Source organism: Microcaecilia unicolor, chromosome 2 (genome assembly GCF_901765095.1).
Source record: "Microcaecilia unicolor chromosome 2, aMicUni1.1, whole genome shotgun sequence".
Lineage (NCBI taxonomy): Eukaryota > Metazoa > Chordata > Amphibia > Gymnophiona > Siphonopidae > Microcaecilia > Microcaecilia unicolor.
Window position 1 is genome coordinate 67,191,839 of NC_044032.1, and position 246,687 is coordinate 67,438,525.

The 246,687-nt window shown below is 43.1% G+C and overlaps 1 protein-coding gene across 3 annotated transcripts; it reads right to left on the minus strand.

Moving 5' to 3' along the window:
- Positions 1 to 47,607: 47,607 nt before the first annotated feature.
- Positions 47,608 to 212,700, minus strand: NPR3 (natriuretic peptide receptor 3). 3 transcript variants are annotated; one of them, XR_003940972.1, is made up of 9 exons: positions 211,763 to 212,700; positions 184,203 to 184,325; positions 133,808 to 133,974; positions 90,131 to 90,266; positions 75,161 to 75,255; positions 56,138 to 56,270; positions 53,351 to 53,438; positions 49,259 to 49,998; positions 47,608 to 47,975 (listed from the first exon to the last, which is right to left on the minus strand). XR_003940972.1 is itself a non-coding variant. In XM_030193008.1 (8 exons), exons 1-8 carry the CDS (start codon positions 212,436 to 212,438, stop codon positions 49,887 to 49,889), a joined length of 1,527 nt encoding a protein of 508 aa, XP_030048868.1. In that variant the 5' UTR covers positions 212,439 to 212,700; the 3' UTR covers positions 48,869 to 49,886. The 3 variants fall into 3 exon arrangements, 2 of the variants coding, with proteins under 2 accessions (XP_030048868.1, XP_030048867.1); XM_030193008.1 differs by lacking the exon at positions 47,608 to 47,975 and having other exon boundaries at positions 48,869 to 49,998; positions 53,351 to 53,435; XM_030193007.1 differs by lacking the exon at positions 47,608 to 47,975 and having other exon boundaries at positions 48,869 to 49,998.
- Between the last annotated feature and the right edge of the window lie 33,987 nt (positions 212,701 to 246,687).

The window sequence follows — 246,687 nt, forward strand, 5'->3', positions numbered from 1 at the left end:
AGAAAATTAAAATGCCTCTGTATCGATCCATGATGTGACCACACCTTGAGTATTGTGTGCAATTCTGGTCACTGTATCTTTATAGCATAATTAGAGAAGGTTCAAGGAAGGGCAACCAAAATGATAATGGGAATGGAACTCCTTTCATATGAGGAAAGGCTGAAGAGGTTAGCACTCTTCAGCTTGGAAAAGGGGAAAGGGACATGGGTTTACATATATTCAGGTACTTATTTTTGTACCAGGGACAATGGAGGGTTAGGTGACTTGCCCAGAGTCACATGGAGCTGTAGTGGAAATTGAACTCAGTTCTCAGGGATCAAAGTCCACTGCACTAACCACTAGGCTACTCCTCCACTAGCTACATTCCATGTAAGAAGCCTGCAAGGGCAGGCTTCTACATGGAATGTTGCTAGTGGAATAGCAACATTTATTCCATTTAGAATCTCAAATAGCAGCAACAGAATCTCAAATAGTACCAACATTCCATGTAGAATCTCAAATATTTATTTAGATTTTGCTCACACCTTTTTTAGTAGTAGCTCAAGGTGAGTTACATTCAGGTACACTGGATATTTCTCTGTCCCACAGGGGCTGACAATCTAAGTTTGTACCTGAGGCAATGGAGGGTTAAGTGACTTGCCCAAGATCACAAGGAGCAACAGTGGGATTTGAACCGGCCACCTCTGGATTGCAAGACCAGTGCTCTAACCACTAGGCTACTCCTCCACTCTGAAAAGGAATGGATAAGGAGGGATATGATAGAGGTCAACAAAATACTGAGTGGTATAGAACGGGTAAATGTAACACTCAAGGAAGTTTCATGGTACTGCTTTTAAAACAAACAGGAGGAAATATTTATTCACTCAATGAATAGTTAAGCTCTGGCACTCGTTGCCAGAGTATGTGGTATCAACAGTTAATGTATTTGGGTTTAAAAAAGTTTTGGACAAGTGCCTGAAAGAAACATCTATAGTCTGCTATTGAGATATACATGGGGAAAGTCACTGCTTCTCCCTGAAAACAGTAGCATGAATGTTGCTACTATTTCGGATACTGTCAGGTACTTGTGACCTGAATTGGCCACTGTTGAACGCAGCATACTGGACTAAATGAGCCATTACTCTGACCCAGTATGGCTATTCTTATTTTCTTATATTCTTATTTGGCATGCTAAAATCTCACTTCGGGTGCCTTGACAGGTCAGGGGTAGAACTTCTTTACAACCCTGGCAAAATATATGACATCTTGGCCGCCTGCATGCTCCACAACATTGCCAGCAACCAGTGGATGCTTGAACTGGAGACTTTGAAACTGGAAAACCAAGACAGTAATGAGGAGGTGGTGGCCATGCAGCTCAAAGATCTTACTGTTCCACAGGCCCACCAACATGCAATGGTAGCAAAGAATGAACTCATCCAGGCATATTTCTTAAGTGATAACTACATAAGTATAATGTGTATAACAGTGCCAATGTACTTCCCAATAAAACTCTCCCTCCCTCATGTGCGTCACTGTGCAGCTGTACCTTTGGAACCTTATTTCCCAACCCCCCCTCCCCCCAGTGACCTGTGCACATTTCTCTCAACTCTTCACAATCCCTAGCTTTTTCCTCTGTCACAACCATGCATTGTGTGTGTATGGGAGGGGGGAGGGGGCTGGTTGAAGGTGAGTGCTATGGCTCAAAGGCTGTTGTAGATAAGAAGGCTGACCAGAATAGCCTTGTCTACCTTGCCTCATAGACACACCTGGCCTCCCCAAAGAAGTTGACGAAAACCAGGCATTGATGTCTCACACCACTCAGGGCACACTCTGGGATGGAGTGAGGTGGACTGAAGACGTTAGGAGAGCACAGAGTTATAGAGGTGTTTGATAAGGGTGTACCCCATGTTCTATGGCATGAAACTAACTAGGAGAGCAAGGAGGCCAGGGTATGTGTCTAGAGATCATCGCTGATGACCCACATTTCTTTGTGGAGTCCATCCATTCCTTTCGTCACAGCATCTTGAAGACCCTGAACATCCTAGTGGAGGACATTTATCTCTGACCTGAGCAGGGTATCATTCTGACAAATGACCATAATAAGAACATATGCGTTGCCATACTGGGACAGACTGAAGGTCCATGAAGCCCAGTATTCTAGCAGTGGCCAATCCAGTTCATAAGTATTAGGCAAAATCCCAGAACAGTAAAACAGATTTTATGCTACTTATCCCAAGTACATCTTAATAATGGCTTATGGACTTTTCTTTTAGGAAATTAGCAAAACCTTTTTTTAAACCCTGTCAAGGTAATTGCTTTTATCACTTTCTCTGGCATTAAATTCCAGAGTTTAATTTACACGTTGAATGAAGAAATATTTTCTCCAGTTTCTTTTAAATTTACTACTTAGTAGCTTCATTGCCTACTCCCAATATTTTTTGAAAGAGAAAACAAACAATTCACATCTACCTGTTCCACTCCACTCAATATTTTATAGATCTCTATCTTATCTCCCCTCACCAATATCTTCTCCTAGCTGAACAGCCCTAGCTGCTTTAGCCTTTCCTCATAGGGAAGTTGTCCCATCCCTTTATCATTGTTCATCACTCTTCTCTGTACCTTTTCTAATTCCACTATATCTTTTTTGAGATGTGGTGACCAGAATTTCCCATAATCTGGCCAATGACATACAAATCACAAACACCTAGATCCTTTTCCTGTGCCTTGACTCCTAATGTGGAACCTTGCATCACGTAACTATAGTTTAGGTTCCCCTTTTCCACATGCATCACTTTGCATTTGTTGACATTAAACATCATCTGTCATTTGGATGCCCTGTCTCCCAGTTTTGTAAGGTCTTCATTCAATTTTTCCACAATCCTTTTGCGATTTAACAACTTTGAATAACTTTGTGTCATCAGCAAATTTAACTGCCTCACTATTTATTCCCATCTCTAGATCATTTATAAATATGTTAAATATGGGGTCCCAGATCAGACCCCTATCTGAAGATAGGAGATGGCAGAATGGCTAGAAAGCTTGCTCTTTTCTTCTGGGGTTGGAAGTTCAAATTCTGTCACTGGTCCCTGCACACCCAACCATGTTTATCTTGCTCATCTCTCCTCATGGATGCAGCCTTTCTCTTTGTCAGACAGAGGGTTTGTTGCTTAGAGAAGGAGGTGGCAGAGTGATTAGAACATATGCATATCTTTGTAGTCACTATTCTATAAAGATGTGCATTTAAATTTTTCCACATGGATACAAAAAGGGGGGTATGGCCATGGGCAGGTTAGGGGCAGTTATAGAATTAGGGGGATCTGTACCTAATTTAGGCACAGAGATTTGCATCAGGGTTCAGTAGTGTAAATCCTCTTGCCCAAAATTGGGCATGGATCCTGGCACTAAGCACTATTCTATAAACAGTACCTAACTTGGACCCCATTTATAGAATATTATTTAGCACTCATTATTTTGCAATGTACTATGTATTATAGTCTAGTAATATCTTCACTTGGTGTTCTGTATGATTTCACTATATTGTTAGCCATATTGGAACTCAGGTTGCTGGGATAATGTGGGATATAAGTACATAAGTACATAAGTACATAAGTAGTGCCATACTGGGAAAGACCAAAGGTCCATCTAGCCCAGCATCCTGTCACCGACAGTGGCCAATCCAGGTCAAGGGCACCTGGCACGCTCCCCAAACATAAAAACATTCCAGACAAGTTATACCTAAAAATGCGGAATTTTTCCAAGTCCATTTAATAGCGGTCTATGGACTTGTCCTTTAGGAATCTATCTAACCCCTTTTTAAACTCCGTCAAGCTAACCGCCCGTACCACGTTCTCCGGCAACGAATTCCAGAGTCTAATTACACGTTGGGTGAAGAAAACTTTTCTCCGATTCATTTTAAATTTACCACACTGTAGCTTCAACTCATGCCCTCTAGAAAGTAAGTAAGTAAGTGAGTAAATTGATTAATTAATTAAAGAAAGATAAAGGCTATTAGCGAGGGGAAGGCTATATCAACTTTTTTTGCTTTACTATGGGACAATGAAAACACTTCTCCCTCAGCCTTACATCATATCTGGCAAAATGAGTTACATGCTGCTACATCAGACCTGTAATGAGAATGCTTTTGGAGTTCCATTAACAGACCTCTCTTAGCAGCTGGGATGACCCAATCCTTGTTCTTTCTGGCTCACAGGGCAGTTTGTAGGCCATGGCGTAAGTGGAGAGTTGGCCTTAGTCCTTCTAATATATGTTGGCATTGTTTAGAGCAGGTGAGCGATTTAGCACATATGCTTTATGAATGTTAGCCAGTTTGACAATTTTGGTCCAAAAGTTTGGAAACAATTCAGAAAATGGTGGGGTTTGTTGCTTAAGGAAGGAGGTAGTGGAATGCTTAGAACACTTGTTATTGCTTTCTGGCATTAGGAGTTCAAATCCTGTTATTGGTGCCTGCACAACTAGGCCTCCTCCTAACCTGCACTTATTTTGCTGATACCTCCTCATGGACACAGCCTTTCACACCAGTGGCGTAGCCACAGGTGGGCCTGGGTGGGCCAGGGCCCACCCTCTTAGGGCTCGGGCCCATCCAACTGTAGCACACGTTTAGTGGTAGCTGGTGGGATCCCAAGCTCAGCCAGCTGAAGACTTCCTCCTGATGGTAACGAAATGCTACTCTCCATGATTAGGGTTACCATATGGCTCCAGAAAAAGGAGGACGGATTAAGTCAGCCGGGTTTTACTTCCATTGCTTTCAATGAAAAGCAATTGCTTTCAATGGAAGTAATTGAGCCAGCCGGGTTTTACTTCCATTGCTTTTCCATTGAAAGCAATGGAAGTAAAACCCGGCTGGCTCAATCCATCCTCCTTTTTCTGGAGCCATATGGTAACCCTATCCATGATACCGGCATCTACGTATGCTCAGTTTTCAGCGCATGCCTGCTGCAGACTGCCAAGGTGGAAAGAAGTGTTTTCCCACCAGCTGAGATATTTTTTGGGTGGGAGAGGGGGGAGAAGAATTGATGCCCACCCAGTTCTTCCCTAGGCCCACCCAAAATCTGTTGTCTGGCTACGCCCCCACACTGTCAGAGAAATTGCTTTTCAAGGAAGGTGATGGTGGAGTGATTAGACTACTTGTCTTCTCTTTCTGTGGTTGAGAGTTCAAATCCCATCACTGGTGCTTGCCTAGCCTGCACTTATTTTGCTCATTCCTCCTCATGGATGCAGCCTTTCCCGTTGTCAGAGGGTGCCCTGCTCAAAGGGGTGGCAGAGTGGTTGAAACACCTGCCTTCTCCACCTAGGGCTGGGAGGCCAAGTCTCACCACTAGTGCAAGAGCACTCTACTTGCATCCTGTACCTGGCTCCTCAGTAGTAACACATTTCTCATTGAGCCAGATATTTTTATTAAACATTTTATTAGAAACTTTGTTTTCAGACCTAAATTCTTAAACATGCTTTTGCAATAATGAACTTTTGCAGTAAGATTTAAATGGCTGTACTCAAGTCCGGACCTTCTGCCAACATGGCCAGGTTGTGTGCTCTTCATCAGAGTAGCAGTCCAAGTAACATAACCACAGCATGACACCCTGCCAAGTTGGCAGTAGATCCGGTCTTGATAACAGCCATTTAAATCTTACTGCAGAAGTTAAGTATAGCACAAGCATGTTTAAGAATTTAGGTCTGAAAGCAAAGTTTCTAATATAATGTTCAGTACAAATATCTGGACCAATAAGGAGTGGGATACTACTGTACTAAAGAGAATTTTTGTGCTTTAAGTATGCCATACATTCTGAGGATCTATGAAAACAGTAGTAAGAATGTGAACATTTCTAGGTAAACTTTAGCTGGTGTTGCAGAATATATTTTGCTGGGATGAACGCATCATGCCCAATAGGCATTCCTAAGTTGGGGAGGAAGTAAACCACCACAGTCATAAACGTAACTTTTGAGTACAGTACTTTGTATTCGTGCATCCCTGGTGATTGACTCTTGGGACTTATATGCTACTATGAGTCTCTTCCAGGCCCTTCTGGACCTGAGACATGAACTTCTGTGGTCTGGGAGGACAAGGTAGAATTTCTTCTTATGGAGAAACAGCCTGGCTAGTGTTTTTGAGTCTGCCTCTGAGAAGTTGGGCATTCTTCTGTGGCAAGGCATGGCTGCAGAATGTCCCCACAGGTATGATGTCATGACGTCTTTGTGCATTGACGTCAAATCAGTGCTGATCAATTTCTGTACAGTGCATGGAATTCCAGGTATATTCTATATACTGCATAAAACAGGACAGGCATAGAATTTTAGGTGCACAGTGCATAGATTTAGTCGCAGAATGATGCCATGGTCTTTCTTTGGCGTTTCTGGAACATAGACCATAGAAGTCTGCCTGGCCCTGTCCTTACATTCCAACTACTGGAGTTGCTGTCGAAGCCCACTCCAGCCTATCTGTCTTGCCATTTGCAGGACACAGACCATAAAAGTCTGCCCAGCACTGTCCTCAGGTTCCAGCCACTGAAGTTGCTGTTGAAGCCCTTTCCAGCCATCCTTAACTGGATTGCCATATACGGGCCACAGACCATACAAGTCTGACTGGCAAAAGCCCTAGTTCATCACAGTTGGAGTTGCCATCTAAACATCACTTGACACTTTCACACACATGCAGCCATTTAGGTTTAGGTTTTTTATATACCATTTTTATCCAGATACTAACATTGAATATCTGGGTGTAAAAAACCTGCAGTGGTCAGCATGTAAATCAAATGTTCACCATCGTAACTGAATATTCTTTGTGTTCAGTGTTCTGTGTGGTTCCTTAGATGAATTATTCTTTGATTGTGAATCCACAAGAGCCAGCTCAGGTCAGATCAGGACCAGTAGCAGCTTGTAGTTCAGAAAGTCTGATCTGCACCAAACTCTCTCTAGCTCTGCATAGGGAAGGGCCTGATTTAATTTCAACCCCTTAGTCCAGAGGTTTTGGATGCTCAAATTTCAAGATGAAGATTGAAAGGGGAAGGTTAACAGAAATTAGATACACAGGTCACCAGAAAGGATCAGGTCAGTTCTGTTTTGTACTAAAATACAATGGAAATGATCTCATCTGGTTTTCCAAGGGCATTTCGGCCTCCTGGTAATGTGAAACATGATTAATCTAATTGTTGCTATGATTGTAGAGCAGTTCTAGGTAAAAAGGGTTAGAGTGAGGAAGTTTTCTTTGTATTGGGAAAGATGGGCATCTGGTAAAAGTCACAACCTTTAGAATTTTATCAGCCTCCTAACTCCTGACATAAGGTGAGAGAATGTGAGATGTTAAATCAGTAAAGATTAAAATGAAATCTAACCAATGTAGAACCAAGAACATTTTTTTTCCTTTGGGAAAGTAAACAAACTCTTACTTCTCTGGCACTCAATTTTGAAATCATGATTGATTGAAGTGTGAAAATATGAAGGATGAAAAATGCCTACAAAATAAACATTTCTTTGTTTCCGTGGGCATCACAGAAAATAAATCTTCTCTTTCAAGGGGAATCTGTGAATAAACAAGGACATGAAGCTTGGCTGAAAGATTCCTCATGGATTCACAACGTGCTGTAAAACCCAGGGGAGATGGATGCTGTACTCTAAACCTGTCCTGGGTACACAGATCTTTGTATGGTAGTTTGCATTTGGGAAAGGACAGCTTTCCACGGAAAAGCACTTCTGATAGAAAACAGCTAGAACTGTCTGGTTTTGTCCCTAGTGCTAAATAGCACTTTAGCAGTATGGATTTGAAAAAAGTTCATATATGTTGACTCCATCAAGAGAAAGAAAAAGAGATTTTTTTTATGCAAGATGACAATTTAAAATGAATCGATTCAAAAAAGTATGTTCAAATATTGTTTGTTTTCTCTCATTGCTTGTACAAAAAAATTATTTTAGAAATAAAATAACCTATTTTAAAATTCATCAACTGTGGGCATAAATTTGTTAAACCAAAAAATTCTTGCCTAGAGAAAGGTCATATAATGGTAGAAACAAAAACCATCTTGCAATTTGAAAGGTCATTGCACACAAACAGGACAGAATAGTGGAAACAGCTGGCAGAGATGTTGCCATATGTAAATATTTGCAATGCTTTTGCAAGGTACACCTAGAAAAGGCTGTAGAAAAGACTGGAAATAAATGTGTACCCAAACTATAGCTATGTGATGCAAGGTTCCACATTAGGAGTCACCTCCCAGGAAAAGGATCTAGGTGTCATCGTTAATACGTTGAAACCCTCTGCTCAGTGTGCAGCAGTGGCTAAGAAAGTGAAATAGAATGTTAGGAATTATTAGAAAAGGAATGGAGAACAAAACTGAGAATACTGTAATGCAACCACATCTTGAATACTGTGTGCAATTTTGGTCACTGCGTCTCAAAAAAGGTACAGCAGAATTAGAAAAGGTACAGAGAATGGCAACGAAAATGATAAAAGGGATGGGACGGCTTCCCTATGAGGAAGGTTAAGGAGACTAGACCTCTTCAGCTTGGAGAAGAGATGGTTGAGGGGAGATATGATAGAAATCTATTTTAAAAAACTGAGTGGAGTGGAAATGGTAGATGTGAATCACTTGCTTACTCTTTCCAAAAATACAAGAACTAGGGGGCACGCAATGAAGCTAAAAAGTAGTAAATTTAGAACAAATTGGAGAAAAAATTGGATAACTTCTTAAAAGTCCATAAGCCATTATAAAGATGATCTTGGGGAAAATACACTGCTTATTTCTAGGATAAAAAAATATATAGGAGGATATTATGTAAACCACTTATATCTTATAGGTGAGGTGGAGTCTCATATTATTGCCTCAAAATGGCCAGCACCGATTGGATACGGTGGAACCAAAGGGCCTCATTACATATTTGCAGTGGGGTTGTTTTCTGTGATACACCTGTTCTCCCTGCGAGGGGTGGTAATAAGGAACAGCTAGTTCCTGTGAGTAGAACAGTTAAAGAGCAGTGTGCCGGCCATTTTGAGGCATTCAATGAAGAGCTAGGATGAGACGTAAAACAGTAAGTCTGTTTCTCTAAGACATAATATGAAGGAATACCACATTAGATATGCATTATTGACACGCTTGTATAATATTTTGTAGGCTGGATGGTGTGAGAGTCCCCTTTGATGAAGCGTTGCGAAACAGGCACCTGTCAGGGGTATACAAGCACACCAGTTATAAAGGAGCGCATTAGTTCACCAAGCCAAGTGAAGCTAAGTGTCTTACTAGTATATTTACATGCTGGATTGTATGAGTGCAATACACATGACAAACGTATTGTAAATGAAGATTAGCATAGGAAGGAGGGGGTAGGAGTCGATGATTGGAATGAGACACACGAGCAAGGATTCACCACGGGAGTGAAGTGAGCATCAGCCGTGTGCAATAATATGAGACTCCACCTCACCTATAAGATATAAGTGGTTTACATAATATCCTCTTATATATTTTTTTGTTGATAGAATTGTGAAGGAGTAGATATAAGCCATATATATATATTTTGATGAATATTTCTAGGATAAGCAGCAAAAAGTGCATTGAACTGTTTTTTGATCTTGCCAGGTACTTGTAACCTAGATTGGCCACTGTTGGAAACATAATGCTGAGCTTGATGGACCTTCAGTCTGTTCCAGTATGAAAACACTTATGTTCCTATATTTCTTCACTCAACGTGTAATTAAACTTTGGAATTTGTTTCCAGAGATTGTTGCAAAATCAGTTAGCTTAGCAGTATTTAAAAAAGATTTGAATAAGTTCTTAAAAGTCCATAAAACATTATTAAGATTGACTTAGGAAAATACATTACTTTTTTTCCAAGATAAACAGCATTTAATCTGTTTTACTCTTTTGGTATATTGCCAGGTACTTGTGGCCTGAATTGGCCACTTTTGGAAACAGCTGGGCTTGATGGACCTTTGATCTGTCCCAGTAGTGCAAGTTCTTATGTAAGCCAATATGGTTTAATGGCAGAGTAATGGAGACCATAGGAGACAACAAAACAAATCAAAATAAATAAATAAAACCACCACCACACTATTCGCAAATGAGGGATATTGAAAATGACACAAATGTTGTCAAGTGAAATCATAGTTTAAAAACAAAAAAGAATGTGAAAAGAATCTTGCAAAATAAATACAAGCTAAAAATAAACAAAATTCTGGGGCAATTTGGTGAACAGTGTCTAAAAATGGTAGTAATTGTTGGATTCTAGGTTTTCCACATCAGATTTGTTTTTAAGGGTAAAAATCTAAATAAATTATTGAAATTGAGGTGAAAGTAGTAGAGTTTTCAGTAAAAACTGATACCTTGAACAATGACAAGTCACCAGGAGCAGACTAACGGGGAAAGTTATAAATGTGGGCTACAATTAAGATGGGTTATTTTACCACTAACCTATGCTATTTTAGCACAGGTCCCTTTTTATGCAATGAGACTGGGTTGCTAATAACTGTGAGTAACAGTAAAATAACACATCTTAATGGTAGCCCATAATGATAACTTCTCCTCAGTTACTAGTAACCAGTCTCATTGCATAAAATGGGACCTGTGCTAAAATAGCACGAGTTAGTGATAAATTCACCCATTTTAACAGTAGCCCATGTTGACGCTCCCCCAATGTTTTAGCATTTTGTGTGCGCTAATTTGTGCATTAAGTGCATCTCTAACACGTTAAATCAGGCAGCGAGGCCAACATCCATGTTTGTTGCTTAATGTGATTAGTGGGCATGGCAGTGTCGGAGCAGAGGCGTGGCTGTCCATGACTGCAAGAGGAGGCAGGAAGTGCAATCACATAACTGGCAGTCTGGTAGTGCCCTTTCAACAAATTCTCCTGAGCCCCCCCCCCCCCTCTGATTCCCCCTCCTAACATCCATGTCCCCACTCCAGCACAACTCTGATTCAATTACCCAACCTCCTGCACCCCCCAATCATATTGGTCAACCCCCTCCCCCCCATGGAATAACCCATTGATCCCCTTAATTTTCCCATCCTCAAGATATAATAGGCCCCTCCTTGACTCAAAGCTGCTCTAGGCTCTCAGCTCTGGCTCTCAAAATGGCCACCATGACTCCTAGCGGTAATCTCACCTAACTATGAGGTTGTTTTCAAAAGGGAAGAGGAGGCATTCGGTGACACCCATGGGTGGGTCCCGCCATGGGTGCTGAAGATTTGGGGCTGGTGGACCATTTCTTGAGCTTCAGGAGGTTCGTTGCAGGCTGGAGAGGCAAGGCAGGAAAGGCCACGGCTCTGGGAAAGCTCAGGGCTGGGCCAGGCAATCTCTGTACATGCATATGACGTGCAGCTCTGAATCACTGGCTTACACATGTGCAGAGATCCCATTTTCAGCTCTGGTGCTAGGAGGCTTTTAAATTTAAGTTTTAAGGGTCCAGAAGCCCAATTTTTAAAATGATAAAGTGGCCACGGGGGCAGGAGGAACCCAGATAAAGGGGGAGGGGTTGATAGTGCCCTGTTTTGGTCATGGTTGGTGCAATTCCGCAATTGAACATATGTGATCAAATGAAGATTGGATGTTGGGAACTCAGGGAGGCTGAGGAGAGCCTGTGGGTGCCCGAAAATGGTGCAAAAAATTGGCATGCCTAATACTGCCAAAGGAGACTGTCAAGGGCACGTTTATTTAAAATAAATGATTCAAAGTATTTAGAAAGACTGGGCAATATTAAAAATCAAAGAACATAAGTTTTTAGGAGTAGTCTGAATGTGTTGTGGCTTTCTCTGATGTGATTTTATTTTCTAAACACTGAAAAATATCACTTTCCAGTTTGGGGATTAAATGGGACCTAAGGGTACAAATGTTTCATAAATAGGTACAAAGCATGGCTGTAAGATGTTGTATGATATTAAAAAGTAAAAATGAGGGGTTTTTGTGGCAGAAATGTATAGTTTTAAAAACATTGGGAACTGTGCAGGGTTCTGTGCAGGCAAGCTGCTCCCATAGAATTACAGCGCATGATCTTGATTGGCTACATCAGTCTTCGAGGAGCCTGTTTCTAGGGCAATCTCAGAAATCCCTTGGGGAGAAAATGGTTGGACTCTGAACAGGTAGGGTATATGTCTGAGAGTCTGTGTGTGAGTAAAGTGTGAAGAGAAGAAAGAAATAATTTATCTGACTAAAAGGTGAAGACGTTTGATGAGTGAAAGTGAGAGTTAAAGTGTGACTGCATTTTAAATAGTTTAAAACTAATTTTGTGACAATTTGATGAGAGAAAATACTCTACTAGAGTAACAGTGAGAATTCGTGGACAGGATGCTGGGCTCGATGGACCCTTGGTCTATTCCCAGTGTGGCATTACTTATGTACTTATGTCTTTTGGATTCTTGTTAGATTTAAATAGTTGTGATTTAAATACAACTATAATATTTTAAGATCTTAAAGGAAAGGTGTTGAAACCAAAATAATTTATATTGTCTGGGAACTTGAGAAGTATGACAGGTTGAGAAATATTTGATTGCTATATGTGAAAGGAAGAGTTATTTGAAATATACATTAACTTCATATAGAAGAACTCTAAGCTGCGAAAGCTGCGAGGTATGTCTCAGCTATTTTTTTAAATTCAGAAAGTGTTTGAATTTTCTGAGAAGAGTTCTGAAATCTAGAAGTAGAATTCTTTTGTCAGAGACTTCATTGCCATTGATTTTATTAATGTAATATGAACTACAATAGCCATTTTGGAAAAAAGATAATATTTTCCCGCTAAGTTCTGGCGTGTGTCTGTGTGTGTGAAGTGAGAAGTATTTTTTAAAAATGTCAACCAAAGTGATACCAGACAGATAGGGGGTCTTTTACAATGTGGCAGTAAACCCAACATGGGCTTACCATATGCTAAAACAGAACTACTGCCAGCCCAACGCGGTCAGCAGCGGTAGTTCCAGCTGGAGAATGTGCCATTTCCAGCGCTCCGGGCAAATTTTTTCCCTAGTGCGGTGCTAACCCGGTGGTAATTGTGCATCGCTGCATGCTGTCCAGTTACCGCCAGGTTACTGTGGGAGCCCTTACCACCACCTCAATGGGTGGTGGTAAGTGCTCTCCGCCGCATGGCCATGCGGTAAAAGTTACCATACCATATGGTCATTTGGGGGGGGGGGCATTTTATAGGCTGTGGTAGAAAGGGCCCTGGTGCACAGGAAAAACAGCTCCACCACTACCGCAGGGCTCTTTTTTCCACAGCTTAGTAAAAGGACCCCATAGTGAGGAGAAATTAAGTCTGAGACAGATAATATCAGAACAAGAAAATAAATTATTTTTATTTAAAAATAGACAAAATACAGTATTTAGTATCTGCAAAGAATTTCTTTTAGGAACACATCCTGAGTGGCAGGTATCACACATCGGATTGATAAGGAGGTAATTTCTCTTCTTTTTTTTTTAAGCTTTAGGTAGGTGGTTCAACTGCAGCTGTTCTTCATCATACAACTTTGAAGAAAAAGAAGTAGGGCCCCACCTTTCAAGAAAGGAGAAGATAGAAGATTCAAGAAAGCTTGAAAATCTTCAGATAAGTCATTTGCAACTTCACATACAACACCCAGAAATTAAAATTAATTCTGTCTACATCCACACTGAAATATAAAGGAACTCTGACACAGAGAGAGTAAAAGAAAGGAATAGGGAATATACCTGTTTAATTTGTAGGTCTGTTTGAAGGCCTACCTGTACAACAGAAAACCAAAATAAGGAAAAGAATCAATTCCTAGGTGTTGCACATTACCAAGAAAAAGATGTAATAGTAATAGAGAGTAAAGTAATTAATTTGAACAGCATTCACTTATCTGATATGTTAGTAAGAAAACCTTGATTCCGGTTACTATAAACACAGAAGAATTCTGAGCTATAAAAGAGTTTTTCACATGATTTACTCTTAAATGAGAAGAGAAGAAGAATCTGAGTTGTAAAAATTCAGCTGAATGTACATATATTACTGAGGTTTACACTTTAGCTGGTTTACACTTCAACTGGATTTTAACTAGGTTTATTCATATGTGCACACATTTTATCAATTTTATGGTAGTTTAACATTTTAAACTAGTATATATCAATAAATCATTTTAATTAGAATAAAAACATTCTTTTAAACACTCATTGGTCATTTTTAATTATTCTATATCTGACATTTTTACAAAATTTATATAAATTGGAAAATCTTTTCTCTTTGAGAGAATAATTTTACTTATTCTTTCTCTCAAATTCTTAAGAGAATTTGAGATGTGGTTAGTGTTATGAAGCTTTTCCCTTATTTTTAAAAGAACACTCTGAGGTACTCTTATTTGGACACCGATGATATATCTTATTCATACTCAGGTAAGAGTAAGAAAGAGTCTGTTCCTGAAAAATGGGGGGCTTACACTGGCACACTAATATGCCGGATAATCTGAGTAGCCTCTCCTTGCAGTTTGTATCTTGGAACCCAGTGGTTAATGCAGCCCGCACTTTTACATAAAACTGAGATAGGTGCTCATGTGTTCATATGTGCTCCAAAACTTATACAGTGTAGGTATCCCCATTAAATCCTTAAGGTGGATTTTTACCTACAGAGTTTTTGTCATGGTCTGAGTACAGGGGAATACAGGCATAGATTAGTATGTATCCTATCACTTTGAACATTGCTAAGGCTCTATCTGCTCTGTCTGTGATATGAGAGGGTTGTAGTAGATGGCAGTAGTATGTCTGGTATGCAGCTAGTATGTCTTCTTTCCACCTCAAAATGCACCACTTGTTCCTCTGATCCCATCCCCACCAACTTACTTAACACCATCTCTCCTACTATCACCCCCTCCATCTGTCATATCCTCAACCTCTCTCTCTCCACTGCAACTGTCCCCGACACCTTCAAGCATGCTGTAGTCACGCCACTCCTCAAAAAACCATCACTAGACCCTACCTGTCCCTCCAACTACCGCCCCATCTCCCTCCTACCCTTCCTCTCCAAGACACTTGAGCGCGCAGTCCACAGCCGCTGCCTTGATTTTCTCTCCTCTCATGCCATCCTCGATCCGCTTCAATCCGGTTTTCGCCCTCTTCACTCGACAGAAACAGCACTCTCTAAAGTCTGTAATGACCTGTTCCTTGCCAAATCCAGAGGCCACTACTCCATCCTCATCCTCCTGGATCTATCCGCCGCTTTTGACACTATCAATCATGACTTACTTCTTGCCACACTGTCCTCATTTGGGTTCCAGGGCTCTGTCCTCTCCTGGTTCTCCTCCTATCTCTCCCACCGCACCTTCAAAGTTCACTCTCATGGATCTTCCTCCACCCCATCCCCTTATCTGTTGGTGTTCCCCAGGGATCGGTCCTTGGACCCCTTCTCTTCTCAATCTACACCTCTTCCCTGGGCTCCCTGATCTCATCTCATGGTTTCCAGTATCATCTCTATGCTGATGACACCCAACTGTATCTCTCCACACCAGACATCACCGCAGAGACCCAGGCAAAGGTATCGGCCTGCTTATCTGACATTGCTGCCTGGATGTCCAACCGCCACCTGAAACTGAACATGTCCAAGACCGAGCTTATCGTCTTTCCACCAAAACCCACTTCTCCTCTTCCTCCACTTTCTATCTCAGTTGATAACACCCTCATCCTCCCCGTCTCATCTGCCCGCAACCTCGGAGTCATCTTTGACTCCTCTCTCTCCTTCTCTGCGCATATCCAGCAGATAGCCAAGACCTGTCGCTTCTTCCTCTTTAACATCAGCAAAATTCGCCCTTTCCTCTCTGAACACACCACCTGAACTCTCGTCCACGCTCTCATTACCTCTCGCCTGGACTACTGCAACTTACTCCTCACCGGCCTCTCACTTAGCCATCTATCCCCCCTTCAGTCTGTTCAGAACTCTGCTGCATGTCTCATATTCCGCCAGAACCGATATACTCATATCACCCCTCTCCTCAGGTCACTTCACTGGCTTCCGATCAGATACCGCATTAAATTCAAGCTTCTCCTTCTTACCTACAAATGCACTCAGTCTGCTGCCCCTCACTATCTTTCTACCCTCATCTCCCCTTACGTTCCCGTCCGTAACCTCGGTTCACAGGATAAATCCCTCCTCTCAGTACCCTTCTCCACCACCGCCAACTCCAGGCTCCGCTCATTCTGCCTCGCCTCACCCTATGCTTGGAACAACCTTCCTGAACCCTTATGCCAAGCCCCCTCCCTGCCCATCTTCAAGTCTTTGCTTAAAGCCCACCTCTTCAATGCTGCGTTCGGCACCTAACCCTTACCGTTCAGTGAATCCAGACTACCCCAATTTGACTGCCCCTATCGGACCGACCGTTCACTTGTCTATTAGATTGTAAGCTCTTTGAGCAGGGACTGTCTCTCTTTGTTAAATTGTACAGCACTGCGTAACTCTAGTAGCGCTCTAGAAATGTTAAGTAGTAGTAGTATGTCTTCTGATTTGTTGAAGAAGTGGGCTAGATGAACCATTGGTCTGACTCAGTATGGCTATTCTTATGTTTTTCTTAGGGAATGCGATAGGGAAACCAGAACTACATGTCCCTGCATGCAACGGGGTAAACCTAGGACTGGATCAACCCTGCCCTGCAAATCTGGATCCAGTTGGCAGAGCTTAGCCAAGATGGTCTGTAAGGATATAGAGCAACGATATCTGGACAGTGTCACTGAATATCCACAGTCAGTGCCTGCTAAGCCCTCCCTCTCTCTTTAAATGAGTGATATCTATCCTTTTAATTATGATGTTCCTTTCTCATTGATTTTATCGAATTGTAAACCACCTTTAACTGAGCCTCAAATAAGACAGAATAGCAAATTTTAATAAACTACAACTATCAAATAAACTATATTTGGGTAATAGCTGCTGTTATACTACTACTACTACTATTTAGCATTTCTATAGCGCTACAAGGCGTACGCAGCGCTGCACAAACATAGAAGAAAGACAGTCCCTGCTCAAAGAGCTTACAATCTAATAGACAAAAAAAAAAAATAAAGTAAGCAAACCAAATCAATTAATGTGAACGGGAAGGAAGAGAGGAGGGTAGGTGGAGGCGAGTGGTTACAAGTGGTTACGAGTCAAAAGCAATGTTAAAGAGGTGGGCTTTCAGTCTAGATTTAAAGGTGGCCAAGGATGGGGCAAGACATAGGGGCTCAGGACGTTTATTCCAGGCGTAGGGTGCAGCGAGACAGAAGGCGCGAAGTCTGGGTTGGCAGTAGTGGAGAAGGGAACAGATAAGAAGGATTTATCCATGGAGCGGAGTGCACGGGAAGGGGTGTAGGGAAGGACGAGTGTGGAGAGATACTGGGGAGCAGCAGAGTGAGTACATTTATAGGTTAGTAGAAGAAGTTTGAACAGGATGCGAAAACGGATAGGGAGCCAGTGAAGGGTCTTGAGGAGAGGGGTAGTAAGAGTAAAGCGACCCTGGCGGAAGACGAGACGGACAAATGGCTTTGAATACTGACCCCAAACTGTTTTCTTGCCTATAAAGTTGAATACTCTAAACCCTGATTGTAATAAATCTGATTATAAAAAGGTGGGGTATTTCACAAGCGCCAGACATGCCCATCAATACAGTGACATTTTTCTTCCTCCCCTGTTTTCTGCTTTATTCCATCAAGAAAACTCTTTGGCAATTAGAAAAAGAAAACCCTTAAATGTATGTAGCAGGGTTAAAAATGGGCTCGTTTGAAAAGCTTAACATACAATTCATTGTTGGTTGGTTAACTTTGAATCTTTAATGGGAAATAAATTAGAACACTGACGTAAAATGACCTTATACGAATGAAGTTTAATGCTTGTCTAGTCTATGCAGTGGAGAGACAGAGTTTGAGCTCACCTGCTCCAACAGAAGCCTCATTGAGATCAGAGCTGCAGGCTGCACCTCATCCAAAATAAATGAACATTGAGCAGTGCTATGTTAAAAATGTTAAAAAGTCTGATGCTTAATGAAAACAAGAGGTTTTTTTTAAAGAAAATTCCAAAGGTTTTCAGAGCTGGTAAAGGGATATACTGTAAAGATATGGGCTGCTATCCAATAACTTCTAAACATCTGAGGTCATGAGTTCATATCCCCTGCAGTACTACTGTGCATTGATCTTCCTGATATGAGTCTAGTTCCCAACATTCACTAAGCCAATCATCAGGTCATTTTAACATTACGTTGAAGATGCCACTAGTAATGGTTAAAGATTGCACAGTACACGTCCTATAAATTATAATCAGTAGACCTTATACATAAGATGATTGAGATATCTCTTCCCAAAAGAGAAAGGAAACATTCTACTTACCCCTATACCCAAAGATACGAAGAAAAGTGTTAGTGAAATAACCAACTACAGACCAGTAGCATCCATCCCCTTAATAACCAAAATAACGGAAGGGATGTTGACTAAACAACTCACATACTACCTACACAAATTCTCAATATTACATGACTCCCAGTCAGGATTTCGTTCAAACCACAGCACAGAAACAGTACTAGTCACTCTCATGACTAAATTCAAACAAATGATCACAACTGGAAAGAACATACTACTTCTACAATTCGACATGTCTAGCGCCTTCGACATGGTTGACCATGGAATACTACTACATATCCTTGAATACTTTGGAATCGGAGGCAACGTTCTCAAATGGTTCAAGGGGTTCCTAACCACAAGATCATACCAAGTGACATCCAAATCGACCACATCAGTCTCATAGATACCTGAATGCGGAGTCCCACAGGGATCCCCCCTCTCACCGACTCTATTCAACTTAATGATGATACCCTTGGCCAAACTACTAACAAATCAAAATCTCAACCCATACATATACGCAGACGACGTAACAATCTACATCCCATTCAATCAAGATTTAAAGGAAATCTCCAATGAAATCAACCAAAGTTTACAAATCATGCACTCATGGGCGGATGCATTTCAGCTGAAACTCAATGCAGAAAAAATCCAATGCCTAATACTCACCTCTCAGCACAACACGAACAAATTCACCACCATAAACACACCTAAACTGAATCTTCCAATCTCAGACACCTTAAAAATCCTTGGAGTCACAACTGACCAACACCTAACACTTGAGAACCATAAGAAAAACACAACCAAGAAAATGTTCTACTCAATGTGGAAATTAAAAAGAGTAAGACCTTTCTTCCCAAGGTCCGTCTTCCGCAACCTGGTGCAATCAATGGTACTCAGCCATCTAGACTATTGCAACGCACTATACACTGGCTGCAAAGAGCAAATAATCAAGAAACTCCAAACAGCCCAGAATACTGCAGCTAGACTGATATTCGGTAAACAAAATATGAAAGTGCTCAACCTCTACGAGAAAAGCTACACTGGCTCCCAATCAAAGAAAGCATTACATTCAAGATATGCTCCCTAGTTCACAAAATAATTCTTAGGGATGCACCAGCCTACATGTCAGACCTGATAGACCTACCACCCAGGAATGCCAAAAAATCATCCCGCACATTCCTCAACCTTCACTTCCCCAACTGCAAAATACAAACTAACGCATGCGTCAACCTTTTCCTACCTGAGCACACAATTCTGGAACGCGCTGCCGCGCAATTTAAAAACGAACTATGAACTTACTAACTTCCGCAAACTACTGAAGACCCATCTCTTTAACAAGATATACCACAAAGACCAACAAATGTAAACCTCTCCACAAGTTTCCAGAAAAGACTTAGTATATCTGCTTGTTAGACTACTATCTTGTCTTATCTTAATCATGTCACCCAAGATCTGTCTGAAATACTAAATATCTATCTTATCATGTATTTCCATTATTCATGATGTATTGTAAGCCACATTGAGCTTGCAAAGAGGTGGGAAAATGTGGGATACAAATGCAATAAATAAGTAACATAAAAATAAAAATTCTATCTGTGGGTATTAACCAATCATAAAACCTGTGAATTTATAATTGAGACAACTCATGACTGAGTGGAACATATTCTAATTATGCTAAATGCATGCTTATTAAAAATGTACAGAGTTTATTATGTTAAAAGCCCTCTAGTTAAGACTTCTGTACTAATTTTATTATAGCTGAAAAGAACCTAAATACATAAACATAGGAATTAATATGAGGAATAAACAACCAGTATTGCTCAAAAAGTAGCATGGATGCTATTATGCCACTTTTTTGTTTATATCTTTTATTTGCAATAAAAATGTACAAACCATAATAAGAAACAACATAAAACCCATATAAATTAATATGGACAAATGCAAAGTGATGTACTTTGGGAAGAATAATCTGAATCATAGTTACCGGATGCTGGGGTCCAACTTAGAAGTTAGCACTCAAGAAAAAGATCTAGGTGTCATTGTAGATAATACACTGAAATCTTCTGCCCAGTGTGTGGTAGCAGCCAAAAAAAGCCAAAGGGATGCAAAATAAGACCAAGAATATTATAATGCCTCTCTATTGCTCTGTGGTGTGATCTCACCTTGAGTATTGCGTTCAGTTCTGGTTTGCCATATCTCAAAAAAGGTATAGTGAAATTAGAAAAGGTTCAAAGAAGAGCGACCAAAATAATAAAGGGGATGGAATTCCTCCCATATGAGGAAAGGCTAAAGAGGTTAGGGCTCTTGCGAGCTTGGAAAAGAGACGGCTATGTGGGGGGGATATGATTGAGGTCTACAAAATCCTGAGTGGTGTAGAACGGGTAGAAGTGAATCAATTTTTCACAATATTCAAAAAGTACAACGACCAGGGGACACAATGAAATTACATGGAAATACTTTTAAAACAAATAGGAGGAAATATTTTTTCACACAAAGAATAGTTAAGCTCTGGAACTCACTGCTGGAGGATGTGGTAATGACACTTAATATATCTGGGTTTTAAAAAGTTTGTAAATACAACTATATTAAGAAACCTATGAAACTTATCAATTATTAGAAAACTCTTTTATATTTTTTTTGTGTGGTGCTCAGACCAAGTGCATTATACAGTATAGGATCCATCTCCTCTGTAATACACTTCTCCCACCATCATTGCACGGAGTCCAACCCAGCCTTCCATAATACTTTTACTGAAAGTTTGTGCTCAGTGTTACTCTGTTAGTGTTAGATGTACAAAAACATCATCAGATCTTTCACTTATCTACAGGACAGGTGCTTGCCGTGTCTTATGTCTCTTCAGTGCTCCTCTGGAAAGGAATCCTACAATAATAAAAACGTGTCCATGCAATCCCAAAGTGATTTCAAATCATTTCTCCTTCAACTCCGTTCGGACATGTTTCTGGAGGAAAAGTTCATAGCATCCTATTGAGATAGACAGGGTGGAAGCCACTGTTTGCCCTGGATTTGGTAGCATGGAATGTTGCTGCTGTTTGGGTTTTTGCCAGGTACTTGTGACCTGGATTGTCCACTGCTGGAAACAGGATACTGGGCTAGATGGACCACTGGTCTGACCCAGTATGGTATGTTCTTATGTCCACCAGCTGCACATATTATAGCAGGACATTTTTATCCACTCCTACCCTAGCTAAGATAATATTCAAGTACCTTTCTGACCTCATTTGCAACTTTCCTGAAATTAGTACCTTATTTGTTTACTCCTGTTCTTTATCTTATCGACCTATATGTTCCATCTTTGCTTACACACTATGCTGTCTATTAAAATATTTTATTATGTACTGTGTTCGTATTGTAATGTATATACAAAAAAAACCCAAGACTGAAAATAGCTAACAATGATTTAAACCCATACTATTAAACAGTCCACTAAAGTGTTAACTTTTTTTCTTTTTTCTTAAGAGTACCCTCAGTAAAAACCACTGTTTTCAGGCAAAGACATTTCTATTGCCCAGTGGCATAGCACTTCTTTCATCGGGCTACTCTTTTTATATTATTTTGTATGTACGTGCTATTGCATACCATATAGTGATACTGCTACAAAATGAAACTAAATCAAAATCAAAGACCGTGAACTTATCTTTAAACGTTTTGTCGACACTCTGTAATTGAATCCTTATATTGATTTCTCAAGGTACCAAAACCACTGTCGGGTCTCCGACTGCCTTCCCCTGAAAACGCCCGACACCGCGGGTTTCAAAAAATCTTTCCTTAGGGACTCGGGTTAAAGCCGTCTCCTCTCCAAAAATGTGTGACGTCCACCATGTTCAGTATCGTAGCTCATAAAGGCGCCAGTCTTCAAGCAGGAACCGGAAATCCCTCTGTTGATGTCACTGCATGATACAAGGATTACTGGTTTATATCTATATAATGTTATGCAAAGTTATCTATACGCTAATCGTACTCACACAGACTGATCTTTATAACATTAATTAGTAACAGCAAGATGAACGATTTTATTTGTATTTGTGCCCCACCGGATTACGATCTTAAATAATGGTATTCCACTCAATATTCTCATTCAGCCCATGTGGACTGATAGTCCGTAATTTATAAATCCACCATTATTCCCGGCAGGTTAAAACTGAAATTTGATCCCCACCTGACAGAGTTAAAGGAACATGATCTATGATAAACCATTGTAACTCAGAGAACTTATGATTGAATTGTAAGCAGTGGGTCACAAGAGGAGCTGTAAGATTTCTTGTCACTAAACAACTTTTGTGTTCTGTCAAACGAATTCTCATCTTTCTTATAGTGCGCCCTACGTAGTATAAATGGCACGGACATTGGATTATATACACCACAAATGATGATTGACATGTAGTGAAATGACTCAATCTGTATGTCTGCTGTGTCCCAACGTGTGTCCATTCCTGCATAACCCTGGTTTGAGAACAAAACTGACACTCCCCACAGGGTTTATGTTGACCATCTTTAAATTGCTGATTATCCTGAATAAAAGAAGTGTGGACCAGGTTATCTTTCAAATTGCGACCCCATGTGTACGCAATACAGGGATGTTGCGTGAAAGTAGGATGAAAAGTGAGAACTTGCCAATGTTTATGCAATAAATGAGCTACTTTAGGAGTCAAAGTAAGAATCCCTACACACACACCAGTTTATCCATTCTTTCTTTTGATCTATCCAACAGTAATAAAGATCGTTGAGCGAACCATGCTCTCTTATATGCCTGGCGTATACACCCATCTGAATAACCCCAAATCTGAAGTCTAGATGTCAACTCCTTGGCCTGTTGTTTAAATGTCTCATCCGTTGTACATACTCTACATAAATGTAGGAATTGACCAACAGGTAAGGACCATTTTAATCTATAAGGGTGATGACTATTGAATAGGGTGTTTCTATCTGTGGGTTTATGGTAAACAGAGGTATGTAATTCTCCATGCGCTTTATAAATTCAAGTATCCAAAAAAGCTATGTTCATATCATTTTTAGTCATGGTGAATTTCAAACAAGGATCCACTCTGTTAAGCCAACCCAAAAATGACTACAAATGCTGTTCCGTCGAATGCCACTTGAAAAATATGTCATCAATAAATCAATGTGGCATTCAATGGAACAGCAGTTGCAGTCATTTTTGGGTTGGCTTAACAGAGTGGATCCTTGTTTGAAATTCACCATGACTAAAAAGGGCCCCAAAATTAGATGTTACTTCAGGTGTAGATCTAAGTTCTTCCACCAAAAAATGCCCTGTTTCTCCTCCATCTTCCCCAAAGACCAGCACACACTGCTTGCCAATGGTTTTTATGTGAAAAGTATGTGGCAGCACTTCAAATATATCTGGCAACAGTTCAAAACAGCTTCATGAAGCTTTTGCGCACTTTCTTTCCAAATGCGAGCAAATGCAGCAGTGTCTGTCAGCAGTCTGAAATATCTCTTACTTCAATTCCTAAATATTTCTGTCAATTGTTCAAAATAGATTTTGCCCAGCCTCTCCCCAAATGCAAATAAATGCAGCGTAAAAATGGCATTCCGATGAAAAATGGCTGTGTCAGCAATTTGACATTTTCAGCTTCAGGAGAGTTTTCCCAACTCCTTCCCACATACAAGCAAAAGCATCTTACAAGCAGCTTTCTGAGAAAAGTCTCACTTTGCTGCCTTTGTATCTTTTTCAGTTCCGTGTAAAAAGTCTGCTGGCTACCTCAGTAATGTATGGTATTTATAGTCCCTGCTTCTACCTATTGAAATCAATGCTGCAGGTCCCATAATGCACTGGGTTGTCAGAAATCTAGGCCTGGACAAAAACCTCGCTCCTGGAACAGGTAACCTGGTAGCTCAGAATGTAGTTCTTTCCTTTTATTCCAGTTTAGTTTATTTTCAGATTTGGTTAATCTTGCAGTGGGGTTTAACTGTTCTTCCTTGCTATCAGGTTTCGATAGATCCATATCCTGTCACAATGTATGTACAGCAGCAGGTAAACCTTGTGCTTATTTTTGGTGTTGGTCATAGTATTCATGATATTAAGACCACCTACTTAGGAGGTGGTAGGGGCTCCTGCGATAACCCGGTGGTAACCGGTCAACATGTGGGGCTAACTGATTACCGCAGGGTAAGCCCCCAGTGCTGGAAATGGTGCACGCTGGGGGCAGGCACTACCGCAAGGCTCCTGCAGTAGTGCCAAAATGACGCACAGCAAAGAGATAGTATGGGTACCACCACTTTGTAAAAAGGGCCCTTAATCCTCTGGTATGAAGACACTCAGCAACTGAGATTCTGCAAATATAGATCTGTGCAGATCAGTGGCGTAGCCACAGGTGGGCCTGGGTGGGCCAGGGCCCATCCACTTAGGGCTCAGGCCCACCCAACAGTAGCACATGTTTAGCGGTAGCTGGTGGGGATCCCAAGCTCTGCCAGCTCAAGACTTCCCCCTGATTGTAACGAAAACGCTATTCTCCATGATACTGGCACCTGCGCATGTTCAGTTTTCAGCTCATGCCTGCTGCAGACTGCTAAGGTGGAAAGAAGCATTTTCCTGCCAGCTGAGATATCTTTTGGTGGTGGTGGGGGGAGGGGGGTGAGAACATTTGGTGCCCACACACTTCTTGCCTAGGCCCACCCAAAATCTGTTGTCTGGCTACGCCCCTGGTGCAGATCGTGCCACCAGAGAGACACCAAACTGGTCCATCAGATCCAATTAAGCTTCTGCTCTAGGGTTATCTTCAGAAGGATAAATGTTATTCCTTTCATCTTACTCTAACATTGTCCTTTGCACAGGTGAGGTCAGCAGTAGAGACTCCTCTTTTCCACTGGTAGCTGAACTTCACTTTGGGACACCAACCCTTCCTACTAGGCGAGGCACAACAAAGACACAACCCCTCTGTGAATTTATTATGCAAGTATAACCCGGATTACTCCAGTAGGCCATAGGATGTTAAACTGGGCTTGCTTGAGTATTCTTGATCAATCCAGGAGCAAGGGTTTCCCTTTCACTTCCAAGAAATACTCTTCACACCAAGGATGTTATTTTATGCCAACTCAAACTTTACTGAACTCTGCAACAGGCATTATAACTCCTTGAAACAACAGTCAATCTGAAATCCAATTTGATATCAGATACAAAGTCAAATCTAAAGCAACTTAGGAATATGGTGCATCTTCTTAAATGCAATTTATAATCCTACAGTGTATATCTATCTATCTATCTATCTATCTATCTATCTATCTATCTATCTATCTATCTATCTATCTATCTATCTATCTATCTATCTACAGCTTACCCTTCTGGGTGAAACATTCTAAGGCCCAGCATGAGCTTTGTGGTGTTCTAGGGTTCTCCAGCTTGATATGGTGCTTCCTGTCCACTGTGAGCACCCCTGCTGCTGTCAATATCCGTCCATAATTTGTAAAGTCTCCCCCTGGCTCAGGTACACCTGTTACTGTGACAACCAGCATACATAGACATCACTAATCCTTTAAAGGATGGGTAGGAGAGTGTTGATTGCAGATCAGAAAGGCCCAATACTTCTGGAAGACTGCCTTTAAAACCATAGTCAGCTTCCACCTGATCCTGCATTTTCTCCCCCCTCAGTGGGGTCTGGCTGTAGTGGTAACCAGCAACTGCCGCTCCTGTGATACCTGGGAGCAGTGAGAAGGGGAGCTTTTATGGTATCTAATGCATTGCACACTTGCTGAACCTGGTAGTAAGAGGCTCTCTAGGGCAGGGGAACAAGAGAAGCAGCAGCTCTTTGAAGCTAATAATTGATACAGTAAGTGTTGTAATATAGCAGGGTATGTCCACCAGACACCAGAGTGTGAAAAGTACACAGAAGCTTTGTCAGAAGCAGGATGAAGTGGGGCATATGTGCACCAGCTCATTTCGGATGTTTGCACCAGGTAGAATTCCAGTTAGGGGATGGAAAGATTAGTAGAAAAATGAGCAGCTCTTAGATGTCATTGGATGTCATTGGAAACCAAGATCGGTATTGAAAGTCCCCTCCTGGGGCATCAGGATTGGACAGTCTGTAGGCTATAAAGTAGATCAGATTAGGCTTTGCTTCCTAGCTGTCCAGACTAGATCTGAACTGTATTTTTAAGAGAATTAAGCTGGTGTACCAAAGAGCATTGCAACGTGGAGCTGGACTGTTTACTCTAGGTAAGATCATGGGACAGAAGAATCATGATGCATGAGGTGACATGACAACCTAAGTCCAATTATGCCCGCCCAGGAAGGCGGGCAGAGTGTAGGTCTGCGGAGACTCCCCTTTGATGGGCCTATCAGAGAATGGGTTGTGTATGCTTATACAGACTAGGTCTTTGCATCATAGGACTAACACCCATGACATAAACCTCTTTAAGCTGGACTAATTATGAATTCCCATTGCTTCTATGTTAGCCTATCAACAGCCAATAACAGGACATACAATTAATGGCTATGGAGACAAATCCTATATAACATGGGATTTCCTGGACTTTAGGGGGAGTGGGAGAGGAAGAGAGAGATTGAAAGGAGGGGAGTGTGAGAGTAAGAGTGGGAACGTGAGTCAGAGTATGCAAAAAAAGATGGACTCCAGTCCCACAGAGGGACTGGAAAGATGTGCCATGGAGAAAGATGACTCACCAGAGAGGAGCAAGGATCTCTCCCTGGAAAGAGGTGAGAAATTCCTATTCAAATTGAGCTAACATCAGAAATGCTGCTGCAGTGAAATTTAGTTTTTTTAAATCAGTCTCTTAACAGTACTAGCTTGACAGCAGATAGCACAGTCTAAGTCCATTTGAGCAAACAGGGCTTAAGCTAGAGTAATATGTGGAAACATTAAACATAATTGAATTGTGTTCAATTCTGGTTACCACATCTCAAAAAAGATATAGTGGAATTAGAAAAGGTACAGAGAAGGGCCACAAAAATGTTAAAGGGGATGGGATGACTTCCCTATGAGGAAAGGCTAAAACATCCAGGGCTCTTCAGCTTGAAGAAAAGATGACTGAGCGATATGATACAGGTCTATAAAATAATGAGTGGAGTAGAACAGGTGAATCACTTGTTTACTCTTTCCAAAAATATTAGGACTAGGGGGCACACACTGAAGCTACAAAGTAGTAAATTTAAAACAAATCGGAGAAACGTTTTCTTCTCTTAATATGCAATTAAACAGTAGAATTCATTGCCAGAGAATGTAGCAAAAGCAGTTAGCTTAGCAGGGGTTTAAAAAAGGTTTGGATATCTTCCTAAAGGAAAAGTCCATAGACCACTATTAAAATGGACAGGGAAAATCCACTGTTTATTTCTAGGATAAGCAGCATAAAATGTATTGTACTTTTTTTGGGATCTTGCCAGGTATTTGTGACCTGGAATGGGCACTGTTGGAAACAGGATGCTGGGCTTGATGGACCTTCGGTCTGTCCCAATATGGCAATTCTTACGTACTTATAACATCTTATTGAAACACAGATTGTAAGTTTTTACATATTTTCAAAATCAAACCTTAATTAAAATAGTAAATTATTCTATGCACCTATTAATTTGAGTATTATTATTATTTGTTACATTTGTATCCTACATTTTCTCGCCTTTTTGCAGGCTCAATGTGGCTTACATATTACCGTTAACTTTAATTCCCAAGCAAAGTTGTATTCACTGAGCACCTCTAGTTTTAAGAGAGTATTCAGGTAATGCCTAATAAGGTATAAACAGATCTTCTAAAAGAAGCCCTGGGCATTATCATTCCAGTGGTGAATATCACTGTGACAAATTTAGAGGATAATTGGCAGCATGAGGGATTGACATTAAACATGTGCACTGACAAAAAAATAAAAAGCAGTGCACAGTGCTATTGTAATCTGATGCAGTTCATTTCATTGAGTATTTTTGTCTCTATTTCTGTCAGTGCATGAGCCAAAATAAATTTAAAGCATTACAAAATCCTGGTTGCTCAATGGGCTCTGGACTTCCCAACGCCCACTCCTGAGTGCTATCCCACAAACATCCGGTGACCCAGTGGGCCTTGGACCCCTACCCATGCCGCCCATTCCCCAAGGCCATCTGAACCAGGGCACCCTTAGCCTGGGCACAATGGATCCTCAGGAAGTGTCCAGCGATATCTTATTTACCCTTTATTTGAAAGACTGATATCTAGCAGTAGTAGAATACCAAGGATGGAGCGGTGGGGGGCAGTCCGCCTCAGGCAGCAAGGAGGTACGTGGAGCAGGCACATGGTTGTCAGCTCTACCACTCCCCTGCCCCCTCTGATGTTACTTCCTTTTCTGAAGCAGGGAACTGGCAGAGCAGACAGCCGTGCACATGCTCTGTGCACCCCCTTGCTAGGAGGAATTGGAAAGGTTGTAGGGTGATGCACTTCAGGGGAGTGATGCATTTTGGGGACGTGGCACCTTAGAGGTGACACACCAGGCGAGGCACAGTGGTGACCCGCCCTGGGTGGCAAACAAGCCAGGTACGCCACTGTCTAGCAGTGTGTCCTGAATTAAAGATTCTACTGCTGGACATCTCCCTGAGACCAGATAAATATTTACTGGTTCACAGGAGGAGGGGGACAGGGAGCCACAGTACTAGAGGTTCTCTTTTCACAAGTCTCACTGTGTCAGATGTCTAGGCTAGGGTTTCCCAGTTTCATGCTGCCTGGAGAGACAGGGGTCCATGGCACACACAGGGTCACCATGGATTGTTTCCAGGGTGGATGTGTGGGACAAATTGGTGGGGAGTCTGGGGATCCCTGGGCTATCAAGGATTTTTTTGTTTGGCTCATGCACCACAGGAAGTGAGACAATCTATACTCTTACACACTCAGGAAGGGAGACATAAGAATATAAGCATTGCCATACTGGGACAGACCGAAGGTCCATCAAGTCCAGTATCCTGTTTCCAATAGTGGCTAATCCAAGTCACAAGTTAGCTAAACCTTTTTTTTTAAACCCTGCTAAGCTAACCGCAATTACCACTTTCTCTAGCAATGAATTCCAGAGTTTAATTACACGTTGAGCAAAGAAATATTTTCTCTGGTTTGTTTTACTACTTAGTAGCTTCATTGTATGTCCCCTAGTCCTAGGAAATTGAAAGACTGGGTATCTAAATGGCAGATGAAATTTAATGTGGACAAATGCAAAGTGATGCACGTTGGGAAGAATAATCCAAATCATAGTTACCTGATGCTAGGGTCCACCTTAGGACTCAGCACTCACTACCTGTTTTCAAATCTATGCTGAAAACCCACCTTTTCACTGCTGTTTTTGGCTCCTAGCCACAATTGCCCTCCCCTTGTCCCTTCTTCCCTTTTCACCCATTACTTCCCTCACCTGTAACTGTCTTGTCTGTCTATATTATTTAGATTGTAAGCTCTTTTGAGCAGGGACTGTCTCTTTGTGTCAGGTGTTCAGCGCTGCGTGCGTCTGGTAGCGCTATACAAATGCTAATAATAATAATAAAAAGAGGCTAAGAAAGCAATTCTCTGAGATTGGCTGACCCCGGGGGGACCCTCCATTCAATATTGGCGAGGAGGTATGATAGAGCTCATGTGCTTTGAACGAATAGAAATGAACAACCTCCTCGGTATAAAGAAGACTTTGTGCACAGATGGAGCCCTATGTGGGATACCCTAACACCTGCAGCGCGGAGTTATTTATTAAATATATAACTAAGTGAATAAACTTGAACCATGGAGTGAGAGCGACCCTGGGTGGGGAGGAAACAAATTTGGCTGAAACGATAGTTCTATATTATCAGTGTATATGGATAACAAAACTTGATGTGTTTCCAAAGTAACAATGACTTGAATGTGTACGCTGATGGTTTTCTCTATCAATAAAAATGACTGAAACATAATAATAAAAAGATCTAGGTGTCATTATAGATAATACAATGAAATCTTCTGCCCAGTGTGCAGTGGCAGCCAAAAAAGCAAACGAAGTACTAGGAATTATTAGGACAGGGATGGTAAATAAGAACTAAATACATGTTTTTAAAAAGGCATACCATACAGAATAACAATTACAAATGTATACATCTCCCACATCTTTACTCAGATCTGTTTTTATATATCTGCTTGCTTTAAACTCTAATACGTTATTCAACACCTCTATGTAACAATAAGTGATTACGTTCTAATCTATCACCACCAAGAACGATTTATTGTAAGCCACATTGAGCCTGCAAAGAGGTGGGATAATGTGGGATACAAATGCAATAAATAAATAAATAAAATAAATAATGTCTCTGTACCGCTCCAAGGTGTGACCTCACCTGGAGTATTGCATTCAGTTCTGGTCACTGTATCTCAAAAAAGATATAGCAGAATTAGAATAGGTTCAAAGAAGAGCGACCCACATGATAAAGAGGATGGAACTCCTCTCATTTAAGGCTAAAGAGGTTAGGGCTCTTCAGCTTGGAAAAGAGAAGGAAGATAAGGTTGAGGTGTACAATATCCTGAGTGGTGTAGAACAAGTAGAAGTGAATCAATTTTTTACTCTTTCAAAAAGTAAAAAGACTAGGAGGGGCAAAATCGAATGGGGCCGGCCATCTATAAGGCCGGCCCTGGAAAGCGGCATACCCGACTATATTATCGAAACAAGATGGCAGGCCATCTTTCGTTTCGATAATACAGTCGGGACCGGCCAAATCTCAATATTTGGGCCACCCTTACAGATCGCCAGCATTAGAGATGGCCGGCATTGGTTTTCGCCGGTAATGGAAACTAATGCTGGCCATCTCAAACCCGGCCAAATCCAAGCCATTTGGTCATGGAAGAAGCCAGCATCTGTAGTGCACTGGTCCCCCTCACATGCCAGGACACCAACCGGGCACCCTAGGGGGCACTGCAGTGGACTTCACAAATTGATCCCTGGTGCATAGCTTCCTTAACTTGGATGCTGAGCTCCCCAAAACCCACTCCCCACAACTGTACAACACTACTATAGCCCTTAAAGGGTAATGGGGGGAGGGGGGCACCTACATGTGGGTACAGTGGGTTTTGGGTGGGTTTTGGAGGGCTCCCATTTACCAGCACAAGTGTAACAGGTAGGGGGGGGATGGGCCTGGGTCCGCTTTCCTGAAGTGCACTGCAGTACCCACTAAAAACTGCTCCAGGGACCTGCATACTGCTGTGATGGAGCTGGGTATGACATTTGAGGCTGGCAAAAAAATGTTTATTAATTTTTTTGGGGGGGTAGGAGGGGGTTGGTGATCACTGGGGGAGTAAGTGGAGGTCATCCCCGATTCCCTCTGGTGGTCATCTGGTCAGTTTGGGTACCTTTTCAAGGCTTGGCCGTGAATAAAAAAAGGGACCACGTAAAGCCGGCCAAATGCTCGTCAGGGCCGGCCTTCTTTTTTCCATTATCGGCCGAGGCCAGCCATCTCTTAACCACGCCCCCGTCCCGCTTTCAGTACACTGCTGACATGCCCCCTTGAACTTTGGCCGGCCCTGCAATGAAAAGCAGTTGAAGCCAGCCAAAATCGGCTTTCGATTATACCGATTTGGCCGGCGTTAGGAGAAGGCCGGCCATCTACCGATGGGGAATCCACTGCTTGCACTGGCTGATAGACTTTTCTTTCAGGATAGTATCCAACCCTTTTTTTAAACCCTGCTAAGCTAAATGCATTTCCCACATTTTCTTTTTTAATACATAGAATCTATCTGGTATCTTCCCTCGGTCATTTTTTTCCAAGCTGAAGAGCCCTAGCCACTTCAGCCTTTCCTCATAGGAAAATCTCTCCTTACATCAAGAAGGCAAATCTTATCCCAGTTGTGCATGCCATGATAAAGTCAAGACCGGATTACTGCAATGCACTCTACACTGGTCTGACTACAAAGGGTCTGCACCAGCTCCAATTGATTTAGAATGCCCTCGTACTCTCTTACCTATCTATATGTTCCATCTTTGCTTATATTCTACACTGTCTATTAAACTGTTCTATTACTTATTGTGTTGACATTGTAAGTAGTATACCACACCATACTTTTGTACTGTTATTTGAATATTTTTATTGCTGTAATTGTCAATTGCTTATGTTTTATTTATTCTTCTTGCTGTAAACCGCCTTGAGTGAATTCCTTCAAAAAGGTGGTAAATTAATCCTAATAAATAAATAAAATAATACAACAACCATGTGTTAATTGCTTTATGCACTTTACTAAGGAACTTTGAAAGCATGTCCACAGATATCTTCAGTACACATGAAGAATGCTAATTTTTTTAATTTTATTGGCAACGTGTTGTTATAATTCTGCATTTGTGACATTTTTGCTTACATAAATTGTTTACGAGGTCATGTACACACAAGTGAAAAGACACATATAAAAGCAGATATTTTAAAGACATTTTAGCTTTTGAAGAAATATAATACACACATAAAGGGATTATATCCACAGTCATGAATACTTCTCTACACAAACAATAAATAAAATCACATTATATGCAGATAATTCTACTTACATTGGTACAATCTATCATTGCTTTTACAGCATTTTACTTGGATTACCATTAGACCAGTACTGTGTGCTTCTGTAATACAGGATATAAAGTTAAGAAAAAATTCATTAACAAAATCAGCCTGCTTCAATTTTACCAGATTTTTTTTTAGCTTATTATAAAGTTGGATAGGAAATTTGGCATATATGAATTCACTAGAATTCCTACTGGATCTATCCTGGCTGATGCTACTGCAAATTGGATGAATCAGCTCAAACTCTGATTTCAAGGAATCTGCATCTAATGTTTTTATTTTTATGAAAAAGTTTGCAAATGCAGGTTCATTCATCTGTTCTCAAACCTTTAGGCTTAGTTTGCACATCTTTAATTGCACGATTAAAAAAGTTGGCCCAATTCGACAATTGACCTTGATTTGGACTTTAAACCAAATTACACAGCATCTGGTTCCAATTTTATTGTCTCAAAAGACTTATTTTATATCAAAACATAGGGCACAGTCTGGACAAAAATTCTTGGCGTGTCCATTTTGGGTCCGAGACCTTACCGCCAGCCATTGACTTAGTAGTAAAGTCGCACGCGGTAACCGGGCAGTAATGACCTACACGCGTCAAAAGCCATTTGGTGCGTGTAGTGGACGTGTGGTAGAAAATAAAAATGTGTTCAGATGTGTGTGTCGGACATGCGCCAAAAATGAAATTACCGCCAAGAGTCACGTGGTAACCGGGCGGTAACTCCATTTTGGTGTGCGTTGGGCGCTCGTAGATGCTTACGCAGCTTAGTAAAAGGGCCCCGCAATCCTCCATTGCATCAGGTACAAACTTAGGGGTATGTATACTAAAAGGCATTACAAATTGCAGTTTACACAGATGTTAGCTACAAATCTAATGCTATTTTTCTTTTGGGGAGGGAATGTTTTATGCAGGTTGTGTGCTAATGTAGTCATTTGCACACATTAACTGCAAAGTTTTAACTCAGGAGCAGTTAGCAGTGATCCAGCATTAACTGAGTTGTTTTCCTATTAGCATGCTTTAGCAAGGACGCACTAACAGAATTATGTTTTCATGCCCATGTCACGCTCACATCGTGCCTTCTCCCAGAAAAATTCTTTAACATGCATGCTAACAGGTATATTACTGCAGAATACCTTAACATGGTCTTGCAATAACCCTGTTAGTGCGCGTTAAGAGCTTACCCCTGGAATAGCGCACCTAGAGTTACACACAGTTATGCATGTAAATCTAGGTGTGTTCTATAACGACGTATGTAGATTAATTGTTTTAATAAGCTGTTAAGCGTTAACAGTTCTTAACAATCAATAACGAGCACAATTGGCAAAAATTAGAATTTATGCGCATATATGCTAAGCATATTTTGTAATGTACTGCACCTAAATTCTAATGCACGCAGGGTAAAGGGGCGTAGTTAGGGGACATGGAAATGGGCATTTTGTGGGCGTTCCGAAATCTACGGGCATTGTTATAAAATATGGGCCACTCTGACTTGTATTAGAAGAGTGGTAATTAAATCAAGTGTTTTAAACTATTAAGATTCCATTTCTCCTGCATTTGCTTAACCTCAAAGCACTATGGAGGTAGTTCTATAACAGGGGCACCTCCACTTAGGTGCCCCCAAACCACTTGGTAAGTGTTTGTTATATAATGGGACCTAAGTGCCTAGATTCCATTACAGAATACTAATGTGCCCTCGTATCAGCACACATTTAGGTGCCTGCAATTACACCAGCTTTAGAGCTAGCAGGGATGCAGTAAGTTGCAGTACTCTGTAATTTACCCGTGTTAAGTGGGAGCCCCGCCTAAGTCCCACCCATGCGTCAACCCTGTGTATACCCCTTTGCAAATGCATGCAATATAAATTAAGTGGGGATTTGAAGAATAGTGCTTAGGTGCTCTGCTGGCATTTACACATACCACATAAGTGCTAATATCCTAGACATTTAAAACACATGACTAGAATACCAACCAGCACGTATGAGGGTACATAAGTATTGCCAAACTGGGACAGACCAAAGGTCCATCAAGCCCAGTATCCTGTTTCCAACAGTGGCTATCCAGGTCACAAATACCTGGCAAGATCCCCAAAAAGTTCAATACATTTTATGCTGCCTATCCCAGAAATAGCAGTGGATTTTCCCCAAGTCTATGGACTTTTCCTTTAGGAAGCCATTCAAACCTTTTTTAAACCCTGCTAACCACCTTTACCACATTCTCTGGCAACAAATTCCAGAGTTTAATTAGTGAAGAAACATTTTCTACGATTTGTATTAAATTTACTAATTTGTAGCTTCATTGCATGCCCCCTAATCCTAGTATTTTTGGAAATACTAGGACTAAGTGCTAGCAGGGTGTCTAAATGCAATTTTGCAAATACCCGTTCAACTTACTTTGGGTTCCTTTTACAAAGCTGCGGTGGAAAGTGGTCTTAGCCTGGCCACACATGGGCTTTTCCCACATGCTAAGGCCATTTGTACCACAGTAGTAAAATGTCCAGTTTTCTATTTTAGGTATTAATGACTATGCACTAATGTCCAAAGTACACTACCCAGATTCCCATATTACCTCAGAATCAACCACCAAAGTGGAGGAAGAGAAGACACTATGGACATAGCAAGAGCAGTCAAGGGAGCACTTCTAAAACCACAAGAGAATCCAAGATATATAACACAGTCAAAATTTATTTGTAAAGTACACCTTGTAGGCTCAACAAGGAGCCATGCTTTGGCTCTAGCCACGCCTCCTTCAGGAGTCTAAGAAATACACATTGAGAAAAAAAGTTCCATACAAACACAGAAAGCTGGAGACCCTCTGGCAGAGCACTATGTGCAGTTTAGTCATATTTTTACAGACTTACGATGTGTAGTATTACAAAGAGTGGAGCAGATGCAGCGAGGTGGAGATAGAAAAACTTTTGATACAGAGAGAACAGAGATGGATCTATATACTTAAATCTTTAGAACCTGCAGGTTTGAATTCGCAAATTGAATGGTGCCATTTTTTTCTAGTCTGCTGTTTAGCAGTTTTTTTCTAGCCTTCCAGCTATTTAATTGGAGAAGCTTTTTTGACAGCGTCTGATGTCACTTTTTAAATAAAAAGGGCGGCCATTTTGAATCATTTTTGAGAACCGATATGCAGCATTAGGAAGCTTCCATGTTGCCATAAGAGAGATTGTGAGAAGCTTGATTTGTTTGCGACAGCAGGGGCAATATTCTGAAAATGTGTGTTTTTCCTTTTGACTGGTAGCCCTGTTTTTCACACCCTGAAGCAGCTTGAGCAAAATGCTGGCTGACATTGGTCCGGATAGTGAAAAAGGAGATTGGGTCAAGGAGTATGAAGCTAAAGATAAAGATAAGTACAGCAACAGTTTTGTAATTAAATGTGACTTTGTAATGATTACATAAAGCTGAATAGATGATTGCTGCAAGATTAACAATTAAATTAAAGGAAGGTTTTTGTGCCAATGATGAAGAGCAGATCCTTGAGATCGTATTTAGCTCTGGAAACCTTTGGGTTTGGTGCTCTTTCAGGCTTTTCCTTCCTTTAATAAAGCATACTTATGTGTATGTTTAGTCTCTCTTTTTGTATGAGTGGATCATTTTGTTTTAGGTATAGCTAACTCCATTTCATTATATGCAATGCATTTAACGTGCATTAAAAACAGTACCTTAGCATTAAGGGCTGGATTCTATATAAGGCATGGTGAGTAGCGTGTGTTAAATTGTGTGTGCAGCAAATTTATGCGCACTACTCAAATAAGTAATGAGCCAATTAGTGACAATTTGCCGATAACATCCAATTATCATCATTAATTAGCAATAATTGGAATTTATGTGTGTTTCTTTTTAGGCATAGTCTAAAAAGAGGCACAAGTCAATTCTAACATCCATAGCTGAAAAGTGGGCATGGCCATGGGAGGAGTGTAGACAGGTCAGGGGTGTCAATCAAATGTATGCATTGTTATAGAATTCAGGGGAATGCGTGTACATTTAGGCGTAGCTATTTACACCAGGTTTTCATCCATCAAGCTTTATCCATCAAGCTAACTGTGCATTGGTCTCAATATTGGCCAGTAGGCAATTAGCTTCTGTGTGACCACTATAATCTGGATGTTCAATGCTGGTGTCCAGATATGGCCTGGTACTGATTATCCAGGCTCAGTTCAGCCCATGTCTGTAAGCAGCTTGAAAAACGCTGACCATTGTGGACTGAGTATTGACCTATATACATTTACACATAGAGTAACATCACCATGACAGGACATCAAAAGTCACCTACAACTATCACAGTTCTTCATTGGAGGTGATATGACATATTTGAATGGCCCCAGTTCTAAGCTAGGGACACATATGATACTGAGCATAGAGAGGGATAGTGGGAAGGGTGAGGAGAAGGGAAGCTGTGATTAGAGTTAATATAGGTTAAAAGATAGTGTTAGAGCTCTAAAGAAAGGAAGCTGAAAGAAAGAGTGTGATTGGTAGGACTGTGGAAGGTAGCGGATTGGTTGGAGGTTGCATGTTTTTTGTGGGCTGCTGTGGGCGTTCTGTTTTGGTGGGTGGTTGGCAGGGAGGGTAGAAAAGGACTGCGAGTCTGTATGAGAAAATTCCCACCTTCCCATCCCTTGGTGTTCTGTTTACCATTGTGCTTGATATTTGAAAAAAAATGGATAAGAGCTCCATCATTTACAGAATGTATTCTTCTATGTGTTAGAGTGACATATTAACTTTTCATTGATGGATTAGTTCTTGTCATATGAATATACAGTTTACCTTATAATATCATTTTGAAAGAATATCTTATTTCAACATAGTGGTCATTAAGAATAATAATTTGTTTCAACAACAATAGAAAAGAGACACTGAGGCATATTTTCAAAGCACTTAGACTTACAAATTTACATGGAGGGGCATTTTCAATATAATGTCTAAGTCCAAATTTGGACGTTTTGCACAAAATGTCCAAAATCTGAATAAGAGAGAAGGTCATTTTCAAAAAATATGTAGCTTTTTTTTTTTTTTTAAATACTGTTTCGAACAAGATTTTCTGCTTTGGATGTTGTTTTTTTTTTTGGTCCATTTTTGGGATGTAGGAGGAGCCAGCATTTTTAGTAGACTGGTCCCCCAGACATCCCAGGAGAGCAATGGGGCACCCTAGAGGGCACTTCTGTGCTCTTCTTAAAAATGTTCCCAGGTACACATCTCACCTTTGCACCCTTATCTTGTCCCCTGAGCCCTCCAAAATCCACCAAAACCCACTACCCCCACTGTACATCACTACAATAGCCCTTTTGGGTGAAGGGGGCATCTATATGTGGTTAGAGTAGGGTTTTGGTGATTTTGGGAGGGGTCACAGTTTCTACCACAAGTGTGACAGGTAGAGGGATATAGGGACCTGAGTCCCCCACTCCATAGTGCACTTCACCAACTACTACATGTCACGGACTGTCACGGAGTCCGGAGTAGTGAGCCCTTGGGCTACTGCCACTGACCGGTAGCAGCAGGTGAACTACCCAAACAGGAAGCGAGGCTGAACACAGACAGGCTGGTACAAGCAGGACCGAAACTAGCAGGATGGGAACTGAAGTGGTAGATGAGCAAGGCTGGAATAAGTAGGACTGGAACAACCGGATTCCGGAACGGGCTTGGCTTGGCTGGAACCGGATTCTGGATTCTCAAACAGGATTCAGGACTCTCAAACAAGCTTGGCTGGAAAAGGATTCAGGATTCTCAAACAGGCTTGGCTGGAATGGAAGCTGAAAGCAGACAGGGTTGGAACAAACAGTGGAGGAACTGAAGCTGAAGACAAACAAGGCAGACACAAGCAGGACTAGAACTGAAGCTGAAGGCTTGCAGGACTGGAACAAGCAGGGTTGGGGTAGAAGTTGAAGACTACCAAGACAAGAACTAGCAGGGATGGAACTGCAACAAACACACACAGACGAACTCATCTGAAGACCTCCGTTGCAAAGGCAAGCCTGAAAGTTCCCAGGTGCTTAATAAAGGCAATTACAGATGAGGTCACTAGTAAGAGTGAGGCTTGGCAGCAAAAACAACAGCGCACAGCTTGGCTGCAAGAACACCACAGCGAGGCTTGGCAGCAGGAACACCAAGGTGAGGCTTGGTTGCAAGAGCACCAAAGTGAGGCTTGGCTGCAGGAACCCCAAAGCTACTACTACTACTACTTAACATTTCTACAGCGCTACTAGGGTTACGCAGCACTGTACAAAATAAACAAAGAAGGACGGTCCCTGCTCAAATGAGCTTACAATCTAAAGAACGAAATGTCAAGTTGTGCAGTCTAGATTTCCTGGGTAGAGGTGTAGAGGCTAGGTGCCAAAGGCGACATTGAAGAGGTGGGCTTTAAGCAGAGATTTGAAGATGGGGAGGGAGGGGGCCTGACGTATGGGCTCGGGGAGTTTGTTCCACATGTGGGGTGAGGCGAGGCAGAAAGGGTGGAGCCTGGAGTTGGCGGTGGTGGAGAAGGGTACTGAAAGGAGGGATTTGTCTTGAGAGCGGAGGTTACGGGTAGGAACGTAAGGGGAGATGAGGGTTGAGAAGGAAGGGCTGCAGATCGAGTACATTTGTAGGTTAGTAGCAGAAGCTTGAATTGAATGCGGTACCTGATCGGAAGCCAATGAAGTGACTTGAGGAGAGGGGTGATGTAAGTGTATCGGTTCAGGCGGAAGATAAGACGTGCAGCAGAGTTCTGAACGGACTGAAGGGGGGATAGGTGGCTAAGTGGGAGACCAGTGAGGAGTAGGTTGCAGTAGTCAAGGCGAGAGGTAACGAGAGAGTGGATGAGAGTTCGGGTGGTGTGCTCAGAGAGGAAAGGGCGGATTTTGCTAATGTTATAGAGGAAGAAGCGACAGGTCTTGGCTAACTACTGGATGTGCACAGAGAAGGAGAGGAATGCTGGAACATCAGAATAGGACTGGAATGAACTCTGGAACATGTTTGGGAAACAGGAAGAAGACAGTCCACAGCAGCCATAGGGCCTGGTCACCAGGAGGCGAGGTGAGTGTAGGCATGGGATACAGTCACAACCGTGACACTACATTACTCCAGGGAACTGCATGCCGCTCTAATAGACCTGACTTCAACACCTGAAGCTGTCATAGAGGCTGGTAAGTCATATTTTTATTCACATCTTTGGGGGTGGGGGTAGGTGGGAGGGGTCACCCCTGATTCCCTCCAGTTGTCATCTGGTCATTTAGGGCACCTTTTTGTGCTTTATTCGTTCTAAAAACAGGTCTAACTCAAAATGTCTTAGATTTAGTCCTGGCCGTTTTTTGTTTTGTTCCATTATGGCTGTAAAATGTCCACGTGTTAGGCACGCCCTAATCCTGCCTTTGAAACACCCCCAACATGCCCCCTTGTGATTTGAACGTACTTCTCACAGACTTCATAGAAAAACATCCAAAAACAGGTTTCAAAAATACTGACTTCGACATTTTTGTGAGAATAACGTCCAAATGCTGCTTTATGTCACTTTTTAGACGTTTTTCTCTTTCGAAAATGAGGCACGTGTAGGGGCATAATCGAACGCGAATGCCTATCTCCATGGGCGTCTATGTCCGAAAACGGGTACGTGAAGAGGCGGGACAGACCGTATTTTTGAAAAAATGGACGTTTTTCAGCTGGGCGTTTGTTTTTTTTATCGATAATGGAAACTAAAAACGGCCAGCTCAAAAACATCCTAATCTGAGCCATTTGGTCGTGGGAGGGAGCCACGATTTGTAGTACACTCGCCCCCCTTACATGCCAGGACACCAACTGGGCACCCTAGAGGTCAGTGCGGTGGACTTCAGACAAGGCTCCCACATGCATAGCTCCCTTACGATGGGTGCTGAGCACCCAACCCCCCTCCCCCAAAACCCACTACCCACAAATGTACAACACTACCATAGCTCTTAGGGGTGAAGGCGGCACCTACATGTGGGTACAGTGGGTTTTGGAGGCCTCCCATTTACCAGTACAAGTGTTATAGGTAGGGTGGGATGGGCCTGGGTCCGCCTGGCTGATGTGCACTGCGGTACCCACTAAAAGTGCTCCAGGGACCTGCATACACGCAGGCCTCTAGGACTTGCTGCTATATAACATTGGCACAGCAGTTGACACCTGAAGACTAATCTCTCCGAAAACGTCCTTTATTGGAATAAGCACGCTTACTCACAGTTAACTGCAGATCAGAGGTTGTGCCCCACTGGCAACGAGTCTCCCTGGTACTGAGATGAGCAGTAGGTCAGAGCTGGCAGAATGCTGTACAATGCCCTCTTTCAGCCACATTCAAGGGAAGAACTAAGTTCTGTAACATGGCTAACACGTGAAAGGGATCTAAAACTGGCTTACAAAAATGGCCACTACCTCATGGACTACCGGAAACAAAACAGGGCACACTCTGACCCAGTAAGCAGGGGGAAAAGCACCATGGGAGTAGAGCCTACCAACTGCCAACATCGTGAGCATTTGCCACAAGCTACTGGAATCACGGAGCCCAATACCCGGAACAATGCATTGCTGATGTGACTCTGCAGTGCGCATAACAGAAAAGGTGTCACACTCACCCGAGAGCCACATCAGAACCAGGGAAAGGCTGTCACAGGATAGAACACATTCTGCTGTCATAGAGGTGGGTATGGCATTTGAGGCTGGCATAGAGGCTAGAAAAAAAGTTTTTAAAGTGTTTTTTTTTTTGGTGAGAGGGGGGTTAGTGACCACTGGGGGAGTCCGGGGAGGTCATCCCCGATTCCCTCCAGTGGTCATCTGGTCAGTTGGGGCACTTTTTTGGGACCTGTTCGTGAAAAAAAAGGGTCCAAAAAAAGTGACACAAAATCGCGGTAAAAATGCCTTTTTTTTTTATAACCACGCCCCAGTTCCGCCTTCACCACGCCTCCAACACGCCCCCATCAACGTTACCCGTTTCCACGACGGATTGCAGTTGGAAACGCCCAAAATCGGCTTTCGATTATACCGATTTGGGTGCCCACGGGAGAAAGACGCCCATCTCCCGATTTGGGTCGCAATATAGGTGTTTTTCTCTTTCGATTATAAGCTGGATAGTAAACCTATGGAAGTTTGTAACTCTAATTGCTTTGAATATGAGCCTCATTATAACTCTTCTTTACATTTTTCTAGCTGCCATTCACTAGCTTTGAAGAAAAGTTTACCTTTTTCACAAATTCTTAGGTATCATAGGATGTCTTCTACAACAGAGGAATACAAAACACAAGCAAAAACAATCACAGAATTTGTTAAAAAAGGATATCCAGAATCCATTGTACATACATATGAGGGCATTTTATAATAATAAAGATACTATTTCAAAAAAATAAAATAGAAGATAAATTTTTTGACTTCTGTTATAAAATATATACATTGTGCCAATAGGATAGTTAAAGTATTGCGAAAATATTAAGGGGTGAATTCTATATATGGCACTGAAAAAAAGCTCTATTCTGTAAGCCACGCTTAAAGTTGGGCACGGTTTACAGAATAGCACTTATGCCCAGAAATCACAACTAACCTTAGTATTGGCCATTTGCACCAACCAGGGGCGTAGCTACGGGTGGGCCTGGGTGGGCCCAGGCCCACCCAATTTTAGCTCTGGCCCACCCACCCAAGCGCACAGACACTGCCTGCCCACTTTTCATCCAAGCCCGCGCCAGCACCAGCTCCCATTGCCGGCCACTGCTGCTTTTCCTATTGAGCAGCAGGGCCGGCGCTACAAAAAGAAGAAGCACTCAGCTGACTGAGCTGAGCGCTAACGACAAAAAAAGTTGAAAAAAAAAAGCGCGTCGCTCCAGGGGCAGTGACGTAAGAGACGGGAGGAGCCTGCAGAGCCAGCATCCAATGCCTCAAGGCTGCCTGCGGAGGTGCCGCACTTTTTTTTTCAACTTTTTTTGTCGTTAGTGCTCAGCTCAGTCAGCTGAGTGCTTCTTCTTTTTGTAGCGCCGGCCCTGCTGCTCAATAGGAAAAGCAGCAGTGGCCGGTAATGGGAGCTAGGGCTGGCGCTGGCGGGCCTCAATCGGGAGAGGGAAAAAGCAGATGGAAGGATGGGGAGAGAAAGAGGGAAAAAGCAGATGGAAGGATGGGGAGAGAAAGAGGGAAAAAGCAGATGGGAGGATGGGGAGAGAAAGAGGGAAAGGATGGATGGGGAGAGAGACACTGGATGGAAGGATGTGGAGAGAAAGAGGGGAGATGGATGAAAGGATGCAGAGAGAAAGGGGAGAGACTAGAAGGATGTGGAGAGAGAAGGGACACTGAACAGAAAAGGGTAGAGAGATAGAGAGACACTGGTTAGAAGGAGGTAGAGAGACACATTAGATGGAAGGATCAGGAGAGAGGGTAGATGGGTGGAAGGATGGGGAGAGAAAGAGGGAGACGCTGGATGGAAGGGTAGGGAGAAAGAGGGAGACGCTGGATGGAAGGGTAGGGAGAAAGAGGTGACGCTGGATGGAAGAATGCAGAAAAAGAGGGGAGACTACTGGAAGGATGGGGAGAGGGAGGGGAGACACTGGAAGGATGGGGAGAGAAAGAAGAGAGCTGCTGGATGGAAAAGGAGAGTAGTGAAAGACTGGAGAATAAGAGGAAGGGGCATTGGGAGAACAAGGGTGAGAAAAAGATGAAAAGCCATAAGTAGATGAAGGAAATTAAAGAATGGATAGTAAGAATGAATTAAATCTGGACAGAGAGAGAGAGGCAGAAAAATATTGAAGAAAGCAAAGAAAAATGAGAGAAAAATGAGAAATGGCCAGGAAACCGTGGCAGAAGAGTTAAGCGAAAACGAAGGAAAGCAGAACCTAGAGACTGGGAGCAACACAATGAGAAAAAGTAAATGGCCATACAATAAAGGTAAAGAAAATAAATGTATTTTTAATTTAGGATAAAGTAATATGGTACCTTTGTTAATAAAGTTTCAGAGACCAATACTTCCTTCCTTAGGTCAGGAGAGGATACCGTAACAGCATTATACTGACCTTAGGCAGGAGGTTTTGGCCTCTGAAAGCTCATTGAAAAGGGTGTTAGGCTATTAAATAAATTGTCTGAAATATGATGCACTGAAAAGCAGCACTTTACCCTGTGTGACAAATGCATCTGATTAGTGTGACTAAATTTTGCTGGGGGAGGGGGGTAGAGAGAAAATTTTGTGCCCACCCACTTTGGGTTCAGGCCCACCCAAAATTGGCAGTCTGGCTACGCCACTGGCACCAACTGAAACATGGTGCAAATGAATGCACCTAAATTAGGCATATATCCCCCTTATTCTATAACAACACGCGTAAATGCTAGAAATGCCCTCATTCCACCCATGACCCACTCATTTCTTTGCCCCTTTTAACTCATGCGTAAAATTTAGGCGTGGATTCCGTACCTACATTTGCACACATAAATTCCAACTAAATCTAATTAGTGCCAATAATTGCTTGTTAAAAATCCAATTATTAGCACTAATTAGCTCATTATTTAATTAAATTGTGCATGCAAATTGGGCACACGTCTAATTTTGCATGTGCAATTTTTGGTGACTTTTACAGAATTAGGGGGTAAAGGATTTGATCTTTGCACCCAGTATTTGCAAATTTGAATTGAAAAGTTACTTTCAGTATGGATGTAAATTTTAAAGACAGACATATATCCCTTCCAAAAGACCAAATACATGGAAAGAGTGTTTGGACAGCCCCAGAGGTTGGACATTTTAACCATGGAAAAATTCAAATGCATAATATACCTTTCAAATGAAGGAGTTCACTAATTCAGTGGATAATTAGACATATAGAATGAAATATTTTTACTAATTGTAATACTGAGTATGTCATCTAAGGAAAAAAGTGCACATGTAATAAAATGTACATTGGTTAGACAAGTAGGGCATTTCACGTTAGAATCAATGAACATCGGACTAGTGTACATTAGAAAAAGATGGAAGCATCTATAGTCTCACACTGCGTAGATTTGAACACTCTTTTGAATTTTTAAGATGTTTTGTGTGCCTAGATGAGAAAGGGGAGGAGATCATTAACAACAATATGTAAGAAATAAAGTGATAGCTCTATCATCTCCAGTGTGTGGCTCTATCATCTCCAATGTTTAGACCCACAGGGTTTAAAGTCTACAGTTGAATGGAATCAGTTTTGTGTAGATTGAATATAGAGCAACAGTTCTACATTGCATTTAATCTGTACGCTCTCAAAACTTGTTAAAAATGGAAGTGGGAATTATTAATAATAATGGGCAAGAAATGATCAATGATCAGTTATTTTAAAAGTGTAGATGAGCCCAAGAACATTAGAGCAGCTTTATTGGTTTAGAACACCATAGCACTTTGATGATCGGTTTACTACAGGATAGTGCTCTGTTGAATGGAAGCCTTTCATTGTCAACATCCTATTGAAATTCAGGCGCCTTGTTAGCCCTTAAGGACATGTTGAAATGAAGCACAAGAGACGTAAAATGTGAGCACACATGTACACCTTTTGAAGCAGATGTAAACTTGTATGTAAGAATGTATTCTATTGATGGTCATTATGGAAGCCTGTTCTATAAAGACACATAGGTGCCTATCATTACCTTTACAAAATAAGCATAAGATAGTACAGAAGTGTGGTTGCTATGTTATTGCACTTGAATGCACAGAAATATTTTTATACATTTAATGACATGTGAAAGTCTTGGTCTAGATTTACTAAAAAGTGCAACTGCATTACCTCCCCGTAAACTCCGCTCGCTGGACAAATCTCTCTTGTCGTCCCCCTTCTCCTCCACTGCTAATTCCAGGCTTCGTTCCTTTTCCCTCGCGGCACCTTATGCCTGGAATGGACTTCCTGAGCCTGTACGCCTAGCTCCATCTCTACCTGTTTTCAAATCTATGCTGAAAACCCACCTTTTCACCACTGCTTTTGGCTCCTAACCACTACTCAATTCCCCTATCCTTGTTCCTTCTCACCCAGTACTTTCCTCGCCCTTAATTGTCTTGTCTGTCTGTATTTTTAGATTGTAAGCTCTGTTGAGCAGGGACTGTCTCTCTGTGTCAGGTGTTCAGCGCTGCGTGCGTCTGGTAGCGCTATACAAATGTTACTATTAATTAATTAATTAAACAGCATTAGCACACTTTAGGTTGGTAGCACATGTTAATACATCTAGCCCTTTGTGCAGTAGTTTTCATTATAGCTGCTTCGTAACAGCTCTTTAGTGTGCGTTTAAATAATACTGAACTGTATTTGGACCTGGTAAGAACTGCAAAATATTAGACAAAAGAACAAAAGCTAGGAGAGTTATTGCATTCAAGTGTGCAAGACAGATGGGTGCATTGAGAGAGAGGGTGAGATCAGTGTTTAGCATATCTTGTACTCTGGGTTGATCTTTGCTGAGGTGCTTGAATGCATGAAAGCCTGTTGGTTTGTCTCCATATGTCTAGTTGGTCTTTGTCTCTTGCTTGTGTAGTGAGAAGATAGGGCCTAAAAGGGATCAACCATCAGTTTATGCGCTTGTGGAAGACAGGAATGTGATAGGAAAGAAAAATCAATAGATCTAAAGAAACGTTTATTGGAAAGAAGATATTCAAAACAAATTGTTAAAACTGCTTATAAAAGAACTAAATATAATAACTGTCAATATTTGTTAACAGCAACAAATAGAGAGGAAGAAAATGATAATATCTTGACCTGTGTTCTTAAATTTACAACCACCACGTGGCAGCAGTGATCAAAAAACACTGGCATGTGGTGCAGACAATGCCAGTATTCTCAGAGGCCACTCTTCAATTTGCCTATAGCAGAAGTTTGTTACTTTTTAAAAGTACTTTAGTAAAAAGTAAAAGTACTGGCTTTTTTAAGCCCTCCCCCACTCTCACCAGATGGACTTGGATGGCTGACCCTGGACCTCCCCTTTTTTAAAGCTCCCCCCCCCCCTACACACACACACACTCACTGGATGGGCTTGGCTGGTCTCTTTGGGGCAGAAAGGAAGCCATCTTTGCTGCCTGCTACTGCTGCTCTCTGCTTTCCAGGCACCAGGGCTCTTTTTACCGCAATGGGTAAAAACATCCCAGGCACACATGGTCATATGATAAGAGAACTCTTATCGCATGGCCATGTGACAGAGACCCCTTACTGCCACCCACAGAGGTGGCGATAAGGGCTCCTGCGCTAACCCAGCAGTAACTGGGCAGCACATGCCATTTCTGGAGGAAAAAGGAAACTCCTGGAAATGGCTTGTGTGGTGATAAATGTACTCACTCTGCTGCTCCCCAGTATCTCTCCACACTCGTCCTTCCCTACACCCCTTCCCGTGCACTCCGCTCCATGGATAAATCCTTCTTATCTGTTCCCTTCTCCACTACTGCCAACTCCAGACTTCGCGCCTTCTGTCTCGCTGCACCCTAAGCCTGGAATAAACTTCCTGAGCCCCTACGTCTTGCCCCATCCTTGGCCACCTTTAAATCTAGACTGAAAGCCCACCTCTTTAACATTGCTTTTGACTCGTAACCACTTGTAACCACTCGCCTCCACCTACCCTCCTCTCTTCCTTCCCGTTCACATTAATTGATTTAATTTGCTTACTTTATTTTTTTTTTTTTGTCTATTAGATTGTAAGCTCTTTGAGCAGGGACTGTCTTTCTTCTATGTTTGTGCAGCGCTGCGTACGCCTTGTAGCGCTATAGAAATGCTAAATAGTAGTAGTAGTGATAACCCGGGGGTAATCGGTTATCACCGCGCGCTACCCAGATACCACCAGGTTAGCTTGGGAGCCCTTAGTGCCACCTCAGTGGGTGGAGGTAAGGATTCCCCATCACATGGCCATGCGGTAAGAGTTCTCTTACTGCATGGCCATGTGTGCCTGGGATGTTTTTACCCACTGCGGGGAAAAACGGCCCCCGCCGCCAGTGCAGGGCCCTTTTTCCCATAGCTTGGTAAAAGAACCCCTGTGGTATGCTTCAGTTTTACAAACTGGCTACTGCAGGCACATAATTCTGTTCTTCCTCTCTGTAAATTAAAATTGCTTGACAGATTAATAGCAATGTAGAAACTGAGCAGAAGCACTTATTTTGTTATGATTTGGCATCTCAGTACAGCTGATTCTCTCTCTTCATCTCTAAAATATTAGGGAAAAGGAATTCAATAGCATATACACACTTGTACATCTATTTGGGGTTACTTTCAGCCAAAGGCCCCAGCAGCAGTGAGTTCAACTGCATGACAAATCTTCAAGGGAGAAGTTAAATGCTCTAGAAGAAAGAAAAAACCATGTAAGAGAAAGATGGGGGATACCAGTTTTACGAATGTCCCACTGTTTCAAGGATTACTACACTACCACCCTAAAAAAGCATTTTACGTCATTGTGGTTACCAGTAACCTTTCACTATCAAATAAATGTCTGCTGGACCTCAGGCTAATTTAACAGCAGATAAATTAATGTTGTTCAAAAGGCTTAGGGCCCTGTTTACTAAGCTGTACTGTAGGCGTGCTATCGTTTTTAGAATGAGCTAAAAATTAGCACACGCTAATGCTAGGCATTAGAGTGCGCTAAATTTTAGCGGGCTAAAAATGTTAGTAAACAGGGTCCTAAATATGGATATTCTCCATACTTTCAAGTTGACGTGTAGTTTGATTAAGGTACTGGGGAATGAAAGGTTTCATCAAGTGTATCTCAAAATCAAATTCTGTAATATCTGTCAAATATTTTAGAATTCCTGTAGTCTTTTCCTTTTGCCTCTCTCTTCCCAAACTTGAAAAACAAGCTCCACTTATGTTTTCCAGTTTCACTAAAGACTACATCCAGGAGTGCATTTTTATCACTCGTTTTCACTGGTGTTAACCATAATGCTTTCCTGGCCCTTATCAAAGTGAAAGCTCAATAATACTGGCTGCATCTGTTCACAGATTCCTCAATATTAATTGAGGGGGTCTTCTATAAAGTGGTGGTAAGCCCAAAACGGTAGTTCAGGGTCCAGTGTGCACCATTTCTGGCGCTCCAGAATTTTTAAATTTTTTTCTAGTGCGTTGGCGGTAAGTGCTCTTTGCCGCATGGCCATGTGGTAAGAGTTACCACGTGGACCTTTTTTTTAGGGGGGGAGGGGGCTTTTTACCTACTGCATTAAAAAGGGTCCTGGCGCATGAGAAAAATGGCCCCCACCACTACCACAGGGCCCTTTTTCCCCGCAGGTTAGTAAAAGACCCCTGAGTACTACTGCATGACAGGGTAACACAAATTATTTACTCTATTCTTCAAATAAAACCAATACAAGACTTCATCTTGTCATATTTATACATTTGTAAACATCAATTACCTGCACTATCCTAAATGTTACAATGGCACTAAAATGTAATCAAGGGTTCAGGTCGGGTCAGGTTGGGAGGGAGAAGGGCCATCAGGAGTTGGAGGAAGGGTTAGAGCAAGGCTTTCTAAACTGTGGTTAGTGGCCCCATATGGAGTCACAAATCCTGTGTTGGAGCTGCAACTTGGGTAGGCAGAAAATAAACACCCCATCAGCCCATGCCTCCTACTGACCCTCTGCAGGCTCCATGGAAGGCTGGGGATGATGACATCATCGACTGCAGTGCTGTCGAAGGACTGGGAGCAGCTGCAAGGAAGAAAGGTCGGCCTCCAGGGATCGCAACCAAAGAAAGTTTGAAAAGCACTGGGTCGATAATGGTGGCGTTATTGTAGCCTGACTGGGACACCTGATTTGTGACATGTTAACATTTATATTATGTTATAATATGCTGTAATAGGAAATGTCTTACACAACAGTGCCAAGATTGTTTTTTAATATCTCAAAAAACCCCCCCCCCCAAGTATTTTAAAGAAGTAGGTATCAGCAGTTAAAAAAAAAATGATGAATGGCATAGGCAGGCTGAGGAGGAAGAATAGGCATCCATGATGAATGTCTTTATGAACTTTAACTTTAGAAACCATATAAAAACTTTTCCTTCGAGATCACATTGTGTCGTCCTTTTCCACGAGATGAAAGGCCATGTGGCAAAATGTGATTAATATATCATTCCTGAGTTTCTGAAAGATATTTAAGAATAAAAAGACTCTATTGCTTAAAAGAACAAGTTCTTCTGATGCACACTCTGGTCTTTGGTAGCACGTTACTAAACATTTTCAAGAAAAACGTGATTTTTCATCTTCTCTATGCAGTAGAAAAATTTGATCTAATTGAGTCTTCACGTAACTGCCGATGTTTGCCGATGTTACAGTTTCCCTGTTGATGTCTTCTCTCAATAGTTATTCTGTATTTCTTCCTAGATGAATGGGGAAAAAAAAAGCACAGTTAAGAAACCATCTTAGGCTAGGGAATAATGCAACTCCACTCTTCTACTTACAAAAGAATGCCTTTAGGGGACATGTGAGTTTCTGTTGATAAATGAGAACTAGCAACATGTGAAACCCCAGTCAAAGATTAAAGTAGTTTGCTTGAGGCCTTTTACCCTAACCCGGGATTCCTTGGTAAAATCTTAACATACATTCTTAAAGCATTAAAGCATAACTGAATTACTTATTTCTTTGACAATTTGCAAACTACATTTTAGGAAGCTTGAATAGCCGGCATGGGAACCTAACCAACGTTCTGTTTTATAACATGGAAATGGAGCCAAAATACTGTCTTACAGCATAATGGATAAATAGGAACTCATTCATTAGTATACTGTAAACTATAATGATACTGGAAAAAAATACTTCCTCCAATGAACATCATTAAACAGAAACAAGTCAAAGGAAATCTTTAAATGTGGTATTCCCTGATAAAGGGAAATGAGTATTAGAAAGACTGAAGAAAGAGTCAAACAATTGAGAGAAAAAAAATGATGATGAGAAAGGCAAACCATGTTGGACAAGCAGAGCATGTACACAGGGAGAAAGACAAGCAGAATAGTGAAAATAAGACAAAGCGAAAGAAAAACTAAAGGAGCCAGGACATATGAGAGCTCTGAGAGTACTATAGGAAAGAAAGAGGAAGAAACCAGAACTTTCTCTCCTGAAAAGATCCAGTAGACTTCATGTAGAAGAATTGATCAGTATGTTAGACAAGAAATGGGAAGACGAGATTTTATTACAGTGCTTGCTTGGCAGACTTAGAGAGAGGCACGTACCCAAAAAGATTACATGGAAAAATATGTGCCCTGATTGACTATGCCAAACAGACTGTGCAGCACGTGTATGACATGCCTTTATACAGTTTCTAGCGTGAAGGGAATACATAGTAACATAATAGGTGACGGCAGAAAAAGACCTGTATGGTCCGTCCAGTCTGCCCAACAAGATAAACTCATATGCACTACTTTATATGTATACTTGACCTTGATTTATATCGACCATTTTCAGGGCACAGACCGTAGAAGTCTGCCCAGTACTAGCCCCGCCTCCCAACCACTAGCCTCACCTCCCAACCACTGGTGCTGCCACCCAATCTCCGCTAAGCTTCTGAGGATCCATTCCTTCTGAACAGGATTCCTTTATGTTTATCCCACGCCTGTTTGAATTCCGTTACCGTTTTCATCTCCACCACCTCCCGCGGGAGGGCATTCCAAGCATCCACCACCCTCTCCGTGAAAAAATACTTCCTGACATTTTTCTTGAGTCTGCCCCCGTTCAACCTCATTTCATGTCCTCTAGTTCTACCGCCTTCCCATCTCCGGAACAGGTTCGTTTGCAGATTAATCCCTTTCAAATAGTTGAACGTCTGTATCATATCACCCCTGTTTCTCCTTTCCTCTTAAGATTATACTTGAAAGCCATTATTGGTAGAGAAGAGACATTTATTACACATGTAAACTTGTAAAGTTGAAAATAAGTATGTTTTTGTTTAACAAATAGTCTTTTTTTTTTTAAAGTTCCTGAATAATGACAACCAAACAAATGGAGTTGTCTCTAGCTGCTGGTTTGGAATCTCAAATATCTTCCCTGAAAAGGCAGGACTGTCTCATTTTGAAGACGACTTTGTTATTCAGCATCAGACTGAGCTCTTGGAAAATGTTACTAAAGTTAGGAATCCTCATTTATCTTCAATTTCCCAAGACCCTATTACTGTCTCCCCTTGAATGACTTAAGGGCCCTTTTACTAAGCTGCAGTAAAAGGGGGCCTGCATTAGCGTCAGTGCGTGTTAGTGTCAGCGCGTGTTTTTGATGCACGCTGAGGCCCCCTTTTACCACAGTGGGTAAAAGGCTGTCTTTTTTTTTCACTCCATTGAGGTAGCAGTAAGGGCTCCCGAACTAACCTAGCAGTAACCGGGCAGCTTACCACCAAGTAAGAACCAGCGCTACAAAGGTAGAAAATATTTTTGTAGCGCCGGAAACTACTGGCAGGCTCCTGCAATAGCCTGACAGTAGTTCCAGAATGGCTTACTGCCGCTAAGTAAAAGGGCCCCTTAAAATGTACTTACAGGATGTTTTGAATTTTTCAGTAGCATGTGGAGAATGAGAGGGAGGGTGGCTTGCATATGATGGCTTCAAAGGCTTTTTTGGAAGTCTTGCAGTTAGACTGGGATATGGACCTGAGTCCCCTTCTCTACAGTCCCTTCCATGGTATATCAAGTGACGTAAATAAGTGGCAAGTTGGGTGAGGCTACTCTCTTGGTCACTTTTACCAACAATGCTATAAATATTGGTCTTGAAATCTTACTTCCAGGTTATGGACATAAGCTTGAAAGGAAAAACTTTCTTCAGCTGAAGCCTCAGGTTTTGGCTCTGAGTACTTCTTTCTACTTAAAATTTCCTTGTAAATGTGTGGCTGTACATCAGAGGAATACAGACCTATTGCTGTTTTCCTATTTTCCTTTTTTGAAAGTGTATCTGATGCATTCATCATGGTTTTTAGTCTTGGCATTATTTTACACCTGCTGCTTAACTCCCTGTATTTCTCTCCCCCCCCCCCCCCCCTTAGTTCTTCTTCCATGATGTGGGCTTCATATAGGACAAATAATATTTTTGTCTTAATACATTTTTTTCCTTTGGTTGTAATATTACAGTTGTACTGACTGTTTTCATGTGATTTACTTTCCTGTAAATTTGAGGACATAAAAACAAAGATTCCTGTGTGGCTTGTTGTACTTGGATTCTTTACTGATTTAGTGGCTGATACAGAGAGCCACACGGTAGAACATGCTGATGGCTTCATGGCAAAAATGTCCTCCAAAATATGCCACAGTGATGTAGTAATCAAAGACTATGCAAATTACTACAGAGTTAAAAGTGTGCGCTGTCAGGAAAAACAATGCAAACTGCAAAAATAATTCACGCTCATTGCCAAAATGGCTCCCTTCCTGTTAGTACGTAAGCAGTGAGTGACACACACTGAGAGGAAGGAAGATATATATTTTTTTAAGTTGCCAGGTGCATTCACATTCTGGCACTAAGCGCCTTATTCTATAAAGGCTATGCTCCTAAATTACGAGCATGCTCTATGCAACAAAATAGATCATGCTCGTAATTTATGAGCATAAATTTAGGAGCTTAACCTTTACAGAATAAGGCCCTAAATGTCGCCATAATGCGACTTAAGTTGAAATTATTTATCAGTTTTACTTTTATGATAGGGATGGAGTAATACAGGATGGACAAGAAAAAATAGTCGCAGTATAAGTACATTCTACTAACCTGAAGAAGTAGAAGGCCATTAGCAGCCCTGCCCCTAGCAAAGCACCCACCACAATCCCTGTAACTGCTGATTCTCCTAGGCCACCTGCTTAAGAAAAGAGAGCACCTTGGTTATTGTGCAGCCTATGATGTAAACTGTTTAGCATTAGACACAGAATAGGAGAAAGATTGGGTATTTTTGATTATTTTTAACACAAAATGGGACAAAACCTAGTATAAATAATCCCCTATAACACAGCACAACAAAAAATTTTTTTCGTGTGCTACTGGGCAAAAACCATTTGTCCTACACTAAATTCAGTGTGCGCATTTATTTATTGCATTTGTATCCCACATTTTCCCACCTATTTGCAGGCTCAATGTGGCTTACATAGTTCCAAAGTCAGAATTGTTGTAACACGTCAGGAAATTTTGTTATGCATAAGTTTGCCCAAATGAATTAAGCACTTGGAAAGCATTGAATAATTTTTTACAGAACGAGTTTTACTCCAACAATTACCTGATCTACATCAAAGTTTTCGTACTAAACAGTATATGAAAAAATTATAATTCATGATGGTCAAAAGGGCTTTTTCATTGAACTTTTTCAAAAGGGCCTTAAAGTGCACTCTGCATGATCACGCTTTCCAAAAATACTAGGACTAGGGGGCATTCGATGAAACTACAGCGTAGTAAATTTAAAACAAACCGGAGAAACTTTTTCTTCACCCAACACATAATTAAACTCTGGAATTCGTTGCCGGAGAACGTAGTGAAGGCGGTTAGCTTAGCAGAGTTTAAAAAGGGGTTAGACAGTTTCCTAAAGAACAAGTCCATAAACCACTGCTAAATGGACTTGGGAAAAATCCACAATTCCAGGAATAACATGTATAGAATGTTTGTACTTTTGGGAAGCTCGCCAGGTATCCTTGGCCTGGATTGGCCGCTGTCATGGACAGGACACTGGGCTCGATGGACCTTTGGTCTTTTCCCATTGTGGCATTACTTATGTACTTATGATTCTAGATAAGGAGTCTACAAAATCTGCACGGTAAACATTTCTGCCTAAGTGTATTCTATAGGCAGCACCTAGATTTAGGTGCGGTATATAAAATACGCTTAGTTGATATCCCAGTGCCTAAAACTACACACCTCCATTTACACCAATGAAAATGTGGAGTAAATCCCGGCATGTAGATTTACGCACACTGGGTCATATTCTATTACAATGTGTGTAAATTTGGGAATGCCCAAGGAATGCCCATTTCCCCGCCTATAGTCACGCCCCTTTTCAACCGCGCACATTAGAATTTAGGCGCAGTTCATTACACAATATGCTTAGCGAATTGTGCACTTAAATTCTAATTATTGCCAATTAGTGCTCATTTTTGCTTGTTAAGTTCCGTTATTAATGCTGATTAGCTTCTTAAGCCAATCAAGTTATGCACGTTGTTATAGAATACATCTGGATTTCAGCGCGGATCTCTAGGCTCGCTATATAGAATCTGGGGGAAAGTGTGAAAAGGTGCACAAGGACAAGGCTGAAAAGTCCCCTTTGTGCGACAGTGCCATAAAATTGACCTGGAGAATCTCTAAAATCCCCTCCGATGGGGGCAACCGTAGATCTCCGGTAGCCCATTAGATCTGAACAGGGCTATAAGGTTTTAAAGCCCCCTCCCCGAAGTACTGCCCTTATATAACTAAATCAAATAATTGGTCCACCCTGTTCTCTCATGGCCATTTCTTGAAAAAAAAAAACCAAAGACCTGCCTTTTATCCTCTGCGGTAAAAGGGGGTCTTGGCATGCATCAAAAACACATGCTGTCACAGGCCCCTTTTGCCACAGCTTCGTAGAAGGACCCCTTAGTTCCTTTTTTTTTATTTTTGCGGTAGTAGCTCAAGGTGAGTTACATTCAGGTACACTGGGTATTTCTTTGACCATAGACAGCTCACAATCTAATTATGTACCTGAGGCAAGAGAGAGTTAAGTCACTTGACCAAGATCACAAGGTCTAGCAGTGGGATTTGAACCAGCCACCTCTGGAGAGCAAGACTGGTGCTCTAACTGCTAGGCCACTCCTCCACTCTCAGCAGTCTGCATAACTTTTGGGGCCCTTTTATTAAGCTGCGGTAAGCACTAATAGGTTAGAAACCACTACCGCGGGGTTCGCTCAGGTGTCCTAAGGTAGTTTTTGGATCGGCACGTACCTCCCATGCGCTAAAAAATACTTTTTACTTTTTAGCGCTGGGGGTGTGTTTGGGGTGGAGATTAGGCATGTTCTACACTAATCGGTTAGCGCAGCTATACTGCCACGTGCCAATCAATTAGCACATGATTAGCGTGGTAGCCCTTATTGTCTATAAAATAGATGTCAGTAAGTGTTCCTACGCTAATGGCTACGCGCTAATGGGGAAATTAGCACATGGCCATTATTAGAGGAAATGGAAAATGTAGCCATTTTACAGCTGCGTTAAAAGTGGCCTCAGCACGTGGGAAAACCCCGCGTTAGTGATAGTGCAGGCCACAAACCACGCACCCACATTTCCACAGGCCACTTTTTACTGCGGCTTAGTAAAAGGACCCCAGACTGCCTTTGACTAGATGAACAAAAAGGAAGGTGATGTTGAAGCACAATTTTATAATATTCCAACAGCAGTTCTCACTTTCAAAATGGCAGCATGTTGAGATGCAAAGAACAAATGATCATAGATTTGTTAACGTGTGTGTACCTGTAAGTACTTAAAATTTGAAAAACATAAAAAATGGGACAGTCATATTTGCTTCCAAACTAATAGCTAATAACTTACATGATTTACAAGAAGCTGCATTTGCTTGCTCTGGTACCTTTTCATCCAGCGTTAATCTTCCATGTCCCCACGGAAGTTTCACATTTGGTCGAATTTCAAAATGGCCATGCATGCCATAGTAATCGCCTATAACCTATAACACAGGAAGAACATCTAATGCTTTTTTGGTTAATTTATTTTGTTTGTATCAGGGTAAACCTAACTGACATGAGATGACCAACGTTAGAATGAGAGAGATCAGAACACCATGGAAAACGTTTTGTAGCAGACAAAACCATTAAACTTTTTTAAAACACTACATTTGAGAGTGTGGTCAGTACATGTAGAGCACTAAGGAGGAATGGTGAGAGTCTTAACTACTACTACTTATCATTTCTATAGCGCTACTAGACATACGCAGTGCTGTACACTGGACATAAAGAGACAGTCCCTGCTCCACAGAGCTTACAATCTAATTAGGACAGACAAACAAAACAAATAAGAGATAAGGGAATTACTAAGGTGGGAATGATAAAACATGGGTACTGAACAAGTGAGTAAGGGTTAGGAGTTAAAAGCAGCATCAAAAAGATGGGCTTTTAGCTTAGATTTGAAGACGGCCAGAGATGGAGCTTGATGTACCGGCTCAGGAAGTCTATTCCAGGCAGATAGTGCAGCAAGATAAAAGGAACAGAGTCTGGAGTTAGCGGTGGAGGAGAAGGGTGCAGATAAGTGAGATTTACCCAATGAACGATGTTCCCAGAAAGGAGTGTAGGGAGAGATAAGAGTGGAGAGGTACTGAGGAGCTGCAGAGTGAATACAATTGTAAGTCAATAAGAGGAGTTCGAACTGTATGTGGAAACAGATAGGGAGTCAATGAGGTGACTTGAGGAGAGGGCTAATATGAGCATAGTGACACTGGCGGAAGATAGTCTTAAGAACATAAGAGCTGCTGTACTGGGTCAGAACAATGATCCATCTAGCCCCATATCCTGTTTAAATAGTGGCCAGTCCATGCCACAACTACATGGCAGAGTCCCCAAAAGTAGCAAGATTCCATGCTATTTAACCTCAGGGATAAGCAGTGGGTTTCCAAAGTCTACTTCCTCATGAGACTTTGATTCAGTTTTAGGTTGAGAGGAAAAGCGGATGAGGGTAAGTTTATTATTTCATCTGTTGATTCCTCAATCATCATGCTGTTCTTGTAATTTTGAGGCCCTTTTATAAAGCTGCAGTAAAAATTGGCCTTACACGGGTCTTTCCCATGCACTAAGGCCATTTTTACTGTGACCATAAACCCCCACAATTTTTCTATTTATTTCATTAATGACTGTGCAGTAATGTTGCAATTAGCATACAGTTACGATTCTTACATTCTGCTTTTTCCAAATATAGTTCTAAGTGGATCACAAAAAAAGAAGATCATACACAGATTTATTAGTTATTAACAATACCCAAAACATACTTCTCAAATAGACAGGTTTTCATTGCCTTTTTGAAAAGATCAAAGCTACATATAGATCTAATATCACCTGGAAACAACAACCAAAGAGCTGCTGGTTGATATGAAAAAAACTGTTTGAAAAAGTTTCCAATGTCATACTATCGGGCTAGCAAATGCTAACAAATTAAAATAACGGGTAAGATGGATCCTTGTACACGAAGTCCTTCGTATCAGCGGTAACATATAATCAGGAATAACTCCCATATGGTATCTTGAATGTTAGACCACCAAGTTTGGACATAATGGGCCAGATTCAGGATATGGTGCCTAGAAAATCCACGCAGTGAAGATTTCCGTCTAAGCATATTCTATAAGTGGTGCCTAGATTCAGGCACGGTTATATAAAATACGCTTAGGAGGAAATCCTCGCACCTAAAACAACGTGTGTCCACTTAGGCCAACAAAAACATGGCCTAAATCTCTTCATGTAGATTTACGTGCACTGGCCTATATTCTATAACTGCGCACGTAAATTTTGGAATGTCCATGAAACACCCATTTCCTCACACATAGCCATGCCCTTTTTGAACTGCGCACATTACAATTTAGGCGTCGTTCATTACCGAATACACTGACTGAGTTGTGCTTGTAAATTCTAATTATTGCCAACTAGTGCTCATTATTACTTGTTAAGTGCTGTTATCAATGCTGATTAGCTTGTTAAGCCAATTAAGTTATGTGTGTTGTTATAGAATATGCCTAGATTTCAGTGCAGAGGCGAAGTCAGCACTTAGCCAGGGAAGGAACTTAAAAGAATTTTACATTTAATGTCAACAGTCAGAACCACTAAGCTGTTCTGCATTCCTGCACCAGGCACACTTTGTTTGATTTGACTGCCAGAGTTTGTGACCTCGAGGCAGGCGGCAGTGTCTGCCAAAACGTGGACCATGTTGGGTCCATATTTCTGGTGCTTTTATTAAAGAACTTTGAAATTCATCTCCCTGGTTGGTCGTGATTTGTGTCATCCTCTACTATTCCTTGGTTCCTTGTGACCACGATTTTTGAAACCTGCAATTTAGTTGATTTGTTGACTCCTGAGGCAGGCGCCCCTATGCCGAAATAAAGATCTGCATCGAACCTGACTAATGAAATTGATTTTTTCCCTTGAGTTGGAATTGTATTGGGCCTCCCTTACTTTTATTTTTCTTTTGTGTTGTTATAAATGTAGTGAGACTTTATCTACAGAACAACACAGGAGATGCTGTTGCTCTCTTTTACTAAGGACATACCATAGCTGGAAGATTTAGGGTGAACATTACAATGAAGTTAATTAGGAAAACCGGAATATTTATGATATGAGGAAGGAATAAGGCAGCTAGGAATGTTTACCTTGGAGAGAAGATATAATTATGCTCTACAAATACTTGGAAGTGCACTATGTGGATGAGTTAGACAATGTGTTTACATTTGGCACAGTGCAAAAGATGAGGACATACTTTGAAGCTAGAGAAAAAGGAAATTTTACTTGACTTTAAAGGAAGAACTATTTTACTATTAGGATCACCCAATTATGGATCTACTGCATAACCTACAGATGGAAGGTAATCATGCCTGCTAATGCTGAGTAAATAAAATGCTAGATACTTTATTTAATCAACTCAAATATGAATGCAATACATCACAAAGGGGCTAATTCGCTGATTAGTACCATTGTTAATGTATGCTAGTGACTGTGCTAATCACTGGTGATTTATCATAGGCATAAACATACTACACTGAGTAACTGCAATTGCTTTTAAAGTGAACAGGGTGGTGTACAGAAGTATATAAGTACTAGGAAAAAAGACCCATTTCTGAAACCAATGAAACGGGCACTAGCAAGGTTTTCCTCGGAGTGTGTATGTTTGAGAGTGTGTGTGTGAGAGTGACTGTGTGAGAAGAGAGTGAATGTGCGAGTGTGTGAGTGTGACAGAGAGAGTGAGACTGGGTGCGAGTGTGTCTGTGAGAGAGAGAGAGTGTGTGTGTGAGAATGAGAGTGTGTGCCATGGCCCCCCCTTCCTCCCCTCCTCCCAGTTCCAGTATCCCCCCTCCCTCCCTCCGAGTTCCAGGGTTGTCCTCCCCCTCCCTCTGAGCTCCAGGGTCGTCCCCTCCCTCCCTCTCTCCAAGCTCCAGGGTCGTCCCCCCTCCCTCCAAGTTCCAGGGTCCCCCCCCACCCTCTGAGTTCCAGGGTCGTCCCCCCTCCCTCTGAGTTCCAGGGTCATCCCTTTGAGTTCCAGGGTCGTCCCCTCCCTTCCTCCTTTTGAGTTCCAGGGTCGTCCCTTCCCTCCCTCCGAGTTCCAGGGGACCGAGTTTCAGGTTTCCCCCTCTCTCCCTCCTTCCCTCTGAGTTTCAGGTTCCCCCCCTCTCTCCCTTCCTCCGAGTTTCATGTTCCCCCCTCCCTCCCTCCCTCCCTCCCAGTTCCAGGATCCCCCCCCCCCCCTCAGAACGCGACATCACACACATGAGGGTGTCGTCGTACCTCCCTTCCTCCCTCCCTCCCTCCCTTCCAGTTCCAGGCCCCCTACCTCCAAATTTTAAAAGTCATCTTCACTTACGAAGTCGGGTTTACGGTGGCCGGCAGCAGCAGTAACAGGCGTGCAGGCTCGGCCCTTCTCTCTCTCTCTCAGCTCTGGTCCTGCCCTCATTTCCTGTTTCCGCAAGGGCGGGACCAGAGCTGAGAGAGAGAGAGAAGGGTCGAGCCTGCATGCCTGGACTGGAAGGGAGGGAGGGAGGAAGGGAGGGACGACGACACCCTCATGCATGTGACGTCGCGTTCCGTTGCCTGGCAACTCTGCAGCATTCCCTTCCAGTGATTGGTCTTTACGATCACGGAAGTACGTGACGTCATTTCAGGAGATGGATACAGCAGGAGCACGAATGCTTCAAGGCTTCACTTTCTCAGTTTCAGAACGTTGGAAGTGCTTTTTATTATATAGGATTGCCATACTGGGACAGACCAAAGGTCCATCAAGACCAGCATCCTGTTTCCAACAGTGGCCAATACAGGTCACAAATACCTGGCAAGATCCCAAAAAAGTACAAAACATTTTATACTGCTTATCCCAAAAATAGTGGATTTTCCCCAAGTTCAATTTAATAATGGTCTATGGACTTTTCCTTTAGGAATCCGTTCAAACCATTTTTAAACTCTGCTAAGCTAACCACCTTTACCACATTCTCTAGCAACAAAATCCAGAATTTAATTACACATTGAGTGAAGAAACAATTTCTCCGATTTGTTTTAAATTTACTACTTTGTAGCTTCATCGCATGCCCCCTAGTATTTGTGGAAAGCGTAAACAGAGGAATATTAGCCTATTAGCTCATTTCCCCTATTCAATAAAGAGTGCAAAAGGCAATACAATTGTACATAGCTGAGTTACTCTTCAAAATTTTGCTATCATGCCGTCATCTACTATGTTACTATGTTATGTTACTATGTATATGTTATGCTTATTTTCGAAAGAGAAGGACGCCCATCTTTCGACACAAATCGGGAGATGGGCGTCCTTCTCGCAAGGTCGTCCAAATCAGCATAATCGAATGCCGATTTTTTGACACCCTCGACTGCTTTCCGTCACGGGGATGACCAAAGTTCATGGGGGTGTGTCAGCAGGGTAGCAAAGGCGGGACTGGGGTGTGATTAGGAGATGGTCGTCCTCGGCCGATAATAGAAAAAAGAAGGGCGTCCTTGACGAGCACTTGGCCGACTTTACTTGGTCCATTTTTTTTCACGACCAAGCCTCAAAAAGGTGCCCCAACTGACCAGGTGACCACCGGAGGAAATCGGGGATGACCTCCCCTTACTCCCCCAGTGGTCACTAACCCCCTCCCACCATAAAAAACAAGTTTAAAAATACTTCTTTGCCAGCCTCTATGCCAGCCTCAAATGTCATACTCAGGTCCATCACAGCAGTATACAGGTCCCTGGAGCAGTTGTAGTGGGTGCAGTGTACTTCAGGCAGACGGACCTGGGGGGGTTTGGGGGGCTCAGCACCCAAGGTAAGGGAGCTATGCATCTGGGAGCAATTTCTGAAGTCCACTGCAGTGCCCCCTAGGGTGCCCTGTTGGTGTCCTGGCATGTCAGGGGGACCAGTGCACTACAAATGCTGGCTCCTCCCATGACCAAAGGGCTTGGATTTGGACGTTTTTGAGATAGATGTCTCCATTATCGCCGAAAACTGAGGACGACCATCCCTAAAGTCGACCTAAATGTCAACATTTGGGCGTCCCCGACCATATTATTGAAATGAAAGATGGACGTCCATCTTGTTTCAATAATACGCATTGCCCCGCCCCTTCGCGGCACCGTCCTTATGTTATGGTATAAGTTAATTGTCAGAATTAAATGTGTAGCAGAATTATTGATTTTACTGGATCAGGTATCAATATAAAAATGCAGCTTTTAAAAGACTTATTGAAACTGCAACAGGGAAACTGATCTGAACTCCAAATCCCTCCATCTCCCCCTCCCTTTTCCTGGGAAATTTCTGATAGCAAGACTATCTATTCAATTACAAACACTTAAAGACAATAAGGTACTGGCTCCAAAAAGATATAAAACTTCCTTCTCCTCCCACCTGAAGGACTGATAACAAAAGCATGACCAGGTGGGTACTTGAAGGCTCATCAAGACATCTCCAAAGACCAAAGACCCAAGAGACAGAAAGCCTGGAGAAGTGTAAATCCAGCTACTGAAAACAAAGGGCTCAGAGGAAAACCATAAACAAGGCATTTGCTTGTTAATGTTATGATTGGGGTCTGAACCCCTCTCAAACTTACCTTAGCTGGCTTCTGTTTCTTTTCTCTGTCCTTTCTGAGCTGGCTCTGTCTCTCTGTGCTGGCAGCTTCCAGCAGCATGGCTCTAATTGTTTCACTATACTGCACCTGTGTGTGTGTGTTGCCTGAGTTGCTCTACCTCTCTTTGGGTGTACTGGCTTCAAGTGCTTCACAGTGTTGCATTGGTGTGGGTTGGGCCTCTCTGGGTCAGTGTGCTTTTGCCTAGGTCTAGGGAGTGTGACATCATCAGGGAGGGCCTTGATAAGGAAGTGGTGTTGTTTCCTTCAGAGCCTTTGCAACAGTTGTGTTTGCTTTAGGTAGGGTGGTGCAGTGTGCACTTCTGACTTTGTGTCTAGTTTCCCTGCTTGCTTTTGCTAAGGTCCAGGTTAGTGTTAGTGCAGTGTGCACTGGTGTTTGTGTGTTTAGCTTTCCTGCTTTTCCCTCTTGGTTTTGGAAGCATTGCTATGTGTAGGGCTTTGGAAGCTCTGTTGCTGATAGAAGTACTTCAGGGTTTGGTGTTGTTAGGAACACTGCAGAGTTTGCTGTTAGAAATACTTCTGGTGTTTGTGCTATTAGGAGCATTGCAGTCTTTGTTGTTGGTGTTTGGTGATTTAGAATCACTTTTGGCTTATGTGTTAGCTTCCCTTCTTTTTTCTTGTGGCTCCCCTGTCTTCCCTTTTAGTGCTAGGAGCTCTTCTGGTTGCTTGCCAGAGTAGTGCTTAGGAAGCACCTTGTTAGTTGTATCTAGCTTGCTAGAGCAGTGCTTAGGTAGCTTGTTAGTTTTGTGTTTAGCTTATTAGTGTAGAGCTCTGCTTGTAGCTTGGTGCTTAGTAGCACCTGTGTTAGCTTTGTGTTTAGTTCCCTGCTCTGTTAGTTTAGGGCTTAGGAAGTCCCTTTCTTGAGCAGGGCTTAGGAGCTCATGTTTAGTATAGGGCTTAGGAAGTCCTTTTGTCAGTTTACTGTTAGGAACACTCCTGCTGGTTTAGGGCTTGGGAGCACGTAGATCAGTTTAGGTTTAGGAGCACTTCTGTTTCCAGTCCTGGTCCCTATGTCATCCGGTATCCAGTAAGTCCTGTCGGCTACTCGAACCTAGGAGCTCAACTCCTGGGGGGCTTAGTAGCTAAGTGCAGGTGAAGCTGTGTGGACCAGTCCGGTGTGCTCCAGTCCGGTGTTCCAGTCCTGTGTCCTCCAGTCCGGGGGATTCCAATCGAGTGTTCCAGTCCGGGGGATTGCAGTCCAGTGTTCCAGTTCTGTGTCCTCCAGTCCGGGGGATTCCAGTCCATGTGTTCCGGTTCGCTGGGCAATGCCTGCAGTCCCTGCCGGTGTGCTTACCCAGTGTTGGTTGGTGGGTTTTGCCTGCTGCTGTCGCTCCTCGTCAGCAGCCCAAGGGCTCACGTTTGCTCCAGAGCCCGGCCCCGCGGGCTCTGAACCTGAGAACCTGACAGTTAAACCATTTGCTGGTTACCTCAGATATGTATATCTGCCCCTTCCCATCAGCTATCAGACAGGAAGACGCCAGGACATGTGCAGAAAGGAAAGACTTATAACATGTGATCATGTGAACAGACTACATTAACAATAATGCTTTGCAATTATCCACAGTCCAGTGCAAACCAGGAAACAAGTACAGAGATTCATGTGATCATGTCTTCCTGCAACTTGCAAGGTATAAAAAGACAGGAGCTGTTTTACACAGATTCTGATTCTCTCGCTCCTCTGCTGCAGCTCTATCTTTCTCTCCTGACTGCTGTGAAGACATCTCTCCTGCAACCATGTGCTTACCTCATGCTGCTCATCAATCAGCTGGACCACAGCATACTTTGTAACAAGGACTTGTAAGTTAACTATAATTCATATTTAAACCTGTTGCTGTCAGGCCTATGTCATGAAAAGTGAGCCCCTGGACCAAACAACGTTTGGCAGCCAGACAGTTCTGATCTTACCTGGAGAATCAGGCCAGAGACCTCCAAAGAAGGACCGGATAGGGCAGGCAGAGGCAAAGTCCAGGTTTAACCAGAGGTTCAAAGGCAGGCAGCAGGAAATAGCAAAGTCCAGGTTCAATCAGAGGTGCAAAGGCAGGCGGCAGGCAAAAGCAGAGTCCAGGTTCAATCAGAGATTCAAAGGCAGGCGGCAGGCAAAAGCAAAGTCCAGGTTCAATCAGAGGTGCAAAGGCAGGCGGCAGGCAAATGCAAAGTCCAGGTTCAATCAGAGGTTCAAAAGGCAGGCGGCAGGCAAAAGCAAAGTCCAGATTCAATCAGAGGGTTCAAAGGCAGGCGGCAGGCAAAAGCAAAGTCCAGGTTCAATCAGAGGTTCAAAGGCAGGCGGCAGGCAAAAGCAAAGTCCAGGTTCAATCAGAGGTTCAAAGGCAGGCGGCAGGCAAAAGCAAAGTCCAGGTTCAATCAGAGGTTCAAAGGCAGGCGGCAGGCAAAAGCAAAGTCCAGGTTCGATCAGAGGTTCAAAGGCAGGCGGCAGGCAAAAGCAAAGTCCAGGTTCGATCAGAGGTTCAAAGGCAGGCGGCAGGCAAAAGCAAAGTCCAGGTTCAATCAGAGGTTCAAAGGCAGGCGGCAGGCAAAAGCAAAGTCCAGGTTCAATCAGAGGTTCAAAGGCAGGCGGCAGGCAAAAGCAAAGTCCAGGTTCAATCAGAGGTGCAGGTTCAATCAGGGAATCAAGGCAAACGGAAGGCACTCCAAAACACAACACTCAGGGATCCACAAGTCGAAGCCGAAGCAATGAACACTGTCAGTGACTGCCTTTAAATAGCCCCCTCCATCTGGAGAACACTCAACAGCTGACGAAAAGGAGGGGCCCACAACCAGCCCCAGGGCTCCGGATAGGCTGGTCTCAGAGAGAGGGCGGAGACTAGCCGCGACCAGCCAATCCGGACCCTGAATGGGCGTTTCCTCTGTTCCCAGGTCCTGCACCCGGAAGAGCCTTGCAAGTAAGAGAGCGCCGGCCATTTTGGCAGCGCCGGCGCTCTCCGGCCGCCACCGCGCTGAAGCGGCGAACCGGCATAGCCCAGGAGGCGGGTACAACTCTTCGCCCACGCCGCCCATAGCCAGCGATACTCCGCTCTCCCCTGCTCGCGGAGAGGGACCTCCCAGCGGGCAAGGCGGCGCAGGTACGGGGCGCGACAGTACCCCCCCCGTAAGCCCCCCCTCTCCGTCTAGGTCCAGGCTTAGTAGGATAACGAGAGTGGAACTCGTGTAACAAATCAGGGGCAAGGATATTAGCCACCGGCTCCCAGGAGTTATCCTCAGGACCAAAGTTCTTCCACGAGATCAAGTAAAACAATCGACCCCGCTGGAGTTTGGAGTCAAGTATCTCTTTTACCTCGAACTCTGGATCAGGGTCAGAATCAGGAACCAGTATCTTCTTAGGAGCAGGATGCCAGGGGAAGTCCTAAAAGGTTTAAGCAGAGACACATGAAAAGCATTGTGAATGCGTAGATTACCAGGTAGGTGAAGGCGGTAGGCCACCGTCCCCACTCGAGATGACACAGAAAATGGCCCGATGAAGCGAGGAGCAAACTTCAGGGAGGGAAGACGAAGTTTGAGGTACTTGGTGCTGAGCCATACTTTTTGTCCCGGCTGGAATACGGGAGCGACCCGGCGACGCTGATCAGCACATTGCTTGTACCGAGCAGCCGCCCTCCCCAACTGCTGACGGACTGTCCTCCAAGTTGCATGAATAGTGGTGAGAGTAGACTGGAGCAGTGGGGGAGCTGTAGTCAAAGGAATCGGAGGTGGAACACGTGGATGACGACCAAAAATAGTGAAGAAGGGTGATGTCCGTGAAGCCGAATGAAAACTATTGTTGTATGCAAATTCAGCCCAAGCCAGGAGATCAGTCCAATCATCTTGCCGAGCATTCGTGAAGGCCCGCAGAAAGGCTTTAAGGGTCTGGTTCGTCCGTTCTGCCATGCCGTTGGTCTGAGGATGATAAGCTGAGGAGAAATGTGTGGTCACCCCAAAAGCAGAGCATAATGATCTCCAAAATGTAGAGGTGAATTGGGACCCTCTATCACTGATGATACGATGCGGCAGGCCATGCAGCCGAAAAATGTGCTGGATAAATTGGGAGGCCAGAGTCTTCGCGGATGGCAGGGACCGCATGGGAACGAAGTGAGCCATGCGAGAAAAACGATCCACCACCACCCAGATGATAGTGTTGCCCTTGGAACAGGGAAGATCAGTTATGAAGTCCATCGAGACCTCCTGCCAAGGTAGCTGGGGTACAGGTAATGGTTGAAGCAGCCCCCACGGCTTGCCTGGCAAGGACTTGGTACGGGCACAGGTAGGACAGGTAGAGACAAACTGCCGAATCTCCTGGGCCATGCGGGGCCACCAAAAATAACGGGCAATAAGGTGATAGGTTTTACGGAACCCAAAATGTCCTGAAAATGCAGCAGAGTGACCCCACTGAAGAACCTTGCGACGAGATCGAGCAGGAACAGGAGTCTTGAGACAGGCGGATGCCCCCACCATAGGAGACAGGCAAGCAGGATTGAGCATAGGATAGGACTCCTCAGGCTCCTCAGGTGCGTCAAAAGCTCGGGAGAGGGCATCTGCCTGGATATTCTTTTCTGCAGGACGAAATACCAAATGAAAAGAAAAACGAGCAAAAAATAGTGACCAACGGGCCTGCCGGGGATTCAAGCGTTTGGCATCCTGCAAGTAAAGCAGGTTTTTGTGATCCGTGATGACAGTAATAGGATGCGCAGCCCCCTCCAGTAGGTACCGCCACTCCTGAAAGGCGAGCTTTAGAGCCAGCAGCTCTCTGTCCCCTATGGTGTAATTACGTTCAGCAGGCGAAAACTTCTTAGAAAAAAAAAAACAAGGATGTTTCTTACCAGAAGACGCGGTCTGGGACAGCACCGCCCCCACTCCCAGGGCGGAGGCATCGACCTCCACGATGAAAGGCTTCGTGACATCAGGACTCCGGAGCACCGATGCAGACAAGAAAGCTGTCTTTAAGGCAGAAAAAGCCTCCAGGGCAGCAGGAGACCAATGCCGAACATCCGCCCCCTTCCGAGTAAGGGCTGTCAAAGGAGCTGTGAGGAGCGAATAATGGGGAATGAATTGTCTGTAGTAATTAGCGAAGCCAAGAAAACGTTGCAAGGCCCGGAGACCCTGGGGAAGCGGCCAGTCCCGGATAGCCTGCAGTTTAGCAGGATCCATTTGTAATCCAACAGCAGAGATAATATGTCCCAAAAAAGGAATGGTGGAGTGATGAAATGCACACTTCTCCAACTTGGCAAACAGTCGATGATCCCGGAGTCGTTGAAGCACCGTGCGGACATGCCCGGGATGATCCTGAGGGGAAGCAGAGAAGATCAGAATATCGTCTAGGTACACAATGACTGAAGAATACAGAAGATCCCGGAAAATGAAGTTGATGAAGTCTTGAAATACAGCAGGAGCATTACACAGTCCAAAGGGCATGACCCGATATTCAAAATGGCCTTCGTGAGTATTAAACGCAGTTTTCCACTCGTCCCCCTGACGGATACGAATCAAGTTATAGGCCCCTCGCAGATCCAACTTAGTAAAGATGACAGCCCCCTGTAGTCGGTCAAAAAGCTCTGGGATAAGAGGAAGGGGATACCGGTTCTTGACTGTGATGTTGTTAAGTCCACGATAGTCAATGCAGGGCCGTAAGGACCCATCCTTTTTTGAGACAAAAAAGAACCCCGCCCCAGCAGGAGAAGAGGATGGACGGATAAATCCTTTACGAAGGTTGTCCCGAATGTAGGCCCGCATGGCAGCAGATTCCTCCCGGGACAAAGTATATAATCGCCCTCGAGGAGGCATCGAGCCGGGCAACAAATCAATGGGACAATCGAACGGGCGATGGGGCGGGAGGGAATCTGCCTCCCGGGCATCAAAAACATCAGAAAACTCCTCGTACTCCCTCGGAAGATGAGCATCACAGGGGTGGAGGGCTCCAAGTAGCGCTGGCACATTAATAGGAAGAGGGTGCACTGGTGTCAGACAAGTTTCAAAACAATGACCACTCCATTGGCTGATCTCTCCCGAAGGCCAGTCTATGTAAGGCGCATGCAGCCGCAGCCAGGGTATACCTAGAATTACTGGATGGATGGCCTGAGGTAAAATAAGAAATTGTATCTCCTCATGATGAAGAAGGCCCACCTGCATCTGGAGCGGGAGAGTGAGATGAGTAATAGGCTGAGGTAAGGTAGAGCCGTGAATGGAAGTGACTTGAAGAGCTGGTCTACAGGAAATAACCGGCCTTCCAAGGCCCTGAAGTAGCCGAGCATCAATAAAGTTGCCTCCTGCTCCTGAATCTAGCAGGGCTAGGGTGTTTATCCTGAATTCTCGCCAACGTAAGATAATAGGTACAGTCATTAAGTTATCCGGAAGGGTTCCTGAACGACCCAAAACCACCCCCTTCACCAGGCTAGGGTCTAAGCATTTCCCGGCTTGTTGGGACACCCTTTCACAAAATGGCCAGGTTTCCCGCAATACATACATAGTTTATTCTCCCTCCGGTGGGTTCGTTCCATAGGTGTCAATCGGTGCCTGCCAATCACCATAGGCACCTCCGGTGCCTCCACCGTCGGAACCATCGCCTCCTGGGGAGAGACAGTTCGAGGTCTTTGAGGGGAAAACCTGCGAGGCGGACGAGAGGCAGCTTGTTCTCGTGCCCGTTCCTGGAAACGGACATCAATTCGGGTACTTAGAGAGATTAGAGCGTCCAAGGTACTAGGGATCTCCCGGCCGGCTAGCTCGTCCTTAATGCGCCCACTCAAGCCTTGCCAAAAAATGGCCGTAAGAGCCTCTTGATTCCATTTGAGTTCCGCCGCCAGAGTACGGAATCGAATAGCATAGGCTCCAACCGTATTGCTTCCTTGCTGAATCCGTAGAAGTTCCCCTGCAGCAGAGGAGGGACGCCCTGGAACATCGAAGACCATGCGGAACCGACGCAGGAATTCCCCCAGTTCCAAAAGGAGAGGATCCTGTTGCTCCCAGAGAGGTGAAGCCCATGCCAGAGCCGCACCGGAGAGTAATGAAATAATGTAGGTAATCTTTTGTTTGTCCGTAGGAAAAGAAGCAGGTTGCATGTCAAAGAGCATTTGACATTGGTTCAAGAATCCGCGGCATGCGGAGGGCGTGCCATCAAACCGGGGAGGTTCTGGCAAACGAAATGCAGGTTGAGGTGGAGGGGTCCTACTTGCCCCGGGAGCCGGTGCTCGCTGTGCTGACATCTGGGAACACACATCCTGCAATACTCCAGACAATCTGTTGAGCTGAGCCTGCTGCTGTTGGAGAGCTTGGGCCAGGTCGGTAAGGTCAGGCTTATCTGGCGAGCTCATGGCTTCGGCTTTCTGTCAGGCCTATGTCATGAAAAGTGAGCCCCTGGACCAAACAACGTTTGGCAGCCAGACAGTTCTGATCTTACCTGGAGAATCAGGCCAGAGACCTCCAAAGAAGGACCGGATAGGGCAGGCAGAGGCAAAGTCCAGGTTTAACCAGAGGTTCAAAGGCAGGCAGCAGGAAATAGCAAAGTCCAGGTTCAATCAGAGGTGCAAAGGCAGGCGGCAGGCAAAAGCAGAGTCCAGGTTCAATCAGAGATTCAAAGGCAGGCGGCAGGCAAAAGCAAAGTCCAGGTTCAATCAGAGGTGCAAAGGCAGGCGGCAGGCAAAAGCAAAGTCCAGGTTCAATCAGAGGTTCAAAAGGCAGGCGGCAGGCAAAAGCAAAGTCCAGATTCAATCAGAGGGTTCAAAGGCAGGCGGCAGGCAAAAGCAAAGTCCAGGTTCAATCAGAGGTTCAAAGGCAGGCGGCAGGCAAAAGCAAAGTCCAGGTTCAATCAGAGGTTCAAAGGCAGGCGGCAGGCAAAAGCAAAGTCCAGGTTCAATCAGAGGTTCAAAGGCAGGCGGCAGGCAAAAGCAAAGTCCAGGTTCGATCAGAGGTTCAAAGGCAGGCGGCAGGCAAAAGCAAAGTCCAGGTTCAATCAGAGGTTCAAAGGCAGGCGGCAGGCAAAAGCAAAGTCCAGGTTCAATCAGAGGTTCAAAGGCAGGCGGCAGGCAAAAGCAAAGTCCAGGTTCAATCAGAGGTTCAAAGGCAGGCGGCAGGCAAAAGCAAAGTCCAGGTTCAATCAGAGGTTCAAAGGCAGGCGGCAGGCAAAAGCAAAGTCCAGGTTCAATCAGAGGTGCAGGTTCAATCAGGGAATCAAGGCAAACGGAAGGCACTCCAAAACACAACACTCAGGGATCCACAAGTCGAAGCCGAAGCAATGAACACTGTCAGTGACTGCCTTTAAATAGCCCCCTCCATCTGGAGAACACTCAACAGCTGACGAAAAGGAGGGGCCCACAACCAGCCCCAGGGCTCCGGATAGGCTGGTCTCAGAGAGAGGGCGGAGACTAGCCGCGACCAGCCAATCCGGACCCTGAATGGGCGTTTCCTCTGTTCCCAGGTCCTGCACCCGGAAGAGCCTTGCAAGTAAGAGAGCGCCGGCCATTTTGGCAGCGCCGGCGCTCTCCGGCCGCCACCGCGCTGAAGCGGCGAACCGGCATAGCCCAGGAGGCGGGTACAACTCTTCGCCCACGCCGCCCATAGCCAGCGATACTCCGCTCTCCCCTGCTCGCGGAGAGGGACCTCCCAGCGGGCAAGGCGGCGCAGGTACGGGGCGCGACAGTTGCCTTGTTTTAAAGCACAGATTCTCTGTAAGAACTACCTCTCGCTGCAATTACTGAAACCTGTATTGTAAATAAACCTTTCTAGAGCTAATTAAATGGTCTCTCTCTTTTTATGTTCTGGTAGTATGGTCGCTTTAAAAGCTTAGTGCCATGGTTTGAGCACAAGTTCCTAAATCTTATGCAGTACAGGTTAATGTAAAACACAAAAACATAATTTCTTACCTTATAGGTAAGTGGTGGAGGATAAATTCAATATATATAAATATATATATATCCTAAAACTTATAAATACAGTGCCTGTTCTTAAAATATAAATATTAGCAAGCGCTCTGGAGCAATTTCCCCAAGTATAAATTATTTCTTGTAACACTTAGAGTTGGGCGCCCTTAGAGATGGCCGTCCCCGTTCGAAAATGCCTCTCCATGTGTCCTAGGGGAGCACAAAGGGGCTAGTGCAATGACACAGCTCATCAATTAGCCCCTTATCTGCCACATCTTCTGACATCCACCCAATCAGCTAGACAACTCCCTCCCCCTTGTTCTGCACCCCGCAGTCAAGAAGGTGTACCTTCCTTCCCCCTCTCTGACAACCTTACTGGGCGTCTCTAGCATTTAGCATGTGCTAATCATTAGCTCACATTAAAAATGCTACCGTGGCTTAGTAAAAGACCCCCTTAGGTTCCAGGTACCACAAGAATAGTGAGGCATTAACGTAGATTACTGATTAGTGACCACAAGGGCACAAACCCAACTTTCACTTACAAAAGCAAAAATGGTCTTCGATTTCCTTCAGTCAGAAAAAGTTTCCAGGTCAAAAGATTCCTATCTGTTAATATTTCCATCTTTTAAGAGTGTTCAGTGTAAAAAGGTATTGGCATTGTTGCAATCTGGAACAAGCTTCTTTTACCAGTGAAGAAACAGTCCTAACTTTGGGGCCCTTTTACTAAGGTGCGCTGAAAAATGGCCTGCGCTGGTGTAGACGTGTGTATTGGTCGCACGCAGGTCCATTTTTCAGCATGCCTGCAAAAAAGGCCTTTCTTTTTCTGAAAATGGATGTGTGGCAAAATACAAACCAGCGCGCATCTACTTTGGGCCTGAGACCATACCACCGCCCAGTGACTTAGCAGTAAGGTCTCACATGTTAACCGGGCGGCCTTGATTACTGCAACCTACTCCTCGCTGGCCTCCCACTTAGCCACTTAGCCATCTATCCCCCCTTCAATCCGTTCAGAACTCTATGCACGTCTTATCTTCCGCCTGGACCGATATGCTCATATCACCCCTCTCCTCAAGTCACTTCACTGGCTTCCGATCAGGTACCGCATACAGTTCAAACTTCTCCTACTAACCTACAAATGCACTCAATCTGCAGCCCCTAATTACCTCTCTACCCTTATCTCCCCTTACGCTCCTAACCGAAACCTCCGCTCACAGGACAAATCCCTCCTCTCTGTACCCTTCTCCACCACTGACAATTCCAGGCTCCGCCCTTTCTGCCTCTCCTCTCCCTATGCTTGGAATAAACTTCCTGAGCCCATATGCCAAGCCCCCTCCCTGCCCATCTTCAAATCCTTGCTCAAAGCCCACCTCTTCAATGTCGCCTTCGGCACCTAGCCATTATAACTCTATTCAGGAAATCTAGACTGCCCCAATTTGTTTGACTGCACATTTTGTCCATTAGATTGTAAGCTCCTTTGAGCAGGGACTGTCCTTCTTTGTTAAACTGTACAGCACTGCGTAACCCTAGTAGCGCTTTAGAAGTGTTAAGTAGTAGTAGTAGTAATCGTTAATGTGCGTTCACTGCAGATTACTGCCCAATTAGCACCACATGGTAGAAAATATAAATTATTTTCTGCTGCATGTTTTGGACGCACTTAGAAATTACAAATACCACCCAGGACACATGGTAGCCAGGCGGTAGTTTAATTTGATGCACATTGTACGTGTGTAGGTGCCTAACCAGCTCATTTTCGAAAGAGAAGGGCGCCCATCTTCTGACACAAATCGGGAGATGGGCGTCCTTCTCTCAGGGGCGCAAGAATCAGCATAATCGAAAGCCGATTTTGGGCGTCCCCAACTGCTTTCCATCACCGGGACAGCCAAAGTTCCCGGAGGCGTGTCAGAAGGGTAGCGAAGGCGGGACAGGGGCATGCCGGGGCATGGTTAAGAGATGGGCGCCCTCGGCTGATAATGGAAAAAAGAAGAGCATCCCTGGCGAGAATTTGGTCCCCTTTATTTGGTCCCTTTTTTTTCAGGTCCAAGTCCCAAAAAAGTGCCTGAACTGTCCAGATGACCACCGGAAGGAATCGGGGATCACCTCCCCTGACTCCCCCAGTGGTCACTAACTCCCTCCCACCCTCAAAAAAACCACTTAAAAAACTTTTTTTGCCAGCCTCTATGCCAGCCTCAAATGTCATACTCAGGTCCATCGCAGCAGTATACAGGTCCCTGGAACAGTTTTAGTGGGTGCAGTGGACTTCAGGCAGGTGGACCCAGGCCCATCCCCCCCTACCTGTTACACTGTGATTCTTCCTTTTGATTTCTCCTGTTATGGATTTGCAGTAGGTAGAATTCACATTTTATAAAAGGCAAGGTATGGAGTCCTTATAAAATACAGACAAACAAAGGGGACATAACTGAAACAAGTGTTTATTTACTTGAATCCTGAGGCCTGTTAACAGCACAGGGCCAGGAATACAGGGAAAACACCTCTGGCAATTCAATAAGCAGTCTTTCTCAATTCTTCTCCAACTACTAGGGTCTGGCTCCAGCCAAGCCTCAGAGCAAGCCTTGTCAGTTCCAAACAAAAGCAGCTTACCTCAGCCAGGTCACAATTCCTAAATCATACCCTGGGGCTTCAACTCCTTCTTCTCTGTGAGCCTCTGTATCTGGGCCTCCTGCTCACTCTTTCTACATGGATCCTCTGTATTGGGGCCTCCTACTCTCTCTTTCTTCTTGGGACCAGGGTTGCCGGGTTGAAAAAATTTTCCCCACACAAACAAGCCCAAAACCCACACAAAGTTAAACCCCGCCCCCGACGTCATCAACCCAGCCCCCGACGTACCCCCAATGTCATCAACCCCGCCCTCGACGTAGCGCCGATGTCACTAACCCCGCCCCTGACGTAGCCACCAACGTCACTAACCCCGCCCCTGACATCGTTAACCCAGCCTCTGCGGGGCTTCTATTGGACCAAATTGGACCAATAGAAGCCCAAGAAAACCGCCCAATCACCACAACGTGGCTTTTTAAAAGCCGCCCAATTTCCCGCAACGGGCCGCGGAAAGCTGCCCAATTGGGCGGGAAAACCGCAGACCTGGCAACCTTGCTTGGGACTTCTGTATCGGGGCCTCTCTGATCTGTACTGCCTGAGGGCTTTTAGGTCCCTCCTGGCCAAAGCCCCGCCCCTCTGACCCAGGCTCAGCATCTGCAGCCTAGCGCCATCTGCTGCTAGGTGGCTGAACTGAGTCAGCTTTAGCTTCCACCTCGGCAGACTAGCACCATCTGCCAAAAGGGGGCTGAACTGCATCAATGAGGAAGTGTTTCCTGCCCCTACATTACTCACTCCCTCACAAGGTCACTTAAATTTATAGAATGCTACCATCCATGTGGGTAAGTATACATTTTCCTGTGTAAATGTCAGCATTGTGCCTAATCACCATTCTGTAATTATGTGTTCAAGTTCACAGGGGAGGAGCATGGGACTGGGTTTACATTTATGCAGGCAATTAACAGAATGCTGGTAGTTGCATGCGTAAATGTCGCATTGAGGCTTGATCATTTCCATGAGCCATAGACCTGTCATAAATGTGCATGACACCATTTTGGTGCACTGTCAGGTTTACACTAAGGACACTGGGGTGCACATGTGTCCTTATAGAACAGGGTCACTATCCATGCTATTCCGCCACCTAAATGCAAGTGCCCTGTTACAGAAGTCCCTCCTAATTGGTTTTCTCCCATGACTGGACAGAAGTTTTTGAATTTTGCATAAATTAATCTAGCAGTACTTTCTGCAAATGAATTGACATTTTCTGGACACAATTCTATTTTAACCATACTAATTATCATTACTACTATTATTATTATAAAACTTAAAAATAAAGAACAGTTTATTTCCTTACCTCTTGAGTTCCTCTTCCTGGATCAGTCATTGCAATCACAGAGAAATCCCCATATCTGTCTCCGTTGGCATCTATAGAAACCTTCCCTGCAATGCCTAAAGAATGGCATGTGAGAAATTAGAACCTCAGTCGGGTAAAATATCTGCTCCAGCCAAGCTAAACAAGAAAATGACCCAACAGCTTTAGCAGAGCAATGCAATCGGAAAACTCATCAGGTACCCAACAATTTTGTTGTCATTCCAAAACAAACTGTAAATCCATCCCAACGTCCACATCCCTAAATTCTTGACATTGATCCCTCTTTAATGTAAAATATGTAGTTCTATTTGTGGCTACAGTACATTAGTCTAAGTGAATCTTGTACATGCCTTTTTTTTTAATGATCTAATTTCAGGTACAAAGATCATTTGCAGGTAACAGGGGTGTGGCTGCAAGTCTGGATTTCAGTCTTTCTGCATTCTGTCCATTCCAGTGGAGGTTAAATTGTTTTGGTTTGTTTTTTATTTTCATGGCCTTGAGCACAGTGGCATAGCCATGAGTGGACAGGGGTCCACCTACCTTTGGCTAAGGCCCACCCAGCAGCAGTGCACTTTTGCTGTAGCTGGCAGGGATCCCCAAGTGTTACCAACTGAAAACCTCCTCAAATATGGCTAGAAATCTCTCTAATGTTGCTCTTCAGTTGTCCGCAGCTTCCATTTCACAAGCAATAGTACAACAGCATCTTTGTGCAGATACTTCTCACCAACTGAGGTGAAGGAAAAGATTTCAAAGAACAAGTGAACACAAGTAGCACATCAGTGTTGCCATCTGTTGATGAATTGTGGAGGTGGGGACATTATTTCATTCATCCCTAACTCACTTGGTGCATAAATGCAAGGCGGCATATATGTGGGAATGGGTAAGTTACTGAAAATTACACGCAAAAGTGCTGCATTTGTGTTGTATTATGCATTCTGTTATAGAATGTTAGCACAAGTTGGCATTTACACGCCAATATTTAGACATGCCTGCTATTGCCATGGTGTAAGAGGGCATAACAGAATGGGTGCCCAGATGCCATTGTAGAATTAGTGCTGTTTGGCATCTTGGCGCTTAACTTACAGGGCCCTTTATAGAATTGACCTCTATATGGTAGACACAAAGCTTAACCCTTGCCCCATCTTGTTCCTTCTATGCAGGGAAAGCTCTCCAACTCTGTTAATCCCATCCCTCCCATCCTCTTCTCTAGCTAGCAGAACGTTGGTTAACAGAGGTTTTGTATATTCAGCCAGTCACAGCAACTTCAATGAAGTGCTAGTTAACGCAGAAAAAATATGAATTGGAAAACATCCTTTCCAATGATGAAAATGGCCAAGTGGGCTGTAATTTATAAAGTGTATTCCAAGTCTGAAGACTGTTTTACTTGCATAAAAGGCTCTGATACAACTTTATGGAGGTGTAACGTAACATAACATAGTAGAAGATGGCAGATAAAGACCTGTACTGTCCATCCAGTCTATCTAACAAGATAAACTCAAAGCATAAGGTATGATGTGATTATACTTGATATAAAGGGGCATTTTCGAAAGAAACGTCTATGTTTGGATTTGGACATCTTTGTAAAACGTCCAAATCCTGGGGCGGGGAAAAGCGTATTTTTGAAAAAAGATGGACGTCCATCTTTCATTTTGAAAATACCAAAGAGGTCCTATGATCTGGACGATCTTGTTTTTGGTCCATTTTCGAACAAATGGAAGATGTCCAAAACAGAGGAGGAGTGGCTTAATGGTTAGTGCAGCAGGCTTTGATCTTGGCAACATGGGTTCAATTCCCACTGCTACTCCTTGAGACTTTGGGCAAGTCAAATACAGAAAGGGCATTCTTGGATATGACATCTAAGTTTTTTGTAAAACGTCCAAAATCAGAACAGGAAAGGTCATTTTCTACAAAAAAAAAAAAAAGTCTATCTTTTCCTTTTGAAAGTGCTGTTTGGAAAAATGTTTTGTGATTTGGCGAAGGAGAGGTGATCCCTGAGTCCCTCCAGTGATCATTTGGGGCACCTCTTGTGTGGAGTAGAGGAGTAGCCTAGTGGTCAGTACAGCAGACCTTGATCCTAGGGAAGTGGGTTCAATTCCCACTGCAATTATTTGTTATAAAAACAGGTCTAGTTCAAAACATCTAAGTTTTAGTCTTGGACATCTTTGTTTTGTTCCATTATCGCTGAAAGACGTCCATGTCTTCGGAACGCCCAAGTCCCACCTTGAACACACCCCTGGTATGCTCCCTTGAGATCTGGATGTCCTTTTGACAGACTGCAGTTGGAGACGTTCAAAATCGGGTTTTGATTATACCGATTTGGATGTCCCTGGGAGATGGAAGTCCATGTTCCAATTTATGTCGAAAGATGGACGTCCATCTCTTTCAAAAATGAGCCTGATAGTATACTATACCATACTTTGTATTTATATTTGAATATTTTATTGCTGTAATTGTCTATTGCTCATGTTTGATTGTTTTCTTATTGTACACTGTCTTGAGTGAATTCCTTCAAAAAGGCGGTAAATAATAAATAAATAAATTTATTTATTTGTCCTTGCCATTTTCAGAGCACAAACCATAGACGTCTGTCCAGCACTGGCCTTGTTCTCCAGCTATTGTCTAGCCAAGATCAGGGCACAGACTGTAGAAGTCTGCTCAACACTGGCTTTGCATCCCAATTACTGGTGTTTGCCATCTAATCACCACTAAGTTTGTTTCGTTCCACGCCTTCTATACAGGATTCCTTTGTGTTTAACCTATGCATTTTTTAATTCCATTACTGTTTTCATCTGCACCACCTCCCTCAGGTGTATGTGCATAAAAAATAAACACATCCAAAATTCACAAGTACAGTATGTGTATTATGACCGAGAAGGGGCACTTATGCTTCCACTCGGGTCTTCAACCTCTCTGGAGTGCCATCCATTGGTTGTATAGGTAGAGACTTCTCAAACCGCTAGCCCTGCCCGTAGCCTCTCAAGAAGCATACTAAACACAGGCCAATAGTTTAGAAGGCTAAGATCAGATAAACAAAGGAAAAATGTACTTCTATTCAATTTATACTAGACAGGGTTCCTCTATATCTCTATATCACTTTCCAGGCCTACATCCTCAATCCATACAGTTCCATCTGTATTTTCCTTTCAGCCTGCCTGGTCAGTATACAGGATCTCCCCTCCCCCACTCTCTGGTAGGATTTGTACTCAAAGCTAAAGGGCAGATTACAAAAAAAGAGGAACTTCAACAAACCTTTCAAGCAGGGGTGTCCAACCTCGGTCCTTGAGGGTCTGCAGTCCAGTCAGATTTTCCCCAATGGATATGCATGAGATCTATTTGCATGCACTGCCTCCATTGTAGGCAAACAGATCTCATGAATATTCATTGTGGAAATTCTGAAAACCAGACCTGCAGAGGTTAGACACCCCTGCTTTGAAGCCACATCTCAGCTGTCCCCAAAGCCTACCTTTCAACCCTTCCCTGAACAGTATTCCTACCACCTTTGATTTCAGGCATTTGGGATACCTCATACAATATCAGTTGCACAAGAACTCCACACAAGGAATTCTATGTCCCCATTTTCCATATCAGCCTTCCAAAACATTAAACCCTTTAATCTTTTGAGCCCTAAGGGAACTTTTCCCCCTTCCAAGCTTGTCTACCCCTGAGGACCGTTCCCCTTTTCTAGGCTTTTCTAGGTAAAACCAGGGAGTACCTCCACTCTCTCTCCCTGCTAGCTTCTCAGGGATATAAGGCTTTCTATCTTCCTTCTCTCTGCCAGCACAGCAACTGGTTTTAACCGCTACTAATCATCATTAGCTGGGAGTACTGCTGAATACTCAGCCCCTCCCTAAGTCTGCCTCAGCTCCTCTGCTTTGCTTTCTGGGACATGTAGTTCACCCAAAAGGGAGTCTCTAGTTCACCTTTATAAAGGGCTAAGTGGTCCTTTTCAGTGGCGTAGCCAAGGGTGGGCCCGGGTGGGCCCAGGCCTACCCACTTTGAACTCAAGCCCACCCAGTAGCAGCATAACTATGATATGGCTGGCAGGGATCCCCAAGCCCCACCAGCCAAAAACTCCTAACAACTTGTAAATACCAGATCTTCGCCTGCAGCGAGCAGCAACTGACACATACTGTTCACACTGACCACACAACCTTCCCTCTGATGTATTCCCACCTATGCAGAAACAGGATGTTGCTTCAGAGGGAAGGCTGTGGGGCTAACATGAGCAGTGCGCATTAGTTGCTGCTCACTGCTGGTGAAAATCTGCATATGCGGGGGATGGGGGTGTTTGAAAGACCATATGGCATGCAGGTGAGAGAGGGAGAGACCAAAACACTTGTGGGATAGGGCAGAGTTCTTCTGCCCACCCATTTTGGGCCCAGGCCCACCCAAAATTGGGTGTCTGGCTAGGCCCCTGGTCCTTTTATAAAGGTGTGCTAGCATTTTTAGTGTGCGCTAAATGCTAGGGATGCCCATATATTCCTATGGGCGTCTATAGCTTTTAGTCTGCGCAAAAACGATACTGCACCTTTGTAAAAGACCCCCTAAGGTAGGTAATAGTACAGTGTGCCTAATTTTTCTTTACTGCAGCAATAAGCAACACTCGCTTGCTTGTCACAGTACTCAGACTATGGATAGGCATATTTTACAAAATATGCAGACATATACAGAATACATGCACATATTTATTCCATCTTCAGAACAGGTGTAAAATTGTGCATGTGAATTTGAGTAATGTTACAGCTGGTTCTCACTGCCTATTTTAAAAAGGCACATAAGTGCCTATATTTCTGTTATCAAATAATCTTTAGTTATTTTTTATTTTTTTATTACATTTGTATCCCACATTTTTCCATCTATTTCCAGGCTCAATGTGGCTTACATTATACTGTAGAGGCGTTCAGCACAAATAGAGAGGGTACAACAGCATACACAACAAGCATACAGAAAAAAGCAACACTGGGCCTTTAAGACTGGGACACGTGAACTTCTTTACTGATGACCCGACACGGGCCGTGTTTCGGCGTTAGACAACGAATACCTCAGGCAGGCTAGAGGAATATAAATCAGTGTTCATCTCTTGGTTTTATTTTAGTGGCAGTATAGTTCCTTTTACTCCAGTGGTATCAAGGATATTGAAGATTAGACTGAATGACTTCTGATTTATAAGAACAAAGGAAGTATACATATATCGAGTACTGCAATCATATTCCACTAAAGTATACGGAGTTAGATCATGGACACGTGGTTATAGAACTGATAACCCTATTGGAACTTATATTATCAACTAATGAGAGGAGAGATCCATCAAAAGGACTCTACTCGATAGAAGGAGTAGAACAGCGGAATAAGTGATTGTTATAGCGGTTCTTGATGACGTATTCTGTGGAATGTTATTAATTTAGTACTAATTTTGTATTCTGATATTTTGTAATTTTGCACAATAGTATGTTTGTGGATGAATGTTGGAATGAGGTGGTTTATGTAAGTGGATTTTTAATGTTTATGCACTGAACAATAATGTGAAATATTTGAGTAATGTGATATAAATAAAGATTTACAATTGATTATAAAGGTTGTTTTAGTAAATGCTTATAGGCTTAGTACAACCAATTGAATTCATTGAACCTAATTTTGGAAGATGATTATATATATATATATATATATATATATATATATATATATATATATATATATATATATATATATATATATATCTTTTTTCCCTTGTTAGACAGCTCTATTTTAAAACGTAATTCTATTATGTATTGTGAGATCTTGGAAATAATTGTATTGACAAATATTGTGAACCTTATCTATGGCTAAATTAAGGGCCCTTCTACTAAGCTGCATTAGGTGCTAACATGGGCCTAGCACAGCTTACAATAGCAAACGGCAAAATGTGCTCAGGCATCCTACAGTAACTACCACACATGCGTGTGCTGTCCACCAGATTCTGTATATCACACTCGCAAAAATGAAAGCATATCCCATAACAATGCAAATAACGTAAGTGGATAACAAGCTAATCAGCGCTGATAACTGGATGTTAACAAGCAATTGTCAGCACTAATTGGCATTAATTAGAATTTATGTGCACAACTTGCTACACGTATTCTGTAACAAGGTGCGCATAAATTCTGTCACCTAGTTGAAAAGTGGGCGTGGTTATGGGCATGGAATGGGTGGGTCATGGGCAGTGGCGTAGCAAGGGCGGGACGGTCCGCCTCGGGTGCACGCTGCTGGAGGGTGCAGAGAGCAGCTGCGCACCTGTCGGCTCCGCTGGTTCCCTGCTCCCTCTGCCCCGGAACAGGTTACTTCCTGTTCCGGGGCAGAGGAAGCAGTGGAGTCAGTGGAGCCGACAGGCGCACGGCTGCTCTCTGCACCCTCCAGCAGCCAAGGCACCCTGGAGGGATGGACGCCACTGCACCCGGGGGGGGGGGGTGCGCAGTGGCGATCCGACCCGGGTGGTAGCCGACCTAGGATCGCCACTGCTCACGGGCATTTCTAAAATCTATGTGCATTGTTATTGAATACACCCGCTCCATACCTAATTTGGGCATCGTGATTTACACCAGGTTTTAGTTGGTGTAATTGACTGCAACTAAATTTAGTCGTGCGGAGCAGCACTCAGCGTATTCTATAACATAAACTAAATGAAAGCGTACTTTATAGAACACACTTTGATTTCCACACGGAAATCTCAGCACGATATAAAGAATCTAGCCCCGTGTACTAAAAAAAATTTTTTTGAGTGGGTATTTGTGCACTAAATAGCACATCAACATTAGCACGCACTGACTGGTTAGCACAGGACTACTGCATGAGCCCTTACTGCCTACCTAATGGGTGGCAGTAAGAGCTCCCGCAGTAATATTTTTTAATGCCATTTTACAGCTGTGGTAATGTAATGCTAAGGCCACTTTTTACAACAGCTTAGTAAAGGGACCCCTTAATCTTTTGGAATCCAGTTTGAGCTCAGAATGCATTTAATGGAATATAAATTAAAGATTAGATTTGATTTATAAAACACTAGCATATAATATTGAAAGTGTGGATATTACGCCTGCTGAAGAGCAGGTATTAATTGTCCGCATATAAAGTATGAATGTAACAGTACCTTTTACCGAGCTGCGGTAAAGCAGCCTTAGCGTGTGCCCTTACACAACAGGTCTTTCCTGTGCAATAAGGCCATTTTTACCGCAGCCAGAAAAATGGCCAATTTTCCATTTTCCTAATAACGGCCATGTGCTAATTTTGCCATTAGTACACAGCAATTAACAAAGATTAGCGTGAGTGCACTTACTAACGCCTATTCTGTGGCCGGTAAGGGCTTATGATTTAGTCCTGCACTAATCAGTTAGCACACGGTAACGTTGCGCCAACTGAGCAGGGCAGAAATGCCCACTCTCCGTCCACCAACAGATCCCCTCTGTGGAGACAATTTTTAACATATTTTTAGTGCACAGTTTGCCATTGCAGATCTCAAACTTACCACAGGATGCCTGAGCGCTTCCCGCGGTAAACCACAGTAAGCCACGGTAAGCGCACACTAGCGCTTACTGCAGTGTAGTAAAAGGAACCCTAACAGGCTCATTTTCGAAAGAGAAGGATGCCCATCTTTTGACACAAATCGGAAGATGAGCGTCCTTCTCCCAGGGTCGCCCAAATCGTCATAATCGAAAGCCGATTTTGGGCGTCCCCAACTGCTTTCCATCGCAGGGACAACCAAAGTTCCTGGGCGCGTGTTGGAGACGTAGCGAAGGCCGGACTTGGGCGTGCCTAACACATGGGCGCCTTCAACCCATAGTCAAAAAAAGAAGGACATCCCTGATGAGCATTTGGACAACTTTACTTGGTCCTTTTTTTGTTACAACCAAGCCACGAAAAGGTGCCCAAACAGACCAGATGACCACCGGAGGGAATCAGGGATGACCTCCCCTTACTCCCCCAGTGGTCACTAACCCCCTCCCACCCTCAAAAAACATTTTTCAAAATATTTTTTGCCAGCCTCAAATGTCATACTCAGGTCCATCGCAGCAGTATGCAGGTCCCTGGAGCAGTATTAGTGGGTGCACTTCAGACAGGCTGACCCAGGCCCATCCCCCCCTACCTGTTACACTTGTGGTGGTAAATGTGAGCCCTCCAAAACCCACCACAAACCCACTGTACCCACACCTAGGTGCCCCCCTTCACCCATAAGGGCTATGGTAGTGGTGTACAGTTGTGGGTAGTGGGTTTTGGGTGCTCAGCACACACAGTAAGGAAGCTATGCACCTGGGAGCAATTTACTGAAGTCCACTGCAGTTCCCCCTAGGGTGCCAGGTTGGTGTCCTGGCATGTCACGAATGCTGGCTCCTCCCACAACCAAAGGGCTTGGATTTGGTTGTTTCTGAGATGAGCATCCTCAGTTTCTATTATCGCCGAAAATCAGAAACAACCAAGTCTAAAAACGACCATCTCTAAGGTCGACCTAAATTTCCAGATTTGGGCGTCCCCGACCGTACTATTGAAACGAAAGATGGATGCCCATCTTGTTTCGATAATACGGGTTTACCCACCCCTTCACGGGGACATCCCGCGAGGATGTCCTTGGAAAAACTTGGGTGTCCCTTTCGATTATGCCCCTCCATGTGGCCTATTTTATAATCAACACATGAACTTCCTGACTCCGCCCATGCCCCACATTAAAAGTATGCAGGTTCATGACATCATGCTTATTTTTATGTCTACCACAAGTTTATAAGCGCCATTTTATGCAAGCATATTGCCACATACAAACTAAAATTACTTTAAAAAATTACCTCCCCCCATTATGTTGGTTCTTTTATTGCAAAATGGGCAAATATGACCTCATAAGTGAAAAGGTACCAAAAGTTCATAGTGAGGTATGTGACTTATATATACTACAAGATAGAGGGATAACTGCATAATCCTGAAAAATTTCAGCCTTAGGTATGGACTAATTGCATCTTTAAAAAAATGGAGAAATGTTTATCAATAAAAAATAATAAACCCCCTGAAATCATATACCCACTTTAGGTACCTGCAGTTTTTAGGCTGCAGAACATGAAAAACATCAAAGTTGTGGAAAAAATTGCATAGCCTCATTCTACTAACTCCATAGTACATGTGGAAAGGCATTTTCGATATGGTGTCTAAATCCGACTTTGGACGTTTTGCTCAAAACATCCCAAATTCAAGTGGTGAATAGAGAAATTTTTGAAACAGGAAAACGATTGTGTTTTCATTTCAAAAATGGCCATTTGCTAGACATTGTGGTAGTCAGTGCATCTATCTTTTTGGACCATTTTCCAAAATAAAACATCCAAGTGAAAAGCGCACAAAATCAAGCAATTAGGATGTAGGAGGAACCAGACTTCTTAGTAGACTGGCCACACATATCCCGGAACAGCTGTGGGGCACCCAAGGGGGTACTGTAGTGGACTTTACAAAAAAGGTCACAGGTACACATCTCACTGTTATCCCTTATATTATATGGTGAGCCCTCCAAACCCCACCAAAAACCTATAGTACCCAACTGTACATCACTACAATAGCCCTTATGTTCTAAGTGTCACCTATACGTGGGTACAGCAGGTTTTTGGTGAGTTTTAGAGGACTCACACTTTCCAACACAAGTGTAACAGTTAGAGTGGGAAAAGGGCTTTGGTCCCCTTCTCTACAGTACACTGCACCGACCACTAGGCTACTCCAGGAAACTGCTTGCTGCTGTAATAGGCCTGGCTATAAAACCTGAAGCTATCATAGAAGCTGGTATGTACTGTTTCTTTCACATCTTTGTGAGAGGGGGGCAGTAACCAGTGGGAGAATAAGGGGAGTTATGCCTTAATCCCTCCAGTGGTCATCTGATCGTTTAAGGCACCTTTCTGTGACTTAGGGCCCCTTTTACTAAGTCGTGTAAGGTGCCTACGCGCGCTGAACGCACACCAAATTGGAGTTACCGCCCGGTTACCATGTGGCCCTTGCGGTAATTTTAATTTTGGGTTGCGTCCGCTACGCGCGTCTGAAAGATATTTTTTATTTTCTGGAGCGCGTAACAGATACGTGCCAAGTTGCATTTCACGTGGGTAGGTCATTACAGCCCAGATTTTTTACCGCTAGGTCTATGGCTGGCGGTAAGGTCTCAGACCAAAAATGGACACGTGGCAATTTTCATTTTGCAGTACGTCCAAAAAAATGGATCGCTGTGCACCCAAAACCCACGCCTACACTACCGCAAGCCATTTTTCAGCGTGCCTTTGTAAAAGGACCCCTTAGTCGTGATAAAAACAGATGTAGACCAAAACATCTAAATTGTATTCCCGGACGTTTTTGTTTTGTTCCATTATGGAAAAAAAAACATCCAAGTGTTAGGAACACCCAAATCCTGCTCCTGACATGCCTCTTCGTGATTTGAACATACTGCTAACGAACTGCATAGCAAAACATTAAAAAAAAATGGGTTTTGCAAATAGTGATTTGAAAGTTTTGGCAAGGAAGACATCCAAATGCAACTTTATGCTGCTTTTTGAACATTTTTCTGTTTCAAAAATGAACCCCAAAACTTTCAAAAATGAAAGTTGTCCCTCTAAACTTTTATAGCCTTTATCTCTGTTATTTGTAACCCCACTTTTGGTACCTTTTCGCTCAGTGGGTCACAAATATATACACTTAAAATGGGATGCGGTTTAGGGGCAGGGCAAGGATAGGCAAAAATGTTATACATTCAGTGGTGAAATTCAGTGGCTGAATGTATAACTAAATGGTATGAGTGGTGACAAGTAAAAGAGCAGTATAAATTTAAATACGAAATCTGTTTAAAGTTATAAGTTGATTTTCAGCAGCTTCACTTATACATTTTTTGTTGCAGAAGATCTGCAGATCGTTGAATGAATGTCTTATCCGTTTAAAGTTGGACAACTCCCTTGCTGATAAATGACCTGTATAATTTTCCATGACTTTGGGAACATACTTTAGTCATTTGGGATCTTGAGCAAAATTAATAAAATAAATCAGTTTTAGCATTACAGTATGCAACAATATCAGTATGTCAAAATAAACAAAAATGAGCTTGTTTTTATAACCTTAGGAACATTATGAGAAAATTCCAAATGACTTATGCAAGATCACTGGTCCTAGAGACATTCTCATGACCAAAACTTGAAACCTCTCCAAAATTAAAGCTGACCAATTGTTACAAAACAGAGAAATTCAAAAACATCCACCAACTGGCCTAGGGCCCTGTTTACTAAGATGTGCTATCATTTTTACTGTTCGCTAAAACTTAGTGCACACTAATGCTAGAGACACCCATAAGAGTACATGGTTGTCTCTAGCATTAATGCGTGCTAATTTTTAGTGCTCGCTAAAAAAGGCTAGCACACCTACTGTGCAGCTTAGTAAACAGGGCCCCTAATTTCTTTTTTTTAAGAGGTAGAAAATAGCATCTAGCTAAACAGCTTTAATTGACAATTTATAATTATTTGTCAAGACACCAAATTTAAAAAATTGAAAGTAAATATACTTTTATCTCTAACAAACAGAATGTTGGCAAGGTATTATACACACCATTGGCAAAATCATTTAACTACTAGCAAAAAACGAGGGCACTAATTTGTAATCAAGAATTCAATATGGGGCAAATTCTCCACAAGTCACCTAACGTGCATCAGCGAGCTTTTACCTCAGCTTGATTTACCAGAGAAGTCACCAACTTGCATTATCTTTGTAATACAGGTTGTTGATGCTGCTTGCAAGCCACCTAACATGAAGCAATAGAGTCCATTGCCCCAGGATTACAGACAGAACAAGGGCCGCACGCATATAGCAGAGCTGCAGACCACGATTTCCTAAACTTTAATAATGCCGAAACGAAGAGGGAAAGCTTCGGTTCGAGCTCCCCCGATGCCTACCTCAACTCCTGTTGGTCCGATGGACAGATTCGGTTGGTCTGCAGGACAAAGCAGAGTGGTCGGGAGCAGTTCCTTAGGAGGCGCCAGCATAATGGAGGGTTCTATGGTGTCTCCAGGACTTGACATCACTCTGAGCCCCGACGTGAGAGTTCCACCCCCTGCAGCCCCAACAGACCAGCTCTCCCTCCCTGGAATCGAGAGGCCCAGTACCGGAAGGTGAACGGGATTTCTCTTCGAGTGAAGCTCATACTGAACAACTGGAGAGGGTGCCTGAGGGACAGATTTTGCCCCTAGAGGGAAGCAGTCCGAAATCTATTGGCGCGGGACAAGGCACAGAAACAGAGAAGGTTCCAGAACCTACATTGGGTTTGCCTCCTGGAGTTTTGGTAAAACCGGCAGAGGTAACCCTTGACTCTTTGTGGGACCTTATGGCTCAAATGGCCCAATCATTATTCCAACAATCTAATTTTGTTTTACAAAAATCTATAGAGACTGAAAAAAAAGTGGAAAAAAATCTTTCTGATATAAAATCTTTTGAAAATTGGTTTGAAACAATAGAAAAGGAGGTTATGAAAGTTGGGAATACTCAAAATATTATGGTTAAAGATGTTTCAAACCTTAGAAATAAAGCAGAGATATACGACAATTATATGCGAAGACACAATTTAAGATTTGTTAATTTTCCAATGATAAAATTGATTAGTCCACTAGATATGTTAAAAAGATACCTGAAGGAAATATTGGAAATTCCAGAAACTAATCTCCCACCATTTACTCAAATTTATTATATTCCACAAAAAGAGGGAGTGTTAAAGAAACAACAATTGCCTTTGGATGTAACAGACCTTTTGGAGACATCGGATATGGAGCAGGCAACAGCTGTAGTCCTGCTACCAGACAAACAATTGTTATTTAAACTGTTCTTTCGGAATAAAGTGAAATTATTTTTGGGTCAAAGAGTATTATTGTTTCCTGATGTTTCAAGGGATACCCAGAAGAGGAAACAATTCTTGTTATTAAAACCAGCCGTTTTACAACTAGGAGGCACATTCTATCTCAAATTTCCCTGTAAGTGCATTGTGAATTATAATTCACTTAAATATGTTTTCATGGATCCGGCTCATTTGACAACATTTGTGGCCTCAAAAAGAGTTGCAGGAGTATAATGAGATAGCTTTGTATTCTTCTACTACATGCATATTACCTCTATAATGGTTTCTTGTTTTCCTCCAAATATTCAATCACGGAATCCCCAAAATGTGGACTTATGTGTTATCACTTTGCTTTACCTTAATTACCTATTTTTCTTTTCCTTAAAAGCAATGTTGTGAAGTTATAACACTATCCTTTTCAAGTGTAAAATCCTTGAATATGTAATATGAAAATTTATAAATTAAAAAAAAAAAGGATTACAGACAGAACAAAGGTTACACCTCATGGTTTGAAATCAAGAACTTGATTTCTCTGTGTTCCTGTGATGGTTTTGTTCTATCTTTGCTACTATTTTTCTGAGAACTTCTGGATTCTAATTTTTAAAAAGATTTGAAGTATGTGAGGAGATATTTTAAGCTGTATTCCCTGTGGTTCTTAATTTTTTTACACTGTTTTACATCAAGATTGTTTTGTTTTTACATTGGTAGATCTTTTTATCACGGTTCTTATGGGATAGCTTACTTGCATTTTTATTTCAATTTTTTTGTTTTACATTTTCATTTTTATGGGTTGGTAGAATCCATAATTGTTTTTTTTTGCTTCTGTTTTTATTAGGTCTAGTATGTTTTTAGATGTTTTAAAGATGCTCCTCATGTGCTTTATTGTATTTTTGACACTTTGAGATTTCTTCCGTGGTTGGAACACAGTGATGATGTCAGTGAAAAGCACTGAGGTCATTGGAATGCACAGCATCATCTTCAATGTGTTCCATCATATTTTTAATCTTTTTTAACAATTCTGAAGACTTCTTAGATGTTTTTTTCATAGAGATTTTGGTTCCCATGGATTTTAGAATATCTCCAGATGCTCATTTACATTTTGAGTTTGGTTTGTTTTAGCAATGTAAGGGCCCTGTTTACTAAGTTGTGCTAGCATTTTTAGTGCGTGCACAAAATTATGCATGCATGACATCATAGTATATATGAGTTAGGATGTCACATGAGGTTTGGTTGACTAGTGACCTAATGTTTCCAGGAACAGAAGCATGTAAGTTAACCTTTCTTTATGGTTTATATTTTGTTTTTGAGATTCCTTTTACCTCATATATGTTCTAAAAGACATTTTTATCTTTACAAATCCAGTGTTTGCCATGTTTTATCAGTTGAACCAGCGAAGGTGATGTTTAGAGTTTTACACCAGCTGGGTAAGCCTCTCAGCCTTTTTAAATTGTTTCTACAATTGTTTATTGCAGTTAAGATTTGAAAGTTAGGATAACTTTGATGTTTTTAATTTTTGTAATGAAGACAGAGCTTTTAAAGTGTGCACTATGTATAAGATGGATTTATGAGCTTTTATTTCAAGGAGCAATTTTAAGGGCCATTTATAGAATTTTGGGGTACATACAAATAGCACACACTCTTTAAGAAAAGTGTAGTGTGCATTCTAATCACCAATCAACATTCTTTGAAATGCCTGCCTATCCCTACTGACTGCTCCTCTCTGTACTAGGTGGTCTCCCAGCAATCCTGTTGCTTCTTACACCACAAGCTCCTGCTCTACTGTGTCTGTATGCATAGCTTTCTTTATTATGCCTACGGATCAAGGGACAGACAGATTGACCCTCAACAACAGGCAGCACATACCTATATTCTCTCTCAAACATGTTTATTAGGAAAAGTTTGGAAATCTGACTGGTGTGTGTCCCTTAAGGATCAGAATTTCTGTACCTTGGATCCAGAGTAATGTAGTTTGTAAAGGTTTTTGAAGCAAGATGTTTGGTGAAACAGAATCAAACAAAATTAGAGCAGTGACGTCCATTAGTGTATTGTGACTACATGTGATATAATCAATCGATATATGTCTAGGATGATATATTAACTAGTACCTTCATATGTTCTGTTCCACATCTGACGAACAAGTTTTTCTCCATCCTTTTTGCTATGGCCACTTTTCCGAATTTCATGCAAGGACAAGGCATATAGGATAATAGCATCATGGAAACCTTCAACAAACATGTTGACCTAAAAGTAAAATAAAATTATTAATTGATCCCTCAAACAAAATGGAAAACAAACCTTACTCACTTTGTTCCACGAATTCAAGATCTATAAACTGGAAGAAAAATTCCATCCATAAATTTCAGACCACTTAGGTGTTCAAGACATTCAAAATTTTATTTCATAATTCTGTATTAATCAGTGAGAGAAAAAGAGAAAATGGAATGGATTGATTTTTAAGTAATTATAGAGGATAATTTTATAAAGTCATTTTTGTGCATATGTTCTACTTGAGATGTAATATAAACTTGTTATAAATTTAAAAACAACAGAAGATCTCTGAGAAATTCTGCATTGCATAATCCAAGAGCCTGATATATTAATTCCTCTTTACTGAACTACTATGATTTGTAAGTCCACAAACCAATTGAAGATTATCCCATAGATGACAATTTTACAAGTAGAATTCAATGGTCTACAATACGAAGTCACAGACATCATTTTGAACCAACAAAGCTGCAGTTACCTTAACTCTTAAAAGCCTAGTCCCCTCCTCCAGTCCAGTCTCTCTCTCAAGACATAGAAAGAATTTTCTTCCTTAAATGGTCCTTAGTCTACTACTTATCATTTGTATAGCGCTACTAGACATACGCAGCGCTGTACGTCCCGCCCAGTGCATCCCAGAATGCTCCGGGCAGGGGCTGGATGCCACCATTTTGAGGAGGCGGGCCCAGAGGCAGGAGGTAGAGGTATTGCTTCTGCCTCCATCGTTTTCAAGGTACAGAGAGGGGTGAGGAGGGGGGGTCACTAGGAGACCCTTTTACTAAGCTGCGTAATCACCTACGTGCACCCAATGTGCATCAATTTGGAGTTACCACCGGGCTACTGCATGGCCCAGGCAGTTATTTAGTTTTTTATGCGCATCCCCTACGTGCTTCGGAAAATAATTTTTATTTTTTGGTGCATGGCGGAAACCGGGCAGTAATTGTCATTATACATGCATAGATGATTACTGCTCAGTTAACACGTGAGACCTTACTGCTAAGTCAATGGGTGGCGGTAATGTCTCAGACCCAAAATGGACGCACTCAAATTTTGAGTTTGCCGCATGTCCATTTTCGGCAAAAATTTTTAAAAAAGACTTTTTTACAGGCATGCTGAAAAATGGATCTGCGCATGCCCAAAATACGCACCTACACTAGCACAGCCCATTTTTCAGCGCACCTTAGTAAAAGGACTCCTCAGTCACCAACGTAATCCTTGCTTGCGGTGGGGTGCAAGGGTCCACTGGACAACCGGGGATTTCTTGCATGGGGGGATGCAGTAATGCAATTCCATGGCCATGCAAAAAAAAAATTTTCTGAAACCCATTGTGTGCGGGAATATTTTTATCAGGTCCAGGGCAGTGTAGAACAGCTGTCTGAAAGAAGCAGGTGTCTATTGACACTCCCTCTCTCCCTACAACCTGACTATCCCGCCTCAGATTGCTTTCTGCTAGGGTTCTGCAATACAATCCGATTCCCCCCCCCCCTGCTTTCCTTAAATATTTAAAAAAAAAAAAACTTGACATGGAAGTCTAGAGGACCTCCCTCCCTTACCCCTCCCACTTCCAAAATATTCCCTGGTGGTCTACCCTGCTTCCAAATATTCCCTAATAGTCTAGTGACTCCCTCCCCTCCACCCACCCACTTCCAAAAAAAATCCCTGATAGTCTTGTGGGACCACCCCCCTTTGACCCCTTGCCTAGGTTCCCCAGATCCCATACTTTATATAAGGCAGAAGCAAACTTGCTCCTCCCTCCGCCACCATCATCTTCAAAATGGCGGCACTCTGCTCCTCTCAGTGCATCCTAGGATGCACTGAGTGGTGTCAATCTGCCATACAAGAGACATCTGCTTCTTGAGTTTGGTCTGATCCAGTTTGCCAGCTCTTAAGTTTATATCATATTCTGCATTCTTTTCCATTTGTTACTAAAGGATGATATGAGATATCATTTTTCTAAATTCTCAGCAGTCAGCTGGCAAAGGCACAAGGGGATACTATGTATTGTATCTCTCTAAGATTTGCCTAAACTCTAATCCTTATTTAGGATAGAACATTTACTTTCTTACCACAGATGGGCAGCACTATCTTTGGCCTTCTAATTTCCTACTCCCTTTGTATACACATCCACAATATCGCCTTAATTTCCCTCCCTAGTGACCATACCTGGTATGTAGCCAATACTGATGACGTAGATTGAAGTCCAGTAATGTCAGCACCTGATAAGATTTGGACACATTTTTTAAGGCTGAAAGCCAGCTGTTGATAAACTATATAGCAGTATCTCTCTTAAGGGGAAGTTTTCAGCAGTGTGAGCAGGTTGAAGATCATCTGCAAACCTTCAAGGTAATTTTCAGGGTAAAAGTACATGTGTAGTTTCTCCTTGTAATTTGTTGCTAGAAGTTGAGGTCAAGGCTGTTAGTATAACTGGGTTTAAAAAGGGGTTAGAAACGTTTCTAGAGAAAAAAAGTCTATAAAGCATTATTAGCCATCTAGTTTTGGGGAAAGGCTCCAGTTATGTCATTGTATGAAGAATAAGGAATAAATCTACTCCTTAGGATTCTGTCAGGTACTTTTGACCTGGATTCAGAGAAGTAGCCACGGAGGGTCTTGGGGGCCTGGGCCACCCCAATTTGAGTTCAGGCGGGCCCCCAAAGTCTGCTGGTTTGGCCGGTGGAGTCCCCAAGCCCTGCCAGCAGAAGTTTTCCTGTGATGATATTTGCCGCTGCCTGCCCCGCTTCCCCCTCCCGTGCGCACATGCTCCATCCAAACTTCCTGTTTCAGAGGGGACGGAAGCTGGCCAGTCAGTCTTGAGTATGCGCAGATGCAAGGTAAGAGAAGAAAGGCCTCTTGGGAAGAGAAAGGGTAGCAAAATTTTGAGGGTGCCATGGCGCCTGTGGCTCCCTGTGTTCAAGCGCCTAAGATATAGGGGCCCCTTTTATAAAGCTTAGCTCGTACATGGCCCATAGGTATAAAATAGGACATGCAGCATTTAGCACATCCTTTAGCATGTGCTAAGCTGTCACGTCTGTGGTCATGACCACCCTCAGACTTACCCTATTTCTGGGAATCAGTGGCTGTGCTGGTTTCCGTCTACTTCTGAGTTGGCTCTGTTTCTGTCTCTGGGTGCTGGCCACTTCCAGCATGGCGCTGATTGCCTCAGTATACTGCACCTGTGTGGGTTTAACCTCTCTGTGCTTCAGTATACTGTTCCTGAGTTAGCTCTATCTCTGTCTCTGTGGGCTGGCTGCTCTAATGGCTTCACTACTCTGCACTTGTGTGTATTGGGCCTCTCTGTACTTCAGTGGGCTGTTCCTGAGGTAGCTCTGTCTCAGGCTGGGTGGGCTGGCTGCTTCCAGCCTGACACTAATTATCTCAATAGACTACACCTGTGTGGGTTAGGTCTCTCTGGGCTTCTGTATGCTTCTTGCCTGTGGCCTGAAGGGGTGACCTCATCTGTCAGGGCCTTCTTAAGGAACTGGTGTTCTGGTCTTCAGTGCCTTTGCATTGCCAATGCCTACGCAGTGCCTTAGGTCCCAAGGTTAGTGTGCTGTTTGCACAGTTAGCTTTCCTTGTCTTTTCTTGTGGGCTTCTAGCCCTTCTGCTTTGCGAGTTACTATCACCTGTGGCCTTGCCTTCTGGCACAGGGTATTATTGCTCTGTGGGCTTCCAGGTCTTCTGGCTGTATTACTGCGGCCTGGGGGTTTCCAGCCTTTCTGTGGGCTTCTAGCCTTTCTGGGTGTATCTCTCTGACCTGTAGGCTTTCAGCCTTTCTGTGTGTATTACTCTCTGTGGGCTTCTAGCCTTTCTGTTATCCCTGTGCAGTGGCTCTGTTCCCTGTCTGAGGTTGGTTAGCGGCTGATGCTGCAGCCATCTCTCTCCTTTCTATCTGTTAGCTACTGTAACTGCAGTCTAACCCTTCCTCTGGCAAGCGTATCTGTCATTCCCATTCCCTTGAGCTTAGCTTGTATGTATCCTGTATCCTGCTTCTCAAGCCTGAACCCTGCTGTAGAATGTTGTTCCTGGATTCCTTGTTGCTTTCCTCTTCAGCTCCAGCCCAGCCACTCCAGTCCTGTCTACTTCAGCCCGTCTTAGGGTTGCCTGCCTCCTGTTGGGTGGTTTTGCCTGCTGCTGCCACCTCCGTGACAGCGGCCCAAGGGCTCACATCTCCCCGAGAGACCTGACAGAATGCAAAGACCCTCGAGAACGCAACATAAGCTTTAGTAAAAACGCCCTGTAATCACTTAAACGATCTTTTACTAAAGCTTAGCTCGAGTTATCTGCAGAAGGCCCACAGGAATAAAATGGGCCCTGCTGCAGGTAACTTGAGCTAAGCTTTAGTAAAAGACCACCTTATGGTTTCACAAACAAGGATTTAAACATGGCATCAGCCCTCAAAACTCTTTTAGATTCAAAGGACTCGGTGGAGTCATACTTTAAAAGGCAACAAATGAGAGTTTGGGAAACTGAACCAATCAAGTGATGCCTTTACCCAATAGCTAAACACAATATCCAAACTAGATCTTAGAAAATAAACCAAATCTCAGTCATAAAATAAAAAAATGTTCAAAAATCATTCAGAAAAACAATCTCCATTCAGTGGATGAATTTAAAGTGCCAGGTTCTAAGGAGCCTAATCACAAAATCCACCTTTGCTCCAAATGAGCTTATTTTAATATTCAGTCTCCCTTATGTTGTGTAGCAAAGACATGGTCAATGCAAACATAAAGAAACTAATCAAAAGCGTGATAGTATTGTAGCTGTGCTTCAGTCCTCTGACACAGGGCAGGATTTAACATGTTGACACCTATAATAAGCAGGATTGGAGAGCAGTAGAGAGAGGGGATTTCTCCTCCAGAGATCACAGAGTACAATGGAAACTGGCTTCTGTTTAGTCCAGGTATCTGATGTTTTCAAATTTTGGCACCCTAGGTAGTTGCCTATGCTGCATATGTCTAAATCCAGGCATTCTCTGACATTCATATATGATTTTCAGCCAGCCAGGTGCAAAATGCCTGTATGACTTATACAGAAAAGTGATGATATAAATAACTATTGTAATACATACTTTACACAGCCAGGCTGATCTGAAGATCAATGTGATTTGGTTTCTTTTTCTAAGATTTGGACTGGATTCAGCTTAGGGGAAGGCATGACTTGATTGGCTCAGTTTCCATGTTCTCAATTACTACTCTGAACTTAGGACTCTGCCCCGTCTTTCAAAACAAAGCTTTCATAGGCTAATGAGACATTTAAATGCTTGCTGCATGAAACCATATACAATTGTGAATGAATGTTGCTGTGGATATTGAACATTTTAAAATTTTGAGGTTAATAGATGTCTGTGTGTTTTTTTCAGAGCTGCTAGTAGTTTGATTTACATGTCCCAGAAAAAGGGATAAGATGATAGTGGAGTAGCCAGACCTATTATTTTGGGTGGGTCTTTCAAACAACCCCCCTCCCCCCCCCCCACCGCTGCTTAGCTCGGCATTTCCTCTGTCCTTCCCAAGCACCCTACCCCTACAGACTGGCATCTGCCACCTCTCTGAATCCCCCCCTCCCTGGTATACCTCAGAGGTGTCCCGTGTCTACAGCAATTCACCCTGCAAGGGCCGGCACAGACAGCAAAGACGGATCGCTGGGGCCACCCGGACACTTTTGAAGTACATCAGGGAGAGACAGGGGGATTCAGAAAGGGGGCAGATGCTGGGCCACCTGCGGAGGAGAGGAAGAGAGGGGCCTACACCTACCCTAGCTATGCCACTGAGTGACATGCTGTCCACATCAGACTCTGACATTCGATGACTTCTGTAGGCTCAGATTTGTCTTCGTCAACTGGCATGAGAAACACTGGGGCCCTTTTACTAAAGTTTTACATGCACTAATGTATTTAGCACATGCTAAATACTAAGAGGCCCATTCTATACCTATGGGCTTAGCAATTAGCATGTGACAATTCTGTTATCGCATACTATAGCTTTAATTAAAGGGCCACAATGTCTTTTTGCCTATCTATTTTTGAAAGAAGAAGTGTTGCAGAAAAGTTGTTTTAGTTTATACATTGTGACATGCTGGGCAGCTGTTGTCACCTGCTACTGGGTCAATATTCAAACTCTAGAGTCAATGTTTAAATATTTTCTGTATATTTAACACCCTTTCCCTATCCACGGAAGCAGCTGCAAAGAACATATATTTACAAGAACATAAAAACATAAGAATAGCCATACCGGGTCACCACTGGTCCATCTAGCCCAGGTCTATCCAGTCTGCCCAACAAGATAAACTCATTGTATGTGATACTTTATGTGTATACCAGACCTTGATTTGTCCTTGCCATAGAAGTCTACCTATCACTGGCTTTGCTTCCCAATTAACAGTGTTGCCACCCAATTTGGATGTCTGACACTGCTGTATGTCCAAATAGCAAGGGGGTGTGTTTTGGGCAGGACTAGGCAGGATCTGAAATCAGGATGTCCAACAGCGATTACCAAAGGGGAGGAAATGACCAAGCCTAAAAAGAAGGATGTCCTTATTTAGACCTGTTTCAGGAATGTACAGGGTGCAAAAAGATGTTCTGATTGAGCAGATGTCCACTGGAGGGATTAAGGACACCTCCTTAATCCCCCAATGGTTGCTGTCCCCCTCCTCCCTGAAAGTGAAACTGAAAGGGGATACCAGGCTCCAAGACAGCTTTAAATCTGCACTACCCAAGCTGCAAAGGACTCAAATACAAATCAACTTACGCATCCAGTTTTTCCTACATAAGCACACAACTGTGGAATGCATTGCCAAAAGCCTTGAAAACCACATATGATCACCTAAACTTCCGGAAAACACTAAAAACTAACCTGTTTAAAAAGGCATACCCTACCGATCCAACATAAATGCCTGATCTCTGCAACACAACAAAACTAAAGTATGTAATGGACATAACACAACTCTTCTGTAATACTAAGCCCTAATTTATTTATTTTTATTTATTTAGATTTTGCTCACACCTTTTTCAGTAGTAGCTCAAGGTGAGTTACCTTCAGGTACACTGGATATTTCTCTGTCCCAGGAGGGGTCACAATCTAAGTTTGTACCTGAGGCAATGGAGGGTTAAGTGACTTGCCCAAGATCACAAGGAGCAGCAGTGGGATTTGAGCTGGCCACCTCTGGATTGCAGGACTGGTGCTCTAACCACTAGGCCACTCCTCCATGTGGCCGTGCCACATGAACTTTATCTTACCACAACATCACTTTGTATTTGTTCATACCGGAGTCTGCAAACGCCTCTCCAGTACTATGTAAGCCACATTGAGCCTACAAATAGGTGGGGAAATGTGGGATACAAATGTAACAAATAAATAAATAAGTATTATCGGCATCTTAACAAAGCAGGAAACAAGTCAGAGGAGAAGCCTAGTGGTTAGTGAAGTGGATTATAAACCAAGGGACTCAGGTTCAAATTCCACTTTCACTCTTTCAAATTATTTTTATTGTGAGCCTCCATAAACATAAAAATACTTAGAGGGGCATTTTCGATATGACATCTATGTCCGACATTGGACATTTTGTGCAAATCGTCCAAAATCCAAATAGGAAAGAAGGTCATTTTCGAAAAAGAAAAACATCTTTTTTTTTTTTTTAAATACTGCTTCAAACAAGGCTTTATGCTTTGTATATGTTTTCTTTTTGACCATTTTTCCCCAAACCCCAAAAAACATCCAAGTGAAAAATGCAGAAAATCAAGCCATTGGGATGTAGGAGGGGCCAGCATTTTTACCAGACTAGTCCCTCAGACATCCCTGGAGAGCAATGGAGCACCCTAGGGGGCACTGCAGTGGACTTCAAAAATGCTCCCAGGTACATATCTCACTGTTGCTCCCTTATCTTGTCTCCTGACCCCCCCCCCTTCAAAACCACTACCCCAACTGTACACCACTACAATAGCCCTTACGGATGAAGGGGGCACCTATATGTTGGCACAGTGGGTTTCAGGTGAGTTTTGGAGGGCCCACAGTTTTCACCACAAGTGTAAAAGGTAGGGGGAGGTATGGGCTTAGGTCTACCTGTCTGTAGTGCACTGCACCTACCACTAGATTACTCCAGGGACCTGCATACTGCTCTAATAGACCTGAGTATAACATCTGAGGCTGACATAAAGTCTGGTAAGTAATATTTTTAATCACATTTTTAGCGGGATGGATGGGGTCAGTGTCCACTGGGGGAGTAAGGGGAGGTCATCTCTGATTCCCTCCAGTGGTCATCTGTCATTTTGGGCACCTTTTTCTACCATATTCGTTAAAAAAACAGGTCTAGCTCAAAACATCTTCGTTTTAGTCCTGGATGGTTTTGTTTTGTTCCATTATGGCTGAAAAACATCTAAGTCATAGGAACACCCAAATCCTGCCTTTAACATGCGCCTGACACATCTGAAAAATAGGTTTCAAAAATACTAATTTGAAGGTTTTTGTGAGAAAAATGTCTAAATGCTGCTTTATGCCATTTTTTAGATGTTTTTCTCTTTCAAAAATGAGCCCCTTACTATACCTAACTATATAAGCCACATGTAAGCCTGAAACTATTGAAGTGGTGTACATTCAGGCACAGTAGACATTTTTCAGTTCCTGGAAGGCTCACAATTCCAAAATAAAACAGTTCAAGTGGGATTTGAACCTGGGTCCCTTCCTTTACAGTCCAATACACTAACCACTAGGCTGTCCTTCTACTCTGCATGAATGTCTGTGTGGCCATTTTCTAAGAATGCCGTCATATAGACGTCCATGTCCCTTGTTTTCCTTCATTCGTAATTTGAACGTTCCAGTTGGTAAAATGGCTGTTCATAATAGACGTCTCCAGCAAATGGACATCCATCTCAAGTATATTTGAACAGAAAATCTCAACATATTTCCTGTTTGAAAATATATGTGAAATGGACATTTGTTTGGGAAGTTCTGACTTGGGCATCCTTTTGAAAATGCCCCTCCACATTATTAGGTTAGGCCCTTTCTTCACATATGACCAAGAAGACCCTATGTTGTATCAAAATGTCATGTAGAGCATCATTTCTGAATAAGTCTTATATTGGTATCATTACTTACAAAGGATTTGATCCATTTTTTCCAGGACCATTATAACTGAAGTTATATGCCAACAATGTAAGAAGCTGGTTTCTTTTCTCTTAGTAAAAACAGCACTGCATTCAAAGCAATCTGTGTCTGATTACAAAACATCCAGTTGAATGCAAAATTTCTGTTAAGAGACTACCTACGATGCAAAATGTGCCCTATAAAGTAGCACCAAGGTTGATTTGACTGCATTTGAAATTACATGGTCAACTGGGGACAATATTTTCAGATTGTTAATTTGACAGTCAAAAACAAAATCATGGTAACCGCTATTTTTGTTCAGATTCTCATTCCATTCTTGAGGAAATACTGATGCTTAAAGTTTCTGAAAGCTTATCCTCCGCAGACATTCCCATCATTCCAGCAAACTGTCTCGCTCTTGTACTTTCAACAGAGCCCCGTCACACTGTTCAACATGCAATCTGAACAAAGAGAGACTTGGAACTAAAACCGAGGTGGGAGGCAATAGCCCCAAGAAACAGGCTGTATGGTGACATTTTAAAGATTCTAATTAGTACTGGTACTTTCTGTTCAACCACAGCAAGCTTGCGAACTATTAACACAATCGCTGGCCATTAATAACACTTGTTGAATGTTTCTTCTCAAAAACATTTCTGTTATGAAGAGGGAGTGTTGCTTGCTGATACAGACATTGCAATATTCTTAGTCAGGGCTCCTAATATTATTGTTTATGCACTGGAGAAAATACAAGATTATTGTTTGGTACCATGGAGACGATTTTGGAAGAACTTCATGTTATCTAGCGGATATACATGTGCAAATTAGCATACACACAGGGCCGTGCCTAGGGTCTCTGGTGCCCCCCTGCAGACTATCAGTTGGCGCCCCCACCCCCTCCGTCTAGCAAAGCAGGAACAGAAGGGAGCAGGCAAGTAAGCTGGACATCAGGAAAAAAATAGCACTGTATGTATCCCTCATTGATAAGGCTCTGACTCTAAAGTTTAGCAATTTCATTAAAGCAAAATGTATTTTCATAACACTTCAAAGATTTCCAACTCAAAATAGGAATGCTAATTCAAAATGTGAGCAAAGTCCTCTTAGTTTCCAAAGATTCTTTTTCTAATCTCCTTTGCACCAAAGGATATAATTCAGATCAAACATTTGTCTCTGATCAACTATCTCAGATCAAATATTTATTTCAGATTAAATATTAAGGTTTCCTTGCTTACAGTCACTTAAATCTACTTAGCCTTTATATAGCTTATAGGATTTAAACACTCTTAAACTGAAATTCACCCTTTTCTATTCTTCATAAACTTCAAGTAATCCTGAAATATTCAGATCCTTTTTCACTAGAGAAATCTCAAACTTCAATCTCCACCAACCTCTTTTCATTCATATTTTCTCATTTACCACATAATCTGGCAGTCTTTTATAATTTCAGTCAACACACACAGGAACTCACAGCTGCATGTCTCTCTTGGCCAAACCGACAGTCAGTTGCTGCCTCACTCTGTTCCCTTCCGGGCAGATTTCTAACAAAAGCTGATCATCCAATCAGAGAGCTCTATTTGAATGCAGATTAACATACAGACACTGTAATGGGAATTTTTAGTGAAAAACACTAGATAAACCCTTCGTTTTTGGACCAAACTTCACACTTTTGATCAGAGCCATGCCCTAACATTAAGGCTGTAAACACTTCCATCATTTTTTATTCATAAATATGCAAATGAGAACCTCCCAAAAACGGACTAATTTGCATACGATTTAAACAAATCTGAGCATATGACAACCAAGTACAGAGTCCCAGCACCTGAATTCTGCAATTAGATTTAATACAAATACTTTTAAAACTTATTTTTAGCACTTTTAAAATTTCAGGTTGTCTTTAATTTGAATGCGGTTCAAGCTCTGAAGCTCACCCTGAGTGAGGAATTAGCCACAAACCACAGCATATATAGCAATTTGGTTGCATTCTTTAAAATAACTTGAAGAGCCTGCCTGCCTCAGTGAATAATGCTGTTGCTTTCACTTCCGGTTTTAGGCAGGGCAGGGGCGATCGCAACTTCAGCTAAAAGATTTTGCAAGTGAGTGGAAGGCAGGGACCGCAGGGCAGCAGCGCCCCTCCAAGGCAGGCGCCCCCCTGCATTGCTTACCTGGCTTACCGCATTGGCACGGCCCTGCATACACACTAAGTTGTGGTTTTGGAAAAGGCACTATTAATACATACATGCTGCTGCACACAGATTTCAAGGGGACATGATCTGTGGTAGTTTGGGCAGTCCTTTCAAAACATACACCCAATTTAACCTTTTCTCGGGAGAATATGGCAAGGGGTTTCCATTAGCTTGGCGGAGATGCCAAGGGTTGCCTATCCCAAAGCTGGAGATTTACCACCGCTGTGCTGTAGATTGAAGGCCAATGAGTGAGGTTTTTCTCCTTGGCCCCAGCCAAGTCTAAAACCAGTTCTGGCAGAAGCACGTTCCAAAAACTGACATATTCTAATCAATAAATAATAAATAAAATTCTTTTTATGATGCTGTAAAAAGAAGTACTGTGGTGGAACCAGAGGCTATGAAAGTAGAACAACCCAAGAAACATCCCCCAAACAATGACAGATTGGTGAAAGGCAGAAAACTCTTACTGCTCGGAGACTCCATTATCAGAGGCATTAACTTAGGAACGCAGTTCAAGGGTTCCAACCTAGTTAAATGCCTTCCAGGATCTTCAGCTACCAGATGTCCCAACCAAATACTGAAAGTGATCAGAGAAGAGAATGAGGCTTCAAATACTGATGTTGTAATTCACTTGGGGACAAATGACCTGGCCAACAATAGCAAGTTTACAGCACAGAGAGTGTTCCAGAAGCTTGGGGAGGGACTGAAATCTTTGGCTCAGACTGTGGCTTTTTCTGAAGTAATTCCTATGTGGGGGAAGGGAGAGGAAAGACTATGCAAAACAGTGGAGTTCAATAAGTGGCTTGAGTCTTGGTGTAAAGAAGAAAGTTTTAGTTACATAGGGGCATGGGGTAAGACATGGAAAAATAACAGGCTGTACTGTAATGATTCGCTACATCTTTCGGTGACGAGAAAAAGGATGCTTGGGGAGAAATTCGGCCAGTATGTTTCTAGACATTTAAACTAGAAGGCGGGGGTGACAAAAGGAAACAAGGAAATTCGGATGATCACCCCCAAAATAAACTTGATGGCAGAGGGAAAGGTCATCTAAATATAGAAAATCACCTAAACTCACTATGCATATGGAAAGCAATGAGCACAAATGCTTGTAGTCTAGGTAAAAAGGTTCAAGACTTGCAAGCCCTGATGTTTGTGGCACAAATGGAGAAGCTAGACAAAGATCTGATAGAGGATATTCAAAAGATTGGTATGAAAGGGAAGGTGCTACTGTTGGGAGATTTCAACTTGTCTGATGTGGATTGGAACGTCCTGTCTGTGGAATTGGAAAGAAGTAGGGAGATTGTGGACGCCTGTCAAAGTGCCTTGCTCAGACAAATCGTGACGGAACCCATGAGGGATGGGTTGATGCTGGAACTAGTGCTCACGAAAGGAGGAAGTGTTTCTAATATCCGGGTGGGTACCTACCTATGCAATAGTGATCATCACACGATATGGTTTGATATAAGGGCGAAGGCGGAGTGTGGATGCAGAAAACTAAAAGTACTGGATTTCAAACGTACTGATTTTGATAAAATGGGGAAATACCTGAAAAAGAGCTGTTGGAGTGGGAAGGCATATGAGAAGTGGAACATCAGTGGTCAAAGCTGAAGGCTGCTATAAATATGGTGACTGATCTTTAAGCGAGGAAATTAAAACAAGAGAAACAGGAAGCCTATATGACTCTCCAACCAAGTTGCTGACAAGCCTGCCCGGATGCCCGATTGTGTCAGGGCATGGATCTTTGTTGGAGCCTCTCTCAGAGTACGTGGATCATTACATTAAAGCATGGGTCGAGAAAGCACAGTCATATGTAAAGGATACTGCCCATCTGCTGGAGATCCTTGTAGGCATTGATATTCCTTTGGGTAGACAATTATTAGCCACTTTGGACGTAGTGGCATTGTACACAAATATCCCACAAGATGACGCTTTAGAGATCATAGCGGAATATCTTTCTCCACTGAGTATCTCAATGGAAAAAATACAATTATTAAATCATATGAGTGAGCTTGTCATCAAGAATAACTATTTTGCATTTGAGGACCAATTCTTTCACCAGATCAAGGGAGTGGCGATGGGGGCTACAGTCGCCCCTTCTGTGGCATGTCTTTACATGACCATTTTTGAAAACAGGAGTGTGTATCCGACTCCCATGATGAGTAAAGTCTTGGTATGGAAGCGCTATATTGATGATATTCTCCTCATATGGGATGGTACTGTGGAAGAATTATAGCAATGTGTGTCCTATATTAACAACATTAATGCCCACATGAGTTTCACAGTTACATGGTATCCAAACAGGATTAACTTTCTTGATGTTACCATCATGATCCAGGAAGGAAGATTAATAACCTCGATTCATAGGAAAGAAACCGATAGTAATATGGTGCTCCACTACTCGAGTTTTCACCCAAAGCACTTATGGGTCAATATTCCATCTGGACAGTTTTTGCGACTGAAATGAATATGCTCTGTTAAGGAGGAGTTCAGAAAACAAGCTGCTGTCATGTATCAGCGGTTCAGTCAGCATGGCTATCCAGGAAGTGTTGTTTGAAGGGCATACAAGAGAGCGTCCAATGCAGATCGTCAGTGGCTCTTGTGACCAAAAATCAAAGAGGATGTGAAATCACTGGTCTCTGTACTCCCCTTCTCTAGTATGTCTAGGTCCATCAGACAATTAATCTACAAGCATTGGCGTGTTCTTCGGGTACATGCTCCCTTTGAAGAGTTGCCCTGATTTGCATATAGGAGGGCACGTAACTTGGGGGAAATTTTATCCAGCCGAAAATTTGACCACCATGAACAACCTGGTCATTTCAGATGCGGGATGTGTATGTATTGCCAATTTAGTTATGAAGGGAATATGATTCGGCCTCCTAATAATCAGTGGGCAGACATTTACGGCCTTTGCCCTGAGAAAGGCAGGTACAAATCAAACTCAGGGGCGTGGTTAAGAGATGGCCGGCTTTGGACGATAATGGAAAAAAGAAAGCCGGCCCTGACGAGCATATGGCCGACTTTACTTGGTCCCTTTGGTTCACGACCAAGCCTCAAAAAGGTGCCCCAACTGACCAGATGACCACCAGAGGGAATGGGGGATGACCTCCCCTTACTTCCCCAGTGGTCACCAACCCTCTCCCACCCAAAAAAACCAAAACAAAACAACATTTTTATTGCCACCCTCTATGCCAGCCTCAAATGTCATACCCAGCTCCATCAAACCAAAGACAAAGAACTGGTGGTATGCACTCCATATACCTATAGGAATTCTTCTATATTTTCTATTAATTTCCTGTACTTGTAAAATAACATAAGCCCAAACATCTGAAAATTCAAAAGCATGAATATACTCTAGAATATGTTTGGGAATCCTCAGAAGACACCACTTCCGGCACATTCAATAATGATTGAATCTGCTCTACAGATGAGGCTTTCAAGACTCAAGCGTCTATGCTCAAATTAAAGTTGCAAGCAAGAGGATATAATCAAAAATGTATACAACAAGCATATAAAAGAGCATGGTTTGCTCAGCGTCCATTACTTTTATTGAATAAGGATAAAGAACAAATGGAAAAAATGGTTTGTGTATTGGGCTTTTCTACGCTAGCCCCTGAGGTGGCACATTTAATTCACAAACATTGGCAAGTGCTCACATTCCATGCAGCATTCCAAGAACATCCATGCATTGCATATACCCGGGGCAGAAACTTGAAGGATCAGTTAGTACATACAAATCCCCACTCGGTGGTTCAAACAAAAACATTAGGATGTCATCAACCTTGTGGACAGTGCCAATTTTGTGCACAAACTGAGCAGATTACACAATGGACTTATGCCAGGACTCAGCATACGTATAAGATTGAACAACAAACTACTTGTCTGTCTTCATATGTGGTGTACATTATTTATTGCCCTTGCTCATTATTCTATGTAGGTCGCACGATTAGAACCATGCGAATACGATTGATAGAACATAAGAGCAGGGTACATACGAAAATGTTAACAGCTCCATTAGTACCCCACTGCATAGAATATCGGCATACCTTCACTGATCTTAGATGGTTCATTGTAGAGCAGGTTTCGGAACCGAGCGGGGGAGGGGATCGCATGGCAGCCCTAACTAGAAGAGAACAATGGTGGATTCATAGGTTGCAGACAATGAGTCCCTATGGGCTCAACGAATCGGTGGAATGGAATTCCATGATCTAACTATAACTTCTAATTTTAGGGCACTTATCTGATCTTTGGAATTTAGTTCTCTCAAAAACCCTAACAGTTTTTTCCGATTTGTTAGGTATTTTTACAATTCTTGAATCTGTTCATGATAGGTTAAACTAAGTAAGATGTAACTGAATTTATTTACTTATTTTATGTTATTCCTGGGGTTTCCACCAGGCCTTGATGATAAAAAACTATTACCAAGGTTGTATTTTTGTTGACACAGTGACGTCATTATAACGAGACAGCACCGTGCAGCCTTTAAAAAGCGCCTATGAAGAACAATCGAGTGCATCTGGAAGAATTATCGATGTCCGGAAGTACAGACTGTTGTGAAGGGAAGATGGGCGAGTGTTAACCCGAGTCCCTGACGAAAATGTTGAAACCCGCGGTGTCGGGCGTTTATTTAGGGAAAGCCAAAGAAGGACTCCAACAGTATTCTACACGGAGAGGAACTTAAGATAAGTCCTTTTAAACAGTTTTTTGATTTTGATTTTGAGCACTTGTAGCAGCGAGCACATGTAGTTTTGAGCACTTTTTGCAGTGAGTGTTCGCAAAAGCACTATAAAATAGTTACCTAAGGGAGTGTCCGATGAGGAGACGCTATGCCACTAGGCTAAAAAACAATCATTATTGAATGTGCCGGAAGTGGTGTCTTCTGAGGATTCCCAAACATATTCTAGAGTATATTCATGCTTTTGAATTTTCAGATGTTTGGGCTTATGTTATTTTACAAGTACAGGAAATTAATAGAAAATATAGAAGAATTCCTATAGGTATATGGAGTGCATACCACCAGTTCTTTGTCTTTGGTTTGGTGTATTGACAAGTTGAATTTACCAAAGATTCCAACATTTAGGAGATTTTGAGTGGTTTCAATACCCAGCTCCATGACAGCAGTATGCAAGTACCTGGAGCAGTTTTTAGTGGTTGCTGTGCACTTCAGGCAGGTGGACCCAGGCCCACTCCCCCTACCTGTTACACTTGTGGTGGTAAATGGGAGCCCTCCAAACCCCTCCCCCCCAAAACCCACTGTACCCACATGTAGGTGACCCCCTTCATCCCTAAGGGCTATGGTAGTGGTGTACAGTTGTGGGTAGTGGGTTCTGGGGGGGATTTGGGGGGCTCAGCACACAAGGTAAGGGAGCTAAGCACCTGGGAGCAATTTGTGAAGTCCACTGCAGTGCCCCCTAGGGTGCCCGTTTGGTGTCCTGGCATGTGAGGGGGACCAGTGCACTACAAATGCTGGCTCCTCCCACGACCAAATGCCTTGGATTTGGCTGGGTTTGAGATAGCCGCCATTAGTTTCCATTATCGGCGAAAACCAAAGATGGCCATCTCTAACGCCGCCGATCTCTAAGGCTGGCCCCAACCGTATTATCGAAACGAAAGATGGCTGGCCACCTTGTTTCAATAATATGGTCGGGTACGCCGCTTTACAGAGCCGTCATTAGAGATGGCCAGCCCCGTTCGATTATGCCCCTCCACGTTACCTTTATTGTCTGGTCATTTTATTTTTCTTATTGTGTTGGTTTTAGTCTCTGGTTTCTGCTTTCCTCTTTCTTCTCTTAACTGTCTTTCCAGAGTCTACTTGTCCATTTGACACTTCTTTTCTTTCCATGTCCACCATCCATCTTCTCCCTATCTGACTCAGTATCATCCCTGTATCTTTGCCCTTGTTTTCCACCATGATGAGCAACTCACATCTCTGTGTTCCTATTCTTGCCCTCTCCAACATAACTCTTCTTGAGTCCTTATGCTCCCCCCCCCCCCCACATATACATGCTAGCATATCTTTCTCTCTTTTCCTTCCCTCCTATCTCCCTCCCCTGTGCCAGCATCTCTCCTTCCCTCTGTTCCCCCCTCCCAGGGGTCCACAAGTGTTCTTCTCTCTTCCCTTGCTCCTGTTCTGTCTCCCCTTTGCAGGACCAGCACCTCTCCCTCTTCCTTCTATCGCAACAGGTCCTGGCACCTCTCTCCTTCCTTGTCCTTCCCCCTCCCCAAGACCAGCACCTCTTTCCCTCTCTGCACTCCTTTTCTTCCTCAACAACCTCACTGGATCTCTCTCGTGCGTCTGAAAATAAAAATCATTTATTGGACGCGTGTATCAGACACGCGCCAAAATTGAAATTACTGCAAGAGCCACGTGGTAGACAGGTGTTAATTCCATTTTGGCATGCGTTGGGCGCAACTAGACGATTACGTGGGTTAGTAAAGGGACCCTTAATTAGTTAACAAGCTAATCAGTGCTGATAATTGGATGTTAGCAAGCAATTATCAGCACTAATTGACATTACTTAGAATTTACTTAGAATTCTAATGTGCGCTGCTGAAAAGGGGGAATGGCTATGGGTGTGGAATGGGCGGGTCGTGGGCATATCAGAAAACTATGCGCAGGGTTATAGAATACACCTGCTCTGTGCCTAATTTAGGCACTGGTATTTACACCAAGCTTTACTTGGCGTAAATGGCCATGCCTAGAGTCAAGTGCTGTCATGGCTGCTCAGTGTATTCTATATACAGTGCACTCCATTTAAGAGCACGTCTGATAAGCGCATGCTCTGTTAAACTGCATGCCGTACTTCAGTCTCGTTTTTGGCGCCATCAATTTCTATGGGGACAAACTTTGGTTTAGAGCACCACTGATAAGTGCAAGATTTGCTTATATGCATGGTTTAAGACCGCTCCTCTGCAGGAAAGTCTGCATAAGCACACACACAGAATATGGAAGCCAATTGGCACATGACAACCAACGAGATTTCAAATGTACCGCCCCTTTAACTGCCACAGGCAGAATAAGCAAAAGAATGTTGTTAGAGTGTACACTGGAGTCGTCGTCATGCAACTGTAAGACTTTAACACTGGCTGAACGAATAGAAGTTCTTAAAAAATTAGAAAACAAACAAAGTCAAACATCTATTGCTAAAGAATATGGTGTCAATACCAGTCAAATTTCAAGTATCTTGAAGCAGAAAGACCAGCTTCTGGAAGACTAGCAAAACAATACAAATCCACACCGGAAACGAAAACGGGCGGGAAAAGCTGAGGAGGTAGAAGATGCTCTTCTTCGGTGGTTTTCTCAAGTCAGGAGCAGACAGTTTCCTGTCAGTGGTCCACTGCTTATGGAGAAAGCTAATCAGCTAGCTGAAAGTCTTGGACTAACTGAATTCAAAGCCACTGTTGGATGGTTGGAAAGATGGAAGGAGAACAACATAAAATTCAAGAAACAGTATGGTGAAAAACAAGATGCTGATGACTTTGGTGATGAAAATTGGGTTGTTTCAGTTCTTCCTACCATCTTGAACAAGTTTGCACCTTGTGACATTTTCAATGCTGACGAAAACGGTCTCTAATGGCAAGCGATTCCTAATGGAACACTTGCATTCAAACAAGCCGAAACTACAGGAGGTAAAACGTCGAAGGGCCGACTGACAATCCTCCTTTGCTGCAACATGGATGGGAGTGAGAAGTTGGAACCACTCGTCATTGGAAAGAGCAAACAGCCCCGTTGCTTCAAGAATGTTAAGCGACTTCCTGTGTCATACGACGCTAACGCAAATTCATGGATGACTGGGGAAATTTGGAAGCAGTGGCTAAAGAAGTTAGACACTAGAATGCGGGCACAAAAGCATTAAAAAGGCAGTAAATAAATCCTAATAAATAAATAAATACAGGTACTTTCTATGTCCCTAGTGTACCTACGTTAGTCTACAAATGGAAAAAGTTGATGACTGCAGTGACTCTACCTAGGAGCAGTCATCCTACCATGAGCAATAACAATTACAGAGAAAAATATTCAAATAACAATACAAATTATGGCATAGTATACTACACGTGATATACACACTGCTTTTGGTTGTACCATTGAAAGGCGGTATATCAAGAATCTAATACGTCCTCTTTAATTTCTTTTTGCTTGGAACCAAAGAGAGCTGTTCATGCAAGGAAGCTCTCAAATGTCATAGAGTTGAACAGGTCAAAATGTGGCTGCACTAACTGGTTAGCATAGGAACACCCACTCACAACCTCTAGACATGCCCAGACATGCCCCCTCTCAAAAAAATAAAAATACTTTTTTAGCGCATGCAGATCTGGCCATTACCATAGGATGCCTGAGTGCATCTCACAGTATGCCATTTTAAGCTGTATTAGGCACTCGTTAGTGCCTTATGCAGCTTAGGGGCCCTTTTACATGCACCAAAATGGCGTTACCGCCCGGCTACTGTGTGGCTTTTGTGGTAATTTCATGTTTGGCGCACGTCCGATACGCGCATCTAAAAAATCATTTTTATTTTCGCACGTGCGTATTGTGCACGTTCCAAGTGGCATTTGACGCATGTAGGTCATTACCATCCAGTTACCGTGTGAGACTTTACCGCTAGGTCAACGACTGGCGGTAAGGTCTCAGACCCAAAATGGACATTCGGCAATTTTGATTTTGCCGCATATCCATTTTTGGCAAAAATGTTAAAAAGGCATTTTTTTGCAGGTGTGCTGAAAAATGATTCTGCACGTGCCCAAAACACGCGTCTACACTACCGCAGGCCATTTTTCAGCGCACCTTAGTAAAAAGGGCCCCGTAACGATGTGCTGCTTCCTTATGCTCTCAGATGCTCGCTGCACTCAGGCACTTCACATTCATTGTTTGTACCATCGGTGCTCTCCAGGACACATGCAGCTGTGTTTTCTGTAGGCTAGCTGCCCCTTTTCGATTGCTTACAAAAAAAAGATGAAAGCGTGTTACTGTATATAAAACAGCTGGCAAAGAATTCCAAAACAAACACATTTGTTTAGATGTGCTTTTGGGACACAGGGACAAGTGATAGCATTATGTTAGGATTTTTTGTTTTTTAATATAGAGTGGGGAAGTTCTGATCCTTCGTAATGTTTTTCTGTATAGGTTGTTTTTATTGTGTATCATTATTTTGTCCGCCTCACAGATCAGCTTTGCCAGATGTGTGGTCTATAAATTTGATAAAATAAAATATTTTGTCATCCAACAGAATGTGCCTCTTACAGACTGCTGAATTCATGAGCAGACTACATTGATATAATGTACCTGATGAATCTTTTACACATAATTTTAATTTGCCTGTGTTTTGGGTAACTACAAGAATCTACCAACTGTTCATTTACATCATCTTGTCTACTTCTCTTTTTTGTTGTCATTTTGCTGTGTATGTTGCTTTTGTGCCTTGCAAGGGACTCTGTTCTTCTGTTTTTGTTGACCACGTCTACCAAGTCCAGAGATTTACTGGCGTGATTTAGAAGTATCTGGTGTCATTGTGAAGCCCAGAGCATTCCATCCCTTCAGTAAAAAAAAAACTTATATACATGGCTATATGGCCGGGGGGGGGGGGGGGGGGGGGGGGGAGGAGGCTACAATGGACATAAATCTAACATCAGGAGAATCTTTCAAACTTTCAAGAAGCTCTTTCACTTTAGGGTTACCATACATCTATAAAAAAAGCATTTTTTCTTGTATTTAGTTCATATCATTTTCACTTTCCTATTATATTGTATTTCTGTTTCTTCTTTCAGAATAATATTGTACTGTACACCGCTTTGATGGCTTGGCTTTGGGCAGTTAATCAAATAAATGCAACCTTGAATCTTGGGAGGTAGCTGAAAGGATTAAAAAAAGGATTTTGGATTTACCTACACCTTTTTTACTAGTAGTACAAAGTGAGTTACAGTTACTTGTGACCTGGCTTGGCTACTGTTTGGAAAACAGGCTACTGGGCTAGATGGACCATTGGTCTGACCCAGTATGGCTACTCTTATGTTCTTATGTAAAACTTTATATACCACATGGTAATTAATGATCATGGTGGTGTACAATATTAAAAAGAAATACATATCAACATCTAAAATAGAAAAGAACTCCAATGTAGATAGGAAAGACCTAATTAACCAAGCACACAACATATATACTTAAAAAACAAACAAAAAAACCTAATCAGATACTACAACTCTGTCACCTAAACTCCTGGTCCTTCTGGAAGACTGAATGCCTTAGAAAAAATTTATGACTTTATTTGTTTCTTAAATTTAGACAAGAACTCTGGGGCCCTTTAACTAAGCCGTATAAGCATCTACGCGTGCCCAATGTGCGCCAAAATGGAGTTTCTGCCCGACTACCATATGGCTCTTACGGTAATTTCATTTTTTGCACATGTCCGATACGCCCATCTGAAAAATATTTTTTATTTTCCGGCGTGCATAATGGACACGCGCCAAGTGGCATGTGATGCGCTTAGGTCATTACCACCCGGATTCTTTACCGCTAGGTCAATGGCTGGAGATAAGGTCTCAGACCCCAAATGGTTGCGCGGCAATTTCCATTTTGCTGCACGTCCATTTTCGGCAAAAAGAAAAAGGCATTTTTTGTAGGTGTGCTGAAAAAGAATTCTGTGCGCGCCCAAAACACGCGTCTACACTACCACAGGCCATTTTTCAGCGCACCTTAGTAAAAGGATCCCTCTATTTCTTGTATACTAATAGGGAACTGATTCCATAATGTGGGTGCCAGCCAAAAGAAACCACTCTCACGAGTCAATGCAGTGGTATACCTAGAGTATTGGAAACCCGGGGCAGATCATTTTTTAACACCCCCCTTCTCTATATGAAAAAATTATTTTTAGTAAGAATCCACCAGTCACACAACAAAGGTGTACCTTGGAAAAGGCAGCATCTTAAACATTGCAGTGAGCACTAGAACATCAATACACCCATTGTAAAACTAAACAAGCCAGATTAGTAAAGATGATCCTGCCAACAGAAAACCATGTCTTTTTTTCACAAAGAACAGAGATACAATATTTCTATTTTTTTTTTCATAAACATAGAACAGAGATACAATATTTCTAAAAAATAGAACTATGTAGACAAAAATTAAACTGAACCCCCAAGAAGCCAGATTCTGCATATAACACCACAGAAAGAGTTATGCACGTCCCCTTGTACTGTGCAAAATATAAATCTAAAGATAGAAGATGTAAATTTGAAAAAAAAAAAAAAAGGAACTGTCAAATACCAATTAACAAACAGTAATAAAACAAAAAATGGAAAATAAGATAATACCATTTTATTGGACTAGTACATTTTTCAATATGCTGCTGTTACAGTATCCTGTCCTGACTCGAGGATGGGGGTTTTGGTCTCTGAAAGTTAGTCAAAAATGTATTAAAATTAGTCCACTAAAAAGATCAAATTATTTTCATTTTCTATTACCACAGCTACAATATTACTTTATCCTAAAGCAAAAAAAAAAAAAAAAAAATATATATATATATATATATATATACACACACACATTTTTTTTCTGGCTTTGTCATTTCTGCTTTCTGCTTTTCTCATCTTCTCTTCACTCTCTCTCTTCCATCCAGCATCTGCCTTCTCTTTCTAGCCACCGTCTGCCCTCTCCCCCTTTGCATATGGTGTCTGCCCACTTTCTCTGCCCCTTCCATCCAATCTGTGCCCCCTGTCCTTTTCACATGATGCAAATACCAATCACCACTTTATAAATTAACAAACAGTAATAAAACAAAAAATGGAAAATAAGATAATACCATTTTATTGGACTAGTACATTTTTCAATATGCTGCTGTTACAGTATCCTGTCCTGACCCGAGGATGGGGGTTTTGGTCTCTAAAAGTTAGTCAAAAATGTATTAAAATTAGTCCACTAAAAAGATCAACTTATTTTCATTTTCTATTACCACAGCTACAATACTACTTTATCCTAAAGCAAATTATATATATATTATATATATATATAAATTTTTCAGGCTTTGTCGTTTCTGGTTTCTGCTTCTCTCATCTTCTCTTCACTTTCTCCCTTCCATCCAGCATCTGCCTTCTCTCTCTCTCTTCCATCCATCCAGCATCTGCCTTCTCTTTCTATCCAGCATCTGCCCTCTCTGCCTTCCATCCAGCATCTGCCCTCTCCCCCTTTGCATATGGTGTCTGCCCGCTTTCTCTGCCTCTTCCATCCAATCTGTGCCCCCTGTCCTTTTTACATACTACTACTATTTAGCATTTCTATAGCGCTACAAAGCATACGCAGCGCTGCACAAACATAGAAGAAAGACAGTCCCTGCTCAAAGAGCTTACAATCTAATAGACAAAAAATAAATAAAGTAAGCAAATCAAATCAATTAATGTGAACGGGAAGGAAGAGAGGAGGGTAGGTGGAGGCGAGTGGTTACAAGTGGTTACGAGTCAAAAGCAATGTTAAAGAGGTGGGCTTTCAGTCTAGATTTAAAGGTGGCCAAGGATGGGGCAAGACGTAGGGGCTCAGGAAGTTTATTCCAGGCGTAGGGTGCAGCGAGACAAAAGGCGCGAAGTCTGGAGTTGGCAGTAGTGGAGAAGGGAACAGATAAGAAGGATTTATCCATGGAGCGGAGTGCACGGGAAGGGGTGTAGGGATGGACGAGTGTGGAGAGATACTGGGGAGCAGCAGAGTGAGTACATTCTAGCATCTCTCTCTCTCTCTTTCTCTCTCTCTTTATCTTTCCTCTGTTCTCTATCCCCATCCATATCCATCTTCTGCTTTCCAGTATCTCCTGTCTATTTGATTTTTTCTCTCTTCATGTCCACCATCAAAACATCCCCTCTGTGTCCCTGTCCCTCTTCCCTCATGTTCAACATCTGACCTCTGTGTCCCCATCCCTCCCCCCGCCATATGTTGCTGGCCCTGGGGTGGGAGTGCAGGAGAGAGGAGGAAAGAAGGGGGAGCATCTCTCCCTTGCCTCATAGAACTGCATCTCGTTCACCCCCCTCCCCAGATCCAGCTTTTTCTCAGTCTGCCCTCCCTCATGCATCCCACCTTTCTTTCTCCCCTCCCACCTTGGTGGTTCCAGCTTCCGCCCTCCCCCCCCCCCCACTTCATCCTTGCTCTCACTTCCTCCTTCCTCTTTGGTCCGGCATCGCTCTCCCTCCTCTCTCCACCCTTTTCCCCTTCCCCTGTGGTCTGGCAAAGCATTGCTCTTCCTCCTCTCTTCACCTCCCTTTCCCCTTCCCTTGTGGTCTGGACATCACTTTCCCTCCTCTCTCCATCCCCCTTCCCCTTCAGTCTGGCATCACATTGTCCTCTCTCCACCCCTCTTTCCCTTTCCCTGTGGTATGGCATTGCTTTCCCTACTCTCTCCACCATCGGCTCTGCAGGCTTCCAAGCCTTACAGCATCAGCAATATAAGCGCTGCTTTCGGTCTGTCCTGGAAGCCTTCTCTGTATAGCTTCCCACGTAGGTGAGATGCTGTACAGAGAACGCTTCCGAGGATAGAAAAAGCAGCACTTACATAGCTGAGGCCTGGAAGTTTAAAGGCCTGCAGTAGGTGAGGGGGATGAAGAAAGGAGGGTGAGTGAAACCGCACCAGTTGAGGGGATGGGGACACCCATGGCAGCACCGCACCAGTCAGGGAGGGGGCAATACCCATGATAGCACCCCCTTATGACCTGCACCCAGGGCGGGCCACCCCCACCGCCCCGCCCTCGGTATGCCACTGAGTCGATATCCAATGTGCCTGAGATGTGGAGGGACTAACAAATTTATGTTGTGATATCGACCTCAACTAGGGAATATGCTACTATATCAACCTAAGTGTTTATTGTACTTCTGTATTATGTACTAGAACCGCCTTTTTAGCAATATGTAAGCCACATTGAATCTGCCATATGGTGGGAAAATGTGGGATACAAATGCAATAAATAAATAAATATACAAAATAGTTAAAGAACTCAGACAAGAAGGCACATTAGAATGTAATGCTTCATGTGTTAACATCAAAATCATAAAACTTGACATGATAAGGAATGAGCGACCAATGAAATTGTATATATAATGGTGACATATGATCAAATTTATGAACATTTCCCAGTAAACATATTGCAGTGTTTTGTAGTATTTGCAGTCATTTAATGGCAGAAGCAGGTAACCCAGCATATATGCTGTTTCCATAGTCTAAGCATGAAGCAAAGTATGAAAACTACTTACATCTAATAGATGGTGGAGGCTATTATTAAGAATAAAATTGCAGAGCATATACAAAAACATGGACTGATGAGACAAAGTCAGCACGGATTTAGTGAAGGGAAGTCTTGCCTCACCAATCTAATGCATTTTTTTGAGGGGGTAAGCAAACATGTGGACAATGGGGAGCCGGTTGATATTGTATATCTGGATTTTCAGAAGGCGTTTGACAAAGTGCCGCACGAAAGACTCCTGAAGAAATTGCAGAGTCATGGAATCGGAGGTAGGGTATTATTATGGATTAAGAACTGGTTGAAAGATAGGAAGCAGAGAGTAGGATTGCGTGGCCAGTATTCTCAGTGGAGGAGGGTAGTTAGTGGGGTCCCGCAGGGGTCTGTGCTGGGTCCGTTGCTTTTTAATGTATTTATAAATGACCTAGAGATGGGAATAACTAGTGAGGTAATTAAATTCGCCGATGACACAAAATTATTCAGGGTCGTCAAGTCGCAGGAGGAATGTGAACGATTACAGGAGGACCTTGCGAGACTGGGAGAATGGGCGTGCAAGTGGCAGATGAAGTTCAATGTTGACAAGTGCAAAGTGATGCATGTGGGTAAGAGGAACCCGAATTATAGCTACGTCTTGCAAGGTTCCGCGTTAGGAGTTACGGATCAAGAAAGGGATCTGGGTGTCGTCGTCGATGATACGCTGAAACCTTCTGCTCAGTGTGCTGCTGCGGCTAGGAAAGCGAATAGAATGTTGGGTGTTATTAAGAAGGGTATGGAGTCCAGGTGTGCGGATGTTATAATGCCGTTGTATCGCTCCATGGTGCGACCGCACCTGGAGTATTGTGTTCAGTACTGGTCTCCGTATCTCAAAAAAGATATAGTAGAATTGGAAAAGGTACAGCGAAGGGCGACGAAAATGATAGTGGGGATGGGACGACTTTCCTATGAAGAGAGGCTGAGAAGGCTAGGGCTTTTCAGCTTGGAGAAGAGACGGCTGAGGGGAGATATGATAGAAGTGTATAAAATAATGAGTGGAATGGATCGGGTGGATGTGAAGCGACTGTTCACGCTATCCAAAAATACTAGGACTAGAGGGCATGAGTTGAAGCTACAGTGTGGTAAATTTAAAACGAATCGGAGAAAATTTTTCTTCACCCAACGTGTAATTAGACTCTGGAATTCATTGCCGGAGAACGTGGTACGGGCGGTTAGCTTGACGGAGTTTAAAAAGGGGTTAGATAGATTCCTAAAGGACAAGTCCATAGACCGCTATTAAATGGACTGGAAAAATTCCTCATTTTTAGGTACAACTTGTCTGGAATGTTTTTACGTTTGGGGAGCGTGCCAGGTGCCCTTGACCTGGATTGGCCACTGTCGGTGACAGGATGCTGGGCTAGATGGACCTTTGGTCTTTCCCAGTATGGCACTACTTATGTACTTATGTACTTATGTTTAAAAGCTCTCAACTGCTGCAACACACAAAAAAAAACATTCTTTACAACACTAGAAATTTGATCTTGATAAGTTAAATAGCTATCCAATAAAATTCCCAAAAATCTAAGGGCGTCTTTTACAAAGGCGCGCTCACGTTTTTAGCATGTGCTAAAATTGTGGGCGCGCTAAACATTAGCGACGCCAATGCATTCCTATGGGCAACTCCAACGTTAAGCGTGCCCACAATTTTATCGCTACGGGCCAAATCCGATAAATGGTGCCTTAAAAATCATCACCAAAAAACCACGCACTTAGTGTGATTGTATAAACTATGTCTAAAGGGGCTCTTTTACTAAGCAGCGGTAAGCCCACTAAGGGCTTGCTGCACGGCAATCCGGAACTACTGCCGGTCCAACGTGGGCACCAGCGGTAGTTCCACTCCCAGCACATGGAATTTCTTGCACTAGCAGAAATGTTTGAAAAATATTTACTCAGGAGGGTTACCACCAGGTTAGTGCGAGAGCCCTTACTGCCACCTCAGTGGGTGGCGGTTAAGTGCTCTCCCCCCCCAAATGGTGTTGCGGCAAGTGCTTCACTTGCCGTGCGGCCATTTCTTGAAAAAACCCCAAAGACCTGCCTTTTACCCGCCAGCCAAGGTCCTCTTCTTCTTCTCGCAAAAGGCTTCTTACTCCCTCCCCTTACTACCCCAGTGGTCACTAACCCCCTCTCACCCTCAAAAAACATCTTTGCAAATATTTTTTGCCAGCCTCAGATGTCATACTCAGATCCATCACAGCAGTATGCAGGTACCTGGAGCAGTTTTAGTGGGTGCAGTGCACTTCAGGCAGGCGGACCCAGGCCCATCCCCCTCCCTACCTGTTACGTTTGTGGAGGAAACAGCAAGCCCTCCAAAACCCACCAGAAACCCACTGTACCCACATCTAAGTGCCCCCTTCACCCATAAGGGCTATGGTAGTGGTGTACAGTTGTGGGTAGTGGGTTTTAGTGGGGGGTTTGGGGGGCTCAGCAGACAAGGTAAGGGAGCTATGTTCTTGGGAGCATTTTATGAAGTCCACTGCAGTGCCCCCTAGGGTGCCCGATTGGTGTCCTGGCATGTCAGGGAGACCAGTGAACTGCAAATGCTGGCTCCTCCCATGACCAAAGGGCTTGCATTTGGTCGTTTCTGAGATGGGCGTCCTTGGTTTCCATTATCACCGAAAATCAGAAACGAAAAGTTTAGGGATGACCATCTCTAAGGACGACCAAAATTTCAAGATTTTGGCGTCCCCGACCGTATTATCGAAACGAAAGATGGATGTCCATCTTATTTCGATAATACGAGTTTCTACGCTCCTCCATCGGGACGTTTTGCGAGGACGTCCTCAACAAAACTTGGGCGTCCCTTTTGATTATGCTCCTCCACATGTTGTAGTAAAAGGGCCCCTGAATACATCAAGTATCAAATTATACCTTGGGGGAAGATATTCAAAGTGATTTAAATGGCCAGAAATAGATCCTAGACATTTAAATTGATTGTCAGAGGCTAAGAAGGCACATTTAGTGGCACTTAACTGGATAGTGATGCTGAAAATCCCTGGTTAGCAGGTAAACCAAAACCAGCTACTGTGTGGGCAGAGTCGGACTCCTCAAATGTCATACCCAGCTCCATCACAGCAGTATGCAGATCCCTGGAGCAGTTTTAGTGGGTGCAGTGCACTTTAGGCAGGCGGACCCAGGCACATCCCCCCCTACCTGTTACACTTGTGCTGGTAAATGTGAGCCCTTAAAAACCCACCTGAAACCCACTGTACCCACATGTAGGTGCTCCCTTTCACCCCTTAGGGCTATGGTAGTGGTCTACAGTTGTGGGGAGTGGGTTTGGGGGGGCTTGGGGGGCTCAGCACCCAAGGTAAGGGAGCTACGCAGCTGGGAGCAATTTGTGAAGTCCACTGCAGTGCCCCCTAGGGTGCCCGGTTGGTGTCCTGGCATGTCAGGGGGACCAGTGCACTACGAATGTTGGCTCCTCCCACGACCAAATGCCTTGTATTTGGTTGTTTTTGAGATGGGCGTCCTCGGTTTCCATTATGGCCGAAAACCGGGGATGACCATCTCTAAGGTCGACCATCTCAACATTTAGGTCAACCTAAATGTTGAGATTTGGGCATCCCCGACCGTATTATCGAAATGAAAGATGGACGCCCATCTTGTTTTGATAATATGGGTTTCCCCACCCCTCTGCCGGGCCATCCTTAGAGATGGTTGCCCTTAGAGATGGTTGTCCCTTTCGATTATGCCCTCTTAGTCACTTTAAATATTAATCTCACAGCAGTTTTTTTGTATATGTTGGAGCTTTTTAAAATATTTAGAACATAACCCCAAATAAAAATATTTTAAAAAGCTTCAACTTATACAAAAAACTGCTGTAAGTGCTCAAGAAGTCGTTTTAAAAAATGGTCATGCTCTGATGGCAATATTAATGCAAAAAAACAGGAAAAAAGCATTTTTATGGCTCTGGTAGAAATGGCCATAGTATGCGGGAAAGACCTGCGTAAGGGCACGCTAAGGCCACTTTTTACAGCAGCTTAGTAAAAAGATCCCTTAGTGTGACCTGGCTATCTTTAAACTGAGGAAATGGTTAACTGCTTTGTTCAGATGTCCTCTCCTCCATAGAAATGAGTTTTGTATTTAAAAATTTGCTGTTGGAATTAATGTTGCAACTAATAGTTTAATCCAATTTAACAGACCTATATCTTCCACGTTGTGATATGAAGAAATATACTTTGTGACGCATGCCTCTTCCCTGAAGAAGGAGATCGAAACCTGGCCATGTCGGCGGAGGTTTGCTGTGGGAGGAAAAATGCTGCTGAACTACAGTTACAAAGCCAAGTTTTGAATTGAATTATAGTTCATGTTTATAAAGAAGCATTTGATATAGACTCATTCAGAAGCATATAAAAAGTAAAATGAAAGAAAAAAGTAAAAATTTCTGCATGGGTTGATCAATGAGGATGTAAGCAACGCCAAGTCACGGTGACAAAAGTCCCGAATGGTGGAGAGTTGAAAATCTGAAGATCCCCGTTTTGGATAAATGGCTGATGTGAAGCACTGGGGTACTAGGAGTTAGTATTGCTATATGGACATTTGAAATGAAAGTGTTTGGGATAATTGTTATTATGTAGTTTGCAACTAATAGTTTGGCATGCAAAATTAATTATCCCCCCCCTCCCCCCAATTCAAGGTCAGCTTGTGGTTACCTTTATCCTTTCAAGTACAATTAGCAAAGCACTCCACTCACTGAATAGAACTATTCATTTGGACAAATTATGCCTTGGCTGAGAAAATAAAAACGCTTTCTTAATCTGCTGCCATCAGGAGGAACACAAAGCTTGCCCATCATAAATACTGCCTGGTTGACTTTGCTAAATGTAAGTGGCCATACACAATTGATATGCACAGCTTTATCTTCTCTTTCACTAACTTTTTGAGCTATCTGTTAGCTCTGTTTTGTGATTATTTGTCCTAATATACACATTACGGGCCCTGTTTATTAAGCCACGTTATAGGCGCGTTAGTATTTTTATTAATTATTATTTATTAATTATATATTATACACTCAGTCAGAGACAATATAGCAATTGTAATAAATCTTACCAATCCTTATTAACAAAAGTTGAAATCTACATGATACTATCGACCTTTAAATTCAGGAATTACTGATCCAAGAAAGGAAATAATTAAATAACAAAATGTAGCATTTCACTTCTTAATTAAAGTATTTAAACGGGATACGCTATTGGCCTATTCTCTTTTCCCAATCTATCTTAAATAGTGTGCATTCTGTTACTTAACTAACACATTCACATTCATTTCTTCCTTCGAAATCAAAAATTCTTCTAGTTGCTTAGGATCAAAAAATTGAAAATTCTTGGATTGAAATAATATACGACATAGACAAGGAAATTTAAGTACAAAATTGGCCCCTAGGGCCAAAGTCCTCTGACGCATTACCAAAAAGGCTTTACGCCTTTCCTGTGTTTCTCGTGATAAATCAGGATATATTCTAATTTTAGATCCTAAGAACATTGAATCTAAATGTCTAAAGAAAAGTCTCAAAACAGCATCTCTGTCCATTTCCAGAGCAAACGTCACCACAGCAGTAGTTCTTTGGGTAATAACTTCCAATGATGATTCCAAAAAGGATGTTAAGTTCATACTGTCCCCTATATGTTGTTGAAAAAACCCATTATTCAGTTTAGTATTACCCTGAAAATATTGCACATGCACAGTGGGAGGCAGTAAGTCACTCGACATACCCTTTTCGATTTCCAGAATTTTTGTATATATAAACTGCCTCAATTTGCTGTCGAGATAGGCGGTATGTTTTTTAAGCTGGACACCATCCTTTATAGGAAAACAAAAGATCTGGAATGCATTGTTAGGAAAAACAGGTCAGGTGCAATTAATTTCCTTTATTTGCCATAAGCAACCTCTGTGATAATATCTAAATGTTTTCTCAGTAAGATATTAACATCTCATAGTGAAGCTACACCCCCTGTGACTAACGCTTTTTATCTTCTGTTTTTGTAGATGGATAGGAAGAGGCCAGGCAGCAGGAGGGGAAGGTCATTTTGTCCTTTCAGAGTTTAGACCTCACACATCTTTTGAAAAGTCTGCAAAAAGCTGAGGCTATTCCAGAGAAACATTCAGTAACACTGCTTTTTAAATCTGCTAAAGAAGCTTTTCTGAAATTCTTTAAAAATAAGGAAGCCCTATTTGGGGATTTTAAGGTTCAGGTCCTCCCTGGCATTACCAGAGACATACAATAAAGAAAGAAAAAAACCCCACATAGCATTCCAGCCCGAGGTGCTTGCTTTATGTGGGCAATTTTTATTATAGGTTTCTCAGATAAGACAGCCCTTTAACTAAACTGCATAAGCGTCTACGCGGGCCCAACGCGAGCCAAAATGGAGTTACTGCCCAGCTACTGTGTGGCTCTTGCAATAATTTCATTTTTGGCGTACGTCCGATACGTGCATCCGAAAAATAATTTTTATTTTCAGATGCGCGTATTGGGCGCGCGCCAAGTGGCATTTGACACGCATAGGTCATTACCGCCCGGTTACCGCATGAGACTTTACCACTAGGTCAATGGCTGGCGGTAAGGTCTCAGACCCAAAATGGACGCGCAGCAATTTTCATTTTGCACACATCCATTTTTGTCCAAAATTTTAAAAATGGCATTTTTTACAGGTGCGCTGAAAAATGATTCTGCGTGTGCCCAAAACATGCGTCTACACTACCGCAGGCCATTTTTCAGCGCACCTTTGTAAAAGGGCCCCTTTTTTAGACCCAGAACAAAGTCTGGACATTTTGAAGCCCAAACTTCCTCAAATCTCTGATTCAGTTTTAACTTTGTGTCTGAGTTGTTTTGCTAGGGCTATATTATCTAAACAAAATCTGTGGACGTGCTATAATACACAATGTTTGGATTGCAGTCTTTTTTTCTTTTCTTCTTACGTACTTTGAATGTAGATTTCTTTTTCTGTGTTGGAAGTCTCCCTCCCCTCTTTTCTGAAAGCTTTGATACTCTATTTTGTTTTCCTTGTAGCACTTATTTTATTGGTTTACATGTTCTGTCAATTGCTTTTCATTATTTTGGCCTTTATTTTAAAAACATCTCCATGTGTAACTGGCAATTTCATAAGACATGACCAGGATGCAGAGATTTCAAGGGACCATGGCTGAAGCGTTCTGAAAAAAAACAGACACGTATTTCCCATCTTAAATAGGGAATGTTTTTACCAGCTCAAGGCATGAACAGATTGTTCAAATACGTTCATTTCATTCAGGACATGAGTCACAAAATGAAGGCAGATAAAGGTCCTATGGCTTGTCCACTCTGCCCATCCATACCATCTACTATCTCCTTCTCTCCCTAAGACAACCCACATGCCTGCCTCTTACTTTCTTGAATTCAGACACAGTCCTCTTCTCTACGACCTCCATTGGGAGGTCATTCCATGAATTCACCACCTTTTCTGTGAAGAAGTATTTTCACAGGGCCACAGGCGCCGACTCCGTGGGTGCTGTGGGTGCTTGAGCACCCCCAATATTTTGGGACCTGTCACCCAACCAAAACGCAGTGGAAGTTCCAGTTCCAACTCTAGCCCGACCTGCCCACCCTCTTCTCCCACAACAGCCCTCCTTTCCTTCCTGCCGCCCAGCGTTTAAAACTTATTTTACCTCAAGACGTGGTGGCAGTGAAAGCAGCAGGCTCGCCTCCAGCCTTCCCTTCCCTCTCAGTGTCCCACCCTCTTCTGATGTAATTTCCTTCCCTTTGCTGTATCCTGCCTCCTCTGTTGCAATCTCTTGTGGGCAGGATGCAGCAGAGGGAAGACCCAGGAGCTGACCGAAGGCAGCCATGCTGCTGCCACCAGTGACCAACATAAACTTTACATGACAGCGGGGGGAATGAGAGAGGTGAAGGAACAGTGCCGGACCCATGGTGAGGGAGACAGAGGAGGGGAAAAGAGAGATTAGACAGGGGGAGAAAGATGCCTAACACACGGAGGGGGGGGGGGGGGGGTGTCAGAAACAATGTGATGATGGTGGGGCACTGATGCTGCCAAAGCTAGTTGGCTCAGGGTGCCACTATCCCTTGAGCCAGCCCTGGGGACAGCGCTATGCGTATTCTATAAACTGCACCTAACTTTAGGCGAGATTTATAGAATAGTGCTAAGCTTGATTTTTTTCAGCACTGATTTTTTTGATGCCATAGATTCTGGTTCTTTGCATCTAACTTACAGCGTGAGCATTTATGCCTGCCAAAGGCTGATGTAAATACTCACGTACAACTAATAGCAGGCGTGCAAATGCAGGTGTCCTGTAACACTGCACCTAAATTCTGGGAATGTCACTGACCCGCCCATGCCCCTCCCATGGCCACACCCATTTTGAAGTTGCGCAGTATGAAATTTAGGTGAGCATGTTATAGAATAGAGTGTAGGGTAGATTCATGTATCGCCTAATTATTACCAAGTGCCTGTTAATATCAATAATTGATTGGTTTTTTTTTTTTCATTTATAAAATTTTTATTGATCAAACAGGTTTACAACATTCCAGAACCACAGGTTCCCTCAACAATTCAACTTATAAATATATGAAAATTTTTCCACAAGCCTCTTTTTCCCCCCCCTACCCCCTCCCACCCCCCCTCCCACCCCCCTTCTCTTATTTCTTTGGTTTAACCCACCCTCTTCATTAAATTTCTTCAACCAGAAAAATCTTTCCCAAATGTACCCATTCCTCTGCATTGGGATTATGACGCCCCTTGCATCTATCTGTCATCTTTTCCATAGCAGCCACCAATCTAAGTTTATCTACCCATTCTGTCTTTGAGGGTCCCCTAGTTTGTTTCCATTTTAGTGCCACCATTGTTTTTGCAGCGGCCAGACCCATACGCAGTATTCTGTTTTGCCACTTCTTCCTCCCTCTGTTTCCCCAACCTAGAAGACACCATTTTGGATCGCGGGGGAACAAGATACCCACCATCTTAGTTAATGAGTTTATTACTTCTTTCCAGAACACCTGTAAAACTGGGCATTCCCACCAAATATGAAAATAGGTGCCCTTCTCCTTCTCACATCTCCAACAGGTGTCTGAAGCATTGGGAAACATTGCCTTTATTTTATCTGGCATGTAATACCATCTACTCAATATTTTGTAGGCATTTTCTTTGATAAGAACACAAATGGATGATCTCTTAACTTCCATACATATTTTCTGCCATTCTGCTTCTGTAAATTTGGTCTCGAGGTCTCGCTCCCATGCATACATAAATGGCAATTTTACAAAATCCCTTCCCCTGATATATTCGTAAAGTTTAGTGATCCCTTTCCCTCTCAGGTCTATATCCCCCCACAGATTTTCAAACTTTTCACTTTTAATTGGGCCCTCTTTCATCCCCTTCTCTTTTATAATATAATCTTTCACCTGAAGATATGCATACATGTCCGTCTCAGGCAAGTCATATTCCCTTCTAAGGTCAGTAAAATTTCTAATTGAACCATTGTCCAGGAAATCCCGGAATCTAATCAAGCCCTTTTGGAACCATGTAGAAAATATCCTACCGTCCCTCCCTCCTGGAAATCCAGGTTCCTGGGTAATCCAAGCATAGGTAGATTTGTGCTGGGTTCCCCGTAACCTTTTCTTGAGCATTCCCCACAGTGTAAGTAGATGAGAAACAAAAGGGTTTAATGCCATCTTCCTATAATTAACTTCTGGAGTACAGCCCCATAGAAGGGCGTCAAGCCGCCCCCCCTGAACAAAAATCTGTTCCAACCTAGTGATAGGCAACAGATCCACTTTGCTCCATACACCAATTTGTTTCAGTTGAGCTGCCCAGTAATACCAAAGTATATTTGGCATACCTCTCCCTCCTTGCTCCACCGCCCTCCATAGGGTCCTCCGGGAAAGTCTAGCTTGCTGCCCTCCCCATACAAACCCACCCAGTTCTGTTTGTATCTTCTGTAGCTCCCCCTTTGGGACTGGGATTGGTAGGGTTTGGAACAAGAACAGTAATCTAGGTAAAATATTCATCTTTATGGCTGCTATCCTGCCCCACCAGGACAGCCAGCTCATCTTCCATCTATTTAGGTCCTTTCGTATTTCTCTGATTAGGGGAACATAATTCAACACATATAAGCTGTCTAAGTCACATGGAATCCAAATACCCAAGTATTTAAAACTAGTGGTTACTACCCGAAATGCAAAGTGTCTTCCCATCTGCTCTTTTTCATGTTCTCATATTGTTATTCCCATTATTTCAGATTTGTCGAAATTTACTTTGAATCCCGACAATGCTCCAAATGCATCTAATTCCCTCACAATTATAGGTAATGTCAGCAATGGTGCTCCCACATAGAATAAAATGTCATCTGCAAATAATGCCATTTTGTGATCCCTCCCCCTCATCCTAACCCCTTTAACATCCCTTAATTCTCTAATTCTTTGGGCCAGCGGCTCTATCGAGATCGCAAATAGTAGTGGGGACAAGGGGCACCCCTGCCTAGTTCCCCTTTGAATAGCAAATTGACTTGACCAGCCCCCATTCACTTTAATCCTAGCCACCGGTGTTGAGTACAAGCCTTTTACCCATCCCACGAAAACACTTCCCAATCCCATCTCCAGCATTACATCCCATAAATACTCCCATTCAACCCGATCAAACGCCTTCTCAGCGTCAACCGTGAGGAGTGCTAGGGAGTCGCCCCTTTTCTGTGCCCCCAGATGAGATTTAGAATGCGTCTAATGTTGTCTGCTACTTGTCTTCGTGCTATGAAGCCTGATTGGTCCTCATGTAACAGGGTGGGAAGTATCTCCTTCAGCCTCTCAGCCATAATTTTGGCTAGGATCTTGACATGTATATTAATGAGGGAGATTGGTCTGTAGGATCCACACACTGTTGGGTCTCGGCCAGGTTTTAACAATACTGAGATCCCTGCTTCTCGCATACTTAATGGCGGATTGCCCTCTACAAAGCAAGCATTCCCAATCCTCACCAATAATGGCCCTAACTCCTGCTGGAAAACCTTATAAAATTTTGCCGTGTACCCATCTAAACCAGGTGATTTCCCTCCCTTTAGGCCTTTTATGACAGACAGTACTTCTTGTAAATCAATCGGAGCTTCCAGTGCCTCCCTTTGCTCTGGTGTAATCCTCTGCAATTCTAAATCCTGCAAGTACTCTTGTATTACCTCTTTCTGATGCTCTTTTCCTTTAGTATACAATTTTGTATAGCATTTCACAAATTGCTCTCTAATGTCTTCATCCCTATAAAACATTGCATCTTTTGCTCCTTTTATTTTAACAATCGTGTTTTTCACCCTTTTCTCACGCAACCTCCTAGCGAGCATACTTCCCGCCCTGTTACTAAATTCAAAAAATCGCTGTTGCATCAAGCGCCTCTGAAATTCCATCTTTTTCATCTGTATAGTTTGCAACTCTGGGGAGTTCCTGTAACTGTTGTGTTCCCCCTTCCCGTTGGTGCCTAGCTTCTTGCCTCACCAATTCTCTACGCACCTCCATTTCGTGCTGTTCCAGTGTCCTTTTCTGGTAAGTTCCCTTTCGAATAAGGTGTCCCCTGATCACCGCCTTTAAGGCATCCCATAGGGTCCCCTCCCTCACCTCCCCATTGTCATTGATTTCTAAATACTCTTTAATCGCTGTTCGAATCTCCTGACAGTCCCCCTCCTGATCCAATAAGGCCTCATTAAGCCGCCAGACCTGTCCACCAACACGGTGGCCCATACCCCCCAATGAGATCCATCAATAATTGATTGTTATCACCTAATTAGCTAATTAATTTGCACACCCAACTTTGGGTGACCTATACAGAATCCAGGGGTTAGTGTGCTGATAAAGGCGTATCGCAGGAGGTAGTAAGTGCTTCCACATTCATATTTTTGCAAGTTGTGTGCGCTAGTTGAAAACCATAAAGTCACTATTTTCAAATGTTTTGCCACAGGCAGAGAACAAGAGAAAACCTTGGTGGGGTTGAGTGTGGGGGGGGGGGGGGGGGGGGGTTGGGAAAGAACACAATCTGTTGTGTGCAGCCCTGAAGAATACCATTGATGCATCTCAACTTTGTAGAAAGTGCATTAAGATTCTGGAACCATAAACCGCTTTATGGAAGAAGGTGCATGAGAACCAAACAAATGACTACCCATTCTCACCGAGAATACGGATGAACTTGAAGGATCTCTCCCACTCCAAAGTAAAAAATACATGCAAATCATATTCTCGTCAGCCTGTCAAAGCCTGAGGCTTCACAAATTTCACATATGACTTTACTTGTTTTTCTATTGCATCCTAATGGATCTTGTATTTTATTAGTAAATCTCTGACATGTCCAACTGGCCAACATACAGTTGCTTAGAGTTTTATTGTATAGTTAAACTTCCTGCTGCTGCTGAGCTGGTTTTATAGAATTTGCCGCCCTGTCTCCTTAAGATACAGATTCAACTTTTCTAGTTGACAAGAATTACTATGCTGCTTGTGAGTCTAGCAACCTCCTTGGGTTACTGGCTGCTAGATCTAAATGACAGCTCCCAGTGTCTCCCTTCACAAGAAGCTGATAGATTTTTAATGGGAGCTGTCTTAGAGACACAACAAACCTTTTATTCCTGTAAAAGTTACCCAGAGGGAGAAACAGTAGAGATTACATCCAATGCCTTGGAATAGTCCTCAACTCAAGCAGGGGGTCCTTTTGTAAGTGACATCCACATTTGTCAGACTGTGGCCAGATCCAATCCATTAACCCTATTCAAAATGTGCCAAAAGGCCGCTGCTTCTCCTGACTGATTCTGTACCAAGCTTTGCAAGAACTGTGTGCCTGACTCTCAGTTCATTGAAATAAGACTCAAAGAAAGTTATGATTTTGAATATAAACTGCAGTACGACTGACATTTCAAAGAAAATGCAGGGAAAGGCACAAAACATGAATCAGCCAATTAAGCAACTACTGAGTTACAGATTCTTTAAAGTTTTATTGTTACAGTCAGAGGCATACCTGGGTGGGTCGCCAGGGTAGAGGCCACTCCCCCAAAAGGACTTCTTCTGACAGGCGCCTATTTTTTACACGTTCTGTCGTGTTTAAAATACGTGCCGGCACCATAAACAGTCCACTCCCCCCGCACCCTCAATCTGGCTACGCTTCTGGTTACAGTTACAGATTTGTTAGTTTTATTGTTTGGATTTCATTGTGTGTATTGATTTGTAATCCACCTAGTTGTAGGCGGAATAGAAATTTTTAAATAAATAAACTAACCTACAGGCATTTCTTTATTTTTCTAAAACTAATTTACCTCCCCTTTTTTGTGTGCATCATACTCCCTTTCTAGTCATTTTCAATTTCAGACTAAAACTCATCTTTTTGAGGTTGTTTTTATATCTTGACCTCTTCTCTATAACACATTATCCTAGAATCTCTTCTTTTTCATGTATATGTATCTTAACTCGACTGTACACTCTGTAGAACAAGGACTGTATTTCTGTACAGAGCTGCATGCGCCTGGAAGTGCTTTAGAATTAAGTTGTAGTATAGTTATTATTATTATTATTATTTGTTACATTTGTATCCCACATTTTCCCACCTATTTGCAGGCTCAATGTAGCTTACATAATACTGTTACAGCGTTTGCCAATTAGCTCAGCATGACTGAAATGGGCAAATTAGTCCTTACTTGATATTTTTTCTTTCCATGAGTCCATCCAGAAAAGTCCAGTTGCTTGGGTTATACACTCTAGCCAGCAGGTGGAAACTGATAACTACTGAGGTGTGATGTCATCCCTTAAGAATCCTGTGCAGCCCCTTGGCCAGCCAATATTTATCAAAATTAACAATTAATTAATATTTATTTATTTCACTTGTATCCCACATTTTCCCACCTATTTGCAGGCTCAATGTGGCTTACAAAGATCTGTTGTGGCATCGCCATACAGGGTGAAGTATACATTTGATGTTACAAAGACGTATACGTTTGGTGTTACAAAGAAGTATACATTTGGTGTTACAGAGAAGTCAAGGAAGACAAAATGATTTGATCAATTAGTTGTGGAGAGATACATTCTGCTTAGAGTTGGAAAATTGTTGTGTTATGGTTAGCTATGGGTTCTCATGATAGGCTTTGTCAAAGAGGTAAGTCTTCAGAGATTTGCGGAAGTTAGTTAATTCGTTGATCGTTCTCAAGTGAGTTGGAAGTGCATATAACTCCCCTAAGAACTAACAAACTTCCCAACAGACACCACCACATTGCTTACAAGTGTACAAAATTTCACTGTACCCATAGACAAAGCAGAATAAAAACATACATCCCAGCACCCACTCCTCTTAAAACATAGTACAAAAAATGATTTGAGCAAGACAAGGTGGGTTCTGGACTGGTCTACAGGGATTTAAGGAAATACAATTAGCAGATAAGGACTAATTTACCCTTTCTTATTGTCCCTCCAGACCAGTTCAGATGTTGGGACATGCCAGAACACACAGTAATACTTAGGGTGGACTCCTTTGCCAAAACTTTGACTCCACAGGCCACATTCTCTTGAGCTTGGACATCCAACCTATAATGTCGAACAAAAAAGTACATGGACACCCAAGTAACTGCTTTACAAATTTCAACAGGTGGAATTAGCATGTGCTCTACCTAAGAAGCAGATTGTCCTCTTGCTGAATGCACTTTCAAGCAGTGGCGTTCCTAGGGCGTCTGACACCCGGGCGGATCGTCGATGCACCCCCCTGGGAGCTGCGCCTCCCCCCCAGCAAAATCACCCCCCCCCCCGGTGAAACGACACCCCCCCGGTGCATTTTTACCTGCTGGCGGGGGGGTGCCGCGCGCCTGTCGGTGTCGCTCATTCCATGCTCCCTCTGCCCCGGAACAGGAAGTAACCTATTCCGGGGCAGAGGAAGCATGGAATGAGCGGCGCCGACAGGCGCGTGGCACCCCCCCCAGCGGCGTGCACCCAGGGCGGACCACACCCACCGTCCCCCCTAGGAACGCCACTGCTTTCAAGACTTCTAACAATAACACTGAATGGTCTCACAGAATATACACAGAAGTGATAGCCCCTTTGATCCAGTGTGCAACTGTAGCTTTTGATGCTGCCTCTTCTCTACAAGACCTCTAAAAAGGACAAAGAGCCTTTCAGATTTTCTGAATTCTTCTGTTCTCTTAAAATATGCCTGAGTAAGGCTAGATATCTCTTTCCTGAATAGGCAGGGTTCTGCCCCAGGTGACATAGAGGCATATTTTCAAAGCACTTTGGGAGGCTAAGTTCCATAGGTTTCTATGGAACTTTGGGAGGCTAAGTGCTTTGAAAATGAGCCTCAGTGTGAGAGATCCTATCTTCAATTAATAAATTTGTATCTTCATGTTGAAAGGATATCCAGCCACCATTGGGACTGAAGTGGTTCACTTTTTATATTGTTAGAGAGTTCTTTGTTTGCCACAACATGCAGCCAACATCTGATTTGGGTAGCACAAAGGAACTTTCCTATTTTTTGTTCTTTTCAAACACTGGCAAGGAAATATACTGAATGAAATGGAAAGACGAGACCACCTTGGGAGGAAAGGATGAAACTAGTCTTGCTACTAAAAACCAAGAATGGTTCCTACAGTATATAAGGCCTGGCATTCCAAAATTCTTCTTGCTGAACAAATGACTACTAAAAATATTATCTTAAGAGTAACATCCTTCAAGGACACTGAAGAAAGAGGTTTGAATGGTAATCAACACAGATAGAACTAAGGAGAGATCCCATGATGAACTATTTGATGAGGAGAAGGATTAAGAAGCCTAAACCCTTTAAAAAAACATACTACATCATGATGAGAAGCCAAGCGCTTACCCTTCACAAGTCCTCTAAAAGAGTATAAGACTGCTAATAGTACCTTTAAGGATGCCAGAGCTAATCCCTTGTCTAAGCTATCTTGCAAAATATCTTAGATTTCCAGAACAATCGAATGAAGAGGAACAATATTCTTGTCCTGACACCAACCTTCAAAAATTCTCCAAACCCTAACAGAAGCCAAAGAGGTGTAAGTATTTCTAGAATGTAACAAGGTAACAATTATTCCACCTGAATAAATTCTCTTCATCAATCGTGCCCTCTCAAGAGCCAAGAAATAAGACAAAATGGAGACATGTCCTTCTTGGTGACTGGCCCATAGACTAACAGCCCAGGCTGTGTATGGCAAAGCCAGTACTAGCCTTGCTCTGTCAGATACTCTTTCTTTCCTTAATTTGTTTTTGTTGTTTGTTTGTTTTTTTATTTTTCAATAGCTGACCAAGGAATAAGTTCTACCAGACTCCAACTGGCTGTACAGGATGTCAGACCTACTAACTACTGGATACTGAGAAATACTGGTTGGCCAAGGAGCTGCACAAGATTCTTAAGGAATAACAATACAGCTCAGTAGTTATCAGTATCCAAGTCCTAGCAGGAGTGTATAACCCAAGTATCTGGACTGGTCTGGAGGGATGATAAGAAAATGCTGAGTGTATATTTTATTTCTGTATACATATACAAGTATACAGTTAAGAAAACTGAACAGGGTACTGTAGTAAAATTGATTGATTGATTGATTTTATTTGGAGACTTGCTACCTGCACATTTGAAATACATCACAGTGAGATACAAATAATAATCACAAACAGAAATAAACAACTAAACACCCAACATAGAAATAACAAAACAAGAGGAGGAGGGGGGAGAGCATAAGACAACAATAAATTACCAAAAGACTCTGATAAATGGAATAAACAAGGTAAGGAGAACGAGAAGGAAACAAATTACAGTCTGAACCACACACTTAACTGGCATCACCTAAATCTTGAGCAATATTTTCAATTTCTTCACGGAAAGCTCCAAACGAAGATTTCTTTGCATTTCATTTATTGACGGGAAGGGGCATTTTTGATTTAACATCTAAATGTGATTTTGGATGTTTTGCTGAAAATGTCCCAGGTTTACATATCACCATTACCCCTTTATATTGTATGTGGAGCCCTCCAAAAACCTACTGTACCAAACTGCGCACAACTACAATAGCCCTTATGGCTGCAGGTTTCACCTATATGTGGGTACAGTAGAGGTTTAGTGGGTTTTGAACAGCTCACACTTTCCACTATAAGTATAACAGTTAGAGTGAAATATGGGCCTGGGTCCCCTTCTCTACAGCGTACTGCACGAACTACTAGACTACTCCAGGGACCTGCTTGCTGCTCTAATAGGACTGGCCATAACATCTGACGTTGTCATAGAGGCTGTATGTATTGTTTCTTTTACATCTTTGGGGGGTGGGAGGGGATCAGTGACCACTGAGGGAGTAAGGGGGGGGGATCATGCCTTAATCCCTCCAGTGGTCATTTAAGAGCCCTTTTACTAAGCTGCGTAAGCGTCTCACACCAAAATGGAGTTAGTGCCCGACTATCACGTGGCTCTTATGGTAATTTTATTTTTGGCGCGTGTCCGATACGGGCGTCTGAAAAATATTTTTTATTTTCAGACGTGCATAATGGACGCACGCCGCCCAGCTTTTTTACCGCTAGGTCAATGGCTGGCAGTAAGGTCTCAGAACCAAAATGGATGAATGGCAATTTTGATTTTGCCACACGTCCATTTTCAGCAAAAAAAAAAGAGGTCCTTTTCACAGGCGCGCTGAAAAATGGATTGGCGCATTCTCAAAACCCGTGCCTACACTACCACAAGCCAATTTTCAGCGTGCCTTTGTAAAAGGACCCCTTAATGTCTTTCTCATTACAAAAGAAAAAATAAAAAGGAGAACACAGGGATGGTCTAATTTCAGTCAATGTCTTATCAAGGCTTATTCTAGCACTATTTTCCATTTCACTTAATTCCATATCAAGCATTAGTGAAGCAAAAAGCTTAATTTTCTGTAGTCAGAAGACATAAAAGAGGCATCATTTTAAAAACATCTTTGCCATTCAGTTCATAGTTTTAGAATTGACCCTGAAAGTGTGTGCGTCTTGCCGAATTGGGTGTTGTCACCTTTAATTGAATCATAAAATTGTTTACAGAATGCTAAATTATTACACTTATGAGCAAATACTTACGTAATCATCATCGTTGAGTCCCAGCTTTTCAACAGAACTTTTCACCTCAATGGAAAACTTCTCAAACTCAGGTTTCACTGTCCTCAGTAAAGTAACTGTTTGCAGTGATGCGAAGGCCTGCTTAGCTTCGGCATCATATTTGTCTCCTCTTTTCCAGGAACCATTTCCTACGAGAAAAATAAAAATATTTACAATTCCAGGTCAGGCACCATAGAGGGCTAACTTTTCTTGTACCTGTCTCAGTCTTTTCTGTGAGCTGCTCTGGCTAGACACACTGCAGATAGATGTAATGGTCTAACACTTACTGATAAAGAGACTTAATGCTGAAAAAAATGTCCTGCCAAGCAATCGGTCTTCCTAAAGAAAGATATTTGCTACATATAAGAAGTGGGAAGCGATGTAATTCGGTTTTATAGAAACAGCAAGTACATAAAAGTGTGCTAGCATTTTTAGTGCACGCTAAAAAAATTAGCACATGTTAACTGTGCAGAGGCCCATAGGAATATTATGGGCGTCTACACAGGTAGCATCCACTAAAAACGCTAGCGCATCTTTGTGAAAGACCCCCAAAGAAAGTAAAAATTTATTTATTTATTTTTGTTACATTTGTACCCCGCGCTTTCCCACTCATGGCAGGCTCAAATGAGAAACTTTCTTTTTAACCAGCAGTTTTCTCCTGTTCTTTTGTACATACAACTCTGTCAGAACCAGGACTCGGATCTCGTGCCACAAGTCTTCATTCACAACTACTTTTACCCATCTCTTCCCATCCCCCAAATATACTTAGGGGTTCATTTTCAAAGCAACCTAGACTTACAAAGTTCCACAGGTTACTATGAAACTTTATAAGTCTAAGTGCTTTGAAAATACACCTCTTAGAGTCCTGTTAACCATGTAGATGCCCATAATATTCCTATGGGCGTCTTCACGATTAGCGTTGCGCACTAAAAATACTATTGTGCCTTTGTAAACAGGGTCCTTACAGTGGTAGTTGCCAGTGGCGTAGATATGGGGGAGCCACGGGGGCCTGGCCCCCCCAAATTGGCTCTGGGGTCCCCGGTTTGGCTGGCATGTGTCCCTGACCCCAACCAGCTGAAGCACCTATCTGTCCCGTGCTGGTCTTGCACTTGCCTCCTCTCCTGTTTCCAGTTGTGCAGTGCATGCTCTCATTTTAATGAACCCGAGTATGCTTGCACATGCTCAGTTTCATTAAAACAAGCGTGCAGTGTACAGCGCACTGAAAACAGGAGAGGAAGCAAGTGCGAGACCAGCAGCACGGGACAGATAAACGCTTCAGCTGGTGAGGGTTGGGGACCCCCCACCAACAAAGTAACCTGGCAGCGGAGGAGGGGCAGTGGCTGGGGGAGGTGGGCTAAAATGATCCGACCACTGAATTACAAGATATTATTAAAGCGGTCACTATGGAAGGATTAGAGAGTGGTTTCTTGTCGAAAAAGGAATTCAGGTTTTTGAACTCTAGACATCCTAGAACCCCAGTTCTATACATGTTACCTAAGATTCATAAAAATGTGGATAAACCTCTAGGTCGGCCGATTTTATCCTTGAGAGAATCAGTACTGGAACCTCTTTCAATCTTCATTGATTATTTTTTGAAACCCTTTGTCATTTTGACTCCTGCATTTCTCAAGGACACCACACATTTTTTAAATGTATTAGAAGAAGTGACATTAGAACCGGACGCTCAGGTGTTTATGGTGACGCTGGATGTGAAGTCCTTGTATACTTCAATACCGCAAGACGAGGCGATGCAAGTGATCACGGAGGTTCTAGAAGCCCGCCCCAGACCGGTTGATGTTCCCACGGGATTTTTGGTGGAAATTGCTGAACTAGCCCTACGAAGAAACTTTTTCTTATTTCAATATCAATATTTCCAACAGATTTCTGGAGTGGCCATGGGGGCTTCGTTTGCCCCCTCTGTGGCCAATTTATATATGGCCCGGTTTGAGAAGATGTATCTTTTAGATCACCAGTGGACCTCTTCAGTGATTGTTTGGAAGTGTTTTATTGACGACATTTTTTCTTTTGTGGAAAGGAGATGGTGACACTTTGAGCCAATTCGTCATTTGGTTAAACTCGTTGAACCCTGCATTGCAATTTACCTGTGAAAGCTCCACATCTAGAATACATTTTTTGGATGTGGACATAGAACTTAGGGCGGGGGTATTTCAAACGACTGTTTTTAAAAAAACTACAGATAGAAAGACTATTCTGCAGTATGACAGCTGTCATCCCAGGTCACTAAAAAATAGCCTGCCGTTCTCGCAGTTTTTGAGATACAAGAGAATTTGTTCGGATGAAGGCCAGTTCAAGTTACAGGCCAAGGGTTTGGCTAATTCTTTACACCAGAGGGGCTATCCAGTTTCTGTATTAAAAAAATCATTCACCAGAGCTAAATATAATAATAGATCTTTGCTATTGTCTAACAATTCTGAATCAGGTCACAATAACAGAGACTGTAAACACATATTTGTGGTCAAATATCAGCAGGGAGGGGAAGAGGTGGCTAGTCTGATCCGAAAAAATTGGGACATTATACAGGAGCATCCAGTATTCAACAAATCAGAGCTGCAAATAGCTTTCTCTAGGGAGCGGAATCTTAAAGAATTATTGTGTCCAGCAGACATTGTATTAAGAACGAAAGCCAAAGATGGTATTCATAAAGCCTGTGGATTGTGTATGTTTTGCGACATTATGATTGAGTGCGACAGCTTTTGCAATCCAGTGGACAACAGGACCTATAAAAGTTAAGGCATTTGATAATATGCAAGTCTGATCATGTTATTTATGCATTGAAATGCCCCTGTGATAAATTGTACATTGGCAAGACTGACAGAAGTTTGAATCGAAGATTAAGTGAACACAAGTCGTGTATAACGTCATTCAAGTTGGGGGCACCTCTAGTTTCTCACTGTAGAGAGTTCAATCACACTTTCAGTCACTTTAAATGTTGGGTAATTGATCAAGTGCAAGAACACATTCGGGGAGGAGATCGTAGCAAAATGTTACTACAGACAGAACAGAGATGGATTCATAGGCTTAAGACTCTTGAGCCCTCAGGTCTTAACTCCTCTTTATAATGGGGAGCATTTTTATAATATATGGACCTGTATCGGTTCAACATTCTTATACGAAGTTCTTGCCTTTCTTTATGTGCACAGCCCTTTAAACAGCTTTTCGTGAGCGCTGTTGTAAACTTGTGCTGTTTTTGTCAGCTGATTCTACGCATTATGCGTGTGTCGTGGCAATCCATGATTCGAGGTTTTTTCTTTTAAATTTCAAGTGAGGGGCTAGTAAGGACGCCAAACTTCATAACATTTGCAACTAAGATTAAGGTATGGGGACATGACACATGTGCGAGGAATAAATTTATACAAGATCATTCAGCTCTCATGCTTCTTTGCCTTTGATTGGGGAAAAAAACCCAATGTTTTTTGGCAATGTTTGCAGTTTCAGTGTGAGACGCGACTATCGTTAATAATAAAAATATATATTCTGTTTATTTCAGGAGCAATGTTGTTGAGACCTCTATGTCGCTGGGTTCCCTGATGAAGACAATCGAAACGGGACCGTAGGAATCAGCGTATTAGTGGAGGACAACATGGCAAGATAAGTGCAGTCAATTGATTCGCGTTTTTTTGAAAATATGGATTGTTTTGAAGTGAAAACAAAAAAACTTCACAATAGGATTTAGGGAATAGTACTCACATTGAGAACATTAAAAAAAAAAATTTTTTTAAATATATTTTGGTTTTGAGGGTTTTTCAGTCTATGATGACTTTTTCTACGTGCAATCAAACAAACATGATTTATTGCCGTAGTAGTTGAGACTTTTCCCTCGTACATGCATAAGTGCTGCTAAGTTGGGAAGTGAGACAATCTATTGTTATTAGCAGTAGAAATCTGGTGTTGGAAATTCTAAAATGTGCCCCCCCCCACTTTGGGCTCTGGCCCTCCCCCTCCAGCCCCTGGTAGTTGCTAAGGTGGTAATTTTCTGTAGATTGCCTAAAGTTAGGCGCCAGGATGATGAGCTCAAAGAACGAATTCTATATCGGCAATTATGAACACAATTAATGTTATAGAATGCAAGTCCACACTTACATTATAAGCAGTCTTATTTTCTGCAATAGCCTTTACAGTTTATTGCAGATAACACTTAAATAATGCCAGAACAATTTATCTGGGATAAATGAAACCAGTCATAGAATATAACAAGTCAACCCACATATTTCTTAAATAAAAAAGTTTTAAGTTGCTTATGAAAACTACGATATTCCCTTTGAGAGTGCACAACAGAAGGTAAAGCGTTCCAAACAGAGGCGGCCTGATAGAGCAGAGATGATGATAGCTGTCTAACCCCCCTGTTTACACGGGATCCGCGCCTAAATTTTACGTGTAAGAAAACAGGGGCGTGGAAACGGGAGGGTCATGGGCAGAATGGGATCATTCCTAGCATTTATGCACATTGTTATAGCATATGGCGATATGCGCCTAATTTAGGGCCATGTTTACTAAGGTGCGCTAGCGTTATTAACGCATGCTAATGCTAGAGGCACAATGCTAGCGTGCCTATAGCGCAGCTTAGTAAACAGGGCCCTAAGGTATTTACATTTGCACAACATTTCAGCTGTACCTAGAGTTAGGTGCGACTCCTGGGCCTAAGCACTAGTCTATAAACTGCACCTAACTTTAAGCACAGCTTATAGAATAGTGCTTTTTTACAGCGCTGATTTTCTAAGCACCATATATAGAATCTAGCCCTAGGTGTGCAGGGCCGTGCCAAGGGTCTGTGGTGCCCCCCCCTGCAGATGATCAGTTGGCACCCCTCCCCCGCAGACGAACAGTTGTGCCTCCCCCGTGAAGGTGATTGCTTCCCTCCCGCTCCCTGGGCCATGTCCCAACTGCCCGCCCTCTTCTCCCCCCCCCCCCCAAGATCCCTTTTAAATTTACCTCCGGCAGCGAACAAAGGCGCAGCGTCAGGGAAGGAGGCGGCGCTCCCGACGTCTCTAGTCTTCCCTTCGCTCAATGTCCCGCCTTCTTCTGACGTCAATAATAATAAATGAATAAATTTGAGGGGGATATTAAGGAGTTTTAATGATGTATAGAGCTTTTCAAGTCAAATGTGTTGGCATTCTCACTGATATTGAGCTCAGCTATTGGTTATGGGCTATAATGAATTCTCCTATTTCTTTATATATATATATATATATATATATATATATATATATATATATATATATATATATATATATATATATATATATAGTGTCATATTGTCAGCAGACCTCCAGGTTCTATTCAGTTATAATAAATAGCTTTTTTTAGGGATTGATTTCTTTATTAGATTTCTATTGGATTTATCTCTCCCTTGGGGTTCCTAGACTGTGAAGAGGTTATACAGCTAAACATAATACATGTGGGTCACTTTTCAGTGCAGAGGTACGAAGTGGGCGAGCCAGTACATTCCAAGTAAGACAGACAAGGCTCAGCGGAGAACTCTAGGAAAGCATGAATACATGAGTAGGACCATCTCTATCAGTAACAAGTTTCATTGTGGTACAAAACAAAAGCAAACATGTTACTATGGGGCCCTTTTACTAAATCGCGTAGGTGCATACGCATGCCCAACGCACGTCAGTTTTGAGTTACTGCCTGGCTACCGCATGGCCCTTGCAGTAATTTCATTTTTGATGCATGTCCGCTAGGCATACTGGAAAATATTTTTATTTCCTGGTGTGCAGGCGGTAATCGTCATTCTACGCGCATAGACTATTACCGCCCAGTTACCGCATGAGACCTTACCGCTAGGCCAATGGTAACGTGAAGGGGCATAATCAAATGGCGCCGGCCAAATAGATGGCCGGCCATCTATTTGGCCGGCACCACAAAGAGCAGTCCTGAACCGTATTATCGAAAAAGATGGTCGGCCATCTTTTGTTTCGATAATACGGTTGGGGCTGACCAAATGTCAGAGATGGCCGGGTTTGAGGTGACCGGCATCGGTTTTCACCAATAATGGAAACGATCTCAAACCCGGCCAAATCCAAGGCATTTGGTCATGGGAGGAGCCAGCATTTGTAGTGCACTGGTACCCAGGACACCAAACGGGCACCCTAGGGGGCACAACAGTGGACTTCAAAAATATATAACAATAATATAATGTGTTGTTGAATTTGCAGTGGATTTGTATCTATATGGTTTTTCATCAGAGTTGTATCTGTTATTGCAGATGGATGTATTTTACTTAACTTTGTATTGTCTCTCAGCATATAATAAAGACTTCTAAAAATTAAAAAAAAAAGTTCCCAGGTGCATAGCTCCCTTACCTTGGGTGCTGAGCCCCCCCAAATCCCCCCAAAACCCACTCCCCACAAATGTACAACACTACCATAGCCCTTAGGGATGAAGGGGGGCACCTACATGTGGATACAGTGGGTTTTGGAGGGCTTAATATTTACCACCACAAGTGTAACAGGTGGGGGGGGGGGGGGGGGGTGGGCCTGGGTCCACCTGCCTGAAATGCACTGCACCCACTAAAAACTGCTCTAGGGACCTGCATACTGCTGTCATGGAGCTGGGTATGACATTTGAGGCTGGCAAAAAAATGATTTTTTATTTTTTGGGGGGGTGGGAGGGGGTTGTTGACACCTGGGGGAGTAAGGGGAGGTGATCCCCCATTCCCTCCGGTGGTCCCATCCACCCCACTACCTGTTACACTTGTGATGGTAAATGGGAGCCCTCCAATACCCACCACAAACCCATTGTACCCACATCTAGGTGCCCCCCGTTACCCTTTAAGGGCTATGGTAGTGATGTACAGTTGTGGGTAGTGGGGTTTGGGGGGGGGGGTTGGGGGGCTCAACACACAAGGTAAGGGAGCTATGCACCTGGGATCAATTTGTGAAGTCCACTGCAGTGCCCCCAAGGGTGCCCTGGCATGTGAGGGGATGCTGGCTCCTCCCACGACCAAATGGCATGGATTTGGCCGGTTTTGAGATGGCCGCCTTAGTTTCCATTATTGGCAAGTAGAGGAGTGTGGTAGCCGTGTTAGTCCACTCTTAAGGTTATCAATAGAAATCAAACAAAATAAAACATGGAAAAGAAAATAAGATGATACCTTTTTTATTGGACATAACTTAATACATTTCGAAAGCTAATCAAGAAATGTATTAAGTTATGTCCAATAAAAAAGGTATCATCTTATTTTCTTTTCCACGTTTTATTTTGTTTGATTTCTATTGATAACATTATTGGCAAAAAACAATGGTGGCCATCTCTAACGCTGGCAATCTCTAAGGGCAGCCCAAATGTTGAGATCTGGCCGGCCCTGACCGTATTAATGAAATGAAAGATGGCCGGCCATCTTGTTTCGATAATATGGTCAGGTACACTGCTTTATGGGGCCATCATTAGAGATGGCTGCCCCCGTTTGATTATGCCCCTCCATGATACTATTTATTTGTTTGGATTTTGCTCACACCTTTTTCAGTAGTAGCTCAAGGTGAGTTACATTCAGGTACTCTGGATATTTCTCTGTCCAGGAGGGCTCACAACCAAGTTTGTACCTGAGGCAATGGAGGGTTAAGTGACTTGCCCAAGATCACAAAGAGCAGCAGTGGGATTTGATCTGGCCACCTCTGGATTGCAAGATCAGTGCTCTAACCACTATGCCACTCCTCCACTCCACTATGAAAATGGGAGAACCAGGTATAAATCTGGAGAATACCAACTACTGACCATTCCCCTGCTCTACAAACACCCTGTAGTACTGTCACCACAAAGGATGCACCACACAGTCTGCTGCCGACTTAAAACTCAAAGAAATGAATTCTGCACTCAAACATAAATAATTTATCAGCTGAAAAATGTTTTACAGGATAAGACTGTTCTTCAGTCTCAAGTCGTTTAATACCTGTGACAGTCTTTGGCTACATTGACAAGATCAATGACCACAAATTCCAATGGTGAATTTCTACAAAGTCACAACTGCCAACTTGGCACCTTTTGACACTGATGGGAACCATTTTGAGCTGCTTCCTTTATTTCAGTGCAGCTGGAAAAAAAAAGGTGGCAACCATTGTTGGCCCTAAAATGTTTGTTTGTTTTTTTAAATTTAAGAAATTACCTCTGGCAAATGTGTGAAAGAGTAGCCTGCACCCTTGCCACCTACTGGACAAACTGGAAGAATCATTTTGGCCTTTGCCTGCTTTCCTCTACTTTGTTACTATGCTATCTTTGTCCTCCTGGAACTTATTACTTTGAAGTACATTTCCCTTAGAAATGGATGGTGGATTTACTTTTGAAGTGCTTCAGTATTTGTCAGTATGTCTCCTCTGTGTCCTTCTCTCTCTTTCTTTCTCCTCTATGTTTCTTTGTCCTACTAGTGTGCTATGAAAGCTTCCTTTGTATAGTTTTTTTCTGGAGAAGGAAGGGGGTAAATACTGGAATATTAGGAATCTATAAAATCCTGAGTGGCATGGAATAGGTAAACATGAATCACTTGTTTACTCTTTCCAAAACTACAAGGACTAGGGGGCACATAATGAAATTTCTAAGTAATACATTTAGAACAAATCAGAGAAAATGATTATTTTTACTCAATATATAATTAAACTCTGGAATTTGTTGCCAGAGAATAAGGTGAAGGCATTAGCATAGCAGAGTTTTAAAAATGTTTTGACATGTTCCTGAATGAAAGGTCATAAAGCATTATCAAGGTGGACTTCAGGAAAATATGCTGCTTATTCCTGTGATAAGCAGCACATAATCTATTTACTCTTTTGGGATCCTGCCAGTGTTGGAAACAAGATTCTGGGTTGATGAATCTTTGGTCTGTTTCTGTAAGGCAATGCTTATGTACTTATGTAACTCCTAGTCAGGAGTAGGTGCTAATTTATAGCCCAGAGGGCTTCATGCTTATTTGTGAGAGGCTCAGTTCACAGGGTGATAGTGTGCATTTGCAACTCATTTATTTGGAATTGACTAGAAGTTTTCTCCTGAAATTCATGAGCCCTTTCATTGCTTTGGATTATGGTGCCATGCATGAATTCACTTAAACCCAATTTTAGGGCCCTGTTTAATAAGGTGTGCTAGCGTTTTTAGCACGTGTTAAAATTTAGCACTTGCTAACGCTAGAGACACCCATATCATATATTCCTATGGCTGTCTCTAGCATTATTTTGCACTAATTTTTAGCCCACACTAAAAACGATAGCGCTCCTACAGTGTAGCTTAGTAACCAGGACCCTAAGAGGTTCTTTTACTAAGCCATGATAAAAAGTGTCCTGTGGTAGTACGAGCGTGTCTTTCAGATGCACCCAGGGCCATTTCTTACCGCATCTAGGGAGGGTCTTTTTTAAAGAGGCCTGAAAATGGACATGCACTAAAATTGAAACCAGTGCACATCCATTTTCGGCCTTAGACCTTACCACCACCCATTGACCTAGTGGTAAGGGCTCATGCGCTAAACACTAAGTGACCGGTCGGCACGCACCAAGTGCCGATTAATGCTGGAAACGCCACATGCGGTAGGATATAAAAGAATAATTTGTTCTGGCATTATGGGCATGCACCAAATCTGAATTTACTGCCAGGGGACGTGATAGCCTGGTGGTAGTCTCATTTTGGCGCACACTGCACGCACGTAGAGCCTACTGTGCCTTTTTTTGGGTTACATTTGTACCCTGCGCTTTCCCACTCATGGCAGGCTCAATGTGGCTTACAGGTACTTATTTGTACCTGGGGCAATGGAGGGTTAAGTGACTTGCCCAGAGTCACAAGGAGCTGCCTGTGCCTGAAGTGGGAATTGAACTCAGTTCCTCAGTTCCCCAGGACCAAAGTCCACCACCCTAACCACTAGGCCCCTAAATGTTGAAGGAAGAGGGTTGTCGTTTCTAAAATTTTCTGAAAATATGAGGGAGGAAGTGACTGGCTTATAATTACTGCTCTGTAAGAGATAAATGTTATATTGTTACTTGAAGTACCAGAAGTTAAACAACGATGAAACACTTCTAAAATACATTCAAATTTCGAATTACAGAAAGTAAAACTCAACTGAGAACTTGACAAAAGAAAGAACATCAAATAATGCCCTCTCGCGGGAGGTGGTGGAGAGGAAAACGGTAAAGGAATTCAAACATGCGTGGGATAAACATAAAGGAATCCTGTTCAGAAGAAATGGATCCTTAGGAGCTTAGCTGAGATTGGGTGGCAGAGCTGGTGGTGGGAGGCGGGGCTGGTGGTTGGGAGGCGGGGATAGTGCTGGCCAGACTTGTACGGTCTGTGCCCTGAAAATGACAGTTACAAATCAAGGTAAGATATACACAAAAAGTAGCACATATGAGTTTGTCTTGTTGGGCAGACTGGAAGGACCGTGCAGGTCTTTTTCTGCCGTCATCTAGATGTTGTCCTACTTATTACTATTGCTGTCAGCTGAAAATTGAGAATGCCTAAGTTGCTCATGATGTGTACATTTGACTGCAACCTAACTTTTTTATTTTAATTCAATTATGGATTTCAAGAAGAGCCAACAAAATCAAGAGCACCTTACCCCAGGCAAACATCAACACAACTATATCCTATATTTAAAGGGCTTTCATATTTACCTTTAAAAAAAAAAAAAAAAAAGGCACCACACAATACAGTCATGCACTAATTTGTTCCAGTATAAAAACTCTAGCAAGTTCTATTATTCCACGGTCCTTTTTGTCCAAAGCTCTCAGCTTTAAAGGGGTGATTTGAATACATAATAAAGAAGAAACCATGCAGAAGTTTACAATGACAAACATCAAAAGGGGCATCCAAGGGACAAAAGATAGAAATCTCCTCTGAGTTATAAATGACAAGCTAGTGCCTCTTAAAACTGCAAGTTACTGCTTCCATTAAGAGCAAGAATGTTTAAGAATGCAGGGAATAAGATACCAGATGGGTTACAAGAAACACGTCAAGCTTTTATTTATTACAAAAAAAAAAAGCAAGCATCAAAGGATTTCCCAGGGGATTCTACTGGATTCTCGGTTAATTTGTGTTGGGTCTGGGCCAGCCTCCAGAGGCGGCAGATGATCAAAGAACTGTGCTGCTAAGCACCTTCTCAGTCATTTGATAAATACCAGGCAGTACCAGGACATACTTTTGACTGTACTGGTGTTCAGAAGCCTGAATAGACACAAGCAAACGTCTTAAAGCAATGCAAACATTTGCAAAACTGAACGAAATATCTCAGAGGTTAGCACTTAGGCATCCTTAACCTTTTACAGCATTTTCAGTCCAAAAACCAGAGGGTGGGAGGGAGAGTTATGCAAATTAAACCTTGCTGCTATCTAGCATGTCTGTTTTTGCTGGCACTGTCTTTGCAGAGCAGTGCCAATACAAATGGGAAATGGACCCGGAAGACCCTGGGACATTTGGCGATGTAAGTCATGAGACCATAGGGACTTATCCAAAGGTTACATCAGCACTCGATTAAATACTGACACAGGGAGGCTAGCAGCTCCACCATACTGGCCCCTGGAAGTCTGCTTGGGCCTTTGGTGCTGACAGGCACAGATTTGCTCTTGCGTGTGTAGGCCTTCTCATAGTTGAAAAACAGATTTCTTTTTAATTAATGGCATTATATGGATTCATGCGTGCTTTCTCGCATGCTCAATGTAAGGATGTCTTGAGAAATTCAATCATATTGAAACTAAAATAAAGTAAAACTAGAACAGAATTTCTGGTGCCTCATTCTTCATTGCTAAAAGTGTGTCTGACCAACAAAAGAGTACATGTAAACAGGCATGTTAAAAAAAAATGCAACAACATGGAGAAGATCCTAACTTTCCTATCACAAATAAATGCCTCAGTAATACATCCGTAAAAATTATCCTAATTTAAATTTCACTGTCAGTATGATAGTTATGATTGGTGTAGAATTGACAAACAGTGATAAAAAGTGGCTTTTGTACGCCCTTACGAGGGTCATTCCTATGTGCTAAGGGGTCATTCTACCAAGATGTGGTATAAAGGGCCCTGCAGTAGCCGTTTTTGCCGCACACAAGAGCCTTTTTTACTGCAGCAGATAAAAAGCCCCTAAAAGAGACATGGCCATGCGGTAAGATTATTCTTTTTGCACGGCCATACGGGGGGGGGGGGGGGGGGGGGCACTTAGGGTAAGGGCTCCCATGTTAACCCAATGGTAACTGGGCTGGGTTAACGCCGCACTAGAAATTATGTAATAACTTTCTGTAATGCCGGAAATGGTGCGTGCTCGAGGCGGAATTACCGCCGGTGGCCGCGTTGGGCTGGCGGTAGTTCTGGGTTGCTGCGTGGCAAGTCCATTGCCATGCGGCAATCCTTTATTAAAAGGCTCCCTCAAGCCATTTTTACCACTGGCCAGTTTTCTGGATTTTTTCAATAATGGTCATACGCTAATGTTCACATTAGTGTGTGGCCATCAGTGCATGAACCCCTACTGCCACCTATTTTGTAGGCAGTAGGGACTCATGCACTAAATGCAAAGAAAGCCATTCAGTTTCCATGGGCTTCTTCGCATTCAGTGCACGCTAATCGGTAGTACCACTGTCTAAAAGGAGCCCTAGAACAAACCCACCACTCTCCACCCCCAGCCATGTCCCCTGCACCAAAAAATAAAAAAATACATTTTAGTGCACACATGGCAAAATTACCATGGGATGCTTCAGCATGCCCACTATACGGCATTTTTTTGCTGCGGTAAACATGCTTTAGTGCTTAGTGCAGCTTTGTAAAAGGGTCCTTAAAGGGGTCTTTTACTATGGTGCGCTAGCATTTTTAGCTCACGCTAAAAATCAGCTGGTGCTCAACACTGAGACATCCATAGGAATATAATGGGCGTCTCAGCATTTACCAAATTAATGAGGCAAGACTTCCCTTGGCTGAACCCATGCTGACTCTGTCGCATTAAACTATGTTTGTCAACGTGTTCTGTAATTTTATACTTTACAATAGTTTCCACTATTTTGACCGGCACCAACATCAGGATTACCAGTCTGTAATTTCCCAGATCACCCCTAGAACCCTTTTTAAAAATCGGTGTCACATTGGCCACCCTCCAATCTTCAGTTACTATGGACGATTTTAACGACAGGTTACATATTACTAACGGTAAATCAGTAATTTTATGCTTGAGTTCTTTGAGTACCCTTGGATGTATGCCATCTGCTCCAGGTGATTTACTACTCTTTAATTTCTCAATTTGGCTTAGTACATCTTCCAGGTTCACCAAGATTTCTTTCAGTTCCTCCGCATCATCATCCTTGAAAACCATTTATGGTACAGGCAGATCTCTTACACCTTCTTCTGTATAGACAGAAGCAAAGAATTCATTCAGGGCCCATTTACCAAACTGCTGCAAAAGGGGGCCTGCGCTAGCATTGGCGCGTGTTTTACATGTGTGCTGAGGCCCACTTTTACTGCAGCGGGTAAAAGGGAAGTCCCTATTTCCTGCAGGAAATGGTCACGCAGTAAGCACTGCCCGATTACCACCGGGTACATTCTGGCGCTACAAAAATAAATACATTTTTGTAGCGCTGGATGACGCGCTAGAAGTGGGAAGTACCACTGGGCTGCTGCAGTAGCCCGGCAGCACTTCCTGTTTAGCGAGTGGTAAGCCTGCAGTGTGCAGCAGCATCTAAGAAAGAAAATTAGGAATTATTAGGAAAGGAATGGAAAACAAAAATGAGAATGTTATAATGCTTTTGTATTGCTCCATGGAGCGACCGCACTTTGAATATTGTATGCAATTCTGGTTACCACATCTCAAAAAAGAAATAGTAGAATTAGAAAAGGTACAGAGAAGGGCGGTGAAAATGATAAAGAGGTTGGGACAATTTCCCTATGAGTAAAGGCTAAAGCTGCTAGGGCTCTTCAGCTTGGAGAAGAAAATGGCTGAAGGGAGATATGATAGAGGTCTATAAAGTACTGAGTAGAGTGGAACGGGTAGATGTGAATCACTTTCCAAAAGTAGAAAGACTAGGGGGCATGAAATGAAGCTACTATGTACTAAACTTAACACAAATCGGAGAAAATATTTCTTCTCTCAGTATATAATTAAACTCTGGAATTCATTGCCAGAGTATAAGGTAAAAGCAGTAAGCTTAGCACAGTTTAAAAAAGGTTTGGCTAATTTCCTACAGGAACAGTTCATAAGCCATTATTAGGATGGAATTTGGAAAATCCATGGCTTATCTCTAGGATAAGAAGCATAAAATCTGTTTTTCTGTTTTGGGATCTTACCTGGTACTTGTGACCTCTATTGGTCACTTTTGGAAACAGGATACTGGGTTTGAATGACCTTCAGTCTGTCCCAGTATGGCAACACTTATGTTCTTTGTTGGAATTTGTGCAGAAAGCTCAATATGCATAAAGAAATTACCAAATCTGTGGAGCTGTTAGAACATCTAGACCTAGTGGGGGGTGGGGCAGGGAGGAAGAATGAAATAGTAGAGAGGAAGCTTTGCATTCTCCTCATTGACAACAAGATTGCTCTGAAGTGTTCTTGCTCCTGAAAGATTGCTCCTGAAAGAGTGAATGGAGCAGAGTGACATTGAGAAACGATTCCTGAGGATGAAGCACCCAGCTGAGTTTGTAGGCTGATTCTGTGAACTGGGTATGTTAGTGGCCTGTATCAAGACACAATTGATTATAGCAAAATCTCAGATTTTGGCTTCTTCTCAGCAATGGTCCAGAAAGCCTTTGACCCCTTGCTTGTTCACATAAAACATTGCTACTTGCATGCCCACCTGAATTGGCACAGAAAAACTGTGAAGACAGTGAAGGAATACTCAGAGAGTACAGACTGCCCCGAGTTACATATGGTTTATATAAAGAGTTGTCTCATATATTGCACATTCCCTGCAAATACATGAACTGATTGTTGAAATTAGCTCTTCACTCTTGAGTTGAGGCACCTGTAGTACGGACTAACTGGTGCTGCCATGGTGCAAAAGGAAGGCCCGCTATTAATTTGAATCTGTGTATCTACCAGTGTAGCATGAGGCAGCGCTGAGTAAGTGGGTACAGTATAGAGGAGAGAGGTTGGGAGCATTGATGCTGCTGAGGACATCACAGTTGTAGACAAGCAAAGGGAACAACATGAACAGTATTAGCCATGCGCCCCAGAATTTGCAAGTATGCTTTGGCCATGACCTTGGTGCTGACCATATGATATGACCATTGGCCATGAGTGTTTGGATTCTGTCCACTGGAAGAAATGCTTTGGATTGAATAGTGTGCAAGATTATTCCTGTAAAGGAAACAATGTTGGATGAACGTAGTATGGACTTTGTAATGTTGATAAAGAATCCCAGAGAATGAAGAAGAGCAATTGTTTTCTCCAGAAAAATTAAAGCCTATGAATTTGTCTGAGCCACTGGAAGCCAGTTGTTCCAGTTCAAGAATACTAAATGGCCTTGCTTGTGGAGGTGTGCAGCTACCACAATGAGGCATTTGAGGAACACCCTGAGGGCTGACAAAAGGCCAGCAGGAAAGACTTTGTACTAAAATGGTTGTGTTGGAATATAAGTATATGCATCCTTGAGATCCAGAGTACACATCCAATCTCTTCTGTTGAATAGCGGAAGAATGGAAAGGATGACGGTCATTCTCAATTTCTTTTTGAGAAGGAAACGGTTGAGGTCTCTGAGACTGAATATAGGGCGTAAACCTCCTGTATGTTTTTGGAAAGAGGAAGTATCTTGAGTAGAGATCTCAATTCTTCTCCCATAGTGGGACAGACTCTATGGCTGGAACAAAGTTTGGTCCATGGTAGAGGATGATCTGGGGGGGGGGGGGGGGGGGGGGAGGGGTGACTGATGAACCTGAGGTCATATCCATCTCAAATTATAGTAATAACTCATCATTTCTAGCCAACTCAACTGGAAAAATTGAGTTCTGTCCCCCACAGGAGAGGTAGGGGTTTGTGTATGTTGGAGGCACATTGTAATGTTTTGATTTTTGTGTGTGTGTGTGACAAACAGCGGCATAATCGAAAGAGAAGGACGCCCATCTTCCGACACAAATCGGGAGATGGGCGTCCTTCTCTCAGGGTCGCCCAAATCGGCATAATGGAAAGCCAATTTTGGGCGTCCTCAACTGCTTTCCGTTGCGGGGATGACCAAAGTTCCCGGGGGCGTGTCGGCAGTGTACCAAAGGAGGGACGAGAGTGTGGTTAAGAGATGGGCATCTTCAGCCGATAATGGAAAAAAGAAGGGCGTCCCTGACGAGCATTTGGCTGACTTTACTTGGTCCAATTTTTTTCACGACCAAGCCTCAAAAAGGTGCCCGAACTGACCAGATAACCACTGGAGGGAATCGGGGATGACCTCCCCTTACTCCCCCAGTGGTCACCAACCCCCTCCCACCCTAAAAAAAAATTTTTAAAACATTTTTCCAGCCTCAAATGTCATACTCAGCTCCATTACAGCAGTATGCAGGTCCCTGGAACAGTTTTTAGTGGGTGCAGTGCACTTCAGGCAGGCGGACCAAGGCCCACCCCCCCACCTGTTACACTTGTGGTGGTAAATGTGAGCCCTCCAAAACCCACCCGAAACCCACATCTAGGTGCCTCCCATTCACCCATAAGGGCTATGGTAGTGGTGTAGTTGTGGGGAGTGGGTTTGGGGGGGGGGGGTGTTGGGGGGCTCAGCACCAAAGGTAAGGGAACTATGCACCTGGGAGCAATTTGTGAACTCCACTGCAGTGCCCCCTAGGGTGCCCAGTTGGTGTCCTGGCATGTGAGGGGGACCAGTACACTAGCCTGCTTATAATCGAACGAGAAAAACGCCCAAGTTCCGACCTAAATCGGGAGATGGACGTTTATCTCACAAAAACGAATAACACGGTGTAATCGAAAGCCGAACTTGGACATTTTCAACCACTTCATCGCGGAAGCGTACAAAGTTGACGGGGGCGTGTTGGAGGCATGGTGAAGGCGGGACTGGGGCATGGTTATCACCCAAACAGAGATGGGCGCCTTTCGCCGATAATGGAAAAAAGGTATGCGTTTGTAGCTAGAATTTAGGGCACTTTTCCTGGACCCTGCTTTTCATGAATAAGGCCCCAAAAAGTGCCCTAAATGACCAGATTACCACCAGAGGGAATCGGGGATGACCTCCCCTGACTCCCCCAGTGGTCACTAACCCCCTCCCACCACAAAAAATGATGTTTCACAACTTTTTATTTTCACCCTCAAATGTCATATCCACTTCCCTGGCAGCAGTATGCAGGTCCCTGGAGCAGTTGTTAGGGGGTGCAGTGGACTTCAGGCAGGTGGACCCAGGCCCATCCCCCCCTACCTGTTACAATTGTGCTGCTTAATGCTTAGTCGTCCAACCCCCCCCCCCAACCCACTGTACCCACATGTAGGTGCCCCCCTTCACCCCTTAGGGCTATAGTAATGGTGTAGACTTGTGGGCAGTGGGTTTTGAGGGGGATTTGGGGGGCTCAACACACAAGGGAAGGGTGCTATGCACCTGGGAGCTCTTTTACCTTTTTTTTTGTTTTTGTAAAAGTGCCCCCTAGGGTGCCCGGTTGGTGTCCTGGCATGTGAGGGGGACCAGTGCACTACGAATCCTGGCCCCTCCCACGAACAAATGCCTTGGATTTATTCGTTTTTGAGCTGGGCGCTTTCATTTTCCATTATCGCTGAAAAGCAAAAACGCCCAGCTCACAAATTGTCGAATAAAACATGGACGTCTATTTTTTTTTCGAAAATACGGTTCGGTCCGCCCCTTCACGGACCCGTTCTCGGAGATAAACGCCCATGGAGATAGACGTTTTCGTTCGATTATGCCCCTCTATGAATGCTGGCTCCTCCCATGACCAAAGGGCTTGCATTTGGTCGTTTTTGAGATGGGCGTCCTTGGTTTCCATTATCGGTGAAAACCGAGGTCGTCCATCTCTAAGGTCGACCATCTCAACATTTAGGTCGACCATCTCTTAGGTCGACCTAAATTTTGAGATCTGGGCGTCCCTGACCGTATTATTGAAACGAAAGATGGACGCCCATCTTGTTTTGATAATACGGTATGCCCCACCCCTTCGCGAGGACATCCTCAGAGATAGGCGCCCTCAGAGATGGGCGTCCCCATTCGAAAATGCCCCTCAAAGGGAATCAAATATTGGCATAAGGAAGGGAGAAGAGGGAAAGGGAGACTGGGTGGGGGAAGGAGAGGGGACTAGGAATGGGGGAACAGAGAGTTAGGAAAGTCCTGGAAGATGGAAAGAGGATAAGAAGGGAGGAAAGGATGAATCTGGGATGATGGCTTTAGGACTGGGGGAGAGTAGCATACTGGGCTAAATGAACATTTGGTCTGACCCAGTATGGCAATTCTTATGTTTTTATGTTGTTATGTTCAAAAGGGAAAAAGGTTTAAGGGGAAATGTGTTCATATCTCAAATTGGCTCAATTAAATCCTAGTTTTCCACAATTACATAGTGATACAGCAATTCTACTGCAAAGGCTAGATTCAGTGTTTTTTTTTTCAGCAACCAAGGAATTACAGGAAACCAGAAGCCCTTATTTTATATGAGTTTTTCAAGATAACATAGGCAAAATGTTGCCAAGTCAGGACTGAATGAGAAAACTTTGATTAAAATACCTAAAGGTTAACATACAAGAGGAAAACATTTTCAGCACAAGGGAAGTTGTAGAACCAGGGGGTCAGAATATAAAGCTCCAAAGAGGAAGGAACAATATCAGGAAATGGTTTTTTTCCCCTCAAAAGTATGGTGGATGCCTTGAATATTTTATTAACAACAAAATTCAAAAGGCAAGGGATAATCATAGAGGATTGGAAATGAAGCACATCAGAGCAGCAGTCTCAACCTCGAAACAGAATCAGTACAATTGCATCAGAGATTGAAAAAAACACAGGGAGAAGCCAGCACTGGGATGCATTCTGGTCATGCATGGGACAGACATGAGAAGATGGGTGAGGGATCATTTGGAAATGTTCTTCGCAACCAGTACCAAGAGAACAAACCTAAACTGGGCAGACTGGATGGGCCATTTTGGACTTTGTCTGTCATCATTAATCAGATTACTAGGGAGGTAATTTTAGAAACTTTGCACAACTTTTACAAGTGGATAAAACAGACATTTTCACATGTAAACTCCAATTCATGTAGATGGTGATTTTACAGAGCGACTATTTACATGTGTAAAAGCCACAGGACACACAGGGGTCCTTTTTCTCAGGTGTGCTAACAGATTTAGTGTGCTCTAATGATTTGCACTAGATGATAAGACAACCATATGAATTTAATGGGTATCTTATCATTTAGAACCTGCCAATCATTAGCGTGCGCTAAATCCATTAACGTTCCTTAAGGACCCCATTATTTGGATAGGGACATGTTATAAGTGGGTTGTAGACGTGGTTTCAGTGGAAACTTGAAGCATGGGTATATTTTCAGTTTTACAATAGGAATACATGTATGCATTACAAAATGTGGATGTCAGAATTTAAACCTGCTCTGGGGCAGGCATAAGTCTGAAAACTAAAGTGCTCATTTGGACATGGAGTTCATACCATTGAACGACCATATCTGCTTACTTCTCTGGTGAATAAAACCCTGTCCAAACTTCAAAAAGTACAATTATTTAACTTGGCTCTTTAATTGGCTCATCCTGAACATCCACTGCCTGATATTCAAAGCAATTTAATCAAAGAAGAGACAATCCTGCCTGGTTAAATTGCTTTTGGCTGCCTAACTACTGATATTCAGTGGCACTTAATCAGACAGTGACATTGAATATCACCTCTAACTGCTCTGCACTGTCCAGGGAAGTCCATGGGCAAAGTTTGAGCAAAGCCTGGGAGGAATTGGTATTTCCCGGGTGAGCAGCCAATAATCAGATCACTAACCATTTAAGTAAACAGCTAAGGTTAGGACAGCAAAAAGGCTGTTCTAACTTTAGCTGCAGTTCAAACACTGGTCTGAACATTGGCCATTGCCTGGTTAATTTCTGGGTAGCGGCAGGAGATGCTTTGAATGCCCCCATCCCAGTCTCCCTCCCTCCCCCCAAAGACAATAACAGATTACAAAGACATGAAGAAATTATACCAACTTGTGAACAAACTCCTAGACACCAACTTGGTCACTACCACGAATACAGACCCAGATAAACTTGCGAAGTACTTCAATGAAAAAATTGTAAACCTACGCAATATGCTAGCTCAGAACAACACCGACACTGAAAACTTCCTTAATGAATTGGAACCAACCATTGGAGAATACCCGGCAGATCGGACCTGGTTAAACTTCACCCTCCTTTCCGTCGAAACAGTTACCCAGGCGATTAGTAGGTTTTCCAACACTCACTGTAAACTAGATAACTGTCCCAGCTACCTAATGAAATCCACCCCTGACCACTTCATAGCAGACCTCACATCCCACCTAAATTACATGCTTCAGCAAGGCCTCTTCCCTAAGGAAAATGGCAATATCCTACTCACCCCAATACCAAAAGATACCAAGAAAAAAACAAACGAAATTACTAACTACCGTCCAGTAGCATCTATCCCGTTGGTGGTCAAACTGATGGAAAGCATGGTAACCAAACAACTTACAGATTACATAAACAAATTCTCAATATTACACGAATCACAGTCAGGCTTTTGCCCCCTCCACACCAAGAAAACACTATTACTCACTCTTCTAGCCAAATTCAAGCAGGAAATAGCAACAGGCAAAAACATCCTTCTCCTCCAATTCGACATGTCTAGTGCATTCGACATGGTAAACCATAATATATTAATAAGATTACTAGATAAGTTTGGGATTGGTGGAAACATACTTAACTGGATCAAGGGCTTCATAACCACAAGAACATATCAAGTAAAATCAAATTCAAACATATCATCACCGTAGAAAGCAGACTGTGGAGTACCACAAGGATCATCGCTATCACCGATCCTATTCAACTTAATGATGAACCCACTTGCCAAGTCCTTATCCAACCATGGCCTTAACCCTTTCATATATGCAGACAATGTCACAATATACATTCCTTACAAAACCAAACTGACAGAAATCACCAACGAAATCAAGCTCGGCCTGAACATCATGGATTCATGGGCAAATGCATTTCAACTAAAACTCAATAAAGAAAAAACTCATTGACTCATCCTTTCATCCCAACATAGCGCGGACATCCCCACAAGTATCAACACCCCAGATCACACCCTTCCTATCTCAGACAGCTTGAAAATCTTTGGCATTACAATGGACTGTAACTTAACACTAGAGAGCCAAGTGGCATCCACAACAAAGAAAATGTTCCACTCAATGTGGAAACTCAAACGCGTGAAGCAATTCTTCCCGAGGGAAACATTTCGCAACCTGATACAATCAATGGTACTAAGCCACTTAGATTATTGCAATGGAATTTATGCAGGATGTAAAGAACAAACCTTAAAGAAACTTTAGACCGCTCAAAACACAGCAGCTAGGCTTATATTTGGTAAAACGCGATTTGAAAGCTCAAAACCCCTCCGCAAAAAACTACACTGGCTCCCAATCAAAGAATGCATCGCCTTCAAAATCTGTACCCTGGTCCACAAAATCATCTACGAGAAGCCCCGAGTTACATGACAGACTTGATCGACTTACCAATTAGAAATACATCTGAATCAACACGATCTTATCTAAATCTGCACTACCCAAGCTGCAAAGGACTTAAAATACAAAACAATTTATGCATTTAGTTTTTCCTACATAAACACACAACTGTGGAATGCGTCACCAAAAGCCTTGAAAACGACATACGATCACCTAAACTTCCGGAAATCACTAAAAACCAACCTGTTTAAAAAGGCATACCCTACCGATCCAACTTAAATGCCTAATCTCTGCAACACAACCAACCTAAAGCACGTAATGGACATAACACAATTCTTCCGTTCTCCGATTTCCTAATGTGGCTGTGCCACATGAACTTGATCTTACCACAACATCACCCTGCAAAGGCCTCTCCGGTACTATGTAAGCCACATTGAGCCTACAAATAGGTGGGAAAATGTGGGATACAAATGTAACAAATAAATAAAATAAATAAATAGCCCTGGCCCAAGCCCTCACCCCCCCCTACCCCTGTAGGCTTCCTTAAGCTTACCTGGAATCTCCCAGGTGATCTAGCAGTCCTACAGGCAGGAGCGATGTCCACTCGCTCTTTCTTGTCATGCGCTCAGCCTTAAATTGGCTGTCGCAAACCCTAGTGGCAGTCTTCGTCATTTTGATGCCTGACCTACAATGGGCAGGAATGAGTGGTATCACTCCTACCCATAGAACCCCCTAGATTATCAGGAAGATTCCAGGTAGGCCCAGGGGAGGACCTACAGAGGTAGGGGGTGGGGGCTTGGACTGGGGCAATTACTGTTTTCGGGGGAAGGGAGGGGAGTAATGTGGAAGCTGAGGCACCTGATTCTGCTTATGTGAGATCTAGATGATATTCAGCCGGGGCCCGCATAAGTGTCTTATGCTGGTCCCAGCTGAATATTGGCTGGGACGTGCATAAGCTCCAGCACGAGCACATGTTGATTACCCTTGGATATTCAGTGCTGGTGCCCAGCCATGGCCTGGCATTTAATATCTGTAGCTAATTCTTCCTGTGGCAGTCAGAGTTTTAAAAAAAAGCTGACCACTACGGGCTGAATATTGACCAGCCAGTTTTCTAAATCTACCAGTTAATTGTGTTAAGTGCTGACATGCATAGGCAAATGTCAGCACCTACACTTGGAAAACCCTGAGTAAGGTCACTCTTTGTGGACATTTCCTTTGGTAAAATGCTGTAAAATAAATGTGTACTTTCACATGTCCTTATCTATTTTGCAAAAAGCTCTCTGTTCAACAAGCCTCACGTACCTGGGAAATTTTCAACATCCTTTTTCTAATCCAAACATCTATGCAAATCTGCCTTCACTCCATGATGTCTCAGTCATATAAAGTAGATATATTTAACTAGGAATGTTACTAATTCTTACATGAAATTTGTATTGGGAGAAATGTAAAATATTCTAAAGCGTATGGCTCTTGTCGAGGAATTAGAGGCCAATCGAAACTGCTTTTTTCCAGTTTCGGCCATAACTGAAACTGCTACCAAAACTGGCTAAACACTTTTGGACAAAATCAAAACTACAGCCGAAACCTTATCGTCTGGTTTCGTCCAAAGCCAAAACCGAAAACTAAGGATTGGTTGTGTGAATGTGAATCAATGAGGCCCACTGTCAAAGGCTGTAGTCAGCAGCCCTCTGCTAAACCCACAGGAGACTTATCTTCCAGTCCCAGGAACTACAAAGCACAGGCTGACAACTGGGAGAGCCATTTAAATAAGGACTTCTCAATAAGTCTGGCACGTTTAGGTTCCCAAGTCAATGCCGATGTAGTTAAATATCCTCTAAGAAAGAAACTTTGTGAGAATGTGTAAAAAAACATAAAAACAAAAATAATGACAACCAGCTTTTTATGCTTACCCAAAGCTTGCACATGTAAAAGTGAAAATATCATTGAGATATTTCCCATTTTGTATTTAATTATAAAACTGATTAAGGACAAGCATGACATAGATTCTTACTAAAATAGGGTAAAGGAGTCCAGACACTGGTCTACACTGCGAACCTTATACCAGCCTGATGCACAATCCAGAATAAAAAAAAAGTCCACTGATGTCACTGAATGCGAGGACTATATGGTCTGAAATTACAATCAAGAGCAAATACATTTCTCAAATTTCTTTCTAATATATAAACTTCATTTAATTGTAATATTATTTCCCTACTAACACTATAAGCTGGCCAGAACTTGTACTTGAAAACAGTCACTGCAGGTTCCTTTCTCAAAGAATCTAGCTTCTGAACACCACAAATTTGATTAAAATGGTGCATCTTCATCATACCCAAGTGCCTGGAAATTCTTTAGAATCACCCCAGTCATATCCAAGCCAGGATATGTATAATAGTTTTAATCAGGCCTGTCTAACCTACGGGCCAGAACTTGGCCTGCCAACCTCTTTTTCATGGGCTGCAGAAGCTCCGGTGAAGTGCTCAGACAGGATCTGCTTCCCTGCCTCCACTGGTTTTACCATGTGTTTCAGCCGTGCAGCACCAGAAGTTGAGGCTGTTCCTGAGGTATCAAGTCTCGGGATTTGCAGGGAAGCAAATCGCCATCAGGTGAGGGGAACAAGACAGGGTGAAGGCGGTGTCTGGCAAGGTGCTGAATTATGTTTTAGTCACTAAAAAATGCTTTCTTTGTCAGAAACTATAACTGCATGCCTAAAATCATTCCTAAACAATAGACTGATGTTGATATCATGCCCACTTACAATGGCTAATGTTGGGATTTGAATTTCACTATTACCAAAATCTGATTTTTTTTTTTTTTAACTGCTCACTGGAACCTATGCTGGACTAGGGAGCTAGGCCTGTCTGGGAGCCAAGTGTTAACATACTTGAATATATTTCCTGAATACTGTTGCATTATTTTGATTTTCTTTGGCAATTCATGGAGTGTATTCAGTGGAGGCTGGGGGGGGGGGGGGGGGGGGGGTAACAAGAGAGAGAGAGAGAAAAAGAGAATAAAGGTAGGGGGGATACATATGAGAGAGAGAGAGAGAGAGAATTGGTGAAGGCAAGGTAGCTTGGGAGAGAAAGAGAATGTATGAGTGTGCTCACATGTGCACATACTTGCACACACGTGTGTTGGCCCTCCAAATGTTATGAAATATTAAATGTGGCCCCTGATAATAAAAAGGTTGGACAAGCCTGGTTTAAATAGTGAAAAACCATATTTTACCTCCAAGCAAAATACTGGACCTCAGCTAACGAAAACAAACTAAAAGCTACAATGCTTTTACCATGGCCAGGGCTGCTGAGAGGGGGGGACAGGGGAGACAAAATTCCCCGGGCTAGGTGCCAGGATCAGGCCGCCGGCTATGCAGTCCCCGGTCTCACCTGCCTACCCTCTGCTCCGTCCGCCACCGGGTCCCCTGCATTAAAATCGGCAGCACTTCAGCTGAGCTCCGTTTGGAAAGGCAGTTCGACTCCTTCGGGCCCTCCCTGTGTCCTGCCCTCGCGGAAACCGAAAGTTACATCAGACGAGGGCAGAACACAGTGAGGGAAGGCCTGAAGGGAGGCAATCTGCCTTTCCAAACGGAGCTCAGCTGAGGCGCTGCCGATTTTAATGCAGGGGGCCCGGTGGCGGACAGAGGTGCGACCGGGGACTGCAGCGGCGGGGGAAGCGGGGGGGGGGGGGGGGGCGCCTTGTCCCGGGCCCGGCTTAGTCTCTCAGCAGCCCTGGCAATGGCTGACTTTGTGCCACACTTCCAGTGACTACAGATGTCATATCTCCACAGAGAGGCTAATTCCTAAGGAGCTTAAAAAGTAACATAACATAGCATCAGAATTTATATTCCGCTTGTATCTCCTCAGTTCTAAGCAGATCACAATCTAAGAGACCAGGACGATAACTGGGAATTACATAATAAAAACACCAAATCAACAACTGTAAAAGTGAAAACTATTCATAGATTAATACTAATCAATGTCAAGTGGTGTTATCCCTTTTTTTAGTCCTTATACAATACATATTTATGGAACAAAATAGTTTTAATTCTCCTCTTGAAATCCTGATAATTAAAAGAGATCCGTGGAGGTGGTTTCCCAATCTTGCTGCTTTAAAAGTAAACAAGGCTTCCAAACTTTTCGTTCTTTTTTTGCCTTGTAATGAAGGGAAACTAAATGGGTTATAAGTATTCTCTCTCTACGTGTTCTAAAATAGCTTATATCAACCAGAAACAGAAGATCAAAGTCCCTCGCAAGGCACAAAAGTAACAAACACAGCGAAGGTGACACCAAAAGAGAAACAGACTAGATGATGTTGTATAAATAAATAAATAAATAAATACACTTTTAATTAAAACATCCAAAGACTCGACACAAATTGTGTTTCGGCCACAACGGCCTGCCTCGGGAGTCTTAAAAATGGATGACTTCAAAACTTTTACTTCTCAAATCTCATGCGATAATCGAAAGCACCTTCAAACAGACCAAAGTTATCACTTGTTACGGCAACCCTCAAGTAAAAGGGACCCATAAATTGTGGCCTAGCTTCAATGGGAAGCCAATGCAGAAATATTTAGATATGTGAAATACTATCACTTTCTTATGCGAGAAAATCAGATGGACAGTCATATTTTGAATTGATTGTAGTTTTCGCAGCATTTGTTCTGACCAGCCTATATAAATAATATTGCAATATTCAAGTTGTGAAAGCAATCATGCTTTCACCAATAGTCTAAATTGCTCCAGTGTAAAATATTTACATATATCATCCCAAATTTACAGACAAATTCCTGCTAAACTTTTGTATCAAGAACATTTATTTGGAGCACTCTATTTACCTTATAAACTGCTCTGCAAGACCATAACTTACAAACGCATTACACACACACACACACACAATTAAACAAAGAATGCAAAGAGTAGTCCCCCCTCCCCCCCAAAAAAAACTACCCTACAGTTGCTGGTGATCTAGTGGTATATTCAGGGCAGGAGAGATGCCCAGTCATTCTTGCGCATGTCAGCTCTACTCTCAAAATGGCTACTGTGACATCTTGCAGCAGTCTCACAAGATTGCCACTAGAGGTCATGGCAGCCATTTGAGACCACAGCCAACATGGGCAAGAGTGATTGGGGATCACTCCTACCCTGACTACATCCCTAGACTGCCAGGGATTGTAAGGTAGGCCTGAAGTGGGGCACCAACAGGTGGGCAGGGTCAAGAGACTACTCCTGTTCAGAGGGAGGGAGGGAGACAAAGAAGACAAAGCATACATTTTTGGCTTCCCCTGAAAACACATGGTCAGTTTGGGCCGAAACCATGGCCGTAGCCTTTTGGTTGAAACCAAAACTGGGCAGAAAAAGGATTTGGGGCCAGTTTCAGCACCATAACATAAAACCAAATCCAAAATTTGGTCGGCCTCTAAAGGTAATTTTTGAGATTTTGTGCTTCTAAGGAAAATGCCAGAGTGCTGAATTTTGAAGCTGCATTGAGTTAAATTCCCTTGACAGAATCCTAGCTGAGGCAAAATAGAGCCCCTGTGTTGAAACATAGAAGAAAGGACTATAGAGTCAAAGCAGAAATTGCTAAGCGCATCATTTTGTTGTCTATAGCAACCTGCTAAGAAAGGATAAATATACATGATGTAAAAGATATGGAATAGGTGGACATGGAGCCCAAATATTGACTGCTAGGTACATCTTGATAAAATCTGCACTGAACTGCAAACAAAGGATATTGCTATGATTTAATACTTTTCACATGTGTATGTGGTTGCTATTATCTCCCTTGAATATTTCTCCTTTATTTAGACAATTGGGAGCAACTTTCAAACTATTCTCATCAGGACAAAGCCAATGCATACTTTTTACTCACTGGCTTTGCATCAGTGCTTCTTTTGAATGCAGCTACAAGTCCACAGGTTTATGTATTTATTAATTGATTGGTATTTATTCCTTAACTAATCACTACGGTGCTTGCTAAAAGTTGCCCCTGCTTTTTCAAAGCCACGCTAGAGGCTGTCGTGCGGCAATGTCTGGGCTGTGTTGGCATCACCGCACTTGCAGCCTCTAGCGCAGCTGTGTAAACGTGGTGGGGGGGGGGGGGGCTAGAGCAGTACTGGCAATCATTGTTCATTTACAATTGATTCAAATTACGGGCACATGCTTATAACCCCTAATTCTATACATAGTGCTAAAAACTGTGTGCACAAATTTGTGTATGCAATTAAATCACATGAGCCAATTAGCACCTATAATTGGGTGCTAATAATGAATTATTGATGCTAACTGGCAATAATTAAAATTTACACGTGCATCTTTTTGTTGCTATTCTATAAAGATGCATGCGTAAATTTTTACACGCGTTTCCAAAAAGGAAGCGTGGTCATGGGAAATGCATGGACGGTCATGGACATTCCTGAATTTGCGTGCAGTGTTACAGAATGAGGAAGATCTGCGCCTAATTTAGACATGAGGATTTACATCAGGTTTCAGTTGATGTAATCCCTTACACCCAAAATTGGTCACAGAACCTGGCACCAAATGCTATTCTATAAATGGTGCCCCAACTCAGAGTGCCATTTACAGAATAATGCTTGGGGTGAATTCTATAAATTGCGCCTAAAATATCAGAGCAGAAAAAAACCACACAAGCGCTATATTCTATAAGCTGTGCCTAAAGTTAGGTGCAGTTTACAGAACAGCGCTTAAGCGTGGGGGGGTCATGTGTAAATTAAGGTGCGTCCATTTGCACCATCGAAAATGTGGTACAAATGCTCCCACCAAAATTTATGTGCAGAACCCCCTTATTCTATAATTCCATGTGATGAATACAGAGGATCTCTAATTAGAAAATGAATGGTATGTCGAGCGGTGCTGATATAACCCGGGCCTACTATCCTGGGTTAAAGAGAGCTCGGGAGACTAGCACTCACTTAGATCCAGGTCCCGTCAGCTCAGGAACCACACAATGGGCTAATTGGATTGATTGGTTCAGCTGTGACGCACCTTTATTAGTTGGCGTCTTTGTTCCTTAGGCACCATTTTGAAGAATGTATGTTTAGACTAACGCTGAGGCACATTGAAGTAGGTGTTATTATATGTAGGGGATTTGTGATTTAAAAACTAGACATCTTTAATTGTATGCTTGTAATGTTTTAGGACATATGCCATGATGCAGGTCTCCGAAACAACACTCAGAGGATTAAGAATAACTGGAACATTTCTTAAAATGGATAACTGATGATTTTGCTGCATTGCTCTTAACACAGTCCAATGGTTTAACGCATAATTGCTTTTCAAGATGATCACAAGCAGCAGTCTTTTCTGGATTAACACGTGCAAAACCATTATGCTTGTCCTATGGCCTGTCTGAATTCTCAGAGCGGATTTCACTCTCCCAATGTACTTCAATACCATCCAGGCTAGACTCTTTATAACTGTCTTTTCCCTTTGGGCTGCCACCCCGAAAGTCTCACCTCAGCCATGGGTAGACTGCATTCCATCCAAGCCCCAGTTATGCCTGGACACTCCAATCTGTCGAGTTTCTGGCTCCTCAAATGGCTGATGCAATGTGATAGCTTACTGCCTGTGAATCCAATCCTCTGGGTTTGGCACTACAGGACCTCCCCCCTTAATTGCAATGGGTCATCTGGCAGGGGGCTATAGTTAGCTCAGACCTCAGGCAACCAAGGACAAGTCATTGCTCAAGCTGCCCCCTTTTATAACCTCCCAACTCCTCCCAGGTCCTCCAGTCACACCCCTAGTGACTTACTGCCCAGGGCTCACTCTATCATAATTCTTAAACAAACTAAGGCTGGGGCTGGGCTGTTTTGTATGGTCTATGTCCTGCATATAGCAATTCAGTTTAGGAGGAGAAGGCTTCGATGGAGACTCCAGTAGTTTGGAATGTGAGGACAGTGCCGGCCTGACTTTTACAGTCTGTGTCCCGTGAATGACATGTCAGATTTGGATAGGCTGGAGTGGACTTTGACGGCAACTCCAGTAGTTGGAACATAAGGACAGAGCCAGGTGGACTTCTATGGTCTATGCCCAAGAAACAAAAGGAAGACCATGATCAAGTATATAATCTCACATTCATTGTTGATTTTAATCTTGAATTGATAATTGATGTGACTGTTGGGCAGACTGGATGGACCATTGAGGTCTTTATCTGTTGTCACTTAGTATGTTACATGTAACTCAAATCCACACCCATGCTCCAACCCGAAATGCCCATGACCCTTCCATTTCTGTGCTTCTTTTCTGGGATGTATGTAAAATTTTGGTATAGACCACATGCCTAAATTTACTTGTTTACATATTAATTGATTTCAATTAGCACAAATAATTGCTTGTTAAAAAGCCAATTACTAGTACTAATTGGCTCTTTATTCAATTTAATTGCATGTGCAAATTGGGTGCAAGTTTTGGCAAATTTTGTAGAATTAGGGGGTTAGCGCTCATTTTGTTTGGCGCCATATACAGAATTTAGTCCACAAAGAATAGATGAAAGTTTGAGAGGATAACTTCTCTGTTGCTGTCCTTGCGCTGGCTACCAATAAGAGTGGAAATAGAATTTAAGGTTTTATATTTTGTTTTTAAGATTTTATATGGTATGAGCCCTTCATTTCACTTAAAATTTTGGTCTTTGCTCTACTACTACTACTTATCATTTCTATAGCGCTACTGGACGTACACAGCGCTTTACACTCTACTGGTAGACCAGGCAGACAGCTTCATGTGAATAAGCTGGATCTTTCATTTTTTAATATGGTTCAATTATCATCGTCCCGGAAGAAAGTTTTTTATGAAGCAGCACCAAAATTATGGAACTCTCTTCTATTTGAACTTAGGCTGAGGCCATATAATATTTGTTTTCGTAAACTACTAAAAACTTGGATATCTATTATCTTCTTAACGATTTTATGTTAAAACAAAATAAAATTATGTAGCTAAAATAAAATTATTTTGTGATTTATACGCTTTTGAATGATTGTTAACCATCTAGAGCTTTTTGGTTTTGATGGTATATAAAAGTTATGCATTAGTATTAGTATTTTTACTGCATTGAGGGGTCCTTTTACAAAGGCATGGTAAAAAGTTGCCTGTGATAGTGTGGGCATATGTTTTGGACCCGCACTGGGCTATTTGTTTATCGCACCAGGAAAAAAGGGGGGTTTTTATGGGCCAGAAAATGGATGTACAGCAAAATTTAAATTATTTACGGCCTGAGCCCTCAACACCACCCATTGACTTAGCGGTAAGGGCTCACGCGCTACCCATGTGGTAACCGTGCAGCGTGCCAACTGCCGATTACTGCCAGGAACTTTTTCAAATAGTCTTTCTAAAGACTACTACGCTATTTCTGAAGAATCAACCCCATTAGCATTCAGTAATTCTCCGTGCAAGAGACTTCTGCAAAATCTTCAGAGGATTTCCATCGTCATTACTCTGCAGAACTCTGCATAGTAGACTCCTGATGCAGGCCTGACGGCCGAAACACGACGTGTCGAGTCTTCAAACCTTTAATAAAGTTTTATTTAAGAACATCTTCCAGTTTCTGGTATCCTTGGTCGTACTCCCACTCTCTATACATTTTTGTTCCTCAGGCGCCATTTTGAAGAATGTATGCTTAGACTAATGCTGAGGCACACTGAGGTATGTGTTATTATATGTAGAGGATTTGGGATTTAAAAACTAGACATCTTTAATTGTATGCTTGTAATGTTTTAGGACCTATGCCCGGATGCAGGTCTCCGAAACATGGACCATGTTGGTGACGGGTCCGATGCAATGTTTGTAAATTCTCAAGCAAGTTGAATTGAAAGGACAATTTTGTATGAAGAATAATTTTTGTATGAGAGACTACTGATTTCCCATTATTATTGTTTATCATGGATGGACATTGAGAATTTCCATCCATATTTTGTCTTTGTGGAGTGTTGGGCTTTTGGATTTATCTGTATTGTGCATGCAATCTTTACTCTTATAAACTGTGTGCATGTGACACATTTTCTCCAGTCTCCTTGAGACTTTCCTGCATTCATGCCCTACCCCAAGGAGTAACTTTTAACATCGCTACCCATAAGAACTAGGGTCTCTCGTACCCCTCCCTCTAAGGCAGAAATCTCAATTTTGGGCACAGAAAGTAAGCCACTGCTTTGGTTTCCATCCCTCTCCTCCCCTGGGAAACACATTTGTTTTTGCCACAATCAATAATCCATTCCTTCAGTCAGTCATTTAATGCAGCAGCCTGGTAACTGCTGAGGAGAAGAGAGAATGTTTGCTCTTTGTTTTAGAAATTGCATTGGTTCCCATCTGTGAAAGATGTTTATTTAAGTTACTTATTTTGATTTTTAAAGTAACACACAAAGAAAGGCCAGCTTACTTAAAAGATAAGAGTAAGCTTTTATGCCCATAGGTGATCTTCAAGGGAACTTTCTCATAGTCCCAAGGTCATATAAATTTAAGGGAGTCTTTTGGCATTCTAAAGCTTTCAGTGTTGCAGACCTAAGAGTTTGAAAAATGTGCCTCTTGATTTGAGGACTAAAAACAATCTGTCATTCTGTAAAAAATTAAAAATGATATTTTTTTCTGTCCACTTTCTGATGATTGCCATTTTCAATAAGCTTTAGAAGTAGGGGTTATATGGAGTTTAGAGGAGGGTAGTTGTCTTCGGTATAATTGTTTTATGCTGAAAATTATGTAACATTGTAAAATTGGGGGAAAGGGACTTTTGAGGTTTTGATTGAGCTCCCCTCTGTTTATTCGTTCTGTGATTGTCTTAGCGGGGGTTTAAAAAAGGTTTGGATAGCTTCCTAAATGTTCATAAGCCATTATTAAAGTGGACTTGGAGAAAATCCACTGCTTATTTCTAGGATAAGCAGCATAAAATGTATTGTACTGTTTTGGGATCTTGCCAGGTGCTTGTAACCTGGATTGGCTACTGTTGGAAACAGGATGCTGGGCTTGATGAACCTTCAGTCTGTCCCAGTATGGCAAAGTGCAAACCATTATGAATAAACTCAGTTCCGTAAGATACAATAGCTGATAAATATATACATAAACTATCCAAATATTCAGACAGCAATTATTCAACTAAATTGCTTGTTTACTGTTTCCAAAAATACTAGAACTATGGGGCACGCAATGAAGCTACTAAGTAATAAATTTAAAACAAATTGCAGAAAATATTTCTTCACTCAATGTGTAATTAAATACTAGAATTCATTGCCAAAGAATGTGGTACAAGCAGTTAGCTTAGCAGGGTTTAAAAAAGGCTTGCATAATTTCCTAAAAGTCCATAAGCCATTATTAAGATGGACTTGGGAAAATCCACTGCTTATTTCTAGGATAAGCAGCATAAAATCTGTTTAACTGTTCTGGGATCTTGCCAGGTACTTGTGACCTGGATTGGTCACTGTTGGAAACAGGATACCGGGCTTTGGTCTATCCCAGTATGGCAACACTTATGTTCAAGACTCATCATGCGAAGAATGAGAACCCAGATCACAGTGAGCAAAGAGAAGAGTACACTGGGTCCAGAAGAATGACTAAACTGAATCTGCAGGTTTGGGGGTCACAATGACACTATGGTAGATTACACAAAACATGACAGAAATCTGTGTATGCAGGATGTGCAGTCTTTTAAAAGCTCCTGCAAACAAAAAAATATTTCAAAGACTCTTTGGGGATGCCGGAGGACTCTCTTCCCCCTTTAATTCAAGTATACTATTTACCAACTAAAATGCCTGGAAATACTTCAGATCAATTATTAGATGTTTCCGCAGCATTAGAGGCTCCAACAGCTGAATTAGTCTCTCCAGCAACATTATTGGTAACAGTTGCCTTTCCTCCAGACAAAGCGTGGATTATGAGACAATTCTTTAAAAATAAAGATAAAGAATTTATGGGTTTAAAAATACGTATATTTCTTGATGTTTCTAAGGAAACACAAAGAAGACGTAGACAAGTTTTGCTTCTAAAACCAGGAGTCCTCCAGTTGGGTGCTACCTTTTACCTACGGTACCCTTGTAAGTGCGTAATCTGTTTCCAGTCAGTGAAGTATGTTTTTTATGAATCCTCACAACTTACAGAATTTCTTGTTGCTAGAAGAGTTTGAGAACTTTATGGAATATAGAGCTATGATTGAAATAGGAACTCTTTGTTTAGCCAGGTTTAATAATTCTTAATATTATATTTTTTTATATTCCACATGTGTAATTCTTGGATCGTAAAACTGAGGACTTGAGTGTACTTTAATCTGGTAATTTTCAATTGTGAATTAAGGATGTATTTGTTTTTTGTTTCTTTTTCTTTGATGAAGTACCTTTTCTGTTCAAGATGTAAAGCTTGACAAATAATGTAAAAATCATAAATAAATAAATAAATAAAATAAAAAATAAAAAAGCTCCTGCAAACTTTGGTATTGACACAAGACCACTGCAGTCTGGCTGCAAGTGATTACATTTGTCAAAGAAAGCTCAACTTTTTGACAAAATATATAAAGGAAAATCTTGGAGAAAGTGCTTTCATAAAGGAATTTCAGAAAGAACATGAGGCCCAAGCAGAGCTTTTTGTCTTCAGTCCCAGACCTCGAGGGGTTTTTTGGATATCCCTTTGTGTGAGACAGATTTGCATACAATGAATGCAGTGCATACAAAATTTATTTCATGCTTTTTCATAGTGGATATGTAAAAAAACATAAGACCAGAGCGGGAACAAATTATTTTGGGGTATTCAGCCGGTGGTGCTCAGTGTTTTGCTGACCGCCACTGGTGTTATCTCTGGAAATTCAATACTGGGACATGCCTGGGCTCCGGCATTGAATTTCTAGGTTCACAGTGCCAGCAAAACCATAGCCGGTTAAATGCGATGTTCAACACTTAGGGATGGTTTTACAAAGGCGCAGTAGGCTTTATGCGTGTGCATTGTGCGCCAAAATGAGACTACTGCCAGGCTAGCGTGCCCAGACAAATTATTTTTTTATTTCCTACCACATGTGGCATTTCTGGCATTAATCAGCTGTTGGTGCATGCTGACTGGTCACCGCACGTGTAGCGCATGAGCCCTTACCACTAGATCAACGGGTGGTGTTAAGGGTTCAGTCCATAAATAGGTGCACGCTGTTTTCAATTTTACCATAGGCCCTTTCTCCAGCCCAATGAAAAATAGCCCTTTTTCGCAGACGTGGTAAAAACTGGCCCAGCGTGCAACCAAAAACACACACCCACACTACTGCAGGCTACTTTTTGCTGCGGCTTAGTAAGGACCCCTTAACTGGTTATGGTGAACCGCATAAAGATAGGACTGAGTTTTCTGTGGTCCTATTTAAGTGGAATTTTGGCATGTTAAATGCTGAATATTGGGCCACTTAATGGGCCAAGTGCTGACTCTGCCCCCGGAATGCCCCCAAAATAGCCAGTTTTGAGTTGGGCACTAACTGGACATTTTCAGCAGCACTAACCAATTAAGTGCCACCAAATATGATTGGTTAGCCCCAAACAAGCGATTTATTATTTATTTATTTATTGTGAACATTTATATCCCACATAATCCCACCAAGGCAGGCTCTATGTGGCTTACAACGTTGACGGAAGAGTACAATATAATAATACATATACAAGATGAAGTAGAGATGGGGACGAGAGGGGGTCAATAGGGGAGAGGAATGAGGGAGTGTAGGGGATCAAGTAGGAGTGGAGTAAGAATGATCACACAGGTAAGTCTTTAGAGATTTCTTGAACAGACTGTGTTCGGCTGTCTCTTTTTTTTTTTTTTAAATCATTTATTTATGTTTAAATGATTTTTATAAGTTTTTCACTCAACACAACATACTTATAATGCATATTGTCCAGGCATTGTATTCCGCTAATACAATCACTTCTATATTTTTATCAGTGTCTGGATTTTCTTTACAACTTGATTTCATAACACCCACTCCCTTACTTAAGCAACCCTCCCCCCCCCCCCCCCTGGGTCTACTACCCATCCCCCCTCCCTTCTCCCCCCCCCTTTAGAGGCAGATCCCATTGTCCCTTTATAAACGTCCATTTTTTGTTTGCTTTATTTACATATTCAATAAATGTCCTCTGGCCGCAGGTGACATAGAGTCTAGAAAGGGGCCCCATCTGCGTTGAAATCTCAGCTCTCCATCCGGGGGCAGACGATTGATTTCTAATCTTTCAAATCTCATCAGCTGTATCATTTCCCCTCGCCAATGTTGGTTTTGAGGTGGTTTTGGGGACAACCAAGCTGTGAGTATAGTTTTCTTGGCCACAATGATGGCCCGAGCCGCAAACTCCCGCATGCCCAGGGCCACCTGGCCTTGCGTTTGTAGTTTCCCAAACAACATCTCCGGTCCAGGGCACCAGTCGAATTGCCACATACTTGAAATCCATTGTAGCAGTCTCTCCCAGAATGCTCGCGTGGCTGGGCATGTCCAGAACATGTGCCCAAGTGTAGCTCCCTCAGCTCCACACTTTGGGCATGCTCCGTCCGGGGAAAGCCCCATATGAAAGGCCCTCCTCGGCGGTATATGGGCTCGCATCACCATCCGGTATTGGAGCTCCCAATGCCCTGCCATTGCAGTCATCCGCCTCAACCCTAGGATGTGGTCTTTCAAAGTTGCTGCCATTATAGTCCCATCCAGTTCTCCACTCCATACCTCTGCTAACTTCTTATAGTCCAGTTCAGGGATTGTATCTTTTATATGTCTATGGTGGAATGTGAGTGGTACTTTCTGTTGTGATCTAATAGTAAATGCCTCTGCCAGTTCCTCCTGGACATCTTCAGTTAGGGAATCCCAGGGTAAGCTAGCTATGTAATGTTTCAGCTGATAATAATAAAACAGATCCGACGACAGTAGGTGATATTTGGATTGTAGTTGATGAAAAGGTTTGATTTTCCCATCTTCTGTCAGCACCTGTACCAGATACACCAAGCCCTGTTGTTTCCATCTCCGGTAGGCCTTATGTAGCTGTCCTGGCTGAAAGTCTAGATTCCCACAAATAGGTAAGTATGGTGTTGTCCTTGCTGAGAATCGGTGCAGTCTACAAACCCACCTCCAAACTGCGCGTGCTGTTGTAAAAATACCTGTGTCCTCAAACTCATTTTGAACTTTTGTCCTTGGTGCATGTAACAGATATCCAAAGTGCATATTTTGTAGTGCTGACTGCTCCAATGTGGTGGCTGAGAAATAGTTCGTGCCTCTCAACCAGTCATTTATGTGGCGCATGCCACTTGCCACCGTCAGATGTCTTATGTTCTGGAGTCCCAGGCCACCATACTCCACTGGTGTATGTAAAATCGACAGGGGTATTCAGGGCTTTTTCCCCCGCCAGAGAAATCTACTAATGGCCCTATTTAATGTTTTCTCATCCTTAAGGGAAAGGTATAATGGCAATACCTGAAATGCGTAGAGCCATCTTGGTACTATCATCATATTTATTATGGCAATACGCCCTATTAAGGAAAGTGGGTATGCCTGCCAAAGCTGTAACCTAGCACATGTGTCTCCCAGTAACCGAGTAACATTTAATGCATATAGTTGTGATAAATCCTTTGGTACCCGGACCCCAAGATACTTGAATTCTTCCTCCGCCCAGGTCATCTTAAGAGTTCTTTGCCATTTGGCCCCTTCCCCTTGCACCATCATAGCTATTGATTTTGTGAAGTTCAAAGTGAAACCCGATAACTTACTGTACTTGTCGATTATTTTTAGTAGACTCGGTAGGGAGCTATCCGGGTTCATGATTAAGATCAGCAGATCATTCGCAAATGCCAACGCTCTTATATCGTGTGTTCCCAACCTAACCCCTTGTATCCCCTCCTCCGATTTTATTGCTCTAAGCAAGGGCTCTAAGGACAAAATAAATAATAAGGGCGAAAGGGGGCATCCCTGGCGCGTTCCTCTACAAATCTCAAACTTTTCACTTCTCACCCCATTAATAAGGATTTCAGCTGTTGGCTCAGTGTAGAGGGCCCTTATGGCATTGTAAAACAACCCTTGAAATCCCATATGTTGCAGTGTGCCAAACATGAACTCCCAATCTACTTTATCGAAAGCTTTTTCTGCATCGAGACTGAGGAGTAATGTTGTTACATTTTCTGCTTTGCTCCGAGCCATTGCTATTAGTAGTTTACGGACATTCCCTCCTGCCTGCCTCTGCCTCACAAACCCCGTTTGTTCTTCTCCTATCAGCCTAGGCAATATGTTTGATAGTCTGTTTGCTAGAATTTTCGCTAGAATCTTATTATCTACGTTTAATAAACAAATGGGCCGATATGCCTCCGCTTGGTCCTCTGGTTTTCCCGGCTTCGGCAATAGGGTGATGAGTGCCGTATTTGCATAGCGGGGGAAACTCTTAGTTTGAACTACACTGTCAAAGTAAGCTCCCAAAGTTCCCAGAAATTACGCTGGCAACAACTTATAAAACTCCCCCGAGAACCCATCCGGGCCCGGCGCTGAGTGCAGCACCAGCCCTCGAACCACCCCCTGAAGCTCTTTCCCTTGGATGGGTTCATTCAACCTTTGTATCTCCTGGTCTGTTAAATGCATGGTGCCCACCTCCCGCAGATAAGCGTGTAATGGTGTCTCTCTGGGCCCTTGCTGTTTTTTATATAGTTGAGAGTAGTATTGAGCGAATATCTGCTTTATCTCTTCATTGTTAGTTCTTATTTTCCCTTGCTTATCTTTCACCGCTGTAATCACCCTATGAGGTTTCCAATTCGATACCAGCTTTGCTAACATTGAGCCCACTTTATTGCCGTACCTATACAGCTTGTATTTGTGATAAAACATCGCTCTGGTAGCTCTCTCATGTATGTGGGAGTTAAGAGCTACTTGTGTCGTTTTTAGCCGTTCCCAGGTCTTTTTATTTGGGTTACCCACATACTGCCGTTTGGCTCTCTGGAATTGTTTTTCTAATTGAGTAATGGCTCTAGCTATCTTTTTATTTCATGCTGCTACATACGCTATTACATCGCCTCTTAAAACTGCCTTTGCAGTCATCCAGTAGAGACTAGGGTTATCTATATGTTGCGCATTAGAAACTGCATAGGTTTCCCATTTTTGATTTAGGTATTGTGAAAAGTCTTTATCCCTATATAGGTACCCCGGAAACCTCCATCCCCTACCCGCTTGATAGTAACTAGGGGCCTCCACATCCACCCATATCGGGCTGTGGTCGGATATCTCTTCTGGGCCTATCTCTGCTCGTACTATTTCTGAAAATACTTCTCTGCTAACCATGATGTAGTCAATCCTCGAAAGGGTCCGATGAGCCCTGGATACATGAGTAAAGTCCCTCTCGCCTGGGTGTAGTGTACGCCATGCATCCAGGACTCCCAGGGTACGCATAAACGTACGTAGGGCCCGTGCTCTTTGACCGCCACTCTGTTCTCCGTTCGGTCTCGAGCAATCTTGTGCTGGGTCCGCCACTAAGTTAAAGTCGCCCATTATTATTAGTGGATGTTTTAATACTGCACATTTCTGTACAAGGGACTGATAAAAGCCCGGATCATATACATTAGGGCCGTATAAGCCCAATAACACCATTTGCCTCCCCTGCAGCCACAGCCGCACCAGCACATATCTTCCCTGTGGGTCCCTGGAGAGTAGCTCAGCCTTAGCGGCCACCCCCCCCCCCCCCCCCCCCCCGTCCTATCAATATCGCCACTCCTCTTCTCCGCCCATTTGCTGATGCTGAAAAGACCTCCCCCACCCATGACCTTTTTAGTTTTTCGTGCTCCAGCTCAGAAAGGCGGGTCTCTTGTATACATGCTATGTCAGTCCCTTGGCGGCGTAAAGCCGACAAAATTTTTGCCCGCTTTATAGGTGATGTGATTCCTCCCACATTCCATGAAGTGAAACGAATTTTTTTAATTTGTGTCATATGTAGCTGTGTATAAGTTCTATCAATGGTCCCCAACCTTTAGGCCTTCCCTTGGGGGTCCCGCCTCCCCCCCCCAAGTATCACCATCCGCAGGCGCCTCCATGGTTCCTAAACTTCCTTCATATTGCTTTGAGTGGTGCAAGGTTGCTTCTGTCCCTCTAGCCTCCCCTTTTTTGATGTTTCTTTTCCGACAATCCTCCCTGCCTCTTCCCTCCCCAACCCTCCCCCCTAACTGCCCTCCGCCCCCTCCCTCCCCCATCTTTATCCCTAAACTTTCCTTTCCTTTTATTCCCTTTTCTAATCTAGACCGCCCCCCTACAGCCCTTATCCCTTTCTCATTCCCTCTTCTATCACCCCTCTCATTTCGCGGTGTTACTCGCAAAATGACCGCTCCCTTTGGAGGCAAGAGGCTCCCGCCCCCGTGTCCCTCCAATAACATTTTTGTCTAAACCGACAAATACTTTTAAACAGGTAAACCTTTAACATGGCAGTGAAACAATCAACAAACAAAGAACCTTCAGCTTTCAACTTCATACCCCTTATCTTTTAAAAAGGATTTCACCTCAGCCACTGCTGTGAAATGGTGCCATTTCTCCTGGTGCAGAATTTTCAAGCGGGCTGGGAACATTAGGGCAAATTTTATGTTCTTTTTGATTAGCCAGGTACACACTGGGTGAAAGCTTCTTCGCTGTTCTTGGACAGATTGTGAGTAATCCTGGAAGATTGAGATTTTATGTCCATCATATCTGAGCTCTTCTCTTTTTACCCGAAAGCCCCTCATAATTTCCACTTTATGTCTAAAATTGAGTATTTTTGCTATTACTCTGGGGCGATTTTTGGCTTCCTCTTTCCGACCTACGTGGTGCGCTCTTTCGATTACCAGCAGGTTCCCGGAGTCTGTCAGCGCTAGTTCTTTTGCCAGCCACGCCTCCAGCCATGTTTCCAAGTTCTGTTCCGGAATTCTCTCTGGGATACCCACTATTCGAATATTACTCCTTCGGGAGCGATTCTCCAGGTCCTCCAATTTCATAGCTTGTGCTGCCACTTGTTTTTAAGGCTCACTATATCAGGGGCCTGCGAGCGGACATCATCCTCGAGTGCCGTTACTCTCGTCTCCAGGTCCCCCGTCCGAATTCCCAGCCCATCGAGGCCGGTTTTAATTTCCTCCACTTGCTGTGAAAGCGCACTCCAGCGCGGGTCTAGCGCTTTTATCACTGCCGCGGTTAACTGCTCCAACTGAGCGTCAGTGAAAATCGGAGTCAGCATCGTGGCGTTATCCGCCATTTTAGATTCGCCACCTCCTGTCTTGCTCTTCTCTTTCTGCGTTGATTTCTGTGCCATCCCAGGTGGAGTTTTTTGTAAGAACTTTTCCATAAATTATTCTTCGCACATTCGTGTTTTAGTCGGTTTAAGACTTTGTAACTGCGGTTAATTTTCGCATTCAGGGGCGGGAAACCTCGGAGCCGAGTTCAGCTGCTGCTGCTCCGCTCACCGCATCACCGGCGCAGGTCTAATCATTTATTTATAATTTTTTCATTTTACAAGGATCACTTGCAAAACAGTAAAACAGAGATGATTGTACATTAAAACAATATTAGAAGAAAACAACCTCAACAAGATAAATGGATTTTATACAACCTTTCTCTTTCTTAGACCACAAAATAAATAGGGAGAGTGAAACAAGACAAGGAGATCAATTTAAACAACAGCAAACAAAGAAAACGTGGTATTAACCCGATTATCCCCGGTTATTATTTATCTAAATCATTATTCCACATTGATCATCTGGTTGGTTTCTTCAAGACCATAACGGTGAATAGTCCATCAATTTCATTGGAAACATACTTATTGTCCAATATTAGTGAAAGTAATACACCTGATTTCATTTTTTTCCCCTTTTAAAACCAGAAATTGTTTAACAATACAAACCCTTGAATCTCCAATCCAATTCCCGCTGATTAAAGTAATCCCAGTTTCACAGGCTTCACTCCTTTTGAATTAATATATTAAGAGGAAACATTTCAGAGGAAAAAAAACATTAGGAGTCATACCCGGAACTCTGGGAAAACAACAATCTCGATATTAATCATCTGTAACAATATTCATTTTGTTCAAATTTTTCTGGTCTTTTATCATTTTCAAATCTTAACCATTTCCTACTTCAGTAGAACTTCATTTGCTGTATATTCTCAAAGGATTTGATTAGATTATCCATGTGGCTCATTAACAAGACTATATCTGAAGCAAAGTCATTCTCTACCACCATCAGGTCCTGGAGCACCCTCCAGATGACATTCAATGCAACCTCCACGGGAGCCAAAAACTCCAAGCTGATAACTCTTAAGGGTTTAGGAGTAGCACCGCCGACACGGGTTCAGCTGTAAACGACTTCCGTTTCAGCAAACACTCCTGACTCACTCCTCCACTCCTTTGGGCATGGTGGTTAAATGATTTTTGAGCGATGAAGTTGTTTCCAGGTCCAAGAGCATCGACACTCCGTCGGCGCTAATCAAAGGACTCATCAACCCAGTCATCTATGGGCAGCTCGTCACACAGCGGTCCCACACTTGCTGCACAGGGGACAAAACGCTGGTCATCGGCGGCTGACCCCCCATTGTCCCCTTCCTCTGTTAAGGCAACTGCAATGCAGAGAGGAAATTTCAAGTGAACAAAAACTGAACTTCAGAGGACAGCTGGGCCGTTGAGTGTACGAGCTTCAGGTCACCATCTTTCCCCTCTCCCTAATTTGGGACACTCTTTGTCTGGTTTCTCCTCAGAGGCCTGTCTGATATGGGTAACCCTTCAGCATAGCCCTCTGAGTCATTGAAACACGGAAGCCCCTCCACCACTTACAAGGTGGTGTCCCTTCGGAGGGGTCAGCTGTCTCTTTTAACGTTGATGGTAGGGTGTTCCAGAAACGGGGGCATGTGTAGCCGAACGAAGAGGCAAAGAGTAGCTTATACCTTAAGTTCCTGCAGTTAGGAAAGTGGAGAGTCAGATAGGTGAGGGAGGACTTCACGGAATTCCTGGGCGGGAAGTCGATAAGGCTAAACATATAAGCTGGGGCCTCCTCGTAGACAATCTTGTGAACGAGAACATAGACTTTGAATTCAATTCGTTCTTTGAGATTGGTAGCCAGTGGAGCTTTTCACGGAGGGGCTTCGCTGCCTCAAATCGAGATTTGCCAAATAGTAGTCGTGCCGCCGTGTTCTGAGCAGTCTGAAGTTTTTTAAGGACGTGCTCTTTGCAAGCAGTATAAATTTCATTGCAATAGTCAAAGTGGCTTAAGACGAGGGAGTGGATTAGCGTCCTGAACAGTTCAAAAGGAAGGTACTGCTTGATACGCTTAAGAGATCTCATGGAAAGGAACATGCGCTTCATGACGGACAAGACTTGGAGCTCAAGAGACAGGTGAGGGTCCAGAATGACCCCAAGGAGTCTCATGCTGTTGGCGACAGGGATGGTGATGTTCTGCGCAGTAACCAAGGCCAGTATAGACTTGTTAAACTGGGAGGCGAGGATGAGGCACTGCGTTTTTTCCTGGTTGAGTTTAAACTTAAATGTGCTAGCCCAGTTAGTTATGATGGCGAGGCTGGTCTGAATCTTAGCTGTGATTTCAGCTATGGAAGAGCGAAAGGGGATGCAGATGGTCACATCGTCAGCGTAGATGTAGGGATTCAGGCCGTTGTTGTGGAGGGCTGTTGCGAGAGGGGACATCATGATGTTGAACAAGGAAGGTGAAAGGGGAGAGCCTTGAGGGACCCCACAGCGAGACTTCCAGGATGGCGAGATAGAGGACTGGACTTTGACCCGATAGGATCGGCAGGACAGGAATTCCTGAAACCAATCCAATATAGGACCTCCAACACCATTTTCTGCAAGTAGCATAAGGAGGAAACTGTGGTCAACCATGTCGAATGTGCTTGACATGTCAAATTTAAGAAGCAAGATGTTCTTTCTGAAAGACAGCTCCTTTCGAAAGGTGGACAGGAGGGTAACCAGAACTGTCTCGGTGCTATGTTGTGGCCAGAATCCAGATTGGGAGGCATGAAGAATCAAGAATTTGTCCAAGTAATCAGATAGCTGTGAATTCACCAAGCTTTCCATAGTCTTCACAAGCAGGGGGATTGTAGCAACAGGGTGGTAATTGCTAATAACACTAGGTTCACATTTTGGGTCCTTCGGGATTGGTGTCGGGAGTATATGGCCGTGCTCAACGGGGAAGCGACCGTGTTGGAGCATGAAGTTAAGGTATGATGTAAAGTCAGCAAGGAAACGGTCTGGCACCGATTGCAGCAGGTAGTTGGGGCAGGTATCCAGCTTGCAACGCATTCGGGAAAATCTCGGCGGTGACTGGCTCGAAGATGGACCAATAGCGGTCGGCTGGGCAAGGGCCTTGTGTGGATGCAAGGTCTTGTAGGAAGTCAGCAGCAGTAGAGTAGTTTTGAGGAAGTGAGTTCCGAACAAGAAGGATTTTGTCCCTGAAATGGTCGGCCAGCTTGATCACCGAAGGCATGCCCGCTCTTGGAGAAGTAACAGGGGTGGTATCTAGCAGGGAATTCAGTTGTCGATAAAGCTTCCATGCATCCAACATGACCTTTTGAATTCTTTTCTGGAAGAAAGTTTTCTTGGTATGTTTGATAGCATATTTGTAGGTGTGGAGGGAGAGCTTCCATGCTGATAAGGTGAGGGCGTCTCTGGACTTATACCAAGCTCTTTCCAGATGCCTGGTTTGCTGTTTTAGTGCTTTAAGTTCGTGGGTAAACCAAGCTTTGGATTTGCGGTGGGAGGAGGACTTAAGTTGCAATGGTGCAAGTCCGTCTAGGATGCGTTGACACCGGGTCTCCCAACAAGAGAGGTAGTCCAACGAGTCAGTGTTTGTATGCCAGGTACACCCATAAATTTGCTCCCAAAATGTTTTTAGGTCGATTTCCCCTCTTGTAAAGTGGGTAGAAGCTTCTTCAGGCAATGGATGGCTGCTCTTCCGCCAGCAAAGTGCAAATCGTAGCTAGTAGTGGTCTGACCAGGGGACAGCTGACCATGCGGGTGAACCTACACAGAGGACCGAGTCATTTAGAAGCTTGTAGGCAAAGAGATCGAGGGTATGGCCTTTAAAGTGAGTCAGTTGTAAATCAGGATAATGGAGATCCAGGAGAGTGAGGAGCGCCTATTCTGTAACAACATCTAGGCACCCAGATTTCATAAGCCAGCATTGGTGCACCTTAAATTTAGGTGCCTGCGATTACCCCAGGTATACAGCTTGCGTAACTGAGGGGCCCTTTTACTAAGGTGTGTAGACGCCTACACACAACGCGCGTCAAATTAGAACTACTGCTCAGCTACCACATGCCCCGGGCGGTAATTCTAATTTTGACATGCGTCAAAAATGCGTGGCAGAAAATATTTTCTACTGTGTGGCAAAAACTGGGCAGTAATCATCAGTGTACTCGCACTGACGATTACTGCCCAGTTAACGCGTGAGACCTTACCGCTAAGTCAATGGGTGGCGGTAAGGTCTCAGGCCCAAAATGCACGCGCGCCAATTTTGATTTTTCCGCACATCCACTTTTTGGCTCAAAAAAAGAAGGCCTTTTTTGCAGGAGCACGCATCCAATAAACGCACCTACAACCAACGCAGGCCATTTTTCGGCACACCTTAGTAAAAGGACCTATGAGTGTCCCCGCATGCGGCAAGAGTATATGCGATTTATAGTATTTTATAACCTAAATTCATCCGCTTAGCTATGCGGGTGCCAGCACTGAATATTTCCGGCACCTGTATAACTTCCAGCTCCTCCCCAATTCCGCCCCTATGCAGCTTGTCACAGAAATGACCATTTTGTGCCGATATTTAGTGGCACTGCTCCGTTAAGTGCCATTGAATATTGGTGGCTGGACCACACAGCACGATTTAAATCGCTTTTGAGCATTAATTTTTAAGGCACGGTAACAAACCAAATGCACATCCCTATTGGAAAAGTGCCACTAGAGGTCACAGCAGCCAGTTTCAGTTAGGAACTATGAGAGGCAGGAGCAGATGGGGTTTGTCTTGCCTCAAGCACCACTAGACCACTAGTGGCATTGATAGGAGAGGGAATCAGATAGTATTCGGGGGGGGGGGGGGGAGCAGAAGGGGAATATGTGGACTCCGCTTATGCAGGTCATGGCTGAAATTCAGCTGGGACCTGTATAAGTACATAAGTACATAAGTAGTGCCATACTGGGAAAGACCAAAGGTCCATCTAGCCCAGCATCCTGTCACCGACAGTGGCCAATCCAGGTCAAGAGCACCTGGCACGCTCCCCAAACGTAAAAACATTCCAGACAAGTTATACCTAAAAATGCGGAATTTTTCCAAGTCCATTTAATAGCGGTCTATGGACTTGTCCTTTAGGAATCTATCTAACCCCTTTTTAAACTCCGTCAAGCTAACCGCCCGTACCACGTTCTCCGGCAACGAATTCCAGAGTCTAATTACACGTTGGGTGAAGAAAAATTTTCTCCGATTCGTTTTAAATTTACCACACTGTAGCTTCAACTCATGCCCTCTAGTCCTAGTATTTTTGGATAGCGTGAACAGTCGCTTCACATCCACCCGATCCATTCCACTCATTATTTTATACACTTCTATCATATCTCCCCTCAGCCGTCTCTTCTCCAAGCTGAAAAGCCCTAGCCTTCTCAGCCTCTCTTCATAGGAAAGTCGTCCCATCCCCACTATCATTTTCGTCGCCCTTCGCTGTACCTTTTCCAATTCTACTATATCTTTTTTGAGATACGGAGACCAGTACTGAACACAATACTCCAGGTGCGGTCGCACCATGGAGCGATACAACGGCATTATAACATCCGCACACCTGGACTCCATACCCTTCCTAATAACACCCAACATTCTATTCGCTTTCCTAGCCGCAGCAGCACACTGAGCAGAAGGTTTCAGCGTATCATCGACGACGACACCCAGATCCCTTTCTTGATCCGTAACTCCTAACGCGGAACCTTGCAAGACGTAGCTATAATTCGGGTTCCTCTTACCCACATGCATCACTTTGCACTTGTCAACATTGAACTTCATCTGCCACTTGCACGCCCATTCTCCCAGTCTCGCAAGGTCCTCCTGTAATCGTTCACATTCCTCCTGCGACTTGACGACCCTGAATAATTTTGTGTCATCGGCGAATTTAATTACCTCACTAGTTATTCCCATCTCTAGGTCATTTATAAATACATTAAAAAGCAACGGACCCAGCACAGACCCCTGCGGGACCCCACTAACTACCCTCCTCCACTGAGAATACTGGCCACGCAATCCTACTCTCTGCTTCCTATCTTTCAACCAGTTCTTAATCCATAATAATACCCTACCTCCGATTCCATGACTCTGCAATTTCTTCAGGAGTCTTTCGTGCGGCACTTTGTCAAACGCCTTCTGAAAATCCAGATATACAATATCAACCGGCTCCCCATGTCCACATGTTTGCTTACCCCCTCAAAAAAATGCATTAGATTGGTGAGGCAAGACTTCCCTTCACTAAATCCGTGCTGACTTTGTCTCATCAGTCCATGTTTTTGTATATGCTCTGCAATTTTATTCTTAATAATAGCCTCCACCATCTTGCCCGGCACCGACGTCAGACTCACCGGTCTATAATTTCCCGGATCTCCTCTGGAACCCTTCTTAAAAATCGGAGTAACATTGGCTACCCTCCAGTCTTCCGGTACTACACTCGATTTTAGGGACAGATTGCATATTTCTAACAGTAGCTCCGCAAGTTCATTTTTTAGTTCTATTAATACTCTGGGATGAATACCATCAGGTCCCGGTGATTTACTACTCTTCAGCTTGCTGAACTGACCCATTACATCCTCCAAGGTTACAGAGAATTTGTTTAGTTTCTCCGACTCCCCCGCTTCAAATATTCTTTCCGGCACCGGTTTCCCCCCCAAATCCTCCTCGGTGAAGACCGAAGCAAAGAATTCATTTAATTTCTCCGCTACGGCTTTGTCCTCCTTGATCGCCCCTTTAACACCATTTTCGTCCAGCGGCCCAACCGACTCTTTGGCCGGTTTCCTGCTTTTAATGTATCTAAAAAAATTTTTACTATATATTTTTGCTTCCAACGCTAATTTCTTCTCAAAGTCCTTTTTTGCCCTCCTTATCTCCGCTTTGCATTTGGCTTGGCATTCCTTATGATCTATCCTGTTACTTTCAGTTGGTTCTCTTCTCCACTTTCTGAAGGATTGTTTTTTGGCTCTAATGATTTCCTTTATCTTACTGTTTAGTCACGCCGGCTGACGTTTAGTCTTTTTTCCCTTTTTTCTAATACGTGGAATATATTTGTCCTGAACCTCCAGGATGGTGTTTTTAAACAGCATCCACGCCTGATGCAAGTTTTTTACTCTGCGAGCTGCTCCTTTCAGTCTTTTTTTCACCATTTTTCTCATTTTGTCGTAATCACCTTGTCTATAGTTAAACGCTAGCGTACTTGATTTCCTAGTTTCACGTCCTTCAATGCCAATATCAAAACCGATCATATTATGATCACTGTTATCAAGCGGCCCTCGTATCGTTACCCCCTGCACTAGATCATGAGCACCACTAAGGACTAAGTCTAGTATTTTTCCTTCTCTTGTCGGCTCCTGAACTAGCTGTTCCATGAAGCTGTCCTTGATTTCATCAAGAAATCTTATGTCCCTTGCGTGTACAGATGTTACATTAACCCAGTCTATATGCGGGTAATTGAAATCCCCCATTATTATTGTGTTGCCCAGTTTGTTTGCGTCCCTGATTTCCTTTAACATTTCCGCATCCGTCTGTTCGTCCTGGCCAGGCGGACGGTAGTACACTCCTATCACTATCCTTTTCCCCTTTGCACATGGAATTTCAATCCACAGTGATTCCAAGGAGTGTTTTGTTTCCTGCAGAATTTTCAATCTATTTGATTCAAGGCTCTCGTTAATATACAATGCTACCCCTCCACCAATCCGATTCACCCTATCACTACGATATAATTTGTACCCCGGTATGACAGTGTCCCACTGGTTATCCTCCTTCCACCAGGTCTCAGAGATGCCTATTATATCTAATTTTTCATTTAGTGCAATATATTCCAACTCCCCCATCTTATTTCTTAGGCTCCTGGCATTCGCATATAGACATTTCAAACTATGTTTGTTGTTCCTAAGTACATCATGCTTAGTACTTGACAGTATTAATTGGCAATCTTTTGTCTGATTTTTATTGTTATTTAAAGATACCCGATCTACTACAATCTCTTTTGCAACCTCACTATCAGGATACTCTATCTTCCCTGTTATGGTGATATCTTTGAAAGATACCTTATCCCGAACCATGCTCTTTTGAGCGACTGTCGGCCTTCCCCCCATTTCTAGTTTAAAAGCTGCTCTATCTCCTTCTTAAACGCCGATGCCAGCAGCCTGGTCCCACTCTGGTTAAGATGGAGCCCATCCTTTCGGAATAGGCTCCCCCTTCCCCAGAATGTTGCCCAGTTCCTAACAAATCTAAAGCCCTCCTCCCTGCACCATCGTCTCATCCACGCATTGAGACTCTGGAGCTCTGCCTGTCTCTTGGGCCCTGCGCGTGGCACAGGTAGCATTTCAGAAAATGCTACCCTGGAGGATCTGGATTTCAGCTTTCTACCTAAGAGCCTAAATTTTGCTTCCAGAACCTCTCTCCCACATTTTCCTATGTCATTAGTACCCACATGTACCAAGACAGCCGTCTCCTCCCCAGCACTGTATAAGTTGCAGCATCTAGCTTCAGTCTGTTCAAGCCCACATATTCAATGCCAGTGCTCGAACACAGCTCAGAATTGTGTATCCGGAGCTAATTTAGCTGGTGATGGTCAGCATTTTAAAAAATGCTGACCACCATTGGCTGACTATTGACCAATTATTGTGTAATAAATCAATTTAACCTATGTTATCTGTGGATTAGTACATATTAAAGAGTTCCAATGAACATTTTAAAAATGTTATTATTAAAATGAAAGTATGAAGCAAACACCCAAAAAATCTGAAAATTAGAAAAAAATGCTGAAATGAACTGATACCTATTTGACAATTGTTGCCCTGCACACATGGCTATTCTCAAATCCCTTCTGTGGTTAATGCTGATTAAAACTATTTAGTGTTTCTGCTTTCACCTTCCTTATATTTCTTATTAGCTCTGCACATCCTTATTCGCTGGCTTGGCGAAAAAAAAAAGATTTGTCACTTGGGGGATCTTATACTAAGCCGCGTAAGTGCCTACATGCGCCCAGCGCATGCCAATTCCGAGTTACCACCAAGCTACCGCATGGCCTGGGTGATAATTTCATTTTTGACGCAAGTCCAATACCTGCGTCAGCAAATATTTTTCTGGCGCATGGGCAGTAATCGGCATTTGGACGCGCGTTGACCATTACTACCCGGTTAACATGTGAGACCTTACCGCTAAGTCCATGGCTGGCGGTAAGGTCTTGGACTCAAAATGGACGTGCACCAATTTTCATTTTGCCACACGTCCATTTTCGCCCTCCCCCCCAAAAAGGCATTTTTTTTTACAGGTGCGCTGAAAAATGATTCTGCACGCAGCCAAAACATGTTCCTACACTACCGTAGGCCATTTTTCAGCGCACCTTAGTAAAAGGACCCTGGTTTTATTGCCTTATATATAATTTTTTTCTTTCTCTTGTGCCTTTGCTGCTTCTTCAGTTTTTCTAGATAGTCTTTCCTGTTCTCTTTCTAAGACCCTTTCTACTTTTCTAGATTATGTTCAATGCTCTGATAATATAAAAAAACATCTTGCAAACGACATCAATTACAAGAAAAAAAAGGCAACTAAAACTGTATTGCGTTTACACATTGTTATGGTATAGGCGTTTCAGAAAAGACAAGGCCAGTTACCATATGTCGAGCTGTTGAAGAGTTCGATATTGAAGAATGCATAGCCCCCTTTTGTCATTCCTTTTCGATGCGCAGCTAACATAATGGTCCTTACGGTGTCAGCACTGGCACACATTATCACAACTAACAGAAAAGAAAAGGGAAAAAAATGACAGGTAAGAAGCGGTTCTTTCAACACTTGGAAGCAAAGAGTTAGACGTGTCACATACTAAAGATGAGGTTGATCCTGGATAAGTTATATGTAAGTTAAGCTAGATATTTATGAAGTTTTACATAACTGGCTAAGAGGGGTCTTTGACTAAGGAGCGGTAAGCTCAGTGCGGGCTTACCTCTCACTGAACTGGAAGTACCACAGGGCTACTGCAGCAGCCCGGCAGTAGTTCCCAACCCCAGCACGGGCCATTTGTGGCGCTACAAAAATATTATTATTTTTGTAGTGCCGGTGTTTACCTGGCAGTAATCGGGCAGTGCCGTGCGCTGCCCAGTTACTGTCAGGTAAGCGCGGGAGCCCTTAGCGCCACCTCAATGGGTGGTGGTAAGTGATCCCCCCCTGAAATGGTTGTGTGGTAAAAGGGGGCCTCAACACGCATCAAAAACACATGTTGACACCAGCGCAGGCCCCTTTTGCCACAGCTTAGTAAAAGGGCCCCTAAATTTTACTGGATAGTGGCTGAATTCATCACTATCCAGTTACAGTTAGGCTACATTCCCAGATCATTACTCTCATATTTATGTCGATAACTGATGGCTTCACATCAAGATGTTCAGCCACAATGTTGTGTTCACTGGGACCAATATACATATACTAGCCATTGAGCCCGTTAAAATGGGCTAGTATGGGGTTTTTCCAAGGCCCCCTCCCCTCGCTGGAGTCGCCGCCACCGCTCCACCCGGCCCAGGCCCTCTCTTCGCTATTGAACTTACGTCGCTGAAACGCAGCAGGCAGATCAGCAGAGCTCCCGTCGGCCTTCCTTCTCTGCCTGTGTCCCGCCCTCTTGTGACGTAACGTCTGCGAGGGCGGGACACAGGCAGGGAAGGAAGGCCGATGGGAGCTCAGCTGATCTGCCTGCTGCGTGTCGGCGATGTAAGTTCAATACCGAAGAGAGTGCTCGGGCCGGGTGGAGGGGTGGCGGCGACTCCGGGTGGGGGGAGCGGTGGTGGCGACCTCGGGGGGGAGGGGGGAGCGGTAGCGACATGGGCGGTTCCCTCCCTCCCTCCCCTTTGCGCAGTTTCCCTCTCTGTCCCGCCCCCGTCATCACGTATTGACGCGGGGGCGGGACAGAGAGGGAAGTCTCTACTGCACATTTGCGGGTGAGTATGGTCACTCGCCATTTATATGTTTGATATATATATATATAATTTTTTAAGAAGACTTACGTGATTAACTCTGAAGGTAACTGTAAAAATTCATTCGAATATCAACCCTAGTTTATTTGCAGCATTTTAAGATGACTTATACCTACTGTAAATGTTTGGAAAGTTCACTATTCCATCATGCATAACGTTCTTACACATGGAAGGGCATTTTAAAAAAAGAAAAACGTCTATCTTTTTTTTTTTTTTTTTTTTAACTGTTTTGAACAAGATTTGGATGTTTTGTTTTTCGGTCCATTAAAAAAAAAAAAAAAAAGTCCAAGTGCAAAATGCACAAAATCAAGCCACTGGGATGTAGGAGGAGCCAGTATTTTTAGTAGACTGGTCCCCCTGACATCCCAGGAAAGCAATAGGGCACCCTAGGGGGCAATAAAATGCTCACAGGTACACTTCTCACCCTTATCTTGTCTGTTGAGCTCCCCAAACTCCCCCAAAACCCACTACCCCCAATTGTACACCACTACCATAGCCCTCATGGATGAAGGGGGCACCTATATGTGGGTACAGTGGATTTCTGGTGAGTTTTGGAGGGCTCACAATTTCCTCCACAAGTGTAACAGGTAGGGGTAGGTATGAGCCTGGGTCCACATGTCTACAGTGCGCTGCATCCACCACTAAACTTCTCCAGGGACCTGCATGCTGTTCCAATGGACCTGAGTATAACATCTGAGGCTGATTTTTGGGGGTGGGAGGGGGTTAGTGACTACTGAGGGGGTAAGGAGAGGTCAGCCCTGATTCCCTCCAGTGGTCATCTGGTCATTTAAGGCACCTTTATTAGTTATAAAAACAGATGTAGCTCAAAACATCTTAGTTTTAGTCCTGGACGGTTTTGTTTTGTTCCATTATTGCTGAATAACGTCCAAGTGTTAGGAACACCCAGATCCCGCCCTTAACATGCCCCTGACACGCCCCCTTGTGATTTGAACACACTTCTGACAGACGTCATAGAAAATCATCTAAAAATTGGTTTTGAAAATACCTTAGAGAAAGACATCCAAATGCAGATTTATGCCACTTTTTGGACGTTTTTCTGTTTTGAAATGAGTTCCAAAGTGTTCTTTTTTGAGGTCGTAACCTCTAAGATTTATCATATTCTTATAAGATTCATAAAATGACACTTTGTGAAGAACTGTATGCAAGACGGAATGGTGAACTTTCCAAGTATTTATAGTATTTTCACTGTGGCTCATTTTTACCCACAGAGACCACTTTGCTCAGCATTTTAAGAGAAACAACCATCAGTTCACATATTATAACTATATTTTAGATAAAAATGAAAATTATTATTATTATGATAACAACAATGTACAAGGGAGAGTCAATAAATAAAACCACATTGAAAATGTAACACAGATTCTGGAAGCTTTACACCAGCTCCTGGTGGAGTACAAGATCCTATTCAAGGTATTATGATTTTTTTTTAAAGATTTCTACATTAGCTAAGCCGCAATATTTGTTTGGCAACTGAGGAATTTTTAGTTGGCATGAAAATCAATAGGTTTTTTTTCATAAATAATGAGTACAGATGGTATATTCACATGTGATAAAGATAATATTCTAGACCTAGTTATGTTTCAGATACACCTCAAAATATAGCTAGAGTTTCAGATATTACTGCTCTATCTGCATTCTGGCATAACTTTACCTTGTTAATCATGTGGTATGGAAGAGAAGTCATATATAGCACATCAATAGAACCAACCACTTTGCAACAAAACAAAACAAACAAAAAAAAAAACCAAAGAACCACACACACAAAAACAAACAAAACAAACCCCCCCCCCCCCCACCCAAAAGAATGTTCAGAACAGTGGCATCATTATGTATGTTTGAAAGTTTCAGTGCCAGTCTTTAATTTTATAAAACTGGACATCCAGAAAAAGTCAATTAAGGAGCTGTACATTTTTTTTAAACTTTGTTACATGACTTTAAACACCAGAAATGTAAACACAATTGCCCCTTAATCACTGGTGCAAACCTCTGGTGCTAACCACCATTTCACTGACACACCTGCCTCAGAGCAGGTGTAAATGCCTCTGTGCTGATTTTTTAAAGTATGCCTGCCTTGCCACTGTAAAATCTAAAATATTCACATACTTTTCTGGACCAATAAAAAAACATCACCCCCCTTCCCCTTAGGAATAATGATCTACGTGTGTAAATAGCAGCTTTCTAAAATAATTATTTGCACACATTGGACATCTTTATGCGTAAATGCTTCTACTTATCTGTGTAAAAACCACGCAAGCCTCTGAAAATGACCTCTAACATTTGTTAATTGGTAGGTTAATGAGTGCTAAATTGATTTTGTGCACACTAAATTTTGTACAGTGCACTAAAGAATGGAAAACACATTTAACAATTGCACGTCACTACTTCTCAGGTAGTCAGGGAGCCCAGTATAAAGGGTCCTTTTGCTAATCCGTGTAAGTGTCTACACATGCCCAACGCACGCCAAAATGGAGTAACCACCCGGCTACTGTGTGGCTCTTGCAGTAATTTCATTTTTGGCACGTGTCCGATACGCGCATCCGAAAAATAATTTTTATTTTTGAACGCGCATATTGGATGCGCGCCAAGTGGCATTTGACGCGCGTAGGTCATTAACCCAGGGTTACCGTGTGAGACTTTACCACTAGCTCAATGGTGGTAGGGTCTCAGACCCAAAATGGATGCGCAGCAATTTTCATTTTGCAGCATGTCCATTTTCAGCAAAAATTTAAAAAAGGCATTTTTAAAGGTGCGCTGCAAAATGGATCTGCGCGCTCAAAACCAGCGAATACACTACTGCCATTGGAGCCGACTCTGTGGGTGCTGTGGGTGCTTGAGCACCCCCAATATTGAGAAAATTCCTTGTATGTGTCCAGGGAGGGGTTATTTCCATTGGGCTTAGCACCCCCAATAATTTTGAAAAGTTGGCTCCTATGACTACTGCAGGCTATTTTTCAATGCACCTTAGCAAAAGGACCCCTTAGTCAAAAGGAATAGATGGACGGTAACCCAGGAGAGTGTGGAGGCAAGGATCAGAATCCCCATTCTGCTTTTGAACTTGTATGCTGTGAAGGTGCAGTTGAAGCTGTTACCATTGAGCTGTTTTGTGGTGAAGAAACATTTCCCAATAAAGATTTATTTTGGAACACTACAGCTATGTCTCCAAGTTAAACGTTTGATCTCTGAAGAGAAGAATTCCCCCGTTGGAGAATCCACACCAGGATTTGGAGAGCATCTAAAGAACTTAACATTGGAGCTTATCTAATTCCATTCCATTCCTAACTTATATTCCACTATATCTCCATAGGATTCATTGCAGATTACAAGACAAGAGACATCTCAAGCAGATGGAATTATTAAAAAAACACCCTTAAAAGTGATATAGGTGGGAAAATGTGGGATACAAATGCAAATAAATAAATAAATAAATAAATAAATAAAATACAATCTAAAAATTAAACTGAAATCTATGGATAAACATAAAGGAATCCTGTTCAGAAGGAATGGATCCTAAGGAGCTTAGCCGAGATTGGGTGGCAGAGCCGGTGGCGGGAGGCGGGGATAGTGCTGGGCAGACTTATACGGTCTGTGCCAGAGCCGGTGGTGGGAGGCGGGGCTGGTGGTTGGAAGGCGGGGATAGTGCTGGGCAGACTTATACGGTCTGTGCCCTGAAGAGGACAGGTACAAATCAAAGTAGGGTATACACAAAAAGTAGCATGTATGAGTTTATCTTGTTGGGCAGACTGGATGGACCATGCAGGTCTTTTTCTGCCGTCATTTACTATGTTACTATGTTACTATCTATATCTGAGAATAGAAGAGGCTTCCACTGTTTTCTAAATAAAAAAATAACACAGAATAGATCTGATCTCATGAGGAATACCATTCCAAGTTTTAACAGCTAAATATTGAAAAGAGTTGCTCTAATAGTTGTTAAACTTAACACCTTGGGGATTTGGAAATACTAGGGGCCCTACATGGAGGAGTAGCCTAGTGGTTAGTGCAGCAGACCTTGATCCTGGGGAAGTGGGTTCAATTCCCACTGCAGCTCCTTGTGACTGTGGGCAAGTCACTTAACCCTCTATTGCCCCAGGTACAAAAATAAGTACCTGTATATATGTAAACCACTTTGAATGTAGTTGCAAAATACCACAGAAAGGCAGGATATCAAGTCCCATTTCCATTTTCCCCTTTTACAAAGGCACAGGAGCACTAATGCATGGGTAGCGCATGCCCAATTGGCACTACCGACAGGGTAGCGCATGCATCCGGCAGTAATTCTGATTTTGGTGTGCACCAAATCCCATGGTAGAAAATAATTTTCTATTTTCTACCGCAGGGGCATTCCTGGCGGTAACAGGTAGCACACTCACATTGGTGCATGCTGCATGGTTAACACGTGGGTAGTTCGTGAGCCCTTACTATAGGTCAATGGGTGACGGTAAGGGCTCAGGGCGTAAATAGGCACACACTAGTTTTAATATTAGCGCGGGCCCGTTTCCCGGTCCATTAAAAAAAATAGCATTTTTCCCAGCTGCGGTAAAAAAAAATGGCCTAGCATGCGCCTAAAAGAAGTGCTCACACTACCGCAGGCCGCTTTTCATCTAAAGTATTTAAATGAGCACGTCAAAACCCCCTTCCTGTAGACAATAGAATCAAATACTTAGATAAGTAAACTAAAGTTTGTCCCACTAAAGATTTAAAAACCATACAGGCTATTTTAAACTTTATGCACAAGGAAACCGAAAGCCAATGTAGTGTTTTTAGAAATGAGATTCTCTCTAAAATTTATTAACTCTAAAAATCATTCTAGCAGCTGTATTTTGAAGAAGCTGCAGTCTTCATAAGAGCTACACAGTAAATCCAGAAGCAGAGCCAGGTTGAGGCGCGGGGAAAGCGAAAGTGGCACGAGAGCGGACTTCCACTGGTGCCGGCGTGCATTTAAATGCAACACATTGAGTAAAAGATAGGCACCAGCGCAAGTTTGTTTGGGGGAGAGGCCGCTCCTCTAGCGCCCCCCCAGCTATGCCACTGATTAAATCCCCAGTATAAAGAATTACAATAGTCAAGGTTCATCAGGAGAATAATGTCACAGCGAAGGAGACAAAACGGATGATGTCAAGAAACTTCAACTGGACTCAGGAAAGTTCACAGCAAAAGTTCATTAATAGATCCTGGACTCGACACGAGTCGTGTTTCGGCCACTCTGGCCTGCATCAGGAGTCCCTAAAACAGTACATAACATATGCATGGTAAAATAATTAAACCGTACATACCTGAAAAATATGGATAAAAATATGACAAATAAAAGACATAAACCTGTACATATGTAAAATAAAAGTTTCACAAAAACAACTGTGAATAAATATAGTATACAAATAAAAATGTACAAATATTCACAACATACAAATGAAAAGCATTTATTTTAAAAAAATTTAAAATATCAAATTAAAAATAACATGTTAAAAATGTATTGTTAGTGCAGATTGGAAATTTAAAAGGGTATTAAAAGAGTGTATTGTCAATACTAATAAGATATTTAGAAGGAAATAAAATTAAATATTGATTAAAAATGGCTTATTGTGAAATGTATTGTAAAAAACTAACTGTAAAAAATCTAATGTAGTGAAGGTACCTGTAAGTTATTGCTGTAATAATTCCTCGCTGAAGAAACGTTGCAAAAGAAAATGGTCTTCTCGAAGTGTACAGCTGGCATACCAAACAAGAAATATTTAAAAAAGTGTAAGACTGGCAAACCAGACAAATATAAAGGCTGGCAGACCAAACAAAAAACGAATATATAAAAAACAAAATATATATATCTGTCTGGTTAGAACCCCTATCACAAGAAATTATATAAAACAAGTGTAAAATATATTGAAAATATCTAGAAACAGAAGGACGGAACAAAACCGGTATCAATATACATCAAGCCCAGCATCCTGTTTCCAACAGTGGCCAATCCAGGTTACAAGTACCTGGCAAGATCCCAAAAAAAGTACAATACATTTTATGCTGCTTATCTTAGAAATAAGCTGTGGATTTTCCCCAAGTCCATTTTAATAATGGTTTATGGACTTTTCTTTTAGGAAGCTATCCAAACCTTTTTTAAACCATGCTAAGCTAACTGCTTTTACTACATTCTCTGGCAATGAATTCCAGAGTTTAATTACAAATTGAGTGAAGAAATATTTTCTACGATTCATTTTAAATGTACTACTTTGTAGCTTCATTGCTTGCCCCCTAGTCCTACTACTTTTGGAAAGAGTAAACAAGCGATTCACATCTACCTGTTGCACTCCACTCATTACTACTACTACTACTACTATTTAGCATTTTTATAGCGCTACAAGGCGTACGCAGCGCTGCACAAACATAGAAGAAAGACAGTCCCTGCTCAAAGAGCTTACAATCTAATAGACAAAAAATAAATAAAGTAAGCAAATCAAATCAATTAATGTGAACGGGAAGGAAGAGAGGAGGGTAGGTGGAGGCGAGTGGTTACAAGTGGTTACGAGTCAAAAGCAATGTTAAAGAGGTGGGCTTTCAGTCTAGATTTAAAGGTGGCCAAGGATGGGGCAAGACGTAGGGGCTCAGGAAGTTTATTCCAGGCGTAGGGTGCAGCGAGACAGAAGGCGCGAAGTCTGGAGTTGGCAGAAGTGGAGAAGGGAACAGATAAGAAGGATTTATCCATGGAGCGGAGTGCACGGGAAGGGGTGTAGGGAAGGACGAGTGTGGAGAGATACTGGGGAGCAGCAGAGTGAGTACATTTATAGGTTAGTAGAAGAAGTTTGAACAGGATGCGAAAACGGATAGGGAGCCAGTGAAGGGTCTTGAGGAGAGGGGTAGTATGAGTAAAGCAACCCTGGCGGAAGACGAGACGGGCAGCAGAGTTTTGAACCGACTGGAGAGGGGAGAGGTGACTAAGTGGGAGGCCAGCAAGAAGCAGATTGCAGTAGTCTAAACGAGAGGTGACAAGGGTGTGGATGAGGGTTTTGGTAGAGTGCTCGGAAAGAAAGGGGCGGATTTTACGGATGTTGTAAAGAAAGAAACGACAGACCTCTATCATATCTCCCCTCAGCCATCTTTTCTCCAAGCTGAAGAGCCCTAGCCACTTTAGCCTTTCCTCATGGGGAAGTTGTTCCATCCCCTTTAACATTGTCGTCACCCTTCTCTGTACCTCTTCTATTTCCACTATATCTTTTTTGAGATGCGGTGACCAGAATTGTACAAAATATTTGAGGTGCGGCCGCACCACGGAGCGATACAAGGCATTATAACATCCTCATTTTTGTTTTCCATTCCTTTCCTAATAATACCTAACATTCTATTTGCTTTCTTAGCCACCACCGCACAACTGAGCAGAGACTGACTAAATGAAACATTGCAAGCCTGGTTTGCTTTGAGCATCAGGCCTATAATTATTGACAGTAATTAGTAGTGACGTTCGCATCTGCCTTACACCCTATACTGTGATATGTACACCTAAATGTCATAGCACACAGCGCCAAAGGGGGTGTGGCCATAGGAGGGCCATGGGTGGGGCAGTGGTGTTCCTAGAATTTAGTCACGGTGTTATAGAATACCTGCATTTGTGCACCTAACTGCCATTAATTAATATAGTATACATAAGTACATAAGTAATGCCACACTGGGAAAGACCAAGGGTCCATTGAGCCCAGCATCCTGTCCACGACAGCGGCCAATCCAGGCCAAAGGCACCTGGCAATCTTCCCAAACGTACAAACATTCCATACATGTTATTCCCGGAATTGTGGATTTTTCCCAAGTCCATTTAGTAGTGGTTTATGGACTTGTCCTTCAGGAAACTGTCCAACCCCTTTTTAAACTCTGCCAAGCTAACTGCCTTCACCACGTTCTCCGGCAATGAATTCCAGAGTTTAATTACGCGTTGGGTGAAGAAAAAATTTCTCCGATTTGTTTAAAATTTACTACACTGTAGTTTCATCGCATGCCCCCTAGTCCTAGTATTTTTGGAAAGCGTGAACAGATGCTTCACTTCCACCTGTTCCACTCCACTCATTATTTTATATACATCTATCATGTCTCCCATCAGCCGACTCTTCTCCAAGCTGAAAAGCCCTAGCCTCCTTAGTCTTTCTTCATAGGGAAGTCATCCCAGCCCTGCTATCATTTTAGTCGCCCTTCGCTGCACCTTTTCCAATTCCACTATATCTTTCTTGAGATGCGGCGACCAGAATTGAACACAATACTCAAGGTGCGGTCGCACCATGGAGCGATATAACGGCATTATAACATCCTCACACCTGTTTTCCATACCTTTCCTAATAACACCCAACATTCTTTTTTTTTATTTATCTTTTATTCATTTAAACAATATTTACAAGAAACATCTTGCTTAGGAAAGTATCGTATAAGTAGGAACTATTGTAAAAGGAAAATATTTCTCAAAAACAAGCATATAAATCTATACACTTTCAAATTTATACGACACTCAAGTCCATAATGGGAGATCCAAGATATCAGGTAATCTAAGGGGAGAAATAATATAGGAAAAAAGTTGCCAGGTAAATCATTCTCTGCTAAGAAATTATACATTATTCTTTGAAGCATTCTCCATTTTAACTGAGGCTAATAATGCTGACAGATGTTCAGGTTCAGTAAATACATATTTCTTCCCCCCCAGCCTTACTATGCACTTGCAGGGGTACCTTAAAAAGAAGACACCCCCCAAGTGCAAAATTTCTGGCTTAAGGAGTAAGAATTGTTTCCTCCGTCGACGTGTCTCCTTGGAGACATCAGGAAATAACAATATTTTGAGACCCAAAAAGGGATTCTCTTTATTACGGAAAAAAAGGCGGAAGATCCAATTCTTATCAGGAAGTAGGGCAACAGTCGCCACCAAAGTAGCGGCTGTGACCAATTCAGAGTCAGAAGTCTCAAGCAAAAGAGAAACATCAATAGGTTTTTCAGTCTCTTGATTCAAGTTCCTTTCTGGGACATAATAAACTTGGGATAAGGGTGGAAAGTCCTTTTCCTGAACATTCAAATTTTCACGAAAATAGCGTTTCAACATATCAAGAGGAAAAACATTTGGAATCCTAGGGAAGTTAACGAATCTCAGGTTATGATTTTTAGTATAATTGTCAAAAGCCTCTGATTTACGCCTGAGATTAGTTACTTCTTTTACCATCAAAGTTTGTAACGTTTCCGTCTTCATAACCCTTTGGTCAATTTTTTCCATTTTCTCATTTAAAATTTTAAACTCTTCCTCTTTTTTTTTCAGGTCACTTTCAATAGTCTTTACTCTAGGCAAAAACTCTTCATTTTGCTTAAGGAAACATTGTCCCAGGTTGGACATTAAATCCCACAAAGTGTCTAAAGTCACATTCTTTGGCTTGGCTACTAACTCTTTAGGAAGTTCAAACCTTACTGAAGACTGTAAATCTGCTGCACTTCGACCCTCAGTTTCTCTCTCCTCAATAAATGATGATGATATGGGCAAACTTCCCTCCATTCCTTCCCCCGATGGTAGAGACGCTTCTCCCCGAGGTTCTTTCGGGTCCCCTGCTCCTTCCGAGGGAGACCCCGTCGGGTCAAAGAGGAAGGAACTGGCGCCAAGCGGTTGAGGAGGAGGAGTGCGTGCAGCGGGGCTTAAGGTAGTTTCCAGTCCGGGGGAAGCCAAAGTCTCCCGTTCGCCGGCGTTCCCAATCGGAGGCGTTCCGCCTTCTTGTATAACTTCCCGTGGCCTCATGAATCGATCCAAAGGACCAGGTAACGAGGGTAAATGCGGGGAAGCTCTGCCCGCGATTTTCCCACGGCGTTTAGGCATCGTAGGAGCGAGGTCTAGGGCGTCTTAGCAGGGCGCAGCCATCTTGGATCAACACCCAACATTCTATTCGCTTTCCGAACCGCAGCAGCACACTGAGCAGAAGGTTTCAGCGTATTATCGACGACAACACCCAGATCCCTTTCTTGGTCTGTAACTCCTAACGTGGAACCTTGCATGACGTAGCTATAATTCGGGTTCTTTTTTTCCCACATGCATCACCTTGCACTTGCTCACATTAAACGTCATCTGCCATTTAGCCGCCCAGTCTCCCAGTCTCGTAAGGTCCTGTAATTTTTCACAATCCTGTCGCGAGTTAACGACTTTGAATAACTTTGTGTCATCAGCAAATTTAATTACCTCGCTAGTTACTCCCATCTCTAAATCATTTATAAATATATTAAAAAGCAGCAGTCCTAGCACAGACCCCTGAGGAACCCCACTAACTACCCTTCTCCATTGTGAATACTGCCCATTTAACCCCACTCTCTGTTTCCTATCCTTCAACCAGTTTTTAATCCACAATAGGACTTTTCCTCCTATCCCATGACCCTCCAATTTCCTCTGTAGCCTTTCATGAGGTACCTTGTCAAACACCTTTTGAAAATCCAGATACACAATATCAACCGGCTCCCCTTTGTCCACATGTTTGTTTACTCCTTCAAAGAATTGAAGTAAACTGGTCAGGCAAGAGTTATACTAAGGTATAACTCTTATCAGCCATTCAGGCCGGAAGTTTGATTGTTGCTGGAGATGACGTATTGATATTGCGGCTATATAAGCTTCCTTTGAAATGTTTAGCGGCTATGTTGAAACCGCTGACAAAAAAATAGGTTAGATTAGCTCTCACTTGATTATACTTCGGGGCGTTAGAATCTGCATATTAGTGAGTCTTAAGTGTTCCTTTATGATTCAATCTGCAGGAGACTACCTTGAAACAGCATCTAGCGAAACATGGATCTATGTCGGTGATATTGGGTCTCCACCGTACATTATCTACAGTGGCTGAAAAGCTAAGTATTAATTTAATCTAAAGATAACTATGGAGAAATTAAGACAAATGATATAAGTGAATACAGCGAAACCTCAGTTTTCGTTGACTTCAGATTTTGTCGGTTTCGGTTTTCGTCGATTTTTTTGGCGAAAATTTTGTCTCGGTTTTCATTTGTCACTTCAGAATTCATCGGCGTGCCAACGCTGCTAATTTTGTGTTCTCACGTGTCGTTCTTCTGGGGAGTTCTTCTAGGGCGTCGTTTTGCCAACACTGGTTGTGGGATCATACTGCTGTCTCAAATTGCCTGCTGTTTGATGAAAACATTTCGTCATTTTGCCAACACTACTGGTTGTGGGATCACACTGCTGCTTCAAATTGAAAAATACGAGAGCGGCATTAAGATTCCTGAAATCGGCCGCATGTACGGGAAGTCACCATCCATGATAAGTTCAATCATGGCGAAAAAGGAAGCGATAAAGGAGGCAAAAGTAGCAAAAGGTGTGAATGTGTTAACAAAACAGAGATCACAAACAATTGAAGATGTGGAACAGTTACTATTGATCTGGATCAATCAAAAACAGATGGCGATTCTGTTTCTGAGGCCATCATATGTGAAAAGGCCAGACTGTTGTATGCCGATCTCATTAAGAAAATGCCTGGGACGAGTACTACTGCACTAAGTGATTTTAAGGCTAGCAGAGGCTGGTTCGAAAAATTCAAGAGGTGCACTGGCATACACAATGTTGGCACGGAGAAGCTGCGAGTTCGGACAAGTCTGGTGCTGAAAAATTTGTGTCTGAATTCAAAGATTATGTAAAGGCTGAAGGATTCATCCCCCAACAAGTCTTCAACTGTGATGAAACTGGCCTGTTTTGGAAGAAAATGCCAAAGAGAACGTTCATTACACAGGAGGAAAAGAAACTGCCAGGACATAAACCTATGAAAGATAGGCATACTCTTTTGTTGTGTGGTAATGCTAGTGGTGATTGTAAAGTGAAGCCCTTACTGGTGTACCATTCAGAAATTCCTAGAGTATTTAGCAGAAACAATGTGATCAAAAGTAAATTGTGTGTGATGTGGAGGGCAAACAAGAAAGCATGGGTCATGAGGACAATTTTCATTGAGTGGATGAATGAAGTGTTTGACCCGAGTGTGAAAAAATACCTCCAGGAAAATCATTTGCCCCTTAAGTGCCTCCTGTTAATGGACAATGCTCCTGCACATCCTCCAGGTATGGAAGATGCACTGTTGGAGCAGTTCAGTTTTATCACTGTGAAGTTCTTGCCCCCTAATACCACACCACTCATCCAGCCCATGGACCAGAATGTCATTTCCAATTTCAAGAAACTGTACACAAAAGCATTGTTTCAAAGGTGCTTTGAGGTGACATCAAATACAAAATTGCCCTTAACAGAGTTCTGGAAAAACCATTTCAACATTCTCAACTGCATCAGCCTCATAGATAAGGCTTGGCAGGGAGTGACATCCAGGACGATAAACTGTGGCTGGAAGAAATTATGGCCGGGATGTGTGCATGAGAGAGATTCAGAAAGGAATGATCCTTCACCTGATGACTCTACACATGTTGTGCAGTCAATTGTTCATTTGGGTAGATCCATGGGTTTGGAGGTGAGTGGTGAAGATGTGGAAGAGTTGGTGGATGACCACCGTGAAGAACTCACCACTGAAGAGCTGCAAGACCTTCAACTAGAAGTGCAACAGACGGCAGATGAAGAAGTTGCTTCGGATAAGGAGGAAGAAACAGGAGAGAATGTGCCTTCTTCAGAGATTAAGAACATCTTCTCCATGTGGAGTAAAGTGCAGGTGTTTGTGGAGAAACATCACCCAGACAAAGCTGTTGCAGGCCGTGTCTGCAACTTGTTTAATGACAACGTCTTGCCCCATTTTAGGCAAATACTACTACTACTACTACTACTTAACATTTCTAGAGCGCTACTAGGGTTATGCAGCGCTGTACAAATTAAACAAAGAAGGACGGTCCCTGCTCAAAGGAGCTTACGTGGAATTTTAGAAAAACAAGCAGTGGCACACCAACAGAAGGCTGGGAGGGGGTCGTGGCCTCTGAGAACCAGCCTGAGGAGGTGCTGGAGGTGGAACTGGAAGGTCAAAAAACAAAAACAGTGCATTTGTGATGTGGTCAGTGTTGGGGGGAGGGGAGAGGCATAAATGTAAACACTGGTCCTCTGGCACTGAAGACCCATGGTACACTACTAAAAACACTCTTACAACATGCGGCTGCATTATAAAAAGACACTCCTAGAAGCAAGCAATTTACAAATGATTTTGAAATGTATGCATGCATCATGGATGTAGCTTACAAACTCATTTGACACAATTTAAGGCCTACATGTATTCCTTATTTTCATAATAGTCCCAGATCAAAAAAGAAAAAAATTGTACAGGCTTTTTGATTGAATATCAGGTTAAGATTTAAACCTGAAAACTGCATGTGCACATTGCCAACAAGTGGTTTTATTAAAAACAGGTCCCTTGACTGGCTTGGAATCACATTTTACTTTTTAGGAGACTTATTCTGAAGCTAATTGAAACAGTTCTATATTGTAGGGTTGCTTAAGGGATGGCCTCTCATCTTCGTTTGAGCTATAGGACCATGCCTTAACATTTGTTGTATACTAAATCAGTTCTTCTTTGCTATACATCTTATATTCTCTGAAGCAAAAATGTTTACTCCTCTTTCCTACAGTGATCAAACAGAACACAGAATTAAATGAACTGAACGTGCTCACTTAATAGTTCCATCATCACCGATCTTGTTTCTCTAGATCTTCCTGTTATGTTTCATACAACTTCAAGCATTGCTCTCTCACTCTGTTGCTCTCGGCATACTTTTTAGTGCTTCAAACCAAGCCATTGTATCTCTTGGAGAATGAAGGGGCCCCATTCACTAACAAGTACTGCCACAGGCACAACAGAAGAGGAAAGCCTCCCCCCCCTCCAAAGAGAGCTGAAAGCCAGGAATCTTCAAGTTTCTAAAATACTACAGTACTCGTGTGTGTGTGTGTGTCTCTTTTTTTTTCTTTGCTCCTCTCAGTTGGTCCTATTCATTTTCTATTTAATCTTTCATTAGTTGGCACCGTAAAATCCTAGCCTGAAGACACTGTCAGTAGTGATTATGTCCGCTTTCCAGGAGTCCAATTACAAACAAGAAAATGCCTTTGCTGACTTCTCTTCTAGTAAAATGCATAAACACAAAATAGCTGAACCTCTTCCCTTCAAGCAAAAAATGGCTCTTTGGGCAATAACAGATTTAAGCATGTGAAAATTGTCCATTGCAAGCACTTGTAGCGCAATCAAATGACTCATCCACATCACTTTTTTTTTCCACACTTTTACTATTTGATGTTTACTTATTTATTTATTTTAAAACTTGCTCTATACATCTCTTTGATACAGCAAGTATTAAAATAAATAAATAAGTAAACATCAAATAGTAAAAGTGTGGGGAAAAAAAGTGATGTGGATGAGTCATTTGATTGCGCTACAAGCCTGAACTTTGTATTTGTTTTTTCTTTGTATTGGAATGCTCTATTTGTTATTAATAAAAAGATTACTCAAAAAAAAAAAAGCTTGCACCCCACACAATCTAAAAATCCTTGGTGGATCACAATCAGTACATACATAATTTAATGTGACAAAACCCATTCAGCAAACACACAAAAGCTTAAGCAAACAACTGCATTTTCCCCTCGCTTAATACTTATTTCATAGTCAAATATGCATAGCTTCTGAAAGGGTTGTCTATCCTACGTTGCTTTAAGTCAAGAAGTGCATCCAGTTAAAATGCGAAGGCGTCAGCACTGCAAATTTTCTTATGTCATGTTGATAACTATCTGGAGAAATTCTGCCTCTGCCGGTGGCATTTTATCTCATGCTGTAAAAATTCTGGGCCTCTTTTACGAAGCCACGCTGCCAATTTTCATTGCGGCAAATGAGAAGAAGCCCATTCGATTCCTATGGGTTTCCTCTCTATTTGCCGCACAGGAATCGCTAGCATGGCTTTGTAAAAGAAGCCCTCTATTTGCTATGGCATGGTAGTTATTGATGATACGTTGAAAACGTATGCTTAATGTGCTGATGTGGCTAGGAAAGCAAATAGAATGTTGGGTATCATTAGGAAAGGCATTGAAAACAAAAATAAAGATATTATTCTGCCGTTGTATCGCTACTACTTACTACTTATCATTTCTATAGCGCTACTAGACGTATGCAGCGCTGTACACTTGAACATGAAAAGACAGTCCCTGCTTGACAGAGCTTACAATCTAATTAGGACAGACAAACAGGACAAACAAGAGATAAGGGAATATTAAAGTGAGGATGATAAAATAAGGGTTCTGAACAAGTGAATAAGGGTTAGGAGTTAAAAGCAGCATCAAAAAGGTGGGCTTTTAGCTTACATTTGAAGACGGCCAGAGATGGAGCTTGACGAACAGGCTCAAGAAGTCTATTCCAGGCATATGGTGCAGCAAGATAAAAGGAACGTAGTCTGGAGTTAGCAGTGGAGGAGAAGGGTGCGGATAAGAGAGATTTACCCAGTGAATGGAGTTACCGGGGAGGAATGTAGGGAGAGATGAGAGTGGAGAGGTACTGAGGAGCTGTAGAGTGAATGCACTTATAGGTCAATAAGAGGAGTTTGAACTGTATGCGGAAACGGATAGGAAGCCAGTGAAGTGACTTGAGGAGAGGGCTAATATGAGCATAACGACACTGGCGGAATATTAGTCGTGCAGCAGAATTTTGAACAGATTGAAGAGGAGAGAGATGGCTAAGTGGGAGACCTGTGAGAAACAAGTTGCAAGAATTAAAATAGTTCAAATATACCAGACACATAACAGTGATAGCCAACGTACAATCATACCAGCATTCCATGGTTTTAGTTATACCCTTTCCCACTCATTCATTGTTTACTTTCATTCTTCATTCGCCATGTATTTTTTATTCATTTTCTTATAGTCCCAGGCTTAAGTTGCTTTCATATTTGAAATCTGCGTTCTTGTGCCTGCAATGTGCTCAGTATAATTTTAGGGTTATCAAGGGATGCCACATCACGCAGCTCCAGGGCAGAGATTCCGGGACAGTCCTGGATCTCTGACCACCTCATCCTGTTGCATAATGAGATTTGCAGCACTGATTTCAATGGGCAGGACCACACACTACAAATCCCACACTACTCTGAGATGTAAAACCAGGACTGACCCAAAAGGTCAAGTATTGTGTTCAATTCTGGTCGCTGCACCTCAAAAAAGACATAGTGGAATTGGAAAAGGTGCAGAGAAGGGCGACAAAGATGATACAGGGGATGGGACAACTTCCCTATCAGGATAGGCTGGGGCTCTTCAGCTTGGAGAAAAGGCGGCTGAGGGGAGATATGATAGAGGTCTATAAGAAAATGAGTGGAATGGAACAGGTCGATGTGGAGCATCTGTTTACGCTTTCCAAAAATAGTAGGACAAGGGGGCATGCGACAAAGCTGCAGTGTGGTAAATTTAAAACAAATCGGAGAAAATTTTTCTTCACTCAACACGTAGTTAAACTCTGGAATTCGCAGACGGAAAAAGTGGTTAAGGCGGTTAACTTAGCGGACGTCAAAAAAGGGTTGGACGGTTTCCTGGAGGAAAAAGCCATAGAATGTTATTGAATGGACGAGGGAATAATACAGTATTTCTAGGATGGGCGGGACAAATTGCTTGTTCTTTTGGCTGCTGTCAGTGACAGGGTGCTGGGTTCGATGGACCCTTGGTCTATCCCAGCATGGTGATGCTTATGCTTATGTACTTACGTACTTATACTTATTTGACTATAACTCAAGAAGGTTTGCACCCGTGTATAAATTTTTGTATACCTATGAATGCTACCATGTTCAGACAATGCTTGTTTTCTATCGCCTGTGTTTACAAAGGCACGCTATAGGCACATTAGTGTTTTTAATGCGTGTCAAAATTGGCGCATTAGCATTTAATGCACCTTAACTTTAAAGGTGCATTAAAAACGCTAAAGTGCCTTAGTAAACATACCCCTATATATGGATCTCATTACAGAGATGGACTGGCAGTACATTGTGCTTCTCAAATTATATGCTCTTAAAAATTATACAGACTTCAAATATGTAAATTTTTTATTATGGTTTACTAGTGTTTGATATACCATTCTCAACAAACATGTCAGAACAGTTTACAATGAATAAAATTCATAAAAGAAAGGAAACAAAACTTCCATTTTTTAGTCATCTAAAGAACCTAACCATTGATACCAAAGCACACCCCCATATTTAATCATAATTCTTGAGTAAAGTGGTGTGGAGCTGTGTTAGTCCACTTTTAAAGGTAATGAATAGAAATAAAACAGAAAAGAAAATAAGTTGATATCTTTTTATTGGACTAGCAATGCATTTTGTTGATTAGCTTTCAAAGGTAACCCTTCTTCCTTAGATCAGAATATATAAGTGAAACACAAAAGCATTCATTCCATTGACAGTCACACAGGAAGAGTGTGGGGTAGGTTAGGTGAGAAACAGGGAGAGCTGGATGGGTGAGAGACAGAGAGAGAGACCGGATGGTGATCAGAGGGTGACAAAGCAGTGCAATTTAATGGTTTATAGTGGGATAGAAAATTCAGATCTTTGTTAAGTCCGGTCTGGTGGGTGTCAAAATATTTCATCTTTTTGACTTCAAAAGGTCTTACGTTCCCGGATTGTCTTAAAATTTTCTTTTAGTATTCTTGCCAAGGAACGTAAGACCTTTGAAGTAAAAATGATGAAATATTTTGACACCCACCAGACCAGACTTAAAAAGAATCTGAATTGTCTATCCCACTATAAACCATAAAAATCCAATAAAAAAGATCTATATTAATAATTCTCACCTCCAATTCTGAAGCTCACAGTGTGGCAGGGAAACACTGAAGCCCTGTACTGTTGCACCCTGTCAGCACCACTCACTCTCACTGTCACTCATACACCCGCCCTCAGCCACGCCCCTTCCAGACATAATTTGCTACCTGAACGTTCCATTGAGGCCCCAAGATCCTACAACTTCCGTGAAGGGTTCGTGGATTCATGGTGGTGAAGCCTCTCCACTCACCCTGTCTGTCTGTCACGCCCTCGCGTCAAATGTCGTGACGTCCGGGGCGGAGCCATTTCGCTCAATCCGTGACGCCCACAGCCGTTTTCACATGAACAACAGGAACGCAACCCTTGGCCCTGCCTGACAATCACCTCCCAGTGCGCCGGCGATACACAAATGGCGCCCGACACGACCTTCCAAAACGCCACGGAATGAAACGTGCAGATCCTGTTTGCCCTGGTATGTTACGTGCGTCGCCGCGCGAACAGGGGGGAGCAGCGGTACTGACGACCTCCATAGGGCTGGAAAGGGGCTGCAGTGGGTGCGCACACTCGAAACGTTTCTCTCCAGTCCCCTTGCTAGTGCCCGTTTCATTTCGCCCAGAAACGGGCCTCTTTTACTAGTATCATAATATTTTCTTTTCTGTGTTTTGTTTTATTCTACTCATTACCTAATCATAATTCAAAACCAGGTCATATATATATACTACATCTAGCAATCACACACTCAACCAGGAAGTGTATTAGGTCATTCAAAACACAGATAATTCCATCTTATTGTATGGCAGAACGTCCTCCTTCAAGCTAGGTTTTTAAAAGGGTCCTAAATCTTTTATGAATGGATTCAGCTTTAAGAGGTTCCGGGAAAGCGTTCCAGATACTTGGTGCTATAAAAAAAGAAAGCTCTAGCCAATGATAGTGGTGGTAGTGTGTTTATGTTCAGAGAATATAGTAATCTCATCGGTTGTATGAAGGGATGTCAGTATGAATTGCCTTGTGTGTAAGGACTAGAACTTTAAATTGTACTATATACTGAATGGGGAGCCAGTGGTAGTTCATTCATGAGTAATGGGTTTGCAGAATCAAATCGACATGCCCAATATAGAAGGCAGATAGCTATATTTTGAAGTGTTTGTAATTGTTTTAGATTACACATTGTTATTCCTGTATAGCTAGAGTTACAGTAATCAAGCCTTGAAACTAATACGGCTTGAGTCAGTGTGTGAAAAGATGAGTCATCAAGGTAGTCTCTTATGGGCAGATGATCAAAAACCCCACGCTGTTCCAAACAGCGCTCTAAAAACAGCGCTGAAACAGCACGGGGCTTTGCCACCCCTATGATCAGAGATAATTGCATGCAAATTTAAGTATGCTATTCTCTCTGATCATAGGGTAGAAGTGCGGGAGGATTGTGCCTGAGCGCATCCCACACTTGTTTGACAGGTCTGGGCTGTCAAAAGAATGTCTCAGATATGTAATGCCAGAACACATCCAGGAACTGGCACTGAAAATCCAGTACTAATTTGTTATATGCTGGCTGCCGGAACTTATGCGATCCCCATCACTCCCTCCCCCTCCCCCTCCTGACAAGTCTAGATCCTCCTCCCAGCTGCTAGGGGCAGAAACGAGTGGGGTTCTCTTCTTCCCCATCATCTCAACTGGACCACTATGGACTTTAGGTAGGCCCGAGGAGGCCTATCAGGAATGGGTGCAGTGGGTATGGACCTGGGTGGGGGGGCTAAGAAGGGGAATCTAGCCTCATTGGGAAGAGGATCAAAAGGGGAATATGTGCTTCCAGAGGGGTAGGAGGGACAATCTTCTCTCAGGGTGTAAGAAAGAGGGAGAGCAGAATCAGAGGAGCATGATCTCTTCCCGGGGTGAGGGTGGGAGGGAGGGGTACTGGAATCAGGGGAGGGCTTGATCTTCTCCATGGGAGGTGGGAGGAAGGGGGATTGGAATTTGGGGGGGCTTGATCTTCTCCTGTTGGGAATGGAGGGAAAGGGGATAGGAATTGGGGGATATGATGTGCTTCTGGGATTGGGAGGGAGGGCGAGAGAATCAGAATCAGGAGGAAAGCTTGATCTTCTTCTGGGGGGGATAAGAATAGGTTGAGAATGATGTGCCTTTGGAGTTGGGAGGGGGATATCAGAATCAGGGAGGATATAATGTGCTTCTGGAGTTTGGAGGAAGGGAGAGAAGATTGGAATTGGAGGGGGGGCTTGAGGGAGGAAGGATCAGAATCATGGGGGTGAGAGGGAGGGAAAGAGAATTGGAGGGAGACTTTGGGATAGTCTAGGGGGGGTTGGAAAGGAGGAGGGGTTTGGCAACACTTCAGACTGGGACCCGGAAGTTAACCGGGCACCAGCTGATATTCGGACCGGTAATCAGTTAACTCTCTGCATAAAGTTAGGACAGTTTTTTCTGTGCTAACTTTATGTAGTTGCTCAGCTGGTTATCAGACTGAAAATCACCTGGCTATGCTTCTGCTTTGCCCTAACTCCACCTCAGAACACCAACAAACTAGTCAGTTTCAGTCTGGGCAGTTAGAGACAATATCAGGAATACCCCCCTGTGTAAGTGATCATATCTTACACGTAAATGCGTTTTATGTTATTTTCACAAATATTCTTTAAAGAAAAAGATGTAAAGGGGTCATTGATTTCATATACTGCCGTTTTGTGGTACGACCAAAGTGGTTTACAGCTATTATATGCAGGTTCTTTCTCTGTCCCTAGTGTTTCCAACAGTGGCCAATCCAGGTCACAAGTACCTAGCAAGATCCCAGAACAGTAAAACAGATTTAATGCTGCTAATCCTAGAAATAAGTAGTGGATTTTCACAAGTTCATTTTAATAATGGATTATAGACTTTTCTTTTAGGAAATTATCCAAACCTTTTTAAAACTCTGCTAAGCTAACTGCTTTTACCACATTATCTGACAACGAATTCTATAAAATAGGCAGGCCGCACACACCCTCGCTCCTGGTCCAAGTACGGAAGGCACACAATGACTGGGAATGAAGCAAGCTTTGGGAATAATGGCCACAGCTTTATTAATACACAATATCATAATCCCCTAGGAAGCACCTGAGCCTCGAGTTCTGTGTTGTAGATGGCTTCTCCCCACCATGCCATTCCAGCTAGGAAGCATGACTCACTAGTCCATGCAGCAGCCAGCCGTATCTCCTTCTTCAGATAGGCCGCAGTGTATGTCTGTTTTTGACTGCACAACCGGTCTAGCATTCCACCTGCCATTAGAGCCAGCTAAGTGATCAGTCCGTCACCAGTGGGTGCATCTATCCTTGCCTTGAGTGGCCAAACTCCCTTTCTCCCATTGTTCCAGCACCTCTAGAAGTTTCTAGGCTTGGGTGCCTCTGTCACAACATGGGGTTGTGAAACATTCCCCGGGTCCCCTCTCACTTCCCCATTGAATCCCCTTTAGCAATGTCTCTCCAAGGCCTCCTGGAAGTCACTGATGAGCAGGTCCTCTGCAACATCTGAAAGATGAACTGCATCCTACCTGTAGTTTCTTGGAATGAGAGGGGAAGCCCAATTGTGCCAGATCTTCACTCCACCGAGGTGCTCCATCCACAGCCCAATTTGGCAATTCATCTTCTTTACTCCTCGGGATCACAACCTGGAATCGCCCCCTGTAGTTGAGGGATGATGTCTGACCAAAAAAGCACAGTTCTCTGTAGTAGGACGGACAACTCTGAGGTCATGATTTGCCATCGAGATGAGATGCCTGCAAGCCATCTGGCTGATGTCATTGCCCCTAAGTGGATAAACAATGAGGGGCATAATCGAAAAGGACGCCCAAGTTTTTCTGAGGACGTCCTCGCAGGACGTCCCCGTGAAGGGACGGGGAAACCCATATTATCAAAACAAAATGGACGTCCATCTTTCCTTTCGATAATATGGTCAGGGACGCCCAAATCTGGAAATTTAGGTCGACCTTAGAGATGGTCGTCCTTAGACTTGGTCGTTTCTGATATTTTCGGCGATAATGAAAACTGAGGACGCCCATCTCAGAAACGACCAAATCCAAGCCCTTTGGTTGTGGGAGGAGCCAGCATTCGTAGTGCACTGGTCCCCCTGACATGCCAGGATGCCAACCGGACACCCTAGGGGGGACTGCAGTGGACTTCAGGAGTGTAATGTCTTTTGGAGAGGGTGTGGTTAGTGATAGTCCTTGAGAGGACCTTAGTGTCCTTTGCGGTGTGTAGAGGATCATCCTATTCTTCAGGTACTCAGGGCCATTTCTACTGAGGGCCTTGAAGATCAGACATAGAGTTTTAAATTTAGTCCTGTATTGTTCTGGTAGCCAATGAAGTTTTTGCAAAAATGGTGTGATGTGGTCACATCGCTTGCAACCTTCTATGAGTCTGCTGCATTCTGAATCAACTAGAGCTGAAGCAGGCCTTTTGTAGTCTGATCATTATATAGTGCATTGCAATAATCTGGTCAATGTTATCATGGTATGCACAACTGGGATAAGATTTACCCTCTCGATGTAAGGAGAGAGGCAGCATAGCTGTCGCAAATAGTTAAAGCAGCTCTTGAAGGTTGCTTGGATTTGGGGCAATCAGAGTAAGTGTTGAATCTAACTGTATTCCAAAGTTCCTGACTTGTGATTTGAGGGGGAGTTTGTACTTCGCAAAAGAGATTTTGATATCAGATATGTATCCACTTGTGTTAGGGACTCAGAGAAGCTTGGTTTTACTTGGGCTCAGGCAAAGATTGTTGTGTTTCGCTCATTCTTGAATTGATGTTAGGCAGGTAATCAGTTTATTCAAGGCTGCAAGTCAGGTTCAGTGGGTATAAGTAACTGCACATCGTCCACATAGATGCAGAACTGAGTGTCCATTGACTGAATCAGCTCAGCTAGTGGCTTGTAGTAGATATTGAACAGAATGGGTGACAGTATTGATCCTTGTGGTACCCCGCAGGTCAGTGTCCATGATGGTGATGAGTTGCTGCTAAACATTATGGATTGTTGCCTGTCTGATAGATAGGATCTGAACCAGGCAAGTACTGTTCCATTGATACCTGTTTCTGTCAGTCGTGCTAGCAAGATATCATGACCCACAGTGTCAAAAGCTAGTGAGAAATTTAGCAGTACTAACATTGAGGCAAATCCCTTGTCTCGGTTTCTGTGAAGATCATCTAGTAGGGATACAAGGACTGTTTCTGTTCCATAACCGGGTCTGAATCCTGATTGACATGGATTTAGCCAGTTTCTCTCTTCTAGCCAGTCATTAAGTTGAACACACACTGTTCTGGAGTTTCCCTAGAAATGGGATGTTGAATACTGACCTGTAACTTTCAAGTTTGTCCTCGTCAAGGATGTTTTCCTTTAGCAAAGGGTGAACCACTGCCCTTTTTAATGCTGTTGATAGTTGCCCATTAGGTATTAATGCTAAATAGTATATGTAAATGTAATTACTGTACCTACTGAGCTGATTAATCTAAAATATTCCGTTATTCAGCTGATGTGCATAAGCATTGCATTACAATTTAGTAATAACACACATGGAAATAATGCAATGTGACATAGGCATTAGGTAACGTGTTGACCTGTGTAACACAAGACATTGAATTTGGTTACTAATAGGAATTAAACCTAAGTCTGCAAAATAATAAACCTTGCATGTTGTATTAGCTGTCTGCCTTCTTCAGATGTGTGATAAGCCTCGGTCTTTTGACTGCAGGTCAATTTAGAGTTGAAGGACCTGGGGACACAGTTCTTCTGCCCCTTCTTTTTAGACCCCAGAACCAGAGCAGCAGATGTTCTGCTCCAGGCAGTCTGCAAGGAAGAGGAGCTCCTTAATTGAGCCCCTTTCCTCCTATTGCTCCTGCTCCTGGCTTCACAGGTCCACCTCCTTTTTGTCTATGATTTAATAAGCCCTGCAAAAGATCCTAAATTATTCTTTCTGCTTTGTAATTCCCAGCTCAGAGAGAAATCTGACCATCCTGGATACTCTGCTGTGCAAAATTCTTGTATGGTTGAATCCAACTGAGCATTTGGAGATTTAGACATTCATACCAGCATCCAAATTAAACAAAGACCTATCTCTTGTTTTGAAAGGGGTGGGGGTTGAATTAATAGATCTCTAGTGATAGAGGTCTATAAAATAATGAGTGGAGTTGAACGGGTAGACGTGAAGCGTCTGTCCACGCTTTCCAAAAATACTAGGACTAGGGGGCATGCAATGAAGCTACAATGTAGTAAATTTAAAACGAATCGGAGAAATTTTTTCTTCACTCAACGTGTAATTAAACTCTGGAATTCGTTGCCAGAGAATGTGGTAAAGGCGGTTAGCTTAGCTGAGTTTAAAAAAGGTTTGGACGGCTTCCTAAAAGAAAAGTCCATAGACCGTTATTAAATGGACTTGGGGGAAATCCACTATTTCTGGGATAAGCAGTATAAAATGTTTTGTACAATTTTGGGATCTTGCCGGGTATTTTTTGACCTGGATTGGCCACTGTTGGAAACAGGATGCTGGGCTCGATGGACCTTTGGTCTTTCCCAGTATGGCAATACTTATGTACTTATGTAGTGGTTAACACACAGAACTATAAAACCTGGATATCCCCTTCTCCCATTTAAACCTCCTTGCTAAACTGTGTGACCTTGAACGAACTGCTTAACCTCTTTGTGCACATATCTGGCCTATACATTCTTTTCATAGGTAAAGCTTTCTAACTATCCGATTAGTCTTGCATAGTGACTGTGGTATATAATAAAAACACACTGCAGGAAAACAAAAAAAAACAAAAAAAAAGAAGCCTGTGGGCTGCTATTTTCAACTTCTCTATAACAAATTGGCTTAATATTTCTTAACTTCTGTAAAATGTAACATATTACTAGAAATCCAGTGAACTTTAAAGTGGCTTTCATGTATAACTGAACACACGGACAGCATTACACAGACAAATCAATATCTAACTTACACAGTTCTCTTTCACGACTCTCAGCTGCTACTCATTTCACCCTACACAGCAAAGGTGAACTATGACTGAGCCCTCTGAAAGTGAACATTATTGTTCACAACACAGCAACAAGGAGCAGCAAAAAAGTGGCCCCCAAAGTTTGGGAGGGGGGGCATAGATCATTCTGGATATTTAAAAAAAGATTTCTGGAAATACGCAGACCTTAGGGAGTGCATCGAAAATTTTATTTCTCATCTGCATAAATAATTTTGGTTGAATTTGTTACAGTTTAGTCATGTCTCAAAAACATTTTGCATAAAGTCTTTCTAGTTAGACTCTGGCCCTGGCAGGAGTGTTCACGAACATGCCAGAGCAAACTGTAATGTACATTCTCATGAACAGTAAGGCAAAATCAGGTGGTTCTGACTGATACACTTCTGCGTCTTTGTAGGAAAAACCAGAGGTGAAATGTTTTGTAACTATGTTTTTCATGGTTTTTTTTTTTTTTGGGGGGGGGGGGTTTGACTTCTTCTGTGGCTCCTATATTCAGATTTTCAATGCATGTCATGCTCAAAAAGAAATACTGTTTCTCAGACTTTAAACAAAGGAATTAAAGCATTTTCAATTATTCATGTACGTGTAAAATCTTGTCACTAGAGTTAACTTTATGGTCAAAGGGAGTTAGGTATGGCTATCAACTTCAGCACTAGAGTACATATCTATTCATCATTCACGGACAGACTGCAATATCTCACATTGCATACATACTTTGCAAGTTTTAAGCTATAAAAGCATGCCTAATCTCCTGGGGGGGGGGGGGGGGAGGGGGAGATTTTATGCATTCCAGCAGATTCTAATTACATTCCCTACAAAATGCCATTTTTTTTCCTTGGAATAAAAAGGACAGTATATACGGAAGCTTTTTTTTTTTTAAATACGGGCACCTTCTCGCTCTTTTTAAAAACAATTCCGTTCTTCGACTGAATGCAAACGGGGGGGGGGGGGGGGGGGGGAGATGCATGAATCAACATAAAAGCAAGTGCTCTCAGTGATTGCTAAAAGCACTACGGTATATCAAATCCATGATCCTTTTAAACCCTATGCATTTCCCCCAGAAAGAAAATAGTGCAAACGCTGGAGTAATTTTTCAGGTTTCCTAATGAATGCACATCAGAATTCTACAGTATTTTGCACGGACTTCAATTTTCACGCCATTCATATATAAAATTACTAAATTGATAGAGAAGGGTTGAAAGACTTGATTTAACTTTTCTCTCTTAGTAGTCTATCAAAAAAGGTAAGTCAGAGCTTAAACTTTAAAAAAATCCCTATCTTACAATAAACTTTGTAAAATATTGGGCGTTCATGTTATGCGGAAGTTCCCAATTACATTCGGGGGGGGGGGGGGGGGAAACAAGATGATTGCATGTATATATTGCTGCTTTTATACACTGTCAGCCTCCTGGGGTCCTGTGGCTTCTTTGCTGTAGCCTCTAATACCACGCACGAGAATCAGCACAATGTCAACAGCCGGGCTTTGTTTCCCCCAGGCACACGGGGGTAATTTCACTCACCTCGATCGGAGCTAACGGCTTGCACGATATCTTCAGCATCTACGTGCTTGGTTTCATCAAAACTATAGTAGGACATGTGAAACCCCTCCTCGTGGAAGACCCTCTCGACCCCCTCTATAGTGAAGAAACAGTTGCGCTCCAGCTTGTCGTCGCTGTACAGGAGGGCAGCTCTGCTCCACATGTGGTAGCGGAACATGGCCAGGAACATCTCGCCCATCTTGGAGTAGGTAGGCGACACCCTGGTGAGATGCGAGTACTCGCTGCTCTTCAGCGTAAAGCCGGTCGCCAGAGCCCCACTCGAGATCATGGGGATGTTCCAGTAGGATGCCATCCTGGCCACCGAAGCGGCGGCATATTCGCACACGGGGCCCAGGATCACGTCGGGTTTCTGCTGCTGGACGGCCAAGTCCATCAGCGTGAAGAGCGCCCGGTTGCCACATTCCGAGTCTTCGTAATGAATCTTGAAATTAAAGCCCGACCAGTGCGTCCCGTTCTCCTTTAAGGTATGCAGGGCGTATTCGATGGCAGGCTTGACCCGAGCTAGTGAAAACATATACACGTTGTCTTTAGGCAAAAGCACTAGCACGCTGATCTTGTCTTCGTCCGCTGGGTTGCTCTTTGCCACAGGTATCAGAGTTAGGAAAGAAGAGAGGATGCACAGTAAAAAGGATGGCATTTTGCACTTAACACTGCCCTAGTTTCCTCCCGGAGCCCTGTCTTTCCCCCCACCAAGTTATTAACAAATGCAAACTGATTAGAGTTATGCGTATACAAAGACTGCGAATAAAGTAGCAGGGTTGTGATTAGGTCAAGGTGTTTCTGAAGTTCACAGTCCCAGTAGTTTTCATTGATGGAGCATCTCCCCGTTTGATCTTATTGCAGTCTCCTTGTTTCTGGGTATATCCTCTGTTTAAATAGCGTGGCAGCCAAGCCCGTTACCACACATGGAGCTTGGAGGAAAAGGGATTTTTCTTCAGGAGTCGCTCATTAATATTCCTGCGTCATTTCGCCGCCATCCGCCTCTTTCTTAAAGCTGCAACTCCCAGACAACCAGTTGCAGCATTGTTTGAAAAATAAAACAGCATTACATCCCCCCCCCCCCCCCCCCCCCCCACCACTGCCCGGATCCACAGCCAGCAAAACGTAATGCCGAGCAGGTAGCCCAGGAATTCCGCACGGCCTTTTATTGCTTACTTGCTTTGTGTATATGTCAGTACTAAACCTCAAACGTGCCCTGGGGACTCATTTTTCCTCAGCTAAACACTACAGCTAGTTAAAGCTGATTTAAAAGTGTGAGAACATGATATGAAATTAGGCTGGACTATATAATCCCAGTGCTCTGCGATGAGAGAGTTCCCGTGGTATGAACTTCATAGAAAACAGTCTTTCAAGACTAATGGAGAAAAGAAATAAAATCATTCTGGTGAGTTTGATACACGTTTCTGAAACGATCCAAATAACGATGTAAACAACAACAAAAGTGAACTACTGAAGACTATTATGACGAGGGTGCAATTGAAAGTTTAGGACTGTAAGTCATTAGAATTAAATAAAGTGCTGGTTTACAGAGTAAGGTTTAATACTCTGTGTGCTGAGCATATCCGCAAACTGCCATCGCTGCCTTAAATTCATCCTTCCTGGAATAAATTCTGATCTGAAGAAGGGTTACCTTCGAAAGCTAATTAAAAACAAACGTATTAAGTTAGTCCAATAAAAAAGGTACCATCTTATTTTCTTTTCTATGTCTTTGTTTTATTTCTATTTATTACCTTTAAAAGTGGAGTAACACACCTACCACATCACTTTATGTGGAACAAATTTAAAATCCAGATCCAGCCTGTTGGAAGTTGTTGAAATAGGTGGTGCATGCAGAAAACTTCCCTAATGCAGGCATAATACAGTTTTAGCATGGGATAGCAATGCAGGAAGGATTTCAGTGCGGAGTTAACTTTCACAGAAACCCTTACTGCAGATTACATTTAATTGCATGTTAATGCAGTCATTACCTATTAAAAGTTGTGTGTCCCATGGTGTGCATGGGAAACTTTGTTCCAGGTCTGGGGCAGCCGTAGAGGGGGTTGGTTGAAAGGAGTGGGTGTAAAGGGGCACCCCTCCTCTGACTCCTAGCCAACCGCTCTGCCCCGAGTCTAGCGACCCATTCCCTCCCTCCCTCTCCCCAATCCAACTCAACATGACCCCCATCCCCCAACAGTGAAAGAAAAAACATCTGGTGGTCTAGTGGGTCCCCCCACCCATCCAATCCAGTCACCTGCCTAGGCCCCAACCCCAGCAAATACACAAAAGTCCCTGGTAGTCTAGTGCTCCCTCCCTCCTTCCTGACCAGATCCCTATCTCCAATTTTTAAAAGAAAAAATCCCTGCTGTCTAGCATCACCCCAACCCTTCCTCAAGCCCCTCCCAAGCCCTGCAGACCCACAGGGCCCTGTCCCACGCAATGTATCCTGAGATGCACCAGGCAGGACCAGTCTACCATATAATGGAATTTTTCCCTTATATGGCAAGTTGACCTCATAGTGTATCCCAGGATGCACCACGCGGGGCAAGGCACTGCCAAAGGCAAGATAAGTGGTCATTGCTCCTGCTTCTTTTGAGGTATAGGTCTGGGGGGCTTGGGGAAGGATTGGGGGTGAGGCTAGACACTAGGAATTTTTTCTTTTAAAAAATGGTGATGGGAGATCTGGTCAGGGAGCATCAGACCACCAGGGACTTTGGTGTAGATGCTGGGGTTGGTATTGGGAGCAGGGGATTTTATTGGATGGGTGGGGGACACACTAGACCACCAGGTTTTTTGTTTGTTTGTTTTTTTAACTGTTGGGGGATAGGAGTCATGCTGGGTTGGTTTGGGGAGAGGGAGGGAGGAAGGTCGCTAAACTCAGGGCAGGGTGGTTGGGTTGAAGTGAGAGGAGGGGAGCTGCTTTACACCCACTCCTCTCAACCAACTCTTCTATGCTGCCCCAGCCCTGGCACAGAGTTCCCTGTGCACACCATGGGACATACACATTTTTTCCCTGTATGGCAGTGGGATAGCTAATGACTACATTAACTACTACTACTACTACTAATTAGCATTTCTATAGCGCTACAAGGCGTACGCAGCGCTGCACAAACATAGAAGAAAGACAACAGGGACTTTTGTGTAGATGTTGGGGTTCGGCTTGGAGGGGGGTGGAGGTTGGATTGGATGGGTGGGGTAACAGACCACCAGGTAATTTATTTGTTTTACTGTTGGGGGATGGGGGGGTTCATGTCGGGTTAGGTTGGAGAGAGGGAGGGAGTGAGGCTACTAGGAGCCCTGAAGAAAGTTGGGTCAGGGAGCTGTCAGGTTGGATTTTTTTTTTCCTTCAATGTCACCCTTCCTGTCAGTGCTTGAGCCAATCACTGATCAGGCACTGAAAGAAAAGGTGTCATTTATCAATGAGCTGCAGATTACTGCCAAATTTGCATGCTTTTGAGTAAAGCATGCCACTGTATTATTTATTTTTTTTGCTTGCAATAATTTAGCGGTAGAGCATGGGCTCTACTGGAAAGGTTTCTGCATGTGCTCCTGGGTTTTTGGAAAGCTGATTATTGCTTCTGACTTTCACTTCTGATTGCACACGCACGTTTGGGTGCATAATACACAATGGGGTTCAGCGCAGAAGTTAACTTGCTCGATACACACATGCACACAGTATATTAAAATAGATGGAAATGAGCCCATTAGGTATTTTCCTGCAATGCACAGAAGTAAATAGGGGATTTCCACAAGTGACAACAAGAGAAATTCACTTCCAGGTCTGTGGTGGCATAAAAGGATTAGCTGAGAGGATTTAATGCCAACTTTTGGGATTTACTGCCAGTTTTTTTCTTTTCTGTAACCATAGCAAATGCCTGCATCTTTAAAAGAGAGAAGTAAAAGCTGTGTGCAGAGGTAACAGCAGCATCACTGTGCATGCGTCCGAAGGAAGCAAAAGTACCAGCACACATCTGCACGTTATTCTGTGCATAAATATTACCCTTAAAAATTTGATGTGCAAGACATTTTTGTGAGGGTAATATTTATGTGCAGAACAATATTCTGGTTCTTGCGCAGATGTGTGCTGACTGTTTTGTTTTCTTCATACATGCACAGTAACCTTGGTGCATATGTCTGGCAGGCTTTCCCTGATTAGCATGCAAGTTCTGTGCATTTTGTATTTGCATCTCATTGCATCACTGTGGAATATTTTCTTGTTAATCTCAGGATAGAAGCTGCACACTCAGTCATGAGCATGCGGCTCTACAGCATAGATTTCAGTATGGACCTCTTAGTCACTGGGCTGGTTGGGAGTCCCTGCTGCAAATGCTAAATTTCATTTTGCTGCTACCACCACTGCATCTTCTTTCATTGAGGCCAATTTGCATGCTCTAATCTAAAGAGATTAGAATGAACTCAAGAGTGAGCAGTTCCATAGTTTAGCCAGACCGCAAAGGGCAGAATACCATTGAGTAGATAACTACAGAAGTGTTGCTATACTGTCTGGGGCAGACCTACAGTTCCTTTTTAAACCCAATCTTTAAATTACCAGGCACAGAGCAAAATAATGTCACTTACCCAGAGAAATGTCCTCTTCTCTCAGAACAAAACAAAACACTAAAATACTCAGGCGATCCCACTTAAAGAGTGACTATTTATCTGGGGTAAGCAGTTAAAATGCAGGGTAATTGGCAACACATGTTACATCACCAGAGGTCTTTTAAGGGATTTCAGCTCTGAGAAGAGAAGGGTACAACTGTTGGCCACCCATGCAGTAAACTGTGCTGTGCTGTGCTTTAGCCCAGCAGTTTACTCAGAATTTCCCTCTGCTAGTCTTAATCCCTGCAGCACCAGAAAAGCTTAAGTAAGACCTGCGCTAAAGGATACTGCAGTGTGCATGCAAAACACTTGCAAAGTGGATCAATTTAGTGATTGCTTCTGATGCAAAAGCTGTGCCACTTTTTTATTTACTCTACATTTAACACTGCATCTACCAGCTCAAAGCCTGTGTAAAGATGCAGTGCAAAGGGATCATATGAGCTTAATTGCAGCACTTCACCTCAGATGACCCATGGCCTGAGCCCTCTGATCCCCCATCTTAAAAATGTCTCTGGTGGCCCATGGGCTGTCCAAACCCATGACCCCAAAAGCATCCCAGATGGCTCAGTGGTCTGCCCCTGATCCTCAACCTTCCCATCCAAAAGTTTTCCCTGGTGATCCAGTGGCTTTCTTGCCAACCCCCACCCTGAAGATTTCCCTGGTGACTCACTTCACAGTCCCCTACCCTTCAGAATCCCCAAATCCCACATTTAAAGTTGGGGGGGGGGGGGTCAGGTGCAATGTTCACTTGTTTCTGCCTCCGTCTTGAAAAATGGCGGCTTCCGACCTGCACAGTGCATCCTGGGATGCAGTGCATGGGGTCAATCTGCCAAATAAGGCAATTATTGCATTATTTGGCATACTGACACTCATAGGAGCCGACTCTGTGGGTGCTTGAGCACCCCCAATATTGAGAAAATTCCTTGTATGTGTCCAGGGAGGGGTTATTTCCATTGGGCTTAGCACCCCTAATAATTTTGAAAAGTTGCCTCCTATGCTGACACTGCAAGTTGTGTCCCAGAATGCACCACGTGGGAGCCTTATTTGGCAGCTGACCCCACACAGTGCATCCTGAATGCACAAAATGGGATCAGGCACCATCGTTTTCAGGCTGGCAGCATGGAGGCAACCCTCATAAATTTTAATGTGCACAGGGGTAGGAGTCCAGCCCACTTGGACCACAAGGATCATTTGTGGGGTCAGGGGTGGGGGTCCAGGTGGGCCCTCTTGGACCACTAGGAATGTTTTGGGGTTGGGAGGGAATTATGAAGATTGGGGGGGGGGGGGGTCTGGAAGGAGGTCCATTAAGGACATGGATTTGTCCAGTAGATGGGGATAAGCGAGTCTGTACTAGTTTCAACTGGTGCACATGATCTTCAGTTAACAATAAGGCAGACTCGTGTGTGCATGCATCCCATACACTCTAACCTATTAGTGCATTTTGTTTGGGGGGGGAGGGGGGTACTGTGCACTAAGCATTAGTGTATTACTCTAATGCAGGCTTACTTCATTGACCCCTAGGTCTCCGGGCCTCTCTCTGATTGCTCTCTGAGAGCCTCTAATGATATTTTAATGAGAGCCAATTAAGAACTAAATAATATGAAGCTCACTTTTACACACTGTACATCCACCTATTACAGACACCATGTGAGTGCTGGTGGCTCTAGTCAGCAGCACGTGGGTACCTGAGATAGATGCTAGTTGAAGAATTTGATTGTATTTCCAGTGTGATTTTTTTTAATATGTAATTTATCATATAAGTACATAAGTAATGCCATACTGGGAAAAGACCAAGGGTCCATCGAGCCCAGCATCTTGTCCACGACAGCGGCCAATCCAGGCCAAGGGCACCTGGCAAGCTTCCCAAACGTACAAACATTCTATACATGTTATTCCTGGGATTTTGGATTTTTCCAAGTCCGTTTAGTAGCGGTTTATGGACTTGTCCTTTAGGAAACCGTCCAACCCCTTTTTAAACTCTGCTAAGCTAACCGACTTCACCACATTTTCCGGCAATGAATTCCGGAGTTTAATTACACGTTGGGTGAAGAAACATTTTCTCCGATTTGTTTTAAATTTACTACACTGTAGTTTAATCGCATGCCCCCTAGTCCTAGTATTTTTGGAAAGCGTGAACAGACGCTTCACATCCACCTGTTCCACTCCACTCATTATTTTATATACCTCTATCATGTCTCCCCTCAGCCGTCTCTTCTCCAAGCTGAATAGCCCTAGCCTCCTTAGTCTTTCCTTAGTCATAATATTGTTACCAAAATGTAAATACAAGTACTACTACTACTTATCATTTCTATAGCACTACTAGATGTCTGCAGCGCTGTACACTAGACATAAAGAGACAGGAAAGTCAAATAGGCATTGAATTACAAATTCCTTTAGTCTAGTGACTATCCTAAACTCAGAGGTGAAATACTGTGGAGTCAGACTCCATAGCAGAGTCAAAGGCTGCCATCTACTGGTGGAAGAAAATTACTCTCTATAGCAGTGGTTCTCAACCTTTCTTATATGTGTGGCACACTGGACACTATACTTTGTGGCTTTTAACTATAAAATTGTTGTGAAATGTGATGGGAGGGAACTATAAAATATTCATGATATTTTATTTTTTTTCTGAACTATCACTGAAATTGAAAGTTACTAAATTGTTTCCTTTTTCTCACAGAAGTTTTAATCTTCAAATATTTTATCAGTGAGAAATCTGGGACTGATGTGCCGTAGGCAGTTTATGATGTGGGGTTGATTGGTAGACAAATTCACACTAACCCCCCCCCCCCAAATTCTATAAACGTGCATGCCAAACTTTACGCTTAGGGGTGAATTCTATATATAGCACCTAAACCATCGGCACAAAAAAAGTGCTATTCTATAAGTCACTTAAAGTAAGGTGTGGTTTATAGAATAGCTCTTAGGTGCAGGAGTCGCGTGTAAATTTAGGCGCAGCCACCATAAAAACGTGATGCAAACGCCTGCACATAAATTTAGGCACGGTGCCCCAATTACTTGTGTAACCATGCCCCCAATCTGTCACAAAACGCCCATGAGCCTCCCATTTCTGCTCCCCCTTTTCTGGTCTGCACATAAAATTTACGCACAGATCCTGCACCTACATTTATGTGCATAAATACCAATTAAATCTGATTAGTGCCAATAATTGCTTGCTAAAAAGCCACTAGTTGGCTCGTTATTCAATTAAATTGTACGTGCAAATTGGGCACGTGCCCAAATTTGTGCGTGCAATTTTTCTAGACTTTTATAGAATTAAGGGGTTAGTGCACAAAATAAGATCAGTTTTGTGCATAATTTAATACATTAATAAGCTGATAATTGATGTTAACTAGCAATACTTGACACCAAGTAGTGTTAACTGGCACCAATCAGCAGTTACGCGCGCTACTCATTTAACTGGTTTGGAATCTGGTAAATTGAAGGGTGGTTGGGTAGCTGTGTGTCACTACTGCCATTAAAGAAGGGGTGTGGCTATTTTGATAAGGTGGGGAACTAAAATACAATTATGTTCACAAAGCACTGATGCTGCTGGATGATGGATACAGCTAGAAGTTTCAGTTGCACATATCAGAACTTTTGTGCTCAACATTTATTCCCCTTCATTGGGGAGTAAACTATTTTTTTTCAGGAAGTACAGATGCTACTTCATAGAAATAATGAGACACCAGTGATAGAAGCAGGGGATTTTAATCAAGTGGATGATCCCATTTTATATAAATAATCCAGAGTGTGTGTTTTGGATCCTACTAGGCCTCTTAAGGTGCTGATGGAGACTAATAGTCTGGTAGATATATGGAAACTTCATAATCCTTGTGGACAAGATTTTTTCCAGAATAGACTATTTTTTGGTTCTCCAAAAGTTTGATTCCCTTGGTATTCTATTGAAGATATTAATACATCTATGATCTGACCATGCAGAAGTATCTCTGTCTATTCTGGCAAATTCTTTGGAACAGCCCAAACCTCTATGGAGATTTAATAATGCCCTTTTAGAGGACTAAGAATTCATTCAGAAAATAAATGTTGCCATTAAAGATTACTTTTTGTTTATTGATCAAGCACCTGTTTCTCAGCTCACTCATTGGGATGCACTAAAAGCCACGTTATGTGCGGAAATTTTGATGTATACTGCTTATTTGAATAAAAAATGTAGAGTAGAATAGGAAGTTTTAGAGTGTGAAATACATGAAGCAGAACATATGATTGAAAAATGGAACCAGATGGAAATGAATAAATTCTTCAAAGCCTAATATCAATATAATTCTATTCTAAGTTCTAGATCTCAGGGTGAGCTGTTTGAACTTAAGGATACAGATACAGAGATTATCTTCTCCTCCATTTTCCATGTTGTAATAACCTTCGTTACAGATCTATTCATGTTGCATGCTTCACATACCAAGCTACTAGGGAATGGAATGAGAACTCTGAGCTGGGGAAATATTGGCTGCATATCTTAAATGGAAGAAAGACAGATAACATATAGTGGTTATTAAGAGTAAGGATGGGAAACTCCATAATGAACAGAAAGAAATATTGACACAGTTTGTGGAATTTTACCTATAGATTTAAATTTATACTTCATAAAGTCCTCCTTCCACTGAGGCAATTGATCATGTCAAAAATACTTTGATGGCACCATCTTTAACAGATCAAGATAGACATATGTTGGCCAGTGACCAGTCCTATTACATAATACAGAGATAGTTTCTGTACTTAAGGTTTATAGAATGATAAAACCCTCGGAATAGATTGGTACAGTTGGGTTCTATAAATCTTTTCAAGTATCTCTGTTAGCGCACCTGCCACGTACTTACCACTGTGTGCTGGAGCACTTCAATTCAAGCGAGGTCTTATATGCCGCTAATATCCCCTAGTCAGGGCACTATGAATGAAGCTTTGATAATAGTGCTTCCTAAACCGGGAAGGGACCCTTAAGATGTTGGGAAATATAGGCCCCTGTCACTCATCAATGTAGATGCTAAATTAAGTCTGGCTTGGATCTGATGGAATCTTAGGCTGCCAATTTTAAATTAAAACTGAATAAGAATAAAGCCAAATTCCTAATCCTAACCAATTGTGTTCATGCAATGACTAATAAAAACTTCACTATTGATAATGTGCTCTATGCTTTTTCTACCACCATGAAAATCTCGGGAATAACTATCAACCAATACCTATCATTTGAACCTCAGGTTTCTGTGGTGATTTCTAGTGTCTAATTCTCTGTGGAGATTGAAAAGACCGAGGCCTTTCTTTTCTAACTTGCTTTTTTCGCTCTTTAGTTCAATCCTTAGTACTATCCAGATTTGATTACTTAATGCTGTTTACTCAAAAATGCTGTTTACCTAAAAGTCTATCAAAACACTACTCAGAATACTCTGGCTCATCTCGTATGTAAAGCCTCTCGATTCACCAAGTCAGCTTCTCTTTTAATCAAACTGCATTGGCTTCCAATAACTGTAAGCGTTACCTTTAAACTATGTGTACTTGTTTATCAAATTTTATTTGGTCTTTTACCTGACTAAATGCAATACTTGTTAGAATTACCTTTACGTAATGCTCATCTGAAATTAGAATTACCTTTACGTAATGCTCATCTGACGTTGAGATACTATCTTTGCCTCCATTTTCCGTGTTGTAAAAATCTTCATTACAGATATGTTCATGATGCAAGCTTCACATACCAAGCTACTAGGCAATGGGATTCCCTACCAAAGTCACTCAGATATGTTACTGACTACGTGAAATTTTATAAGTTGTTAAAAGCATTCTTTTTCAGTGAATTCCTCACCACTGTTGATGATTGTTATTAATTTATTTCAAAATGAGTCATTGCTGGGATGTTTTTACCCAGCATTGTTTTGTATTTCATTATCGTTCTCTTATAATTTGCTTTAAAAGTTTGATATAAGCCCCACCCTGATCCCAAATTTGTTTGGGATAATGCAGAGTACAAATAAAAGAAAGAAAGAAAGATATATATATATATTTATTTATTTTTTTAAATTTATTAGCCCTAAGATTGACAAATTGTCTAACTAAACTTATCAATCCTAATCAAATGGGGTTTGTGCAACATAGATATTCTGCTTAGAATACCAGACTCTGTTTTCAGCTGTTACAATTTGCTAAGTGATTAGAGATACCTGCCTTCTTGGTGGACCTGGACGCCAAGAAAGCATTTGATAAGGTGGAATGGCTATACTTGCTAACAGTTCTTTAGTGGTTCTGGCTATATGACACCTACAAAATCAGCACCGAAACGAAATATGGTTAGGCGTATTCTATAAAGGACGCCTAAATTTAGGCATACTTTGTAGAGTAAGCCTAAATTTCCACACAGTTTATAAAATACACTGAGTGCCCATCCGCATGACTAAATTTAGTCATAGGCAGTTATGCCAAGTATAACTTGGTGTAAATGCCAACGCCTAAATTACACGCAGACCGGTGTATTCTATAACCATGCGCATAGTTTTTGAAACACCCATGACCCGCTCAACTATCCAGCTTAGAATTTATGCACATCACTATGCTTTGACAGTACTGCGTGTGAATTCTAATTAATGCTAATTAGCATCAATAATTGCTTGTTAATTGGCAATTATCAATGCTGATTGGCTTGTTAACTAATTAAGTTGCATGCACAGAATAAGACTGGATTTGTGTGCTCAACTTAAGTCACACTATATAGGGAAGGGATGGGAAATGGGACTTGATATACCGCCTTTCTAAGGTTTTGCAACTACATTCAAAGCGGTTTACATATATTCAGGTACTTATTTTGTACCAGGGGCAATGGAGGGTTAAGTGACTTGCTCAGAGTCACAAGGAGCTGCAGTGGGAATTGAACTCAGTTCCCCAGGATCAAAGTCCACTGCACTAACCACTAGGCTACTCCTCCACTCCTGGGATATATAGTGCACCCTGTGCATGTCTCAATGTGAATCAATGTTTATCCTCAGTGTTACATTTACACAGAGGGACGCACCAGGGTTGTCCCTTATCCCCTCTACTTTTTGACCTGGAGTTGAAACTTTTGTTATTATCTATCCAACAAAATGCTGTTATCCAAGGTTTGTCATGGGGTAATGAAACTTTCAAGTTATCGGCTTATGCCGACAATGTTTTATTATATTTGACTATGCTTGAAACTACACTCCCGCATTTGTTGGACGTCATCAATCACATCTTTCGGGTGTTTTTCTGCCTACAAGATCAACTGGACAAAATCAGAATTCATGTCTCTTAGGGCTCCTGTTAGTAAGTCATGGGCTTACCACTCGCTAGTCTCACTAAAATATAGGTTGGCTGAAGGAACAGCCTATACTGAATTCTCCTGCCCTTCTATTTAATATATATTTTGATTTAGAGTTTGGGATTCTTCTGTTTGAACACCCTCAGTCCCCAGATAGGGACTGACTACATTTTTGAGAGTTTCCGTTTTGGTGACAGTTTCAGTTTCAGACAAAACTTAAAAAGCAGTTTCAGTCAGCCTGTAATAGTGTAAGTGCTTGTGCCTAGAGTTAGGCATCAAAAAGTGGACTTATGCTACATTCTATAACGGCAACTACACACCATATTTCTATTATGGAATTGGTGCTTAATGCTCAAATTTTTGGCACGAAGTTTTAGCACTTTTTATAAAACTAAATTGAACCCTTTGGGGGTAGTTATCAAGCAGTGTTAGTGCCTTAAGTCACTTTATTTAGCCCTGAACGTGACATAAATAGCCCTAATGCCACTTGGGTAAAAATACTTAACTTGTTGAAGGTTTTACAGTAATGAGATGCAAAATATACAAATACATGTTTTGCATTCATTACTATGCAAATACCCTAATGTGACTTACAGTGATAAACCACAAGTCACATTAGGGCTCAAATAGCACTTTTTGCTGGGGTTATTTTACTGGCTGGGAGTATTGGACTGCAAAGGCATGGCCCAGTGCTCCCAGGCCAGCACATCTGGGTCTCTTCAGGCTTCTGGGCTCCCCAACTTATGTTTCCCCCAACACAAGGCCCCACTAGTGGCTACCTTTAAAAATTATTGGTGGTCCAAGGGGGTCATTCAAGGGTCTGGGGAGGATCATGTGGGGGCCTGTGGATCATTGGGGTTCCAGAGGGTTTGTCTGGGGGGTCTCAGGAGGGTCTTTGGGAATCCGGGTGGTTTTCTGGCAGGAATGATGGCCATTCGCTCCTATCCAGTCCAGAGCCAGCTTTAAAATGGTGCCCCTAGCAGTAGTCTCACTTAACCAGAGAACGTAGCCAATCATTTTCTTGAATGAGAGGGAGTAGGATGCCCAGGGAAATCATCCCAAACTTCTTTTTTACCAGAGATATGTTCAGGACCCTTAGGTCTAGGATGGGCTGGAATCTCCCCATTTTCTTGGTCACAAGGAACCCCAGCCCTTCTTCCCCTAGTTGCACAGGCTCGACCACTCAGGCCTGCAGATGGGTGGAGATTTTCTCTAAGTACTTGCTTGTGCTGAGAGCTGATGTAAGATGCTCTCGGTGGGCAATTTGGAGGTTGTTGATGCCAAATCAGGGTGTATCTACAACAGCCTATTTGAAGAACCCACTGGTCGGAGGTCATAAGGGGCCATCTGTGTTGGTAAAAAGTTAGCCTCCCTCTGGTCGGTAGACCGTCCGAACAGATACTGTTTGGGCAGCTATGCTCTGCTGGAACCAGTCAAAAGCCCATGCCCTGCTTTGACTGAGGAGCTGATTGGAACTTCTGAGGGTGTGGCTAGTGAGGCCTGGGACACTGGTCCCAAGTCACCAGAGAGTGGACCTGGCTGAGGGCCGGTATCTACGCCTTTGAGAGTAGTAGGACCTATGTCTCTGCTCAGTTGAAAATCTTCTTGTGGAAGAAGATGGAGGTTGCCAAGAGAGAGTGTGGATCGTGTCCGTAAGTTGTCCCCTCGGCATGGTACATCCGCTAACCTCTCTTAAACAGCTTGTTTCAGGTCATAGACATGCAGCTATAAGAGTCTGCGCATCCCTACCTTCATACCAGAGAGTCTGGATGCAACATCAAAGGAGTCGTAAGCACCCTTGGCCAAATAATGCCTACACTCCATCTGCTTATTTGCCAACTGGTGAAGCTCGGCAACCTGCTCCGCATGGAGAGACTCTACCAAATTTAGTGTGCTACTAACCAAAGACTCCAAGTAAAGGCTCATATAGAGCTGTTAGGACTGGATGTGGGCAACGAGCATCGAGGCCTGAAACGTTTTTCTCCCAAATGAGTCCAAGGTTCTGTCCTCTTTCCTCGGGGGGGGGGGGGGGCACATAGGCATGACACAGGCATGAGACTAAGAACTCTTGGCTCATTTGAGAGTGGATTCAACTGCCAAAGAGTGGTGAGGCAGCTGGGTCCTCTCAAATCTGGGAGCCTTCTGGATACGGTATTGCGTATCCACCTTCTTAGGTGCTATCTGCACTGAGAGGGGAGATTCCCAATTCCTCATCACTGCATCCTTAAGAATAGGGTGCAATGGTACAGTGACCCCTTCCTTAGGAGACTTATAGCCCAGAACAGACATCTCTGCTCTAGGCTCCTCCTCTGTTCCAACTTAAACGGGATCACCGCAGCCATCTCCCATACAAAACCAGTGAAAGAGAGCACCTCAAGATTTCTGTCTCTCTTGAGGTGGTGAGGGATCATATGGTATTCCATATGACTCTTCCTCCAAGAAGTAATGTAGATCTGCATTTGATTTCCATAAGTGGTCCCAATCAGACTCCTCTTCGTCTTGAGGATCATGAGACTGGGTTGCACTGGCCTCTAGTGGAATGGTGTCCACACTCTGAGTGTTGAAATGCAGCCCTTCCCTCAGACTCTGGGGAATCTTCCTCCCTGCCTGCTCAGACCTCAGCTCCTGTGAAGTGCCAGTGTCGATGTCCTGGGCACCAGCATCAGTGGAACCTCAGAGAGGGTCTGGGGATGTTCCACTGAGAATACATGCAACCTTGATGTCCAGGTGAGAGCTCCCTGCGGCAATTGCGCCAGCTCCTCTCAGAGCATACTCTGAATTGCTCATCAAGGGCGGGCATCAGCAAAGGCATGTGAGCCAGGCAGAGGCCGCCTCCAAATTCATTGGTGCCAAATCTGTGACAGGGACCTAGCCACTCGATGACTGGTGCACCGGCACCTCTTCCAAGGAGGGGGAACGCTCCTCTTGACAATGACGCTTCTCAGGTATCAGAGTGTCCAATGTTCCGGTGCTCCAGAAACTGAGCATCGAGGAAGACTGATGCTTATGCTTCTTGGGCTTCCCCCAATGCATAGTCTTGATCCCTCAGTGCCAAAGAGGATGCCTCGGAGTATCTCCCCTGAGTTGGGTCTGATGCTGACCGGTCTCAGGGTCTACTAACAGTGTCCAGTGTCAAGGCAGGTTGAGACCCACTCAATACCGGCGCACTTCCAGTGTTTACCAATGTCAAAGCAGCTATGGAGGTTGATGCCGCTGGTGCTGAAGACGATGGTCTGGCCTTCGAAGAGCCAAAAAGTCATTCCTGTGGCACCAGTCACACTCTCTGTGTTCTAGCCTGCATATTAAGACAAAGATCACAAAGAGAGGGGTCATGATCTGGCCCAAGGCACCCAATGCACCAGTTGTGCGGATCCATGAATGAAATAAAGTGGCGACATTGGCGCACCACTTGAAGCCACTGGGGGTCTTCTTGGACATTGAAAAAAGAATCACGGCTAAGTTAAACTCCTCAATCATGAACAAAAAAGGGGTTATCATTCAAACTGAGGTCGGGGCTATGGCCTAACAGCACAGCCACCCATGAAAAATAAAGGAAACTAAAAAATGCTGAAAGATTAAGAAAACTATGAGAGAAAAAGAAATATAAATAAAAGCAAAAAAGAATTACCCGCGTGGGAAGGCAGTCACAGCGTGAGGAGAGGACCATGCGAATGCATCCTTTAAGCTCCACAAAAAGAAAAAGAGACTGAGGGACCCATGTTTGACCGTCAGGCAGGAAGGCACCAAAGCAACCACGGTGGGATGTTGCTAGAACTTTCTCTAGTGCTAGTGAATCAGCGTCCGCACCGGGGGTCTGTCAGATGACGTCACCCACATGTGGGAATAACACAGCCTGCTTGTCCTCAGAGAAACCAATCTGTACTCAGTAATAACATTAACATTCAGAAACTATGATCCTCAACAAACATTGCTTCCCTAACAAACCTAGTGCTCAGGGCCAACCTGATGACCTGTAGTGACTTTGCCTTTTCACTCTAAATCATCACTTTCATTTTCTCAGTTTTCCAATATGGAGTGTGGGGTCCTTTAAGATTCATTTGGCGGTTTACTGATTGATTGTGGCGGACTGGATATGGACTCACTGTTTTTGGCAGTGCCTATTATTGCTGTCTTAATCAACATACATTTTCAACAACTACTACTACTACTACTTAGCATTTCTATAGGTTACACACTGCAGTGCATGGACGTTCTCTCCAACAACAAGACCTTTGTTGTTGTGTATTTTGTATTCTCAACAAGGGTTCAGATAAATATCAACCCCTGACACAGGTGTATACCAGGGGCGTAGCCAGACACCCAAATTTGGGTGGGCCTGGGCCCAAGATGGGTGGGCAGAAGTACTCCGCCTTGTTATCCCACAAGTGATTTCGTCTCTCCCTCTCTTGCCTGCATCCATATGGTCTCTCAGACATCCGCCCTTCCCTGAATACCTTTTAAATAGCAGATTTTCACCGGCAGCGAGCAGCAACTAATACACACTGCTCATGTTGGCCCCACAGCCTTTCCTCTGATGTAACTTCCTGTTTCTGCAAAGGCGAGAATACATCAGAGGGAAGGCTGCAGGGCCGGTGCGAACAGTATGTATCAGTTGCTGCTTCTGCAGGCAAAGATCTGCTATTTAAAAGGTATGCAGGAGGGTCAGTTGGGAGTTTTCAGCTGGTGGGGCTTGGGAATCCCTGCCAGCCACATTATAGATGTGCTGCTACAGGGTGGGCCTGAACCCAAAGTGGATGGGCCTGGACCCACCCAAGCCCACCCCTGGCTACGCCACTGGTGTATACACGCCGAAACATGGCCTATGTCAGGTCTCCTTAATAAAGAACTCTTGTTGTTCCAGACCTGAAGGCCCTTTTGTGTTTTTCTTTGTTCTTGTCCTTTAAGATTCATTGAACAACAGTGGTAGAGAAATACTCTTGCTCAGTCACCAATGAGCCTTTAGATACAGAACCTTTAATATAATCTTCCTAAACTTTTTATCAATGGAGGAAAAGACCTCTGAAGCTGCTGCAAAACAGAAACTTGGCTGCCCTTTGTGCTTTCAGCTTCCACTACAGCTCAAAAAGCCTTCCATTTTTTATTTAGCAAACATATTTAGTTAAGTTTATAATGGGCTTGATATACCACCCTTCAAGGAATATCAGAGTAGTTTACAACAAAACAAAATCACTGAATAAGGAAAGGAACTCAATTACAAGCAAGGACAGGGACAGCATACATAAAAGAAAAAAGTACAGGTTATAGAATGGACAGAAATAAAGGGGAATTTTTGATATAACGTCTAAATTCACTTTTGGATGTTTTGCGAAAAACCTCCAAAAAGCCAGTAGCGAACACGGCCATTTTCAAACCAAAAAAACATCCAACTTTTTGTTTAGAAAATGGACATTTGCTAGATATTTTTGTGCTCAGTGTGTCTATCTTTTACGACCATTTTCAGAAAAAAAAATGTCCAAGGGCAAAATGTACATAAACAAGCCACCGGGGTGTATCTGGGGTCAGCATTCTTAGTAGACTGATCACACAGACATCCCAGCAGAGTAATGAGTGGGGTTGGCCAGGAGAAGCAGCTGCACCATGCAGAAAAATCCACGGTCCCATGAAGCTTTGCTGTATATTTAGTGTGCTCAGTTACAGAGGTACTAGGGGGAGGCAGCTGGTAGGGGTTCTTCCCTACTTTGTTTAAAAATGCATCTGTCCAGAATTCTCACAACTCTCTGAAACTTTATCTACAGAGATGCCGAAGCGACGGGGTAAAACTGCCTCCCATGCCCCGCAGCGACAGACTCTTTCCTCTCAAGACATCCGCTTACTTTTGCAGGCAGCTGTGAGTCCATCTATCACAGTGTCGAATGTGTCAGATGGCAGCCTGCTGATACGCGCTGGTGCGAATGGAGGCACCGCAGCGTCTCCTGGGCTAGAGCTGACGCTCAGCCCCGACACGAAGGATCCACCCCCACAGCCGTTGAGCTGCAGCACTCCAACGAAGGCGTCTCTGAACGGGTCTCCCAAGAGGGGTGAAACCGAACAGAGCCGGGAGGAATTAGTTCTCCCTGTTGGAATGCAAGGAGCCTCGATGGGAACTGTTACACCGGTAACATCTATGGTGGGAAGCGCTGCTAACTTGAATTCGGGTCCAACTTTGGAGAAAGAGGTACCACCAACATCTTTTCCTTTTGAAATGCACAAACCAGCTGAAGTAACCTTAGACTCTCTTTGGACCTTAATAGTAGACCTAGGGAAATCATTATCACCACAGATACATAGATTAAATCAAGAAATGACAAGATCAGAAAATGAAGGCTTTGGATTTAAAAGTAGGAAAAATGGAACAATTAGAACTAAAAAGAGACTTGGATATGAAAAAAAATGCAATCTCAACAAGAATCTATGATAAAAGATTTGACTTAATTAAGAAGAAAAACAGAATTCCTAGAAAATGCTGTTAGATGTAATAATCTCCTTTTTAAAAATTTTCCTAAACAACTTACTAAATCTCCCCGAGATGTGTTAAAAAAATATTTAATGGAGACTTTTGGAGTAAAGGAGGAACTTATTTCACCTTTTACACAGGTGTACTATCTTCCTACTAATGAGCGTGGTGAACAGAGAAAACCAGAACAAGAACAGTTGTTGAGTGTTACAGAATTACTTGAAACATCAGATTCAGAAATGGTTATCCCAACAACTTTAATTGTAACGGTGGCTTTGTCACCAGATAAGTTATGGTTAATGTCTATGTATTTTAAAAACAAAGATAAGTTGTTTCTTGGTCAGAAAGTACAAATATTTCCTGACGTCTCTAGAGAGACGTAAAAGCCTCGTAAACAATTTCTTCTAATGAAGCCAGGTGTAACTCAACTGGGTGCTACCTTTTACTTGAGATATCCGTGCAAGTGTGTGGTGAGATATCAATCAAACAAATATGTTTTCTTTGACCCGGCTCAGTTAACAGTGTTCTTAGCATCAAGGCAAAATGGGGGTTCTTAAATATCAATTTCCCTGTAATTTAGATAATAACACTGTGTAATGTTATCCTGTTAACTCTCTTTCAGTTCTAATGTAACGTGGGGTTAGGGAAAGAAGATAAAAAGAAAGTGGTAAAATGGGGATTTACTTGTGCTGGTGAACATTCCGCCAGTCAGCAATGTAGCTTAGAATTTTGAGAAGGGTTTTGGAATGGGAAGCTAAGGAGGGGTTACCTGGGAGACGGGGCTGGCTGGCAGTTGCAGAGAGGTTCTGGCAACTGAAGAGAGTGGATGTGCTGTTTGATGTGGGACAGGCAGTGTGGAATTGAAGGAAATTAAAAGTTTTAGGAAGTGAGTTTGGCTGGCAGTGAAAGTATTTAGGTGAGAGTGATAGTAAAAGTGAGATTGAGAAAGGGAGATTTGGGAATTTTGTGTAAATGTGGAGTGAATGGTGAAGAGAGTGTGTTGGACAGTCTGAGAGAGAGAAGGTGTACTTGGTGATGTGGAGAATTATATGGTGTTTGAGAGTTTTTAATTTGAGAGATTTTATAGTGAAATTGGTTAAGGCTTAGTGGGAAGGTTACAGGTTAAAAGAGAAGATTTTTAGGGTGTTTTAGTGGGAATTTTGGGATTTTTGGGGTTAAGGGGCTAATTATAAGGGAAACAGGGGAAGGGTCTAGAAAGGATTGTTTAGGAAATAGTGTATTTAAGCAAGAGTTAAGCATATAGGGATAGGGGTTAAGTAGGGGTTAAGTTGTGGGTTAATAGGGTCACAGCTTAGTTTTAAATGGAAGGGAATGTGGAATGAGGATATGTGTGTTATGAATAAATGGTGAAAAGAAGAAGACTGCCAAACACACCTGTGTTAGTGCTAGTTAGGGAATAAAAAACGTTTAGGTAGAGAAGGAAAGGATCTGACAGAGAGGGAATCTGAAGTTATTTTTTTATTTCTTCAGCTAGAAGGCCACAGTGAAAAAAAACATTTGCTTCCCTGATGTGCAGAATCCTTATGGACTTAAACAGAGTAGATAGGGTCTTGCTTCCATTTACTTTAAATTTAAGGAAAGGTTTAGGAAGAAGAGTCGTGTACACATTCTTCTGAACATGACTGCAAGGGCCCCGACGCAAGAAAGATTTCGCTGCACGTTTGGGAGAAAAGAAGTCTGAAGCATCAGCAGCTAAGTGACTGTGGGGGGAAAAACTGGACTGGGGTAAAGGATAAGGGAAAAGTGAGAGAGACTTACCTGGGAAGGGAAAAGGAAAAGAGAAAGAAAATAAATAAAGCACTTACCTGTTCCTGTAAAAAGTGAGTGGAGACGTCTCCTGAAAAACATAAAAGTTGACACAAAGTATCAAATTCAGAAAGAAAGTTAACCAAAGGGGCATTAAGAAGAGTTTAAAAGGGAAACAGAACTAAGGAAAAAGAAATGTAATACTTATCTGACTTCTTTAATCTGATGCAGAGGTGTGAATTCCTGGAAAGAAAAGAAAGTATTTTTTAGTTGACTGTTGGGTTTGTTGTACAATTTTTAATTGCATTAAAATTATTGTCTATTTCATTGAAAAAGGGGTACTATGGTAAAATTATGTATAATCATACCTGATAATTTTCTTTCCATTAATCATAGCTGATCAATCCATAGACTGGTGGGTTGTGTCCATCTACCAGCAGGTGGAGATAGAGAGCAAACTTTGCCTCCCTATATGTGGTCATGTGCTGCCGGAAACTCCTCAGTATGTCGATATCAAAGCTCCATCCGCAGGACTCAGCACTTAGAGAATTACACCCACGAAGGGACACTCTGCCCAGCTCACCACCGCCGAAACGGGGGAGGGGAATTAACCCAGCTCATCCCCACACAAGTGGGGGAGGGGAATCCGTCCAGCTCATCCCCGCGGAGCGGGGGAGGGACACCACCCCGCCGATGCGGGGGGATCTGGCTTATCCTGCAACCGCAACAGCGGGAGGAGCTGACTGACCCTAACACCGCCGAAGCGGGAGGGGTACAAAGCTGCCCTACAGCCGCACGAAGCGGGAGGGAGTGCCGGCAGAATTTTAAGTCTCAATCCAGCCCCGTAAAATGGAGGGGAGAGGAATGCAGCAGCTCACTGTAACACAAACTCGTCTTAACTCTTGAAGAATCCAAGTGAAAAAACTTGAACACGAAGTCTTTCTGAAGTAACTGAAGACTAAACTTGAACCTGAAATGCAACCAGAATAAAAACAGTACAGATATCTGGGAGGGGCTATGGATTGATCAGCTATGATTAATGGAAAGAAAATTATCAGGTATGATTATACATAATTTTACCTTCCATATCATCAAGCTGATCAATCCATAGACTGGTGGGATGTACCGAAGCAGTACTCACCCAGGGCGGGACATTGAAATCCCTGACCTCAACACTGAAGCTCCAAACCGGGCCTCCGCCCGTGCAGCCACAGTCAAACGGTAATGCTTGGAGAATGTATGAGCCGAAGCCCAAGTTGCCGCCTTGCATATCTCTTCCAAGGAGACGGATCCGGCCTCTGCCATCGAGGCCGCCTGAGCCCTCGTGGAGTGAGCCTTCAGCTGGATAGGCGGCACCTTCCCCGCGGCCACATAAGCCGCTGCAATGGCTTCCTTGACCCATCTTGCCACTGTAGGCTTAGCAGCCTGCAGACCCTTACGAGGACCTGCAAACAGGACAAACATATGATCCGATTTCCGGAAATCATTGGTCACTTCCAAGTATCTGATGATGACTCGTCTCACATCCAGATATTTAAGAGCAGAGTACTCCTCCCTACGAAAGGAAGGGAGACAGAGCTGCTGATTCACATGGAAGCGAGAAACAATCTTGGGCAGGAAGGAAGGCACTGTGCGAATAGTCACTCCTGCCTCAGTGAACTGCAGAAAAGGCTCTCGACATGAGAGCGCCTGGAGCTCGGAAACTCTTCTGGCTGAAGTGATAGCCACCAAAAAGACTGCTTTCAACGTCAGGTCTTTCAGAGATGCCCTCGACAAGGGTTCAAAAGGCGGCTTCTGCAATGCTCTTAGTACCAGGTTGAGATTCCACGCAGGCACCACTGAGTGCAGAGGAGGGCGCAGGTGATTAACTCCCTTGAGAAAGCGCACCACATCTGGCAAGCCAGAGCCGCTACCTGGACTTTAAGGGAACTGAGCGACAGGCCTTTCTCCAGACCTTCTTGCAGGAACGCCAACACTGAAGCAATTGGAGCAGTGAAGGGAGAAAGTGAGCCTGCTTCACACCACGCTGCAAAGATACGCCAAACCCTGGCGTAAGCAGTAGAAGTAGAGCGCTTCCTCGCTCTCAGCATAGTGGCGATGACCTTGTCTGAGAAGCCCTTCTTCCTCAGACGCTGCCGCTCAATAGCCAGGCCGTAAGACCAAAGGGGGAGGGATCCTCCATCACCACGGGACCCTGATGCAACAGGCCCTGCTCCACTGGCAGCCGCAGAGGATCGTCGACTGAGAGCCTGATCAAGTCCGCATACCAGGGACGCCTGGGCCAATCCGGACCCACCAGGATTACCCTGCCGGGATGCTTTGCCACCCGGTCTAGCACCCTGCCCAACATGGGCCAGGGCGGGAACACATAGAGAAGCTCTTGTGTCGGCCACTGTTGGAGAAGAGCATCTACTCCCAGGGATCGAGGGTCCCGTCCTCTGCTGAAAAAACGCGGCACTTGGCAATTGGCCGATGACGCCATCAGATCTAGGCTCGGCTGGCCCCAGCGCTTCGTGATGTCCAAGAACGCCTGAGCAGATAGCTGCCACTCTCCGGGCTCCAAGGTATGGCGACTGAGAAAGTCCGCCTTGACATTCATGACTCCGGCAATGTGGGCCGCTGAAAGCTGCTCCAGGTTCGCTTCCGCCCACTGGCAAAGATTCATAGCCTCCTTGGCTAGAGGGGCGCTCTTGGTACCTCCCTGGCGGTTGACATAGGCCACAGCCGTGGCATTGTCCGACAGGACCCGTACAGGCTTCAACACCAGTACCGGGATGAACTCCAAAAGCGCCAACCGAATGGCTCTGAGTTCCAGGAGGTTGATAGACCACTTTGCCTCTGCAGGAGACCAGAGCCCCTGCGCTGTCCTTCCCAAGCAGTGGGCTCCCCAGCCCGACAACGAGGCGTCCGTCGTGACGACCATCCACTCCGGGGTCACCAGAGGCATTCCCGCAGACAACTTGTCTGTCTGCATCCACCAGCTCAGCGCCTTGCGCACTGCTGGGTCCAAGGGAAGGCGCACAGCATAATCCTCCGACATCGGAGTCCAGCGCTGCAGCAAAGAGTGTTGAAGTGGTCTCATATGAGCCCTGGCCCAGGGCACAACTTCCATCGTGGCCGTCATAGAGCCCAACAGCTGCACATAGTCCCAAGCCCGAAGGGGAGAGGCTACTAGGAACTGGTCCACCTGAGCCTGAAGTTTGACAATCCGATTGTCTGGCAGGAACACTCTGCCCACTTGGGTGTCGAATCGAACTCCCAGGTACTCCAGGGACTGAGTCGGGCGCAGCTGGCTCTTCTCCCAGTTGATGATCCATCCCAGGGAGTTCAAAAGAGCAACTACCCGGTCCACAGCTTTGCCGCACTCTGCATAAGAGGGGGCTCGGATCAACCAGTCGTCCAGATAAGGATGGACTTGTACCCCTTCCTTTCGTAGGAAGGCCGCGATGACCACCATTACTTTGGAAAAGGTCCGCGGAGCAGTAGCCAACCCGAAAGGGAGGGCTCTGAACTGGAAGTGTCGTCCCAGGACTGCAAAACGCAGAAAGCGTTGATGAGGAGGCCAGATGGGAATATGCAGGTACGCTTCCTTGATGTCCAAGGATGCCAGGAACTCTCCTGCCTTCACTGCCGCTATAACAGAGCGGAGAGTCTCCATGCGAAAGTGCCGCACTTTCAAGGCCCGATTGACCCCTTTGAGGTCGAGGATAGGCCGGACAGAACCTCCTTTCTTTGGTACCACAAAGTAAATGGAGTAACGTCCCTTGCCAAGCTGACTTTCTGGCACCGGAACGACCGCGCCCAGGCGGATCAGATTGTCCAAGGTCTGCTGCACTGCCACAGCTTTGACCGGAGACTTGCAGGGAGAGAGTACAAACCCGTCTTTTAAGGGTCGGCAGAACTCTAGTTTGTAGCCGTCTCTGATGACTTCCAGCACCCACGCGTCTGAAGTTATTGTGGTCCACTCGCCCAGAAACGAGGACAGCCGTCCTCCAATCTGCACTGGGGCGTGGACCAAGACCCCGTCATTGGGTACGAGACCCTGGGGGAGGACCGGAGGGAGCACCTCCGGGACGGCGGTCTCTGCGAAAGGAATGCTGCTTGGGGGAGAAATTCCTCTTGAAGGAAGAGGGGGCAGAGGAACCCGACTTGCCCGGGCGGTACCGACGGGCTTCCTGCAACTGTCCTCTGGAGGTACCGGGACGAGTACTAGCCTGAGCCCTGACCTCTGGTAATTTCTTGCCCTTAGACGTGCCGAGATCGGTCACGATTTTGTCCAGCTCGACCCCAAAGAGCAGCTTGCCTTTAAAAGGCAACCTAGCCAGGCGGGATTTAGAGGCGTGGTCAGCAGACCAATGTTTCAGCCAAAGCCACCGCCGCGCAGAGATTGTCTGAGCCATGCCTTTCGCTGAGGCCCTCAAGACATCATACAGCAAGTCTGCCAAATAGGCTAAGCCCGATTCCAGGGCCGGCCAATCAGCCCTCAAGGAATGATCCGAGGGGGAAGCCCGCTGCACCATAGTCAGGCACGCCCTGGCCACATAGGAGCCGCAAACTGAGGCCTGCAAACTTAAAGCAGCCGCCTCAAAGGACGACCTTAAGGCCGCCTCCAATCTTCTGTCTTGGGCGTCCTTTAGGGCCGTGCCACCTTCCACCGGCAACGCCGTTTTCTTAGTCACCGCAGTGATTAAAGAATCCACGGTAGGCCACAGATAGGCCTCACGTTCACTCACAGCCAAAGGATAGAGGCGGGACATAGCCCTAGCCACTTTAAGGCTCGCTTCTGGGACATCCCATTGAGCCGAAATTAAGGTGTGCATGGCATCATGCACGTGGAAGGTTCTAGGCGGGCGCTTCGTCCCCAGCATAATGGCAGAGCCAACAGGGGCTGAGGGAGAGACGTCCTCCGGAGAGGAAATCTTCAAAGTGTCCATGGCCTGTAACAACAGGTTGGGCAAATCCTCTGGGCTAAAAAGCCGCGCTGCAGAGGGGTCATCCGCTCCATCCGAGCGGGGATCCGTCTCCTCCAAGGAATCCGCAAAGGACCGTTGGGAGACCTCAGACACGCTGCCCTCATCTACATCGGAGGAGACAAATTCCTCCAAGGCCTGGGAATCAACCCGAGGGCGTTTACCTCTGGGAACCTCAACCTCTTTACCAGACGAGGGAGCAGGGGCAGCGTTGTGCATGAGGAAGGCCTGATGCAGCAGCAAAACAAACTCGGGGGAGAAACCCCCCAGACTGTGCACTTCCACAGCCTGGGCAACAGCCCTAGACGCACCCTCAACCGGCGCTCGCAATAGCGGGGGAGAGACATGCTGCGCATCCAAAATGGCGTCCGGCGCGAAACTCCGCGAAGGAGCCGCGCGGGAAGAACGGCTCTTAACTTTAGCCGCTTCTGTGCCGTCGCCCAAATTAAGGGCGTTCATGGCATTAATGTCTCCAACCTCAAGGGCGGCCCAAGAAGAAGCCGTCCGAGCCGCGTGGCCGGCCAAGATGGCGGAGGCGAGGAGCGGGGGATGGGCGTTTATGGCGGGAAAAACCGCCACGCCGGAGGAAGGACCGGGACATTCATCGGTCACGAAACTGTCACCCAACAAGGGCGAATCAGGCTTTAAGACCCCCGCATCCCCTCTAGAAGCGCTCAAGCGACCCGGGGAGCGACCCTTTGCGCCCTCGCCCTCCGACGCCATATGCCACGAGGAGAAGAATCGGGGAACCCCCTGCCCGCTATAAAAAGGTAAAAATTACCTGCTGTCCGCTCCGAGTTGTAACGACCTGGTGTCCCAGTGAGTAGCTGCAATAGACGCTTAAATAAACGTCGAAATAAACGCCTTTAAGGACGTTCAAAAATTTTTTTTTTTTTTTTTTAACGGAGCCAGCGGGAGGGGGGAGAAAAGGAGGGACCTGGCACCACCAGGTTTGCACTTGCTCAAAAGAGCCCTCAACCCCAGGCACTCAACAAAACCTAAAAATTAGGCTTGGAGGCCTAGCCAGAGCTGCTGCTGTGTGTGACCACCACCTGCTGAGATAGAGAACATACTGAGGAGTTTCCGGCAGCACATGACCACATATAGGGAGGCAAAGTTTGCTCTCTATCTCCACCTGCTGGTAGATGGACACAACCCACCAGTCTATGGATTGATCAGCTTGATGATATGGAATAAATGTTACTTTGTTATTGATTAAAAAAAAACCTGTTTCTGTCTGGGTTTGTACACTCAAGCAAGCAAGTATCCTGAAATTTAGTTTCATTTCCTCACTGAGTCCGAGTGGCTGAGTGACGTGGTTAGTTATTGTACCCACTCCTCATTCTTGGTGTCAGGTGTTCCGACCAGGCTGGCACGACTACAACCATCAGGCTGTTGGAACACCGTCATCTTATACATCACACTCAAGAGTGTGGGGGTGGGTAACACTAATATTGAAAAAAAAAAATTTTTCTGTCATGAAATATATTCCATTTCTTAACATCTTGCCCTAATTATGTGGACTTGAGCAAGAAGTTTCAAAAATTCTTTTCTTTCTATTTGTATAGTACTATTTTGTACCCTTCTTTATTTTTGGTGAAATGTATTGCTTTTCAATTCAAGCTTTGCTTGATTATAATTGTAAAAACCGTTATAAATAAATAATTTAAAAAATGCATCTTTCACTTTCCTGCTGACATAGGTGTTGCCCACCCCTAAGTTTTTAAACTTGACTCATCCCACCTTAACTCCGCCCACTTTAGTCTCCCCAAACAGCTGAGTTATTGAGGGGCCCTATTACTAAGCCGTGTAGGAGGCTACGTGCGCCCAACATGCATCAATTTTGAGTTACCGCCCAGTTACTGCACGGCCTTTGCAGTAATTTCATTTTTGACACATGTCCACTACGCATGCCGGAAAATAATTTTTATTTTCTGGCGCGCAGCAGAAACTGCGTGGTAATCGTTATTCTACGCACATAAATGATTACTGCACGGTTAATGCATGAGACCTTACCACCAAGTCAATGGCTGGCGGTATGGTTTCAGACCCAAAATAGGCGCCAATTTTAATTTTGCCGCAAGTCCATTTTCGGCAAAAATTTTAAAAGGCCTTTTTTTCCAGGCGCGCTGAAAAATGGATCTGCACACACCCGAAACACACACCTACACTAGCGCAGCCCATTTTTCGGCACACCTTAGTAAAAGGGCCCTTGACTGCCTATGCTTATGGGTTTGACATAAGACTGAACCATCTACACTGAATAAGCAACCAATGCTGACAAATAAAAAGTGGGGAAACATGGTTGGACTGCTTGGCTTTACACAGAAATCTTGCAGCAGAATTGTGAATACTTTGTAAACAACAGAGAAGAGGAAATACCACAATAGACAGTGTTACAGTAATCCATCCGAGATATAACAAAAGTGTGAATTAGAGTATGAAGGTAAGCAAAAGCCAAAAAACCAGCTAATAGAGCTACAATTAGGTGCAAGCATCTATGTCAGGCATTGAGCTGCCATAATTGCTCATGCCTAAAGTTAGGTGCGCAAATGCAGGCTTACACTAGTTTTCTATAAAGGCAGTTGCATGCACAAGTGCCATTATAGAATTTGTGCTTAACGCATCCCTGAGCCTACATTTTGGCAACCTTTTGAGAATTTCTCTCATTGTGCAAAAACTAATTCTATGAACTTATCTCAAAAACCCAACAGAGACCTGGAATTTCACCAGTGGCTTCTTCAAGGGTTGCTCAAAAGATGTTACCAACTCTCAGACTTTTGCTCTTGATGGCATCTGAATAGCTTATAGCAGTTCTGCTACATAACAGCTGTCTGCAAAGGGCCCAGGTAAAGACCAGCCTTCAAACAAGCAAGAGCGATTGTGTGACTTCAGTATGTCACAGAGGCGATGATCTCCTTCCATTCCAATTTGGTTTTGAAAACTCCTTTGGTGCCGCACATAAGATAATGCATCTTAGAACACTCAAATCCATCCTCCTTGAGAGCACTGGATCCATCGCAGCAGAGGCACCATCAATTGCACCCTCCCAGCATCATGCCTGTTCGGAAAGGAGCAGCTTCCATATTCAGTTCAAGTGAGCTTCTATCTTTGCTTTGTTCTGCTTTTAAATGGAAAACCGCCCAGTTCCTAGTGTGCAATTGTTTGTGTTCTTTATTTATTCATGGTGTTTATAGAGTTCAGCAATGTTGTTGTTGCTGCTGCTAGGGTAGAGTTGTTTGTCTTAGATCCACCCTCCCTGCATAATTCGAACTGTTCTAATCCCAGTATAAAACACCACATCAGGAATATGCAAAGGAATTTTTTAAAAGCATGAATATGATGTGATATTGGAAATAGTGGGGTGTACTGTTCTTTCCCTTCCTTGTGCTGTGGCTTTATTTATTTTAGGGATTTATTAACTGAGATTCACCTAGGGCGGTGAACAACTGGTACAGCTTTACATAAATAAACAGCATGCATTGCGTTAATAAATGTAAGCATAATGTACAATCAATGAGGTAACCTTGGAGACAGGCAAATTAAATCTTAGTAATGACAACATAATACAGTGTCAAATATTATATATATATATATATATATATATTGCATATTAGACCCACAGTGTCAACTGTTGAAAATGAAGATTGGGGGGGGGGTGTAAAAGTCAAATTTGCCCCTTACATAGATCAGCCCTCCCCACACCCCCGGCTCTTTTTCTGCTGTTGGGCTATTTTCAGTGCTCACTCGAAAACAAATTTGCACACAGCAGGTCGCTTAGAGGGAATACTGCCCGCCAGCACTCCATACTAGTCCATAGTCGCTAGCTTCATCGCTGGAACTACTGAAGGAGTCAAGGAAAACTCCCTCACCTTCCCTCTCCGTTTACCCATATCTCTACAGGTCAAGAGATGCTCTAAGTCAGCGAAAATCATCCGGAGCCAGAAGCAGCAGAAGGTACATGCAACCCCTCCTATGCAGGCACATTTTAATTGGACTGGAATCCCAAACGAGCAGGTGGCAGCCGTTGGGCCAAAACAACAGTAAATAAAATAAACTTATTTTGTTCTGGGCACATTCTGACACAACTTCCTAACCTTACATATAAAACTTGATAGACATTCTTTGCTAATATACTTGACATTGCATGAAAGGAACCTGAACTCTTGTAAGCACTGTAAATAAACAAAATAGTCAACTTTAGGAATACATTCTTTAATACAGCTAATGAACTTTCTTCAAAAAAATTGTTATCGATGGCTATGCCAATGGAAAGCATTCAAAACACGTTCGCACAAATCTCATTAATTTCTTGTATCAGATTATGAAAAAACACTAGATATGAGTAGACTATTCCATCTGTAGTGTAGTTTGGCCAGCTCCCTATTCTGGTTTATGCACTGTAATCAAATAAATGTGAGTTTCTAAAGGCTGAGGTCCAAATCCAGGCTATAATCTAAGAAGGAGAATACTGGCTAATATACAGCCTATCATTTTCTGGATTTTGGCATCATTTGTCATGGACTGTATTTAGGTCTTTGAGATTATTTTTGGTGTGCTAGATTACCGCATTTTGGGGTTCTTTTACTAAGCCACAGCAAAAAGTGGCCTACAGTAGTGTGAGCTTGTCTTTTGGGCGCATGCTGGGCCATTTTTCTACCGTGGCTGGGAAAAAGGCAAATTTTTAATGGGTCGAGAAATGAGCTAAAATTAAAACCAGCGCACGCCTATTTATGGCCTGAGCCCTTACCGCCACCATTTGATCCAGTGGTAAGGGCTCACGCACTACCCGCGCAGTACTAGGCAGCACCCACCAACTGCTGGTTACCACCGGGGCACCTCTCATGGTAGAAATGTTAGCCTGACGGTAGTGTTGATTTGGAACATGCTACCCGCGTGTTAGCCCTCACGCAGCTTAGTATAAGGGTCCCTTTATCTCCTGAGTGTGAGATATTATAAGTTTTTAATAGCATTATGAATAAAAGTATTGTATATTCTATACACGTGCATTACCAGCAATAATTTTTTGAGTTACTATTTGAATTTCTGGTATTTAATTTGATGTACCCCAGAAGCTTTATTAGCTTAAATAGACTGATTGGCCATCTCTAAGTGCTTTGTACTTTAAGACCAAGAATTTAAATTTAATCCAAGAAACTATGGGGATCTAGTGCAGCCCTCAGCATAGACATTGATGTTTTGCACTGTGGCTTTTTCAAAATGGCTGATTTTTCTATATCAGCGATAATGGCCATGCACTAATTTTTCCATTAGCGCGTAAGCCCTTAACAGCACCTACACCTTGGCATCTCTGTGGGAAAGCAGAGGAGTCCTGAGCCAAAAGTGAGGGGCCCCAGGCCCCTGAGATCCCCCAATAGCTACAGCACGGGTAGGTACTCCCCTAATAGGTGTTTGAGATTGGGGGTAATGAGGCTAAACTGTGAATACAACTGTTAGGTACAGCTACAACACATTAGAAATAGGATACTAGATGGGTACTGGATTTTAAGAAAAATTGAAAACTTGGTTGTTTCCCACTGATAACAGAAAGGACAGAGGTGTCAGGGTGATGTAGTACTATTTCAGGAACTGAGGGATATGTTTATATTTGGCAAGGTATTTTGTTGTAAATTGATGACTGGACATGTGCACCACTTACATGCATCACAGGCCCCAGTAATTGGTAGTTACACTTGAATGTGCGCTAGGCACTATTCTACTGTTGAAGGTAGTAACTCAGTACTATGGCATGTAACTGCAGGGAAGTGTATACATGGGCGGAGCTTGGGCGGGCCACAGGTGTGTCTTCGTGACATAACTTAGGAGCCTTTTTACAAAGGTGCATAAGGGCCTACGTGCATCCAGCATGCACCAAATCAGCATTACCGCCTGGCAACTATATGCCCCGGGCAGTAATTCTGAATTTGGCATGTGCCAAAAACACATGGTAGAAAATATTTTTTTTTTTCTACCATGTGGTGTTTACCCGGTGGTAGGCGGCAGTTGGAAAGCTCTGCACACTTACCACCCGGGTAGAGCAAGAGAACTTACCACTAAATCAGTGGGTGGTGGTAAGGTCTCAGGCCAAAAATGGATGCGCACAGGTTTTCATTTTGCCGCATGTCCATTTTCCAGCCCATCAAAAAAATCCCTCTTTCCAACACAGAACCCAGACTGCATTGGGTGAATTTAAAGTGAGGAGGAGGATGTGGATCATATGTGGCAGGCAATCTCTGGAACATCTCTTCCTTCAGTTGCTACCAAGGTTTACAAAATACATTTTGCAGCATTGTCATCTCCCGTCTCTGTGACTCACACACTGTGATTGGGCGAATTATGTGATGCACATAGAACGCCATTACGGAGGGTAGATGCTTATTACACCTCCTTGGGCAGACCAACCTCCTTGGGGGTGGGCAGGTGCATGAGATGACAACAACCAGCTGCTAGTATCCACAGTCCCTGCCCCCTTTCAGGCAGCACATCAAATGACTACAAAACTAGCTCCTTTTGCCACTGGCTGAGTGGGCTGTCAGTTTTTGGTCCCACCTCCTTGATTGTGTCCTGCAGTTGGCTGGTAGGGTAGCTTTCATCCGGTTGCATCAGCAATGTGGAAAGCAAAGTCAGTAAAGGGAACCAGGTCTGGAAGGTGTTGCAGCGTAGGTGAGTGAGGCTCTATTCTGTGAATATGGCTCGGAGTGTGACCAAGCAATTGGAGAAGCTGGATGTGGAAGGAAAGGTAATGTAACAGTAAAGAAGAAACGAAAGCATGTGAAGAAGGGAATAAAGCTTATGCTCTTATGTGGTCTAGCACTGTTACCTCTATATCTGTACTAAAACACACTAGCCGCTTGATTATATAATTTTTTGTTAAAGTAAAGCTAAGATGAATATGCATTATGACTTTTTTGCCAAAATGTTTTTGTGTATATTGGAGACGCCAAAGGTGGCCTATCCCAAAGCTGGAGATTTACCACCACAATGCTGGAGATTTAAAACCAATGAGTGAGATTTCTCTCATGGGCTCCTTTCCCTGTCTTAAACCGGCTCTTGCATATGTACATTCCAAAAACTGACATTTTAATCATTAAACAGAAGGTCCCAATCTATGGTTTCTGCTTTGCTGTCTTCCCTTAACTGTCTTGTCAGGGTCTCTTTGCCCATTTGACACTTCTTTTCTCTCTATGTCCACCACCTATCTTCACTCTGTGTCCTTGCCCCTATCTTGACGCTATGTTAAGCATCTCCTCTGTGTTCCTATTGTAAGCCCCTCCCCCACTCCTGGGTTAAGCTAGATGTACCAATGTGTTGTGGTTCAGTTTGTTTGAAGTAGTCGGGACTGAGTACCATGAACCCAGAAGGGGAGAGAAGATACAAATAAAACTAGAGAAATGGAGCTGATTTTAAGGGTTTTTTATAATTATTTAGGACAATTACTAACCCAACATTTCAATAATTTATAACATACACACTAAATGGTATTTCACTGCTTGAGTGTCTGTCTATTGGGAATGAGCAGGGGAATGTGTGGTCTGAAGGTAGGTGTGTGTTAATCAGACAGGCGCAGAGGAGGACAATCTTTGTAATAATTCTCCCCCCCAGGCCCAAGCAATAACCTCGCTGGGTAGGAGGGTGGGAGAGGGTTTGGCTGCCAGCGGCGGCCACTTGATATTTTCTGGGGGTTCAGGGGGCTGGAGACCCACCGGATCTCCAGCCCTCCCTGAACTTGGGGGGGGGGGGGGGGGTGAGATCATCAGGGGGACCGGCCCCCGTTTTGCCTTGCTCGGGGCAGGGGTAGTCAGGGCTTGGTGGTCCCATGGACCTCCAGCCCCTGTGTTTGACAGGTTTGGGCTTTTGACAGCCCAAACCTGTCAAACAAGTGCAGGAGAATTGTGCTGAGCACATGCTCAGGCACAATTCTCCCGCACCTCTACCCCTTGATCAGAGATAATAGCGCTGCTTAAATTTGCATGCATTATCTCTGATCATCAATGCAGAAAAGCTCTGCGCTGTTCCAGCGCTATTTTTAGATCGCTGTTTGGAACAGCGTGGGGCTTTTGATCATGAGGGTCTAAACATCACTGCAAATGCATTTAAATGGATGCAAATGAGGTCAATCAGTATTCCTTCACAATGCATTGAAGGAAATAATGGCCAATAATGCTGAAAATTTACTACCAGGTCTGGGGCAGTGTAGAAGGCTTTCAGGAGAAGATTTCTTGTTGAGTTTTCATCTTCTTGCCCAAGCAAGTTTGAGCACTCCTACTGAGAACCAAGCGTGTGCACAAGTCCGACCAAAGCCAAAAGTGAAAGCATGCGTTGGTGCCTGTTTTTCTGTGCTTAAATATGAGCCTTTCAAAAACGTAAAGTGCAAACAATTTTTGAAAGACACATTTAAAAGCGCAGATGAACAGTGCCAACGTGTGCTTGCACTTCCAGTTTATCTAGGCATGCGCATAAAAGCCACACTTACTGCAAGCCCTTTGTTTGCATGTGCTAGGCACAATCCTCTCCTTGCCTTTGCTTTGTTAGCGACGATTAACTGCACATATCACTTGCATAAGATTTCTCTTGTGCATCGCTTAGCTATTTTTATGTGCTGTTGTACCATGTGCTTTTACAGTGTAGACTTTAGTGCCCAGCTTTGAGCATCGGCCTCCTAGTGCAACAAGAGGCAAACCAGAAGAAGCAGACACTCAACAACTTACGTGCCATACCCTCCCCCGCCGTCCCCTATTTGGTATCTCTCCCTCTCTATCTCAAACCCAAATCCCCAGCCCAATACAGCATCTCTCCCTCATCCTCAAACTTCCCACCCCCAGAACCCACCTTCCAAATAGAAAGCTGTGCAACAGAAATTTCACCCATCCCCGGCAGTTCCCACAAGTAATCTCCTCCATCCCCACCTGTTCCTATAACCTTCAAAAGTAATTTCATTTAATGTTACTGTTATTTAATGTTTCATTAAAAGTTACTGAAGTATATATGCTACCCAATTAGTATTTCCAAATAAGCAAAGGCACTTTATTAATTTGGAAATATTTATTTAGGAAGAATACATACTTCATAAATGAGTCTCTGCCAGAGCCTTGAATGTACTCTATACATGTAACGGTTCAATCTAATTCTCCCTGAAGAATAATGTTTGCATTACTTTGTTTGAACCACATATTGAATTTGTGTTCACCCTTGACTGCATTTTTTCACTACATCATATTATAGAAGTCTGCATGCAAGCAAAGCAGATCATATAGACAGAGCCGCTAAGGGGGGGGGGGGGGGGGGGGGGGGGGGGGGGGAGGGGCAGGGGTGGCAAAATTCCCCGGGCCTCCAAGGGGAGCCCGCCCCCGGGGTCTCTCTCTCTTTTCTGCTCCTAATGGGACCTGAGTGATCGCATCCCAACAGGAGCAGAAGACAGAGAACTCCGGTGTCGGGCCCCCCTTGGAGGCTGGGGAGGACCCGGAACTTCCTCCAGCGCTGCTCTGCTGAGTGGAGCTTTTCTGAAACCGAGCATGCCCTGAGAGGAAAAGCAGCCGCAGGGGCAGGCAGTCAGCATTGGAGGAAGACGTCTTCTGCTGGCAGGGCCTCGGGATCCCCGCCAGCAAAGGTATTTCCTGTTGCGGCAGCGGACGACTACTGGAGGGAGGGGCAGCAGCAGCTCTCTCGGCAGCCCTGCAAAATATAAAAAGAAAGAAAATGTAAAAGAGAAAACTGGAAGAAAATCGCATGGTATAACTGCTTAAGGAGAACATACCTGTACCAGAATGAACCATTAGAAAACTAAGGGGAAAATTCATCAAAAAGTGTTATGGTCTTAATGCACATTATGGGAATCAGC

Excerpts from the sequence above, each read along its gene's own strand:
- NPR3 (XM_030193007.1), bottom strand. The coding sequence starts at position 212,438 with ATGCCATCCTTTTTACTGTGCATCCTCTCTTCTTTCCTAACTCTGATA. Across the intron at positions 90,267-133,807 it reads GACTCAACGATGATGATTAC|GTCAACATGTTTGTTGAAGG; the intron begins GTAAGTATTTGC and ends TTTTACTTTTAG. Across the intron at positions 56,271-75,160 it reads CAGGAAGAGGAACTCAAGAG|GTTATAGGCGATTACTATGG; the intron begins GTAAGGAAATAA and ends CCTGTGTTATAG.